This window comes from Acipenser ruthenus, chromosome 32, assembly GCF_902713425.1.
Source record: "Acipenser ruthenus chromosome 32, fAciRut3.2 maternal haplotype, whole genome shotgun sequence".
NCBI lineage: Eukaryota > Metazoa > Chordata > Actinopteri > Acipenseriformes > Acipenseridae > Acipenser > Acipenser ruthenus.
In genome coordinates this window covers 5,014,398-5,298,562 of record NC_081220.1, presented here as the reverse complement: position 1 = coordinate 5,298,562, position 284,165 = coordinate 5,014,398, and the positions used below count along the sequence as shown (strand labels likewise).

General features: G+C 42.6%; 4 protein-coding genes, 3 long non-coding RNA genes, 71 other non-coding genes and 5 pseudogenes across 78 annotated transcripts; 38 read left to right on the top strand and 45 right to left on the bottom strand.

The window, feature by feature from the left end:
* The first annotated feature begins 463 nt into the window (after positions 1-463).
* On the top strand, positions 464-3,323 carry LOC131703156 (uncharacterized). Its single transcript, XR_009309695.1, has 4 exons — positions 464-484; positions 902-922; positions 1,538-1,591; positions 2,582-3,323. It is a non-coding gene; the product is annotated as an uncharacterized LOC131703156 (long non-coding RNA).
* A 9,376-nt stretch (positions 3,324-12,699) lies between these two features.
* On the bottom strand, positions 12,700-17,220 carry LOC131703080 (uncharacterized). Its single transcript, XM_059005944.1, has 15 exons — positions 17,127-17,220; positions 16,985-17,043; positions 16,805-16,894; positions 16,267-16,394; positions 16,042-16,188; positions 15,847-15,927; positions 15,013-15,183; positions 14,814-14,910; positions 14,498-14,718; positions 14,272-14,422; positions 13,969-14,177; positions 13,753-13,870; positions 13,468-13,667; positions 13,278-13,390; positions 12,700-12,742 (listed from the first exon to the last, which is right to left on the bottom strand). The coding sequence occupies exons 1-15, from the start codon at positions 17,150-17,152 to the stop codon at positions 12,700-12,702; spliced, it is 1,854 nt and encodes a 617-aa protein (XP_058861927.1). The 5' UTR covers positions 17,153-17,220.
* Positions 17,221-33,618: 16,398 nt separating this feature from the next.
* LOC131703079 (reticulon-4 receptor-like 2) lies at positions 33,619-36,148 on the top strand (annotated as a pseudogene).
* Positions 36,149-53,242: 17,094 nt separating this feature from the next.
* Positions 53,243-53,323, top strand: trnas-uga (transfer RNA serine (anticodon UGA)). Its single transcript has one exon. It is a non-coding gene; the product is annotated as a tRNA-Ser (tRNA).
* Positions 53,324-53,493: 170 nt separating this feature from the next.
* Positions 53,494-53,567, bottom strand: trnai-aau (transfer RNA isoleucine (anticodon AAU)). The gene has a single exon. It is a non-coding gene; the product is annotated as a tRNA-Ile (tRNA).
* A 298-nt stretch (positions 53,568-53,865) lies between these two features.
* On the bottom strand, positions 53,866-53,947 carry trnal-cag (transfer RNA leucine (anticodon CAG)). Its single transcript has one exon. It is a non-coding gene; the product is annotated as a tRNA-Leu (tRNA).
* Positions 53,948-54,594: 647 nt separating this feature from the next.
* LOC131703427 (small nucleolar RNA U3) lies at positions 54,595-54,809 on the bottom strand. The gene has a single exon (XR_009309885.1). It is a non-coding gene; the product is annotated as a small nucleolar RNA U3 (small nucleolar RNA).
* A 3,261-nt stretch (positions 54,810-58,070) lies between these two features.
* Positions 58,071-58,143, top strand: trnak-cuu (transfer RNA lysine (anticodon CUU)). Its single transcript has one exon. It is a non-coding gene; the product is annotated as a tRNA-Lys (tRNA).
* Positions 58,144-58,490: 347 nt separating this feature from the next.
* On the top strand, positions 58,491-58,601 carry trnal-caa (transfer RNA leucine (anticodon CAA)). The gene is made up of 2 exons: positions 58,491-58,528; positions 58,556-58,601. It is a non-coding gene; the product is annotated as a tRNA-Leu (tRNA).
* A 716-nt stretch (positions 58,602-59,317) lies between these two features.
* LOC131703529 (small nucleolar RNA U3) lies at positions 59,318-59,523 on the bottom strand. Its single transcript, XR_009309970.1, has one exon. It is a non-coding gene; the product is annotated as a small nucleolar RNA U3 (small nucleolar RNA).
* Positions 59,524-61,662: 2,139 nt separating this feature from the next.
* trnak-cuu (transfer RNA lysine (anticodon CUU)) lies at positions 61,663-61,735 on the top strand. Its single transcript has one exon. It is a non-coding gene; the product is annotated as a tRNA-Lys (tRNA).
* A 345-nt stretch (positions 61,736-62,080) lies between these two features.
* On the top strand, positions 62,081-62,191 carry trnal-caa (transfer RNA leucine (anticodon CAA)). Its single transcript has 2 exons — positions 62,081-62,118; positions 62,146-62,191. It is a non-coding gene; the product is annotated as a tRNA-Leu (tRNA).
* Positions 62,192-62,907: 716 nt separating this feature from the next.
* Positions 62,908-63,113, bottom strand: LOC131703548 (small nucleolar RNA U3). The gene has a single exon (XR_009309989.1). It is a non-coding gene; the product is annotated as a small nucleolar RNA U3 (small nucleolar RNA).
* Positions 63,114-65,254: 2,141 nt separating this feature from the next.
* Positions 65,255-65,327, top strand: trnak-cuu (transfer RNA lysine (anticodon CUU)). Its single transcript has one exon. It is a non-coding gene; the product is annotated as a tRNA-Lys (tRNA).
* Positions 65,328-65,673: 346 nt separating this feature from the next.
* Positions 65,674-65,784, top strand: trnal-caa (transfer RNA leucine (anticodon CAA)). The gene is made up of 2 exons: positions 65,674-65,711; positions 65,739-65,784. It is a non-coding gene; the product is annotated as a tRNA-Leu (tRNA).
* A 716-nt stretch (positions 65,785-66,500) lies between these two features.
* LOC131703569 (small nucleolar RNA U3) lies at positions 66,501-66,706 on the bottom strand. Its single transcript, XR_009310010.1, has one exon. It is a non-coding gene; the product is annotated as a small nucleolar RNA U3 (small nucleolar RNA).
* Positions 66,707-68,472: 1,766 nt separating this feature from the next.
* On the top strand, positions 68,473-68,545 carry trnak-cuu (transfer RNA lysine (anticodon CUU)). Its single transcript has one exon. It is a non-coding gene; the product is annotated as a tRNA-Lys (tRNA).
* A 347-nt stretch (positions 68,546-68,892) lies between these two features.
* trnal-caa (transfer RNA leucine (anticodon CAA)) lies at positions 68,893-69,003 on the top strand. The gene is made up of 2 exons: positions 68,893-68,930; positions 68,958-69,003. It is a non-coding gene; the product is annotated as a tRNA-Leu (tRNA).
* Positions 69,004-69,719: 716 nt separating this feature from the next.
* LOC131703567 (small nucleolar RNA U3) lies at positions 69,720-69,925 on the bottom strand. The gene has a single exon (XR_009310008.1). It is a non-coding gene; the product is annotated as a small nucleolar RNA U3 (small nucleolar RNA).
* Positions 69,926-74,762: 4,837 nt separating this feature from the next.
* On the bottom strand, positions 74,763-74,834 carry trnaw-cca (transfer RNA tryptophan (anticodon CCA)). Its single transcript has one exon. It is a non-coding gene; the product is annotated as a tRNA-Trp (tRNA).
* Positions 74,835-75,231: 397 nt separating this feature from the next.
* trnae-uuc (transfer RNA glutamic acid (anticodon UUC)) lies at positions 75,232-75,303 on the bottom strand. Its single transcript has one exon. It is a non-coding gene; the product is annotated as a tRNA-Glu (tRNA).
* A 3,337-nt stretch (positions 75,304-78,640) lies between these two features.
* Positions 78,641-78,713, bottom strand: trnak-cuu (transfer RNA lysine (anticodon CUU)). The gene has a single exon. It is a non-coding gene; the product is annotated as a tRNA-Lys (tRNA).
* A 414-nt stretch (positions 78,714-79,127) lies between these two features.
* Positions 79,128-79,201, top strand: trnan-guu (transfer RNA asparagine (anticodon GUU)). Its single transcript has one exon. It is a non-coding gene; the product is annotated as a tRNA-Asn (tRNA).
* Positions 79,202-79,336: 135 nt separating this feature from the next.
* Positions 79,337-79,409, bottom strand: trnaf-gaa (transfer RNA phenylalanine (anticodon GAA)). The gene has a single exon. It is a non-coding gene; the product is annotated as a tRNA-Phe (tRNA).
* A 4,079-nt stretch (positions 79,410-83,488) lies between these two features.
* On the bottom strand, positions 83,489-83,561 carry trnak-cuu (transfer RNA lysine (anticodon CUU)). Its single transcript has one exon. It is a non-coding gene; the product is annotated as a tRNA-Lys (tRNA).
* A 622-nt stretch (positions 83,562-84,183) lies between these two features.
* trnaf-gaa (transfer RNA phenylalanine (anticodon GAA)) lies at positions 84,184-84,256 on the bottom strand. The gene has a single exon. It is a non-coding gene; the product is annotated as a tRNA-Phe (tRNA).
* Positions 84,257-85,785: 1,529 nt separating this feature from the next.
* trnaf-gaa (transfer RNA phenylalanine (anticodon GAA)) lies at positions 85,786-85,858 on the bottom strand. The gene has a single exon. It is a non-coding gene; the product is annotated as a tRNA-Phe (tRNA).
* A 10,539-nt stretch (positions 85,859-96,397) lies between these two features.
* LOC131703051 (uncharacterized) lies at positions 96,398-98,020 on the top strand. The gene is made up of 4 exons (XR_009309671.1): positions 96,398-96,559; positions 96,897-96,965; positions 97,170-97,199; positions 97,941-98,020. It is a non-coding gene; the product is annotated as an uncharacterized LOC131703051 (long non-coding RNA).
* Positions 98,021-98,872: 852 nt separating this feature from the next.
* LOC117965217 (uncharacterized) lies at positions 98,873-101,293 on the top strand. The gene is made up of 3 exons (XR_004661329.2): positions 98,873-98,911; positions 99,527-99,580; positions 100,573-101,293. It is a non-coding gene; the product is annotated as an uncharacterized LOC117965217 (long non-coding RNA).
* A 13,542-nt stretch (positions 101,294-114,835) lies between these two features.
* LOC131703078 (reticulon-4 receptor-like 2) lies at positions 114,836-125,242 on the top strand (the record flags this gene model as incomplete). The annotated part of the gene is made up of 4 exons (XM_059005943.1): positions 114,836-115,021; positions 115,504-115,761; positions 116,471-117,200; positions 125,037-125,242. Coding segments are annotated over 4 exons (1,380 nt in total), but the record flags the coding sequence as incomplete, so codon positions are not given.
* A 4,827-nt stretch (positions 125,243-130,069) lies between these two features.
* Positions 130,070-130,151, top strand: trnas-aga (transfer RNA serine (anticodon AGA)). The gene has a single exon. It is a non-coding gene; the product is annotated as a tRNA-Ser (tRNA).
* Positions 130,152-130,321: 170 nt separating this feature from the next.
* Positions 130,322-130,395, bottom strand: trnai-aau (transfer RNA isoleucine (anticodon AAU)). Its single transcript has one exon. It is a non-coding gene; the product is annotated as a tRNA-Ile (tRNA).
* Positions 130,396-130,661: 266 nt separating this feature from the next.
* Positions 130,662-130,743, bottom strand: trnal-cag (transfer RNA leucine (anticodon CAG)). The gene has a single exon. It is a non-coding gene; the product is annotated as a tRNA-Leu (tRNA).
* Positions 130,744-131,423: 680 nt separating this feature from the next.
* On the bottom strand, positions 131,424-131,641 carry LOC117395679 (small nucleolar RNA U3). Its single transcript, XR_004543611.3, has one exon. It is a non-coding gene; the product is annotated as a small nucleolar RNA U3 (small nucleolar RNA).
* Positions 131,642-133,770: 2,129 nt separating this feature from the next.
* On the top strand, positions 133,771-133,852 carry trnas-aga (transfer RNA serine (anticodon AGA)). Its single transcript has one exon. It is a non-coding gene; the product is annotated as a tRNA-Ser (tRNA).
* A 170-nt stretch (positions 133,853-134,022) lies between these two features.
* Positions 134,023-134,096, bottom strand: trnai-aau (transfer RNA isoleucine (anticodon AAU)). Its single transcript has one exon. It is a non-coding gene; the product is annotated as a tRNA-Ile (tRNA).
* Positions 134,097-134,394: 298 nt separating this feature from the next.
* trnal-cag (transfer RNA leucine (anticodon CAG)) lies at positions 134,395-134,476 on the bottom strand. The gene has a single exon. It is a non-coding gene; the product is annotated as a tRNA-Leu (tRNA).
* Positions 134,477-145,384: 10,908 nt separating this feature from the next.
* LOC131703498 (small nucleolar RNA U3) lies at positions 145,385-145,544 on the bottom strand (annotated as a pseudogene).
* A 2,171-nt stretch (positions 145,545-147,715) lies between these two features.
* trnas-uga (transfer RNA serine (anticodon UGA)) lies at positions 147,716-147,797 on the top strand. The gene has a single exon. It is a non-coding gene; the product is annotated as a tRNA-Ser (tRNA).
* Positions 147,798-147,967: 170 nt separating this feature from the next.
* Positions 147,968-148,041, bottom strand: trnai-aau (transfer RNA isoleucine (anticodon AAU)). Its single transcript has one exon. It is a non-coding gene; the product is annotated as a tRNA-Ile (tRNA).
* A 291-nt stretch (positions 148,042-148,332) lies between these two features.
* Positions 148,333-148,414, bottom strand: trnal-cag (transfer RNA leucine (anticodon CAG)). The gene has a single exon. It is a non-coding gene; the product is annotated as a tRNA-Leu (tRNA).
* A 7,787-nt stretch (positions 148,415-156,201) lies between these two features.
* LOC131703500 (small nucleolar RNA U3) lies at positions 156,202-156,361 on the bottom strand (annotated as a pseudogene).
* Positions 156,362-158,533: 2,172 nt separating this feature from the next.
* trnas-uga (transfer RNA serine (anticodon UGA)) lies at positions 158,534-158,615 on the top strand. Its single transcript has one exon. It is a non-coding gene; the product is annotated as a tRNA-Ser (tRNA).
* A 170-nt stretch (positions 158,616-158,785) lies between these two features.
* Positions 158,786-158,859, bottom strand: trnai-aau (transfer RNA isoleucine (anticodon AAU)). Its single transcript has one exon. It is a non-coding gene; the product is annotated as a tRNA-Ile (tRNA).
* A 291-nt stretch (positions 158,860-159,150) lies between these two features.
* Positions 159,151-159,232, bottom strand: trnal-cag (transfer RNA leucine (anticodon CAG)). Its single transcript has one exon. It is a non-coding gene; the product is annotated as a tRNA-Leu (tRNA).
* A 7,787-nt stretch (positions 159,233-167,019) lies between these two features.
* LOC131703499 (small nucleolar RNA U3) lies at positions 167,020-167,179 on the bottom strand (annotated as a pseudogene).
* Positions 167,180-170,856: 3,677 nt separating this feature from the next.
* Positions 170,857-170,967, top strand: trnal-caa (transfer RNA leucine (anticodon CAA)). The gene is made up of 2 exons: positions 170,857-170,894; positions 170,922-170,967. It is a non-coding gene; the product is annotated as a tRNA-Leu (tRNA).
* Positions 170,968-171,681: 714 nt separating this feature from the next.
* On the bottom strand, positions 171,682-171,887 carry LOC131703601 (small nucleolar RNA U3). The gene has a single exon (XR_009310040.1). It is a non-coding gene; the product is annotated as a small nucleolar RNA U3 (small nucleolar RNA).
* A 2,140-nt stretch (positions 171,888-174,027) lies between these two features.
* Positions 174,028-174,100, top strand: trnak-cuu (transfer RNA lysine (anticodon CUU)). Its single transcript has one exon. It is a non-coding gene; the product is annotated as a tRNA-Lys (tRNA).
* Positions 174,101-174,447: 347 nt separating this feature from the next.
* Positions 174,448-174,558, top strand: trnal-caa (transfer RNA leucine (anticodon CAA)). Its single transcript has 2 exons — positions 174,448-174,485; positions 174,513-174,558. It is a non-coding gene; the product is annotated as a tRNA-Leu (tRNA).
* A 3,274-nt stretch (positions 174,559-177,832) lies between these two features.
* Positions 177,833-177,905, top strand: trnav-uac (transfer RNA valine (anticodon UAC)). Its single transcript has one exon. It is a non-coding gene; the product is annotated as a tRNA-Val (tRNA).
* Positions 177,906-188,551: 10,646 nt separating this feature from the next.
* Positions 188,552-188,662, top strand: trnal-caa (transfer RNA leucine (anticodon CAA)). Its single transcript has 2 exons — positions 188,552-188,589; positions 188,617-188,662. It is a non-coding gene; the product is annotated as a tRNA-Leu (tRNA).
* Positions 188,663-189,379: 717 nt separating this feature from the next.
* Positions 189,380-189,585, bottom strand: LOC131703591 (small nucleolar RNA U3). Its single transcript, XR_009310030.1, has one exon. It is a non-coding gene; the product is annotated as a small nucleolar RNA U3 (small nucleolar RNA).
* A 1,059-nt stretch (positions 189,586-190,644) lies between these two features.
* Positions 190,645-190,726, top strand: trnat-ugu (transfer RNA threonine (anticodon UGU)). Its single transcript has one exon. It is a non-coding gene; the product is annotated as a tRNA-Thr (tRNA).
* A 552-nt stretch (positions 190,727-191,278) lies between these two features.
* On the bottom strand, positions 191,279-191,360 carry trnal-cag (transfer RNA leucine (anticodon CAG)). The gene has a single exon. It is a non-coding gene; the product is annotated as a tRNA-Leu (tRNA).
* A 678-nt stretch (positions 191,361-192,038) lies between these two features.
* On the bottom strand, positions 192,039-192,217 carry LOC131703493 (small nucleolar RNA U3; annotated as a pseudogene).
* Positions 192,218-194,369: 2,152 nt separating this feature from the next.
* On the top strand, positions 194,370-194,451 carry trnas-uga (transfer RNA serine (anticodon UGA)). Its single transcript has one exon. It is a non-coding gene; the product is annotated as a tRNA-Ser (tRNA).
* Positions 194,452-194,621: 170 nt separating this feature from the next.
* On the bottom strand, positions 194,622-194,695 carry trnai-aau (transfer RNA isoleucine (anticodon AAU)). Its single transcript has one exon. It is a non-coding gene; the product is annotated as a tRNA-Ile (tRNA).
* Positions 194,696-195,030: 335 nt separating this feature from the next.
* On the top strand, positions 195,031-195,103 carry trnak-cuu (transfer RNA lysine (anticodon CUU)). The gene has a single exon. It is a non-coding gene; the product is annotated as a tRNA-Lys (tRNA).
* A 347-nt stretch (positions 195,104-195,450) lies between these two features.
* On the top strand, positions 195,451-195,561 carry trnal-caa (transfer RNA leucine (anticodon CAA)). Its single transcript has 2 exons — positions 195,451-195,488; positions 195,516-195,561. It is a non-coding gene; the product is annotated as a tRNA-Leu (tRNA).
* Positions 195,562-197,344: 1,783 nt separating this feature from the next.
* trnav-uac (transfer RNA valine (anticodon UAC)) lies at positions 197,345-197,417 on the top strand. The gene has a single exon. It is a non-coding gene; the product is annotated as a tRNA-Val (tRNA).
* Positions 197,418-201,586: 4,169 nt separating this feature from the next.
* Positions 201,587-201,659, top strand: trnav-uac (transfer RNA valine (anticodon UAC)). Its single transcript has one exon. It is a non-coding gene; the product is annotated as a tRNA-Val (tRNA).
* A 2,530-nt stretch (positions 201,660-204,189) lies between these two features.
* Positions 204,190-204,261, top strand: trnaw-cca (transfer RNA tryptophan (anticodon CCA)). Its single transcript has one exon. It is a non-coding gene; the product is annotated as a tRNA-Trp (tRNA).
* Positions 204,262-209,487: 5,226 nt separating this feature from the next.
* Positions 209,488-209,703, bottom strand: LOC131703321 (small nucleolar RNA U3). The gene has a single exon (XR_009309785.1). It is a non-coding gene; the product is annotated as a small nucleolar RNA U3 (small nucleolar RNA).
* Positions 209,704-211,879: 2,176 nt separating this feature from the next.
* On the top strand, positions 211,880-211,962 carry trnas-aga (transfer RNA serine (anticodon AGA)). The gene has a single exon. It is a non-coding gene; the product is annotated as a tRNA-Ser (tRNA).
* A 166-nt stretch (positions 211,963-212,128) lies between these two features.
* trnai-aau (transfer RNA isoleucine (anticodon AAU)) lies at positions 212,129-212,202 on the bottom strand. The gene has a single exon. It is a non-coding gene; the product is annotated as a tRNA-Ile (tRNA).
* Positions 212,203-212,500: 298 nt separating this feature from the next.
* Positions 212,501-212,582, bottom strand: trnal-cag (transfer RNA leucine (anticodon CAG)). The gene has a single exon. It is a non-coding gene; the product is annotated as a tRNA-Leu (tRNA).
* A 678-nt stretch (positions 212,583-213,260) lies between these two features.
* LOC131703312 (small nucleolar RNA U3) lies at positions 213,261-213,476 on the bottom strand. Its single transcript, XR_009309776.1, has one exon. It is a non-coding gene; the product is annotated as a small nucleolar RNA U3 (small nucleolar RNA).
* Positions 213,477-216,257: 2,781 nt separating this feature from the next.
* On the top strand, positions 216,258-216,339 carry trnas-uga (transfer RNA serine (anticodon UGA)). The gene has a single exon. It is a non-coding gene; the product is annotated as a tRNA-Ser (tRNA).
* Positions 216,340-216,509: 170 nt separating this feature from the next.
* Positions 216,510-216,583, bottom strand: trnai-aau (transfer RNA isoleucine (anticodon AAU)). Its single transcript has one exon. It is a non-coding gene; the product is annotated as a tRNA-Ile (tRNA).
* A 298-nt stretch (positions 216,584-216,881) lies between these two features.
* Positions 216,882-216,963, bottom strand: trnal-cag (transfer RNA leucine (anticodon CAG)). Its single transcript has one exon. It is a non-coding gene; the product is annotated as a tRNA-Leu (tRNA).
* A 4,863-nt stretch (positions 216,964-221,826) lies between these two features.
* trnaw-cca (transfer RNA tryptophan (anticodon CCA)) lies at positions 221,827-221,898 on the bottom strand. Its single transcript has one exon. It is a non-coding gene; the product is annotated as a tRNA-Trp (tRNA).
* A 436-nt stretch (positions 221,899-222,334) lies between these two features.
* trnae-uuc (transfer RNA glutamic acid (anticodon UUC)) lies at positions 222,335-222,406 on the bottom strand. The gene has a single exon. It is a non-coding gene; the product is annotated as a tRNA-Glu (tRNA).
* Positions 222,407-224,582: 2,176 nt separating this feature from the next.
* On the bottom strand, positions 224,583-224,656 carry trnan-guu (transfer RNA asparagine (anticodon GUU)). The gene has a single exon. It is a non-coding gene; the product is annotated as a tRNA-Asn (tRNA).
* Positions 224,657-225,588: 932 nt separating this feature from the next.
* trnae-uuc (transfer RNA glutamic acid (anticodon UUC)) lies at positions 225,589-225,660 on the top strand. The gene has a single exon. It is a non-coding gene; the product is annotated as a tRNA-Glu (tRNA).
* Positions 225,661-229,249: 3,589 nt separating this feature from the next.
* On the top strand, positions 229,250-229,323 carry trnan-guu (transfer RNA asparagine (anticodon GUU)). Its single transcript has one exon. It is a non-coding gene; the product is annotated as a tRNA-Asn (tRNA).
* A 4,091-nt stretch (positions 229,324-233,414) lies between these two features.
* LOC131703289 (zinc finger protein 418-like) lies at positions 233,415-236,199 on the top strand. The gene is made up of 2 exons (XM_059006398.1): positions 233,415-233,693; positions 234,744-236,199. The coding sequence occupies exons 1-2, from the start codon at positions 233,483-233,485 to the stop codon at positions 235,409-235,411; spliced, it is 879 nt and encodes a 292-aa protein (XP_058862381.1). The 5' UTR covers positions 233,415-233,482; the 3' UTR covers positions 235,412-236,199.
* A 9,716-nt stretch (positions 236,200-245,915) lies between these two features.
* On the bottom strand, positions 245,916-246,130 carry LOC131703316 (small nucleolar RNA U3). The gene has a single exon (XR_009309780.1). It is a non-coding gene; the product is annotated as a small nucleolar RNA U3 (small nucleolar RNA).
* A 2,141-nt stretch (positions 246,131-248,271) lies between these two features.
* trnas-aga (transfer RNA serine (anticodon AGA)) lies at positions 248,272-248,353 on the top strand. The gene has a single exon. It is a non-coding gene; the product is annotated as a tRNA-Ser (tRNA).
* Positions 248,354-258,368: 10,015 nt separating this feature from the next.
* Positions 258,369-258,440, top strand: trnae-uuc (transfer RNA glutamic acid (anticodon UUC)). The gene has a single exon. It is a non-coding gene; the product is annotated as a tRNA-Glu (tRNA).
* Positions 258,441-260,578: 2,138 nt separating this feature from the next.
* On the bottom strand, positions 260,579-260,650 carry trnaw-cca (transfer RNA tryptophan (anticodon CCA)). The gene has a single exon. It is a non-coding gene; the product is annotated as a tRNA-Trp (tRNA).
* A 397-nt stretch (positions 260,651-261,047) lies between these two features.
* On the bottom strand, positions 261,048-261,119 carry trnae-uuc (transfer RNA glutamic acid (anticodon UUC)). The gene has a single exon. It is a non-coding gene; the product is annotated as a tRNA-Glu (tRNA).
* Positions 261,120-269,201: 8,082 nt separating this feature from the next.
* Positions 269,202-270,113, bottom strand: LOC131703154 (zona pellucida sperm-binding protein 2-like). The gene is made up of 4 exons (XM_059006102.1): positions 269,976-270,113; positions 269,638-269,731; positions 269,433-269,537; positions 269,202-269,340 (listed from the first exon to the last, which is right to left on the bottom strand). The coding sequence occupies exons 1-4, from the start codon at positions 270,015-270,017 to the stop codon at positions 269,231-269,233; spliced, it is 351 nt and encodes a 116-aa protein (XP_058862085.1). The 5' UTR covers positions 270,018-270,113; the 3' UTR covers positions 269,202-269,230.
* Between the last annotated feature and the right edge of the window lie 14,052 nt (positions 270,114-284,165).

Below are 284,165 nucleotides of genomic sequence, written 5' to 3'. Positions count from 1 at the left end.
TGCCCTGTCCAAAAGATACTACAGAAGTAAGTGTGTGTCTCTCTGGAGCTGGCTCCTGGTTTGGGTGAACCGCATGGATTGTAGACTGAAGGTCAATTGATTGAAGACATTGAGAAACACTTCAGTATTACAACATATTCTACCATGGAGTGGTTTCATTGTTCTGGACAGACTGTAGGAAACACTTTGAAATGTGCCCCTTGGTGTCTTCATTAAGCCTGTAACAGCTATCAAAATCAACTGATATTCTCAGAGGAACAGAAAACATTCCAGTAAATGGAACTCAAACATGAATATAAAGTGAACTATTAAATCCAATAACCACTGTTTCTGTTTTTCTTTTTCTTTGGAACAGCTTACTGTTGTAAGTATTTTATTTTATTATGGTACATTAATATGTAGAAATGAATTGTATATATATTTTTAAATTGTATTTAATGGTCTATGTTTATTTCATTTCCAGATTATAGCATCTGTGCTCGTGGTAGGTGTGAATCTGATATTTTAATAAAAATGTGACTGTACACTACAATACAATACACATGTACTGTGCGCGTCACAAGAAATGAATACATGTTAACAATGGGGCCTCCTACAGCTGATGTTGAGAATATGGAATGGGGTATTATTGTATAATATGAATTAGCTGCTCTTAATAAGAAATGCCATCTTCATTTAATACATACTCACATAGCGAGGTGTTCTGTATCCTGTGGGAGGGGATATAAAGAAGGAGCCCTGGCTTTGGATTTTGCCAATAATAGAAATGTACAAATAGAGAGACACTCCTTTGAAATATATAGCTCTCTAATACACTACTGAGGCCCCATTCTTGTATAAAGCAGCCACTGCAGTGACTTCAAATGGACTGAACTCAATATATCACTTGTATCTTTCACAGTAAGGTACAGATGCTACTATGGTAAGTAAATGGATTCTACTTTATTTTATGCAGCAATCAGTGGGTTTTATTTATTATTTTCAATCAGGGCATGAATTGTTTATCAGTGTAGCTTTGCTGAGAGGCTTCAGTGACACAGTGACTAGAGTGCAGAGCTGCAGTGTGGAAGGTAGTGGGTTTGAGCAGTTTAGTGGTTAGTGCTGGGCTGTAGTATAGGAGTTAATGGGTTTGATAGCTCAGTGTTTAGAGAAAGTGGTGCCCTGCAGAGTGGAAGGCAATGTGCATGCTTGTGGATCTGAGTATTACTTTTTTATTCATTAGTCTTTTAGCAGTCGCTTTTCTCCAAAGTGCCTTCGAGACTAGGGGGTGTACTATGCATCAACAACTGCTGCTGCAGTCACTTACAATAGGACTCCAGTTTTACATTTTGACTTGCTCAGGGTCACACACAGTGAGTGAGTGGCTGAGCCGGGATGTGAACCTCCTGGTAACAAGCCCTTTTCATTAACCACTGGGCCACTGTCCCTGGGTAGCTCAGGGGGTTGAGTTCTGGGCTACAGTGTGGAAGGCAGTGGGTTTAAGAAGCTCTGTGTTAAAAATAGACTGTTCCTAATTATCTTTTCTTTTTTTGTGTAGCTCATCACTATCACTACTATTTCTACTACCGTCATGGGTACCGCTGCGCTCGCCGTGAGTATGCCTTATTATTTCTGTATACATTGGTTGTGGGATATATTAGAACAATTTGAAATAGAAAACCAAGTGTCATTCCATATCAGTTTAGAACATGAGGTCGACCAGGTCAAATATGGATGGAACTCCAAGAGAGACACAGAATTGTTGGAATAAGTTTTATAACAGATGCCATCCATCATAATCCTTCAACTGGAAATATCAAGATGAGTTTATGATTCATCTTTCTACTGCATTGTCTCAAACTATTGATCGATTTGAGGTCATTCGTAACTTATTGGAAAGAGGAAAGTCTAACCTGTCTCCTGCAATCAAGAAATGTATACTTAAACTTATTACATGTGTGTGATCTCATGCAGGAGTAACCAACTCCACAAATAATCCCAGGAGATCTGATGAATGTGTTTGCTGCTGTTTTATGGTGTGTGTACAGTAGTTCTCTGTGGGAGGTCATTATGTCAGGGTTGGCTTTGAGTTGAGAAGAAGGGTCCACTGACCTCAATCTCATGTGGAACTTTTGTCATTTCAGTGAAACAAAATATAAAAGCAGGGGACAAAACAGAGGAGCTTTGATCTAGGATTGCTCTGAATAAAACCTCAGAAGCATGTTTGGCATTTGAACTAGTATAGAGGGTTTCCGTGTTTTTTATTGATAGGATTATATTGCGAGGTTGTGGTGGCTCCACAGTTTAGCAGTTGATTCCATACCATTTGGGATTGTGAAATTGCATGCTGAATTACACAAAGCTTTACTCAAATTTGTAATTCAAAGGAGTGCAATACAAAGAGTGTGGAGGATGCTGTCTACACATGGGAGGGAGTTCAATTCTGCAGCTCAGTGTGACACTGATTGTCTATATTATTAGACAATGCGGACCATTACCACCCCACAATCTCATTACCTAGCTGTGCAATGCTCTGTAGGGTATGGATCAGAACAATAGCTTTTCTGCCCAGGTTGCTGATAATGTCTTCAATTGGTTTCAGACTGGCGTACCTACCGCTGCAGGCGATGCCAGCACTACTGAGAAGCAGCAGCGCCCAGGGATCACAGTGATGGAGTTTACCTGACAGCAGACCTGCAAGCAAAGCTTAAACACACCAGCAACCTTCTTTTGTAGCATGGCTGTAACCTTTCTGTTGTGGTCCCTCTCCAAACACACAGCTACAGCACCCATACTTATTTCTATCAGGCCATTCCCAGTTTGTTTAAAACAGCTGCTCTCTGTTGTGCATTTGGTCAATCTCTTCAAGGATATATAATATGGAAAGTATGGAAAGGTGTCCTTATTTAACGTGTAGTCTCAGATTCTCAGTGAGATCACATGCTCACACATGTTTGAATAGAAATACAACTCCACATGGGCACATATACAAAGCGTTACTTGGAGAGCGTGCTTGATTGATTTGCCCCAGCTCATAATCACTGCACCGAGTCAGGTTTGACCAGTAGACTCCTTTCTTCTCCCAGCTCCTCACAGCCACCCTGTGATGTCACAAGTGACCCGTGACAGGCCTTGTTCACAGACTGACAAAAACATTGTGTTTATATAGAGATTTTCTTCATCTCTCAATTATTTTAAAATCTCTTTATTTGCATTCATGACAACAAATGCTCCAACTGTTGACCAGTATAAATGCTGTCCTGCCAAAACAACACTATCTGCTGTTACATGAAACTGGGTAAAAGCCTGTCTCTTTCTGTAAAGCTTTTTAAGCAATAAAACTATTAGCATCAATGTCTCGTTTTGGACTGGTTTATTTCACAAGACATGTATTCTTGTCAAACTGCCACCACTGAAATCATTCAAAAAGCACTCTTTATTGACAACAAAGAACTCTTAACAGGCAAGGGAGGATTCATGTATTTCCTCTTTCTTCTGCATTGCATATTTAGTAAAGGAGAAAGTGCCTGATTGTTTCTATAATGTCATCGGTTTAGCCATTCAGAAGCACGTTGCTCTTTCCCAGGTAATTGTTACTTGCATATTGTGGGTAAACCAAGAGGCATGATGAGATGCTGGAGGTGTTATGGCAAACCCTGCTTTTACTTTACTGTGTGCTCCCTACATTAAACTGGTTATTGAACCTGGACCATCTCTCATCTTTCACTTCTACTAATGAATTACTCTCCAACTTTGGGGAAACAAATCACAAATGTGTGTATTGTATTATCATGATGTGCTAGAATTGACCTTGCTCTAAAGACTCACTGTGCTGTCTGTATTAACTTGTATTATAACAAGGTCAAGTTTATCGATTAATGTCAGTGAGCATTTGGACAGCATTTAAAAACTCCCGCTTCTAGGACATAAGAAAGTTTACAAACAAGAGGAGGCCATTTGGCCCATCTTGCTTATTTGGTTGTTAGTAGCTTATTGACCCCAGAATCTCATCAAGCAGCTTCTTGAAGGATCCCAGGGTGTCAGCTTCAAAAATATTACTGGGGAGTTGGATCCAGACCCTCACACTTCTCTGTGTAAAAAAGTGCCTCCTATTTTCTGTTCTGAATGCTTCTTTATCTAATCTCCACGTGTGACCCTTGGTCCTTGTTTCTTTTTTCAGGCCGAAAAAGTCCCTTGGGTCGACATTGTCAATACCTTTTAGGATTTTTAATGCTTGAATCAAATCGCCGCGTAGTCTCTTTGTTCAAGACTGAATAGATTAAATTCTTTTGGCCTGTCTGCATACAACATGCCTTTTAAACCCGGGATCATTTTGGTCACTCTTCTTTGCACTCTTTCTAGAGCAGCAATATCCTTTTTGTAATGTGGTGACCAGAAATGAACACAATATTCTAGGTGAGGTCTTACTAATGCATTGTAAAGTTTCAACATTACTTCCCTTGATTTAAATTCAACACTTCTCACAATATATCCGAGCATCTTGTTGGCCTTTTTTATAGCTTCCCCACATTGTCTAGATGACGACATTTCTGAGTCAACATAAACTCCTTGGTATTTTTCATAAATTCCTTCTTCAATTTCAGTATTGCTCATATACAGACACAGACCACACTGTAGTGTTTAGATGACTGGATGTGAGGAGGTTTGTGTTAACAATGGGAGAACTGGGCTGACTGGAGAGGTAACTGATGCCTATGTCAATTGTCTTATTACTGTGTTATTACATTATAAACAGCAGTGGTGCTCTGGCTCCCTCTTGTGGTCAGTGTGAATTATGGCAGTGTGTGCAGCTATGCAAGGCACTGATGCCTGTTTCCAGGCTATACAAACACAGAGATGGATTCAATCAAACACTAAGTTCACAGTTTAATAGAAGAGTGGATTAGTTATATATTTGTATATGTGTTCTAAGCGCTGCACTTCTGTTTCAATTGGTGTCATATTATGATATTTATAATGCACATTTTTATTGCCTGCGTGCAGTACCTTACACTTTTCTGTATTAAATGTCAGTTGCCACGTGTTTGCCCAGTTCTGAATGCTGTCTAGATCATTTTGAATGACCTTTGCTGCTGCAACAGTGTTTGCCACTTCTCATATTTTTGTGTTGTTGTAAATAACAAGTTTGCTTACTATACCAGAATCTAAATCCTTAGTGTAGATTAGGAATAGCAAAGGACCTAATACTGATCCCTGTGGTACACCACTGGTTACCTCGCTCCATTTTGAGTTTTCTCCTCTAATCTGTTTTCTACATGTTAACCACTCCCTAATCCATGTGCATGCATTTCCTTGAATCCCACCTGCATTCAATTTGAGAATTAATCTTTTATGCAGGACTTTGTCAAAAGCTTTCTGAAAATCTAAATAAACCATGCCATATGCTTTGCAATTATCCATTGTTGATGTTGCATCATCAAAAAAATTCAAGCAGATAAGTTAGACACGATCTCCCTTTCCTAAAACCATGCTGACTGTCTCCCAGGATACTTTTACCATATAGGTAATTTTCCATTTTGGATCTTATTATAGTTTCCATAAGTTTACATATAATAGAAGTCAGACTTATTGGTCTGTAGTTACCTGGTTCGGTTTTGTCTCCCTTTTTGTGGATCGGTATTATGTTTGCAATTTTCCAGTCTGTCGGTACAACCCCTGTGTCAAGAGACTGTTGCATGATCTTGGTTAGCAGTTTGTAAATAACTTCTTTCATTTATTTGAGTACTATTGGGAGGATCTCATCCAGCCCAGTGGATTTGTTTATTTTAAGAGCTCCTAGTCCCTTTAACACTTCTGCCTCTGTTATGCTAAAGTTATTTAAAACTGGATAGGAACAGGTCGACATGTGGGGCATGTTGTCCGTATCCTCCTTTGTAAAAACTTGTGAAAAGTAATCATTTAATATATTTGCTATTTTTTATTTTTTCATCTATGATTTTGCCATTTGTATCTCTTAGACATTTAACCTCCTCTTTGAATGTTCTCTTGCTGTTATAATATTGGAAAAACATTTTGGAATTGGTTTTAGCCCCCTTAGCAATGTTCATTTATATCTATCTCTCTTGGCCTTTCTAACTTCCTTTTTGACTTGTGTTTGCAGTTCCAAATAGGAGTGGCAAACACTGTTGCAGCAGCAGAGGACATTCAAAGTGATCTAGACAGCATTCAGAACTGGGCAGACACATTTCAAATGACATTTAATAGAGAAAAGTGTAAGATACTGCACACAGGCAATACATTTCTCCCCCTTCCTTTCTATATTGGTTAATTGTGGGCTCTATTTTCTTTTTTTTAACATCACTGAGTCCCTTGTCCCTGTGCAACCACAATGTAGAAACATATAGAGAATGTATGGGAATGGTCAATAAACATCACTGCTGTTTCTCTTAAAGCGTGTTTATTTATTTCTAATACTGGACCCTGTCTTAATACTGTATTACATTATAAATATGAATATAGCTGAATTATTAATTGTAGATAATACTTAGAATACCAGATACATATTTAGCATTAAAAAGCAATACATGTGATTTATTTAACAGTCGTTCATTATTTTGTGTATCAGCCGCCACACAAAGCTGAGCGCAGTGCGGTATACTGTAATGATGCTCCAGTCAGTCTGCCCGGACTGCACCTGAACCATTTTAAAAACACGAAGCCCCTAATAAGCTAAATTGTAAAAATTAGGAAAAAATTGCGCAGATATAACGAAGCTAAATTTGAACTCCTAGCTGGAGCAACGAGAGAGGGCGAGAGGGCGGGGCAGAGAAGGAGGGGGAGACGCTGCTAGGCAACCGGCTCGTGAACATTCCGCTCAGCTGAGCAGAGACCGTTAGGATTTAAAAATGTGAACGTTCCGAGCGGCGTTAGGCGCTTCGTTAAATTAACACACCGTTGCTGGTATTTTAATTTTGAAGAAAACAATATTTTAACTCAAACAGCACTGTATTAAAAAAATACTTTACTAGAAGCTCCAGACCGTTTTCCAACAAATAAAAGGTGATACGTATTTATAATAAGTATATTTGTTATGATATTAAGACTAAAGAAATGTGCTACAGTTTGGTGTATAATTTATTTATTTATTTATTAAATGTTGTATTTCTTTTTTAATATTCTATTGTTTTCACAAAATAACATCCATACATTATCAGTTCATCTGCTAGAGTAATCAAATCACAAATATTACTCGTCAGTAATTCATACACAGACACACTGTGGTAACTTCAAGAAGTTAAAATGTAAGGCTGGATTAAAGTTTAACCAATTAAATAAGTAAATACATTTTTACCTCTTGCTGGTGCCACGGTTTGTCTCTGTATCAATTCACTGATATTTGAGGTTTTGTTTAGTACACACTAGCAGGTGATCTGATAATCTTATTGATGTTATTTTGTGAAAACAATAACACGTTAATACTGTGCTACAAAAAATGACTCGCCGTGTTGTAACTTGCGCGGGTGATGTCATGGGTTGTCATGGCAGCGCCGATCATCACGGGAGGGGTTATCAGTGGTTGTCGGAGAAACGCTGGAGTTCCGCTGGCTTCCGAGATATCCAACCCGAATATCTAAATCATATCTAAAACATTTGATTTTAAATCGTTTTGTATAATATTTTCTTTTTCGGCGCTTCGCTAATAGTTTCTTGTTTAGGCTTTGTAGATATTGAACTGGATCATTGTTTCAACGTGCATGTCTGGGTTTTGTCCAGTAGATGGAGCTGCTGCTGCTGTTGTGATGTTTTGTTTAGCAGAATGCAGTTCACGTACCGTGTTACAAACGGGACGGCGCTGCACAGAGCGGTACAAACTGTGCAATTAAAATCTCTGGTAGTACTGCAGACGGGCCGCCGATAGTCATCTCTGATTAACCCAACATGAATATAAATACGAACTCAGTCTGTTTCAAAGAGCACTCAGAGTGACGGCGCCGGAGAGTCTGATAGCAGGTTTAATAATATGAATGTGCCTGTGTCTGCTCGAGTCTCGCATCAAACTCTCCGTCCTCTTTATAATATAAACACATTACACCCCCCGTACTGCACACGGGGTTTCCAGTGTAGTGAATTCAGTTCCAATAACTCACACACTCAAACATGAAGAGAACAACATGTTAAGTAGCACTTTTTTGTGATGCTAGAACAAGGTATATATAAGGAGTGTTGATAATGTCACCCTAAACTTGCATATTGAAAGTAGCATGTCAAAGCAAGAAGGAATCTAATAAGTAGATTATGCCTGTGTAATCACAACTCAGAGGCAGCCAGACCTATGGCATCACACATGGGACTACAGAAACTGGTACGGGATTCTGGGAATTGTAGTTTGTTTGCAGTTTTACCGTTTTGTGGCTGAACGGTGGAGGTTGCATTAGCCACTGTATTCGATTTTTTTTTTTTTTTATCTAACGGGAGTAATACAAACTACACTAAGCAAAAATGTAAGAGATATATTAATGTTTTATATTTTGCATGTATTTGGATTAATACTTAATATACTCAGTTTTTGTGAACACGATCACCCACAGAACTGTATAATAAAGTTTGTTTCTAGAATTCTGTTCTTTGCATGTGTGTGTTTTATAATATGTATACCTGTCAGCACTGAGCTTTCAAAATAAGGGAGACTGCATGGGGCAGGACTCTGAAACAGACCTTCACGGGCAGGGTTACCATATGACTTCATGCACACTAGAACACACTGGGATAGTTTAGGCTCTTCAACTCACACGCCAAAAGATTGTGGGAAGTGTAGTCCTGCTGTGAACAGTGCCCAAGAGGTGTAGAATGTACCAGAATGCATTGCAATTGGAAAAGCCTGAATTGTCCCAATGAACAAGGAGTCACATGGTAACCAAAATGCATACCTGCCACAGGCTTCCCATGGGCCCTAAAGTATGACCAATACAGACAGGAAGGAACTGCACTGCTGGAAATAGTGATTTTAGAACCTGAAATGTTAGCAAAAATAATTGCTTTTGCAAAAACGTATGTAGGAGCTGAACTGGAATTTTGATTATTAAAAAAAAAGGAATTGTCACGGATAGCTGAGTTGGGTGGAGGTGTAAAAATAATCAAGTCCAGACAATGGTATGATATGACACAAGTTGTTTTCTTTTCCTTTATTAGTGTCTGCAAACAGTGGTAATCAGGACAACAAACAAAAGAAAATGTCCAAACAAAAGAGAAACACTAACTGAAGTGTGGAGAGACAAAACAAACAAACAACAAAGTAAAATTATCCAGACTCTGGGTGGCTGTCCTTGCCTTTCTGGTGTCCACCCTCCTGGTTGGCTGTCTCTCTTTTGAATTAGTTTGTTTATGTCTGTCAAAAAAGTCACAGTGAGCATTTGTTTGGTTTTATCCCTCAGTACCTCTCCCACACTCCTTTGTGCTTTCAGATACCACCCTCGACTGCTACAACACGGCCCCCTTTTACGTGCTGCAGAACGCCCCCTAATCAGCAGAACACCAATTGGCATTTTAATCTCCTCCCAATTCTGGGACTTTGCAGGACATTCCGTGTTGTTGCCCTCAACAAAGATGGTGACCGTCCTTTCGGGACTTCCGCCCCAAAGGTGGAACTGTCACGTCACACCATCTCTGTTGGGGCCTTCTAGGCTGGCTCACAGCCCGCTGGCGGCTGGCTTACAGCACGGGATCGCGTTATCTCATCACAGGAATGTATTCTTATTTTAGTTTATTTAGGTATGTGTAATTATTATGGTTTATGGGTTGGTATGTGCGCCTTTTCTATGCACTGCACCCTCAAGTGGTAGTTTTCTTTATAGCTAATGAATTATAGAATTCAGTGTGGAAAGTAAACAATAAAGAACACAGATGACACAGTGAGGAGGAGCAGCAGCAAATACAGTTCAACTGAAGACAATTAGTTTGTACTTTTGAAAGGAGTTCCTGGTATGGAACATATTGCTGTATTGGAAGGATTTTCCACTAGTTTTATTATTGGATGTAAGTTAATAAAAGCTTACTGTATTCTGAAGATTGGAAAGTTTACACACCTGGAATTATTCTAGAAGTTAAGAGCTGGAAGTGATGTGAAGCACAGTGACTGTATGATGAGTCGTAATATAGAGGATACCTAGCCTACAAAAACTAACAAGTGGGAAAATCATTTATGAAGCCACCACAATGTAAATTTAGAGACAAGAGAATCTGGTCAGGGAGAAGGGCCCAACATAAGGGAAAGTGGACAAGCCTGGCTTTGGTGGACAGCTTTTAACTTTACACCAGCTTTTGTTTTCAAATGAACCCTCCCCCCTTACTATTTCTACACATGAGGCTTCAAAATAATTAACAGTTAAACATATATTCTTAAATCAGTGAAGCAGGGCTCTAGTTTGTTTCTTGTTGAAGCCTGGTTCATGACAATATATAAATTGTATACTGAAATAGAATTTATATGAAAATTGTTACCCAATACATATTTAATAAAAGGGACAAATGAAGGGGGGTTTCTTCCTTAAATTTTATCATGCTAAATAACTGAAGGTATAGTAATTGCCCTGTTACTGGTCAATATAAAAATAGGGTTACAGCTCAATGGAGGAGGAAAGTCTTTGCTCCCAGGTTCAAACAGTGAATTACTCAAGGACCCGTCGCTAACACACCATATTGGAGAATGGCCTGATCAGGGAAAATCAAAGCATTTGATACAGCAAGGAGGAGGAAATCCCATTGACATGGCCATTCTGACATATCAAGTGTAGAATTAGTCAAGCACAAAAAATAAGCTTTTACAAGCAAGATTTTTATTTATCAACACACACTTTTTGGCAGTTTCCAGAAAGATACAACTCCAGCTATGAAGATAACCACTGAACACACACCCATTGCAGCTCCCAGAAGGGACCACACATTGAATTGGGCTGCAAGAGAAGAAAGAAATAGTTAGAGGAATATAAAGAGAGATATTTATAGATTTAACTTGAACTGCAATTGTGTTCATATCATGCATATTACCGCTTCTAGGCATAAAGTGAAGGGATCCATCTCTCTTCAGCTCAATTGGGCCAGAAGACACAAACACCTTTACTGCACCACCATCCATCCCTTCAGCACTGCGACCTACAGGAGGAATTAGGAGGAGTCCATCAAAACAAATGGACAAAAAATGCATGCTAAATGTCCCCCCCCCCCCCCCCTTCTTAGACAGAGCTCTTACCAAGCCTCTGTTTCCCTGGAATGCACCGTCTGCTACAGAGGCTGTCTGATGGCCGGTTTGAATCACATATCACAACACTGCAGTGGAAGTAAATCTGAAAGACAGCACACCTTGTCAAGTAAAACAAGCATCAATAGATCAGGCAGTACCATCATCCAATGAGGATTACTGAATTGAAAAACAAATATATTGCATCATAAGTGTTTCTTGCAAAAGTGCAGTTACATGTTTTCATTCCAACTCACTAAAGATTTGAGAACAGCAACTATTCGTTGCTTGCAAAGCAATCCAAACCATGCATTGTGGTACAAGATCCCCATCCCAACAGTCCACTTTACCTGTCCTTTTAGTGCATCCCGGCCGCTTGTGAAGGAAAACATTTTCACTTCAAACCTCTTCAGATGGGAAGGGAACAGCACTCTTGCATTGCTGGACACTGGGTGAAAGATGGTCAAGTACTCATCTGCAGAGTTCTCACAGCTAGAAAGAGAAAGTAGGTCAGGAGCACATCAGCCACAACTCCAATTCCAAGGTTTTGTAACAGCAATATCATATTCCAGCATCTTACCTGTCCACAACGACATCCCACTTTGGAGAGCTATTCCTGTCAACAGAATAGGTTGCCCAGCAGTTCTCCAAAAACAATTCAGCCTGTGGATCCCTGCTGTACAGGAGCTCTACCTCAAAATACAAGGGTCTTCGCAAGTACTTCACAACAGGGTAATCCCGAGCTCCATAGAAGTCATTGTAGGTTGAATCTGCAGAGATGCAAGGGATCTATAGGTGGAAACACACTACTAGAGCATCTATATTACTTCAATTGCCAAGTCCTACCCAATGCAAGCCGCATGATGACTGCAAGGTCCCCCAAGCCAGGCTGGGCTACAGGTGCAGGATTATTCTGGTACAAGAACTGTACTACCTTGGTGTCATTGACCAGGTAGTGACAGGCAACTCTCAACCTGGAAAGAGGAGATGGGGTTAGGAGAGTTTCAGGCTCAACCACAAGGATACTCAATTTGATTGCAATCCTTACCGGTAAGATGTGAACAACACTTCATTCTCATAAGTCAGGAGGTTGTTGTCAAACTGGAAGAGAAATCACAAAAGGCTCAGGTTGCAATGAACTTGTATATTTAGTATGGAGCTGCATACCAAGTTGCAGACTAGCTAATATGGTACTCAGGATCATCCCCAGCTGTGTACTAATTTTGTACCAATTTCACAATTTAAAAATAAAAAGCGTTGGTTATGAATATTGCAATTTCATAATTGAACACTTTTGGGACCTCATGTTTGTTACAGTTAGTATGATACCACAAGTCTGTCTACAGAAACTGCTAGACTAATTTGGTATTGTTTTAGTAACCTCTAGGAGGGCAACAGAAGTAAATTTTGGATTTGTTGCAAATACACATTTGAATACACAGCTGGCGACTCTTGAGCTGCAATTGGTATCAACTCGTGTACTAGTTTAGTCCCATCCTATGTACTAGCCACGGGATCTTCCCCAGTTAGTACGCTCCTTCCAGTTCACTGCCATTGACCCAAAAAGGTCTATAGGCAGCACATGCAATGCCATAACCAAGAGACATGTGTCGCAGCACCTTTGTCAACTGGACAAGCAGTTCAATACAAAAGGTGACATCCTTCAGACGTACACAATTCATGCAAGTAATTCAGCTGATAGAAACACTGGTCACCATGGCTCCCCAGAGTGATCCAGGGGTGTTGGTCAACTTGTCAATATGTTGAACCTCCTCAAAATATGGTTTTAAAAATGTGTCAATACTAACCCGTCTAGTTGTTCCACAGGAGTTGACATTGAAGTAGAAAACCGCATTGATAGCATCAGACTGAAGAGGCCGGCAACTCTGATCCCTTAGAGTTAGTTGACTTGGAGACAAGCTGGGGACAGATTCCACTTTCACAGCGAGAGCTGCCATAGTTCCATTGGTGAAGCAATCTGAAACACAGCATTTGGATCCAGGTTAAGGAAACAGATTATAGCTTCAATACCACTCCATGCAACCTTTGGCCAATCTCAAAAGCAGCTATTCTAAAGAATGCTTGGTCTGCAGGAGAGTTACCAATCATCTTTGTAGGGAAACTGCAGGACAGAGAAAAGTCAGCCACCACAACCATGGTGCCAACATCCTTCAAGGTCAAGTCAAGCCTGCTTCTGATGCCCGAAGAACTGATCACCTACAGAGACAATACATCAGGTCAGTAATGTGTTGAACCCAAGACAACTAAAAACACATTAAAGTTCCATCACTTACTTCATATGTGGCATCAACTGAATTGTATGGCACAGTCATCCAGAAATTGGTAGCATTGGCATTATACTTGTACAGGGCAAGCAGACTTCCACCAAGTTCTCTTGAGCCCACAAAAGGAACCCAGTTGCGACCCATGTTGCCATATGTTACCATGGTATAGAATGCAGCACCATCACAGTAGCCAGTTACTGTAGGTAGAACTGCAAGAGGAAAAGCAGTTGTCAGGGCAATGGACTGGATTGTCAGAAAAAAGTAGTAGTAGACCACAAACAGTCAGGCACTTACTGATGTCTTTGAGAATGGCTTCAACTACAGCAGGATGAGTAAAGGGTGTATTCTCTGGCACTATATTCAGCAAGTAGGTCAGGGGCAGAATGTAGGTTCTGGTGTCTGGAGGAGTTACCTGAAAGAAACATGGGTTTGTAGGATTACACCCAAAGTCAGACAGCAAGCAAGTGTTTTCAAAATGGCAATAGGATGGCTGAACATGTGGGATATTACCTTTTGCTTCACATTGGGGTCCTCAAATGGCACCTGGAGAGTGTAGGTCTTGGATCCATTGGGAAAGACATGCTCCTGGACATTATAACCTTTTCGGTTGGCTTCTGGCACAGTTAACGTCTCTGGTCCAACTATAATTTTGACCAGCTCCACATCAGGCAGGAATGTCCCCAGGGTCACATTGAACACTCTGGCTTTAGGAACAGTGTCTGAAATTAAAGCATGCAGTTAAAATGAAGGCTATGAAGTGGAGCACTGCAACAAATCCCTTTGATTTACTGCATGTGGACAAGTTCTACATACTGTTTGTGACAACTGGTGGCCGAGGCATGAAAGGAGTGGTTATTGGATGAAGTACTGTGTACTTGGTCTTCTCAGGCCCATCTTGCCAGGTATGCTCCAGCATTGGTTCAATAGAGTAAGAGATCACATAGGTGTTGTCCAATACATGGCTCTGAAAGCACAGAAGCATCTTAGGAGGAAAGCTTTAACATGAGAAGGATTTAGAAGATGTTGAACTTCTACATACCTTGTAATATCCACCATCAGCTCCCACAGGAATTTTTACAGTGATTAGCTGGGGACCGACATCCAGTTTATAATCTCTACTATGAATCGTTGCAGGGTCAAGCTTGCGGCCATCAACTCCCATTTGAACATCAAGGGTAGTAATTTGTGGTGTTGGAACAAGGGGAGGTAGAACACGGGGAACATTCCATGTAATCATCTGTTCTGTGAAGGCTGTTCCATCTGACAAAAAGGAACACCATAGACTTGGTATAGAAAACTCACACTTAAACCTAGAACAGTTCTTGAGCACCATTGCCCTCTATAATCTTACTCACCAGTAGGACATGTAACTGCAGTGTCCACCATCATGACCATCCATCTTTGCTTATAAAAGGTGGTTGATCTTAGCACAGCCATTGGTACAGTTTGGATCTGTTAGAGAGGAGGGGGAACTTTTACTAAAATAAAAGACTAAATCTACCTTCATTGTCTGGATATACTGTACTAGACAACAATGAAGCCCAGACTACTTACCACCTGAGGCTGGCTTTCTGTGGAGTTGTATGCAGCTCTAACCAGAATTCGAGTTGGTGTAGTGTTTATGCCATAGCCATTTGTCATGGCCTGAGCAACAGTCATGGTTGTCTTTCTATTTGCTGGGAGATGGAACACAATTTTCCAGATGCTGTTGTCAGCAGCAGTTGCCTAGCAAAGAGAAAACCCCATTAGAATAGGGAGTTTGAACACAAAGCATCCCCAGTCTAAAGGATTTGTCACAGCAGATGGTTTGTTTAATAAAACATGAACTAAAACTGAAGGGTGAAATGTATCACTGAAACCGTTATATGATCAAACGTCTCTAATGGAACAGAGAATCCTCAAATACAACTGCATACGAAAGAGCCTACGTGAAAGCATGTGGTCTGGATCGGATACAGGCAGAGTTTGTAGCCACTCATTTGTACTGGACCTTAATATCAGTGTACCAAAACTTTAGGATAATACTTGAAATTGCTCCTATACAGCAGACTTCAAAAAGGTATATCAGGACACATTTATCATGAAGGGTTTATAACCCTGCACATATGAAGCCACTACCTAAGTGGTTGAAATACAAAGCTTACACACTGACAAGAAAGTGTTAACTTCACCACAATCATGTTTTACCACAACAAATCACAGAATACGTATACAAAGCCAATGCCTTAAATGTTACACAATTCCAATATGACCACCCTCTTGGGAGACAGGTTAAAGTTAAGGGGGCCGTTAGATTTCGCTTCAACTAGATGAGACAGTAGAGTAGACCTCAATTAGGCAAGACCAAGGGGATGTGAATGAAGCAAATGCAAAGTCACATGATTCTACCTCAGGGTATGCAAGGGACCAATCAGGATCATCTTGAACAAAGTTTGGCTCAATAAGTGGCACCCCTCTTCTCACAGAAACCTAAAGAGAATTCACATTAGTCATGAGTGAAGCACTTCTGTAATGACAATTAAAATACCCACACAACCCAACAAGTTATACTGAACAGCATTATCACATCCTGACAGCCCTTACCTCCATGTAGTTTCTTTCACACAGAATCTCCCTCTCTGCCCATGGAGAATAGCGGCATGTCATGCTCTGAACATAGGAGGAAGCTGAAGTCATAGCACTGTTTGAGAAGACACTGATTTGTACTGTCAGCTTGTAGGTCTCATCATTCTGGAAACAAAGGCTAAAGTTAGTCCCAGCATGTCACCATTAGAAACACGTTTAAAAAGAAATATAATTAAAACTCACTGTGTTCTGAGCAAAGCAGCTCACCACAGAAGCAAGGAACTTGGCATTTCCCAAGAAGTCAACGGTTAAGCTATATCCACACTGTGCGGCCAGTCTTGGAGAGAGGGACACAAGCGCCCCCTTATTGTCTATGGAAAGTAAATTAAGTTGGCCTTTTAAGAAACTGTACACGTGATCAAGCAAGGTAGAGATATAACAAAGTGAACACCCCCACCACCACGTTCCATAAGCAATTTTGTAAAAACGAGTTATATTAATAGAATTGTACACCCATTCGGAACAGTATGTTTAGAGTAAATAATTTATATTTCGGCGTACTTGCAGTCAACAAATCTGACTTAGGTTGTAGCAGCACAGGTCTATTTAGGGTGATCAGCAACATGCTTTTAAAGTTAACGCAAGAGTTTCATACTCTGCATTTGAAAAAAACGAAGCCTTACAGCGCAGGAGTACTCTGTTCTTAATTCAGGTTATTACATTACGACTCAACAGGCTTTATACATCAAAAGCTTTCCATTCAAGAAAATTGATCACTCACCAATCACATTGATACGAAAATACTTTCCAACAAAAGACTTATCCAACATCATCATCATAACACTCCCTTGACAGTCTGTCTTCACCGAGCCTGCAGAAGACAACGATACATGAAAACACACAACCGGCAAATAAACAGCAAGCTAAAAGAACAGATGTGCTGAAGCGACCGTTAACGTACCTAGAGGGGGGTTCTGCGTCCAAACTTCAGTGACTAACACTGCTAACAGCAATGTTATTCTGCATTGGAAAAAAAAACCACGCAAGTGAGACACACACAATAAAATGAACGTTTCTAAAGTAGAGAAAAGATCAACAATTACCCAAATCTAAGACAACACGGCATCATTAAATCCAAGGCAGCCCCGACCGTGAACTTCTTTCACCGTTAGAAAGACACAATAATAAAAACAAACCCGCCAGTAGCTGAGTTTGGTGTTCCTTAGTGCGCAATGGGTTTATAAAGAGGTTCAGGTGCTAATGGGAGCTAATTGGCTGCAATTGATGCGCGCACCTCTTTCATATTAGTCCTCTAATTTTCAATCAGTATGTTAATTAAAATAAATAATAATAATAATAATAATAATAATAATAATAATAATAATAATAATAATAATAATAACCCATTTAGAAGATTGTACTTTGAATTAAAGTTTGGCAGAAGTACGTGCGGAACAAACTGGACTGTCACCGACAAGGACTGTCTGATTAAAGGCTCAGCTATGGAGGCATGTAGTAAACAAACCCCAATGAATAATAAAAAGCAGGCCGCGCAAATGAAGAAACACATTTATATCATGCAGGAATCCAGGCAGGTGTGTTGCCTGCGCCAGTTTGAGGGGACGAGAATGACAGCTCGAGTTCTGATGTTAACATCCACAAGTCAATTACCCATTTTTACAATTTCACCAGACTGATAGGTAGGCTAAGCAGACATTAAAGGAGACAATTTATTTGAGGCCACTTGATTTAAGAAACAGTGCAAAGCATCTCTTTTGCATGTCAGATTTACCATGACAGGGGCAGTCCCGGGGAATAGAATGACCAAGAGGCAAATGGAAAGCACAGCGCTTAACCTGAAATACAACGCGCAGTATTGATTTAGAACAGACTAAACACAAATCGGATGACGTGTTGGAAATTTGAATTGTAATCAATTTATTTAAGATTTGAAGTTCCCATTTCAATTATTGAGCTTAATTACATTCATTCTTTTATGTATAATTAATTCACTTGGTGTGTTGAGCATTTTCAATTTGGCATATTATCTTCGAGTCTTGAGCTTTGTCTATTTGACAGCTGTTATTTCAATTCAAATGTTGAACTTTGTCGTTGATGTTTGACGCTCCGGCTTTTGCAGTTCACATTTTTGTTACATTCCACCTCTCATAGGTTTGAACACAAACGGTTTTATTTGTGAAATTGTCAGATTGTTTATTGTGTATCCAGCGCTCATCTGAACTAACTGGTTCAGTAGTCTGTTCCCGTGAATAGACAGCACATGTCTGAGGGGGTGTGTTCTGTACAGCTGTGCATTTGAGTAAAGTTTGTCGCGGAGTTTTAAACGTTCCCATGGCAACTGAGTCAACAAAACCAACATCATCACGCATTGAGACGCAAGCTAAGGGCTAAGAAGTAAATGGTAAAAAGTGAAAGCAGTGTGAGTCAGTGGAATTTTTTGATTGTTTGATTTTATCAAATCTTCACGATAATCATGTATGTTCTGTAAATGTGGAATGCAATTAGTTGATATGTAAAAGCATGAATAAATGAATGGTGTCTATTCCTAACGCATCGGTAAAGTTCAGTATAGTGCCGCTTTTGTAGCAGCAAGCAGGCTTGTTCCGTCGTCTTGATATCACTATGTAACACAATTTTTGTTCCTGGGTAGTAGGTGTTATTTCCTAATTGCTTATGCCTCAAAAGTATAGAAAATGGCTACTATTCCCCACAAACTTTGCTTTTGTGACCAGGACAGTGATATTTTGAAATTTGCCTTTTTCCAATGAGAAAACGGACGAATTTGTGTCTTTTGGTTCACATAAGTCAGAAAAAAACAACATATGAATCCAAATTAACATGTATTTATACTAAAGTAATACAAAAATGACTACAACATATTTAGAAGCGAGTAGTTTTTCGAGATTTACGATTATACTGTAAATCACTTTCACGAATCAGCCCCCAGATGTAGTCTCCCATCATATTCTCGTTATACTGTCCTTGGTAGCGGCGTTCAAAGTCCATTATATCCTGGTGGAAGCGCTCGCCTCCAGGATATAATTGCACTCCAGGATCTTCTTTATCTGTGGTCCGACGAAGACACCGGCTTTGACCTTTGCCTCAGACAGCTTAGGGAAGAAGTCTTGAAGGTACCTGAGACCCTTCTCTTTACTTCTAAAGACGGCTGCTCTCTCTCCGGAGGAGTGGGTACGGGGAGCTCATGGCAGTGTGTCACCGGGGCGATGGATGAAGGAAGGTCCGGATACGTGATAGCAGGTGCATTCTTGCCAGTCCGACATTTGGAAGGGTCCACCATGCAGAAGTAGCATTTGCTTGAGTGGTCAGTGGGTTCCCGCCAAATTCTTGGGATAGCGAACTTCATGGCTCTCTTTTCCCCTCTGTACCATCCTACAAAAATACATTTATTTCACCCATGACTAATGTGTAAGAGATTCTCGCAACATTTTTCATATATGATATATTTATTCAATAACATTGAAAATTGTAAAACATTTTAAAATTAAAAACTTTTACAATTTTAAAAATTTTAACAAATTTTATAACATAAAATTCCGAGCAACAATTGTCCATCTTACCTTCCAGAGTTTTTTTGGAGTGCTCGCAGGTGTAATGAGGTGCCCAGAGTTTGTCTTGATCCCCGACAGGCATGCCGAAATATGCCTTGTAGGCCTCACACATCTTAGCAGATGATTCCACGGAGTACTTGTTCGCTCTTGTCTTGATACATTGGCCGCAGACATAGCAAAATGCGTCTGCCGGATGGTTGCAGCCTCTTGATGCCATCTCAGAAAAATGCAGATATGTATCCACTTATGGCAGCTGGAACTAAACTGAACTGGTGGGCTTAAGGCCCCTGTATTTATTATTATTATTATTATTTATTTCTTAGCAGACGCCCTTATCCAGGGCGACTTACAATCGTAAGCAAAAACATTTCAAGCGTTACAATACAAGTAATACAATAAGAGCAAGAAATACAATAACTTTTGTTCAAGTAAAGTACAAGTTTGACAAACCACAATTCAATAATACAGCAGGTAATAGTGATAGTTACATCAGGATATGATTAAATAGTGATAGTTAGATCAGGATGTGATTAAATACAAAGTACTACAGGTTAAAAACTTGGCAGATTACAGTATTCTGAAGTACAGGATTAAATGCAGTAAAATAGGGGCAGATAAGAGCAAAATAAAGCACATTTACATGAAGGGTGATAGTGTCCCAGGATACAAACAGAGGAGTTCTACAGGTGCTCTTTGAAGAGGTGAGTCTTAAGGAGGCGCCGGAATGTGGTCAGGGACTGGGCAGTCCTGACATCTGTAGGAAGGTCATTCCACCACTGCGGAGCAAGGGTGGAGAAGGAGCGGGCTTTGGCGGCAGGGGAGCGTAGCGGTGGTAGAGCTAGTCTTCTAGTGCAGGCGGAGCGGAGAGGTCGAGTGGGGGTGTAGGGAGAGATGAGGGTCTGGAGGTAGCTGGGTGCAGACTGGTCAAGGCATCTGTAAGCTAGTACAAGAGTCTTGAACTGGATGCGAGCGGTGATCGGGAGCCAGTGGAGCGAGCGGAGTAGTGGAGTAGCGTGGGCGAAGCGAGGCAGAGAGAACACTAGGCGGGCAGCAGAGTTCTGGATGAGCTGGAGCGGACGGGTGGCGGACGCAGGGAGGCCAGCCAGGAGGGAGTTGCAGTAGTCTAGGCGGGAGAGTACCAGGGCCTGGACCAGGAGCTGGGTAGCATAGTTGGTGAGGAAGGGTCGGATTCTTCGGATGTTGCTCAGGAAGAATCGGCAAGTACGTGCCAGAGTGGAGATGTGCTGGGAATAAGAGAGGCAGGGGTCCAGGGTGACTCCAAGGTTCTTAGCTGAGGAAGAGGGAGAGAGTGTGGTAGATTCCAGAGGAACAGAGATGGAGAGATCAGAGGAGGGGGAGGAGGAGGGAAAGAAAAGGAGGTCAGATTTAGAGAGGTTGAGTTTGAGGTGATGCGAGTGCATCCAGCAGGAAATAGCAGACAGACAGGTAGAGATACGGGAGGAGATGGTGGAGTCAGAGGTGGGGAAGGAGAGGAAAATCTGAGCATCATCAGCATATAAATGGTATGAGAAACCATAGGATGCGATGAGGGGGCCCAGGGAGCGGGTGTAGAGAGAGAACAGGAGAGGACCCAAGACTGACCCTTGGGGGACTCCAGTTAAGAGAGGGTGAGGTGTGGAGGTTGCTCCACGTCAGGTTACCTGGTAAGTGCGGTTGGAGAGGTAGGAGGAGAACCAGGCCAGAGCAGTACCAGAGATCCCCAGGTCAGCAAGAGATGATAGTAGAATAGAGTGATCAACAGTGTCAAAAGCAGCAGAGAGGTCGAGGAGAATTAGGACAGAGGAGAGAGAGGCAGCTCGGGCACATTTAAGTGAGTTGGTGACAGACAGGAGGGCGGTTTCAGTAGAGTGAGCAGAGCGGAAGCCAGATTGGAGAGGGTCAAGCAGAGAGTGGTTGGACAGGAAAGCAGAGAGCTACTACTATTTATATTACTGGAAAGTTCTAGAAAGTTCTAGAAGTTACTCCAAGTTTACTCAGCACTGAATCTATCTGGAATGTTCTGGAAAATAGGTACATTTCAAAATATCACTGTCCTGGTCACAAAAGCAAAGTTTGTGGGGAATAATAGCCATTTTCTATACTTTTGAGGCATAAGCAATTAGGAAATAACACTTACTACCCAGGAACCAAAAAAAAAAAAAAATTGTTACACGGTGATATCTGCCTCCGGTGGCTTCTTTGAGGATTGCGAACAAATTATGACTGAAAAAAGATCAAGAATGTACCAATCTGGCGCGAAGAAGCGTAAAAAGAAAAAAAAACAGAGGAAGAAAAACAACATGAGAAAGGTATTGTAAGAAGCCAACTCTTGGTAAGAATCAATGTTAAGTGAATTTGTCATTTATATTGTTGTTTTTCCCCTGCGCAATGTGATGTTTAGCTGCAATACGTTTTGATAAAGCCTTTTTTCATGTAGAATGTTTTGATGCCAGCAGAGCAAAAATACAATTACCTGTTTTTATGGTGACATTAAATGTGTATTTAAACCGGGATAGCTAGCTGTATGTTTGTTTGTTTTTTTCTTGTCACTTTAACTGGACAGTCAGCTCGTCCAAGTATCCCCCTACCTGCCATAGCATAGCGTTTTATTACAGCATAGTGGCTGTGTATTTGCATGTATAGCAACCCGGCCTGTGCGCCAGGCAGCACCGGGACCTCTGCGACCGGTTTCCCCCGCCTGAAGTACTGTACTACTTCCTATCATCGATTTATACAGACAAAAGAATATTAGAATTGAGAGAGAAACTGTGTGCTAAACTCGTTCAAAGCACGAGTCACAGTGTCAGCACCAGTCCCAGTGTCAGCACCAGTCCCAGTGTCAGCACCAGTCCCAGCAGTATCAGCACCAGTCTTACCAGTCCCAGCAGTGTAAGGCAACTTAAGTAGCAGTGAACCAAATGCAAGTCAATAAAGGTATGAACCCATCTACTTATTAATAGTGATGTTATATTCTTGTCCTTTTAAAATCACATATTTCTGACAGTGTGAATATGGTCATTGTAGGTTGCTGTGGTTTTGCTGGGAGACAATTCGTTTTAATCTTTGAAATAATATGGGTCATCAAATTTTAACATTAACATCACCATCCAAGAGACTTAATATTGCTTTGCAGTTTACATGAACAGTATTCAGGCTTTGTAAGATGATAACTTTTACCTTTGTAACATGAACAGGATCTGCAAGAGGTTTGTTCAACTTTTTTTTTTTGCCTCAGTAAAAATCTAAATGTTTATTTGTACATTGTATGTTTGCTCGTACATATGTGTGCTCTTACAAACGTTTCAAGAAAGACAGTAGTCTTAAGCCTATGTTGCTTTGATGTCGTGCCAAGTGGAGTGGGCTAATTGGGGGGGGGGGGGGGGGTTCAAACCAAATCCTGCTTAGGGCCCCCAAAAGGCTAGTAACAGTCCTGTCTATTACCAGTACAAAACACACACACACACACACACACACACACACACACACACACACACACACACACACACACACACACACACACACACATACACACAGAGGCAGCAGTTGTACAGTGTTATACAAGGAAAATAACAAGATATACTCATGACACATTAAGTGTTGAGATGACGATATCACATTATTTTTACATTAGTAGCCTATTATTTATTTTACAGTTGTCACACACAGCCTACATAAAATAATAATAATAATACACATTTCAAGAATCACAAATGTATACAAATTCTGCCACCCTTTAATACAGTTGGGTTTTTACTGGAACAATCTAGGAGGTAAAGTACTTGCTAGCTGTCTGTCTGTCCATCCATCTAGTGCAGGAGTTGTTAACCCATGGTCCTAAAGAGAGCCTCAATCCTGCAGCGGCTCCCCTATAACTTTCCTGCCGTATCGGAGCGCCTGTCAGTCTGCGAGTGAACGGCGGTGTGAGCCGTGTCTTAGAGCGCATAACCTTCAAAGTAAAAAAAAAAATAAGATCCGTATTAATTTGGAATAGCATTAAAAATTGATGCAGACGTCTTCTTTTCATCCTTTCTTCATTCATCCCTTCCTCTTTTCTTTTGATATTTAGCAGAGAAATTGAACTTTTTATAGACCTCCTCGGAGTCTCCTCCCCACTCCCTCCCTCGCTTCTGAGCTCCGTCAGCGGGCACAGTGCCGGGTTTTGTCCCCCGCCTTTAGCGCACAATGCCCCGGCTTGGCCCGTGTGGGTTTCCCGTCGCAGCCCCCAAGTGCTTCGTAGGCAGTTGCCCTCTATAATAGGCGCAGTCGAGCCGAAAGAGAGCACCAGACTCCAGCGGAGAGATAGCAGCAGCAGCGCCGCACACGAATACACCCGGCACAGAGTAGAAATGGGGACTCGGTCGAATTTACGAAGCGGTTCCCGTACTCGAAATGTCAAAGTTAAGTAAAAAATAAATACTGAATCTTATAGCAGTATGGATTTACATTGACAATGACGTGTTTTATTTATTTATTTATTGTCATTATTTTAAGTCTTTGTTAAGTTTAACACGCAGTGAGGAGCAACTTATAACATAAATGAGCAGATAGACTTTGTTTGTTTATTTTTTTTTATCTCTTTTCAAATATTCATTTATGTACTTTGAAATGTTATATATTTGATCATTCACATATATATTCAACAAAATCTATATTATATTATTAAATATACGGGTTTGGTCTATGTATGTATTTCTTTGTATCGCTTGTTTTGAGTTTGCGAACATGGTCTTTTAGTATTCCTTATTTTTAGTCGTTTTTCCGTTTGATAGAAATGTCAGACATGCTCAATCCATATCAGGGTCTGCTGCTGTGTATTATAAAGAAATTTCAGACATGCTCAATGAATATCAGGGTCTGCTGCTGTGTATTATAAAGAGATTTCAGACATGCTCAATCAATATCAGGGTCTGCTGCTGTGTATTATAAAGAGATTTCAGACATGCTCAATCAATATCAGGGTCTGCTGCTGTGTATTATAAAGATATTTCAGACATGCTCAATCAATATCAGGGTCTGCTGCTGTGTATTATAAAGTGATTTCAGACATGCTCAATCAATATCAGGGTCTGCTGCTGTGTATTATAAAGAGATTTCAGACATGCTCAAACAATATCAGTATCTGCTGCTGTGTAATATAAAGATATTTCAGACATGCTCAATCAATATCAGGGTCTGCTGCTGTGTATTATAAAGATATTTCAGACATGTTCAATCAATATCAGGGTCTGCTGCTGTGTATTATAAAGTGATTTCAGACATGCTCAATCCATATCAGTATCTGCTGCTGTGTATTATAAAGAGATTTCAGACATGCTCAATCAATATCAGTATCTGCTGCTGTGTATTATAAAGAGATTTCAGATGTCTCAATCAATATCTGGAGCAGCAGTGTGGAGTAGTGGTCAGGGGGGCTCTGTTCTCTTGACCGGAGGCTCTTGTGTGGGTTCAGTCCCAGGTGGGGACACACACACTGCTGCTGTACCCTTGAGCAAGCAGGTACTTTACGTAGATTGCTCCATTAAAAAACCCAACTGTATAAATGGGTAATTGTATGTAAATAATAATATCACAATTGTAAGTCACCCTGGATACGGGTGTCTGCTAAGAAATAAAATATCAGAGTCTGCTAAACAGTAGAATGTATGCTGTGCCATAGGAGTCTCATTGAAACTGGCAGAGTCTTTTTTTACTGAAGTTTTGCCATAGGAGGGAGTCTCATTGAAACTGCTGTGCCATAGGAGTCTCATATAATCTGCTGTGCCATAGGAGTCTCATTGAAACTGCTGTGCAATGTGGAGTCTCATTGAAACTGCTGTGCAATAGGGAGTCTCATTGAAACTGCTGTGAAATAGGGAGTCTCATTAAAACTGCTGTGCAATAGGGAGTCTTATTGAAACTGGCATAGTCTTTTTTAACTGAAGTTTATGCCATAGGGCTTCATCAGCAGGTTACGAGCTGACAAGCTAATTATTAAGTTGTATACCCTCTGTGTGTGTGTGTGTGTGTGTGTGTGTTCGTGTCTCAGTGAGTGTGTGTGTGTGTTTCCCTGTGTGTACGCGTGTTCATGTCTCTCTGTGTGTCAGTGTGCGTATTTCTCTGTGCATGTGTCACTGTGTGCGTGTTTTAGAATGTGCACCTGTGTCTCTGCGTGTCTATGATGTAAACCAATCATTCTGGTTTTCAAACAGCTTGCAGGGCAATAGTGAATCACTCAAATTGTGAATGAATGTGTAAATAAATAAATTAAACAAACTAATGAGAGAGTGGGTGGGAGAGGGAGGGAGGAAAAGGAAGTGAGAGAAAGAACAGCAAGAGGGAAAGCGAGAACGAGTGACTCGTTTGGAAGTGTAAAGGGATGAACCAATGAATGAATCAACAAATTAATCACTGGAATTCTGGAGACTGAAAGACAGATAGAAGTTTATAACCGTTTGTCTGAGGGATGCTGTGACAGGAAATGACCGAGGTTGAGACTCAGAAACAGTTTAAACGTTCAAAAATAAAGTTTTTAATAAACAAAAATACAAAATAAACCAGCACAAGGGCCAAACAAAAAGGTTTTAAACATAAAATAAACACAAACCAAAAAAAGCAAAACTTACAAAAATAAAGGTTTCCAGGCTGGGCGTTGCCTTCACTGGATTCAAAAACAAACAAACAGAAAACCAGCACACACAAACCAGTCTTGTTTCTTCTTCTAGAACACTCCCCCTAGCCAGGGCCTCTCCCCTGGCTTTTATCCCCTGTGGCTGGAGCCCAATTAATCAATAATTGCTGATTATTCAATTAGGGCTCCAGCCACATTCTCACATGTTTTCCTGGCACGGAGGAATTTAACCCCCTCCCTGCCAGTCCCACCCACGTTCATAAAGACGGGGCAGTCCCCCGTCACAGATGCCTTTTCAAGCAGTCACCCCCTCAAATGTTAACATCAAAGCATATCAAAGTTTAGTTTCTTTTTTTTTTGGAATCGTCAATTATTTTTACCCCGTGATTTCTCCCCAATTTGGAATGCCCAATTGTTTTTAAGACAGCCCCTGTCTCACTGACAGGGGCTGTCTTAAAAACTTAAAAATCGTCAATTATTTTTACCCCGTGATTTCTCCCCAATTTGGAATGCCCAATTGTTTTTAAGACAGCCCCTGTCTCACTGATTCTACAACCCCCCACCCCACCTCCCCACCTCCCCCCCCACCCCCGCAGTGAAGCCTCCTCGGCTGGGAGAGGCTGGAGACAGACAAGCGCACTCAAGCTGTCAAGTCAAGCTGTCCACTTTCTTCTTTCTTTGTTTTTTTGTTTCTTTCTTTCACACTGCAAGCCCAGTGTAACACAGCCGGCTCACAGGCAGGCAGGCAGGCAGGCAGGCGGGCGTCTGGCCACCCACAGGAGTCACTGGTGTGCGGTGAGACCGTGATTACCCAGCTGACTTGAGCCCCCCTGCTGAATTAGCAGAGTGCCTGGGTGGCACTCTGCTAATTGTGCACTGTCCCTGGGAGCCCCTTGGAAATCCTCTAGGAATCCCCTAGGTACCTACTAGGAGCTCATGGCCACAGCTGGCGATGGCATAGGCCCGGATTCAAAACAGTGCATTCTGCACTCCAGGGTGTGCCTTTACAGGATGCACCACTCGGGAGTCCCCTATTATTGTTAAAGATAATAAAATATTATAATCAGATTTGTAGATCAACAGATCCACCATAAATAAAGCGGATTCTTGTTCCTGATGAAGTCATTTCCACCGTGCTGCTGATGTGCTGCTGTGTGAGAGTGCTAATCTGGAGTGAAATGTGTTCAGGCTTTCACACACACACATTGAGAGAGAAACACACATATGCACAATGGAGCACACACACACACACACACATTGAGAGTGACACACACTGAGACACACACACATTGAGAGACATACACTCACTGGAACACACACACATTGCAAGAGAAACACACTGAGACACACACATATTGAGAGAGAAACACACCGAGACACACACACACATTGAGAGTGAAACACACTGAGACACACATTGACACACACACACACACACATTGAGAGAGAAACACACTGAGACACACATTGGGACACACACACACACACACACACATATTGAGAGAGAAACACACTGAGACACTGTGACAGAAATACAATGAGTTCTGGTGATAAATCTTCCTCCCGACCTGTGAGGGCATTAAAGAACGGGAGGAGAAGTATCTGGAAGGGCTGGCCTGACAGTTTGTTTCCGGGACCGGGAAGTGGGTCAGCCTGGAAGGAAGCAAGACTCTGTTGTAAGACCGTATTGATTTGACAGGTAAACGAGGGGCAGCTGCAAGTAATAAGGCAGCTGCAACCGTTTACCTAGATATCATATAGGGGCCAGGGTAACGCTGTTCTTTTCCTTCGTTTGGGTTAAACATGAGGAGAGAAGGACTGAGAGAGGAGCTCTCAGAAATATAAAAAGGGAATAAGTGTTACGTGTTGTGTGTTATTTCTGTCTGTCTATAATTGTCTGTCTTTTTGTCGCACTATTAGACAGTTAAAGCACACCTCCGGAGCTGTCGCCACAAAAGCACTATCCGGAGCACCACTGCACAGAGCACCTGCACGTTTGAATTCACCCAGGACTGATGACCGTGCCTTTGTTTTTCTGTTCAGGACTGTGTGGGATTATTCACGCTCCCCGTGCTTTACACATTGTTGTGTACTGCCGGGGATTTATTATTTGACGGTCGCCAGACCTGGAAACAGCACAATAAACACTTATTCACAAAATTACCGTTGTCTGCCTGTCACTCCTGCATCGCATCACCGCTACACCTGTTCCCCTTACCAGCCACTTTGCCACACTTGGTGTCAGATCCGGGATCATGGATCGCAACGCACTGGCGGAGCTGCTGCAGGCGCTGGAGAGCAGACGCGGTGCAGAGGAGAGGAGGAGGGAGGAGCGCTACACGGCGCTCATTGAACGGGTAGGGCTGGCCATTGCCGCAGCAACGACCCCTACCACAACACCGCTGATGTCGCCCCCGAAGGTGGCGTTCGAGCGGCTGGCTACCGCGGCGGCTTGGCTGCGGGAGTTCTGGGCCAGCCAGTTGGGACCCTGCCTGATTGGGTAGGCTCAGGCAGCCTACCAAGCCATGAGCGACCATCACGCCACCGAGTATGACCTGGTCAAGCAGGCTATCCTCCGCCGGCTGAACATCACCACAGAGACCCACCGGGCTTGGTTTAGGGAGTACCGGAGAGCCCCGGAGACACGCCCCAGGGTGGTTGCAGAGCGGTTGTGCGACCACATGGTGCATTGGCTGACCCCCGGGAAGAAGACCGCCCAGCAGATGGGGGAAGCCATTGTGGTAGAGCAATTTTGCCATGTGGTCGGCGCCGAAACCCAGGCGTGGATACGGCGCCACAATCCCGACACCCTGGAGGAGGCGGTCAAATTGGCTGAAGACTTCGAGGACTCCCTGACTTCTGCCCGGATCGGGATCCTGTCGGCCCCTGCCCTTCGGAGCAGCCGACCTCTCCCTCCCTCTCCTCCAACACCACCACCACCACCCCCCCCGCGTTCCAGGGACCCAGACCTCCTAGAACACCGACCCCATTGGGCCCCCTTGCCTCCCCCCCATGGAGACCAAGGTTGGCCCCCAGCTGGGGTAGAGGTGCTGCCCCTGCCCCTTTGGTCCCACTGCCGATTATTTCCACTCCTTTTGAACGCATTGCAATGGACATAGTGGGCCCTTTGCTACCTTCTGACTCCGGGTATACGCATATATTAGTGGTGGTGGATTATGCAACGCGATACCCGGAGGCAGTTCCATTGAGGTCCACTAGTGCCGCTGCAATAGCCACCAAGTTAGCGCAGATTATGGCTAGAGTAGTGATCCCCAAGGAGATTTTGACCGATCACGGAACCAATTTTCTGTCAAATACGTTACAGCAGGTGTACAAAATATTGAAAATACGTCATCCACAATCGGACGGTCTGGTTGAACGTTTTAATCAGACCTTAAAGTCGATGCTGAGGCGATTTGTAACACAAGAGCAGAAACATTGGGCATCGCTTCTTCCCTACCTCCTTTTTGCGGTGAGAGAAGTGCCGCAGAGTTCCACGGGGTTCTCCCCCTTTGAGCTCCTGTACGGCCGGCAGCCTCACGGCATTCTCGACCTGCTGAGAGAGGGGTGGGAGGAGCACAAAGGCTCGTCTAAAAATGTAGTGAAGTATGTGCTCCTACTAAGAGATCGCCTGGATTTGGTCGGTCGTTTGGCCCGAGACAACCTCAGATCGGCTCAGCACCGACAGCAGCAGCATTACAACAAAAATGCACGAATTCGAACCTTTCGACCAGGGGACAAGGTAATGTTGCTACTTCCCTCATCAGAATCAAAACTGTGTGCTAAATGGCAGGGGCCGTATGAGGTGATTCGGGCTATAGGGAAAGTAAATTATGAAATTAGACAGCCCGATCGCCGGAATGAACGTGAAATTTACCATGTTAATTTGTTAAAGCCCTGGCAGGCAAGGGAGGTCTTATTTATAGCCCCAGGCAATATGGAGGATGATTTAGGCCCCTCTCCAGAGACCCCGAGCACAAGAGCGATTTCGATGGGGGAACAGTTGGTTCCGGATCAGCAAAGAGAGCTGCGTAAGCTTATTGAAGAGTTCAGCGATGTTTTTTCTGACGTGCCCGGCAGAACAAACTTAGTTGAATATGACATTATCTCTCCACCAGGTGTCACAGTGCGAGAGAGACCGTACCGGATCCCGGAAAGTCGACAAAGTGGCGTGCGCAAAGAGGTATGGGATATGCTCGAGCTTGGGGTAATTGAACCTTCCAGGAGCGAGTGGTGCAGCCCCATTGTCATAGTGGCTAAGAAAGACGGCACCAACCGCTTCTGCGTGGATTTCAGAAAGGTGAACGCTATTGCTAAGTTCGATGCGTATCCCATGCCTCGGGTCGACGAGCTTTTAGACAGACTGGGAAAAGCGAGGTTTATTTCCACTCTGGACCTGAAGAAGGGATACTGGCAAATCCCTTTAACCCGCAGCTCCAGAGAGAAAACTGCATTTTCAACACCAGAAGGGCTGTTCCACTTTAAAACCATGCCATTTGGGCTACATGGTGCGCCCGCTGCCTTTCAGAGACTGATGGACCAGGTTTTACGCCCACATCATGAATATGCAGCAGCGTATATTGATGATGTGGTGATTTACAGCTCCACCTGGCGAGAGCATTTGGCTAGGCTTGCAGCCGTTCTTCAGTCTCTAAGGGCAGCCCGGCTGACAGCTAACTTGAGAAAATGTGTGTTTGCCAAAATAGAGACTCAATATTTGGGATTTGTAATGGGAAATAGAAGGGTGAAACCTGTGGTCACCAAAATCCAGGCTTTGGTTGATGCAGCGATCCCCAAAATCAAGACTCAGGTGAGGTCACTACTGGGCTTAGCCGGTTATTACCGCCGCTTCATCCCCGAGTACGCCACAGTGGTTAACCCGTTAGTCGACCTCACCAAAAAGAGTGCTCCAAATTTAATTAAATGGTCAGCTGAGTGTCAGGGGGCGTTTGATACGATTAAGCGTAAACTTTGCCAGGCCCCCCACTCTTATTACCCCAGATTTCACCAAGAGATTCATCCTCCACACCGACGCCTCGGATGTAGGTTTGGGTGCAGTCTTGTCCCAAAAAGTAGCTGGAGTAGAACACCCGATATTGTACCTGAGCAAAAAAATGTTACCTCGGGAACGTAACTATTCCGTAGTCGAAAAAGAGTGTTTGGCCATTAAATGGGCTACTCACTCTTTACGATACTACCTGCTGGGACACTCATTTGATCTTGTCACAGACCACACCCCACTCAAGTGGTTAAGCACAATGAAGGACAGCAATGCCCGGATAACTCGGTGGTATCTGGCATTGCAGCCCTTCATGTACCATATGGTACACCGTGCGGGGAAAGACCACCAAAATGCGGATTATTTTTCCCGGGAGGGGGGAGCAATGGGAAAGGTAGATTCAGCCGAGTGTTCCTTCGGCTCCACTCTGAGCGGTGGGATATGTGACAGAAATACAATGAGTTCTGGTGATAAATCTACCTCCCGATCTGTGAGGGCGCTAAAGAACGGGAGGAGAAGTATCTGGAAGGGCTGGCCTGACAGTTCATTTCCGGGACCGGGAAGTGGGTCAGCCTGGAAGGAAGCGAGACTCTGTTGTAAGACCGTATTGATTTGACAGGTAAATGAGGGGCAGCTGCAAGTAATAAGGCAGCTGCAACCGTTTACCTAGATATCATGCGGGATTACATATAGGGGCCAGGGTAACGCTGTTCTTTTCCTTCGTTTGGGTTAAACGTGAGGAGAGAAGGACTGAGAGATGAGCTCTCAGAAATATAAAAAGAATTAAGTGTTACGTGTTGTGTGTTATTTCTGTCTGTCTGTAATTGTCTGTCTTTTTTCGCACTACTAGACAGTTAAAGCACACCTCCGGAGCTGTCTCCACAAAAGCACTATCCGGAGCACCACTGCACAGAGCACCTGCATGTTTGAATTCACCCAGGACTGATGACCGTGCCTTTGTTTTTCTGTTCAGGACTGTGTGGGATTATTCACGCTCCCCGTGCTTTACACATTGTTGTGTACTGCCGGGGATTTATTATTTGACGGTCGCCAGACCTGGAAACAGCACAATAAACACTTATTCACAAAATTACCGTTGTCTGCCTGTCACTCCTGCATCGCATCACCGCTACACCTGTTCCCCTTACCAGCCACTTTGCCACAGACACACACACACATTGAGAGAGAAACACACTGAGACACACATTGAGACACACACACACACACACACACACACATTGAGAGAGACACACACTGAGACACACACATATTGAGAGAGACACACACTGAGACACACACACACACACATTGAGAGAGAAACACACTGAGACACACACACATTGAGAGAGACACACACACACACACACATTGAGAGAGAAACACACTGAGACACACACATATTGAGAAACACACTGAGACACACACACACATTGAGAGAGAAACACACTGAGACACACACATATTGAGAGAGAAACACACTGAGACACACACACACATTGAGAGAGAAACACACTGAGACACACACATATTGAGAGAGAAACACACTGAGACACACACACATTGAGAGAGAAACACACTGAGACACACATTGAGACACACACACACATTGAGAGAGACACACACTGAGACACACACATTGAGAGAGAAACACACTGAGACACACACACACACATTGAGAGAGAAACACACTGAGACACACATTGAGACACACACACACATTGAGAGAGACACACACAGAGACACACACACACACACATTGAGAGAGACACACACTGAGACACACACATTGAGAGAGACACACACTGAGACACACACACATTGAGTGAGAAACACACTGACACACACACATTGAGAGAGACACACACTGGAGCACACACACACACACATTGAGATAGAAACACACCGAGACACAGACACACATACACACACACACACACATTGACAGTGTTCTCCTCTATTCATTGTCTTTCCTGAATTATAGAAGGCGTTCCTGTTTTTCCGAGTATTCAGGTTCTTCTATAAATGTCACCAAAGTTTCCGAGCCTCTCTCTGAGTGACTGTTTGCCCAGTCAGTTCTGTTATGTGCTGAGAACATTATATCATTGGGTCACTGGTGGTCAGGGGTCACTCTTAGAGAGATCTATGACAGACAACTGAATAAATGTTCATTGAGACATGACTTCAAATCTGTCTGTCTATTTGTTTATCTGCCTTTCTGTCTTGTCTGTCATTCTGTTTATCTATCAGTCTATCTCTCTCCCCTCCCTTCTCCTCTCTCACACTCTCCTCTCTCTCCCCATGCAGGCTCGGTGTCTGTCTGGCTGTTGCTCTGGCTGGCAGTCTGCTCCCCTAGCCCTGCCTATTCCTGCCCCAGGCTGTGTGTCTGTTACCTCTCCCCGATGACGGTCAGCTGCCAGTCTCAGAACTTCTCGGCGGTGCCGGCCGGCATTCCCTACGACAGCCAGAGAGTGTTCCTCCAAAACAACCGCATCACAGAGCTGCGGGCGCAGTCCTTCGGCTTCCAGACACAGGTACCATCTTGCCCTGTTCACACTTCACAATTATTTGTAACCCCCTTTTCTCCCCCAATTTATAAATTGTTTTTAAGACTATGTCTGCCTCACCACTGCTGCTGCTGCGATCTCCCCCGCAGTGACTCCTTCTCGGCTGGGAGAGGCTGGAGATAGACAAACGCACTCAAGCTTTTGTCCTCCGAAACAACAACGTGCAAGCCCACACAATAATCTAAATGTAATTCAATTCCACTACTTATTTTGTTCATATATGTAGTCTTTTACAGAGTTTTTTAAACATACATATATAATTAGAGGAAGGTAGGATGTCGGAGACAAATAGAAAATGTATGGGGGGTCCCTCTTTTAAGAGACACTATTTGACTGTACCTTGAGTGCAGGTCTCTTAATACAGGTTTGACTGTAACTCGAAATTGAGCTTGAAAATGATCTTCCTCTCTCTCCCCCACCTCTCTCTCTCCCTCTCATCAGGTCCTGTGGCTCTACTCCAACAACATCTGCTCCATCAAACCAGATTCCTTCAGCGACATGCGAGATCTGGAGGAGCTGGACCTGGGGGATAACCCCTCCCTGCGCACCCTCCATCCTGACTCCTTCCGGGGGCTGGACAAGCTGCAGAGCCTGCACATATACCGCTGCCAGCTGGGGACCCTGCCCGGAAACATCTTCAAAAAACTCTACAGCCTGCAGTTCCTTTACCTGCAGGACAACCTGCTGCAACACATCCAGGTGAGAGAGAGAAAGAGAGAGAGAGAGAGAGAGAGAGAGAGAGAGAGAGAGAGAGAGACCTCCTATCTAATACAGTGCGCCACCAACCCTGCTCCTGGAGCCCCCCCATCCCCCCCATCCTATCTAATACAGTGCGTCTCCAACCCTGCTCCTGGAGAGCCCCCCATCCTATCTAATACAGTGCGTCTCCAACCCTGCTCCTGGAGCCCCCCCCCCAATCCTATCTAATACAGTGTGTCTCAATCCTGCTCCCGGAGAGCCCCCTCTATCCTATCTAATACAATGTGTCTCAATCCTGCTCCTGGAGAGCCCCCTCTATCCTATCTAATACAGTGTGTCTCAATCCTGCTCTTGGAGAGCCCCCTCTATCCTATCTAATACAGTGTGTCTCAATCCTGCTCCTGGAGAGCCCCCTCTATCCTATCTAATAGAGTGTGTCTCAACCCTGCTGCTGGAGAGCCCCCTCTATCCTATCTAATACAGTGTGTCTCAATCCTGCTCCTGGAGAGCCCCCTCTATCCTATCTAATACAATGTGTCTCAATCCTGCTCCTGGAGAGCCCCCTCTATCCTATCTAATACAATGTGTCTCAACCCTGCTCCTGGAGAGCCCCCTCTAAACTATCTAATACAGTGTGTCTCAATCCTGCTCCTGGATAGCCCCCTCTATCCTATCTAATACAGTCTGTCTCAACCCTGCTCCTGGGGGGGAGGGGTGACAGGAGGCAGATACATACAGAAGAGCTATAACACAAATAATTTTATTTTCATAATTTAACATACAACTTTTTGGTAGTACTGAATTTTCATGTGCCAAATATCAATCTCTGTCCCTCCCCTTCCCCCTCCCTCTCTCTCCCCCTCTCAGGACAATCTCTTCTCAGACCTGGTGAATCTCACTCACCTCTTCCTCCACGGCAACCGAATCCGAGTCCTGTCTGAAAATGTCTTCAGAGGGCTGGTCAACCTGGACAGGCTCCTCCTCCACGAGAACCGAGTGCGACAGGTCAACCGCAAAGCCTTCAGGGACCTGGGTCACCTCACCACCCTGTTCCTCTTCAACAACGCCCTAACAGACCTCCCTGCTTCGGCCCTCTCCGATCTCTCGTCCCTGCAGTTCCTCAGACTCAACGGAAACCCCTGGAGCTGCTCCTGCCAGGCCCGCCCTCTCTGGGAATGGTTCCGTCAGGTCCGGATCTCCAGAGCTCCTCTGCGCCGGTCCCGAGGAGAGGAAAGGTCTAGATTTGAGGTTCTTGAGAGAAATCGATTTCGCTCCCTGCCCCATGATGCCTTACTATCCGAGAGCCCGCGTCACTTACACCTTCAGCACCAGAACGAGATGGTGGTTCCCCAAATCGGGCAAGGCAAGCGGGGGGAATTCGGACAAATCTAAAGGCTTGGATGGAAAGAAAGGACAACAGCAAGACAACAGTTACATCAGTCCAGATAAAAGTCAAACCAAAAGTTACGAAGCTGAGTCCACATTGACGAAAGTTAAAGAGCAAGACTACTGGGAGAAATATGAAAACGAAGACTCCACTATTCGTTGTTACAAGTTGGATTGTTTGAAAGAAGCAAACGGGAAATCCAGAGGCGTTTGTCCAGACGCGTCCCTCTTTCTCCTCTCTCTCTCCCTCACTCTCACCCTCTCCCTCTCTCTCACCCTTCACTTTCTTTTTCCTGAAACCATGTGAAGAGCATTTGTGAATTTCCCCTTAAAGTCTATATTGAAAATATATTACGATTCAATCACTGCTCTGCAGTGTTGTTTCCTATAGACCAGCTCTGCTCTGAAACTGCTGTGCGATAATGAGTCTTATTGAAACTACTTTGCGATAATGAGTCTTATTAAAACTGCTGTGCGATAATGAGTCTTATTGAAACTGCTGTGTGATAGGGAGTCTCATTGAAACTGCTGTGTGATAGGGAGTCTTACTGAAACTGCTGTGCAATAGGGAGTCTCATTGAAACTGCTGTGCGATAGTGAGTCTTATTGAAACTGCTGTGCGATAGGGAGTCTTATTGAAACTGCTGTACGATAATGAGTCTTAATGAAACTGCTGTGTGATAGGGAGTCTTATTGAAACTGCTGTGCAATAGGGAGTCTCATTGAAACTGCTGTGTGATAGGGAGTCTTACTGAAACTCCTGTGCGATAGGGAGTCTCATTAAAACTGCTGTGTGATAGGGAGTCTCATTAAAACAGTTGTGCAATAGGGAGTTCTATTGAAACTGCTCTGTAATAGGGAGTCTTACTGAAACTCCTGTGCGATAGGGAGTCTCATTGAAAGTGTTTGAGAGAGACCCAGGGAAAGCACTGTTTTAAAAGGAACTAATCTAAAAAGTTATATAAAAAAAAAGAAATTTTGTCTTTCCTATAGACTCGCTCTGTACAGCTCTGCAGTGTTGATCTCTCTTTCCTTTTAACCTGCTCTGTGCAGCTCTGCCGTCTTGAGTTTCCTACAGACCTGCTCTGTGCAGCTCTGCAGTGTTGAGTTTCCTATAGACCTGCTCTGTGCAGCTCTGTTCATAATGAATTACAAATTACACTTCTTTTAAAGTATTTTGCCATTTTTTTCCCAGTTATGTCTCTCTCTCTCTCTTTGACTTTCTTAATTGCTATGAAAATCCCTACAAAATATTCTGCAACTGTTTTAAGATGTTTAAAGATTATATATTTATATATATATATATATATATATATATATATATATATATATATATATATATATATATATACACAAAATGTGTTTCTGGTGTTACAATTTGAAACTGTTTTCTTTTTAGTTTGAAATTGCGTGTATTTTATTTAATTTCAGTGGAAAATGACTTTTTTCTTTTTTTTAAGGGACTGGTCCATTTAGGTGCAGTCAAAGAGAGGGGTGAGGGAGTTTGGACTAGTAATAATACTATAATAATAATAATAATAATAATAATAATAATAATAATAATAATAATAATAATAATAATAATAATAATATGCACAATAGCCTTAGACCAATCACCCCCTATACTAACTATAATGGACTGTTCCGTGTTACTTTGTACTTTTTTTTTTTAAAGGTGTTGGATTGACTGAATTTGTGTAATTTTAGGAATTTGTTTATAAAGTTGTGTATTGATTTTTTTCATTTATGTATTTTTATTTGTTTATTTTGTTCATTCATTTTCATAAGTGTTATTTCTCAGGAATTTAAGATTTACAACATTTTATGGATTTTAAAAATAGCACTGTACTGTACTGGGGATCTGAGAGCCAGCTAATTCAATACAGTCCAGTCTAATCTAACAGCACGGTACTGTACTGGAGATATGAGAGCCAGCTAATTCAATACAGTCCAGTCTAATCTAACAGCCCTGTACTGTACTGGAGATATGAGAGCCAGCTAATTCAATACAGCCCAGTCTAATCTAACAGCACTGTACTGTACTGGGGATCTGAGAGCCAGCTAATTCAATACATTCCAGTCTAATCTAACAGCACTGTACTATACTGGAGATATGAGAGCCAGCTAATGCAATACAGTCCAGTCTAATCTAACAGCACAGTACTGTACTGGTGATCTGAGTGCCAGCTAATTCAATACAGTCCAGTCTAATCTAACAGCACGCTTCTGTACTGGGGATCTGAGAGCCAGCTAATTCAATACAGTCCAGTCTAATCTAACAGCACGGTACTGTACTGGGGAACTGAGAGCCAGCTAATTCAATACAGTCCAGTCTAATCTAATAGCACGGTACTGTACTGGTGATCTGAGAGCCAGCTAATTCAATACAGTCCAGTCTAATCTAACAGCACTGTACTGTACTGGGGATCTGAGAGCCAGCTAATTCAATATAGTCCAGTCTAATCTAACAGCACTGTACTGTACTGGGGATCTGAGAGCCAGCTAATTCAATACAGTCCAATCTAATCTAACAGCATGGTACTGTACTGGAGATATGAGAGCCAGCTAATTCAATACAGTCCAGTCTAATCTAACAGCACGGTACTGTACTGGTGATCTGAGAGCCAGCTAATTCAATACAGTCCAGTCTAATCTAACAGCACTGTACTGTACTGGGGATCTGAGAGCCAGCTAATTCAATACATTCCAGTCTAATCTAACAGCACTGTACTATACTGGAGATATGAGAGCCAGCTAATGCAATACAGTCCAGTCTAATCTAACAGCCCTGTACTGTACTGGTGATCTGAGAGCCAGCTAATGCAATACAGTCCAGTCAAAAAACATTCCGTGTTGTATTGTGTTGTATTTTTATGTATTTTTGTAAAAAAAAAAACATGTTGAATAAATGCTTTATTTAAAAAATAAAAACCTAAAAAAACACCTTTTGTGTTTCCTCTTTTCAAGCAAAATCCAATGGGACTTTATTTGATTTCATGCCAAACACACATACATCAAATATATTTCTGTCAATAAAAACATAATTCTTAAAGGTTATTAAATTAGTTTTATCTTTTCTTAATGAATGTCTTTTAAATTTGTAAAATTATAACCCATTAAAATAGAACAAATCGACAGAAATTAATGCATTTGTCGCTCGTTACCCTTTTTCATTTTTTTATTATTATAAAGTCCAGCCACTATAAAATATCAGAAATTATCACGATCGCTTAAAACCCAGCCCATCACAGATGCATCATGGGAACAAAGAACAGTGGTTTGAAATTGAATACGAATATATTCAATATTTGACCAAAAAAGAGGGGATATGGCAGGAAGACAAGTAAGAGAATAATCTTTTTTTATTGTATTTTCTTAATTAAACAGGAAATAGAAAACTTTTTTTTTTTCTCAGCATCTTTTCTGTGTTTTCAACGTGTTGTGTTGTCAGGATACCGTACACACTTAACTCGCTCAGTCAAAAATAGATTTTTTGAAGCTTAACTATTTATTTTTTTTGTTGTAATATTTTTAAAAAAAATCTCCCAATTTGGAATATCCAATTGTTTTTTATGGCGCTGCTGCAACTTCCCGTATCGACTCGGGAGAACGAAGACTCATCATGCGCATCCTCTGAAACAAACGCCGTCAGCCACCCTCCTCTTGTCACACTGCAACAGCAAAGACAACCGCACCTGGCTGTAGCGGTGTTGGAGGAAACGCAGTTCCGCCCACAACTCGCAGGCGACCGGTCGCCACAGGAGTTGCTGGAGCTTGTTGAGACAATGATTACCAAGCTGACCTAAGCCCTCCCAACCCGGGTGGCACTCTGCCAATTGTACGCCGCCCCCTCGGCGTTCCTGTCGGCGATGGCATTGTTCCACAGTCGGCGATGGCATAGTCTGGATTGGAACCAGCGATCTCCAGGCTATAGGGCACACCCTGCATTTCAGATGAAGCGCCTCAGCTGGATGCGCCACTCTCCCCCCTCAACAATTCATCAATTCAGTAATTCAGTAGGCTACATTTGACCCGTTCAGTTAATCAGTGCAGTGTTTTTCACTAGTTTTCTGTTAGGTTCTCATCTGTTTTCTTTCTCAGTATTAGCCGTGATTTCCTGGAAAATGTGACAGTGGCGACCTGCAAGTTTGGTCCATCCATAATTAAATACTCTACTGCAGTTACTACTTGCTCTTAAATATAACTCTATTTAAGGGTGGGCATATAATAGTGGTCAGTCTACAGGAACCAGGGACTGAGGCAGATAGGCAAGTTCCTGCTTCAAGTAATTTTTAATTAACTACATTTGGTAACTTGTAATGTGGTGTGTGATTAGTACCAGGTGAGTGGTTTAATTGTATAGAAGTTGATTTGCTATCTGATTGGTTTCCACGCAGTTGTTCTTTATATATTAAGCAGCCTATTTCTGCGCCAGCCAGAAGCGCCTGCCAACAGAAGAGCCTCAACAAAAGAGCCGGGAGTCTAGCTGTGGGAGTCAACAGGTAACCAGTGTCTGAGGCAAGATAGGTAATTGGTCCTGCTCCTACTAATTTTTAATTAACAATTTAAGTATCATTATTAGTTGGTGTTTCAATTTAGGGAGGAGTGTGTGTATGTGATTTTAAACCAGGTAGTGTGGTTATTTGAATAATAAGGTGATTTGCAATTTGTAATTATCAGGGAGGGTGGTTTATTAACTTGAAGAGAGTTGTTTGCATTTGGATTGGTCTCCACACAGTCTCCTGTAGTGGTGTGATCCCCTTTGAAGTGTGTAAAAGTATTGTCAATAGAGCAGTTAGCAGTTGTGCCAGTCCCCTTGCAAAGTGAGGTGGAACCCATTTAAGGGTGGGCATATAATAGTGGTCAGTCTACAGGAACCAGGGACTGAGGCAGATAGGCAAGTTCCTGCTTCAAGTAATTTTTAATTAACTACATTTGGTAACTTTGTAAGGTGGTGTTTGAATTAGCTGAGTTGGTGTGTGATTAGTACCAGGTGAGTGGTTTAATTGTACAGAAGTTGATTTGCTATCTGTTTGGTTTTCACGCAGTTGTTCTTTATATATTAAGCAGCCTATTTCTGCGCCAGCCAACAGAAGAGCCTCAACAAAAGAGCCGGGAGTCTAGCTGTGGGAGTCCAGCAAGGGGAGGCCTGCGCTGAGACGCTATTCCAATAGATCCAAACCTAACGGGGCTCTAGAAGAAGCTATCTACTAGTCAGGTCTGTACCCTCCACCCTACTGCTCCTACTGTGCCTTTTGTCCTGCTTGCCCTGCTATGACTGTCTCTCACATCCCTGTTCTGTCCTCTCGTCCTCGTCCTCTGCCCTCCCTCCGCTGCTGCTCCTCCAACCCCTCTAACCTCATTTCTCTGCCTCTCCCCCCCTCCCGCACACTCTCTGGTGCACTCTGGAACTGTCACTCTTCTGCTAACAAAGCTGATTTCATATCTGCCTTTGCCTCCCACCTCTCGCTTGAATTCCTTGCTCTCACTGAAACCTGGTTGTCCCCTGATAACACTGTTACTCCTGCTGCCCTGTCCTCTCTCTATGTCCTGACCCATACCCCTCGTCTCACTGGACGGGGAGGTGGGACGAGTCTTCTCCTCTCTCCCTCCTTACTCTTTTCTGTCCCCTCCGATCTCATCTCGCTCTCTGTCAATACCTTTGAATTTCATGCAGTCCAACTAACCTTTCCCTGTCAACTCCTGCTCGTTGTTCTGTACCGCCCCCCTGGGCCTCTCACTCACTTTCTGGATGAACTCGACTATCTACTCTCCTCCCTCCCCTCTCTGTCTATCCCGACTGTCCTGTTGGGTGACTTCAACATCCATCTATCCAACCCCAGCCACTCTGCTGGATTCCTCCCTCTCCTGCACTCCTTCGACTTCTGTCTCTCTCCGTCCCCTCCTACCCACAAAGCTGGCCGTCAACTGGACCTCACCTTCTCCAGGGCCTGCTGCCCCTCCACCCTCTCTGTCACCCCCTGGACCTCTATGATCACTATTTCATCTCTTTTTCTCTGTCTCTCCCCCCTCTCCCTGCTCCTCCTACCCCCACTGTCACCTCTCGCCGTAAGCTCCGCTCTCTCTCCCCCTCTGTCCTTGCCTCCACTGCTCTCTCTCACCTCCCTCCTATCGACTCCTTTTCACAACTCTCCGTAGACTCTGCTACCTCCACCCTCTTCTCCTCACTCACCTCCTCCCTCGACTCCCTCTGTCCCCTCACCTCCCGTCCTGCTCGCCCCTCCCCTCCCCATCCCTGGCTCTCCTCTGCGCTCCGCTCGGCAAGAATCACACTGCGATCTGCTGAAAAGAAATGGAAGAGAACCAAACTCCCTGCTGCCCTAGACCTTTACCGCACTCTCCTCTCCTCCTTCTCCTCTACTCTCTCCTCTGCTAAATGTGCTTATTTCCAATCTGTAATCCAAGCCTCCACTAACAACCCACGTAAACTATTATCTACCTTCTCCTCCCTCCTAAACCCTCCCCCCTCCTCCTCCCTCCTCTATCTCCCCTGATGACTTTGCCTCCTTCTTCTCTTCTAAATTCTCAGATATCCGCAAACTCTTTAACACCTCTCCCTCCCCCGCACCCCCTCCCGCTCCAACTCCTACACCCACTGCAACCCCTACTAACTCACCCCCCTTCTCCACCTTCTTGCCCCTCTCAGACTCTGACCTCTCCTCCCTGCTCCAGGGTCACAAACCCACCACATGTGCCTTGGACCCCCTCCCCACTCACCTCTTTCAAGCTGCTGCTCCTGCTCTACTCCTCTTCATCTCTCTACTTTCTGGTATCTTCCCCTCTGCCTTCAAAAAAGCCTCTATCACTCCCCTCCTCAAAAAACCTACCCTCGACCCCACCTCCCTCCAGAGCTACCGTCCTGTCTCCCTCCTACCCTTTCTCTCCAAAACCCTCGAGCGGACTGTACACCGCCAGCTCTCTGCTTTCCTGTCCAACCACTCTCTGCTTGACCCTCTCCAATCTGGCTTCCGCTCTGCTCACTCCACTGAAACCGCCCTCCTGTCTTTCACCAACTCACTTAAATGTGCCCGAGCTGCCTCTCTCTCCTCTGTCCTAATTCTCCTCGACCTCTCTGCTGCCTTTGACACTGTTGATCACTCTATTCTACTATCATCTCTTGCTGACCTGGGGATCTCTGGCACTGCTCTGGCCTGGTTCTCCTCCTACCTCTCCAACCGCACTTACCAGGTAACCTGGCGTGGAGCAACCTCCACACCTCACCCTCTCTTAACTAGAGTCCCCCAAGGGTCAGTCTGGGTCCTCTCCTGTTCTCTCTCTACACCTGCTCCCTGGGCCCCCTCATCGCATCCTATGGTTTCTCATACCATTTCTATGCTGATGATGCTCAGATTTTCCTCTCCTTCCCCACCTCTGACTCCACCATCTCCTCCCGTATCTCTACCTGTCTGTCTGCTATTTCCTCCTGGATGCACTTGCATCACCTCAAACTCAACCTCTCTAAATCTGACCTCCTTTTCTTTCCCTCCTCCTCCCCCTCCTCTGATCTCTCTATCTCTATTCCTCTGGAATCTACCACACTCTCTCCCTCTTCCTCAGCTAAGAACCTTGGAGTCACCCTGGACCCCTGCCTCTCTTATTCCCAGCACATCTCCACTGTGGCACGCATTTGCCGATTCTTCCTCAGCAACATCCGAAGAATCCGACCCTTCCTCACCAACTATGCTACCCAGCTCCTGGTCCAGGCCCTGGTACTCTCCCGCCTAGACTACTGCAACTCCCTCCTGGCTGGCCTCCCTGCGTCCGCCACCCGTCCGCTCCAGCTCATCCAGAACACTGCTGCCCGCCTGGTGTTCTCTCTGCCTCGCTTTGTCCACGCTAGTCCACTACTCCGCTTGCTCCACTGGCTCCCGATCACCACTCGCATCCAGTTCAAGACTCTTGTACTAGCCTACAGATGCCTTGACCAGACTGCACCCAGCTACCTCCAGACCCCCATCTCTCCCTACACCCCCACTCGACCTCTCCACTCCACCTGCACTAGAAGACTGGCTCTACCTCCGCTACGCTCCCCTGCCTCCAGAGCCCGCTCCTTCTCCAGACAGTTGTTTTGTATTTGCCAGCTCGGTCTATGTCACATACCGTACTGTACTCTCCATTCTGTTTTGGGAGCTATTCTTGCAGCACCAAGAATGCTTGCTTAGAAAAGTTAATAGTAGCCTAATGTTTCAGTCTGAAAGAGCGGTCGAGATAGCAGCTTCCTGCAGATTGTTTTTTAAACATGTTTTTTTTTTAAACAGTGAAGCAACTATCGCAATTGTTCTTTTGAATTCCTGTCCTGTAATCACCATATAATAGTCCCACTGTAGATGTGGATGGAGTCTTGTGCGCTCGCGGGGTGTTTCCCATAGCGGTACCTTGGAAAGCTCCTGCTGTTCCGTGCTTGTGTGAGTCCTGGGGGGATGTGCGCGGAGTTAACGCTTGCTTTTTAAAAGCGTTATTCTATGCCTCGCAAAACTGGTTTTGTGCTTGGCACATACTTTTGAAAATAGCAGGATCACGCATATTGTCGGCCACTCCCCCCATATTGTGCGATGCATACATTTTATTTCTGCACAGCGCAGAATGGATTGTGATGCGCAAAAGGACGTTTCGAATATAGAAAATTATGCGCATTTGCACATAACGGCCGTTTAAGTGGTGCGCAAATCTATCCAAGATCGGGCTCAGTGACTTCAGTTCTAATAAGAGCAAGTACAAAACACAGCACGATTTTATAAATGAATAAATACATGAATGCAAATGTAAACAAATACACGTAGAAATACATACTTTTTTAAATATAGAAATTATTAAAATGTTTGAATAAATATTGCTATAAATGAATACATGTAGCACAACAATGTTGATTTGGCTGATGCTGGTAAATTAAATCCCACCACTAAAACACATAAGCATGTTAAAATAAGTTATTCACAGATGTAGAGATAATATTATTTGTGTAATAAATAAATGTAACCCAAGGGGTCATGAGTTCTAATCCGACGTGGGGTCCTAGAGGACCTCTGCGGAGGACCCTGAACCACTGACCTCATTCTCCCATGGCTTGGGGAGAGATACTCTGCTGGGGTTGGGGCTGCTCTCCTGCGTTCAGTTCTTTTGGAGAACTTCCTGCATGGAGAGCAGTCCAACTCACCTGCCAGTGCTTTGACCGCATGGTCTGCCCCTAAGCATCTGGCGCAGGACCGGTGCTCATCCTGACTGGGCAGCTTCGTCGCGCACTGGTCGCCCTGGTGGAAACCAGCGGAGGACTCAGTTGACTGCACTGACATGGCGACTAGGCGGGATCGGCGCCGAGGAGAACGCTGTCGGTGCCGAACACTCGGTGCCGAGACAGTCGGTGCCGATGGTGGGCGCGGTCGGCACGTAGGTGGTTACACCGGTGCCAAGACAATCGGGGCCGGGTAGGCGCTGTTCCAAGCCTGAAGGTCGGCGGGAGAACCGCGGTGGATGCCGGGGTATGCAGCCGATTCAGCCGAGCTGCTAGGCCCGTGGGGTCTCCTTACAGCACCAGAACAGCTCTCCACACGGTATCTGCAACTACACGAGGCCTCATGTAGTAGAAAAGAGTAATGGCCGCTCGCCAATCTCACAAGAGGGATCGAAACGATAAGTTGCGGATGCAACCCCGGTTCCCTGAAAGAGAAAATAACCATCAAGGTATGGGACATTGCCGTCAGGCAGTAGGGATTGGCTGAGCTTTATGTCAAAGCTGCCGATAGGCCTCCGCGCAAGCTGCCGTGTAAGCCCGCCCCCCAGGGAGCTTACTATACGCAGCGCGTGGAGAGTCACTTCCTCTTTTGCCCTTCAGGCCGTGAAGGCCTCCAGAGCGACCTGGCGGCTTGATGGTTATTTTCTCTTTCTGGGAACCGGGGTTGCATCCGCAACCTATCGTTCCCTTTCAAGTCGAAAATAACCATCAAGGTATGGGAACAGTGTACCCAAGCCGTCGCGAGGGAGGATTCTCGGCAGTAGGACAGCCTTACGTCATAACGCAACTGCGTAGGCAGTACATCTACACATATGCGGAGCTGCGCCTCAGCGTCTATGCTCGCAATGACACCTGTCCCAAGGTGGAATAGTCACACCATATTGTCAACCACTCTAGACGTCCACAACCTGAGGCGTCATAGAGTGCAACACAGATGCTCCAAATGACAGAGCAGAGGATTCCAGTACATTTAACCGGTAGAACCTCATAAATGTATGCGGTGTAACCCAACTGGCTGCAGCGCAAATGTCAGACATCGGCACCCCTCTAAAGAGGGCCCAGGATGTTGCCATACCCCTAGTGGAATGTGCCTTCAACTGCCCTGGTGGCGGAAGGCCCATAGAATCATATGCTAACTGAATAGCATCCACTATCCAATGAGAAAGGCGTTGCTTAGACAACGGCTGACCCAAAGTTTTAGAACCATGGCATATGAACAGCTGTTCTGTTTGCCTCACAGTCTTTGTGCAATATAACACCTCAATGCCCGCACAGGGCAGAGCGTGTGTAACCGCTCTTCCTCTGGGGAAGAAAAAGGAGGAGGATGGAACGCCATCAACTCGACTGGTTGGTTCATGAGAAACGGGGATATGACCTTGGGTAAAAAGGCCGGATTTGGACGCATGGAGACCTTAGAACCGTCTCCTGCGAAACGAGTACATGATGGATGCACCGAAAGTGCATGTAACTCGCCCACACGTTTTGCTGATACCACTGACAGCAAAAACGCAGTCTTAATAGACACGAACTTCATATCCACACTGTGGAGAGGCTCGAACGGTGCCTTGGAAAGGGCTTCTAGCACCACATCAGGGCTCCATGACGGTAAACTGGTCGACCTTGGAGGCCGCAAGCGTCTTGCGCCCTTTAGGAACTGAGATGCCAGGAAATGGCAACCAGGTGATAACCCGTCAATGCGTACATGGCAAGCCGAAATAGCGGCCAAATACACTTTAAGTGTAGAGGGAGACTTACCCTCATCTAACAGCTTCTGCAGAAACTGTAATATCACTGCCATAGGGCAGGAGACCGGGTCATGGCCCTCAGCCAGACACCAACTCTGAAATAATTGCCACTTATACGCATATTGCGACCGAGTAGAGGGCGCTCTCGCACTCTGAATGGTGGATATAACCGCCGTTGAAAGCCCTAAGGCTGACAGGCGCTCCCGCTCAGGGGCCAAGCCCATAGCTGCATGAGCTTGGGTTTCGGGTGCCATAGCCCTCCTTGGGCTTGGGACAACAGGTCCGCTCGCAGAGGGAGCTCCCTCGGGCGACAGTGCAACAACTGCACTAGACTCTGGAACCATATCCTCCGAGGCCACCGAGGAGCGATCAGGATCACTGTCGATTGCTCTACCCTGACCTTCTCCAAGAAGGCGGGGAGCATCGAAATCGGTGGAAATGCATACAGGAGCCCTGGCGGCCATTCGTGAGCCAGTGCATCGACTCCTAGGGGGCTGTCGAGGTCCTTCACCGAGAACCATAGGGGGCAGTGCGTGGTCTCTCGCGAAGCGAAGAGATCGACTTGCGCTGTGCCGAACCAGTCCCAAATGCGCTCCACCACCCGAGGGTGAAGACGCCATTCGCCTGCAAGAGGACCTCCTCTGGACAGGAGATCCGCTGCGTAATTGACTCTGCCCGGTAGGTGAACCGCCCGCAGAGAGGCTAAACGCGGTTGAGCCCAAAGCAATAGCCGTGTTACCATCCGGTGAAGACCGGGGGACCGCAAGCCACCCTGGCGGTTGATATACACCACTACCGTGGTGTTGTCGGACCGCACTAACACGTGCTTGCCTAGAAGCACTGGCAAGAAGTTCCAAAGTATTGATGTGGGCCGACCTCCAGGGTCCTGACCACACTCCGCGAGTCCCCGACCCGTTCCAGACTGCTCCCCAACCCTGGTTGGAAGCGTCGGTCGTAATAACCTCCCTTCGGAAGATGGGACCCAAGCATACGCCCTGGCGGATGTTCGACGGAACTTTCCACCAGCGCAGTGCTTCCCAGCAGGTTCGGGATACCCTCAACCTGCGGTGTTTGTCTCTCTGCGGATGCAACGCGAAGGCATTGAACCAGGCCTGCAGAGGTCTCTGGTGTAGTAAGCCCAAAGGAAGGGCTTGCGAGGCGGCAGCCATCAACCCCAGCATGCGCTGACAGAGCTCCATGCTGACTGTTTCTCTCAACCTGAATAGGGAGAGACACCGCTCCAGTGAGGCAACTCTTTGTGTCGACAGGGTCGCTTCCATGGACACAGAGTCCAGATGCAGACCCAAGAATTCGGTCTGTTGGCTCGGCACAAGGCGGCTCTTTTCTGAATTGACCTTCAGACCTAGCCGCTGAAGATGGTCTGTAACCATCACTGTGTGCTGTGCCAACTGCTCCTTTGACTGCGCGCAGACGAGCCAGTCGTCCAGATAGTTCAGCAGTCGGATACCTTGAGCCCGCAATGGGGCTAAAATGGCGTCCATACACTTCGAAAAGGTTAGAGGAGCTAGAGACAGGCCGAATGGCAGGACACAAAACTCGTAGACCCTGCTCTGAAATGCGAAACGTAGGTACTTCCTGTGACCTGGACAGATGGGAACGTTAAAGTATGCATCTGTGAGGTCTACGGTGGTAAACCAATTGCCCTGCCGGACAGACTGGACAATGTGCCTGTGCGTAAGCATCTTGAACGACAACACCCATAGGTATTTGTTCAGTAGTCGCAGATCTAAAATAGGGCGGAGCCCGCCGTCCTTTTTTGGCACTAGGAAGTACTTGGAGTAGAACCACTGGTCGGTCAGAGCAGGGTCTACTAGTTGAATGGCACGCTTCTTGAGCAATGCCTGTATTTCTGCATTTAGAGCTGAGGACTGAACCGAGTCCTTCACTGCAGTTACCACCACTCCCCTGAAGGGGGGGGGGATTTAACCGGAATTGAAGGGTGTACCCGGTGAGTATAGTTTTGCGCACCCAGATGTCATTGGTGCATTGTTGCCAGAATAGGAGCTGTGGAACAGTTTAGGGGTGGGTTAACGGCTGCCGGGGTTTCTCAGGGCTGCTTAGGCTGCGCTCGCTCACGAGGGGCCTGGCCAGAGCCACGAGGGCGTGGTCTGCTACCTCCTCTGGGGCGCCACCCTCCGCGCTGCGGTCTTGCAAACGCGGGTTGGCTGCGTGCTTAAACCCCCAAAGGGACGGTTTTACTGCCCTGTGGGTGCGCTTGCTGCTGCGGCGGCGCCCTGCGCCATTGGCGCTCCTGCGGCTGCCTTGGCTGGAAAGGCTTGCTTGGCCACATCTTAGCCAACTGCTTCGACGCCTCACGCGCCTTGACGGAGCGTTGCAGCATCTCCTCCACCGCTGGGCCAAACGTGTGCCCCGGTGATATAGGAGCATCTAGCAACGGGGCCTTATCAGGCTCCTGTACCCTGGCCTGAGAGAGCCAGAGCTGCCTCCTTGCCACCACAAGGGAAGCAATGCTCCTGCCCTGTGCTCGCGCATTCAGCTGAGCCAGCTTAACCAAAAGCTGCGCAACTGCACCCAGCTCGGTTCTAAGTCCGACGGATGGGGACTCAGGCAGGTCGCGAATCAGCGCCGCCTGGTAGACTGTCAGGAGGCTGGCCACGTTAGACAGTCTAACTGCCTCTGTAGCCGCGGCATAACCCTTTTTTAGGTGGGCCTCCGTAGTCCTACACTGCCTGTTAGGGCAGGAAGGGTCCTTAGCCAGCCCCGATAATGTCGCCGCCTTTACTAGCGCGGCGAACGCGGCGCCCACTGGTGGAAAAGACGCTAACCCAGCTTCGCTCGCCCCGTGCATGGTGAAAGCCGAAGCCTTGCGAGAAGTCGCAGGGGCGGAGGCCGGAGCTCCCCAGGTGGACTGCACCTCCTTAATAAAATCCGGGAATGCCGGGAGCATCCTGGACTGAAGTGGCGGAGCCGATGGCAACTCAAATAGAGAGCGCCGTGTTGGCTCTAACGCAGGCCAGTCCACGCCCAAGTGACGGGCTGCCCTCTCCACCACTGACCAGATAGGGTCATTAGTATCCAACATTTCAGGGTCGTCCTGCCCAGAGTGCTGGGATGCCACCTCAGTGTCTTCAAAGAGCGGGTCTGCGTCAGATGCGTCCCTTGAGACAGCATCGGCGTCCCACTCTACTTCCTGGGGCACTGGTGGAGGAACCATCGGCTGACTAGCGCTGGGTCCTGTTACCATCTCTGGGGCCCGAGGCGCCACATTCGCTAGGGTCATGAGGAAGGATTATTGTCCCATCATGAGCTCCATAAACTGCGACATCTTGGAGGTGAGCTCAGCCACCCCAGATGTGTCCTGATAGCGCCTACCCCTTCTCCGGCGAGGCGATCGAGATCTGGATCGAGACTCCCGACGGGGGCGAGCCCCGCGAGGGGAGGGACTGCCGGAACGTTCCCGAGCACGTCTAATTGGAGACCTCTGACCAGCTGTAAGCTGGGAAGATGGGCTCAGAGGGAGCTGAGACGTCGCCGGCAGCGACACGACAGATGATGGTGGGGCCGAGACGGTGTGGAACGAGCCCGAGGATGGGGAACGACCTCCAACCGCCTTCCTAGCTCTCTGGTGAAGGGTGCGTGTCTGAAACCCTGCACATAGCTGGCAGTATGCCCTATCTGCCAGGGCAGATGTGGCATGGTCCGGCCCCAAGCATGCGACGCAGTCCTCATGAGGGTCGTTAGCAGGCAACTTGGCCTGACAGGTCACGCAACGGTGGAACCCAGACATAGTAGAACGCCGAAGCGTCTAGTATTGACGCCAAGCACCAAGAGTGTGCGTCGAGCACTGTCGCGTTAAACGCGAGGTGTGTGCGTCGAACGCCAAAGCGTCGGACACCAGCGTCAAGCACCTGAAGTGCGTGCGTCGAGCGCCGAAGCGTCGAGCACCGAGGTGCGTGCGTCAAACGTCGAGGGTGTGCGCGTCGAGGCGTCGAGCGCCGAGTGCCGAGGTGCGTGCGTCGAGGGTGCGTGCGTCGAGGCGCCGAGCACCGAGCGCCTAAGCGTCGAGCACCGAGCGTCGAGCACCGAGCGTCGAGCACCGAGCGTCGAGCACCGAGCGTCGAGCACCGAGCACCAACGTTGATGGAACGTGCACCGAGCGTCGAGCACCGAGCGCCGAAGCGTCGAGCGTCGAGCACTGAGCCCCAAGTGCAGAAGCACTAAGCACCAAGCGCAGAAGCGCTGCACAAAGCGGCGAAGCGCTGCACCAAGCGCACAAGCGCTGACACCAAAAGCGCCGGAGCGCGAGCGCCGAAGCGCGAGTACCGAGTTTGGAACGCTAGCACGGACGCCTAAGCGTCAGCTGACCCGCCAAGCGGAGACGCTTGCTGTTACGGCGTCTGATGCTGTGCAATACCTACCTGAAGGTGCTGGGGATTTTGCACGTTGGTGGTTGTCTTCCTCTGTATAGTGAAGGGAATTTTTTTTTTTTTTGGCCGCTGCAGAAGGTAAGAGTGTAGTGCAATACCACGTGGCGGGAATGCGCCGCGGGTGGGAACACTGCAGAGCAGACTACACGCACACACACACGGTCTAGCTAGGTCTAGCCTAAGCTAGACCGAGGATGCAAAATGCGCGTGGGCCAAGGCCAACGCAACACGCGTCCGAAAGACAAAATATATACAATATATATATAACAAATATATATATACACAATAAAATACAAAAACCCAACACAATAAATTATAAGAACAGAGGAAAGACGGGGAGACCACGAAGAACGCGATGCCGAAGCAAAGCAAGAAGGAATATATAAAGTAAAACAATATATAATCCTCAATAATAATACAATAACAATAATAATAATAATAATAATAATAATAATAACTCCGGAGAGTATAACTGAAATAAACTTGGAGAAGGGGATTAACCAGCTTCTCAAGCCTAAGCTTTAGTGAGTACAATCAGTTAAATAGCTCTAATTCCTACCGCTACTGAGGCTGAAGGCAAAAGAGGAAGTGACTCTCCGTGCGCTGCGTATAGTAAGCTCCGAGGGGGGCGGGCTTACACGGCAGGTTGCGCGGAGGCCTATCGGCAGCTTTGACATAAAGCTCAGCCAATCCCTACTGCTGACGGCAATGTCCCATACCTTGATGGTTATTTTCGACTTGAAAGGGAACGTGTACATTAAAAGTCTATTAACATCTTTAACACAATCATCTGTGTTCCAATAGCGGTTAATCCAAATGGTGATCAATAAAGTGAATAATGGCTTTGTTCACATATTCGCAAGACGTTTTCACGATTCACACATATTCTGAACAAGCACACTAGAATATGGTAATGAAAGGACAGGAAAATAACTGCTTTATTGGCCCTGGTCTTGTATCGTCACCTTGATTACTGTCTGTAAGAAAGTGGCATTAATCAAAAACCTAATTATGTAAGGTTCCCAATGCGCAAATACGCAGCATATTTAAACTTCTTCACAATCTTAAATCTTCCCACATGAATGTCAAATACGTACTGACAAGTACGGCCCTTTCCCAATGTAACACTCTGCTGTGTTTGAACACCAACGATGGCTTGGATATGATGTATTAAACCACGATACTATTGTTTCCACTTTCTTTATTACTACCAAATGTGCTTTTCGTGTCAGCCCTTGTGGCCTAATGGCTAAGGCACTGGCTTTCTAAGCCACGGATTGTGGTTTTGAGTCCCATGTGGGGTGTGATTTTGTTATAGGAGGCTGTGTGGTCCAGTGGTTAAAGATAAAGGGCTTGTAACCAGGAGGTCCCCCGGTACAAATCTCACCTCAGCCACTGACTCATTGTGTGTCCCTGAGCAAGTCACTTAACCTCCTTGTGCTCCGTTTTTCGGGTGAGATGTAAATGTAAGTGACTCTACAGCTGATGCATAGTTCACACACCCTAGTCTCTGTAAGTCGCCACGGATAAAGGCGTCTGCTAAATAAATAATAATAAAATGAACATAATTATGGTAAGTTTTATTGGCATGTGATATTTTGTAGATCTTGTTATCTGCTTAGTCCGCTCACGCTAGCCAGAACGTGCTCGAGTGCTCTGGCAGCAGCCATGAAGCAAGTCAGTTTTTCAGTTGAAATAAATAAATACTTTGTTTTTGTGGATGGGGGTGTTTTGAAAAGATCAGTTAAATAGCTACGTATTTTGAAATAAAGATGTATTCATTATTATGAACGTTAACAGAAAGTATATTGTATTTACTTTTCCCACGTGTGCTTGCCTTGTACAAATCTGACAGTTTCAACAAAGGCATTTGTCTTCGGTTCATTAGTTAGCCTATACTGCCATCTACAGCATTACTGCGGGAGCCTTTTACTTCTTTTGGATATTTTCACAACTAACCGTGCGAGCATGTAGTCGTGGCCGAGTGGTTAAGGCGATGGACTTGAAAACATTGGGGTTTCCCCGCGCAGGTTCGAATCCTGCCGACTACGTAAGCTTTGTTTTTAATTGATTGTATGTGTTCATTGTTAATACATGTTTAAAGCTCAGGAAGTCTGAAATATTACTGGTTGTACTTCATATCGCTTCGGTTAATTTTGTTAAAGATTGTTCATTTTGGCACCATTACAAATGCTGTGGTTTCCTTAAAGAAGAAAAGCCATGGCCCGTACGGGGATCGAACCCGCGACCTTGGCGTTATTAGCACCACGCTCTAACCAACTGAGCTAACCGGCCCACACTCAAAGCTTGTTACTAGAAGCCGAGGAAAATAAGTCCTGCGGACATTATGATTGTTCTACTAAGATGTTCTCATGTTAAACTGAATAATAACACATTCAAAGTATCGGAAAGGCATAATTAGAGGCCTCGTCATAATGAGGCAGTTTAACAGTGTGAAGGATGTGGTGAGGTGCAGGCTTGCGGTGACTTTCTCTCATTTAACAACCTTGTGATTTGAATACTAAAAAGAAAAACAAATCAAATTACCAAGCATTCAGTGGACGTTTTAAGAAATAAATGAACAAAAAAGATTTGTCAGAAGTGGGATTCGAACCCACGCCTCCAGAGAGACTGCGACCTGAACGCAGCGCCTTAGACCGCTCGGCCATCCTGACTTACACCGACGACTTTGCCCAACACTGCAGTACACTGCTGAACCTCCAATGTCTGACGCTGCAGTAAATCACCTGGTGTGTGTGTGAACTTATTCTTTTTCTCTTTATATTATGGTGGGCGACCTGTTTCGTCGCATTCTATATGGGATCACAAGGACACTCCTCTTACAGACAGAAAATATACGGCAAACAGAGCGATCGCTTCACGGTTAGAAACAAATCAGAACAGTCTGTTAGCAAATTAACTTCATGAAAAAAACACACAGGCATTACATAAATGTTACAGATATGTTTCGTAGACACAAAAGTTGTAACATAATTGAGTACATTTGTAAACTATCCGCCAGTAACAGACATTATCTCACATTATCTCTAGTTTCAAACGCAATATCACAGGCGGCACAATTACGACATGTAAAAAATCGAACATTAAAATGAGTCAGCCCTTAAAAAAACACTGTCCGTGTTCATTTCTGTTTATATGACATTGTCTATACACAATACCTGTCATGTAAGCCTATTGGTATCAAACCGATCACAATTAATGTGATCCGTGTTTTCAGTCAGATTGATAGTTTTAATCAATCATCGAAAAAGCAGCAGTGCTTTGCAACTGTAGTTCGTCTTGCGTACCTTTTGGTAAGATACCCACTCAGAACGTGTCCGCTTCCTCCTGCCCCCTAAGAAACACTGGAGGAGTCACCAATAACAGCGAGCAGTTGGCCAAAAACAACACTCACTGTCTCCTTCACGCTCAAATGCGAACACTCTCACTCTTCCTCGTGGATAGCGAGTCCAAACACTTTAAAAACGCATTTCGCTGGCAAATCGCTATAGAAATGATCCCGGAAAGTATTGTTATGGGCAAGTGGCCGACCGTCTCCCTCCAACTCTGAGTGGCACCGGTAGCTGTGCCGCTGAGAAATTAACAGGAGCTTTCATATAATGCAATTGCTGTTGCCCAGTGAGGTGTTACAACAACATTTCAAACTCATTCCAAACTGCAGGCGGTTAAAAGCTTAATTGGGTTCAAGTTTCTCATATGATTTAAAAAGTAGGAGCCAGTTGCCTCATTTGCATTGTCTGCCTTCCTCCTTTGCACTGTGAAGTCTATCAAATTTGTGCTTAAAATCTGAATACGATTCCCATTTGAATCGTGTATATTTGGTTTCCATTTTAGCAATATGCATACACACTGTTCTGTTGAGCTCCCAGGGTGTTATCCAATAAAACACCATAATCGGTTAGCACGTTCGGCTGTTAATCGAAAGGTTGGTGTTTCAAGCCCACGCAGGGATGATGCTTTTTGCATTTCTTAATCGCATTAGAAAATGGCACTATAATACGTTTTTATTTCCTCCAATTACACTAAAGAAAAAGTGTGCTGTTTTTTTTAATTCAAAAAATTAATTAAGAACAAATAAGCCTAGTCGTGCTGTTTACAAAAACCCGGTATCGAAGCAGGGACCGTTACAGTCTAACGCTCTCCCAACTGAGCTATTTCAGCTTGACGCGATGTTGCTATCGAGACAGCATTCTTTTCGTCAATCGCCTTTTTGTCAAGCCAGTAAACCTGCATGTAATGAGAAACGTTCAACAGTTTGGAAACAGCACAATAGAATCCAATGCCTTTGCAAAAGTGTTTCCAAACTGTTAGTTTTTCTCCCAAATGCGGTTTCTCAAAAAATGGTTTTGCCTACTTTTTATTATTATTATTATTACTTTTTCCAGAGTAAGACCAAAAGGCAAACATCCAGGAAATAGTTAAACACTGCTACAGCGCTTGAACTGTCTCAACAAACGTTTAGCTCTAAAACGTGTACATTAAAAGTCTATTAACATCTTTAACACAATCATCTGTGTTCCAATAGCGGCTAATCCACATGGTGATCAATAAAGTGAATGCTGGCTTTGTTCACATATTCTCAAGACGTTTTCACGATTCACGCATATTCTGAACAAGCACAGTAGAATATGGTAATGAAAGGTCAGGAAAATAACTGCTTTATTGGCTCTGGTCTTGTATCGTCACCTTGATTACTGTCTGTAAGAAAGTGGCATTAATCAAAAACCTAATTATGTAAGGTTCCCAATGCGCAAATACGCAGCATATTTAAACTTCTTCACAATCTTAAATCTTCCCACATGAATGTCAAATACGTACTGACAAGTACGGCACTTTCCCAATGTAACACTCTGCTGTGTTTGAACACCAACGATGGCTTGGATATGTTGTATTAAACCACGATACTATTGTTCCGACTTTCTTTATTACTACCAAAAGTGCTTTTCGTGTCAGCCCTTGTGGCCTAATGGATAAGGCACTGGCTTTCTAAGCCGTGGATTGTGGTTTCGAGTCCCATCTGGGGTCTGATTTTGTTATAGGAGGCTGTGTGGTCCAGTGGTTAAAGATAAAGGGCTTGTAACCAGGAGGTCTCCCGGTACAAATCCCACCTGAGCCACTGACTCATTGTGTGACCCTGAGCAAGTCACTTAACCTCCTTGTGCTCCGTTTTTCTGGTGAGATGTAAATGTAAGTGACTCTACAGCTGATGCATAGTTCACACACCCTAGTCTCTGTAAGTCGCCACGGATAAAGGCGTCTGCTAAATAAATAGTAATAAAATGAACATAATTATGGTAAGTTTTATTGGCATGTGATATTTTGTAGATCTTGTTATCTGCTTAGTCTGCTCACGCTAGCCAGAACGTTCTCAAGTGCTCTGGCAGCAGCCATGAAGCAAGTCAGTTTTTCAGTTGAAATAAATAACTACTTTGTTTTTGTGGATGGGGGTGTTTTGAAAAGATCAGTTAAATAGCTACGTATTTTGAAATAAAGATGAATTCATTATTATGAACGTTAACAGAAAGTATATTGTATTTAATTTTCCCACGTGTGCTTGCCTTGTACAAATCTGATAGAGTTTCAACAAAGGCATTTGACTTGGGTTCATTATTTAGCCTATACTGCCATCTGCAGCATTACTGCGGGTGTCGTTTGCTTCTTTTGACAATAATACGGCTGTTTTCACGGAAAACCGTGAGAGCATGTAGCCGTGGCTGAGTGGTTAATGAACAAACAGAGCTGTCAGAAATGGAATTCGAACCCACGCTTCCAGGGTAACTGTGATCTGAACGCAGCGCCAAAGCTAGCTCAACCATCCTGAATTAGACACGTCTTTTTACAACATTGCAGTACACTGCTGAACCTCCGATGTCTGACGCTGCAGTAAATCAACTCGTGTGTCTGTGTGTACTTATTCTTTTTCTGTTTATATGAAGGAGGGCGACCTGTTTTGTCGCATTCTATATGGGATTGTAGCAGCCACACCCAGTGACACCCAGTGAGAGTCCTAATACCGACACTACTAATAATTAATTAAAAGGTTTGGAATAGGAATGACAACAGAATGACAAAGGCAGAATAACAATTCACAAAGCTTTATTACAATGATCCATGAGTCACATAAATCAGTTCAAATAACTAAAAAATACAATGTATTAAAGTTGTACTAAAAACAAGGAGGGGAAATTGAATAAAGCCAGCCAATAGCCACATTTTAAAAGCATGGGGTATTAGACCAACATATAGCAGCGATTACACTTCTCTTTAAGAGTGCTAGGTGATTGGAAACAGCTCTTCGCAGCAAGGGTACAACAACAAAAGCCAGATTGTTAATACACACAAGTTTTAACAGTATTAGGGAACGTTAGCTGCAACATTACAGGCTTAACTATATTAGAGCAATTCAACAACAATACAAGTTTAGTTAAGATAATTAGCAGCAACGTTCGGGTTTAGCAGCGGTGTAGAATAAGTAAACAGAACCAAAAGGTGTGGGGACATTTACCTGCTGCTGGAACACTTTTAATCTAACAAAACAAAATTGATGAGACCGGGATTTAACCACACGTCTCGGAGCTTTATTCAACAGACTAGCTCTCGAATTATCCAACACTTTACTTTTGGAATATACTCACACGGCTGTAACACCGCACACACAGACACAGCGCGTCTCCAGAACACTCATCTACAGCAGCAGCACACCGAATCTCAGGTCCCACGCACCTGTCGGTACTTCCTCTCTCACCCCGCCTCAAAGAAAGAAACTTTCTCCCGTCAGCCCGGCTAGCTCAGTCGGTAGAGCATGAGACTCTTAATCTCAGGGTCGTGGGTTCGAGCCCCACGTTGGGTGTCCTTTTTAAATACAAATTGTAGATGTTTCTTCGAGGCAACGGAGCAATGTCTGATTCTGTTCACATTGTATAAAGTATTGCAACACAATTACTTATTGGTCATTGTCATATAGCAATTGCTATTGTAAAATGCGTGCATCCTTTAAAGCTATACCGATATTGAAATAAAGAATCTTACTTTCGTGGGTTGGCTTCAATCTGATTCTTTTTTTACACTTGTCATTACATCATTCATGGAGCAAGTTAGTATGTGCGTAATAAACCCAATCGGGCCTTGATACAATAGACAACCCTAGTCTGTGCTGAAATGAAATAATGCGGTTTTCTACTAAAGCAACCGCAGCTTGTCAGAATGGCCGAGTGGTCTAAGGCGCCAGACTCAAGGACGCTGTCTTTCCAAAGAATTGTGTGTTCTGGTCTCCGAATGGAGGCGTGGGTTCAAATCCCACTTCTGACAGTTCACTTTTACTTATTTTTTAAATGAATCAATTTGTTCATTTTACTATAAAAGATTGTTTCAAGGAAATCAACAGCTGATACCAAACTCTTGTCAGCACTCAATACCATTTTCATTTCCATTTTAAATTGGACTAAAATAGCGTTCCTAACACAGATTGCATTTTTGTTCTAAACTGGCTACTTGTCGAAGTCACTGAAAAATATTTTGTGTAGAAACATGTGTTATTTAACTAAAGATTGTTTTAATATTTCAAATAACATATTACTTTGAAAAACATCTCCGACTGCCACTGGATCGTGGTCTCAGGCTGGGATGCGGACCATTGAGAACAGTATAAACGATCTATTAGTGGAAGTAGCTTACATGAGAAATGCCCTCGTTTAACATGCTAGGATGACCGACTTCGGTATTCTCCAACTGCTGTTTACATTTTCTAACACGTTATGAGGACGAATACAAAGGTTGACAGCTTCCTTGTAAGTGGGGGTAAGCACAAGTTATTTTCAGATGTAATGTCTATTTTAAACTCAATCGAGTCCTGCGTAGTGCAAAAGACATTGCTATATTTTTATATTAGTCAAGCCCTATTTAAAGTGTTCTTAAATTGTTTTGACATTAGCAATGATCAATTTAAATGTGGTTATTGATTTAAACAACTGAACAATTGTGGGCTTGATGGTTTCTTTTTTCTACGTTTCTACCGGAATGAGATACACACTCAAAATGTGTCCCCTTCCTTCAGCAACCCCCGACTGAAGATTGAAGTGGTCATTCCTTGCAGCGAGTAGGTTCCCGATAACAACACTCATTGTCAGCTCGGTGCTCAGAAGAAAACACTGCCACTCCTCCTGGTGGATACCGAGACCAATCCCTTCAAAACGTGTTTCATTCTAGAAATGATCCTTGCAAATATAGACTTAACTTTTATTAGCAGACCGTCGCCCCCAACTGGCAAGCTCTACTTCATATGAAACAATGACTGGGCAACAACGAGGTGTTACATTAACAATACAAACTAACTCGAGACAGCCAAGCCGTTAAAGCATACCTTAAGTTTGACGTGTGATACAAAAGCAAGTATTGGCATTTTTGCATCGTCTGCCTCGTCAAACAAGCTCGAGCCACAGCACACAGCGCTGCTGCATCGGGACACAGATTGTGGATTTCTAAGCGACTGAATAAACGAGCTGAGACTACTTTTTAAAGAAATTGAAAACATACATCTAGTCGAAATACTTGCTATTTAGTTAATTAAATTATCTTTTTAAATTTGCAATCACAGACTACATTGCCAAAATAAAAATAAAAAACAACTGACAATCTGATTTGCTCGTATCAAGCTGCGATGAAGCCTATGAGAATCCCTGGCACCATTAAAGGGGAATTAGCTCAAATGGTAGAGCGCTCGCTTAGCATGCGAGAAGTAGCGGGATCGATGCCCGCATTCTCCAAATAATTTTAAAGTATCTGCGTATTTTGTCCCGGCGCATTATGGAGATAAATACAAAGTGTGACAATTCTTTGTAACAGAGACGCCCACCATGCATGTGTATTTTAATGCACAGTCTGCTAATTTGTAATAATCCCCGGACTGAAAAACTGCAGCGCGTGATATTTTGTAGGTCTTCTTATCTCCTATGTCCGCTAACGCTAGGCACAACGTGCCCGAGTGCTGTAGCAGCAGCCATGAAGCAAGTTAGTTTTTCAGTAGAAATAAGGCTTTTGTGTATGGGTGTTTTGAAAAGATCAGTTAAATAGCTACATATTTTGAAATAAGGATGTATTCATTATTATGAACGTTGGCAGAAAGGATATGGTATTATTATTTCCCACGTGTGCTTGACTTGTACAAATCTGATAGAGTTTCAACAAAGGCATTTGACTTGGGTTCATTATTTAGCCTATACTGCCATCTGCAGCATTACTGCGGGTGTCGTTTGCTTCTTTTGACAATAATACGGCTGTTTTCACGGAAAACCGTGAGAGCATGTAGCCGTGGCTGAGTGGTTAATGAACAAACAGAGCTGTCAGAAATGGAATTCGAACCCATGCTTCCAGGGTAACTGTGATCTGAACGCAGCGCCAAAGCTAGCTCAACCATCCTGAATTAGACACGTCTTTTTACAACATTGCAGTACACTGCTGAACCTCCGATGTCTGACGCTGCAGTAAATCAACTCGTGTGTGTGTGTACTTATTCTTTTTCTGTTTATATGGAGGGCGACCTGTTTTGTCGCATTCTATATGGGATTGTAGCAGCCACACCCAGTGACACCCAGTGAGAGTCCTAATACCGACACTACTAAAAATTAATTAAAAGGTTTGGAATAGGAATGACAACAGAATGACAAAGGCAGAATAACAATTCACAAAGCTTTATTACAATGATCCATGAGTCACATAAATCAGTTCAAATAACTAACAATACAATGTATTAAAGTTGTACTAAAAACAAGGAGGGGAAATTGAATAAAGCCAGCCAATAGCCACATTTTAAAAGCATGGGGTATTAGACCAACATATAGCAGCGATTACACTTCTCTTTAAGAGTGCTAGGTGATTGGAAACAGCTCTTCGCAGCAAGGGTACAACAACAAAAGCCAGATTGTTAATACACACAAGTTTTAACAGTATTAGGGAACGTTAGCTGCAACATTACAGGTTTAACTATATTAGAGCAATTCAACAACAATACAAGTTTAGTTAAGATAATTAGCAGCAACGTTCAGAGGTTTAGCAGCGGTGTAGCATAAGTAAACAGAACCAAAAGGTGTGGGGACATTTACCTGCTGCTGGAACACTTTTAATCTAACAAAACAAAATTGATGAGACCGGGATTTAACCACACGTCTCAGAGCTTTATTCAACAGACTAGCTCTCGAATTATCCAACACTTTACTTTTGGAATATACCCACACGGCTGTAACACCGCAGACACAGACACAGCGCGTCTCCAGAACACTCATCTACAGCAGCAGCACACCGAATCTCAGGTCCCACGCACCTGTCGGTACTTCCTCTCTCACCCCGCCTCAAAGAAAGAAACTTTCTCCCGACAGCCCTGCTAGCTCAGTCGGTAGAGCATGAGACTCTTAATCTCAGGGTCGTGGGTTCGAGCCCCACGTTGGGCGTCCTTTTTAAATACAAATTGTAGATGTTTCTTCGAGGCAACGGAGCAATGTCTGATTCTGTTCACATTGTATAAAGTATTGCAACACAATTACTTATTGGTCATTGTCATATAGCAATTGCTATTGTAAAATGCGTGCATCCTTTAAAGCTATACCGATATTGAAATAAAGAATCTTACTTTCGTGGGTTGGCTTCAATCTGATTCTTTTTTTACACTTGTCATTACATCATTCATGGAGCAAGTTAGTATGTGCGTAATAAACCCAATCGGGCCTTGATACGAGACAACCCTAGTCTGTGCTGAAATGAAATAATGCGGTTTTCTACTAAAGCAAACGCAGCTTGTCAGAATGGCCGAGTGGTCTAAGGTGCCAGACTCAAGGACGCTGTCTTTCCAAAGAATTGTGTGTTCTGGTCTCCGAATGGAGGCGTGGGTTCAAATCCCACTTCTGACAGTTCACTTTTACTTATTTTTTAAATGAATCAATTTGTTCATTTTACTATAAAAGATTGTTTCAAGGAAATCAACAGCTGATACCAAACTCTTGTCAGCACTCAATACCATTTTCATTTCCATTTTAAATCGGACTAAAATAGCGTTCCTAACACAGATTGCATTTTTGTTGTAAACTGGCTACTTGTCGAAGTCACTGAAAAATATTTTGTGTAGAAACATGTGTTATTTAACTAAAGATTGTTTTAATATTTCAAATAACATATTACTTTGAAAAACATCTCCGACTGCCACTGGATCGTGGTCTCAGGCTGGGATGCGGACCATTGAGAACAGTATAAACGATCTATTGGTGGAAGTAGCTTACATGAGAAATGCCCTCGTTTAACATGCTAGGATGATCGACTTCTGTATTCTCCAACTGCTGTTTACATTTTCTAACACGTCATGAGGACGAATACAAAGGTTGACAGCTTCCTTGTAAGTGGGGGTAAGCACAAGTTATTTTCAGATGTAATGTCTATTTTAAACTCAATCTAGTCCTGCGTAGTGCAAAAGACATTGCTATATTTTTATATTAGTCAAGCCCTATTAAAAGTGTTCTTAAATTGTTTTGACATTAGCAATGATCAATTTAAATGTGGTTATTGATTTAAACAACTGAACAATTGTGGGCTTGATGGTTTCTTTTTTCTACGTTTCTACCGGAATGAGATACACACTCAAAATGTGTCCCCTTCCTTCAGCAACCCCCGACTGAAGATTGAAGTGGTCATTCCTTGCAGCGAGTAGGTTCCCGATAACAACACTCATTGTCAGCTCGGTGCTCAGAAGAAAACACTGCCACTCCTCCTGGTGGATACCGAGACCAATCCCTTCAAAACGTGTTTCATTCTAGAAATGATCCTTGCAAATATAGTCTTAACTTTTATTAGCAGACCGTCGCCCCCAACTGGCAAGCTCTACTTCATATGAAACAATGACTGGGCAACAACGAGGTGTTACATTAACAATACAAACTAACTCGAGACAGCCAAGCCGTTAAAGCATACCTTAAGTTTGTCGTGTGATACAAAAGCAAGTATTGGCATTTTTGCATCGTCTGCCTCGTCAAACAAGCTCGAGCCACAGCACACAGCGCTGCTGCATCGGGACACAGATTGTGGATTTCTAAGCGACTGAATAAACGAGCTGAGACTACTTTTTAAAGAAATTGAAAACATACCTCTAGTCGAAATATTTGCTAATTTGTTAATTAAATAATTTTTTTAAAATTTGCAATCACAGACTACATTGCCAAAATAAAAATAAAAAACAACTGACAATCTGATTTGCTCGTATCAAGCTGCGATGAAGCCTATGAGAATCCCTGGCACCATTAAAGGGGAATTAGCTCAAATGGTAGAGCGCTCGCTTAGCATGCGAGAAGTAGCGGGATCGATGCCCGCATTCTCCAAATAATTTTAAAGTATCTGCTTATTTTGTCCCGGCGCATTATGGAGATAAATACAAAGTGTGACAATTCTTTGTAACAGAGACGCCCACCATGCATGTGTATTTTAATGCACATTCTGCTAATTTGTAATAATCCCCGGACTGAAAAACTGCAGCGCGTGATATTTTGTAGGTCTTCTTATCTCCTATGTCCGCTAACGCTAGGCACAACGTGCCCGAGTGCTGTAGCAGCAGCCATGAAGCAAGTTAGTTTTTCAGTAGAAATAAGGCTTTTGTGTATGGGTGTTTTGAAAAGATCAGTTAAATAGCTACATATTTTGAAATAAGGATGTATTCATTATTATGAACGTTGGCAGAAAGGATATGGTATTATTATTTCCCACGTGTGCTTGACTTGTACAAATCTGATAGAGTTTCAACAAAGGCATTTGACTTGGGTTCATTATTTAGCCTATACTGCCATCTGCAGCATTACTGCGGGTGTCGTTTGCTTCTTTTGTCAATAATACGGCTGTTTTCACGGAAAACCGTGAGAGCATGTAGCCGTGGCTGAGTGGTTAATGAACAAACAGAGCTGTCAGAAATGGAATTCGAACCCACGCTTCCAGGGTAACTGTGATCTGAACGCAGCGCCAAAGCTAGATCAACCATCCTGAATTAGACACGTCTTTTTACAACATTGCAGTACACTGCTGAACCTCCGATGTCTGACGCTGCAGTAAATCAACTCGTGTGTGTGTGTACTTATTCTTTTTCTGTTTATATGAAGGAGGGCGACCTGTTTTGTCGCATTCTATATGGGATTGTAGCAGCCACACCCAGTGACACCCAGTGAGAGTCCTAATACCGACACTACTAAAAATTAATTAAAAGGTTTGGAATAGGAATGACAACAGAATGACAAAGGCAGAATAACAATTCACAAAGCTTTATTACAATGATCCATGAGTCACATAAATCAGTTCAAATAACTAAAAATACAATGTATTAAAGTTGTACTAAAAACAAGGAGGGGAAATTGAATAAAGCCAGCCAATAGCCACATTTTAAAAGCATGGGGTATTAGACCAACATATAGCAGCGATTACACTTCTCTTTAAGAGTGCTAGGTGATTGGAAACAGCTCTTCGCAGCAAGGGTACAACAATAAAAGCCAGATTGTTAATACACACAAGTTTTAACAGTATTAGGGAACGTTAGCTGCAACATTACAGGTTTAACTATATTAGACCAATTCAAGAACAATACAAGTTTAGTTAAGATAATTAGCAGCAACGTTCAGGTTTAGCAGCGGTGTAGCATAAGTAAACAGAACCAAAAGGTGTGGGGACATTTACCTGCTGCTGGAACACTTTTAATCTAACAAAACAAAATTGATGAGACCGGGATTTAACCACACGTCTCAGAGCTTTATTCAACAGACTAGCTCTCGAATTATCCAACACTTTACTTTTGGAATATACCCACACGGCTGTAACACCGCAGACACAGACACAGCGCGTCTCCAGAACACTCATCTACAGCAGCAGCACACCGAATCTCAGGTCCCACGCACCTGTCGGTACTTCCTCTCTCACCCCGCCTCAAAGAAAGAAACTTTCTCCCGACAGCCCGGCTAGCTCAGTCGGTAGAGCATGAGACTCTTAATCTCAGGGTCGTGGGTTCGAGCCCCACGTTGGGCGTCCTTTTTAAATACAAATTGTAGATGTTTCTTCGAGGCAACGGAGCAATGTCTGATTCTGTTCACATTGTATAAAGTATTGCAACACAATTACTTATTGGTCATTGTCATATAGCAATTGCTATTGTAAAATGCGTGCATCCTTTAAAGCTATACCGATATTGAAATAAAGAATCTTACTTTCGTGGGTTGGCTTCAATCTGATTCTTTTTTTACACTTGTCATTACATCATTCATGGAGCAAGTTAGTATGTGCGTAATAAACCCAATCGGGCCTTGATACAATAGACAACCCTAGTCTGTGCTGAAATGAAATAATGCGGTTTCTACTAAAGCAAACGCAGCTTGTCAGAATGGCCGAGTGGTCTAAGGCGCCAGACTCAAGGACGCTGTCTTTCCAAAGAATTGTGTGTTCCGGTCTCCGAATGGAGGCGTGGGTTCAAATCCCACTTCTGACAGTTCACTTTTACTTATTTTTTAAATGAATCAATTTGTTCATTTTACTATAAAAGATTGTTTCAAGGAAATCAACAGCTGATACCAAACTCTTGTCAGCACTCAATACCATTTTCATTTCCATTTTAGATCGGACTAAAATAGCGTTCCTAACACAGATTGCATTTTTGTTGTAAACTGGCTACTTGTCGAAGTCACTGAAAAATATTTTGTGTAGAAACATGTGTTATTTAACTAAAGATTGTTTTAATATTTCAAATAACATATTACTTTGAAAAACATCTCCGACTGCCACTGGATCGTGGTCTCAGGCTGGGATGCGGACCATTGAGAACAGTATAAACGATCTATTAGTGGAAGTAGCTTACATGAGAAATGCCCTCGTTTAACATGCTAGGATGATCGACTTCGGTATTCTCCAACTGCTGTTTACATTTTCTAACACGTTATGAGGACGAATACAAAGGTTGACAGCTTCCTTGTAAGTGGGGGTAAGCACAAGTTATTTTCAGATGTAATGTCTATTTTAAACTCAATCTAGTCCTGCGTAGTGCAAAATACATTGCTATATTTTTATATTAGTCAAGCCCTATTAAAAGTGTTCTTAAATTGTTTTGACATTAGCAATGATCAATTTAAATGTGGTTATTGATTTAAACAACTGAACAATTGTGGGCTTGATGGTTTCTTTTTTCTACGTTTCTACCGGAATGAGATACACACTCAAAATGTGTCCCCTTCCTTCAACAACCCCCGACTGAAGATTGAAGTGGTCATTACTTGCAGCGAGTAGGTTCCCGATAACAACCCTCATTGTCAGCTCGGTGCTGAGAAGAAAACACTGCCACTCCTCCTGGTGGATACCGAGACCAATCCCTTCAAAACGTGTTTCATTCTAGAAATGATCCTTGCAAATATAGTCTTAACTTTTATTAGCAGACCGTCGCCCACAACTGGCAAGCTCTACTTCATATGAAACAATGACTGGGCAACAACGAGGTGTTACATTAACAATACAAACTAACCCGAGACAGCCAGGCCGTTAAAGCATACCTTAAGTTTGTCGTGTGATACAAAAGCAAGTATTGGCATTTTTGCATCGTCTGCCTCGTCAAACAAGCTCGAGCCACAGCACACAGCGCTGCTGCATCGGGACACAGATTGTGGATTTCTAAGCGACTGAATAAACGAGCTGAGACTACTTTTTAAAGAAATTGAAAACATACCTCTAGTCGAAATACTTGCTATTTAGTTAATTAAATTATTTTTTTAAATTTGCAATCACAGACTACATTGCCAAAATAAAAATAAAAAACAACTGACAATCTGATTTGCTCGTATCAAGCTGCGATGAAGCCTATGAGAATCCCTGGCACCATTAAAGGGGAATTAGCTCAAATGGTAGAGCGCTCGCTTAGCATGCGAGAAGTAGCGGGATCGATGCCCGCGTTCTCCAAATAATTTTAAAGTATCTGCGTATTTTGTCCCGGCGCATTATGGAGATAAATACAAAGTGTGACAATTCTTTGTAACAGAGACGCCCACCATGCATGTGTATTTTAATGCACAGTCTGCTAATTTGTAATAATCCCCGGACTGAAAAACTGCAGCGCGTGATATTTTGTAGGTCTTCTTATCTCCTATGTCCGCTAACGCTAGGCACAACGTGCCCGAGTGCTTCCAGGGTAACTGTGATCTGAACGCAGCGCCATAGCTCGCTCAACCATCCTGAATTAGACACGTCTTTTCACAACATTGCAGTACACTGCTGAACCTCCGATGTCTGACGCTGCAGTAAATCAACTCGTGTGTGTGTGTGTGTACTTATTCTTTTTCTGTTTATATGAAGGAGGGCGACCTGTTTTGTCGCATTCTATATGGGATTGTAGCAGCCACACCCAGTGACACCCAGTGAGAGTCCTAATACCGACACTACTAAAAATTAATTAAAAGGTTTGGAATAGGAATGACAACAGAATGACAAAGGCAGAATAACAATTCACAAAGCTTTATTACAATGATCCATGATTCACATAAATCAGTTCAAATAACTAACAATAAAATGTATTAAAGTTGTACTAAAAACAAGGAGGGGAAATTGAATAAAGCCAGCCAATAGCCACATTTTAAAAGCATGGGGTATTAGACCAACATATAGCAGCGATTACACTTCTCTTTAAGAGTGCTAGGTGATTGGAAACAGCTCTTCGCAGCAAGGGTACAACAACAAAAGCCAGATTGTTAATAGACACAAGTTTTAACAGTATTAGGGAACGTTAGCTGCAACATTACAGGTTTAACTATATTAGAGCAATTCAACAACAATACAAGTTTAGTTAAGATAATTAGCAGCAACGTTGAGGTTTAGCAGCGGTGTAGCATAAGTAAACAGAATTAAAAGGTGTGGGGACATTTACCTGCTGCTGGAACACTTTTAATCTAACAAAACAAAATTGATGAGACCGGGATTTAACCACACGTCTCAGAGCTTTATTCAACAGACTAGCTCTCGAATTATCCAACGCTTTACTTTTGGAATATACTCACACGGCTGTAACACCGCAGACACAGACACAGCGCGTCTCCAGAACACTCATCTACAGCAGCAGCACACCGAATCTCAGGTCCCACGCACCTGTCGGTACTTCCTCTCTCACCCCCGCCTCAAAGAAAGAAACTATCTCCCGACAGCCCGGCTAGCTCAGTCGGTAGAGCATGAGACTCTTAATCTCAGGGTCGTGGGTTCGAGCCCCACGTTGGGCGTCCTTTTTAAATACAAATTGTAGATGTTTCTTCGAGGCAACGGAGCAATGTCTGATTCTGTTCACATTGTATAAAGTATTGCAACACAATTACTTATTGGTCATTGTCATATAGCAATTGCTATTGTAAAATGCGTGCATCCTTTAAAGCTATACCGATATTGAAATAAAGAATCTTACTTTCGTGGGTTGGCTTCAATCTGTTTCTTTTTTTACACTTGTCATTACATCATTCATGGAGCAAGTTAGTATGTGCGTAATAAACCCAATCGGGCCTTGATACAATAGACAACCCTAGTCTGTGCTGAAATGAAATAATGCGGTTTTCTACTAAAGCAAACGCAGCTTGTCAGAATGGCAGAGTGGTCTAAGGCGCCAGACTCAAGGACGCTGTCTTTCTAAAGAATTGTGTGTTCTGGTCTCCGTATGGAGGCGTGGGTTCAAATCCCACTTCTGACAGTTCTCTTTTACTTATTTTTTAAATGTATCAATTTGTTCATTTTACTATAAAAGATTGTTTCAAGGAAATCAACAGCTGATACCAAACTCTTCTCAGCACTCAATACCATTTTAATTTCCATTTTCAATCGGACTAAAATAGCGTTCCTAACACAGATTGCATTTTTGTTGTAAACTGGCTACTTGTCGAAGTCACTGAAAAATATTTTGTGTAGAAACATGTGTTATTTAACTAAAGATTGTTTTAATATTTCAAATAACATATTACTTTGAAAAACATCTCCGACTGCCACTGGATCGTGGTCTCAGGCTGGGATGCGGACCATTGAGAACAGTATAAACGATCTATTAGTGGAAGTAGCTTACATGAGAAATGCCCTCGTTTAACATGCTAGGATGATCGACTTCGGTATTCTCCAACTGCTGTTTACATTTTTTAACACGTTATGAGGACGAATACAAAGGTTGACAGCTTCCTTGTAAGTGGGGGTAAGCACAAGTTATTTTCAGATGTAATGTCTATTTTAAACTCAATCTAGTCCTGCGTAGTGCAAAAGACATTGCTATATTTTTATATTAGTCAAGCCCTATTTAAAGTGTTCTTAAATTGTTTTGACATTAGCAATGATCAATTTAAATGTGGTTATTGATTTAAACAACTGAACAATTGTGGGCTTGATGGTTTCTTTTTTCTGCGTTTCTACCGGAATGAGATACACACTCAAAATGTGTCCCCTTCCTTCAGCAACCCCCGACTGAAGACTGAAGTGGTCATTCCTTGCAGCGAGTAGGTTCCCGATAACAACACTCATTGTCAGCTCGGTGCTCAGAAGAAAACACTGCCACTCCTCCTGGTGGATACCGAGACCAATCCCTTCAAAACGTGTTTCATTCTAGAAATGATCCTTGCAAATATAGTCTTAACTTTTATTAGCAGACCGTCGCCCCCAACTGGCAAGCTCTACTTCATATGAAACAATGACTGGGCAACAACGAGGTGTTACATTAACAATACAAACTAACTCGAGACAGCCAGGCCGTTAAAACATACCTTAAGTTTGTCGCGTAATACAAAAGCAAGTATTGACATTTTTGCATTGTCTGCCTCGTCAAACAAGCTCGAGCCACAGCACACAGCGCTGCAGCATTGGGACACAGATTGTGGATTTCTAAGCGACTGAATAAACGGGCTGAGACTACATTTTAAAGAAATTGAAAACATACCTCTAGTCGAAATATATACTATTTAGTTAATTAAATTATTTTTTTAAATTTGCAATCACAGACTACATTGCCAAAATAAAAATAAAAAAACAACTGACAATCTGATTTGCTCGTATCAAGCTGCGATGAAGCCTATGAGAATCCCTGGCACCATTAAAGGGGAATTAGCTCAAGTGGTAGAGCGCTCGCTTAGCATGCGAGAAGTAGCGGGATCGATGCCCGCATTCTCCAAAAATTTTTAAAGTATCTGCGTATTTTGTCCCGGCGCATTATGGAGATAAATACAAAGTGTGACAATTCTTTGTAACAGAGACGCCCACCATGCATGTGTATTTTAATGCACAGTCTGCTAATTTGTAATAATCCCCGGACTGAAAAACTGCAGCGCGTGATATTTTGTAGGTCTTCTTATCTTCTATGTCCGCTAACGCTGGGCACAACGTGCCCGGGTGCTGTAGCAGCAGCCATGAAGCAAGTTAGTTTTTCAGTAGAAATAAGGCTTTTGTGTATGGGTGTTTTGAAAAGATCAGTTAAATAGCTACGTATTTTGAAATAAGGATGTATTCATTATTATGAACGTTGGCAGAAAGGATATTGTATTATTATTTCCCACGTGTGCTTGACTTGTACAAATCTGATAGAGTTTCAACAAAGGCATTTGACTTGGGTTCATTATTTAGCCTATACTGCCATTTACAGCATTACTGCGGGTGTCGTTTGCTTCTTTTGACAATAATACGGCTGTTTTCACGGAAAACCGTGAGAGCATGTAGCCGTGGCTGAGTGGTTAATGAACAAACAGAGCTGTCAGAAATGGAATTCGAACCCACGCTTCCAGGGTAACTGTGATCTGAACGCAGCGCCATAGCTCGCTCAACCATCCTGAATTAGACACGTCTTTTTACAACATTGCAGTACACTGCTGAACCTCCGATGTCTGACGCTGCAGTAAATCAACTCGTGTGTGTGTGTGTGTACTTATTCTTTTTCTGTTTATATGAAGGAGGGCGACCTGTTTTGTCGCATTCTATATGGGATTGTAGCAGCCACACCCAGTGACACCCAGTGAGAGTCCTAATACCGACACTACTAAAAATTAATTAAAAGGTTTGGAATAGGAATGGCAACAGAATGACAAAGGCAGAATAACAATTCACAAAGCTTTATTAAAATGATCCATGATTCACATAAATCAGTTCAAATAACTAACAATAAAATGTATTAAAGTTGTACTAAAAACAAGGAGGGGAAATTGAATAAAGCCAGCCAATAGCCTCATTTTAAAATCATGGGGTATTAGACCAACATATAGCAGCGATTACACTTCTCTTTAAGAGTGCTAGGTGATTGGAAACAGCTCTTCGCAGCAAGGGTACAACAACAAAAGCCAGATTGTTAATACACACAAGTTTTAACAGTATTAGGGAACGCTAGCTGCAACATTACAGGTTTAACTATATTAGAGCAATTCAACAACAATACAAGTTTAGTTAAGATAATTAGCAGCAACGTTGAGGTTTAGCAGCGGTGTAGCATAAGTAAACAGAACCAAAAGGTGTGGGGACATTTACCTGCTGCTGGAACACTTTTAATCTAACAAAACAAAATTGATGAGACCGGGATTTAACAACACGTCTCAGAGCTTTATTCAACAGACTAGCTCTCGAATTATCCAACACTTTACTTTTGGAATATACTCACACGGCTGTAACAGCGCAGACACAGACACAGCGCGTCTGATTCTGTTCACATTGTATAAAGTATTGCAACACAATTTCTTATTGGTCATTGTCATATAGCAATTGCTATTGTAAAATGCGTGCATCCTTTAAAGCTATACCGATATTGAAATAAAGAATCTTACTTTCGTGGGTTGGCTTCAATCTGTTTCTTTTTTTACACTTGTCATTACATCATCATGGCATAAATCGAGGGGAAGTAGCTCAAATGGTAGAGCGCTCGCTTCGCATGCGAGAAGTAGCGGGATCGATGCCCGCATTCTTCAAATAATTTTAAAGTATCTGCGTATTTTGTCCCGGCGCATTATGGAGATAAATACAAAGTGTGACAATTCTTTGTAACAGAGTCGCCCGCCCTACATGTGTATTTTAAAGCAGTCTGCTAATTTGTAATATTCCCGCAGACTGAAAAACTGCAGTGCGCCCTCCATCGTATGCCTTCCGAGAAGCACAAAGGGAGATTTTTTATATTTTTTAGCAATTGAAGAGTTTGTGTTAATTGAGAATAAATATAAATGGCTTGAAGTTGCTTTAATTTGTAACGTGTTTGTAATGAATTAGTGGTTTTTTACCATCATTGTACTGTATACTAGCTACTGTTGCATGTCCAGGAGCTTGTTAATCAGCTTCCCATATGTTCTAGCGGTTAGGATTCCTGGTTTTCACCCAGGTGGCCCGGGTTCGACTCCCGGTATGGCAACGTCTTTGTTATTGTCATTTCGTTACAGAACTGTGGTCATGTGTAATGTGTTTTCATTATGATGATAAACCTACAGTTACTGCTGCAATGTTACTGCAGAATGATGCAATGTATTTGACTCTATTCACATCACCTCACATTTCACTGGTTGCCTACGAGGGCTTGAGAGGGGTGACGTAAAAGTGAGAGAGAAAGAGCAAAGTTTAAACACATAACATACAACAATCTGACACTCGCTCCCGACGGGTCAGGCAGCATCCTCTGGCTGCTGGGCATTTAGTGGAACAAGAGACAGGAAGGGGACCAACAGGACAAAAGGACAGATCCTTCGCAACTCAGTGCGGCATCCTCAGGCAGCTAAGCTGTCAGCTGGGCAGCGTGGAGAGCTTTGGAAATGTGTCTCGGGTCCGTTTAGGAGAGACAAAAACAGAGAACCCCCTCCGTTTAGGACAGACGGAAACAGAGAAACGATGGAATGCTGTCAGTAGTGTGCAATGGCCTGCTATAGAGAGCAGAGAGCTGCTGAATGCAGTGAAAATTGGTATTTGAGAGTTAAGGCGTTTAAGATGATGTCGGAGATGGGTCTGCCTTTGGGCAGAGATGAAGAATGCGTAGATTTGAGGCCTCTGCAGAACCTGAGAGGATGAGAATGCGTTGCTCGGAGGCTGCTGCAAAACCTATTGATTTGATCAGGAGCAGTCTAAGAGTGTATTGTCTATTGCGGTGTTGGAGTACTCTTGACTGAAATGTTGATAATCGTAGGACATAGTTTCCGTATGTGCCTGGAAGCTCAAATTGAATGAAATGGACTTTGAAAGTTGTATTAAGTGCCTTGATGAAGTTGGGGGCAAATGAGGAAGTGCAAATCCGGGAACAAGAAGGTTGCAGGAATGGCCTGATGCAAGGAAGCTGGAAAATTAATGTGACAGTGGATTCTTAACATCTCAGAAAGCTGATAAGCATGGCTTCATGACCAGATCCTCGAAGGGAGGGGTTTTGATTTGAAATAATCAAGTTAATATATGAAGCAAAAGAGGTTGAGGCAGGACGGGACTGAGAATCCCTCGGAAAGACAACGAACTGCAGGAATTGATAGAAAGTTTGGAGTGTGCGAGATTCGCAGCTATAGCAAATCAGTTTAAATTATGTAGTTTGTGGTGTTATGCTGCCATCTAGAGGTTGCGATTGGAATTGAAACTTTTGGCTTCAGTGAAGCAGAGTAACATATATTTGGTTATTGCGATTAAAATCCTTGTCTATGGATAAAACGTTTGCTTTAGAACAGTTAGTGATGATATAAGTAAGTTAACGTAGGTCTAGAAGAGGAGCCTGCAGTATTTAGATGTCATAATTCGGCGAGTTGAAGCTCTCATGTTGCAAAAGCGCAGCAGCAGGAGCCAGAAGATTGCAGTAGTGAGGCACAGGCTCGCATTGCCTGTTAAAGCTGCCTGGTCGCCATGGCAACTTACCACTCCCAGTAGTCACTCGATGAGGCGTTGCCGTGGTAACCATGGTCTGTGAGGCGCCGGTGTTAAAGAGTTGCAGTGCAGCGGTGACGTCGGAACAGTCTTTCTGATGAAAACGCAGAGCAAGCTGAGAATGACGCTGCGCTTTGAACGGCGCTGTAGCTGCGCTGGAGACTGGAGGGAGCAGAGAAGACTAAAGTTGGAGCTCCTGCAGAAAAATACAAAAGCTGAATGATGAAAAGAATCACCTGAGCAGGTAGGAAAATAGCTGATACTGTCTACCAGCGCTGAGCAGAGAAATGACCTGCAGTGAAAGGAGCGAACAACAAAAAAACAAACACAGACCAAAAACAAACACAGACGAAGGGCGGAAGCAGTGCTGGGTGTATAAATAGAAAAGAAGGAGAGATTGACATGCAAGCTACCTAACGGGATTGCCCATACCGCTCTGGTCACGCCCTTTTTACCTGACCAAACACAGCAGCGCAAGATAATGGCAGAGAGACTGGAACTTGATTGAAATTTGTTTGTCGCTATATAATCAATAAATTGTATAAATAAATGTCCGGAGACATTCAAATCCAGGCACGTTAAAAAATGAAATAAAGTGGAATAGAAATGAAGAGGCTTTGACCTCGACGTGATTTGAACACGCAACCACCTGATCTGGAGACAGACGCGCTACCGTTGCGCCACGAAGCCCTGATGTAATGCATGCTTGTTATGCAATCCTAGAGTGCACAGCGTGACATGACAGAATGCAATAATGTGTTAATTTAACAACAAAAGAAACATAAATAAATGTGTAGGTATTTATTTGTGAATAAACTATCTTGCTTCTATGATGGGACCGGAGACCTTAAATCCGCATTCTAATGATCGTCCCACCCCAGAGAGACTTTGTCTTGACCAGGGATTAATATAATTTAAAAACAAACTGCGATGGTTCCACGCGATGGGAATGTGAATAGAGTCAAATACATTTGCATCATTCTGTATATATATAATATATATTTCGAGTAACTGTAGCTTTATTATCATATTTAAGACACATTACACATGACCACAGTTCTGTAACAAAATGACAATAATAAGGACGTTCCCATACCGTGAGTCGAACCCGGGCCGCCTGGGTGAAAACCAGGAATCCTAACAGCTAGACCATATGGGAAGCTGTGAAACAAAACCATGGACATGCAACAGTAGATAGTATACCGTACAATGATTGGTAAAAACACAAGAACCAATATTTCATTATAAACACGTTACAAATGAAAGCAAACTTCAAGCCATTAATTTTTATTCTCAATTAACACAAACTCTTTAATTGCTAATAAATAAATAAATAAATAAATAAATAAATAATCTCCCTTTGTGTTTCTCGGAAGACATACGATGGACGGCGCACTGCAGTTTTTCAGTCTGGGGAATATTACAAATTAGGAGAATGTGCTTTAAAATACACATGTAGGGCGGGCGTCTCTGTTACAAAGAATCCATAATGCGTTGGGACTAAATACGCAGATACGTTAAAACTATTTGGAGAATGCGAGCATCGATCCCGCTACTTCTCGCATGCTAAGCGAGCGCTCTACCATTTGAGCTAATTTCCCTCGAATTGTGTCAGCGATTCTCATAGGCTACATCGCAGCTTGATATGAGCAATTCAGATTATCTCTTTTTTTTTTTTGTAGTCTGCCATTTGCAAATTCAAAACATTTTTTTAATTAAATAGCAAATATTTCGACGAGAGGCATGTTTTCAATTTCTTCAAAAAGTAGTCTCAGCTCGTTGATTCAGTCGCTTTAAAATCCACCTCTGTGTCCCGATGCAGCAGCGCTGTGTGCTGTGGCTCGAGCTTCTTTGACGAGGCAGGCAATGCAAAAATGCCAAAACTTGCTTTTGTATCACATGACAAACTTAAGGTATGCTTTAACGGCTTGGCTGTCTCAAGTTAGTTTGTATTGTGTAACACCTCGTTGTTGCCCAGTCATTGTATCATATGAAGTAGAGCTTGCCAGCTGGGGGTGACGGTCTGCCAATAAAAGATAAGACTATATTTGCAAGGATCATTTCTAGAGTGAAACTGTTTTGAAGGGATTTGTCTCGGTATCCACCAGGAGGAGTGGGAGTGTTTTCTTCTCAGCACCGAGCTGACAATAAGTTCAGTTGTTTAAATCATTAAGCAAATTTCAAATGGATCACTGCTAATGTTAAAACAAATTAAGAACACTTTAAACAGTAATGTGATTTGCACTACGCAGGACTAGATTGAGCTTAAATAAAGACATTACATCTGAAAATAACTTGTGCTTACCCCCACTTACAAGGAAAGTGTCAAACTTTGTATTAGTCCTCATAACGTGTTAGAAAATGTAAACAGCAGTTGGAGAATACCGAAGTCTATCATCCCAGCCTGTTAAACGAGGGCATTTCTCATGTAAGCTACTTCCACTAATAGATCGTTTATACTGTTCTCAATGGTCCGCATCCCAGCCTGAGACCACGATCCAGTGGTCGACGGAGATGTTTTTCAGTAATATGTTATTTGGAATATTAAAACAATCAAGTTAAATACATGTTTGGCCACAAAATATTTTTCAGTGACTTCATCAAGTAGTCTGTTTATAACAAAAATTGCAATCTGTGTTAGGAATACTATTTTAGTCTGATTTAAAATGGAAATTAAAATGGTATTGAGTGCTGACAAGAGTTTGTTATTAGCTGTTGATTTCCTTAAAACAATCCATATTGCGTTGGGACTAAATACGCAGATACGTTAAAACTATTTGGAGAATGCGAGCATCGATCCCGCTACTTCTCGCATGCTAAGCGAGCGCTCTACCATTTGAGCTAATTTCCCTCGAATTGTGTCAGCGATTCTCATAGGCTACATCGCAGCTTGATATGAGCAATTCAGATTATCTTTTTTTTTTTTTTTGTAGTCTGCCATTTGCAAATTCAAAACATTTTTTTAATTAAATAGCAAATATTTCGACGAGAGGCATGTTTTCAATTTCTTCAAAAAGTAGTCTCAGCTCGTTGATTCAGTCGCTTTAAAATCCACCTCTGTGTCCCGATGCAGCAGCGCTGTGTGCTGTGGCTCGAGCTTCTTTGACGAGGCAGGCAATGCAAAAATGCCAAAACTTGCTTTTGTATCACATGACAAACTTAAGGTATGCTTTAACGGCTTGGCTGTCTCAAGTTAGTTTGTATTGTGTAACACCTCGTTGTTGCCCAGTCATTGTATCATATGAAGTAGAGCTTGCCAGCTGGGGGTGACGGTCTGCCAATAAAAGATAAGACTATATTTGCAAGGATCATTTCTAGAGTGAAACTGTTTTGAAGGGATTTGTCTCGGTATCCACCAGGAGGAGTGGGAGTGTTTTCTTCTCAGCACCGAACTGACAATAAGTTCAGTTGTTTAAATCATTAAGCAAATTTCAAATGGATCACTGCTAATGTTAAAACAAATTAAGAACACTTTAAACAGTAATGTGATTTGCACTACGCAGGACTAGATTGAGCTTAAATAAAGACATTACATCTGAAAATAACTTGTGCTTACCCCCACTTACAAGGAAAGTGTCAAACTTTGTATTAGTCCTCATAACGTGTTAGAAAATGTAAACAGCAGTTGGAGAATACCGAAGTCTATCATCCCAGCCTGTTAAACGAGGGCATTTCTCATGTAAGCTACTTCCACTAATAGATCGTTTATACTGTTCTCAATGGTCCGCATCCCAGCCTGAGACCACGATCCAGTGGTCGACGGAGATGTTTTTCAGTAATATGTTATTTGGAATATTAAAACAATCAAGTTAAATACATGTTTGGCCACAAAATATTTTTCAGTGACTTCATCAAGTAGTCTGTTTATAACAAAAATTGCAATCTGTGTTAGGAACACTATTTTAGTCTGATTTAAAATGGAAATTAAAATGGTATTGAGTGCTGACAAGAGTTTGTTATTAGCTGTTGATTTCCTTAAAACAATCTTTTATAGTAAAATGAACACATTTATTCCTTTTAAAAATAAGTAAAAGTGAACTGTTAGAAGTGGGATTTCAACCCACGCCTCCATTCAGGGACCAGAACACACAATTCTTTGGAAAGACAATGTCCTTGAGTTTGGCGTCTTAGACCAACCGGCCATTCTGACAAGCTACGTTTGTTATTGTAGAAAACCGCATTATTTATTTCAGCACACACTAGGGTTCTCGTATCAAGGCCCGATTGGTTTTATTACGCACATACCAACTGATGCTCCATGAATGATGTTAAGACAATTCTAAAAAAAAAGAAACGGATTGAAGCCAACCCAAAATAGTAAGATTATTTATTTCAATATCGTTATAGCTATAAACGATGCATGCTTTTTACAATAGCAATTGCTATTTGAGAATGACCAATAAGTAATTTTGTTGCAATACTGTATACAATGTGAACAGAATCAGACTTTGCTCCGTTGTCTCGAAGAAACATCTTCAATTTGTATTTAAAAAGGACGCCCAACGTGGGGCTCGAACCCACGACCCTGAGATTAAGAGTCTCATGCTCTACCGACTGAGCTAGCCGGGCTGACTTTTCGAGGTTCCTTTCACTGTAACCAACTGAGCTATTAATTTGTCATCTTATTTGAGAAGATAGTGAATGACAGAACCAAAGATTCCAAATATAATCCACTGAACTGTAGCTTTATTATCATAATGAAAACAGATTACACATGACCACAGTTCTGTATCAAAATTAAGTCGTAAGTATATGGTTTCCATTGCAGCTATTTACACACACTGCTCTGTTGTCTCCCAGGGTGTTATCTAACAAAACGACATAAGCTGTGCTGCCATAATTAATTAGATAGACTTTCCTGCCCCGTGTTGCTTTCTTCTTAGATGTGATCTCAGGTTCTGATGAGTTCTGCTCCCTCGATCACGTTCTGCAGCATCTCGCCTTGCTCATCACTCCCGTATGCTTTGGCTGCTTAACAGGTTGGTCTCTGTGGCGCAATCGGTTAGCGCGTTCGGCTGTTAACCGAAAGGTTGGTGGTTCAAGCCCACCCAGGGACGATGTTTTTTGCATTTCTTAATCACATTAGAAAATGGCACTCTGATACGCTGTTATTTCATCCAATTACGCTGAAGAATAAATGTGTTCTGTTTTTTTAGTTCAAAATAATACAAAACCAATATAGTCTTGTTGTTTGCCGAAACCCGGGATCGAACCAGGGACCTTTAGATCTTCAGTCTAACGCTCTCCCAACTGAGCTATTTCGGCGTGACGAGACTGATGTTTCGAGATAGCATTCTTTTTGGCAATCCAGTAAAAATGTAATGAAAAACGTTCAACAGCTCTGCAACACCATAATAGAATCCGATGCCTTTACAAATGCTTTTCGAAACTGTTAAGTTTTCTCCCAAATGCGGTTCTCAACAATTTTTTTTTTTTGTATTCCTTCCAGAGTAAGTCCAAAAGGCAAACACTGGAACTGGTTGCCTGAAAGTGCCGCGCTTGAACTGCCTCAAAAAACGCTTAGCTCTAAAACGTGTACATAGAAAGTCTATTAACATCTTTAACACAATCATCTGTATTCCAATAGCGGTTAATCCACAGGGTGATCAATAAAGTGACTGCTGGCTTTGTTTAAATATTAACGAGATGTTTTCAGGATTCACGCGTATTCTGAACAAGCACAATAGAATATGGTAGTGAAAGGACAAGCAAATAACAGGTTTATTGGCTCTGGTCTTGTATCGTCACCCTGACTACTGTCCGCAAGAAAGTGGCATTAATAAAAACGTCATTATGCAAAGTTCCCAATGCGCAAATACGCAGCATATTTAAACTTCTTCACAATCTTAAACCTTCCCAAATGAATTTAAAATACTTACTGAAAGGTTACGCACATTTTCACTATCTCATGCAAGGAAGTGTTAATATGACTTTATTACCCAACTGTGTCATTGAAGACTGGTCAACAGTAATTTCGGATTCACTTTAGTTTCTTGTGCTGTATCAAATGAAACATAAAAATGAATCGCAATACAATAAATATCTGTTTGATCGCTATACAATCAATATGTTGTATAGGCTAAATTGTATAAATAAATGTCCGGAAACAGTCAAATTCAAACACGATAAAAAATGAAATAGTGCGGAATAAAAAGAAAGGAGGCTTTGACCTCGACGTGATTTGAACACGCAACCTTCTGATCTGGAGTCAGACGCGCTGCCGTTGCGCCACGGAGTCCAGCTGTAATGGCAGCTTATTATGCAATGCTAGAGTGTACAGCAAGCATGCCAAACACATGGTAATGCCGACGCTGATACTAGGAAAACACGGGGTATCACCAGGGTCATGGGAAACAGCCGACTCAATACTTGTTCGTAGCCAGCAGGGCTATGAAGTTGTGGGAAGTGTGTTTGATTCTCAGCTTTAAAAGTAAAGAAAACATAAAACAATACGATTTGCTTTTAGAAATTTCATTATTTGAAACGTGGGCATAAACACAGTTGTATTGGCTGGGAATCATATGCCTGTGTTTATTTATTTATTTTCTGCACGTATTAATTAGTATTGTGTGAATATTTTATTTAGATCGTGTGTGAACATTTTATTTAGATCGTTTTTTTTCTTTTCATAATTTTCATAATTTTCTGTTTGCTTTGCACTGTGTTTTTGCTGTGTTGATTATTATTTGTCTGTTTTGTTTGGTGCACGGGTGAAACGGAGTTCGTAATTAAAGTATTTTTTTATTTTGTTTATCACAAGCAGTGAGCACACGGACCTCAGGTCCCGCCCCAAACAATTGCTGGTACCTGTACACACCTGGAATTAGAAGGGCTTTGAGGTATAAAAAGGGTGAGGAACTAAGAGACTGGGAGCATGGAACTAGGAGATACCGGAATAGGAAAGAGAGAGAAGCTGAGGGAAGTAAACGAAAATAAAGAGGACGAGATTAGACAGCGAGTGGTTGGGGTTTTTTTTGTGCACGGACAGTGTCAGTTTTGTTTTGTTATTTTTTCTCGTAGACTCACTCTGGGAGGACTGCGGAATTTGGCGATTGAAGACATTTGAAAAGAGGTACTGACAAGAACCTTTGCGTTCGTGGTTTATGTCAGGAAATCAGGATCTCTCCTGAGGACTTCAGCTGAAGCGCAGCACCCTATGAACAGGCGTCTGGACAGGAGCCTAAGAGGAGGTCTGGACCAGAGAGTGGATGACGTATGGTTAAGTGAGCAAATACACATTAAAATGCATCTAATGCTCAAAAATAAAACAATAATTCAAATAAACAAACTGTGCAAAAAAGGAAAACCAATCCAATTAAAATTCAAAAATCATAAGTGATAACACTGAATAAAATAATAATCAACACATTCGTCACCCGTGACATTACCACCACTGCGATCTTGAAAATGTTTGTATGCCACAGAATTTAAGATCTGAAACGGAATGTTTGGCATCTACAAAATGTCTAGCTAGTGGTGGATGAATATATTTTCTCCTAATTGAACTTTTATGTTCGCTCATTAATGCGCAATTGTAACTGTCTAGTAGTTTTACCATCATATTGCAAATGGCTAGGACAAGAAATCACATTAATGACATGAGCTGAAGCACAATCACTTGTAAGATACTGTACTCTTTTTTTTTGTATGGCTTGTGCATTTTCTTAGTTTTAAATGTATTATCACAGGCGGTACACTTACGATTTGGAAAAAATCCAGTAGATTTGTCCAGTACACCTAGATCTCTCGAACATCTAAACGAGTCAGCCCTTAATAAAGACCGTCCGTGTTCATTTCGGCGTTTCTGACATTGTCTATACACAACAGCTCTTATGTAATCCTATTGGTATCGAATCGATCGCAATTAATGTGTTCCATGTTTCCAGTCAGTTTGATAGTTTTAATACTGTATTACATTCTGAATATGAATAGAGCTGAATTATTAATTGTTGATAATACTTAGAATACCAGATACATATTTAGCATTAAAAAGCAATACATGTGATTTATTTAAACAGTCGTTCATTATTTTGTGTATCAGCGGCCACACAAAGCTGAGCGCAGTGCGGTATACTGTAATGATGCTCCAGTCAGTCTGTCCGGACTGCACCTGAACCATCTTAAAAACACGAAGCCCCTAATAAGCTAATTTGTAAAAGTAAGTAAAGAATTGCGCTAATATAACGAAGCTAAATTTGAACTCCTAGCTGGAGCAACGAGAGAGGGCGAGAGGGCGGGGCAGAGGAGGAGGGGGAGACGCTGCTAGGCAGCCGGCTCGTGAACATTCCGCTCAGCTGAGGAGAGACCGTTAGGATTTAAAAATGCGAACGTTCCGAGCGGCGTTAGGCGCTTCGTTAAATTAACACACCGTTGCTGGCATTTGAATATAACCATATTTTAAATACTCAAATAGGACTGTATTAAAAAATATATATGTTTTTCAAAGTAATATGTTATTTGGAATATTAAAACAATCAAATTAAATAACACATGTTTGGACACCAATATATTGTTCTTCCTCATAACGTGTAGTTGGAGAATGCCGAAGTCGATCATCCTAGCATGTTAAACGAGGGCATTTCTCCTGTAAGCTGCGTCTAGTAATAGATGGTTTATACTGTTCTCAATGGTCCACATCCCAGCCTGAGACCACGATCCAGTGGTCGACGGAGATGTTTTTCAAAGTAATATGTTATTTGGAATTTTAAAACAATCAAGTTAAATAACATGTTTGGACACAAAATATTTTTCATTGACGTTAACAATTAGTCTGTTTACAACAAAAATGCAATCTGTGTTAGGAACACTATTTTAGTCCGATTTAAAATGGAAATTAAAATGGTATTGAGTGCTGAAATTTATTATTTTTAAAAATAAGTAAACGTCAACTATCAGAAGCGGGATTTGAACCCACGCCTCCATTCAGAGAACAGGACACACAATTCTTTAGAACGACAGAGTCCTTGAGTCTGGCGCCTTAGACCACTCGGCCATTGTGACAAGCTGCGTTTGTTAATGTAGAAAACCGCATTATTTATTTCAGCACACACTAGGGGGTCGTATCAAGGCCCGATTGGGTTTATTACGCACATACCAACTGATGCTCCATGAATGATGCTAAGACAATTCTAAAAAAAAGAAACGGATTGAAGTCAACCCAAAAAAGTAAGATTATTTATTTCAATTTCGTTATAGCTATAAACGATGCATGCTTTTTACAATAGCAATTGCTATTTGACAATGACCAATAAGTAATTTTGTTGCAATACTGTATACAATGTGAACAGAATCAGACTTTGCTCCGTTGTCTCGAAGAAACATCTTCAATTTGTATTTAAAAAGGACGCCCAACGTGGGGCTCGAACCCACGACCCTGAGATTAAGAGTCTCATGCTCTACCGACTGAGCTAGCCGGGCTGTCTTTTCGAGGTGTCTTTAACTGTAACCAACTGAGCTTTTAATTTGTCATCTTATTTGAGAAAAAAGTGAATGACAGAACCAAAGATTCCAAATATAATCCACTGAACTGTAGTTTTCTTATCATAATGAAAACAGATTACACATGACCACAGTTCTGTATCAAAATTAAGTCGTAAGTATATGGTTTCCATTGTAGCTATTTACACACACTGCTCTGTTGTCTCCCAGGGTGTTATCTAACAAAACGACATATGCTGTGCTTCCATAATCGATTACATAGACTTTCCTGCCCCGTGTTGCTTTCTTCTTAGATGTGATCTCAGGTTCTGATGAGTTCTGCTCCCCCGATCACGTTCTGCAGCATCTCGCCTTGCTCATCACTCCCGTATGCTTTGGCTGCTTAACAAGTTGGTCTCTGTGGCGCAATCGGTTAGCGCGTTCGGCTGTTAACCGAAAGGTTGGTGGTTCAAGCCACCCAGGGACGATGTTTTTTGCATTTCTTAATAACATTAGAAAATGGCACTCTGATACGCTGTTATTTCATCCAATTACGCTGAACAATGAATGTGCTCTGTTTTTTTAGTTCAAAATAATACAAAACCAATATCGTTTTGTTGTTTGCCGAAACCCGGGATCGAACCAGGGACCTTTAGATCTTCAGTCTAACGCTCTCCCAACTGAGCTATTTCGGCGTGACGAGACTGATGTTTCGAGATAGCATTCTTTTTGGCAATCCAGTAAACCTGTAATGAAAAACGTTCAACAGCTCGGCAACACCATAATAGAATCCGTTGCCTTTACAAATGCTTTTCGAAACTGTTAAGTTTTCTCCCAAATGCGGTTCTCTTTTTTTTTTTTTTTTTTTGTATTCCTTCCAGATTAAGTCCAAAAGGCAAACACTGGAACTGGTTGCCTGAAAGTGCCGCGCTTGAACTGCCTCAAGAAACGCTTAGCTCTAAAACGTGTACATAGAAAGTCTATTAACATCTTTAACACAATCATCTGTATTCCAATAGCGGTTAATCCACAGGGTGATCAATAAAGTGACTGCTGGCTTTGTTTAAATATTAACGAGATGTTTTCAGGATTCACGCGTATTCTGAACAAGCACAATAGAATATGGTAGTGAAAGGACAAGCAAATAACAGGTTTATTGGCTCTGGTCTTGTATCATCACCCTGACTACTGTCCGTAAGAAAGTGGCATTAATAAAAACGTCATTATGCAAAGTTCCCAATGCGCAAATGCGCAGCATATTTAAACTTCTTCACAATCTTAAACCTTCCCAAATGAATTTAAAATACTTACTGAAAGGTTACACACATTTTAACTATCTCATGCAAGGAAGTGTTAATATGACTTTATTACCCAACTGTGTCAATGAAGACTGGTCAACAGTAATTTCGGATTCACTTTAGTTTATTGTGCTGTATCAAATGAAACATAAAAATAATCGCAATATAAAAAATATCTGTTTGATCGCTATACAACCAATATGTTGTATAGGCTAAATTGGATAAATAAATGTCCGGAAACAGTCAAATTCAAACACGTTAAAAAATGAAATAGTGCGGAATAAAAACAAAGGCGGCTTTGACCTCGACGTGATTTGAACACTCAACCTTCTGATCTGGAGTCAGACGCGCCAAACACATGGTAATGCCGACGCTGATACTAGGAAAACACGGGGTATCACCAGGGTCATGGGAAACAGCCCTCAATACTTGTTCGTAGCCAGCAGGGCTATGAAGTTGTCGGAAGTGTGTTTGATTCTCAGCTTTAAAAGTAAAGAAAACATAAAACAATACGATTTGCTTTTAGAAATTTCATTATTTGAAACGTGGGCATAAACACAGTTGTATTGGCTGGGAATCATATGCCTGTGTTTATTTATTTATTTTCTGCACGTATTAATTAGTATTGTGTGAATATTTTATTTAGATCGTTTTTTTTCTTTTCATAATTTTCTGTTTGCTTTGCACTGTGTTTTTGCTGTGTTGATTATTATTTGTCTGTTCTGTTTGGTGCACGGGTGAAACGGAGTTCGTAATTAAAGTATTTTTTGTTTTGTTTATCAGAAGCACTGTGCACACGGACCTCAGGTCCCGCCCCAAACAATTGCAGGTACCTGTACACACCTGGAATTAGAAGGGCTTTGAGGTATAAAAAGGGTGAGGAACTAAGAGACTGGGAGCATGGAACTAGGAGATACCTAGTTGTTTGCCGAAACCCGGGATCGAACCAGGGACCTTTAGATCTTCAGTCTAACGCTCTCCCAGCTGAGCAATTTCGGCTTGTCAAGCCTCCTTTTTCGAGATAACATTCTTTTTTAGAATAGTTGTAATATAATTACGTACATTTCTAAACAATCCGTTAGTAACATAATATCAACGCGCTATAATTTATTTCAGCTCTTATGAGACAAGTATCTTTGTGCATTATATCATCCTTGATTACAATATGTAATATTAATTAATTGCTTCAGTTAATATTTAAAAAAACTACTTTGCTAACAGAAGAAAAACAAGCTAGCAGAGGATGGTTTCGATCCATCGACCTCTGGGTTATGGGCACAGCACGCTTCCGCTGCGCCACTCTGCTACAGCTGCCTCAGGACTGAATTACCAAGCAGCAGAAAAAAAATCTGAACATCATTTTAACCAGTCACACGGCAGTGGCCGGGCCGAACCATGAAAACGTTGCAAATCAGAGATGATCCGTTTTCTTTTCTCCCAAATATGTTATGACTTTGATCACAGGCAGTTTTATCCCCCAGTTTCGGCGGCCAATTCCAATATTCTGTCTCTCGAAAGCATCTTAAATCGTGGAAAGCGCTCTTTGTTTAAAATTACACTGAAGACTTATTTTGTTCGACCAGGCTTACAATTAGATATTTTCTTGTTTTGAAGTAGATTTTGTGAAGCGCATATCGGGCGCTATAGAATATATATATGATCAATTAATTAATTAATTGATTGATTGATTGATTGATTGACTGTTAGCCTGCGTTCGGTCTGGCAGGTTTAATTCTTCAAAAGACAACGCCGAAGGGTCTGATAAATGACATTGTAATTATTTGAGATGATGCATGTAGACAATAATGTGAAAATGGTTGTTTTCGAATTTGTATCATTTAATTTCATTTTTCTTTTTAAATGTAGAGCTGTTTTATATTTATTAATGTATTATTATTAGGCTTGTAGTATTAATATTATTCATAATGTTCATTATTAACGTCGGTATTGTCGGTATTAAACACAGACAGATATGGGGTTCAGTCCAAACAGAGCGCCGAACTCAGCGAGGTCCAGCAGGGGACAGTAACTTCACACGGGGCCATTTCATCAACCATCACCTCACAAACACTAACAAGCAAATCATTATTATTCTCCATTTTTAAAAGTCGCTCAGCGCTCTCCTGTAGCAGAGCGTTAAGTCATTTAAATTCAGCTCCGTGTGCTTTCTGAGCGGCTCACTTACTTAACGCGCCTGAATGCATCGCATTGAACACAGCGCTGAAAGAGCCAACATGGCGAACTCTGACATCCAGTTTCATAACCGCCTCGACAGGGAGGCCAGCCAATCAGACTCACATGCTGGGGATGGAGTGTTTCTACAGCCAATCAGACTCACATGCTGGGGATAGAGTGTTTCTACAGCCAATCAGACTCACATGCTGGGGATAGAGTGTTTCTACAGCCAATAATACGCGATGACTCCAACCAGACCCGCCTTCTGCTGGTGATGCTTTCATTTCAGTCCAGGAAATAGAGAGGTTTGTTTTGTTCATGTGTGGAGAGGTGGCTGCAGTCAGTGATGATTTTACAACACGCTGTCTCCTGCTGTTTAAAGTATTTAGGCTGGGATTAAATGTTTTCTAATAATTAGTGATTTTTGTGTTTGTTTATTACCTGCACGGAGTTCCGTGAAAAGGAAAGCATCCCTTTTCTGTGTTGAATTTCACACACAGAGCGGAGCGCGTCAGTCGCAGCTACAGACAAGTCGAGCTTTTCAATGAGATGATTTACTGAGAAACAAACGCGTTGAAGCTCCAGCAGAGCTCTGCGCGATTCTGAAAGACCAAAGTAAAGTTACTCCTTGCAAAGCCTGTTGTTTGTGTTCTTTCTTTATCACACCAGAAGAAGTGATGAATATATTTGAATGGGAAGGCTACAGTAAAAAATAAATATTACTAAATACAAACCGCAGGCGGTGTTTCTGATTGAAAAGAGGATTCCGCTAGACCAGTGTGAAACTCAAACCAGTGAAGATGGACGCGTCAGCGTGTCCGTGTCGCTCTTTCAAGACGAGCTCGCCTCTACCATCGAGCACGCAGTGAAAGCGGCTCTACACACCGTCTTGTGCGCGATTACTAAAGCTGTCGGCAGCAAATTCACTGAATTCAGAGTGGAAATGGAACAAAAAGGAGAAAGAGAATGAAAGTCTGAAGCTGAGATTGGAAATATCAGAGAGCGAGCTGAAAGCTTTGCGAGGGTGTATAAACGCTACACATGCAGACATTAAACAACCTTTAATATTTCAAGGTAAGATTGATGTTATTGTGTGTTATTGCTTGGTCAATCAAACACCTTAAACTACCTTCATTGGAAAGATTTTGGTTAGAATTTCTCTTAAGACAATGTGAATAAAGGGGCGGCAGCAGCACCCTGCCTGCACCAACCTGGTGTAAGATTTTGGACCCGAGTGGTTCCACAAGTTCAATTAAGGGTTGAAGTTGGAGGAAGTAAATACAACACAGTAAGGTGTCAACTGAATTGTATCATTTTATTGAGTCTCTAGATTGAGTCTCTAAATAAAGTACTTTGTTCAGCTGATGGTAAGCAGAATTAGGAAACGATCGCTCATATTGCTTATAAACATTTACTAATCCAGGTTATTATTTAAGAGCAGAGATGAGTTTGCACGGGATACATACAATAGGGAGAGCCACACCATTACAAATGTATTTTAATACTACAAGGGATGTTATTGGATTTATATCTACAGGTCATGTGACGTTGCTCAAGTAAGCTTCCAGTGTTGTTGCTAATGATTATTACACATGTGGAGTTTGTACAAAAAACATATTGCTGCACTTTAAAAAGTTTGAGTTGTGTAAATCACCTGTTTAAATGAAACTGCTTTGAGAATAAGCAGGCTATCCTGCTGTAGTCGCTTGTCTGCTCAACTTACATCCTGCATTGACCATTTCCTTCAAAACCATTCTCAATACTGTATCAGGTAACAAAAAGACATTCCTCAGACACTTTGCTAAGACTGCAAGTCTCCTGGCTTGGTTTCTAAGCATGTTTGCAGTAGAGAAATGGATGTTTGCATTAGAACAATGCAAAGGCAGAACGGCGGTCATGATGGTGATTGACAGGGAGGTAGAAGTGGATGCAATGCTCCAGTGTGAGGCTACAGGAGGTGAGAAAGCCCAGCAGCACTGAGTCTTGTTTTGTACAGGACGTAGAATAAAAAGATGTTCATATGAAAATGCCTTTTCCTTCACTTTGTTCATAGGAACACAAACACAGCGTTAACCAATAATTGCAATGTAGAATAACAGGAATGGTATCAATGCCATCATGTACCTAAACCACCAAACTATTATACCGGCTCACCCCTATACGAAATAACTGAGGAACAGTAACTTTAAATCCCTGATCAAAGCAACTAACAAACCTAGCTGGTAAGTAAGAAATCTAATTGTATACAGTTTTGTTTCCCACAGATCCCAAAGAGAGCCACGCTATCCCTGAATCTGAAGCACAGGAAGGGCCAAAGATAGAAGCAGGAGTGCTGTGCAAGTTTAATGCAGGTTACAGAGCTGGCATGTGTTAAAGATGAAGAGGTCCCTCAACAGGAATGTGTTCCTATTAAAGAGGAATTCATAGAGCAGGAATGTGTCCCCATCGCAGAGGAACTTCCTCATGAAAATCATGTCTGTACACTTGAGGAGAACAACAAGCTGGGATCCAACCTGTGTGATGACTCTCCATCTGAATGTGAACTGGGATTTAGAGGTAATCTTACAAAACAAGCAGCATTGAGCTGCCTATTCATCCTGCAGAAACTGGTACTGAACACCAGCAGTGTGCTTGAGATTCATATTTTAACCAAGGGGAGCTGCCCAACCACTATGTCAACAAGGACATCACTGTGCTTGCTTCTGAGGCACCTGTTAGATGTGCAGCCGCTGCCACGCCTCTTTAGAATGTTGTGAGATCAGCGGTGTCCAATCACGCTCCTGGAGGCCATTCCACTCCACATTGAACAGGTTCAGTTATATAAAGTGATACTCCTGTGTCTGGATGGACACCCCTGTGTTAGATCTTTGCCTTTCCTCATTCCTGGTAGGCTGTTTGCAGTTCTGCTCCCACAGCTTTACAGAGCTGCAGGGATCACATGTCCCATCACTGGGTGATGCCAAATCCAGTCGGGTTGCTCAGCGTCACCAGAAGAAACATTTCAGTAGAGAATTTCTGTGGAGAATGTATGCAGCAGGATCACCAACATGAGTCTTATTTTATTTCTTACACTTTATGCAAATACAATATCATTTTTAAACGCTCATCTCACTGCAACTATCCCGAGGACTGTAATGTTTGCTCGCAATGCCACATTTCACTTTTGTGTGTCTCACAGTAAGCATTGCTGTGTTATTATTGTCACAGTACAGTAAATATGTGTGTGGAGGTGTTCTGTACAGCAGACCAGCTCAACAGATAATTTCTATATTAATTATGAATTATCAAAAAACAAATTAAATATTAGATACATTGCAGTACTATCAAAATGCAGGTACTAAATAGGATTTTTCATGATGCTCTGTTGGCTCGATTTAAAATATTCCATTTTAAACATTAAAAAAAGCATGTTTTTTCATTTTCCACTTGGCTGACATGTTGACATCATTTTTGCTGTGACTGAAACTTGCGGGACACTAACTGGTGAATGAATCCACCTCATCTCAAGCAACCAATCACTGAACTGCTCATTCACTTGTGTTCAGAACAGTGCATGTGGAAGAATGCTGTACAATAACCTTTGTCTCTCTTCTCTTTCTTTCTTTAGCTTCTAAAGTAGATGAAGGAGAACACGACTCCACTCTATCACCCCAGTGCAAAAACGCTTCTAGAGGCAAACCACAGTGTAAGAAACACAGAGAAACAACAAGAAGAATATGTGAAGACATTGAGAACTCACTCAGTTACAATTCCTTCTTTACAAGACAGACACCCACTTACTGTGGAGAGTACAGAGAGGGCACATTCTGTATGTTTTAACAATTCTGAAACCCAGGGCAACTTGAAGACCTTACCTCATACTATTAAAGGTGGGAAGAGTTCCTGTCAATTAGATGTTCCTAAAACTCACAACGGAAATCCCACAGGAGGGACTCCGTGTTCCTGGGCTGATTGTGGGAAGAGTTTCAATCATATATCACTGCTTAAAAGGCACCAGCGCATTCACACAGGAGAGAAACGTTATCACTGTGCTGTTTGTGGGAAGAGATTCAGTCAGTTAGGAAACCGCACAAGACACCATAACATTCACACATATGTGTAATCCTATCCCTGCACTTAGTGTGAAGAAGTTAAGTCAGTTGCAGGCTCTTACAGGACTTGAGAACATTCTCAGAAATGCAGACACTTGGGGACACCTAAACAACAGGAGTGCATTCGACTAAATACAGAAATATTAACTGAAAACAAAAGAATAAACTTGCTTGATAAATAGGGTCACCCCTAATCACAATCTGTTCAGATCAAAAACTCACCAAAATCTGTGTTCATCATGTTGTTGAGCATTCTGATTGTGTTACATCACATTAGTAATATATTAAATAGATTGTTATTATGAGTGCAAGTTTCTCTTTTTTTTCCTCCTGCATTGCTCAGCCTCTTGCAGTGTGTTGTGTGGAATCTTCCCTGATACCATGGTGAATCTGCGGTACCTCAAGACGCAGCACAGTATACCACAGTTATCATGCGGGCAGCTTGAAGTGGAAAATCAATACTGTTTCCAGCAGGGTGTGCCAGAGACCTTTTAGCACTTTAATGGGCTGCATACCATTGCTTCTTAACAAGGTGATTTCTGCTCCTGATGTGTTGAATACTCCCCTCTCTCTCTGGGGGACTCTATTAAACAAACAGGCACAAGGTATTTAGAAATCACAGCTTTATTACATCAGCTTAGATTCTCTCGTGTACCAGTTCTCTGTGCATGGAAACAACATTTTCATGAGCCATCTGTGAAAACAGCACAAGAACTTTACACATGGCTAATTTATATGGCAACCCCTACCTTTCCCCTTCATTTACATGACGTCTGATGAAAGCCAGGTTTTCTCAAGTAAAGTAAACTGAGCGAATGGGAACCCGAAAAAGCATTTTGCGCAAGATATTTTTATTAAGCAATTCCAGTGGTTTGCAGAAGTATTCACCCCCCTACAAAGTTTTCACATTTTGTTGGCACCTGAGCGTACTCCACGACGCTTTCAAATTAGACTTTACATGTAGAATCTACACAAACTACTCCACATTGATAAAGTTAAAGGTCACAAAATTAGTGAAATAGTTTTAGCCTGTATGTACTCAAAGTGGTTTAACTTGTAGATAATTACATTCAGGCATATAAAGACTTTCAAGCTGCAACTCACATAGTGAACCAACAAAGCAACCATGAAGACCAAGGAGCTTTTGATACAAGTCAGGGATAAAGTGGTAGAGAGGCACAGAGAAGGGTACAAGAACATTTCAAAGGCTCTGATTATCCCTCTCAGCACAGTGAAGGCCATCATTAAGAAGTGGAAGATGCATCATACCACCCAGACACTACCCAGATCAGGTCGCCCTCCCAAACTGAGCAGCTGGACAAGCAGGAAACTGGTTCGGGATGTCACTGAAGCCACCAATGACCTTGAGAGATCTGCAAAGTTCTGTGTCTAAGGTGGGAGTCAGCATTCACACATCAACAATAAGCCAGTCCCTACACAAAGCTGGCCTGTATGGATGGGTGGCAAGAAAGAAGCCATTACTCAAAAAGCAATTGAACTACTGGTGACACATTTGTTTTTTATATTTCCATATTTCAGCACATGCATCAGTGATGTGATATCCATCAAAGTTCCTTTGAAATGCACAATCAGGTGTTCAGTGGGAGCAGTGGTCACGCTTCATTTGAAGTGCTGCTTGTTTAGTCTAGTAACTGTTAGCAACGAGCTCATTAAAACTATCAAACATTGTTCATTGTGTTCTTAATGGTTGGTTAATTAAAAAGTAACCTATTTATGTACTAATAATGTCATATTATTGGAATTGGGAGAGGTTTGTTTAAAGGAATTATTGAAGCTAGTACTGTAGTAATGTTTAGCAATGAGATCAAGTTTAGTTTTATTACCGTATACTCACTAGGAATTGACGCATGCGCTTATACTTGAGTATGTGCTGTTTTCTGTGCAGGTGCAGTTACTCCTTTGGTTTCATATAGAAGCTTATGCACCTGCATTTGAGTGTAATGCAAGGTGTGGAGGCTCACATGTTCATATATTGCATTACAAGTTAAACACCATATTTATTCTTTCTCTTTGAATTCCAAATGTTGTAAGACGGATAAGGGTGTCTGCTAAGAAATAAATAAATAATAATCTTTTTAGCTTGTAATAATATAATAATAATATCATTATTTTTATATAGCACCTTTCATAGTGGACCACCATCTCACAGTACTTTACAGAGGTAGGCTGTGAACTGTGCATTATATGCAGAGTCACTTACAATAGGGCATTGATTTAATAATATAAGAAAAGTTATGAACAAAATCAGGGAATTTAATGCGTCAATACTTTTCTAGTAGCTGACTGATCCCTGGCTTTCATCTAGTTGGCTTTTAAAGACATCCTAATGACTCTGCAGCAGCACCATTCTAGTGACCCATTTCAAACACTCCCAACTCTGTGAGAAGTGTCTCCTCTAATCCTTCTTTGTTCCAGGCTAAATAGATTCAGTTCTCTTGTCTGTTGATTGTCTGTTAACTCCACTGCAAGGGATGTTGCCCAGTCGGAGGAGCACGTCAACCCGAGCCCTTTTTGACTCTGGGTGTAATAATAAATGTGTCAATTAGCAGACGCTGTTATCCAAAGCAACTACACAGACTAGGGAATGAACTATACACCAACAATTTCTGCTGCAGAGTCACTTCCAATAGGACCTCGGTTTTACATCTCATCCGAAGGACGGAGAACAAGGAGGTTAAGTAACTTACTGTGAGAAGATGTGTCTCCTAACCTCTGTCCTAAGTCTGTCTCCACTCAGTTTATAACTGTGTACTCTAGTCCTGGTCTCTCTGCTGTGCTTAAAAGAGTGACTACAGTTAACTCCAACTTTTTAAAAGCTTTTTAGTCTCCTCTAGTCTTTTTTTGTTCCAGACTGAATTGATTTAGTTCCCTCAACTGTTCTCTCAGCATATTTAGGATTGGTTGAGTGTACAAGGAAAACAACTGACTCTGGAGAGGAGTTACCAATCAATGCCAGCACACTGGAGATCCAGAATTCAGAACACAGAACCAGGGAGGACATTCGGCCCATCAGTGCAGCAGCTGATTGATCTCAAACCTGTTAAGTCGGGTCTTAAAGGATCCCAGCCCTAACAACATGACTTGGTAACCCATTCCATCCCCTCACCACACTCTGTGAGAAGGTATCTCCTACCCTCCGTCCTATAGCTATCCACACTTAATTTCCAACAGTGCCCTCTCACCCTGGTGTCAGTGCTATGCTTGAGGTATTAGTTTGGGTTAACTTTGTCAACACCTTTCAAGTTTTTAAAGACTTCAGTCAAGTCCGCCTAATTGTTCTGTGTTCAAGCTAAACAAATTCAGTACCCTCTTCACAGCTCGTTCCTTTAAGCCCCGGGATTAGTCTTCACCTTTATGATTGCATCCCTGTTGCTGGTAGAAATGAGTCTATCACAACACCAAGGTCTTTCTCTCACACCCACTGTGTATTTCAATCCTACTTTTTTCCTTCTAAAAAGAGACTTGGTAATACATTTGTGAAATGTTTCAATACGACACATGCACTCCACACTGTACAGCAGCTGATTGATTTGCTAATGAAAGAAGCAGCTCAACCACAACACCTGGTATAATGAACATGTTTGTGAGCCAGGTGTTTGCAGTACTGTGCTGTAGATATGAAATTCCAGAGAAGGCTTCATTTTGCATGACTGATAACTAATCATTCTATTGCCTTTAATACTGTATATGGGGCCACCTGTCTGCACCTGCTGATCCCAGCACTGATCCTGCTCTGTGTTAAGAGAACAATGAAGATCACTGACACTGTGTCAATAGATTTGGATCATAGGGTATAGAGGAAATAGTTTTCAAGTGAAGTATGGAAATTTGGAAGAGGAGGGCATCACACAGTATCACAGTGTAGAGAAAGAAAGGGTCCTTGATGAGGGTTTAGTGGTGAAGGAGTGCATTTGCCTGGGAGAGGGTATAAAACAGAGCAGGGTGGAGGGACCAGAGCAGCTGAAGAGTGGAAAAGCAGCATCAGCACCTTGTCAAGATGAAAGCCTGGACTACAAGAGCCATTCTCCTCTCGGTCCTGACAGCATGTCTTCTGTCAGGGGCTGGTAAGACTGCCTTTCTCCTGAGTAACATGGGGAGGGAGGGAGGGATTTCATTGATTGCCATCAACCTAAAATAAATGGGGGAAGAGATGGCATTGACTGACTTTCATCAGAATAACAGAAGGGTAGGGAGATAGCAGACAGTCTTCCATGGGATAACATAGTGGAGAAGGCAGGCTTTTCCTCAATGCTGCATCATTGAATAATCAACTTACCATAAGAATATCCTTCTTTGTTCTTAATTTGTACATTGCCATTTAAAAGAATGATTCCACCCCCTCCATTTCCTCTGTGTGCAGATGCAAGGAGCCTCCTTGAGGACTCTGAAGAGCTGGGAGATGATGGTTACCAGGCCAGCAAGAGAGAACTGGGTAAGATCCATTCTTCCAGAACTCAATCCTATATTCTCAACACAGAGGTTTGTCTACTTGTCTTGGGGATTGATTTGATGAGTCTGTACTCCACTAGAATAAGACACAGCATTTAAAGAACTTGAAAACTCCCATGTGTTGCATCAACCACCTCCCACCATGGGGACCCCTTATTAAGAGGCTGCTTCAGACCAGAAGGATTCCCTGGTACTGTAAAATGCAGCTGTGGCTTATCCACGTGAATAGCCAAATCAACTCGTCGTTTCTTATCATTTATAAGAACTTATTAGAAATGAAACAGTCATAAACAGTAAATATTTAAATATATTGGGGGGGGGGGGAAACAAATCAAGGTTTGCATTTGAAATTTCCCTTCGAGTCGATCTTGCCTCCTGCTCATCTCTTCTATAAAGCATTGCAGGGTGTGAATAAAATACACTGAGATTTTAAAATGTTCATTCAGTTTGATTTACCTTTTTCACAAAATATACATATCCTTGAAACATATAGACCTGCTCTTTCATTTATTGTGCTAATATTCAAACCACTTTTTATACAGCAGATTTAATATAATAATTTATTTAAGAGATATTAAAAATGCAAACTGTTTACTGCAAGTTGATTTATTACAATTCTTTGCCTTATATAATATGTGGCACTTTAAAGTGGTTTATTTATATAATATTAATTCAACTATTCTACACTGTTGCAGTTATTAACAAAAGTGCAGAATTTTATGACCATAATTACATGTTTTCAATACAGATACAAAAATCTTAATACAATTTTAAAAAATCCCAGTTTTCCTAATCGGTCTGTTTGCATTCTCCATTCCATGCTGTCATTCCTTTCATAGCACTGGATACAACACAGGACTGCTCTCATTAAAAATGTAACCACAGCCTGTGTTTACAGATCTCAGCAACACTTTGGAAGACTCAGAGGAGCAGGAAGGAGCACTGGAGAACAAGAGAGCACTGGGTAAGGAAAGAAAGAAAGAAAGAAAGAAAGAAAGAAAGAAAGAAAGAAAGAAAGAAAGTTTCTTATTTGCAGGATTTAAGTTAAGCAATGACAAAAAAGCACAGTCCTGGACAGACCACACATTTGTTTAGAAACTTAACCTGACTAATCATCGCTTATCATGCATAACATCAAGGGCTACTGTATATCCAGAAATCTCCTGGTTAAACCTCACAGCTCTGCATTGCAATGTAATGGGGAACTCTCTGCCTCCCTGTGTTGAGTGTCCTATGAAGCTGTTCACTGCAGTCGAGGGAATCCTTCATTGCTTCATGAAGCTCTCTTCTCCCTGTTCCAGAGGCAGAGGATTCAGGTGACAGTGATGCTGAACTGGACAGTGATGGACTCAAAGGAGAGCGGGAGTTGGGTGAGTCCTTTGAAAAGCACGTCTGGGTAGTGTGTGGGTACAAGGTTAAACCTTGTGAATTACAGATGATAGACTTAAGGCCAAACCCCAGTGAATCTGAGCATATTTAGCTGCTGTTTCTCTACTGGCACTAACACAAAGTGCCCAGATCTGTTTCCTAATGTACGTCTAACTGTATAAACCTATTTCTGTTTTACCTGATAGGAGACAATATGATGGAGAAAAGAGCTGACAGTGAGTACAGAAAGCCTGTAGCTTCTTCGGTTGAGTGTCTGTCTGTCTGTCTGTCTGTCACACTGATGCGGAAGAGGAAAACACAAAGCTTGAGGGATATACACTTTGAAAATATTTCACCTGTTTGCATTTAACATGTGCATTTAAATGTGTTGATGCAGCACCTTTAATAAGACGTATTGTATTAATTGATCACCTTAAATGTCAGTAAGAAGGATCGCCCAACTGAGATATAATAACTTGACTAAAAGGTTGTCCTGTTCCCTTACCTTTTTATCAATCAATATTTATTTTATATAGCACCTTTCATAGTTCACCACAGTTGTTTTGTGCATAAGTCTGTGTGATTCTTTTCATATGTAATGCAGACTGAAATATCTTTCTGTTAGTAAGTGCCATCACCATCTAGTGCATAGCAGTGAATTGAAAGCAGAAGGAAGCGTGATCCAGTCACTGGCTCTTCTATAAAGACACTTTGACTGATCCAGCCTACATTATGTACATATATCTAAGACAGGCAACTAGAACTGAAGAGCAGCTCCTGAACTCAGGTGAAAACATTGTAACACACACTCTAACAAAATGAAATCTGAAGCTCCTTACTGTTCAGCAATCTTCTTTAATGTACATTGAAATCCTAATCCAAATTTGGAGAGTTCCTCAACATGGTCTGTGTTTAAATAGAAGGGATGCAACCTACTGTTTGTTTAATGATCTTCACGTGCTTTCTGTCTCCTGAAGTGGATTCTGAAGTGGTCCTGACACAGTCCATGGTAGTGAAGAAGGATGCCCTGTCCAAAAGATACTACAGAAGTAAGTGTGTGTCTCTCTGGAGCTGGCTCCTGGTTTGGGTGAACTGCATGGATTGTAGACTGAAGGTCAATTGATTGAAGACATTGAGAAACACTTCAGTATTACAACATATTCTACCATGGAGTGGTTTCATAGTTTTGGACAGACTGGAGGAAACACTTTGAAATGTGCCCCTTGGTGTCTTCATTAAGCCTGTAACAGCTATCAAAATCAACTGATATTCTCAGAGGAACAGAAAACATTCCAGTAAATGGAACTCAAACATGAATATAAAGTGAACTATTAAATCCAATAACCACTGTTTCTGTTTTTCTTTTTCTTTGGAACAGCTTACTGTTGTAAGTATTTTATTTTATTATGGTACATTAATATGTAGAAATGAATTGTATATATATATTTAAATTGTATTTAATGGTGTATGTTTATTTCATTTCCAGATTATAGCATCTGTGCTCGTGGTAAGTGTGAATCTGATATTTTAATAAAAATGTGACTGTACACTACAATACAATACACATGTACTGTGCGCGTCACAAGAAATGAATACATGTTAACAATGGGGCCTCCTACAGCTGATGTTGAGAATATGGAATGGGGTATTATTGTATAATAGTATGAATTAGCTGCTCTTAATATGAAATGCCATCTTTATTTAATACATACTCACATAGTGAGGTGTTCTGTATCCTGTGGGAGGGGATATAAAGAAGGAGCCCTGTCTTTGGATTTTGCCAATAATAGAAATGTACAAATAGAGAGACACTCCTTTGAATTATATAGCTCTCTAATACACTACTGAGGCCCCATTCTTGTACAAAGCAGCCACTGCAGTGACTTCAAATGGATTTAACTCAATATATCACTTGTATCTTTCACAGTAAGGTACAGATGCTACTATGGTAAGTAAATGGATTCTACTTTATTTTATGCAGCAATCAGTGGGTTTTATTTATTATTTTCAATCAGGGCATGAATTGTTTATCAGTGTAGCTTTGCTGAGAGGCTTCGGTGACACAGTGACTAGAGTGCAGAGCTGCAGTGTGGAAGGTAGTGGGTTTGAGCAGTTTAGTGGTTAGTGCTGGGCTGTAGTATAGGAGTTAATGGGTTTGATAGCTCAGTCTTTAGAGAAAGTGGGGCCCTGCAGAGTGGAAGGCAATGTGCATGCTTGTGGATCTGAGTATTACTTTTTTATTCATTAGTCTTTTAGCAGTCGCTTTTCTCCAAAGTGCCTTCGAGACTAGGGGGTGTACTATGCATCAACAACTGCTGCTGCAGTCACTTACAATAGGACTCCAGTTTTACGTTTTGACTTGCTCAGGGTCACACACAGTGAGTGAGTGGCTGAGCCGGGATGTGAACCTCCTGATAACAAGCCCTTTTCATTAACCACTGGGCCACTGTCCCTGGGTAGCTCAGGGGGTTGAGTTCTGGGCTACAGTGTGGAAGGCAGTGGGTTTAAGAAGCTCTGTGTTAAAAATAGACTGTTCCTAATTATCTTTTCTTTTTTTGTGTAGCTCATCACTATCACTACTATTTCTACTACCGTCATGGGTACCGCTGCGCTCGCTGTGAGTATGCCTTATTATTTCTGTATACATTGGTTGTGGGATATATTAGAACAATTTGAAATAGAAAACCAAGTGTCATTCCATAACAGTTTAGAACATGAGGTCGACCAGGTCAAATATGGATGGAACTCCAAGAGAGACACAGAATTGTTGGAATAAGTTTTATAACAGATGCCATCCATCATAATCCTTCAACTGGAAATATCAAGATGAGTTTATGATTCATCTTTCTACAGCATTGTCTCAAACTATTGATCGATTTGAGGCCATTCGTAACTTATTGGAAAGAGGAAAGTCTAACCTGTCTCCTGCAATCAAGAAATGTATACTTAAACTTATTACATGTGTGTGATCTCATGCTGGAGTAACCAACTCCACAAATAATCCCAGGAGATCTGATGAATGGGATTGCTGCTGTTTTATGGTGTGTGTACAGTAGTTCTCTGTGGGAGGTCATTATGTCAGGGTTGGCTTTGAGTTGAGAAGAAGGGTCCACTGACCTCAATCTCCTGTGGAACTTTTGTCATTTCAGTGAAACAAAATATAAAAGCAGGGGACAAAACAGAGGAGCTTTGATCTAGGATTGCTCTGAATAAAACCTCAGAAGCATGTTTGGCATTTGAACTAGTATAGAGGGTTTCCGTGTTTTTTATTGATAGGATTGTATTGAGAGGTTGTGGTGGCTCCACAGTTTAGCAGTTGATTCCATACCCTTTGGGATTGTGAAATTGCATGCTGAATTACACAAAGCTTATTTTTCAAATTTGTAATTCAAAGGAGTGCAATACAAAGAGTGTGGAGGATGCTATCTACACATGGGAGGGAGTTCAATTCTGCAGCTCAGTGTGACACTGATTGTCTATATTATTAGACAATGCTGACCATTACCACCCCACAATCTCATTACCTAGCTGTGCAATGCTCTGTAGGGTATGGATCAGAACAATAGCTTTTCTGCCCAGGTTGCTGATAATGTCTTCAATTGGTTTCAGACCGGCGTACCTACCGCTGCAGGCGATGCCAGCACTACTGAGCTGCAGCAGCACCCAGGGATCACAGTGCTGGAGTTTACCTGACAGCAGACCTGCAAGCAAAGCTTAAACACACCAGCAACCTTCTTTTATAGCATCACTGTAACCTTTCTGTTCTGGTCCCTCTCCCCACACACAGCTACAGACCCATACTTATTTCTATCAGGCCATTCACAGCTTGTTTAAAACAGCTGCTCCCTGTTGTGCATTTGGTCAATCTCTTCAAGGATATATAATAGAGACAACATTATTTTTCTATTGGGTGATTCCCTGCCTCTCATGAAGCAGGTCTTTACATTGTATGGAATGGTGTCCTTATTTAACATGTAGTCTCAGATTCTCAGTGAGATCACATGCTCACACATGTTTGAATAGAAATACAACTCCACATGGGCACATATACAAAGCGTTACTTGGAGAGCCTGCTTGATTGATTTGCCCCAGCTCATAATCACTGCACCGAGTCAGGTTTGACCAGTAGACTCCTTTCTTCTCCCAGCTCCTCACAGCCACCCTGTGATGTCACAAGTGACCCGTGACAGACCTTGTTCACAGACTGACAAAAACATTGTGTTTATGTAGAGATTATCTTCATCTCTCACTTATTTTAAAATCTCTTTATTTGCATTCATGACAACAAATGCTCCAACTGTTGACCAGTATAAATGCTGTCCTGCCAAAACAACACTGCTGTTACATGAAACTGGGTAAAAGCCTGTCTCTTTCTGTAAAGCTTTTTAAGCAATAAAACTATTAGCATCAATGTCTCGTTTTGGACTGGTTTATTTCACATGACATGCATTCTTGTCAAACTACCACCACTGAAAGCCCCGAACCACTGCGACAAAGCTGTTCCAAGCCGCTTTCTCCTTACTAGTGAGCTTCTTGGGGAATTCATTGCACTCCAGGATCTTCTTTATCTGTGGTCCGACGAAGACACCGGGTTTGAACTTTGCCTCAGACAGCTTAGGGAAGAAGTCTTGAAGGTACCTGAAAGACCCTTCTCTTTACTTCTAAAGACGGCTGCTCTCTCTCCGGAGGAGTGGGTACGGGGAGCTCATGGCAGTGTGGCACCGGGGCGATGGATGAAGGAAGGTCCGAATACGTGATAGCAGGTGCATTCTTGCCAGTCCGACATTTGGAAGGGTCCACCATGCAGATGTAGCAGTTGCTTGAGTGGTCAGTGGGTTCCCGCCAAATTCTTGTCATAGCAAACTTCATGGCTCTCTTTTGCCCTCTGTACCATCCTACAAAAATAGATTTATTTCACCCATGACTAATGTGTAAGAGATTCTCGCAACATTTTTCATATATGATATATTTATTCAATAACATTGAAAATTGTAAAACATTTTAAAATTAGAAACTTATACAATTTAAAAAATTTTAACAAATTTTATAACATAAAATTCAGAGCAACAATTGTCCATCTTACCTTCCAGAGTTTTTTTGCAGTGCTCGCAGGTGAAATGAGGTGCCCAGGGTTTGTCTTGATCCCCGACAGACATGCCGAAATAGGCCTTGTAGGCCTCACACATCTTAGCAGATGCTTCCACGGAGTACGTTTTCACTCTTGTCTTGATAAATTGGCCGCAGACATAGCAAAATGCGTCTGCCGGATGCTTGCAGCCTCTTGATGCCATCTCAGAAAAATGCAGATATGTATCCACTTAGGCAGCTGGAACTAAACGTAACTGGTGGGCTTAAGGCCCCTGTATTTATACTACTATTTATATTACTGGAAAGTTCTAGAAAGTTCTAGAAGTTACTCCAAGTTTACTCAGCACTGAATCTATTTGGAATGTTCTGGAAAAAAGGTACATTTCAAAATATCACTGTCCTGGTCACAAAAGCAAAGTTTGTGGGGAATAATAGCCATTTTCTATACTTTTGAGGCATAAGCAATTAGAAAATAACACTTACTACCCAGGAACCAAAAAAAAATAATAATAATTGTTACACGGTGATATCTGCCTCCGGTGGCTTCTTTGAGGATTGCGAACAAATTATGACTGAAAAAAGATCAAGAATGTACCAATCTGGCGAGAAGAAGCGTAAAAAGAAAACAACTGAGGAAGAAAAACAACATGAGAAAGGTATTGTATTATTTGATTTAGCTCCGTTTTTATTGCTGTAGCTTGCTTGCATGCTGGCTGTGCCAAGGCGCGTAGTCACAGTGTACACATTGAGGCAGCCGAGGCCCTCGGTAAAAATCGACTCAATTCTTAATTTTGAAGACCAAAATAATAATAAAAAATGTACCCACTTTCTTTTTTAAGAATGTAAAATTTATATATATGTATATATATATATATATATATATATATATATATATATATATATATATATATATATATATATATATATATATATATATATAAAATGTTATTTTTAATTTCTTCACATTACTATAATCTCGGGCTGTGTATTTGCATCTATAGCGACCCGGCCTGTGCGCCAGGCAGTACCGGGACCTCTGCGACCGGTTTCCCCCGCCTGAAGTACTGTACTACTTCCTATCATCGATTTATACAGACAAAAGAATATTAGAATTGGGCAAACCAAATCCTGCTTAGGGCCCCCAAAAGGCTAGAAACAGTCCTGTCTATTACCAGTACAAAACACACACACACAAACACACACCCACACACACACACACACACACACACACAGAGGCAGCAGTTGTACAGTGTTATACAAGGAAAATAACAAGATATACTCATGACACGTTAAGTGTTGAGATGACGATATCACATTATTTTTACATTAGTAGCCTATTATTTATTTTACAGTTGTCACACACAGCCTACATAAAATAATAATAATAATACACATTTCAAGAATCACAAATGTATACAAATTCTGCCACCCTTTTATACAGTTGGGTTTTTACTGGAACAATCTAGGAGGTAAAGTAGTTGCTTGCTAGCTGTCTGTCTGTCCATCCATCTAGTGCAGGAGTCGCTAACCCATGGTCCTAAAGAGAGCCTCAATCCTGCAGCGGCTCCCCTATAACTTTCCTGCCGTATCGGAGCGCCTGTCAGTCTGCGAGTGAACGGCGGTGTGAGCCGTGTCTTAGAGCGCAGAACCTTCAAAGTAAAAAAAATAAGATCCGTATTAATTTGGAATAGCATTAAAAAATTGACGCAGACGTCTTCTTTTCATCCTTTCTTCATTCATCCCTTCCTCTTTTCTTTTGATATTTAGCGGAGAAATTGATCTTTTTATAGACCTCCTCGGAGTCTCCTCCCCACTCCCTCCCTCGCTTCTGAGCTCCGTCAGCGGGCAGAGTGCCGGGTTTTGTCCCCCGCCTTTAGCGCACAATGCCCCGGCTTGGTTCGTGTGGGTTTCCCGTCGCAGCCCCCAAGTGCTTCGTAGGCAGTTGCCCTCTATTATAGGCGCAGTCGAGCCGAAAGAGAGCACCAGACTCCAGCGGAGAGATAGCAGCAGCAGCGCCGCACACGAATACACCCGGCACAGAGTAGAAATGGGGACTCGGTCGAATTTACGAAGCGGTTCCCGTACTCGAAATGTCAAAGGTAAGTAAAAATAAATACTGAATCTTATAGAAGTATGGATTTACATTGACAATGATGTGTTTTATTTATTTATTTATTGTCATTTATTTTAAGTCTTTGTTAAGTTTAACACGCAGTGAGGAGCAACTAATAACATAAATGAGCAGATAGACTTCGTTTGTTTATTTTTTTTTCATCTCTTTTCAAATATTCAGTTATGTACTTTGAAATGTTATATATTTGATCATTCACATATATATTCAACAAAATCTATATTATATTATTAAATATACGGGTTTGGTCTATGTATGTATTTCTTTGTATCGCTTGTTTTGAGTTTGCGAACATGGTCTTTTAGTATTCCTTATTTTTAGTCGTTTTTCCGTTTGATAGAAATGTCAGACATGCTCAATCCATATCAGGGTCTGCTGCTGTGTATTATAAAGAGATTTCAGACATGCTCAATCAATATCAATATCTGCTGCTGTGTATTATAAAGAGATTTCAGACATGCTCAATCAATATCAGGGTCTGCTGCTGTGTATTATAAAGAGATTTCAGACATGCTCAATCAATATCAGCATCTGCTGCTGTGTATTATAAAGAGATTTCAGACATGCTCAATCAATATCAGGGTCTGCTGCTGTGTATTATAAAGAGATTTCAGACATGCTCAATCAATATCAGGGTCTGCTGCTGTGTATTATAAAGAGATTTCAGACATGCTCAATCAATATCAGCATCTGCTGCTGTGTATTATAAAGAGATTTCAGACATGCTCAATCCATATCAGTATCTGCTGCTGTGTATTATAAAGAGATTTCAGACATGCTCAATCAATATCAGGGTCTGCTGCTGTGTATTATAAAGAGATTAAAGACATGCTCAATCAATATCAGGGTCTGCTGCTGTGTATTATAAAGAGATTTCAGACATGCTCAATCAATATCAGCATCTGCTGCTGTGTATTATAAAGAGATTTCATACATGCTCAATCAATATCAGTATCTGCTGCTGTGTATTATAAAGAGATTTCAGACATGCTCAATCAATATCAGGGTCTGCTGCTGTGTATTATAAAGAGATTTTAGACATGCTCAATCCATATCAGTATCTGCTGCTGTGTATTATAAAGAGATTTCAGACATGCTCAATCAATATCAGGGTCTGCTGCTGTGTATTATAAAGAGATTTCAGACATGCTCAATCAATATCGGTCTGCTGCTGTGTATTATAAAGAGATTTCAGACATGCTCAATCAATATCCAGGTCTTCTGCTGTGTATTATAAAGAGATTTCAGACATGCTTAATCAATATCCGGGTCTGCTGCTGTGTATTTTAAAGAGATTTCAGACATGCTCAATCCATATCAGTATCTGCTGCTGTGTATTATAAAGAGATTTCAGACATGCTTAATCAATTTCATCGATTTCAGATGTCGCAATCAATATCTGGAGCAGCAGTGTGGAGTAGTGGTCAGGGGGGCTCTGTACTCTTGACCGGAGGCTCTTGTATGGGTTCAGTCCCAGGTGGGGACACACACACTGCTGCTGTACCCTTGAGCAAGCAGGTACTTTACCTAGATTGCTCCATTAAAAAATCCAACTGTATAAATGGGTAATTGTATGTAAATAATAATATCACAATTGTAAGTCACCCTGGATACGGGTGTCTGCTAAGAAATAAAATATCAGAGTCTGCTAAACAGTAGAATGTATGCTGTGCCATAGGAGTCTCAGTAAAACTACTGTGCCATAGGAGTCTCATTGAAACTGCTGTGCCACAGGAGTCTCATTGAAACTGCTGTGCAATAGGGAGTCTTATTGAAACTGGCATAGTCTTTTTTTACTGAAGTTTATGCCATAGGGCTTCATCAGCAGGTTACAAGCTGACAAGCTAATTATTAAGTTGTATACCCTCTGTGTGTGTGTGTGTGTGTGTTCGTGTCTCAGTGAGTGTGTGTGTGTTTCCCTGTGTGTACGCGTGTTCATGTCTCTCTGTGTGTCAGTGTGCGTATTTCTCTGTGCATGAGTCACTGTGTGCGTGTTTCAGAATGTGCACCTGTGTCTCTGCGTCTCTGTGTTTGCGTGTCTATGATGTAAATCAATCATTTTGGTTTTCAAACAGCTTGCAGGGCACTAGTGAATCACTCAAATTGTGAATGAATGTGTAAATAAATAAATTAAACAAACTAATGAGAGAGTGGGAGGGAGAGGGAGGGAGGAAAAGGAAGTGAGAGAAAGAACAGCAAGAGGGAGAGCGAGAACGAGTGACTCGTTTGGAAGTGTAAAGGGATGAACTAATGAATGAATCAACAAATTAATCACTGCAATTCTGGAGACTGAAAGATAGATAGAAGTTTATAACCGTTTGTCTGAGGGATGCTGTGACAGGAAATGACCGAGGTTGAGACTCAGAGACAGTTTAAACGTTCAAAAATAAAGTTTTTAATAAACAAAAATACAAAATAAACCGGCACAAGGGCCAAACAAAAAGGTATTAAACATAAAATAAACACAAAACAAAAAAAGCAAAACTTACAAAAATAAAGTTTTCCAGGCTGGGTGTTGCCTTCACTGGATTTAAAAAAAAAAACAAACAGAAAAACAGCACACACAAAACACTCTTGTTTCTTCTTCTAGAACACTCCCCCTAGCCAGGGCCTCTCCCCTGGCTTTTATCCCCTGTGGCTGGAGCCCAATTAATCAATAATTGCTGATTATTCAATTAGGGCTCCAGCCACATTCTCACATGTTTTCCTGGCACGGAGGAATTTAACCCCCTCCCTGCCAGTCCCAACCACGTTCTTAAAGACGGGGCAGTCCCCCGTCACAGATGCCTTTTCAAGCAGTCACCCCCTCAAATGTTAACATCAAAGCATATCAAAGTTTAGTTTCTTTTTTTTTTGGAATCGTCAATTATTTTTACCCCGTGATTTCTCCCCAATTTGGAATGCCCAATTGTTTTTAAGACAGCCCCTGTCTCACTGCTAATTGTGCACTGTCCCCTGGGAGCCCCTTGGAAATCCTCTAGGAATCCCCTAGGTACCTCCTAGGAGCTCCTGGCCACAGCTGGCGATGGCATAGGCCCGGATTCGAAACAGTGCATTCTGCACTCCAGGGTGTGCCTTTACAGGATGCACCACTCGGGAGTCCCCTATTATTGTTAAAGATAATAAAATATTATAATCAGATTTGTAGGTCAACAGATCCACCATAAATAAAGCGGCTTCTTGTTCCTGATGAAGTCATTTCCACCGTGCTGCTGATGTGCTGCTGTGTGAGAGTGCTAATCTGGAGTGAAATGTGTTCAGGCTTTCACACACGCACATTGAGAGAGACACACACATTGAGAGACACACATACGCACACTGGAGCACACACACACACTTGAGAGAGACACACACTGAGACACACACACATTGAGAGACATACACTCACTGGAACACACACACATTGCAAGGGAAACACACTGAGACACACACATATTGAGAGAGAAACACACTGAAACACACTGAGACACACATTGAGAGAGAAACACACTGAGACACACACACACATTGAGAGAGAAACACACTGAGACACACACACACACATTGAGAGAGAAACACACTGACACACACACACACATTGAGAGAGAAACACACTGAGACACACACACACTGAGAGAGAAACACACCAAGACACACATTGAGACACACACACACATTGAGAGAGACACACACTGAGAAACACACCGAGACACACACACACACACACACAATGAGACACACACACACACACACATTGAGAGAGACACACACACACATTGAGATAGACACACATTGAGAGAGACACACACTGAGACACACACACACACATTGAGAGAGACACACACTGAGACACACACACACACACACACACACATACACACACTGGAGCACACACACACACATTGAGAGAGACACACACTGAGACACACACATACACACACTGGAGCACACACACACACACATTGAGATAGAAACACACCGAGACACAGACACACATTGAGAGACATACACATACACACACACACACACACACACACACACATTGACAGTGTTCTCCTCTATTCATTGTCTTTCCTGAATTATAGAAGGCGTTCCTGTTTTTCCGAGTATTCGGGTTCTTCTATAAATGTCACCAAAGTTTCTGAGCCTCTCTCTGAGTGACTGTTCGCCCAGTCAGTTCTGTTATGTGCTGAGAACATTATATCATTGGGTCACTCGGGGTCTGGGGTCAATCTTACAGAGATCTATGACAGACAACTGAATAAATGTGTAACGTCTCGCTCTTAGCACAAAACTAATCCCAACGGCAGGATTACCTCCCTGTATCAAATATACTCAAATTATTAACAAGGGGAAGGGCGAAGCGACAGTGCATCAAGGACGCGAGATCCCCCAATAAATACACTATAGAAACACGGGATAACCTTAAACATTTATTGGCTAAAATAATTGAAACTGTTCAACAAAACAAGATGGAAAAGAAGTTCCGAGCAAAAAAACAAAACATAAACAAGCCAGCAAAATATCCATTGCGAGAACAAAGTAACAAAATAAAACAAAAAAACAAAACAGTCCCGCAACAAAAATAAAAAAACAACTATCTCACCAAACTCCTGGGTACCCGCTTGCTTGAAGATCCTCTCGGAAGATGATGACCAGTAATCCACAAAAACTATGAACATGCACTTGAAAAACCAACCCCATCAGCAACGTGGTGCATTACAAGCCGGCTCCAGGCTTTAGCGATCGTGGGCAGCAAAGGTGAACAACACCGGCTAAACAGCCTGAAACTGGAACAAAGCACTTGCTGATAAAAAAACAAATCAACTTCCAACAAGAACGACAGTCGAAGGTAAACAGGATCGCTCTACCATGGCAAACCACCCCGGGAAAAAGAACGCCGCGGACTTTTCAAAAACAAGGAAGAGTCTCTAAACAGGAACTAAGGAGACGACAGGAACTCAAAAGGCAGGTAAGCAGCTCCCCCCTATGGCGTAACAAAGGTACTATTTATACTTGTCTAAAACAATCTTTCCATTAACAACGCTGCCGCTTCCAGCGAATAAGAACCTCGAAATGTATTTGGAACCTGGCCAGGCTTCCGTGCTGCCCAATTAAGGCGCAACACATGGTACGTTTATTGTACCATGTAGAACCAAACATTCAATTTAAGTGGCAGTGCCACATAGTCCCCCCCCCCCAGCGGAGTAACTAGGGTAATACCCCAAAATATGGCTTTAAATTTACCACATTTACTGTTTCGACCTTCTCAGGACGATCCACCCACTTCAATCTGTAATTAACTGGTCCCAGTTTTTTTATTACTGAGGCTGGTCCAGACCATTTTGGGGCTAATTTAGCTGAAAAAAAACCAGCTGCATTAGAAATTGGGTGACTCCTCACCCACACTAAGTCTCCTTCGCTAAATATCACACACCTTCTCCGGGCATTATAACTTTTAGCCTGACGCCCTTGAGCTTCCTTCACACGCTCTCTAACCAGCTTGGCAATACCAGCCTGTCTCTCAAGTACAGAGTAACTGGACTCCCCAGGTGAAGGAGATTTGGACACTAAACGATCAAGAGGACCTTTAAGAACCCTTCCTAACATTAGCTCAGCGGGAGTAAAGCCAGTTGTCTCCTGTTTTGCTGAATTTATGGCAAATCTAAATTCGGGCAACCATTGATCCCACAACTGCTGATTTTGACCCACAAAGGAAGCTATCATCGGCTTCAGAGTTCTGTTGACTCTCTCCATAAGATTAGACTGAGGGTGATAACTTGTAGTAAGTTTTCGTGTAACACCCCACTTTTTGCAAACCTCAATCAGAACACCACTGGTAAATTGAGCCCCTCTGTCAGACACCAGGTACTTTGGTGTCCCCCAGCGCGTAAAAATCTCCTGAGTTAAAAGCTGCACGATGCGATGAGTCTTTCCATCACGCAGTGGGAATACCTCCACCCACTTGGTGTAATAATCCACAATCACCACCAAGCAAGTATTACCTTTCTTACTGCGTGGGAAAGGCCCCATCAAGTCAATTCCTAGCATGTAACCTGGCTCTTCCACGGTCGTGGACTGTAAAAACCCTGCAGGTTTCTGATTTGATGGCTTGTATATTTGACAAGCTATACACTCCTTAACATGCTTTGTAACATCTCGCCTAATTGTAGGCCACCATGCTACCTCCAACACACGAAGCAGAGTCTTCATTCTACCCAGATGCCCACTCAATGGGTTGTCATGATAGTATTGTAAAAATATGGTAATTAATGACTCGGGAACAACCACTTGGTAGCGCTGACCCTCACCTCTGGGTAGAGACATTCTCCTATACAACACCCCCTGTTCAACCACAAACCCTATACGGTCAGACCGCTGACCGTCCATCTTCTTCTTCAATTCTTGAAGGTTAAGATCTTGAGCCTGAGCCTCTGCGATCTCACTCATTTCAGAGGGCATATCAAGAACGGCAACATGCTTTTTTTCCTCTGAAAAAACGGCAAGTCCTGCCTTTTCTATCTGAGGAGATCGAGACAAGGCATCTGGTACTACATTTAAACTTCCCTTTCGATATACAACTCGAAATGTATACGATTGGAGACGCAAAGCCCAACGAGTTAGGCGGGACGTCACTTTAGGAGAATTAAAAACCCAAGTTAAAGCAGCATGATCTGTCACAACCTCAAATTCCACCCCTTCCAGGTAATGCTTCCATTTCTCAATGGCCCAGATAACCGCCAAGCATTCCTTCTCGGATGTGGAATAGTTAGATTCAGGTTTTGTTAAAACACGAGATGTATAAGCAACAACCCACTCGTTTTCTGAGCACCCCTGAGCCAGAACAGCTCCTAATCCCACATCACTGGCATCAGTATACACCCGGAACGGTTTCATTAAATCAGGGTGGGACAACACAGGAGCTCTCTGCAAGGCTTCCTTTAATTGTTCAAAGCTATCTTGCTCAGCTTTCGACCACACCCAGCTCACCCCCTTCTTTTTCAGCCGATTCAGTGGAGCAGCTTTATCAGCAAATCGCGGAATAAACTTGTGATACCACCCAACCAACCCCAGGAACTTAAGTGAAGGTTGAAAGAAATGACACTTGGCTAAGTTGAGGGTGAGATTGGCTTGATCCAGGGCTTGAAATACAGATGCCAGATCTCTCACATGCTGCTCTTTAGTGGGAGAGTACACAATGATATCATCTATGTATACAAAGCAACTGTTACCCTTCAGGTTTACCAGCACTTGTTCCATCAGACGTTGGAATGACGCTGCAGCATTCTTCAAACCGAAAGGCATCACCTTAAACTGATACAGACCGAATGGAGTAATAAAAGCTGTTTTTGGTTTACTTTGATCATTCATAGCCACCTGCCAGTAACCAGAACGCAAATCTAAGGAACTAAAAACTGCGGCTCCCTCTAATGATTCCAAAATGTCATGAACTCTGGGCATGGGATATGCATCAAGGTCAGTTTTCTTATTTACCCCTCGGTAATCAACACAGAACCTAAATGTCCCATCCTTTTTTTCGGTCAAAACCACAGGTGCGGCCCAGGCTGAAGCAGACGGTTCTACAATGCCATCCTGTAGCATTTGATCAAGATGTTGCTTTATAATGGTTTTTTTGTGTTCCGATACTCGATAAGCTCGGACACGCACTGGAATCTCATCGGTAGTAAGTATCACATGGTGGATTAAGTCTGTCTTTCCCAAACGGGAAGTACAAACTGACGGCCACTGCAGCATCAGTGGTTCCAACAACCTTTGCCCTTCAATCGTAACATTCAATTCTAATATCGGTCTCTCTCTTAATCCCAGATCTAGCTCTTTCCTCACCACCTTAGTGGGAACTGCCACAAAAAGCTGTGCCATTAGCTGCCACTCTGCCCCCCACACATTCTCACGAGAAAATGGAAAAAATGAATATCCCTCAGGCTTCTTTACTCCATACACCTGCTTCCCCAAGTCAAGCAATGTAGATGTTTTGACTAGGAAATCAAGTCCTAAAACTAAAGGCTGAGCTAAATGAGCATCATCCATTATGTAGGTGTCTACAGACCAAAACTCTCCATGAAGATTATAAGTCAAACGAAACTTGCCCAGTGCAGTATATGCCTGACCATTGGCCAACACAAAAGACTTTTCTGTACTTGGAGATAAACGATCCTTTGATTGACAAAGCTGTAACCAAAGATTATTCCTCATTAAAGTGTACGTACATCCAGTGTCAATCAATGCTAAACCTTCCCACCCCCGCACAGATAGCTTCAAAGCCAACAATGAAAGATGGCCATTACCAGTGGGTGCTAATTGAGGAGTGCTTGCATTGTTTATGACAGACATATCAGCTGCTATTCTAACTGATCCTTTCAACGGCTTCTTTGCCCCTCTCTCAGTTTTTGCATTTACTTTCCCCCAATACTCTTTCTGAGAGGACCAATCCCTTTCTACCATGGCCCCAACTCTCACCAAATCTGCCACCGACGACACCGACCCCCTAATAAAACTTGCTAGCTTGGGGTTTGCATTGCCCAAAATTCTATCTACTATTTCCGCCTCTGTCATACCCGGACGCCACTTAAGACAAAGTGCTCGGTAATCGTATGCAAAATCTCTTACACTTTCAGCTGGATCTTGAACCCGATCACGCAACCTTTTCTCCACCTCAGTTAAATAATCTGTGGGAAGAAAAGCCTCAATAAAAGCAGTTTTGAAAAGTGCCCATGTCTGAATTTTATGGCGTTCTGCAATCCACCAACTCTTTGCAGAACCCTTTAACACTGTTGACAGTGTAGCCAAGATTTCTGATTCCGTCATGGTTACTACCGACAAGAAATCCTGGCAGGCATCTATAAAACTCAATACATCAGTGGAACCTTCACCCTCTCCAAAAACTGGAAAACTTAGTTTAATAGGTGGTTTATAATTATATGCACGGGATCTAACACTTTCAGTCACCATAGGTCTCAGTGACAAAGCTTCCAAAGAGCTATTAGACACATCAGCCATATCAGGCTGGTAAGGCTGATAAGAGCGTGGAATAAAAGATACTTTCGGAGTGCTTGTTCTGCTCCGCATATCCCTTAATTCTGCCTGCCATTTCGCCTCCCTTCGCTCAAAACACCTGACCACTGAACTCTCCAACTGATCTAGCATTTTAGCCACAGAACTATCAATACTTTCAAATTTGTTATCAATAAATGTTCTTAACAGTTCCTCTCGATTGATACTGCTCTGAGATGCCATGGACATTTCATGTTCCAGTTTGTCTATACGTGCAGTAATTTGCTCCATCTTACTGAAAATAAAACCAAAATCGGGAACATTACTATCATCAGCTATTCCCTGAGCAGCTGTGGGGGATTCACTGATATATAACTCTTCCAACTTTGAAGTTAACTCAGCTAGCGGCTGTCTACGTGTGACACCTGGACCAGCAGTAAAATTTGCAAAATCCATACTATCCTGTATATATTCGTGATCTTCACCTTCTGCCATCTTGAAAATCCATAAACTCAGCCTAAACAAAATGTCTAACATTCCCCGTACGGGCCACCAATCTGTAACGTCTCGCTCTTAGCACAAAACTAATCCCAACGGCAGGATTACCTCCCTGTATCAAATATACTCAAATTATTAACAAGGGGAAGGGCGAAGCGACAGTGCATCAAGGACGCGAGATCCCCCAATAAATACACTATAGAAACACGGGATAACCTTAAACATTTATTGGCTAAAATAATTGAAACTGTTCAACAAAACAAGATGGAAAAGAAGTTCCGAGCAAAAAAACAAAACATAAACAAGCCAGCAAAATATCCATTGCGAGAACAAAGTAACAAAATAAAACAAAAAAACAAAACAGTCCCGCAACAAAAATAAAAAAACAACGATCTCACCAAACTCCTGGGTACCCGCTTGCTTGAAGATCCTCTCGGAAGATGATGACCAGTAATCCACAAAAACTATGAACATGCACTTGAAAAACCAACCCCATCAGCAACGTGGTGCATTACAAGCCGGCTCCAGGCTTTAGCGATCGTGGGCAGCAAAGGTGAACAACACCGGCTAAACAGCCTGAAACTGGAACAAAGCACTTGCTGATAAAAAAACAAATCAACTTCCAACAAGAACGACAGTCGAAGGTAAACAGGATCGCTCTACCATGGCAAACCACCCCGGGAAAAAGAACGCCGCGGACTTTTCAAAAACAAGGAAGAGTCTCTAAACAGGAACTAAGGAGACGACAGGAACTCAAAAGGCAGGTAAGCAGCTCCCCCCTATGGCGTAACAAAGGTACTATTTATACTTGTCTAAAACAATCTTTCCATTAACAACGCTGCCGCTTCCAGCGAATAAGAACCTCGAAATGTATTTGGAACCTGGCCAGGCTTCCGTGCTGCCCAATTAAGGCGCAACACATGGTACGTTTATTGTACCATGTAGAACCAAACATTCAATTTAAGTGGCAGTGCCACAAATGTTCATTGAGACATGACTTCAAATCTGTCTGTATATTTGTTTATCTGCCTTTCTGTCTTGTCTGTCATATTGTTTATCTATCAGTCTATCTCTCTCCCCTCCCTTCTCCTCTTCACACTCTCTCCTCTCTCTCCCCACGCAGGCTCGGTGTCTGTCTGGCTGTTGCTCTGGCTGGCAGTCTGCTCCCCTAGCCCTGCCTATTCCTGCCCCAGGCTGTGTGTCTGTTACCTCTCCCCGATGACGGTCAGCTGCCAGTCTCAGAACTTCTCGGCGGTGCCGGCCGGCATTCCCTACGACAGCCAAAGAGTATTCCTCCAAAACAACTGCATCACAGAGCTGCGGGCGCAGTCCTTCGGCTTCCAGACACAGGTACCATCTTGCCCTGTTCACACTTCACAATTATTTGTAACCCCCTTTTCTCCCCCAATTTATAAATTGTTTTTAAGACTATGTCTGCCTCACCACTGCTGCTGCTGCTGCTGCTGCGATCTCCCCCGCAGTGACTCCTTCTCGGCTGGGAGAGGCTGGAGATAGACAAACGCACTCAAGCTTTTGTCCTCAAACAACAACGTGCAAGCCCACACAATAATCTAAATGTAATTCAATTCCAGTACTTATTTTGTTCATATATGTAGTCTTTTACAGAGTTTTTTAAACATACATATATAATTACAGGAAGGTAGGATGTCGGAGACAAATAGAAAATGTATGGGGGGGTCCCTCTTTTAAGAGACACTATTTGACTGTCCCTTGAGTGCAGGTCTCTTAATACAGGTTTGACTGTAACTCGAAATTGAGCTTGAAAATGATCTTCCTCTCTCTCCCCCTCCTCTCTCTCTCCCTCTCATCAGGTCCTGTGGCTCTACTCCAACAACATCTGCTCCATCAAACCCGATTCCTTCAGCGACATGCGAGATCTGGAGGAGCTGGACCTGGGGGATAACCCCTCCCTGCGCACCCTCCATCCCGACTCCTTCCGGGGGCTGGACAAGCTGCAGAGCCTGCACATATACCGCTGCCAGCTGGGGACCCTGCCCGGAAACATCTTCAAAAAACTCTACAGCCTGCAGTTCCTTTACCTGCAGGACAACCTGCTGCAACACATCCAGGTGAGAGAGAGAGAGAGAGAGAGAGAGAGAGAGAGAGAGAGAGAGAGAGACCTCCTATCTAATACAGTGTGCCTCCAACCCTGCTCCTGGAGCCCCCCCATCCCCCCCATCCTATCTAATACAGTGTGTCTCCAACCCTGCTCCTTGAGCCCCCCCCACCCCCCCCATCCTATCTAATACAGTGTGTCTCAACCCTGCTCCTGGAGAGCCCCCTCTATCCTATCTAATACAGTGTGTCTCAACCCTGCTCCTGGAGAGCCCCCTCTATCCTATCTAATACAGTGTGTCTCAATCCTGCTCCTGGATAGCCCCCTCTATCCTATCTAATACAGTGTGTCTCAACCCTGCTCCTGGAGAGCCCCCTCTATCCTATCTAATAGAGTGTGTCTCAATCCTGCTCCTGGAGAGCCCCCTCTATCCTATCTAATACAATGTGTCTCAATCCTGCTCCTGGAGAGCCCCCTCTATCCTATCTAATACAGTGTGTCTCAACCCTGCTCCTGGAGAGCCCCCTCTATCCTATCTAATACAGTGTGTCTCAATCCTGCTCCTGGTGGGGTTGACAGGAGGCAGATACATACAGGAGAGCTATAACACAAATAATTTTAATTTCATAATTTAACATACAAATTTTTGGTAGTACTGAATTTTGTGCCAAATATCAATCTCTGTCCCTCCCCTTCCCCCTCCCTCTCTCTCCCCCTCTCAGGACAATCTCTTCTCAGACCTGGTGAATCTCACTCACCTCTTCCTCCACGGCAACCGAATCCGAGTCCTGTCTGAAAATGTCTTCAGAGGGCTGGTCAACCTGGACAGGCTCCTCCTCCACGAGATCCGAGTGCGACGGGTCAACTGCAAATCCTTCAGGGACCTGGGTCACCTCACCACCCTGTTCCTCTTCAACAACGCCCTAACAGACCTCCCTGCTTCGGCCGTCTACTATCTCTCGTCCCTGCAGTTCCTCAGACTCAACGGAAACCCCTGGAGCTGCTCCTGCCAGGCCCGCCCTCTCTGGGAATGGTTCCGTCAGGTCCGGATCTCCAGCTCCGAGATCCTCTGCGCCGGTCCCGAGGAAAGGAAAGGTCTAGATTTGAGGTTCTTGAGAGAAATCGATTTCGCTCCCTGCCCCATGATGCCTTACTATCCGAGAGCCCGCGTCACTTACACCTTCAGCACCAGAACGAGATGGTGGTTCCCCAAATCGGGCAAGGCAAGCGGGGGGAATTCGGACAAATCTAAAGGCTTGGATGGAAAGAAAGGACAACAGCAAGACAACAGTTACATCAGTCCAGATAAAAGTCAAACCAAAAGTTACGAAGCTGAGTCCACATTGACGAAAGTTAAAGAGCAAGACTACTGGGAGAAATATGAAAACGAAGACTCCACTATTCGTTGTTACAAGTTGGATTGTTTGAAAGAAGCAAACGGGAAATCCAGAGGTGTTTGTCCAGACGCGTCCCTCTTTCTCCTCTCTCTCTCCCTCACTCTCACCCTCTCCCTCTCTCTCACCCTTCACTTTCTTTTTCCTGAAACCATGTGAAGAGCATTTGTGAATTTCCCCTTAAAGTCTATATTGAAAAGATATTACGATTCAATTACTGCTCTGCAGTGTTGAGTTTCCTATAGACCAGCTCTGCTCTGAAACTGCTGTGTGATAATGAGTCTCATTTAAACTGCTGTGCAATAGGGAGTCTTATTGAAACTGCTGTGCAATAGGGAGTCTTATTGAAACTGCTGTGCAATAGGGAGTCACATTGAAAGTGTTGTTTGATAGGGAGTCTCATTGAAACTGCTGTGTGATAGGGAGTCTCATTGAAACTGCTGTGCAATTGGCAGTCTCATTGAAACTGCTGTGTGACAGGGAGTCTTATTGAAACTGCCGTGTGATAGGGAGTGTCATTGAAACTGCTGTGAAATAGGATGAGTCTCATTGAAACTGCTGTGTGATAGGGAGTCTTATTGAAACTGCTGTGTGATAGGGAGTCTTATTGAAATTGCTGTGTAATAGGGAGTCTCATTGAAACTGCTGTGCGATAGGGAGTCTCATTGAAAGTGTTTGAGAGAGACCCAGGGAAAGCACTGTTTTAAAAGGAACTAATCTAAAAAGTTATATAAAAAAATGAAATTTTGTCTTTCCTATAGACTCGCTCTGTACAGCTCTGCAGTGTTGATCTCTCTTTCCTTTTAACCTGCTCTGTGCAGCTCTGCAGTGTTGAGTTTCTTATATACCTGCTCTGTGCAGCTCTGCAGTTTTGAGTTTCCTATAGACCTGCTCTGTGCAGCTCTGCAGTGTTGAGTTTCCTACAGACCTGCTCTGTGCAGCTCTGCAGTGTTGAGTTTCCTACAGACCTGCTCTGTGCAGCTCTGCCGTCTTGAGTTTCCTACAGACCTGCTCTGTGCAGCTCTGCAGTGTTGAGTTTCCTACAGACCTGCTCTGTGCAGCTCTGCAGTGTTGAGTTTCCTATAGACCTGCTCTGTGCAGCTCTGCAGTGTTGAGTTTCCTATAGACCTGCTCTGTGCAGCTCTGTTCATAATGAATTACAAATTACACTTCTTTTAAAGTGTTTTGCCATTTTTTTCCCAGTTTTATGTCTCTCTCTCTCTTTGACTTTCTTAATTGCTACGAAAATCCCTACAAAATATTCTGCAACTGTTTTAAGATGTTTAAAGATTATATATATATATATATATATATATATATATATATATATATATATATATATATATATATACACACAAAATGTGTTTCAGGTGTTACAATTTGAAACTGTTTTCTTTTTAGTTTGAAATTGCGTGTATTTTATTTAATTTCAGTGGAAAATGACTTTTTTTTTTTTTTAAGGGACTGGTCCATTTAGGTGCAGTCAAAGAGAGGGGTGAGGGAGTTTGGACTAGTAATAATACTATAATAATAATAATACTAATACTACTAATAATAATAATAATAATAATAATAATAATAATAATAATAATAATAATAATAATAATAATAATAATAATAATAATAATAATAATAATAATAATAATATGCACAATAGCCTTTGACCAATCACCCCCTATACTATCTAAAATGGACTGTTCCGTGTTACTTTGTACTTTTTTTTTTCTAAAGGTGTTGGATTGACTGAATTTGTGTAATTTTAGGAATTTGTTTATAAAGTTGTGTATTGATTTTTTTCATTTATGTATTTTTATTTGTTTATTTTGTTCATTCATTTTCATAATTGTTAGATCTCAGGAATTTAACTTTTTACAACATTTTATGGATTTTAAAAACAGCACTGTACTGTACTGGGGATCTGAGAGCCAGCTAATTCAATACAGTCCAGTCTAATCTAACAGCACGGTACTGTACTGGGGATCTGAGAGCCAGCTAATTCAATACAGTCCAGTCTAATCTAACAGCACTGTACTGTACTGGGGATCTGAGAGCCAGCTAATTCAATACAGTCCAGTCTAATCTAACAGCACGGTACTGTACTGGGGATCTGAGAGCCAGCTAATTCAATACAGTCCAGTCTAATCTAACAGCACGGTACTGTACTGGAGATATGAGAGCCAGCTAATTCAATACAGTCCAGTCTAATCTAACAGCACGGTACTGTACTGGGGATCTGAGAGCCAGCTAATTCAATACAGTCCAGTCTAATCTAACAGCACGGTACTGTACTGGGGATCTGAGAGCCAGCTAATTCAATACAGTCCAGTCTAATCTAACAGCACGGTACTGTACTGGGGATCTGAGAGCCAGCTAATTCAATACAGTCCAGTCTAATCTAACAGCACGGTACTGTACTGTACTGGACATTTTGGTAGGGAATGTGTTCACATGCGACAATTGACAAGCTCTTACCAAGATGGCAGCCCAACAACAAACAGAAAAAAAACGAAAAAATGAAAAAACGAGGGGATATGGCAGGAAGACAAGTAAGAGAATAATCTTTATTTATTGTATTTTCTTAATTAAACAGGAAATAGGAAACTTTTTTTTCTCAATGTCTTTTCTGTGTTTTCAACGTGTTGTGTTGTCAGGATACCGTACACACTTAACTCGCTCAGTCAAAAATAGATTTTTTGAAGCTTAACTATTTAATTTATTTTGTTGTAATATTTTAAAAAAATCTCCCAATTTGGAATATCCAATTGTTATTTTTATGGCGCTGCTGCAACTTCCCGTATCGACTCGGGAGAACGAAGACTCATCATGCGCATCCTCTGAAACAAACGCCGTCAGCCACCCTCCTCTTGTCACACTGCAACAGCAAAGACAACCGCACCTGGCTGTAGCGGTGTTGGAGGAAACGCAGTTCCGCCCACAACTCGCAGGCGACCGGTCGCCACAGGAGTTGCTGGAGCTTGTTGAGACAATGATTACCAAGCTGACCTAAGCCCTCCCAACCCGGGTGGCACTCTGCCAATTGTACGCCGCCCCCTCGGCGTTCCTGTCGGCGATGGCATTGTTCCACAGTCGGCGATGGCATAGTCTGGATTGGAACCAGCGATCTCCAGGCTATAGGGCACACCCTGCATTTCAGATGAAGCGCCTCAGCTGGATGCGCCACTCTCCCCCCTCAACAATTCATCAATTCAGTAATTCAGTAGGCTACATTTGACCCGTTCAGTTAATCAGTGCAGTGTTTTTCACTAGTTTTCTGTTAGGTTCTCATCTGTTTTCTTTCTCAGTATTAGCCGTGATTTCCTGGAAAATGTGACAGTGGCGACCTGCAAGTTTGGTCCATCCATAATTAAATACTCTACTGCAGTTACTACTTGCTCTTAAATATAACTCTATTTAAGGGTGGGCATATAATAGTGGTCAGTCTACAGGAACCAGGGACTGAGGCAATAGGCAAGTTCCTGCTTCAAGTAATTTTTAATTAACTACATTTGGTAACTTTGTAAGGTGGTGTTTGAATTAGCTGAGTTGGTGTGTGATTAGTACCAGGTGAGTGGTTTAATTGTACAGAAGTTGATTTGCTATCTGATTGGTTTCCACGCAGTTGTTCTTTTTATATTAAGCAGCCTATTTCTGCGCCAGCCAACAGAAGAGCCTCAACAAAAGAGCCGGGAGTCTAGCTGTGGGAGTCCAGCAAGGGGAGGCCTGCGCTGAGACGCTATTCCAATAGATCTAAACCTAACTGGGCTCTAGAAGAAGCTATCTACTAGTCAGGTCTGTACCCTCCACCCTACTGCTCCTACTGTGCCTTTTGTCCTGCTTGCCCTGCTATGACTGTCTCTCACATCCCTGTTCTGTCCTCTCGTCCTCGTCCTCTGCCCTCCCTCCGCTGCTGCTCCTCCAACCCCTCTAACCTCATTTCTCTGCCTCTCCCCCCCTCCCGCACACTCTCTGGTGCACTCTGGAACTGTCACTCTTCTGCTAACAAAGCTGATTTCATATCTGCCTTTGCCTCCCACCTCTCGCTCGATTTCCTTGCTCTCACTGAAACCTGGTTGTCCCCTGATAACACTGTTACTCCTGCTGCCCTGTCCTCTCTCTACGTCCTGACCCATACCCCGCGTCTCACTGGACGGGGAGGTGGGACGGGTCTTCTCCTCTCTCCCTCCTTACTCTTTTCTGTCCCCTCCGATCTCATCTCGCTCTCTGTCAATACCTTTGAATTTCATGCAGTCCAACTAACCTTTCCCTGTCAACTCCTGCTCGTTGTTCTGTACCGCCCCCCTGGGCCTCTCACTCACTTTCTGGATGAACTCGACTATCTACTCTCCTCCCTCCCCTCTCTGTCTACCCCGACTGTCCTGTTGGGTGACTTCAACATCCATCTCTCCAACCCCAGCCACTCTGCTGGATTCCTCCCTCTCCTGCACTCCTTCGACTTCTGTCTCTCTCCGTCCCCTCCTACCCACAAAGCTGGCCGTCAACTGGACCTCACCTTCTCCAGGGCCTGCTGCCCCTCCACCCTCTCTGTCACCCCCCTGGACCTCTATGATCACTATTTCATCTCTTTTTCTCTGTCTCTCCCCCCTCTCCCTGCTCCTCCTACCCCCACTGTCACCTCTCGCCGTAACCTCCGCTCTCTCTCCCCCTCTGTCCTTGCCTCCACTGCTCTCTCTCACCTCCCTCCTATCGACTCCTTTTCACAACTCTCCGTAGACTCTGCTACCTCCACCCTCTTCTCCTCACTCACCTCCTCCCTCGACTCCCTCTGTCCCCTCACCTCCCGTCCTGCTCGCTCCTCCCCTCCCCATCCCTGGCTCTCCTCTGCGCTCCGCTCGGCAAGAATCACACTGCGATCTGCTGAAAAGAAATGGAAGAGAACCAAACTCCCTGCTGCCCTAGACCTTTACCGCACTCTCCTCTCCTCCTTCTCCTCTACTCTCTCCTCTGCTAAATGTGCTTATTTCCAATCTGTAATCCAAGCCTCCACTAACAACCCACGTAAACTATTCTCTACCTTCTCCTCCCTCCTAAACCCTCCCCCCCTCCTCCTCCCTCCTCTATCTCCCCTGATGACTTTGCCTCCTTCTTCTCTTCTAAAATCTCAGATATCCGCAAACTCTTTAACACCTCTCCCTCCCCCGCACCCCCTCCCGCTCCAACTCCTACACCCACTGCAACCCCTACTAACTCACCCCCCTTCTCCACCTTCTTGCCCCTCTCAGACTCTGACCTCTCCTCCCTGCTCCAGGGTCACAAACCCACCACGTGTACCTTGGACCCCCTCCCCACTCACCTCTTTCAAGCTGCTGCTCCTACTCTACTCCTCTTCATCTCCTCCCTCCTCAACACCTCTCTACTTTCTGGTATCTTTCCCTCTGCCTTCAAAAAAGCCTCTATCACTCCCCTCCTCAAAAAACCTACCCTCGACCCCACCTCCCTCCAGAGCTACCGTCCTGTCTCCCTCGTACCCTTCCTCTCCAAAACCCTCGAGCGGACTGTACACCGCTAGCTCTCTGCTTTCCTGTCCAACCACTCTCTGCTTGACCCTCTCCAATCTGGCTTCCGCTCTGCTCACTCCACTGAAACCGCCCTCCTGTCTGTCACCAACTCACTTAAGTGTGCCCGAGCTGCCTCTCTCTCCTCTGTCCTAATTCTCCTCGACCTCTCGGCTGCCTTTGACACTGTTGATCACTCTATTCTACTATCATCTCTCGCTGACCTGGGGATCTCTGGCACTGCTCTGGCCTGGTTCTCCTCCTACCTCTCCAACCGCACTTACCAGGTAACCTGGCGTGGAGCAACCGCCACACCTCACCCTCTCTTAACTGGAGTCCCCCAAGGGTCAGTCTTGGGTCCTCTCCTGTTCTCTCTCTACACCCGCTCCCTGGGCCCCCTCATCGCATCCTATGGTTTCTCATACCATTTCTATGCTGATGATGCTCAGATTTTCCTCTCCTTCCCCACCTCTGACTCCACCATCTCCTCCCGTATCTCTACCTGTCTGTCTGCTATTTCCTCCTGGATGCACTTGCATCACCTCAAACTCAACCTCTCTAAATCTGACCTCCTTTTCTTTCCCTCCTCCTCCCCCTCCTCTGATCTCTCCATCTCTGTTCCTCTGGAATCTACCACACTCTCTCCCTCTTCCTCAGCTAAGAACCTTGGAGTCACCCTGGACCCCTGCCTCTCTTATTCCCAGCACATCTCCACTCTGGCTGCACTTGCCGATTTTTCCTGAGCAACATCCGAAGAATCCGACCCTTCCTCACCAACTATGCTACCCAGCTCCTGGTCCAGGCCCTGGTACTCTCCCGCCTAGACTACTGCAACTCCCTCCTGGCCGGCCTCCCTGCGTCCGCCACCCGTCCGCTCCAGCTCATCCAGAACTCTGCTCCCCGCCTGGTGTTCTCTCTGCCTCGCTTCGCCCACGCTACTCCACTACTCCCGCTCGCTCCACTGGCTCCCGATCACCGCTCGCATCCAGTTCAAGACTCTTGTACTAGCCTACAGATGCCTTGACCAGACTGCACCCAGCTACCTCCAGACCCTCATCTCTCCCTACACCCCCACTCGACCTCTCCACTCCACCTGCACTAGAAGACTGGCTCTACCTCCGCTATGCTCCCCTGCCTCCAGAGCCCGCTCCTTCTCCAGACAGTTGTTTTGTATTTGCCAGCTCGGTCTATGTCACATACCGTACTGTACTCTCCATTCTGTTTTGGGAGCTATTCTTGCAGCACCAAGAATGCTTGCTTAGAAAAGTAAATAGTAGCCTAATGTTTCAGTCTGAAAGAGCGGTCGAGATAGCAGCTTCCTGCAGATTGTTTTTTAAACATGTTTTTTTTTTAAACAGTGAAGCAATTATCACAATCGTTCTTTTGAATTCCTGTCCTATAATCACCATATAATAGTCCCACTGTAGATGTGGACGGAGTCTTGTGCGCTCGCGGGGTGTTTCCCATAGCGGTACCTTGGAAAGCTCCTGCTGTTCCGTGCTTGTGTGAGTCCTGGGGGGATGTGCGCGGAGTTAACGCTTGCTTTTTAAAAGCGTTATTCTATGCCTCGCAAAACTGGTTTTGTGCTTGGCACATACTTTTGAAAATAGCAGGATCACGCATATTGTCGGCCACTCCCCCCATATTGTGCGATGCATACATTTTATTTCTGCACAGCGCAGAATGGATTGTGACGCGCAAAAGGACGTTTCGAATATAGAACATTATGCGCATTTGCACATAACGGCCGTTTAAGTGGTGCGCAAATCTATCCAAGATCGGGCCCAATGACTTCAGTTCTAGTAAGAGCAAGTACAAAACACAGCACGATTTTATAAATGAATAAATACATGAATGCAAATGTAAACAAATACACGTAGAAATACATACTTTTTAAATATAGAAATTATTAAAATGTTTGAATAAATATTGCTATAAATGAATACATGTAGCACAACAATATTGATTTGGCTGATGCTGGTAAATTAAATCTGACCACTAAAACACAAAGCATGTTAAAATAAGTTATTCACAGATGTAGAGATTATTATTTGTGTAATAAATAAATGTAGTTCTAATTAATGAGTTCTAATCTGACGTGGGGTCCTAGGAGGACCCTGAACCACTGACCTCATTCTGCCATGGCTTGGGGAGAGATACTCAGCTGGGGATGGGGCTGCTCTCCTGCGTTCAGTTCTTTTGGAGAACTTCCTGCATGGAGAGCAGTCCAACTCACCCGCCAGTGCTTTGACCGCATGGTCTGCCCCTAAGCATCTGGCGCAGGACCGGTGCTCATCCTGACTGGGCAGCTTTGTCGCGCACTGGTCGCCCTGGTGGAAACCAGCGGAGGACTCAGTTGACTGCACTGACATGGTGACTAGGCGGGATCGGCGCCGAGGAGAACGCTGTCGGTGCCGAACACTCGGTGCCGAGACAGTCTGTGCCGATGGTGGGCGCGGTCGGCACGGAGATGGTTACACCAGTGCCAAGTCAATCGGTGCCGGGTAGGCGCTGTTCCAAGCCTGAAGGTCGGCGGGAGAACCGCGGTGGATGCCGGGGTATGCAGCCGATTCAGCCGAGCTGCTAGGCCCGTGGGGTCTCCTTACAGCACCAGAACAGCTCTCCACACGGTATCTTCAACTACACGAGGCCTCATGTAGTAGAAAAGAGTAATAGCCGCTCGCCAATCTTACAAGAGGGATCGATACGATAAGTTGCGGATGCAACCCCGGTTCCCTGAAAGAGAAAATAACCATCAAGGTATGGGACATTGCCGTCAGGCAGTAGGGATTGGCTGAGCTTTATGTCAAAGCTGCCGATAGGCCTCCGCGCAAGCTGCCGTGTGAGCCCGCCCCCCTGGGAGCTTACTATACGCAGCGCGCGGAGAGTCACCTCCTCTTTTGCCCTTCAGGCCGTGAAGGCCTCCAGAGCGACCTGGCGGCTTGATGGTTATTTTCTCTTTCAGGGAACCGGGGTTGCATCCACAACCTATTGTTCCCTTTCAAGTCGAAAATAACCATCAAGGTATGGGAACAATGTACCCAAGCCGTCGCGAGGGAGGATTCTCGGCAGTAGGACAGCCTTACGTCATAACGCAACTGCGTAGGCAGTACATCTACACATATGCGGAGCTGCGCCTCAGCGTCTATGCTCGCAATGACACCTGTCCCAAGGTGGAATAGTCACACCATATTGTCAACCACTCTAGACGTCCGCAACCTGAGGCGTCATAGAGTGCAACACAGATGCTCCAAATGACGGAGCAGAGGATTCCAGTACATTTAACCGGTAAAACCTCATAAATGTATGCGGTGTAACCCAACTGGCTGCAGCGCAAATGTCAGACATCGGCACCCCTCTAAAGAGGGCCCAGGATGTTGCCATACCCCTAGTGGAATGTGCCTTCAACTGCCCTGGTGGCGGAAGGCCCATAGAATCATATGCTAACTGAATAGCATCCACTATCCAATGAGAAAGGCGTTGCTTAGACAACGGCTGACCCAAAGTTTTAGAAAAATGGCATATGAATAGCTGTTCTGTTTGCCTCACAGTCTTTGTGCGATCAATATAACACCTCAATGCCCGCACAGGGCAGAGCATGTGTAACCGCTCTTCCTCTGGGGAAGAAAAAGGAGGAGGATGGAACGCCATCAACTCGAGCTGTGTGCTGTGCCAACTGCTCCTTTGACTGCGCGCAGACGAGCCAGTCGTACAGATAGTTCAGCAGTCGGATGCCTTGAGCCCGCAAGGGGGCTAAAATGGCGTCCATACACTTCGAAAAGGTTCGAGGAGCTAGAGACAGGCCGAATGGCAGGACACAAAACTCGTAGATCCTGCTCTGAAATGCGAAACGTAGGTACTTCCTGTGACCCGGACAGATGGGAACGTGAAAGTATGCATCTGTGAGGTCTACGGTGGTAAACCAGTCGCCTTGCCGGACAGACTGGACAATGTGCCTGTGCGTAAGCATCTTGAACGACAACACCCATAGGTATTTGTTCAGTACTCACAGATCTAAAATAGGGCGGAGCCCACCGTCCTTTTTTGGCACTAGGAAGTACTTGGAGTAGAACCCCTGGTCGGTCAGAGCAGGGTCTACTAGTTGAATGGCACGCTATTTGAGCAATGCCTGTATTTCTGCATTTAGAGCTGAGGACTGAACCGAGTCCTTCACTGCAGTTACCACCACTCTCCTGAAGGGGGGGGGGGGGGTTTAACCGGAATTGAAGGGTGTACCCGGTGAGTATAGTTTTGCGCACCCAGATGTCGTTGGTGCATTGTTGCCAGAACAGGAGCTGTGGAACAGTGTAGGGGTGGGTTAACGGCTGCCGGGGTTTCTCAGGGCTGCTTAGGCTGCGCTCGCTCACGAGGGGCCTGGCCAGAGCCACGAGGGCGTGGTCTGCTACCTCCTCTGGGGCGCCACCCTCCTCGCTGCGGTCTTGCAAACGCGGGTTGGCTGCGTGCTGAAACCCCCAAAGGGACGGTTTTACTGCCCTGTGAGTGCGCTTGCTGCTGTGGCGGCGCCCTGCGCCATTGGCGCTCCTGCGGCTGCCTTGGCTGGAAAGGCTTGCTTGGCCACATCTTAGCCAACTGCTGCGACGCCTCACGCGCCTTGACGGAGCGTTGCATCATCTCCTCCACCGCTGGGCCAAACGTGTGCCCCGGGGATATAGGAGCATCTAGCAAAGGGGCCTTATCAGGCTCCTGTACCCTGGCCTGAGAGAGCCAGAGCTGCCTCCTTGCCACCACAAGGGAAGCAATGCTCCTGCCCTGTGCTCGCGCATTCAGCTGAGCCAGCTTAACCAAAAGATGCGCAACTGCACCCAGCTCGGTTCTAATTGGAGACCTCTGACCAGCTGTAAGCTGGGAAGATGGGCTCAGAGGGAGCTGAGACGTCACCGGCAGCGACACGACAGATGATGGTGGGGCCAAGACGGTGTGGGACGAGCCCGAGGATGGGGAACGACCTCCAACTGCCTTCCTAGCTCTCTGGCGAAGGGTGCGTGTCTGAAACTCCGCACATAGCTGGCAGTATGCCCTATCTGCCAGGGCAGATGCGGCATGGTCCGGCCCCAAGCATGCGACGCAGTCCTCATGAGGGTCGCTAGCAGGCAACTTGGCCTGACAGGTCACGCAACGGTGGAACCCAGACATAGTAGAACGCTGAAGCGTCTAGTATTGACGCCAAGCACCAAGAGTGTGCGTCGAGCACTGTCGCATTAAACGCCAAGGTGCGCGCGTCGAACGCCAAAGCGTCGGACACCAGCGTCAAGCACCTGAAGTGCGTGCGTCGAGCGCCGCCGCGTCGAGCGCCGAGGTGCGTGCGTTGAGCGTTGAGGGTGCGTGCGTCGAGCGCCGAAGCGTCGAGCACCGAGGTGCGTGCGTCAAACGTCGAGGGTGCGCGCGTCGAGGCGTCGAAGCGTCGAGCACTGAGCCCCAAGTGCAGAAGCACTAAGCACCAAGCGCAGAAGCGCTGCACAAAGCGCCGAAGCGCTGCACCAAGCGCACAAGCGTTGACACCAAAAGCGCCGGAGCGCGAGCGCCAAAGCGCGAGTACCGAGTTTGGAACACTAGCACAGACGCCTAAGCGTCAGCTGACCCGCCATGCGGAGACGCTAAGTGCTGGTACGGCGTCTGATGCTGTGCAATACCTACCTGAAGATGCTGGGGATTTTGCACGTTGGTGGTTGTCTTCCTCTGTATAGTGAAGGGAAGCAAAATGCGCGTGGGCCAAGGCCAACGCAACACGCGTCCGAAAGACAAAATATATACAATATATATAACAAATATATATATATATATACACAATAAAATACAAAAACCCAACACAATAAATTATAAGAACAGAGGAAAGACGGGGAGACCATGAAGAAACGCGATGCCGAAGCAAAGCGAGAAGGAATATATAAAGTAAAACAATATATAATCCTAAATAATAATACAATAACAATAATAATAATAATAATAATAATAATAATAATAATAATAATAATAATAATAACTCCGGAGAGTATAACTGAAATAAACTCGGAGAAGGGGATAAACCAGCTACTCAAGCCTAAGCTTTAGTAAGTACAATCAGTTAAATAGCTCTAAGTCCTACCGCTACTGAGGCTGAAGGCAAAAGAGGCTTGCGCGGAGGCCTATCGGCAGCTTTGACATAAAGCTCAGCCAATCCCTACTGCCTGACGGCAATGTCCCATACCTTGATGGGTTATTTTCGACTTGAAAGGGAACGTGTACATTAAAAGTCTATAAACATCTTTAACACAATCATCTGTGTTCCAATAGCGGTTAATCCACATGGTGATCAATAAAGTGAATGCTGGTTTTGTTCACATATTCGCAAGACGTTTTCACGATTCACACATATTCTGAAAAAGCACACTAGAATATAGTAATGAAAGGACAGGAAAATAACTGCTTTATTGGCTCTGGTATTGTATCGTCACCTTGATTACTGTCTGTAAGAAAGAGGCATTAATCAAAAACCTAATTATGTAAGGTTCCCAATGCGCAAATATGCAGCATATTAAATCTTCCCACATGAATGTCAAATACGTACTGACAAGTACGGCCCTTTCCCAATGTAACACTCTGCTGTGTTTGAACACCAACGATGGCTTGGATATGTATTAAACCACGATACTATTGTTCCCACTTTCTTTATTACTACCAAATGTGCTTTTCGCGTCAGCCCTTGTGGCCTAATGGATAAGGCACTGGCTTTTTAAGCCATGGATTGTGGTTTCGAGTCCCATCTGGGGTGTGATTTTGTTATAGGAGGCTGTGTGGTCCAGTGGTTAAAGATAAAGGGCTTTTAACCAGGAGGTCCCCCGGTACAAATCCCACCTCAGCCACTGACTCATTGTGTGACCCTGAGCAAGTCACTTAACCTCCTTGTGCTCCGTTTTTCGGGTGAGATGTAAATGTAAGAGACTCTACAGCTGATGCATAGTTCACACACCCTAGTCTCTGTAAGTTGCCATGTATAATAAAATCGAACATAATTATGGTATGTTTTATTAGCATGAAATACTTTGTAGATCTTGTTATCTGCTAAGTCCGCTCACGCTAGCCAGAACGTGCTCGAGTGCTCTGGCAACAGCCATGAAGCAAGTCAATTTTTCAGTTCAATTAAATAACTACTTTGTTTTTGTGGATGGGGGTGTTTCTTGAAAAGATCAGTTAAATAGCTACGTATTTTGAAATAAAGATGTATTCATTATTATGAACGTTAACAAAAATTATATTTTATTTACATTTCCCACGTGTGCTTGACTTGTACAAATCTGACAGTTTCAACAAAGACATTTGACTTCGGTTCATTAGTTAGCCTATACTGCCATCTACAGCATTACTACAGGTTTCGTTTACTACTTTTGGATATTTTCACAAATACTCGTGCGAGCATGTAGTCGTGGCCGAGTGGTTAAGGCGATGGACTAGAAATCCATTGGGGTTTCCCCGCGCAGGTTCGAATCCTGCCGACTACGTAAGCTTTGTTTTTAATTGATTGTATGTGCTCATTGGTAATACATGTTTAAAGCTCAGGAAGTCTGAAATATTACTGGTTGTTCTTCATATCGCTTCGGTTCATTTTGTTAAAGAATGTTCATTTTGGCACCATTACAAATGCTGTGGTTTCTTTAAAGAAGAAAAGCCGTGGCCCGTACGGGGATCGAACCCGCGACCTTGGCGTTATTAGTACCACGCTCTAACCAACTGAGCTAACCGGCCACACACTCGAAACTTGACATTATGATTGTTCTACCAAGATGTTCTCATGTTAAACTGAACAATAACACATTCAAAGTATTGGAAAGGCATAATTAGAGGCCTCGTCATAATGAGGCAGCTTAACAGTGTGAAGGATGTGGTGAGGTGCAGGCTTGCGGTGACTTTCTCTCATTTAACGACCTTGTGATTTGAATACTAACAAGAAAAACAAATCAAATTACCAAGCATTCGGTGGACGTTTTAAGAAATAAATAAACAAACAGATTTGTCAGAAGTGGGATTCGAACCCACGCCCCCAGAGAGACTGTGACCTGAACGCAGCGCCTTAGACCGCTCGGCCATCCTGACTTACACCGACGACTTTGCACAACACTGCAGTACACTGCTGAACCTCCAATGTCTGACGCTACAGTAAATCACCTGGTGTGTGTGTGAACTTATTCTTTATCTGTTTATATTAAGGAGGGCGACCTGTTTCGTCGCATTCTATATGGGATCACAAGGACACTCCTCTTACAGACAGAAAATATACGGCAAACAGAGCGATCGCTTCACGGTTAGAAACAAATCAGAACAGTCTGTTAGCAAATTAACTTCATTAAAAAACCACACAGACATTACATAAATGTTACAGATATGTTTCGTAGACACAAAAGTTGTAACATAATTGAGTACATTTGTAAACTATCCGCCAGTAACAGACATTATCTCACACTATCTCTAGTTTCAAACGCATTATCACAGGCGGCACAATTACGACATGGAAAAAATCCAGTATATTTGTCCAGTACACCTAGATCTCTCGAACATTAAAATGAGTCAGCCCTTAAAAAAACACTGTCCGTGTTCATTTCTATGTATATGACATTGTCTATACACAATACCTGTCATGTAAGCCTATTGGTATCAAACCGATCACAATTAATGTGATCCGTGTTTTCAGTCAGATTGATAGTTTTAATCAATCATCGAAAAAAGCAGCAGTGCTTTGCAACTGTAGTTCGTCTTGCGTACCTTTTGGTAAGATACCCACTCAGAACGTGTCCGCTTCCTCCAGCCCCCTAAGGAACACTTGAGCGGTCATCAATAAAGGGAGCAGTTGGCCAAAAAAAAAAACCACTCGCTGTCTCCTTCACGCTCAAAAACGAACACTCTCACTCTTCCTCGTGGATAGCGAGTCCACACACTTTATAAACGCATTTCGCTGGCAAATCACTATAGAAATGATCCCTGAAAGTATTGTTTTATGGGCAAGTGGCTAACCGTCTCCCTCCAACTCTGAGTGGCACCGGTAGCTGTGCCGCTGACAAATAAACAGGAGCTTTCATAATGCAATTGCTGTTGCCCAGTGAGGTGTTACAACAACATTTCAAACTCATTCCAGACTGCAGGCGGTTAAAAGCTTAATTGGGTTCAAGTTTCTCATATGATTTAAAAAGTAGGAGCCAGTTGCCTCATTTGCATTGTCTGCCTTCCTCCTTTGCACTGTGAAGTCTATCAAATTTGTGCTTAAAATCTGAATACGATTCCCATTTGAATCGTGTATATTTGGTTTCCATTTTAGCAATATGCATACACACTGTTCTGTTGAGCTCCCAGGGTGTTATCTAATAAAACACCATAATCGGTTAGCATGTTCGGCTGTTAATCGAAATTTTGGTGTTTCAAGCCCACGCAGAGATGATGCTTTTTGCATTTCTTTATATGATTAGAAAATGGCACTATAATACGTTTTTATTTCCTCCAATTACACTGAAGAAAAAATTTGCTGTTTTTTTAATTCAAAAAATTAATTAAGAAAAAATAGCTCTAGTGCTGTTTGCAAAAACCCGGGATCGAAGCAGGGATCGTTACAGTCTAACGCTCTCCCAACTGAGCTATTTCAGCTTGACGCGATTGTGCTATCGAGACAGCATTCTTTTCGTCAATCGTCTTTTTGTCAAGCCAGTAAACCTGCATGTAATGAGAAACGTTCAACAGATCGGAAACACCACAATAGAATCCAATGCCTTTGCAAATGTGTTTCCAAACTGTTAGTTTTTCTCCCAAATGCGGTTTCTCAAAAAATGGTTTTGCCTACTTTTTATTATTATGATTACTTTTTCCAGAGTAAGACCAAAAGGCAAACATCCAGGAAATAGTTAAACACTGTTACAGCGCTTGAACTGTCTCAACAAACGTTTAGCTCTAAAATGTGTACATTAAAAGTCTATTAACATCTTTAACACAATCATCTGTGTTCCAATAGCGGTTAATCCACATGGTGATCAATAAAGTGAATGCTGGCTTTGTTCACATATTCGCAAGACGTTTTCACGATTCACGCATATTCTGAACAAGCACACTAGAATATGGTAATGAAAGGACAGGAAAATAACTGCTTTATTGGCTCTGGTCTTGTATCGTCACCTTGATTACTGTCCGTAAGAAAGTGGCATTAATCAAAAACCTAATTATGTAAGGTTCCCAATGCGCAAATACGCAGCATACTTAAACTTCTTCACAATCTTAAATCTTCCCACATGAATGTCAAATACGTACTGACAAGTACGGCCCTTTCCCAGTGTAACACTCTGCTGTGTTTGAACACCAACGATGGCTTGGATATGATGTATTAAACCACGATACTATTGTTCCCACTTTCTTTATTACTACCAAATGTGCTTTTCGTGTCAGCCCTTGTGGCCTAATGGATAAGGCACTGGCTTTCTAAGCCATGGATTGTGGTTTCGAGTCCCATCTGGGGTGTGATTTTGTTATAGGAGGCTGTGTGGTCCAGTGGTTAAAGATAAAGGGCTTTTAACCAGGAGGTCCCCCGGTACAAATCCCACTTCAGCCACTGACTCATTGTGTGACCCTGAGCAAGTCACTTAACCTCCTTGTGCTCCGTTTTTCGGGTGAGATGTAAATGTAAGTGACTCTACAGCTGATGCATAGTTCACACACCCTAGTCTCTGTAAGTTGCCATGTATAATAAAATCGGAAATAATTATGGTATGTTTTATTAGCATGAAATATTTTGTAGATCTTGTTATCTGCTAAGTCCGCTCACGCTAGCCAGAACGTGCTCGAGTGCTCTGGCAACAGCCATGAAGCAAGTCAATTTTTCAGTTCAATTAAATAACTACTTTGTTTTTTGGATGGGGGTGTTTTTTGAAAAGATCAGTTAAATAGCTACATATTTTGAAATAAAGATGTATTCATTATTATGAACGTTAACAAAAATTATATTGTATTTACATTTCCCACATATCTGACAGTTTCAACAAAGACATTTGACTTCGGTTCATTAGTTAGCCTATACTGCCATCTACAGCATTACTACGGGTTTCGTTTACTTATTTTGGATATTTTCACAAATACTCGTGCGAGCATGTAGTCGTGGCCGAGTGGTTAAGGCGATGGACTTGAAATCCATTGGGTTTTCCCCGCGCAGGTTCGAATCCTGCCGACTACGTAAGCTTTGTTTTTAATTGATTGTATGTGTTCATTGTTAATACATGTTTAAAGCTCAGGAAGTCTGAAATATTACTGGTTGTACTTCATATCGCTTCGGTTCATTTTGTTAAAGAATGTTCATTTTGGCACCATTACAAATGCTGTGGATTCTTTAAAGAAGAAAAGCAGAGGCCCGTACTGGGATCGAACCCGCGACCTTGGCGTTATTAGCACCACGCTCTAACCAACTGAGCTAACCGGCCACACACTCAAAACTTGATACTAGAACCCGAGGAAAATAAGTCCTGCGGACATTATGATTGTTCTACGAAGATGTTTTCATGTTAAACTGAACAATAACACATTCAAATTATTGGAAAGGCATAATTAGAGGCCTCGTCATAATGAGGCAGTTTAACAGTGTGAAGGATGTGGTGAGGTGCAGGCTTGCGGTGACTTTCTCTCATTTAACGACCTTGTGATTTGAATACTAACAAGAAAAACAAATCAAATTACCAAGCATTCGGTGGACGTTTTAAGAAATAAATAAACAAACAGATTTGTCAGAAGTGGGATTCGAACCCACGCCTCCAGAGAGACTGCGACCTGAACGCAGCGCCTTAGACCGCTCGGCCATCCTGACTTACACCGACGACTTTGCACAACACTGCAGTACACTGCTGATCCTCCAATGTCTGACGCTACAGTAAATCACCTGGTGTGTGCGTGAACTTATTCTTTATCTGTTTATATTAAGGAGGGCGACCTGTTTCGTCGCATTTTATATGGGATCACAAGGACACTCCTCTTACAGAAAGAAAATATACATCAAACAGAGTGATCGCTTCACGGTTAGAAACAAATCAGAACCGTCTGTTAGCAAATTAACTTCATGAAAAAACCACAGAGGCATTACATAAATGTTACAGATATCTTTCGTAGACAAAAAAGTTGTAACATAATTGAGTACATTTGTAAACAATCCGCCAGTAGCAGACATTATCTCAAAGCGCTATCATTTATTTTCAGCTCTTATGAAAGACAAGTATGCTTGCACATTATATCACAGATAACATGATAACCCTAGCTCTTCATTTAATCCCTCGGGTTGTACCGTATGGAAATAGAAATCCATTTGGATTCACATTGTAATAGTTTTTGATCGAGATTATCACCTCCTCGAGCTTGAAATATTTTTTTGTATGCCACGGTATTTAAGATCTGAAACGGAATGTTTGACATCTATAAAATGTCTAGCTAGTGGTGAGTGGATATCTTTTCTCCTAATTGAACTTTTATGATCGCTCATTAATGTGCAATCGTAACTGTCTAGTACTTTTACCAACATGCTGTAAATGGCAAGGACAAGAAATCAAATAAATGACATGAGTTTGTGACACCGACCACATATAATGGGGTAAGAAACTCCCATCTGCAACTTAATTGTTTGCAGTTAGTCTGGCAGGACACCTTAATCCAAAATGTAATTATCTCAAAGTGGTCACATACTTGTTCAATTAAGAATTATAAAAAAGTGGGTATACACCTTTCCCTTTGTGCATCTGTGCAATTTTGTCTATCATGGCTTCAGATTCTACCACACTCTCGCCCATTGCTGTTACTGACACTGGTTGTTCAGACCCTGTTGCTTTTACTGACATAAATGCACCTGTGGTGACTAGGAGGGATCAAACAGATCATTTAGCTTCTTCTCTTAGTCTCTTATATCTGAGTGAGCCAGAGAGTGAAGATGAAGGAGACTTGGTTAATAGTGTACAGGAGTTGGAACAAGTGAAACAGGATATACAAGCCATAAATGACCGTATAAGGAATGTAGAGCAGGATGTACATCAAGCTCAAACGAGTAGCTTTAATCGGGAGGAGATATTCAGAGAGCAGGTGCGAACACGTTTTGGGCAAACTGAAGAATTTGTAGTACAGCCTGTGTTAAAATTGGAAAAGGCTATTATTGATTCTTTAGGCAAGCGAGATAAAGCTTGGGAGCATAAACTTAACAAATTAGCCAGAAAGGCTAGTATCCCTTTATTGTCTTCGGTTCCAGCTGTGAACCAGGCTGAGAAGCATTACCTAGTGAAGGAAGAGGGTCAAAGTTGCCTATTAGAATTAATTTTCCAGAATTTGGTACAGATGAACAAACATCTGACGCAATGATATATGTGGAGCTGTGTGAGGAGTTTTTAGCCTTGCGCCCTATGTCTGACCCTGGATTGATGGCTACCTTGTCGTCTGTTCTGAAAGGATCAACAAAAAGTTGGTGGATTGCGGAACGCCACAATTTACATTCATGGTATGCTTTTAAAATCTCTTTTTTTAGGCTTTTTTTACCCTCCGATTTCCAAACCGAAATAGAAGATCGACTGAGGAACAGAGTGCAGTCCCCCCAGGAGTGCATTTGAGATTCTGCCTATGACTATCGTGCCTTGTGCATTAAGTGGAGACCTGAAGATTGAAGAAGCAGACGTGGTGCACCGAATCCTCAATAATGCCAATCCCAAACTTGCTAGTGGGCTGCGTGGGGCAATTAAGTCTGTGTCTGAGCTCGTGCAGGTGGGCACGATGATTGAGAGAGACTGGGCTAATCAAAAGGAATATTGGGCGAAGGTGAATAACAAGAACCTTCCATAGTCACGCCCACAAAAGAAGCCAAAGAAACTGGCAGAGGTGAGTGTTATCCACAGCAGGCCTAAAAAAACGTTTAATGAAACCTGGCCTGGATGTTTTATCACTTTTAGCAGTGCAGATAGAAGCAAGAGGGGTTTGCGGACAAGCTTTACTGGACACAGGTAGCACATACTCTCTAATCTGCTGGAAGCTATGGAAGGGGCTTTGCCGTCCAGAAGAAGAACTGACACCTTGTGCGGAGCAGCAGTTTTCCTTGGCAAATGGAACCTCTCACACAGCAATGGGTAAAGCTCACGTTACTTTCAGCTTTCATGACACGTTCTGGTCAATTCCTGTTTTCATCCTGGCAGATAAAGACCTGGCGTTTCCTATCGTCCTCGGGCTGGATTTTCTCGACAAGACCAAGACAAGAATTGACGTGGCAAATAGAAAGTATGGAGTTTGGAATGGAGGGAGATATATCTTTCATCCCTTCCTGGAAAAGACAGCATGGGAACAGGCATGGCGTCCCAGAGACTTGTTGCCCAGAATCTGTTTGCATTATGCGCTTCCACCTCAGAGCCCAAAAACTATCACGGCGCACATTAGCACTATTATCACAGAACCATCAGGTGCGTTGAGTGATTTATTGTCGTTGTTATGACCTGACCTTGTGGGAGTGATGAGGCAGTGGACACGGGTGTGTTCAAACCAGTTGGGAAGAACCAATGTTACAAAGCATGTAATACATACCATTGATGAAGTTCCTGTGCGTTCACGTGCCTATAGAGTCTCTCCACAGAAGCGAGCCATCATTGAGCATTATCTGCACCAGATGAAAGAGGATGGGGTTATTGAACCTTCGACTTCCGCCTGGGCTTCTCCTGTTGTGCTGGTGCCTAAGGCAGATGGATCTTGGCGTTTTTGTGTGGATTATCGGCGGATTAACGTAAAAACACATTTTGATGCATACCCCATGCCCTTGATACATGATATCCTCTAGTCTTTTAACCCTTTGCAGTCCATTTATTAAGTGTGCGTCAGGTGCGTCAGGTCCAATTTATTTTCACACGTGCAGTTAATTTTAGACGTGCTGTTTAAAAGTATTTTTTTTCCACAGTCAAACAGGTTTAAAAGGCCCTGCATATCAACAAAGCACTCACTAGGCATCTCCAGCCCCTCCCCACCCTTTCGTTCGCTATCGCTTTCACATATGCTAAGAAATAAATAATAATAATAATAATAGTCGTACATCCCGATCAATCATCTCCTGATCACTCGTTTTATCACCAAACTCCTCAATAATGCAATCCAAGTCATTATTTTATTACTATAACATCTCAAAAAGCTCGGCAAATGTCCGTGATAGTCTCTGTGCACTACTACAGTAACAGCCAGCTTGTTTCCTTATGACCGCCCATATGGGATGCTAGGGGCAAGTATGACTATTAAAGATATGCCTTTTTTTATTGGCTTGTCTCGGATCCTGTTGCTCCCACTCGGCTATTGAATGGTTTTCTTGGCTTTTTCCGGAGAAAAAACGACTAGAAAGCTGTTTTTTGCGTTTTTTGATGTCGGACAGGGTCCGACAATGGACCGGATAGTTATAATTGCAATGTCGGACCAGATCTGACATAGGACCACAAAGGGTTAAAGGAGCTAGTGTTTTCAGTTCTCTTGACCTACAGTCAGGGTACTGGCAAGTGACGATGGCTGAGGTTTAGCAAGAAGAAGACTGCCTTTACCACCCCTTTTGGATTGTTTCAATTCCACGTTATGCCTTTTGGATTGAAGAACGCCTCTGCCACGTTTCAGCGGCTAATGGAACAGGTCCTCGGTGAATTAAAGGGAGTATCTTGTTTTGTTTATATTGATGATACTAATGTGTATTCAAGGACGGAGGAGCAGCACTTAAGGGACCTTGGAGAGGTTTTTAAGAGATTACACCAAGCTCACCTTTCTTTAAATTTAAAGAAGTGTCATTTGTTTAATCACACTTTGACTTTTTTAGGTCATGTGGTTTCGGGAGATGGCATTTCTGCAGATCCAAAAAAATTAGATGCCATTCAGTCTTACCCTGAGCCCACAAACCTGAAGGAGGTCCAGCGGTTTTGGGAGTTGACCGGATGGTACCATAAATTCATTCCAGGTTTTGCTGACATCGCAGTACCCTTAAATAACCCGAAGAAGAAGGACATGCTGTGGAATTGGACTACAGAGTGTCATGAGAGCTGGATGAAACTCAAAGCAGCACTACAGTCTCCACCCATCCTCGCGCATCCTGATCTTTCTAAACCTTTTAAGGTCTACACAGATGTCAGTGATGTGGGGTTGGGCGCAGTGATGGCTCAGAACTTTGATGGAGAGCATGTTATTGCCTTCTCATCCCGAATCCTCAGTAGTGCTGAAAAGAACTATTCCACTTCAGAGAAGGAGTGTTTGGCAATCGTTTGGGCTGTGGAGAAATGGCGTTATTTCTTGGAAGGAATACAATTATTATTATTATTTATTTCTTAGCAGATCCCTTATCCAGGGCGACTTACAATCGTAAGCAAATACATTTCAAGTGTTACAGTACAAGTAATACAATATGAGCAAGATAAATACAATGACTTTGGTTCAAGCAAGTACAAGTGTGACAAAATACAATTCAATAATACAGCAGATGACAGTGACAGTGTGTGGCAAAGTGCCCCGCCCCTGTGTGCATTTGTGTGTTCTATGTTGTATGTATGCGTGCGTATGTTAAATGTTGGTGTATAGATTGGTACACGGGATATAAACGGGTCTGTGTTTCACGTGTGTTTAAAAAGTGTAGATTTGTATTTAGGCACGAGGAGAGCACAAATCACTTCACGTGCTGGTTAAATGTAATATGTGAGCACGGGGTTGCACAGAATTAATTCACGTGCTGGGATTCAAGTGAATAATTAATTAGTAATTGAATCCCAGCACAATAGTATATATAGACGCACATTTCTTGCAGTCGGGGTTGGGTGTTCGGAAGAGGAGAACGGGTGAGAGAGAGAGGAGAGTTAAAATAAGTAAGATCGTAAACGTAAAGTGTTTGTTCTCACCGTGTCTGTTTGTCTGTCCGTGCACCGTTTGTTTAGTGTTAGTCCGTTTTGTATGTCTGTTTATTTTGGCGCAAGTGCCGTGTCCTGTTTTTGTACTGTTTACAACCCTTTTATTTGTTAATAAACACTGAGTGCTGCCATTGCACTCAGCTCATCACCATCACCGTCTGTCTGTGTTTGAATTCCTTCCTGCTTCCGGTCTGACGCCACCCACTCTGGCCGTCTTTGTGACACGTGGTGTCTTCGTGGGATAGCCGCGCCTCCAAGCGTCAGACCAGGAGGGGTCTGGATTAAAAAAAAAATACATATATAAAGGATTACAAATATTGTTTTTGGGGGGAAAAAAAAAAAAAGAAGAAAAAAGTCAATGGCAGAAGACGCCATCAAACTGCGGGGCTGGGTCCTGGAGAATGCTGGGCTGGAGGCCCAGTCTCTGCCCATAGTCGTCCGGGCCCTGTGGATGATGGACAGTGAGAGATGGGAGGCCTATAAGGAGGAACACACCCCAAACACCTTGGAGGAAGGTGTGGAGTTTGTCCTCAGCTACCTGGAGGCAACCATAAATGGAACAGCAGCCCAGGTAGTAGGACCACCAGCAGAGGAGTACCTGCTGTCCCCATCTCCACCAGCAGAGGGTGAGTACCTGCTGTCCCCATCTCCACCAGCAGAGGGTGAATGCCTGCTGGTTTTGCATTCACAGCCCAAGCGGGAGGCAGAGACGGATAAAGAGGTGAAGAACAGGGAGGAGGAGTGCCGCCTAAGGGCCAGGCATCCACGGCGATGTAACAAGCCATCGCCGGGGTGCCTCCTCTGCGACCAGGATCACCTGTTCACCCACTGTCCCTTTCGCAGTTATGGGGAGGAGCCTGAGCGTCCACAGCCCAAGCGGGAGGAGCCTGAGCGTCCACAGCCCAAATGGGAGGGGCCCGAACATCCTACGCCTGAGTGGGAGGAGCCCGAACGTCCTACGCCTGAGTGGGAGGAGCCCGAACGTCATACGCCTGAGTGGGGGGAGCCCGAACGTCCACAGCCCAAGAGGGGGGAGTCGGTGCGTCCACAGCCCAAAAGGGAGGAGTCGGTGCGTCCACAGCCCAAAAGGGAGGAGTCGGTGCGTCCACAGCCCAAAAGGGAGGAGTCGTTGCGTCCACAGCCCAAAGGGAGGCAAGTCGGGGCTTCCACAGCCCTGGGACCCAAGCCACCAGCAGAGGGAAAATGCCTGCTGGTTCAGCCCCAAGAGCCGGAAGGGGAGGGGTTACAGGCTCAACCCCCTGAAAATTTTTTGGGGGGAGAAGGGCAGGATGCTGGTGTCCCCCAGCAGCCTCTAGCTATGCTGCTGAAGGCAGCACGGCGCGCACATGCCCAGCCGCCACAGCAGAGGGAGCCAGCACCGCCAGGAGCAGAGGAGCTGGAGCTGCCTCTGCCTCCACCACCACCAGGAGCAGAGGAGCTGGAGCTGCCTCTGCCTCCACCACCACCAGGAGCAGAGGAGCTGGAGCTACCTCTGCCTCCACCACCGCCAGGAGCAGAGGAGCTGGAGCTGCCTCTGCCTCCACCACCGCCAGGAGCAGAGGAGCTGGAGCTACCTCTGCCTCCACCACCGCCAGGAGCAGAGGAGCTGGAGCTGCCTCTGCCTCCACCACCGCCAGGAGCAGAGGAGCTGGAGCTGCCACTGCCTCAGCCACCGCCCGGAGCAGAGGAGCAGGAGCTGCCTCTGCTGCCCGTACCTCCGCAGGGAGTACGGTGGCCGGAGCCCCAGAAAGGGGAGCTGCCGGCCACGAAGAAGGGGGAGGAGGTCTGGAGACCACTTTCCCCAGCAGCAGTTTCGCTGCAGGAGTTCTTGTGGCCGGAGCCCCACAGGAGGGAGCTGCCGGCTACGAAGAAGGGGGAGGTCGGGGGACCACCCGCCCCCGCAGCTTTTTCGCTGCAGGACGGGACCAGCATGCTGTCAGCCGTGCCACTACCGGCAGGGGAGCTGACAGCATTGCCAGCCATGGGCCTACTGAAGCCTCCCTTCCCAGCCCGAGACTTTGTCCTGGACTGCTGGATTTATAAGGGGGGAGGTGGCCGTTGAGGCCATGTGTGCTGCGCACAAGGGGGGGTATATGTGGCAAAGTGCCCCGCCCCTGTGTGCATTTGTGTGTTCTATGTTGTATGTATGCGTGCGTATGTTAAATGTTGGTGTATAGATTGGTACACGGGATATAAACGGGTCTGTGTTTCACGTGTGTTTAAAAAGTGTAGATTTGTATTTAGGCACGAGGAGAGCACAAATCACTTCACGTGCTGGTTAAATGTAATATGTGAGCACGGGGTTGCACAGAATTAATTCACGTGCTGGGATTCAAGTGAATAATTAATTAGTAATTGAATCCCAGCACAATAGTATATATAGACGCACATTTCTTGCAGTCGGGGTTGGGTGTTCGGAAGAGGAGAACGGGTGAGAGAGAGAGGAGAGTTAAAATAAGTAAGATCGTAAACGTAAAGTGTTTGTTCTCACCGTGTCTGTTTGTCTGTCTGTGCACCGTTTGTTTAGTGTTAGTCCGTTTTGTATGTCTGTTTATTTTGGCGCAAGTGCCATGTCCTGTTTTTGTACTGTTTACAACCCTTTTATTTGTTAATAAACGCTGAGTGCAGCCATTGCACTCAGCTCATCACCATCACCGTCTGTCTGTGTTTGAATTCCTTCCTGCTACCGGTCTGACGCCACCCACTCTGGCCGTCTTTGTGACACAGTGATAGTTACGTCAAGATATGATTAAATACAAAATACTACAGATTAAACACTTGGCAGATTACAGTATTCTGAAGTACAGGATTAAATGCAGTAAAATAGGGGGCAGATAAGAGCAAATAAAGCGCATTTAAGGGAGGATGATAGTGTCCCAGAGGAAAAACAGAGGAGTTCTACAGGTGCTGTCTGAAGAGGTGAGTCTTAAGGAGGCGCCGGAATGTGTTCAGGGACTGGGTGGTCCTGACATCTGTAGGTAGGTCATTCCACCACTGCGGAGTGAGGGTGGAGAAGGAGCGGGCTCTGGAGGCAGGGGAGCGTAGAGGAGGTAGAGCCAGTCCTCTAGTGCAGGAGGAGCGGAGAGGTCGAGTGGGGGTGTAGGGAGAGATGAGGGTCTGGAGGTAGCTGGGTGCAGTCTGGTCAATTTGAAGTTGTAACCGACCATGCAGCTCTAGCCTGGGCCTTCAATTGTCCAAAGACATCCTCCCGGCTCACTAGATGGACACTCAGACTTCAACAATTTGACTTCACTGTGCTGTATCGAAAAGGAAGTCTCAATACCGTTCCTGATGCTTTATCGAAGGTTCCAGTATCTGGTCCATCCAATATTGCAGTCTACTCCAGCAATTCACAGAGCTTCAGCTTGGATTTGCCTGTTTTGTTTGACGAAATTGCGGCCTCTCAGTCAAGGGATAAGAACATCCAGGAGATCCTCGGTTCATTAACATCTTCCAACACCACCACCAAACCTGACCGCATCACCTATGTGGAACACCAGGGAGTTGTATATAGGCGGGTACCAATCAAAGGCGATGCATTCAAGTTTCAGCTTGTGGTCCCCTGAGTTAACATCAACTTTCTTACAATACTTCCACAACAATCCACTAGGGGGACATCTGGGCAGGCTAAAGACACTTCTCAGAATGCTGGAGGTGGCCTGGTGGCCAGAGATTCGCAAGGAAACTTGGAGACATACTAAGGAATGCCAGACCTGTCAGCAGTATAAGGCATCGAACACAAAACCTGCAGGAATTTTACAATCCACCACTGTTCCCGAACAGAGAGAAATGCTTAGAATCGACCTGATGGGCCCATTTCCCCGCAGTAAGAGCGGTAACACCATACTTGTGGTAGTTGTTGATTATTACTCAAAATGGGTTGAGTTTTTTTCCATTATGAGATGGCAAGACTCCCCGGATTATTAACATCCTGATTAGGGACATCTTTACTCGATGGGGCACACCACGCTATTTGGTGTCTGACAGAGGGAGCCAGTTCACCAGTCAACTCCTGAAAGGTATCTGTAAGACCTGGGGAGTTGTGAACAAGCTCACTACAGCATACCACCTGCAAATCAACCTCAAAGAACTTATAAACCGCTCGGTGAAGACAATGATCACCTCTTATGTGGGGAATAACCATGAAGAAAGGGATAAGTGGATTTACTGATTCCGATTCGCCATCAATTCTGCTCGCCAGGAATCCACAGGATTTAGTCCCACTTAACGGGCATTGGGGCGAAGATTAAAAGGGCCATTGGATCGGCTTTGTAATGTAGCTCCCCAGCAAGAGTCGTTAAGACAAAACTTACTTGAAAGGCAACAGCTGTTAGTTCATTAGGTGGTTAGTAATGTAGATAAGGCTCAGACTAGGCAGGCCAATTATTACAACTCCAAACGTAAATATGTAACATTTGAGGAGGGTGATTTGGTCTGGGTTAGGTCACACCCTTTATCTGAAGCTGCTTCTAAGTTTTCAGCTAAGCTTGCACCCAAATGGACTGGTCCATTTACAGTAATGAAGCGACTTGGACCGGTTAATTATCAAGTGCAGTTTGGTGATCACAAGTGTGACACCTTAAATGTAGTTAACTTAAAACCCTACTTTGATTTTAAACCCAGTTGTGCCTCTTGTTTGGGGGGGGGGGAAATATGTGACACCGACCACATATAATGCAGTAAGAAACTCCCCATCTGCAACTTAATTGATTGCAGTTAGTCTGGCCAGACACCTTAATCCGAAATGTAATTATCTCAAAGTGGTCACAAACTTGTTCAATTAAGAATTATAAAAAAGTGGGTATACAACTTTAAGAGGGGTAGTATAAAAGCACAGGTCTATCTATCAAGGTGGGTGGTTTTTTTCTACTTTTTGACCTCCTGCTGCCTCTGCACCTGTGCTCCTGATTGAATTTTCTAAGAAGCCTATGTAATCTGTAATTGCTGGATAAAGCGACATGTGGATACAAAATTATGCCATTAGCAGGAAATGATCTGAAAGCTAAAAGAGGATCGGCATCAGGAAAGTGGTGAGACCATTCCTTTTTACCAATTTTCATTGCTGGATTTGTTTACTTTGTTGCTTTGCTTCGTTTCATTGTTGGATTTGTTTATTTTGTTACTTTGTTTTGTTGTGTGCATTGGATTATGTTTTTTTGCTTCTTACCTGGAGCTGGACTTATCTCAAGGAGTTTGGGCCCAACAATGTATCTATTTATATCTCTCTCTGTCTGTCCTGTGCTTGTTTTTCATAACACATTGTTTTGCTCGATTGAGTGTGTGGATATGGGTACATGTAGATATATTTCCGCTGAGATGCATTAAAGGATAGTTTGTTTAGAACCATGGATTCAGGTTTTTTATGTCAGTTGGTTTGGTTAAGACTTTCTTTAAGATTACTCTTAATAATCTTTTTTCTTTCTAAAGATACATAGATTGGCCTTAGTCTTTCAAATAAAACCTTTACAAGTTGAAGCACAGGTCATCACTTGTGAAATACTGTACTCTTTTTTTTTCATTGTATGGCTTGTAAAATTCTTAGTTTCAAACGCATTATCACAGGCGGCACAATTACGACATGGAAAAAATCCAGTATATTTGTCCAGTACACCGAGATCTCTCGAACATTTCAATGAGTCAGCCTTGAAAAAACACTGTCTGTGTTCATTTCTGTGTATATGACATTGTCTATACACAATACCTGTCATGTAAGCCGATTGGTATCAAACCGATCACAATTAATGTCTCCGTGTTTTCAGTCAGATTGATAGTTTTAATCAATCATCGAAAAAGCAGCAGTGCTTTGTAACTGTAGTTCGTCATGCTGACCTTTTGGTAAGATACCCACTCAGAACATGTCCGCTTCCTCCAGCCCCCTAAGGAACACTGGAGGGGTCAAAAGCGAACACTCTCACTCTTACTCATGGATAGCGAGTCCAAACACTTTATAAACGCATTTCGCTGGCAAATCACTATAGAAATGATCCCGGAAAGTATTGTTTTATGGGCAAGTGGCCGACCGTCTCCCTCCAACTCTGAGAGGCACCGGTAGCTGTGCCGCTGACAAATAAACAGGAGCTTTCATATAATGCAATTGCTGTTGCCCAGTGAGGTGTTACAACAACATTTCAAACTCATTCCAGACTGCAGGCGGTTAAAAGCTAAATTGGGTTCAAGTTTCTCGTATGATTTAAAAAGTAGGAGCCAGTTGCCTCATTTGCATTGTCGGCCTTCCTCCTTTGCACTGTGAAGTCTATCAAATTTGTGCTTAAAATCTGAATACGATTCCATTTGAATCGTATATATTTGGTTTCCATTTTAGCTCTATGCATACACACTGTTCTGTTGAGACTCCCAGGGTGTTATCTAATAAAACACCATAATCGGTTAGCACGTTCGGCTGTTAATCGAAATTTTGGTGTTTCAAGCCCACGCAGAGATGATGCTTTTTGCATTTCTTTATCGCATTAGAAAATGGCACTATAATACGTTTTTATTTCCTCCAATTACACTGAAGAAAAAATGTGCTGTTTTTTTAATTCAAAAAATTAATTAAGAAAAAATAGCCCTAGTCGTGCTGTTTGCAAAAACCCGGGATCGAAGCAGGGACCGTTACAGTCTAACGCTCTCCCAACTGAGCTATTTCAGCTTGACGCGATTTTGCTATCGAGACAGCATTCTTTTCGTCAATCGCCTTTTTGTCAAGCCAGTAAACCTGCATGTAATGAGAAACGTTCAACAGTTCGGAAACACCACAATAGAATCCAATGCCTTTGCAAATGTGTTTCCAAACTGTTAGATTTTCTCCCAAATGCGGTTTCTCAAAAAATGGTTTTGCCTACTTTTTATTATTATTATTACTTTTTCCAGAGTAAGACCAAAAGGCAAACATCCAGGAAATAGTTAAACACTGCTAAAGCGCTTGAACTGTCTCAACAAACGTTTAGCTCTAAAACGTGTACATTAAAAGTCTATTAACATCTTTAACACAATCATCTGTGTTCCAATAGCGGTTAATCCACATGGTGATCAATAAAGTGAATGCTGGCTTTGTTCACATATTCGCAAGACGTTTTCACGATTCACGCATATTCTGAACAAGCACACTAGAATATGGTAATGAAAGGACAGGAAAATAACTGCTTTATTGGCTCTGGTCTTGTATCGTCACCTTGATTACTCTCCATAAGAAAGTGGCATTACAAAAACCTAATTATGTAAGGTTCCCAATGCGCAAATACGCAGCATATTTAAACTTCTTCACAATCTTAAATCTTCCCACATGAATGTCAAATACGTACTGACAAGTACGGCCCTTTCCCAATTTAACACTCTGCTGTGTTTGAACACCAACGATGGCTTGGATATGATGTATTAAACCACGATACTATTGTTCCCACTTTCTTTATTACTACCAAATGTGCTTTTTGTGTCAGCCCTTGTGGCCTAATGGATAAGGCACTTGCTTTCTAAGCCATGGATTGTGGTTTCGAGTCCCATCTGGGGTGTGATTTTGTTATAGGAGGCTGTGTGGTCCAGTGGTTAAAGATAAATGGCTTTTAACCAGGAGGTCCCCCTGGTACAAATCCCACCTCAGCCACTGACTCATTGTGTGACCCTGAGCAAGTCACTTAACCTCCTTGTGCTCCGTTTTTTGGGTGAGATGTAAATGTAAGTGACTCTACAGCTGATGCATAGTTCACACACCCTAGTCTCTGTAAGTCGCCACGGATAAAGGGTCTGCTAAATAAATAATAATAAAATGAACATAATTATGGTAAGTTTTATTGGCATGTGATATTTTGTAGATCTTGTTATCTGCTTAGTCCGCTCACGCTAGCCAGAACGTTCTCGAGTGCTCTGGCAGCAGCCATGAAGCAAGTCAGTTTTTCAGTTGAAATAAATAACTACTTTGTTTTTGTGGATGGGGGTGGTTTGAAAAGATCAGTTAAATAGCTACGTATTTTGAAATAAAGATGTATTCATTATTATGAACGTTAACAGAAAGTATATTGTATTTACTTTTCCCACGTGTGCTTGCCTTGTACAAATCTGACAGTTTCAACAAAGGCATTTGACTTGGGTTCATTAGTTAGCCTATACTGCCATCTACAGCATTACTGCGGGAGCCGTTTACTTCTTTTGGATATTTTCACAACTAACCGTGCGAGCACGTAGTCGTGGCCGAGTGGTTAAGGCGATGGACTTGAAATCCATTGGGGTTTCCCCGCGCAGGTTCAAATCCTGCCGACTACGTAAGCTTTGTTTTTAATTGATTGTATGTGTTCATTGTTAATACATGTTTAAAGCTCAGGAAGTCTGAAATATTACTGGTTGTACTTCATATCGCTTCGGTTCATTTTGTTAAAGAATGTTCATTTTGGCACCATTACAAATGCTGTGGTTTCTTTAAAGAAGAAAAGCCGTGGCCCGTACGGGGATCGAACCCGCGACCTTGGCGTTATTAGCACCACGCTCTAACCAACTGAGCTAACCGGCCACACACTGAAAACTTGATACTAGAACCCGAGGAAAATAAGTCCTGCGGACATTATGATTGTTCTACCAAGATGTTCTCATGTTAAACAACAATAACACATTCAAAGTATTGGAAAGGCATAATTAGAGGCCTCGTCATAAGGAGGCAGTTTAACAGTGTGAAGGATGTGGTGAGGTGCAGGCTTGCGGTGACTTTCTCTCATTTAACGACCTTGTGATTTGAATACTAACAAGAAAAACAAATCAAATTACCAAGCATTCGGTGGACGTTTTAAGAATAAACAAACAGATTTGTCAGAAGTGGGATTCGAACCCATGCCTCCAGAGAGACTGCGACCTGAACGCAGCGCCTTAGACCGCTCAGCCATCCTGACTTACACCGACGACTTTGCACAACACTGCAGTACACTGCTGAACCTCCAATGTCTGACGCTACAGTAAATGACCTGGTGTGTGCTTGAACTTATTCTTTATCTGTTTATATTAAGGAGGGCGACCTGTTTCGTCGCATTTTATATGGGATCACAAGGACACTCCTCTTACAGAAAGAAAATATACATCAAACAGAGTGATCGCTTCACGGTTAGAAACAAATCAGAACAGTCTGTTAGCAAATTAACTTCATGAAAAAACCACACAGGCATTACATAAATGTTACAGATATCTTTCATAGACAAAAAGGTTGTAACATAATTGAGTACATTTGTAAACAATCCGCCAGTAGCAGACATTATCTCAAAGCGCTATCATTTATTTTCAGCTCTTATGAAAGACAAGTATGCTTGCACATTATATCACAGATAACATGATAATCCTAGCTCTTCATTTAATCCCTCGGGTTGTACCGTATGGAAATAGAAATCCATTTGGATTCACATTGTAATAGTTTTTGATCGAGATTATCACCTCCTCAAGCTTGAAATATTTTTTGTATGCCACGGTATTTAAGATCTGAAACGGAATGTTTGGCATCTATAAAATGTCTAGCTAGTGGTGAGTGGATATCTTTTCTCCTAATTGAACTTTTATGATCGCTCATTAATGTGCAATCGTAACTGTCTAGTACTTTTACCAACATGCTGTAAATGGCAAGGACAAGAAATCAAATAAATGACATGAGTTTGTGACACCGACCACATATAATGGGGTAAGAAACTCCCATCTGCAACTTAATTGTTTGCAGTTAGTCTGGCAGGACACCTTAATCCAAAATGTAATTATCTCAAAGTGGTCACATACTTGTTCAATTAAGAATTATAAAAAAGTGGGTATACACCTTTCCCTTTGTGCATCTGTGCAATTTTGTCTATCATGGCTTCAGATTCTACCACACTCTCGCCCATTGCTGTTACTGACACTGGTTGTTCAGACCCTGTTGCTTTTACTGACATAAATGCACCTGTGGTGACTAGGAGGGATCAAACAGATCATTTAGCTTCTTCTCTTAGTCTCTTATATCTGAGTGAGCCAGAGAGTGAAGATGAAGGAGACTTGGTTAATAGTGTACAGGAGTTGGAACAAGTGAAACAGGATATACAAGCCATAAATGACCGTATAAGGAATGTAGAGCAGGATGTACATCAAGCTCAAACGAGTAGCTTTAATCGGGAGGAGATATTCAGAGAGCAGGTGCGAACACGTTTTGGGCAAACTGAAGAATTTGTAGTACAGCCTGTGTTAAAATTGGAAAAGGCTATTATTGATTCTTTAGGCAAGCGAGATAAAGCTTGGGAGCATAAACTTAACAAATTAGCCAGAAAGGCTAGTATCCCTTTATTGTCTTCGGTTCCAGCTGTGAACCAGGCTGAGAAGCATTACCTAGTGAAGGAAGAGGGTCAAAGTTGCCTATTAGAATTAATTTTCCAGAATTTGGTACAGATGAACAAACATCTGACGCAATGATATATGTGGAGCTGTGTGAGGAGTTTTTAGCCTTGCGCCCTATGTCTGACCCTGGATTGATGGCTACCTTGTCGTCTGTTCTGAAAGGATCAACAAAAAGTTGGTGGATTGCGGAACGCCACAATTTACATTCATGGTATGCTTTTAAAATCTCTTTTTTTAGGCTTTTTTTACCCTCCGATTTCCAAACCGAAATAGAAGATCGACTGAGGAACAGAGTGCAGTCCCCCCAGGAGTGCATTTGAGATTCTGCCGATGACTATCGTGCCTTGTGCATTAAGTGGAGACCTGAAGATTGAAGAAGCAGACGTGGTGCACCGAATCCTCAATAATGCCAATCCCAAACTTGCTAGTGGGCTGCGTGGGGCAATTAAGTCTGTGTCTGAGCTCGTGCAGGTGGGCACGATGATTGAGAGAGACTGGGCTAATCAAAAGGAATATTGGGCGAAGGTGAATAACAAGAACCTTCCATAGTCACGCCCACAAAAGAAGCCAAAGAAACTGGCAGAGGTGAGTGTTATCCACAGCAGGCCTAAAAAAACGTTTAATGAAACCTGGCCTGGATGTTTTATCACTTTTAGCAGTGCAGATAGAAGCAAGAGGGGTTTGCGGACAAGCTTTACTGGACACAGGTAGCACATACTCTCTAATCTGCTGCAAGCTATGGAAGGGGCTTTGCCGTCCAGAAGAAGAACTGACACCTTGTGCGGAGCAGCAGTTTTCCTTGGCAAATGGAACCTCTCACACAGCAATGGGTAAAGCTCACGTTACTTTCAGCTTTCATGACACGTTCTGGTCAATTCCTGTTTTCATCCTGGCAGATAAAGACCTGGCGTTTCCTATCGTCCTCGGGCTGGATTTTCTCGACAAGACCAAGACAAGAATTGACGTGGCAAATAGAAAGTATGGAGTTTGGAATGGAGGGAGATATATCTTTCATCTCTTCCTGGAAAAGACAGCATGGGAACAGGCATGGCGTCCCAGAGACTTGTTGCCCAGAATCTGTTTGCATTATGCGCTTCCACCTCAGAGCCCAAAAACTATCACGGCGCACATTAGCACTATTATCACAGAACCATCAGGTGCGTTGAGTGATTTATTGTCGTTGTTATGACCTGACCTTGTGGGAGTGATGAGGCAGTGGACACGGGTGTGTTCAAACCAGTTGGGAAGAACCAATGTTACAAAGCATGTAATACATACCATTGATGAAGTTCCTGTGCGTTCACGTGCCTATAGAGTCTCTCCACAGAAGCGAGCCATCATTGAGCATTATCTGCACCAGATGAAAGAGGATGGGGTTATTGAACCTTCGACTTCCGCCTGGGCTTCTCCTGTTGTGCTGGTGCCTAAGGCAGATGGATCTTGGCGTTTTTGTGTGGATTATCGGCGGATTAACGTAAAAACACATTTTGATGCATACCCCATGCCCCTGATACATGATATCCTCTAGTCTTTTAACCCTTTGCAGTCCATTTATTAAGTGTGCGTCAGGTGCGTCAGGTCCAATTTATTTTCACACGTGCAGTTAATTTTAGACGTGCTGTTTAAAAGTATTTTTTTCCACAGTCAAACAGGTTTAAAAGGCCCTGCATATCAACAAAGCACTCACTAGGCATCTCCAGCCCCTCCCCACCCTTTCGTTCGCTATCGCTTTCACATATGCTAAGAAATAAATAATAATAATAATAATAGTCGTACATCCCGATCAATCATCTCCTGATCACTCGTTTTATCACCAAACTCCTCAATAATGCAATCCAAGTCATTATTTTATTACTATAACATCTCAAAAAGCTCGGCAAATGTCCGTGATAGTCTCTGTGCACTGCTACAGTAACAGCCAGCTTGTTTCCTTATGACCGCCCATATGGGATGCTAGGGGCAAGTATGACTATTAAAGATACGCCTTTTTTTTATTGGCTTGTCTCGGATCCTGTTGCTCCCACTCGGCTATTGAATGGTTTTCTTGGCTTTTTCCGGAGAAAAAACGACTAGAAAGCTGTTTTTTGCGTTTTTTGATGTCGGACAGGGTCCGACAATGGACCGGATAGTTATAATTGCAATGTCGGACCAGATCTGACATAGGACCACAAAGGGTTAAAGGAGCTAGTGTTTTCAGTTCTCTTGACCTACAGTCAGGGTACTGGCAAGTGACGATGGCTGAGGATAGCAAGAAGAAGACTGCCTTTACCAGCCCTTTTGGATTGTTTCAATTCCACGTTATGCCTTTTGGATTGAAGAACGCCTCTGCCACGTTTCAGCGGCTAATGGAACAGGTCCTCGGTGAATTAAAGGGAGTATCTTGTTTTGTTTATATTGATGATACTAATGTGTATTCAAGGACGGAGGAGCAGCACTTAAGGGACCTTGGAGAGGTTTTTAAGAGATTACACCAAGCTCACCTTTCTTTAAATTTAAAGAAGTGTCATTTGTTTAATCACACTTTGACTTTTTTAGGTCATGTGGTTTCGGGAGATGGCATTTCTGCAGATCCAAAAAAATTAGATGCCATTCAGTCTTACCCTGAGCCCACAAACCTGAAGGAGGTCCAGCGGTTTTGGGAGTTGACCGGATGGTACCATAAATTCATTCCAGGTTTTGCTGACATCGCAGTACCCTTAAATAACCCGAAGAAGAAGGACATGCTGTGGAATTGGACTACAGAGTGTCATGAGAGCTGGATGAAACTCAAAGCAGCACTACAGTCTCCACCCATCCTCACGCATCCTGATCTTTCTAAACCTTTTAAGGTCTACACAGATGTCAGTGATGTGGGGTTGGGCGCAGTGATGGCTCAGAACTTTGATGATGGAGAGCATGTTATTGCCTTCTCATCCCGAATCCTCAGTAGTGCTGAAAAGAACTATTCCATTTCAGAGAAGGAGTGTTTGGCAATCGTTTGGGCTGTGGAGAAATGGTGTTATTTCTTGGAAGGAATACAATTATTATTATTATTTATTTCTTAGCAGATCCCTTATCCAGGGCGACTTACAATCGTAAGCAAATACATTTCAAGTGTTACAGTACAAGTAATACAATATGAGCAAGATAAATGCAATGACTTTGGTTCAAGCAAGTACAAGTGTGACAAAATACAATTCAATAATACAGCAGATAACAGTGACAGTGATAGTTACGTCAAGATATGATTAAATACAAAATACTACAAATTAAACACTTGGCAGATTACAGTATTCTGAAGTACAGGATTAAATGCAGTAAAATAGGGGGCAGATAAGAGCAAATAAAGCGCATTTATGGGAGGATGATAGTGTCCCAGAGGAAAAACAGAGGAGTTCTACAGGTGCTGTCTGAAGAGGTGAGTCTTAAGGAGGCGCCGGAATGTGTTCAGGGACTGGGTGGTCCTGACATCTGTAGGTAGGTCATTCCACCACTGCGGAGTGAGGGTGGAGAAGGAGCGGGCTCTGGAGGCAGGGGAGCGTAGAGGAGGTAGAGCCAGTCCTCTAGTGCAGGAGGAGCGGAGAGGTCGAGTGGGGGTGTAGGGAGAGATGAGGGTCTGGAGGTAGCTGGGTGCAGTCTGGTCAATTTGAAGTTGTAACCGACCATGCAGCTCTAGCCTGGGCCTTCAATTGTCCAAAGACATCCTCCCGGCTCACTAGATGGACACTCAGACTTCAACAATTTGACTTCACTGTGCTGTATCGAAAAGGAAGTCTCAATACCGTTCCTGATGCTTTATCGAAGGTTCCAGTATCTGGTCCATCCAATATTGCAGTCTACTCCAGCAATTCACAGAGCTTCAGCTTGGATTTGCCTGTTTTGTTTGACGAAATTGCGGCCTCTCAGTCAAGGGATAAGAACATCCAGGAGATCCTCGGTTCATTAACATCTTCCAACACCACCACCAAACCTGACCGCATCACCTATGTGGAACACCAGGGAGTTGTATATAGGCGGGTACCAATCAAAGGCGATGCATTCAAGTTTCAGCTTGTGGTCCCCTGAGTTAACATCAACTTTCTTACAATACTTCCACAACAATCCACTAGGGGGACATCTGGGCAGGCTAAAGACACTTCTCAGAATGCTGGAGGTGGCCTGGTGGCCAGAGATTCGCAAGGAAACTTGGAGACATACTAAGGAATGCCAGACCTGTCAGCAGTATAAGGCATCGAACACAAAACCTGCAGGAATTTTACAATCCACCACTGTTCCCGAACAGAGAGAAATGCTTAGAATCGACCTGATGGGCCCATTTCCCCGCAGTAAGAGCGGTAACACCATACTTGTGGTAGTTGTTGATTATTACTCAAAATGGGTTGAGTTTTTTTCCATTATGAGATGGCAAGACTCCCCGGATTATTAACATCCTGATTAGGGACATCTTTACTCGATGGGGCACACCACGCTATTTGGTGTCTGACAGAGGGAGCCAGTTCACCAGTCAACTCCTGAAAGGTATCTGTAAGACCTGGGGAGTTGTGAACAAGCTCACTACAGCATACCACCTGCAAATCAACCTCAAAGAACTTATAAACCGCTCGGTGAAGACAATGATCACCTCTTATGTGGGGAATAACCATGAAGAAAGGGATAAGTGGATTTACTGATTCCGATTCGCCATCAATTCTGCTCGCCAGGAATCCACAGGATTTAGTCCCACTTAATGGGCATTGGGGAGAAGATTAAAAGGGCCATTGGATCGGCTTTGTAATGTAGCTCCCCAGCAAGAGTCGTTAAGACAAAACTTACTTGAAAGGCAACAGCTGTTAGTTCATTAGGTGGTTAGTAATGTAGATAAGGCTCAGACTAGGCAGGCCAATTATTACAACTCCAAACGTAAATATGTAACATTTGAGGAGGGTGATTTGGTCTGGGTTAGGTCACACCCTTTATCTGAAGCTGCTTCTAAGTTTTCAGCTAAGCTTGCACCCAAATGGACTGGTCCATTTACAGTAATGAAGCGACTTGGACCGGTTAATTATCAAGTGCAGTTTGGTGATCACAAGTGTGACACCTTAAATGTAGTTAACTTAAAACCCTACTTTGGTTTTAAACCCAGTTGTGCCTCTTGTTTGGGGGGGGGGGGGAAATATGTGACACCGACCACATATAATGCAGTAAGAAACTCCCCATCTGCAACTTAATTGATTGCAGTTAGTCTGGCCAGACACCTTAATCCGAAATGTAATTATCTCAAATTGGTCACAAACTTGTTCAATTAAGAATTATAAAAAAGTGGGTATACAACCTTAAGAGGGGTAGTATAAAAGCACAGGTCTATCTATCAAGGTGGGTGGGTTTTTTTCTACTTTTTGACCTCCTGCTGCCTCTGCACCTGTGCTCCTGATTGAATTTTCTAAGAAGCCTATGTACTCTGTAATTGCTGGATAAAGCGACATGTGGATACAAAATTATGCCATTAGCAGGAAATGATCTGAAAGCTAAAAGAGGATTCGCATCATCAAAGTGGTGAGACCATTCCTTTTTACCAATTTTCATTGCTGGATTTGTTTACTTTGTTGCTTTGCTTCGTTTCATTGTTGGATTTGTTTATTTTGTAACTTTGTTTTGTTGTGTGCATTGGATTATGTTTTTTTGCTTCTTACCTGGAGCTGGACTTATCTCAAGGAGTTTGGGCCCAACAATATATCTATTTATATCTCTCTCTGTCTGTCCTGTGCTTGTTTTTCATAACACATTGTTTTGCTCAATTGAGTGTGTGGATATGGGTACATGTAGATATATTTCCGCTGAGATGCATTAAAGGATAGTTTGTTTAGAACCATGGATTCAGGTTTTTTATGTCAGTTGGTTTGGTTAAGACTTTCTTTAAGATTACTCTTAATAATCTTTTTTCTTTCTAAAGATACATAGATTGGCCTTAGTCTTTCAAATAAAACCTTTACAAGTTGAAGCACAGGTCATCACTTGTGAGATACTGTACTCTTTTTTTTCATTGTATGGCAGACATTATCTCACATTATCTCTAGTTTCAAACGCATTATCAAAGGCGGCACAATTACGACATGGAAAAAATCCAGTATATTTGTCCAGTACACCCAGATCTCTCGAACATTAAAATGAGTCAGCCCTTAAAAAAACACTGTCCGTGTTCATTTCTGTGTATATGACATTGTCTATACACAATACCTGTCATGTAAGCCGATTGGTATCAAACCGATCAAAATTAATGTCTCCGTGTTTTCAGTCAGATTGATAGTTTTAATCAATCATCGAAAAAGCAGCAGTGCTTTGTAACTGTAGTTCGTCATGCGGACCTTTTGGTAAGATACCCACTCAGAACATGTCCGCTTCCTCCAGCCCCCTAAGGAACACTGGAGGGGTCAAAAGCGAACACTCTCACTCTTACTCATGGATAGCGAGTCCAAACACTTTAAAAACGCATTTCGCTAGCAAATCGCTATAGAAATGATCCCTGAAAGTATTGTTTTATGGGCAAGTGGCCGACCGTCTCCCTCCAACTCTGAGTGGCACCGGTAGCTGTGCCGCTGACAAATAAACAGGAGCTTTCATATAATGCAATTGCTGTTGCCCAGTGAGGTGTTACAACAACATTTCAAACTCATTCCAGACTGCAGGCGGTTAAAAGCTTAATTGGGTTCAAGTTTCTCGTATGATTTAAAAAGTAGGAGCCAGTTGCCTCATTTGCATTGTCTGCCTTCCTCCTTTGCACTGTGAAGTCTATCAAATTTGTGCTTAAAATCTGAATACGATTCCCATTTGAATCGTATATATTTGGTTTCCATTTTAGCTCTATGCATATACACTGTTCTGTTGAGCTCCCAGGGTGTTATCAAATAAAACACCATAATCGGATAGCACGATCGGCTGTTAATCGAAATTTTGGTGTTTCAAGCCCACGCAGAGATGATGCTTTTTGCATTTCTTTATCGCATTAGAAAATGGCACTATAATACGTTTTTATTTCCTCCAATTACACTGAAGAAAAAAATGTGCTGTTTTTTTAATTCAAAAAATTAATTAAGAAAAAATAACCCTAGTCGTGCTGTTTGCAAAAACCCGGGATCGAAGCAGGGACCGTTACAGTCTAATGCTCTCCCAACTGAGCTATTTCAGCTTGACGCGATTTTGCTATCGAGACAGCATTCTTTTTGTCAATCGCCTTTTTGTCAAGCCATTAAACCTGCATGTAATGAGAAACGTTCAACAGTTTGGAAACACCACAATAGAATCCAATGCCTTTGCAAATGTGTTTCCAAACTGTTAGTTTTTCTCCCAAATGCGGTTTCTCAAAAAATGGTTTTGCCTACTTTTTATTATTATTATTACTTTTTCCAGAGTAAGACCAAAAGGCAAACATCCAGGAAATAGTTAAACACTGCTAAAGCGCTTGAACTGTCTCAACAAACGTTTAGCTCTAAAACGTGTACATTAAAAGTCTATTAACATCTTTAACACAATCATCTGTGTTCCAATAGCGGTTAATCCACATGGTGATCAATAAAGTGAATGCTGGCTTTGTTCACATATTCGCAAGACGTTTTCACGATTCACGCATATTCTGAACAAGCACACTAGAATATGGTAATGAAAGGACAGGAAAATAACTGCTTTATTGGCTCTGGTCTTGTATCGTCACCTTGATTACTCTCCATAAGAAAGTGGCATTACAAAAACCTAATTATGTAAGGTTCCCAATGCGCAAATACGCAGCATAATTAAACTTCTTCACAATCTTAAATCTTCCCACATGAATGTCAAATACGTACTGACAAGTACGGCCCTTTCCCAATTTAACACTCTGCTGTGTTTGAACACCAACGATGGCTTGGATATGATGTATTAAACCACGATACTATTGTTCCCACTTTCTTTATTACTACCAAATGTGCTTTTCGTGTCAGCCCTTGTGGCCTAATGGATAAGGCACTTGCTTTCTAAGCCATGGATTGTGGTTTCGAGTCCCATCTGGGGTGTGATTTTGTTATAGGAGGCTGTGTGGTCCAGTGGTTAAAGATAAATGGCTTTTAACCAGGAGGTCCCCCTGGTACAAATCCCACCTCAGCCACTGACTCATTGTGTGACCCTGAGCAAGTCACTTAACCTCCTTGTGCTCCGTTTTTTGGGTGAGATGTAAATGTAAGTGACTCTACAGCTGATGCATAGTTCACACACCCTAGTCTCTGTAAGTCGCCACGGATAAAGGGTCTGCTAAATAAATAATAATAAAATGAACATAATTATGGTAAGTTTTATTGGCATGTGATATTTTGTAGATCTTGTTATCTGCTTAGTCCGCTCACGCTAGCCAGAACGTTCTCGAGTGCTCTGGCAGCAGCCATGAAGCAAGTCAGTTTTTCAGTTGAAATAAATAACTACTTTGTTTTTGTGGATGGGGGTGGTTTGAAAAGATCAGTTAAATAGCTACGTATTTTGAAATAAAGATGTATTCATTATTATGAACGTTAACAGAAAGTATATTGTATTTACTTTTCCCACGTGTGCTTGCCTTGTACAAATCTGACAGTTTCAACAAAGGCATTTGACTTGGGTTCATTAGTTAGCCTATACTGCCATCTACAGCATTACTGCGGGAGCCGTTTACTTCTTTTGGATATTTTCACAACTAACCGTGCGAGCACGTAGTCGTGGCCGAGTGGTTAAGGCGATGGACTTGAAATCCATTGGGGTTTCCCCGCGCAGGTTCAAATCCTGCCGACTACGTAAGCTTTGTTTTTAATTGATTGTATGTGTTCATTGTTAATACATGTTTAAAGCTCAGGAAGTCTGAAATATTACTGGTTGTACTTCATATCGCTTCGGTTCATTTTGTTAAAGAATGTTCATTTTGGCACCATTACAAATGCTGTGGTTTCTTTAAAGAAGAAAAGCCGTGGCCCGTACGGGGATCGAACCCGCGACCTTGGCGTTATTAGCACCACGCTCTAACCAACTGAGCTAACCGGCCACACACTGAAAACTTGATACTAGAACCCGAGGAAAATAAGTCCTGCGGACATTATGATTGTTCTACCAAGATGTTCTCATGTTAAACAACAATAACACATTCAAAGTATTGGAAAGGCATAATTAGAGGCCTCGTCATAAGGAGGCAGTTTAACAGTGTGAAGGATGTGGTGAGGTGCAGGCTTGCGGTGACTTTCTCTCATTTAACGACCTTGTGATTTGAATACTAACAAGAAAAACAAATCAAATTACCAAGCATTCGGTGGACGTTTTAAGAATAAACAAACAGATTTGTCAGAAGTGGGATTCGAACCCATGCCTCCAGAGAGACTGCGACCTGAACGCAGCGCCTTAGACCGCTCAGCCATCCTGACTTACACCGACGACTTTGCACAACACTGCAGTACACTGCTGAACCTCCAATGTCTGACGCTACAGTAAATGACCTGGTGTGTGCTTGAACTTATTCTTTATCTGTTTATATTAAGGAGGGCGACCTGTTTCGTCGCATTTTATATGGGATCACAAGGACACTCCTCTTACAGAAAGAAAATATACATCAAACAGAGTGATCGCTTCACGGTTAGAAACAAATCAGAACAGTCTGTTAGCAAATTAACTTCATGAAAAAACCACACAGGCATTACATAAATGTTACAGATATCTTTCATAGACAAAAAGGTTGTAACATAATTGAGTACATTTGTAAACAATCCGCCAGTAGCAGACATTATCTCAAAGCGCTATCATTTATTTTCAGCTCTTATGAAAGACAAGTATGCTTGCACATTATATCACAGATAACATGATAATCCTAGCTCTTCATTTAATCCCTCGGGTTGTACCGTATGGAAATAGAAATCCATTTGGATTCACATTGTAATAGTTTTTGATCGAGATTATCACCTCCTCAAGCTTGAAATATTTTTTGTATGCCACGGTATTTAAGATCTGAAACGGAATGTTTGGCATCTATAAAATGTCTAGCTAGTGGTGAGTGGATATCTTTTCTCCTAATTGAACTTTTATGATCGCTCATTAATGTGCAATCGTAACTGTCTAGTACTTTTACCAACATGCTGTAAATGGCAAGGACAAGAAATCAAATAAATGACATGAGTTTGTGACACCGACCACATATAATGGGGTAAGAAACTCCCATCTGCAACTTAATTGTTTGCAGTTAGTCTGGCAGGACACCTTAATCCAAAATGTAATTATCTCAAAGTGGTCACATACTTGTTCAATTAAGAATTATAAAAAAGTGGGTATACACCTTTCCCTTTGTGCATCTGTGCAATTTTGTCTATCATGGCTTCAGATTCTACCACACTCTCGCCCATTGCTGTTACTGACACTGGTTGTTCAGACCCTGTTGCTTTTACTGACATAAATGCACCTGTGGTGACTAGGAGGGATCAAACAGATCATTTAGCTTCTTCTCTTAGTCTCTTATATCTGAGTGAGCCAGAGAGTGAAGATGAAGGAGACTTGGTTAATAGTGTACAGGAGTTGGAACAAGTGAAACAGGATATACAAGCCATAAATGACCGTATAAGGAATGTAGAGCAGGATGTACATCAAGCTCAAACGAGTAGCTTTAATCGGGAGGAGATATTCAGAGAGCAGGTGCGAACACGTTTTGGGCAAACTGAAGAATTTGTAGTACAGCCTGTGTTAAAATTGGAAAAGGCTATTATTGATTCTTTAGGCAAGCGAGATAAAGCTTGGGAGCATAAACTTAACAAATTAGCCAGAAAGGCTAGTATCCCTTTATTGTCTTCGGTTCCAGCTGTGAACCAGGCTGAGAAGCATTACCTAGTGAAGGAAGAGGGTCAAAGTTGCCTATTAGAATTAATTTTCCAGAATTTGGTACAGATGAACAAACATCTGACGCAATGATATATGTGGAGCTGTGTGAGGAGTTTTTAGCCTTGCGCCCTATGTCTGACCCTGGATTGATGGCTACCTTGTCGTCTGTTCTGAAAGGATCAACAAAAAGTTGGTGGATTGCGGAACGCCACAATTTACATTCATGGTATGCTTTTAAAATCTCTTTTTTTAGGCTTTTTTTACCCTCCGATTTCCAAACCGAAATAGAAGATCGACTGAGGAACAGAGTGCAGTCCCCCCAGGAGTGCATTTGAGATTCTGCCGATGACTATCGTGCCTTGTGCATTAAGTGGAGACCTGAAGATTGAAGAAGCAGACGTGGTGCACCGAATCCTCAATAATGCCAATCCCAAACTTGCTAGTGGGCTGCGTGGGGCAATTAAGTCTGTGTCTGAGCTCGTGCAGGTGGGCACGATGATTGAGAGAGACTGGGCTAATCAAAAGGAATATTGGGCGAAGGTGAATAACAAGAACCTTCCATAGTCACGCCCACAAAAGAAGCCAAAGAAACTGGCAGAGGTGAGTGTTATCCACAGCAGGCCTAAAAAAACGTTTAATGAAACCTGGCCTGGATGTTTTATCACTTTTAGCAGTGCAGATAGAAGCAAGAGGGGTTTGCGGACAAGCTTTACTGGACACAGGTAGCACATACTCTCTAATCTGCTGCAAGCTATGGAAGGGGCTTTGCCGTCCAGAAGAAGAACTGACACCTTGTGCGGAGCAGCAGTTTTCCTTGGCAAATGGAACCTCTCACACAGCAATGGGTAAAGCTCACGTTACTTTCAGCTTTCATGACACGTTCTGGTCAATTCCTGTTTTCATCCTGGCAGATAAAGACCTGGCGTTTCCTATCGTCCTCGGGCTGGATTTTCTCGACAAGACCAAGACAAGAATTGACGTGGCAAATAGAAAGTATGGAGTTTGGAATGGAGGGAGATATATCTTTCATCTCTTCCTGGAAAAGACAGCATGGGAACAGGCATGGCGTCCCAGAGACTTGTTGCCCAGAATCTGTTTGCATTATGCGCTTCCACCTCAGAGCCCAAAAACTATCACGGCGCACATTAGCACTATTATCACAGAACCATCAGGTGCGTTGAGTGATTTATTGTCGTTGTTATGACCTGACCTTGTGGGAGTGATGAGGCAGTGGACACGGGTGTGTTCAAACCAGTTGGGAAGAACCAATGTTACAAAGCATGTAATACATACCATTGATGAAGTTCCTGTGCGTTCACGTGCCTATAGAGTCTCTCCACAGAAGCGAGCCATCATTGAGCATTATCTGCACCAGATGAAAGAGGATGGGGTTATTGAACCTTCGACTTCCGCCTGGGCTTCTCCTGTTGTGCTGGTGCCTAAGGCAGATGGATCTTGGCGTTTTTGTGTGGATTATCGGCGGATTAACGTAAAAACACATTTTGATGCATACCCCATGCCCCTGATACATGATATCCTCTAGTCTTTTAACCCTTTGCAGTCCATTTATTAAGTGTGCGTCAGGTGCGTCAGGTCCAATTTATTTTCACACGTGCAGTTAATTTTAGACGTGCTGTTTAAAAGTATTTTTTTCCACAGTCAAACAGGTTTAAAAGGCCCTGCATATCAACAAAGCACTCACTAGGCATCTCCAGCCCCTCCCCACCCTTTCGTTCGCTATCGCTTTCACATATGCTAAGAAATAAATAATAATAATAATAATAGTCGTACATCCCGATCAATCATCTCCTGATCACTCGTTTTATCACCAAACTCCTCAATAATGCAATCCAAGTCATTATTTTATTACTATAACATCTCAAAAAGCTCGGCAAATGTCCGTGATAGTCTCTGTGCACTGCTACAGTAACAGCCAGCTTGTTTCCTTATGACCGCCCATATGGGATGCTAGGGGCAAGTATGACTATTAAAGATACGCCTTTTTTTTATTGGCTTGTCTCGGATCCTGTTGCTCCCACTCGGCTATTGAATGGTTTTCTTGGCTTTTTCCGGAGAAAAAACGACTAGAAAGCTGTTTTTTGCGTTTTTTGATGTCGGACAGGGTCCGACAATGGACCGGATAGTTATAATTGCAATGTCGGACCAGATCTGACATAGGACCACAAAGGGTTAAAGGAGCTAGTGTTTTCAGTTCTCTTGACCTACAGTCAGGGTACTGGCAAGTGACGATGGCTGAGGATAGCAAGAAGAAGACTGCCTTTACCAGCCCTTTTGGATTGTTTCAATTCCACGTTATGCCTTTTGGATTGAAGAACGCCTCTGCCACGTTTCAGCGGCTAATGGAACAGGTCCTCGGTGAATTAAAGGGAGTATCTTGTTTTGTTTATATTGATGATACTAATGTGTATTCAAGGACGGAGGAGCAGCACTTAAGGGACCTTGGAGAGGTTTTTAAGAGATTACACCAAGCTCACCTTTCTTTAAATTTAAAGAAGTGTCATTTGTTTAATCACACTTTGACTTTTTTAGGTCATGTGGTTTCGGGAGATGGCATTTCTGCAGATCCAAAAAAATTAGATGCCATTCAGTCTTACCCTGAGCCCACAAACCTGAAGGAGGTCCAGCGGTTTTGGGAGTTGACCGGATGGTACCATAAATTCATTCCAGGTTTTGCTGACATCGCAGTACCCTTAAATAACCCGAAGAAGAAGGACATGCTGTGGAATTGGACTACAGAGTGTCATGAGAGCTGGATGAAACTCAAAGCAGCACTACAGTCTCCACCCATCCTCACGCATCCTGATCTTTCTAAACCTTTTAAGGTCTACACAGATGTCAGTGATGTGGGGTTGGGCGCAGTGATGGCTCAGAACTTTGATGATGGAGAGCATGTTATTGCCTTCTCATCCCGAATCCTCAGTAGTGCTGAAAAGAACTATTCCATTTCAGAGAAGGAGTGTTTGGCAATCGTTTGGGCTGTGGAGAAATGGTGTTATTTCTTGGAAGGAATACAATTATTATTATTATTTATTTCTTAGCAGATCCCTTATCCAGGGCGACTTACAATCGTAAGCAAATACATTTCAAGTGTTACAGTACAAGTAATACAATATGAGCAAGATAAATGCAATGACTTTGGTTCAAGCAAGTACAAGTGTGACAAAATACAATTCAATAATACAGCAGATAACAGTGACAGTGATAGTTACGTCAAGATATGATTAAATACAAAATACTACAAATTAAACACTTGGCAGATTACAGTATTCTGAAGTACAGGATTAAATGCAGTAAAATAGGGGGCAGATAAGAGCAAATAAAGCGCATTTATGGGAGGATGATAGTGTCCCAGAGGAAAAACAGAGGAGTTCTACAGGTGCTGTCTGAAGAGGTGAGTCTTAAGGAGGCGCCGGAATGTGTTCAGGGACTGGGTGGTCCTGACATCTGTAGGTAGGTCATTCCACCACTGCGGAGTGAGGGTGGAGAAGGAGCGGGCTCTGGAGGCAGGGGAGCGTAGAGGAGGTAGAGCCAGTCCTCTAGTGCAGGAGGAGCGGAGAGGTCGAGTGGGGGTGTAGGGAGAGATGAGGGTCTGGAGGTAGCTGGGTGCAGTCTGGTCAATTTGAAGTTGTAACCGACCATGCAGCTCTAGCCTGGGCCTTCAATTGTCCAAAGACATCCTCCCGGCTCACTAGATGGACACTCAGACTTCAACAATTTGACTTCACTGTGCTGTATCGAAAAGGAAGTCTCAATACCGTTCCTGATGCTTTATCGAAGGTTCCAGTATCTGGTCCATCCAATATTGCAGTCTACTCCAGCAATTCACAGAGCTTCAGCTTGGATTTGCCTGTTTTGTTTGACGAAATTGCGGCCTCTCAGTCAAGGGATAAGAACATCCAGGAGATCCTCGGTTCATTAACATCTTCCAACACCACCACCAAACCTGACCGCATCACCTATGTGGAACACCAGGGAGTTGTATATAGGCGGGTACCAATCAAAGGCGATGCATTCAAGTTTCAGCTTGTGGTCCCCTGAGTTAACATCAACTTTCTTACAATACTTCCACAACAATCCACTAGGGGGACATCTGGGCAGGCTAAAGACACTTCTCAGAATGCTGGAGGTGGCCTGGTGGCCAGAGATTCGCAAGGAAACTTGGAGACATACTAAGGAATGCCAGACCTGTCAGCAGTATAAGGCATCGAACACAAAACCTGCAGGAATTTTACAATCCACCACTGTTCCCGAACAGAGAGAAATGCTTAGAATCGACCTGATGGGCCCATTTCCCCGCAGTAAGAGCGGTAACACCATACTTGTGGTAGTTGTTGATTATTACTCAAAATGGGTTGAGTTTTTTTCCATTATGAGATGGCAAGACTCCCCGGATTATTAACATCCTGATTAGGGACATCTTTACTCGATGGGGCACACCACGCTATTTGGTGTCTGACAGAGGGAGCCAGTTCACCAGTCAACTCCTGAAAGGTATCTGTAAGACCTGGGGAGTTGTGAACAAGCTCACTACAGCATACCACCTGCAAATCAACCTCAAAGAACTTATAAACCGCTCGGTGAAGACAATGATCACCTCTTATGTGGGGAATAACCATGAAGAAAGGGATAAGTGGATTTACTGATTCCGATTCGCCATCAATTCTGCTCGCCAGGAATCCACAGGATTTAGTCCCACTTAATGGGCATTGGGGAGAAGATTAAAAGGGCCATTGGATCGGCTTTGTAATGTAGCTCCCCAGCAAGAGTCGTTAAGACAAAACTTACTTGAAAGGCAACAGCTGTTAGTTCATTAGGTGGTTAGTAATGTAGATAAGGCTCAGACTAGGCAGGCCAATTATTACAACTCCAAACGTAAATATGTAACATTTGAGGAGGGTGATTTGGTCTGGGTTAGGTCACACCCTTTATCTGAAGCTGCTTCTAAGTTTTCAGCTAAGCTTGCACCCAAATGGACTGGTCCATTTACAGTAATGAAGCGACTTGGACCGGTTAATTATCAAGTGCAGTTTGGTGATCACAAGTGTGACACCTTAAATGTAGTTAACTTAAAACCCTACTTTGGTTTTAAACCCAGTTGTGCCTCTTGTTTGGGGGGGGGGGGAAATATGTGACACCGACCACATATAATGCAGTAAGAAACTCCCCATCTGCAACTTAATTGATTGCAGTTAGTCTGGCCAGACACCTTAATCCGAAATGTAATTATCTCAAATTGGTCACAAACTTGTTCAATTAAGAATTATAAAAAAGTGGGTATACAACCTTAAGAGGGGTAGTATAAAAGCACAGGTCTATCTATCAAGGTGGGTGGTTTTTTTTTCTACTTTTTGACCTCCTGCTGCCTCTGCACCTGTGCTCCTGATTGAATTTTCTAAGAAGCCTATGTACTCTGTAATTGCTGGATAAAGCGACATGTGGATACAAAATTATGCCATTAGCAGGAAATGATCTGAAAGCTAAAAGAGGATTCGCATCATCAAAGTGGTGAGACCATTCCTTTTTACCAATTTTCATTGCTGGATTTGTTTACTTTGTTGCTTTGCTTCGTTTCATTGTTGGATTTGTTTATTTTGTAACTTTGTTTTGTTGTGTGCATTGGATTATGTTTTTTTGCTTCTTACCTGGAGCTGGACTTATCTCAAGGAGTTTGGGCCCAACAATATATCTATTTATATCTCTCTCTGTCTGTCCTGTGCTTGTTTTTCATAACACATTGTTTTGCTCAATTGAGTGTGTGGATATGGGTACATGTAGATATATTTCCGCTGAGATGCATTAAAGGATAGTTTGTTTAGAACCATGGATTCAGGTTTTTTATGTCAGTTGGTTTGGTTAAGACTTTCTTTAAGATTACTCTTAATAATCTTTTTTCTTTCTAAAGATACATAGATTGGCCTTAGTCTTTCAAATAAAACCTTTACAAGTTGAAGCACAGGTCATCACTTGTGAGATACTGTACTCTTTTTTTTCATTGTATGGCAGACATTATCTCACATTATCTCTAGTTTCAAACGCATTATCAAAGGCGGCACAATTACGACATGGAAAAAATCCAGTATATTTGTCCAGTACACCCAGATCTCTCGAACATTAAAATGAGTCAGCCCTTAAAAAAACACTGTCCGTGTTCATTTCTGTGTATATGACATTGTCTATACACAATACCTGTCATGTAAGCCGATTGGTATCAAACCGATCAAAATTAATGTCTCCGTGTTTTCAGTCAGATTGATAGTTTTAATCAATCATCGAAAAAGCAGCAGTGCTTTGTAACTGTAGTTCGTCATGCGGACCTTTTGGTAAGATACCCACTCAGAACATGTCCGCTTCCTCCAGCCCCCTAAGGAACACTGGAGGGGTCAAAAGCGAACACTCTCACTCTTACTCATGGATAGCGAGTCCAAACACTTTAAAAACGCATTTCGCTAGCAAATCGCTATAGAAATGATCCCTGAAAGTATTGTTTTATGGGCAAGTGGCCGACCGTCTCCCTCCAACTCTGAGTGGCACCGGTAGCTGTGCCGCTGACAAATAAACAGGAGCTTTCATATAATGCAATTGCTGTTGCCCAGTGAGGTGTTACAACAACATTTCAAACTCATTCCAGACTGCAGGCGGTTAAAAGCTTAATTGGGTTCAAGTTTCTCGTATGATTTAAAAAGTAGGAGCCAGTTGCCTCATTTGCATTGTCTGCCTTCCTCCTTTGCACTGTGAAGTCTATCAAATTTGTGCTTAAAATCTGAATACGATTCCCATTTGAATCGTATATATTTGGTTTCCATTTTAGCTCTATGCATACACACTGTTCTGTTGAGCTCCCAGGGTGTTATCAAATAAAACACCATAATCGGATAGCACGATCGGCTGTTAATCGAAATTTTGGTGTTTCAAGCCCACGCAGAGATGATGCTTTTTGCATTTCTTTATCGCATTAGAAAATGGCACTATAATACGTTTTTATTTCCTCCAATTACACTGAAGAAAAAAATGTGCTGTTTTTTTAATTCAAAAAATTAATTAAGAAAAAATAACCCTAGTCGTGCTGTTTGCAAAAACCCGGGATCGAAGCAGGGACCGTTACAGTCTAATGCTCTCCCAACTGAGCTATTTCAGCTTGACGCGATTTTGCTATCGAGACAGCATTCTTTTTGTCAATCGCCTTTTTGTCAAGCCATTAAACCTGCATGTAATGAGAAACGTTCAACAGTTTGGAAACACCACAATAGAATCCAATGCCTTTGCAAATGTGTTTCCAAACTGTTAGTTTTTCTCCCAAATGCGGTTTCTCAAAAAATGGTTTTGCCTACTTTTTATTATTATTATTACTTTTTCCAGAGTAAGACCAAAAGGCAAACATCCAGGAAATAGTTAAACACTGCTACAGCGCTTGAACTGTCTCAACAAACGTTTAGCTCTAAAACGTGTACATTAAAAGTCTATTAACATCTTTAACACAATCATCGGTGTTCCAATAGCGGTTAATCCACATGGTGATCAATAAAGTGAATGCTGGCTTTGTTCACATATTCGCAAGACGTTTTCACGATTCACGCATATTCTGAACAAGCACACTAGAATATGGTAATGAAAGGACACGAAAATAACTGCTTTATTGTCTCTGGTCTTGTATCGTCACCTTGATTATTGTCCGTAAGAAAGTGGCATTAATCAAAAACCTAATTATGTAAGGTTCCCATTGCGCAAATACGCAGCATATTTAAACTTCTTCACAATCTTAAATCTTCCCACATGAATGTCAAATACGTACTGACAAGTACTGCCCTTTCCCAATGTAATACTCTGCTGTGTTTGAACACCAACGATGGCTTGGATATGATGTATTAAACCACGATACTATTGTTCCCACTTTCTTTATTACTAGCAAATGTGATTTTTTTTGTCAGCCCTTGTGCCCTAATGGATAAGGCACTGGCTTTCTAAGCCATGGATTGTGGTTTCGAGTCCCATCTGGGGTGTGATTTTGTTATAGGAGGCTGTGTGGTCCAGTGGTTAAAGATAAAGGGCTTGTAACCAGGAGGTCCCCCGGTACAAATCCCACCTCAGCCACTGACTCATTGTGTGACACTGTGCAAGTCACTTAACCTCCTTGTCCTCCGTTTTTCGGGTGAGATGTAAATGTAGGTGACTCTACAGCTGATGCATAGTTCACACACCCTAGTCTCTGTAAGTCGCCACGGATAAAGGCGTCTGCTAAATAAATAATAATAAAATGAACATAATTATAGTAAGTTTTATTGGCATGTGATATTTTGTAGATCTTGTTATCTGCTTAGTCACCTCACGCTAGCCAGAACGTGCTCGAGTGCTCTGGCAGCAGCCATGAAGCAAGTCAGTTTTTCAGCTGAAATAAATATCTACTTTGTTTTTGTGGATGGGTGTTTTGAAAAGATCAGTTAAATAGCTACGTATTTTGAAATAAAGATGTATTCATTATTATGAACGTTAACAGAAAGTATATTGTATTATTATTTCCCACGTGTGCTTGACTTGTACAAATCTGATAGAGTTTCAACAAAGGCATTTGACTTGGGTTCATTATTTAGCCTATACTGCCATCTACAGCATTACTGCGGGTGTCGTTTGCTTCTTTTGACAATAATACGGCTGTTTTCACGGAAAACCGTGAGAGCATGTAGCCGTGGCTGAGTGGTTAATGAACAAACAGAGCTGTCAGAAATGGAATTCGAACCCACGCTTCCAGGGTAACTGTGATCTGAACGCAGTGCCATATCTCGCTCAACCATCCTGAATTACACACGTCTTTTTACAACATTGCAGTACACTGCTGAACCTCCGATGTCTGACGCTGCAGTAAATCAACTCGTGTGTGTGTGTACTTATTCTTTTTCTGTTTATATGAAGGAGGGCGACCTGTTTTGTCGCATTCTATATGGGATTGTAGCAGCCACACCCAGTGACACCCAGTGAGAGTCCTAATACCGACACTACTAAAAATTAATTAAAAAGGTTTGGAATAGGAATGACAACAGAATGACAAAGGCAGAATAACAATTCACAAAGCTTTATTACAATGATCCATGATTCACATAAATCAGTTCAAATAACTAACAATAAAATGTATTAAAGTTGTACTAAAAACAAGGAGGGGAAATTGAATAAAGCCAGCCAATTGCCATATTTTAAAAGCATGGGGTATTAGACCAACATATAGCAGCGATTACACTTCTCTTTAAGAGTGCTAGGTGATTGGAAACAGCTCTTCCCAGCAAGGGTTCAACAACAAAAGCCAGATTGTTAATACACACAAGTTTTAACAGTATTAGGGAACGTTAGCTGCAACATTACAGGATTAACTATATTAGAGCAATTCAACAACAATACAAGTTTAGTTAAGATAATTAGCAGCAACGTTCAGGTTTAGCAGCGGTGTAGCATAAGTAAACAGAAGCAAAAGGTGTGGGGACATTTACCTGCTGCTGGAACACTTTTAATCTAACAAAACAAAATTGATGAGACCGGGATTTAACCACACGTCTCAGAGCTTTATTCAAGAGACTAGCTCTCGAATTATCCAACACTTTACTTTTGGAATATACTCACACGGCTGTAAAACCGCAGACACAGAAACAGTGCGTCTCCAGAACACTGATCTACAGCAGCAGCACACCGAATCTCAGGTCCCACGCACCTGTCGGTACTTCCTCTCTCACCCCGCCTCATAGAAAGAAACTTTCTCACGTCAGCCCGGCTAGCTCAGTCAGTAGAGCATGAGACTCTTAATCTCAGGGTCGTGGGTTCGCGCCCCACGTTGGGCGTCCTTTTTAAATACAAATTGTAGATGTTTCTTCGAGGCAATTGAACAATGTCTGATTCTGTTCACATTGTATAAAGTATTGCAACACAATTACTTATTGGTCATTGTCATATAGCAATTGCTATTGTAAAATGTGTGCATCATTTAAAGCTATACCGATATTGAAATAAAGAATCTTACTTTCGTGGGTTGGCTTCAATCTGTTTCTTTTTTTACACTTGTCATTACATCATTCATGGAGCAAGTTAGTATGTGCGTAATAAACCCAATCGGCCCTTGATACAATAGACAACCCTAGTCTGTGCTGAAATGAAATAATGCGGTTTTCTACTATAGCAAACGCAGCTTGTCGGAATGGCCGAGTGGTCTAAGGCGCCAGACTCAAGGACGCTGTCTTTCCAAAGAATTGTGTGTTCTGGTCTCCGAATGGAGGCGTGGGTTCAAATCCCACTTCTGACAGTTCACTTTTACTTATTTTTAAAATGAATAAATCTGTTCATTTTACTATAAAAGATTGTTTCAAGGAAATCAACAGCTGATACCAAACTCTTGTCAGCACTCAATACCATTTTAATTTCCATTTTAAATCGGACTAAAATAGCGTTCCTAACACAGTTTGCATTTTTGTTGTAAACACGCTACTTGTCGATGTCACTGAAAAATATTTTGTGTAGAAACATGTTATTTAACTAAAGATTGTTTTAATATTTCAAATAACATATTACTTTGAAAAACATCTCCAATTGCCACTGGATCGTGGTCTCAGGCTGGGATGTGGACCATTGAGAACAGTATAAACAATCTATTAGTGGAAGTAGCTTACATGAGAAATGCCCTCGTTTAACATGCTAGGATGATCGACTTCGGTATTCTCCAACTGCTGTTTACATTTTCTAACACGTTATGAGAACGAATACAAAGGTTGACAGCTTCCTTGTAAGTGGGGGTAAGCACAAGTTATTTTCAGATGTAATGTCTATTTTAAACTCAATCTAGTCCTGCGTAGTGCAAAAGACATTGCTATATTTTTATATTAGTCAAGCCCTTTTTAAAGTGTTCTTAAATTGTTTTAACATTAGCAATGATCAATTTAAATGTGGTTATTGATTTAAACAACTGAACAATTGTGGGCTTGATGGTTTATTTTTTCTACGTTTCTACCGGAATGAAATACGCACTCAAAATGTGTCCCCTTCCTTCAACAACCGCCGACTGAAGATTGAAGTGGTCATTACTTGCAGCGAGTAGGTTCCCGATAACAACACTCATTGTCAGCTCGGTGCTGAGAAGAAAACACTGCCACTCCTCCTGATGGATACCGAGACCAATCCCTTCAAAACGTGTTTCATTCTAGAAATTATCCTTGCAAATATAGTCTTAACTTGTATTAGCAGACCGTCGCCCCCAACTGGCAAGCTCTACTTCATATGAAACAATGACTGGGCAACAACGAGGTGTTACATTAACAATACAAACTAACTCGAGACAGCCAAGCCGTTAAAGCATACCTTAAGTTTGTCGCGTGATACAAAAGCAAGTATTGGCATTTTTGCATTGTCTGCCTCGTCAAACAAGCTCGAGCCACAGCACACAGCGCTGCTGCATCGGGACACAGATTGTGGATTTATAAGCGACTGAATAAACGAGCTGAGACTACTTTTTAAAGAAATTGAAAACATACCTCTAGTCGAAATATTTGCTATTTAGTTAATTCAATTATTTTTTTAATTTGCAATCACAGACTACATTGCCAAAATAAAAATAAAAAACAACTGACAATCTGATTTGCTCGTATCAAGCTGCAATGAAGCCTATGAGAATCGCTGGCGTCATTAAAGGGGAATTAGCTCAAATGGTAGAGCGCTCGCTTAGCATGCGAGAAGTAGCGGGATCGATGCCCGCATTCTCCAAATAATTTTAAAGTATCTGCGTATTTTGTCCCAGCGCATTATGGAGTTAAATACAAAGTGTGACAATTCTTTGTAACAGAGACGCCCACCCTGCATGTGTATTTTAATGCACAGTCTGCTAATTTGTAATAATCCCCGGACTGAAAAAACTGCAGCGCGTGATATTTTGTAGGTCTTCTTATCTCCTATGTCCGCTAACGCTAGGCACAACGTGCCCGAGTGCTGTAGCAGCAGCCATGAAGCAAGTTAGTTTTTCAGTAGAAATAAAGTTTTTGTGTATGGGTGTTTTGAGAAGATCAGTTAAATAGTTACGTATTTTGAAATAAGGATGGATTCATTATTATGAACGTTGGCAGAAAGGATATTGTATTATTATTTCCCATGTGTGCTTGACTTGTACAAATCTGATAGAGTTTCAACAAAGGCATTTGACTTGGGTTCATTATTTAGCCTATACTGCCATCTACAGCATTACTGCGGGTGTCGTTTGCTTCTTTTGACAATAATACGGCTTTTTTCACGGAAAACCGTGAGAGCATGTAGCCGTGGCCGAGTGGTTAATGAACAAACAGAGCTGTCAGAAATGGAATTTGAACCCACGCTTCCAGGGTAACTGTGATCTGAACGCAGCGCCATAGCTCGCTCAACCATCCTGAATTACACACGTCTTTTTACAACATTGCAGTACACTGCTGAACCTCCGATGTCTGACGCTGCAGTAAATCAACTCGTCTGTGTGTGTACTTATTCTTTTTCTGTTTATATGAAGGAGGGCGACCTGTTTTGTCGCATTCTATATGGGATTGTAGCAGCCACACCCAGTGACACCAAGTGAGAGTCCAAATACCGACACTACTAAAAATTAATTAAAAGGTTTGGAATAGGAATGACAACAGAATGACAAAGGCAGAATAACAATTCACAAAGCTTTATTACAATGATCTATGATTCACATAAATCAGTTCAAATAACTAACAATAAAATGTATTAAAGTTGTACTAAAAACAAGGAGGGGAAATTGAATAAAGCCAGCCAATAGCCACATTTTAAAAGCATGGGGTATTAGACCAACATATAGCAGCGATTACACTTCTCTTTAAGAGTGCTAGGTGATTGGAAACAGCTCTTCGCAGCAAGGGTACAACAACAAAAGCCAGATTGTTAATACACACAAGTTTTAACAGTATTAGGGAACGTTAGCTGCAACATTACAGGTTTAACTATATTAGAGCAATTCAACAACAATACAAGTTTAGTTAAGATAATTAGCAGCATCGTTCAGGTTTAGCAGCGGTGTAGCATAAGTAAATAGAACCAAAAGGTGTGGGGACATTTACCTGCTGCTGGAACACTTTTAATCTAACAAAACAAAATTGATGAGACCGGGATTTAACCACACGTCTCAGAGCTTTATTCAACAGACTAGCTCTCGAATTATTCAACACTTTACTTTTGGAATATACTCACACGGCTGTAACACCGCAGACACAGAAACAGCGCGTCTCCAGAACACTCATCTACAGCAGCAGCACACCGAATCTCAGGTCCCACGCACCTGTCGGTACTTCCTCTCTCACCCCGCCTCAAAGAAAGAAACTTTCTCCCGTCAGCCCGGCTAGCTCAGTCGGTAGAGCATGAGACTCTTAATCTCAGGGTCGTGGGTTCGAGCCCCACGTTGGGCGTCCTTTTTAAATACAAATTGTAGTTGTTTCTTCGAGGCAACAGAGCAATGTCTGATTCGGTTCACATTGTATAAAGTATTGCAACACAATTACTTATTGGTCATTGTCATATAGCAATTGCTATTGTAAAATGCGTGCATCCTTTAAAGCTATACCGATATTGAAATAAAGAATCTTACTTTCGTGGGTTGGCTTCAATCTGTTTCTTTTTTTACACTTGTCATTACATCATTCATGGAGCAAGTTAGTATGTGCGTAATAAACCCAATCGGGCCTTGATACAATAGACAACCCTAGTCTGTGCTGAAATGAAATAATGCGGTTTTCTACTAAAGCAAACGCAGCTTGTCAGAATGGCCGAGTGGTCTAAGGCGCCAGACTCAAGGACGCTGTTTTTCCAAAGAATTGTGTGTTCTGGTCTCCGAATGGAGGCGTGGGTTCAAATCCCACTTCTGACAGTTCTCTTTTACTTATTTTTTTAATGAATCAATTTGTTCATTTTACTATAAAAGATTGCTTCAAGGAAATCAACAGCTGATACCAAACTCTTGTCAGCACTCAATACCATTTTAATTTCCATTTTAAATTGGACTAAAATAGCGTTCCTAACACAGATTGCATTATTGTTGTAAACTGGCTGCTTGTCGAAGTCACTGAAAAATATTTTGTGTAGAAACATGTGTTATTTAACTAAAGATTGTTTTAATATTTCAAATAACATATTACTTTGAAAATCATCTCCGACTGCCACTGGATCGTGGTCTCAGGCTGGGATGCGGACCATTGAGAACCGTATAAACGATCTATTAGTGGAAGTAGTTTACATGAGAAATGCCCTCGTTTAACACGCTAGGATGATCGACTTAGGTATTCTCCAACTGCTGTTTACATTTTCTAACAAGTTATGAGGACGAATACAAAGGTTGACAGCTTCCTTGTAAGTGGGGGTAAGCACAAGTTATTTTCAGATGTAATGTTTTTATTTAAGCTCAATATTGTCCTGCGTAGTGCAAATTAAATTACTATATTTTTATATTAGTCAAGCCGTATTTAAAGTGTTCTTAAATTGCTTTAGCATTAGCAATGACCAATTTGAAATTTGCTTATTGATTTTAACAAGTGAGCAATTTATGTGTTTCTTACCCGTTAAGTGCCATTGTCCTAATCTGAGACTACTTTGTCATTTTTGGCGCATTTTTAACTGGCATGTTATTTGAATTTTCTTTTAACTCTATTGTTATGATAATTTACTCTAATTTTGTTAACCGTAACAGTTAAGTCTAGATGTAAGGTATCAGATTAAATAAACAAAGCTTGTGTTCAGATATTTTTTTTTGTTTTAATAAATGTATTGGTCCTCTATGGGTAGAGTCAGGTAAACTGCATACCTGCCGTTTCAACACCTTAACAATTACAAAATACACACACAAAATTGAAAAGTAATAACACAAAGTCTTGCCTTCAGTTAATATTTTAGAAAATCTATTTTGCTACAGAAGACAATGTCTCTCTGGGGTTGGCCTGTCATTAGATTGCCGATGTAAGATCCCTGGTCCCATCGTAGAAGCAGGATAGTTTATTCACAAATAAATACATACACGTTTGTTTATGTTTCTTTTGTTGGTAAATTAACCCAATACATTATTGCATTCTGCCACATAATTAGACGATCAAAGCCCATTTGTGCCAGTGCGCATTCAAAGGAGACGCGCTGAGAGAATCCTAGTTAAATACTAGTTTTACTGATTTAAACTAGTTGTTTAATGTTTTCTTTACTTTTAAAGCTGAGAATCAAACACACTTGCGACAACTTCATAGCCCTGCTGGCTACGAACACATATCGAGTCGGCTGTTTCCTATAACCCTGGTGATACCGAGTGTTTTCCAAGTATCAGCATCGGCATTACCATGCGTTTGGCATGCTTGCTGTGCACTCTAGCATTGCATAACAAGCATGTAGTATGCCTGGACTTCTTGGCGCAACGGTACCGTGTTCAAATCACATCGAGGTCAAAGCCTTCTTTGTTTCTATTCCGCACTATTTTGTTTTTTAACGTGTTTGGATTTGAATGTTTCCGTGCATTTATTTAAACAATTTAGCCTACACAACATATCGATTGTATAGCGATCAAACAGAGATTTATTGTATTGTGATTCTTTTTTATGTTTTATTTGATACTGCACAATAAATTAAAGTGACTCCCAAATTAATGTTGGCCAGTCTTCAATGACATAGTTGGATAATAAAGTCATATTAACACTTCATTGCATGTTATATTGAAAACAGCTCTACAAAAACTAGTTTTGAAGAAACTTAAAGTACAGCAAGTAATTATTGATGCCTTAAAGCTTAACAGACCTGTACAAATGAACAAAGAAAACATAAAAAGGGGCACATAGTCGGCAGGATGTGAACATGAGCGGGGAAACTGCAACATCTTTTAAGTCCATCACCTTAACTTCTTGGCCAAAACTACTTTGTGTAAAGTACCAAGTTCTATAAACATATCACAGACCAAGAACAAATACACACAGTTTGTTTTTAATAAAACATTGACGAAACCACAATCCCTGGTTTAGGAGGCTAGTGCCTTATCCTTTAGGTGACTGCGGCACTTTCATATGGATAGTAGTCAGCGTGACAAAATACAACCAGAGGGAAAAAAGCAGTGGTTTCCCTGTCATTCCATTGCCATATTACATTGTGCATGTTGAGAATATGCGGGAATCCTGAAAACAGCATTGTAATATGTGAACAAATTAATATCCAAATTTAATTAACGCATGGATTAAACGCTATTGAGTGTTACGGTTGTTAATTAACTTGCAAAGCAAACGTTTTAGAGCTCAATTTTTAAGAGAGTTCAAGAGCTGACATATGCAGGAGCTGGCAATATTGACGTATTCCCAAGGGCTTTATCTTTTGGTCTTTCTGGGAACAATTTAAAAAGAAAAGAAAGCAATGTCATTTGTAAAGAAACGAATTTGATAGAAAACCTAACGTTTTCAAGGTCAGTTGTCAATTTAAATGTGTCCAGTAATGTGCACATTTCCCTGATTTCGAATATAATACGAAGTCTTGCCTTCAGTTAATATTTTAGAAAAACTGCTTTGCAAACAGAAGAAAAACACGCTAGCAGAGGATGGTTTCGATCCATCGACCTCTGGGTTATGGGCCCAGCACGCTTCCGCTGCGCCACTCTGCTGCTGTTGCAGCATAACTCAATTACCAAGCAGCAGAAAAAAAAAAAACTGAACTCATCGTTTTAACCAGCCACACGGCAGTGGCCGGGCCAAACCATGGAAACGTCGTAAATCAGAGATGATCCGTTTTCTTTTCTCCCAAATACGTTATGCAAAGTATGCAACTTTTCTGCCCACTTTGATCACAGGCAGTTTTATTCCCCAGTTTCGGCGGCCAATTACAATATTCTGTCTCTCGAAAGCATCTTAAATCGTGGAAAGCGCTCTTTGTTTAAAATTACACAGAAGACTTCTTTTGTTCGACCAGGCTTACAATTACATATTTTCTTGTTTTCAAATAGATTTTTTGAAGCGCATATGGGGCGCTATAGAAAATATATATGATTAATTGATTGAATGTTGGCCTGCGTTTGGTCTGGCAGGGTTAATTCTTAAAAAGACAACGCCGAAGGGTCTGATAAATGATTGCAATTATTTGAGATGCTGCATGTAGACAATAATGTAGGAGCACCACCACAGTTCCGACAAGGTTCCATAGTGTAGTGGTTATCACGTCTGCTTTACACGCAGAAGGCCCTGGGTTCGATCCCCAGTGGAACCACTGCAGTTTGTTTTTAAATGATATCAATCCCTGGTCAAGACAAAGTCTCTCTGGGGTTGGCCTGTCATTAGATTGCCGATGTAAGATCCCTGGTCCCATCGTAGAAGCAGGATAGTTTATTCACAAATAAATACATACACGTTTGTTTACGTTTCTTTTGTTGGTAAATTAACCCAATACATTATTGCATTCTGCCACGTAATTAGACGATCAAAGCCCATTTGTGCCAGTGCGCATTCAAAGGAGACGCGCTGAGAGAATCCTAGTTAAATACTAGTTTTACTGATTTAAACTAGTTGTTTAATGTTTTCTTTACTTTTAAAGCTGAGAATCAAACACACTTGCGACAACTTCATAGCCCTGCTGGCTACGAACACATATCGAGTCGGCTGTTTCCTATAACCCTGGTGATACCGAGTGTTTTCCAAGTATCAGCATCGGCATTACCATGTGTTTGGCATGCTTGCTGTGCACTCTAGCATTGCATAACAAGCATGTAGTATGCCGGGACTTCGTGGCGCAACGGTAGCGTGTTCAAATCACATCGAGGTCAAAGCCTTCTTTGTTTCTATTCCGCACTATTTTGTTTTTTAACGTGTTTGGATTTGAATGTTTCTGTGCATTTATTTAAACAATTTAGCCTACACAACATATCGATTGTATAGCGATCAAACAGAGATTTATTGTATTGTGATTCTTTTTTATGTTTCATTTGATACTGCACAATAAATTAAAGTGACTCCCAAATTAATGTTGGCCAGTCTACAATGACATAGTTGGGTAATAAAGTCATATTAATGTAACCCACTATTACAATGAGTCACATTGAGAATTAAGTTCAGGGAAAATATATGTGAATTCTGGAGATCTCTCTCTAATGCTGCGTATACCCTTCTTAAGAAAATGTACTTTACGTTATACAGTTGCCTTAATATATTTATACCAGGTTACTTTATTATAAAGAATCACTCAGCAACAACAAATATACTTTATGAAAAGAAAATGTTTATAAAAGTAATATATATGTAGCAATTAAAATTGTTACAATATTGTTCACAGTAAAAAAAAAACATTGGAAATAAAAATATAGAATAAAACAAAATGTTTCTATCAGTTGTGCACAACGACTAAAGTACCTCCGGAGGACTTAAATATAAAAAAAAAACAAGTCCTTCTGCTGAACTGTACAGTCCCGCTGCAATATTACAAGCCGTCTCGGTAGATGCAATGGATCAAGTCCTCCACTCTTCGTAATCTCCGGTCTCCACGAACTATTAATAAAATATAATAGCAATGCAGGACAGTGAAGATACAGCATATAGAAATTTCAGATGTATTCCTAGGACGGTAGCTCTAGCACTCGTTTGCACATTGGAAATTAACATGCAGGCAACTGACTGTGCACGTGTTTATTGCGGGCACAGAAGGGGGGGTCGTGTTAAAGAAACAGACTCACTGATACCCATATTTGGAAACAGGAAGCATGGGGGTTACATTCTCCCTCCCTAAAAGCTATCGTCCTCGATAGTAACACCCACAAAAAATATCCATATATTTATTTAATCATCTTCTATATGCTAATGCGAAATCAAAGCCTGAATCAATAGCTCGGTCTGTTTATGCAACTGTTCCAATATCATTTTGTTTTGCTGTTGTACACAGGAAACAATTTGTGAAACAGCTCTATTGTAATCGTGTTTCTTGTCAGAAGTTATCTTTTGACAAGTTACTTCAAAATCTTTGAACTTAGATGGCAGTTTCCTCTCTCTTTCTGATCGTCTTAACACTTGGGGATCTATGGTCTCCCTAGGCTCAGTTTTGGAACTTTGTTGAAGTTCACCCAGTGCTGATTCTGAGACTTCCTCGGTTATTTCTCTTTCAATAGTAACCTCAGTTACTGGTCCCGTCACGTCGTCTTCATGCAAAGAAGAATGGAGTGGAGGATCTTCATCAGTCATTGGCAGGTAAGTACAGAACTCAGGAGCTTCTGGATTCAATCCAGAACCAGCAATATTCTGTTCTTCTTCAGAAGGAATTACCGATTGATCTGTATCATCCTCATCAGAATTTCCAGTTTCATCCAAGGTCCCTGCAGTCTGCCTCGTCCTCGTACGTCTTGCCTTCTCAGGTACTGTGCCATCATCAGCTCCCTCTTCAGCCGATATGAATCCACAAGGACACAACATGTCTCTGTGCAATGTTCTCTCAGGTCCATCATCTTTCTCTGGTCTAATCACATAGACTGGCAGCTCTTCTCTAACCTGCCATACGACAATGTAAACAGCGTGTTCCCAGCGGTCAGCTATTTTGTGCTTCCTACGCAAATTTACATTCCTAACCAGGACTCGATCTCCTTCCTCCAAGGATGATGCTATGACCTTCTTGTCCCATCTCTGTTTATTGGCCAGCTGTCTTTACTCTGCTTCCTTAGTGGCTCGCTCGTAGGCATATTTTAGCCTCTGACGAAGTTCCTTCACATATTGCTGATGAGTCTTATGGTCATGTCCAACAGGACTGATGCCAAAGCACAAATCTATAGGCAATCTTGGCTGCCTACCAAACATGAGGAAGAACGGAGACTCTCCAGTAGTGTCATTACGAGTGCAGTTATATGCATGAACGAGAGGGCGAACATACTTCCTCCAGTTATCTTTCTTCTTCTCAGAGAGGGTACCCAGCATGTCAAGGAGGGTTCTGTTAAATCTTTCCACTGGATTTCCTCTAGGATGGTAAGGTGTAGTTCTAGATTTAGTGCCACAAATTTTACAGAGCTCTGAAATTCAGACTGAAAATTTGCACCTTGATCGCTATGAACTCTCTTGGGAAACCCGTAGTGGCAAATTACATTCTCCCACAACAGATTGGCTACAGTCTTGGCAGTCTGGTCTTTAGTTGGATATGCTTGCGCATATTTTGTGAAGTGATCGGTTATAACTAGTATGTTCCGAATATCTTTGGAATCAGGTTCTAATGATAGAAAATCTATGCAGACAAGCTCCATGGGAGCATAAACATTTATATTGACCATTTTTGCAGCCTTCTCTGCCCTTGCTTTTCTGCGTAAGCACCTCTCACAAGTTTTGCATTTCTGTTCCACATCCCGGGTCATCCTTGGCCAATAGAAGCGTGCTCTAGCCAAATCCAGAGTCCTCTCATAGCCAAGATGTCCAGTTTCATCATGTACTCCTTCCAAAGCTCTAGCCTGGTGACTTTGTGGAATCACCAACTGATCGAATAGTTCTTCATTCCTCATCACCCGCCGATGTAGAACACCCTCTTTAAGGAGAAGTTTAGGCCACTCTTTTAAAAGTAATCTTACTTCAGGGGTCTCTGACTTTCTGAATTTTTCTTCAAGCTTTCTGCCTTTCCCCAACAACTGAATGACTCTGGACAGATTAACATCTCTGTTTTGAAGAACTTTCCAGTTTTCTAAAGTTAATCCAGGAAGTAATGGTTGCCCTGGCCATGGTTCTGGAAATTCAAAATCATCTGGAATGGCACCCTCTCCACTAGGTAAAGCATCTACAGCGCTAGGTTTGTTCCCACTCACTTCTATCTCTGGATTCTCTTGCTCACCAGGCTCTTCTGATTCAACTTCCTGTGCAAGTACTACTACCTTATGCCTCAGGAAAGCAGCCTTACACACATCTGACTCCAGGGTGTCAAAATCAGGGTCTTGTCTGGTTCTGGACAGCATTTTAGCAATTCTCTCCACTTGCTTCAGGGAGTCATCATCATCTGCAGCAGGTCCATTTGGCCTTCGGGATAAGCCATCTGCATCCATATTAGTTTTTCCAGATCTGTAGCTTATGTCAAAGTTATAGATAGACAGGGCTGACAACCACCTATGTCCTGCAGCATCCAATTTTGCAGTTGTGAGAACACATGTCAGAGGATTATTATCTGTCACTACTTTGAATTCTGTCCCATATAAATAGTCATGAAACTTTTCACTTATTGACCATTTCAAAGCTAAAAATTCCAATTTGTGAACAGGGTAGTTTTCGTTCACTTCGTCCTCGACTAGCATATGAGATAACTCTCATTTTACCATCCTGGACCTGGTAGAGTGCTGCTCCCAGGCCTGTGATACTGGCATATGTGTGTAAGATATAATGGAGTTTCCAGTCTGCAAATCCTAACACTGGCAATGTAGTGAGCTTCTCTTTGATGCATTCAAATGCCCTTTGACAATCTGCTGTCCATCGATCACCCAGAGACTGTCTTGCTTTTATTCGCCAAGATGCCCCTTTCTTTCTGTTTGAAGCTTCGCCCACCAACAAATCATTTAATGGCCTAGCAATGTTTGCATACTTTTCCACAAAACGTCTGTAATACCCTGCGAAGCCGAGAAAAGACCTAACCTCTCTGATGTTCTTGGGCGTTGGCCAATCTATTATAGCTGAATCTTCTGGGGGTCAGGGCAGATTCCCTCTTCCGAAATCTTGTGTCCCAGATATGCCACCGAATTCTGGAAGAATTTACATTTTGAAGGAGAGAGCTTCAAGCCATACTGAGCAATGCGATGCATTACCTTCATTAGACGTTCCTCGTGTTGTTCAAGAGTGTCTGAAAATATAATTAGGTCATCCAGGAAAGCAACCGCTTCCTGTAGATTAATTCCTGACATCACCCGCTCCATTGTTCTCTGAAATGTAGCTGGGGCATTGGTTAAACCTTGAGGCATCATTTTGAATTGCCAATTACCAAATGGTGTTGTGAATGCAGTCTTGGCACGGTCAGACTCTTCTACTTCAATTTGATAATATCTGCTTTTTAGATCTAGTACTGAGAACCATTTTGAGCCTGAAAGAAGAGCAAAAGTCTCCTCTATTCTAGGAAGTGGGTATGCATCCCGCCTGGTTAGACGATTCAGTCTTCTGTAGTCCACAACCATTCGTAGGGATCCGTTTTTCTTTCTAACCAAGACAACTGGAGATGCATAGGGGCTGTCAGACTCTTCAATAATCCCAGTAGTCAGCAACTCATGAAGGTGACTTCTCAGGTCTTCAAAATCAGCTGGAGAGACACGACGGGTGCGCTCTTTGAATGGAGTGTTGTCTGTGAGCACTATTTTGTGTGTTATCCCAGGAGCATGTCCTATGTCGAGATCATGGAGGGAGAATGCACTGCCTACTTCTTTTTCTATCCTAGTAGTAATATCTTTCTTGAAATCTTCAGAAACTGGTGAGTTATCAAAATCCAACTACAGCCTTGTTGTATTACTGGGACCGAACTTTTCTCCCTCCCTCAATACTGCAGTAGCACTAGAACATCTGGACTCCATCAGATTTAATTTGGAGACATCTAATGCCCTTATCCACTCCACTGTTTCCCCTGCAGCAACAACACTTCTGGGTTGTAAGGTGATGTCAAGATCAGAGGCATTTTTGACCATGACTCCAATCTTGGTATGATTTTGAGGGTCTCCTTCTAGCAGCTGATTGTAAACCAGTAATCCTCCTGCAATGGGATGTCCTTCAGATGCTTCTATAAGTATATTGCATCCTTTGCTATAGATATTCTTACTCAGCATACATTTCAGCTCTTTAGACTCGTTCGTGGGAACCGTAACAGGTGTTTTACTGGCTAATCTCACTTTGGTAGTTTTTGCTTTTGCATTGGCTTCACCAATTGTATTGGTATAGGCAGCAGCCCAGTCGCAGCGGATAGCCAGCCTCTTCAAGTATTGCGCACCAGCCTTCTCCTCACACTCACGCATGAGATGCCTAAGTACATTTGTTCACACTAAGAGAGGTACAGTAGTATTACATTGATTGTCAGGGCAAACAAGAACTAACACATAAAAGCTGTTTTCTGTGCCACAAACATCTTCAGGAAATTGCACATTAACTTCTATGAATCCTAGATAAGGAACAGTACTACCTCCCGCACCAACAACACAGAGTAAGTCTTGTATCGAGCTTAACTTGAGCTGTGACAAATACTGACGGTAAAATGACTCAGATAGGCAAGTTACCTGTGATCCAGTGTCTACTAAACAGAGGCAACGAACACCATCAAGAAAAGCAACAGTGTGACATGACTCACCAACAAGACCAGGAGGTACGCCCTGTAAACTTTTATGAAAACTGGGTATATTGTGCTTTTGAGTTGTTTTGGGACTGGGTGTACATGAATTCAGTGCCTCTATCTGTCCCTTGTAGAGACACCCATCTAGTTTAAAGGATGCAATGGAGTATAAGCTTCTCTGCGCTGTGCAGCCCTGTTCTCGCATCTATTCCTGAGCTTTTGCTGAACCAGCACTGCATTCACTGGATTAGAGCACTTTTCCATTGTGTGTCCATCTTTGCCACAATTATAGCAGAATGCCCCCATCCTATTGGGTCCCTTCTTAACTGTGGTTTCTGACCTTTCTCTTAATTCAGCAGAGCTGCTCCTATTACTTGCAGTATCTGGGGCTCCACTAGTATTTGACACACCATGTGTACTTGAGGATACCTTTGCTTTTTTCCAATCCTTTTCTAGCTGTAGGACCCTTTGGGCAAGCTCTTCTTCTCTGCTGGTTGAACCGGGAACTGTATGGGATACAGTACTAATATTATCACCAACACCAACAGACTTGGCAGAAACCTTGGGCTGTGTTGCACCAAGATGACGCTTCTTTCTGGTCTCTTTTGACTCTTTCTCCTCCTCAAAAGCTCATACCTCAAATAAAACCTTTGAGTATGATAAGCACTGCTCAGAAATGTCACTCAGAAAGTCCTTCAAGTGCAAACGGTCTATTAACGTATCATCCCAACAACCCCTGATAAATTGCTTCAACAGTTGCTTATCAGGTTGTGTTCCAACTAAACCATCCCTTTCCATTACTCGTTGCAGGACAGCATGGAGTCTACGAAGATAGTCTGATGCTTTTTCAGTTGCATTTTGATGTGTCTCAATAAACTGTATAAACAGCTCCTCGCCACTTGCTACACTGCCATAAGCCTTCTCTAGCTCTTCAAAGTACTGCTCAGCAGTTGCGTCTTCTCCTGCTTATAGGGCAACATTCAAAGCTGGGGGTAAAAGACTTTCCAGTAACTTGCGTCTTTTTGCATTAGCAGTGAGATCAACATCTTTAATTACCTGGCGAATCTGAACTTCGGCGCCATGTTTCATAGTCTGCTTCACTACTTGGCTTACTGGCAGTGCCCGAAAAACACTTGAGCTTGTAACGGACATTGTTAAGAAATGCACCTTCACTCGCAGTTTTCACTACATGCTCTACTACAACTTTCTGTACATCACTAGGAATGGAGATAGGTGTGGACTGGTTGCTGTACACATTTGGCTGTTGAGAGGGTGAAGAAAAGGTTTCAAAATGTTCTGAAAATGTCTGCTTAGGAGTGAAAGCATTTGAGAAATCAAAAGACACCTTGGGCAAGGGACTAACCCCTTCAGAGTCTTTATAGCTTCCACTAAGTTTATCAGACAGCAGCTTGGATGCCCTCTTTTCTAATTCTTTAGCATCAGTGCCATGTTTGATAGCTATTGCTGCCAACTGCTCCAGAAAAGTATCAGTCACATCTAACAAAATGGTGCTAGTGTTGCTAAATCTAACTTGATCTGATAAAACAGGCTGTACTGTCCAGCGACTGCTGAAGTCATGACTAACATGCTCATCATCTAACAGAAACACAGACAAACCTTCCTCAAACTCACAAAGTACACTTTCAGATACTTGTCCAACTAAACGCTGAACTTTAGTAACAACACCAACTGGACTGAATGCATTCTTAATGTCAGCATAGGTGACTCTTTGATCTACATGACCTAAAAGTATGGACCTATCAGGGCAAAACTCATACTGCTTGCACAATTCCATTACTTAGAGAAATTAAAGTAAAAAAAAAATTATATATATATATATATACTTTTTTTTTTTAAACTTATTGCATATATATTTCAAAACAAATTTTAATTGTTGCTGAGTAATTTGAACATGAATGATTACTAGAAGGGGCGCAGCCCCACGTTGGGTGCCAAATTTTTCTACTTATGTAACCCACTATTACAATGAGTCACATTGAGAATTAAGTTCAGGGAAAATTCTGGAGATCTCTCTCTAATGCTGCGTATACCCTTCTTAAGAAAATGTACTTTACGTTATACAGTTGCCTTAATATATTTATACCAGGTTACTTTATTATAAAGAATCACTCAGCAACAACAAATATACTTTATGAAAAGAAAATGTTTATAAAAGTAATATATATGTAGCAATTAAAATTGTTACAATATTGTTCACAGTAAAAAAAAAAACATTGGAAATAAAAATATAGAATAAAACAAAATGTTTCTATCAGTTGTGCACAACGACTAAAGTACCTCCGGAGGACTTAAATATAAAAAAAAAACAAGTCCTTCTGCTGAACTGTACAGTCCCGCTGCAATATTACAAGCCGTCTCGGTAGATGCAATGGATCAAGTCCTCCACTCTTCGTAATCTCCGGTCTCCACGAACTATTAATAAAATATAATAGCAATGCAGGACAGTGAAGATACAGCATATAGAAATTTCAGATGTATTCCTAGGACGGTAGCTCTAGCACTCGTTTGCACATTGGAAATTAACATGCAGGCAACTGATTGTGTAAAACACAATACACAAGTGGTGCAATAATTAAAAGGAAACTTATTTAAAGTGTATATATATATATATATTTTTTTAGTAACCATACAATACAAAGGTACTATATAAATGACAAATGTATATTTGGAACATCTTAAACACATATTATAAACCGTTCAAGTTTTGAACTATATTTAACTGCAGTTCAGTCAAAATGGCGGACGAATGTATAAACAATATTCTCTTTTTTTTCTATTTACCGAGTAAAATGGGAAACACAACTGCCTATGTAAATAACAGAAATCACTCAATTATAAAAAAATATATTATTCTTTTATAAGTATTAGAATATAGCCGCTTCAAATATTTATTTGCAAAGCTGTATTGAACAGAATCATCCACATGGCGGCCACACTACTTATTTATTTATTTAAAGTTTTACTTAAAGCTTTATTACAGCAAATCCTGCTATTTTTAATCAATAAAAAAATCAAAGTAAGGAGAAATCGCTTACCTATTAATAAAATATAATAGCAATGCAGGACAGTGAAGATACAGCATATAGAAATTTCAGATGTATTCCTAGGACGGTAGCTCTAGCACTCGTTTGCACATTGGAAATTAACATGCAGGCAACTGACTGTGCACGTGTTTATTGCGGGCACAGAAGGGGGGGGTCGTGTTAAAGAAACAGACTCACTGATACCCATATTTGGAAACAGGAAGCATGGGGGTTACACAGTACACTGCTGAACCTCCGATGTCTGACGCTGCAGTAAATCAACTCGTGTGTGCGTGTACTTATTCTTTTTCTGTTTATATGAAGGAGTGCGACCTGTTTTGTCGCATTCTATATGGGATTGTAGCAGCCACACCCAGTGACACCCAGTGAGAGTCCTAATACCGACACTACTAAAATTAATTAAAAGTTTTAGAATAGGAATGACAACAGAATAACAATTCACAAAGCTTTATTACAATGATCCATGATTCACATAAATCAGTTCAAATAACTAACAATAAAATGTATTCAAGTTGTACTAAAAACAAGGAGGGGAAATTGAATAAAGCCAGCCAATAGACACATTTTAAAAGCATGGGGTATTAGACCAACATATAGCAGCGATTACACTTTTCTTTAAGAGTGCTAGGTGATTGGAAACAGCTCTTCCCAGCAAGGGTTCAACAACAAAAGCCAGATTGTTAATACACACAAGTTTTAACAGTATTAGGGAACGTTAGCTGCAACATTACAGGTTTAACTATATTAGAGCAATTCAACAACAATACAAGTTTAGTTAAGATAATTAGCAGCAACGTTCAGGTTTAGCAGCAGTGTAGCATAAGTAAACAGAACAAAAAGGTGTGGGGACATTTACCTGCTGCTGGAACACTTTGAATCTAACAAAACAAAATTGATGAGACCGGGATTTAACCACACGTCTCAGAGCTTTATTCAACAGACTAGCTCTCGAATTATCCAACACTTTACTTTTGGAATAGACTCACACGGCTGTAACACCGCAGACACAGAAACAGCGCGTCTCCAGAACACTCATCTACAGCAGCAGCACACCAAATCTCAGGTCCCACGCACCTGTCGGTACGTCCTCTCTCACCCCGCCTCAAAGAAAGAATCTTTCTCCCGTCATTCCGGCTAGTTCAGTCGGTAGAGCATGAGACTCTTAATCTCAGGGTCGTGGGTTCGAGCCCCACGTTGGGCGTCCTTTTTAAATACAAATTGTAGATGTTTCTTCGAGGCAACGGAGCAATGTCTGATTCTGTTCACATGGTATAAAGTATTGCAACACAAATACTTAATGGTCATTGTCATATAGCAATTGCTATTGTAAAATGCGTGCATCCTTTAAAGCTATACCGATATTGAAATAAAGAATCTTACTTTCGTGGGTTGGCTTCAATCTGTTTCTTTTTTTACACTTGTCATTACATCATTCATGGAGCAAGTTAGTATGTGCGTAATAAACCCAATCGGGCCTTGATACAATAGACAACCCTAGTCTGTGCTGAAATGAAATAATGCGGTTTTCTACTAAAGCAAACGCTGCTTGTCAGAATGGCCGAGTGGTCTAAGGCGCCAGACTCAAGGACGCTGTCTTTCCCAAGAATTGTGTGTTCTGGTCTCCGAATGGAGGTGTGGGTTCAAATCCCACTTCTGACAGTTCACTTTTACTTATTTTTTAAATGAATCAATTTGTTCATTTTACTATAAAAGATTGTTTCAAGGAAATCAACAGCTGATACCAAACTCTTGTCAGCACTCAATACCATTTTAATTTCCATTTTAAATCGGACTAAAATAGCGTTCCTAACACAGATTGCATTTTTGTTGTAAACTGGCTACTTGTCGAAGTCACTGAAAAATATTTTGTGTAGAAACATGTGTTATTTAACTAAAGATTGTTTTAATATTTCAAATAACATATTACTTTGAAAAACAACTCCGACTGCCACTGGATCGTGGTCTCAGGCTGGGATGCGGACCATTGAGAACAGTATAAACGATCTATTAGTGGAAGTAGCTTACATGAGAAATGCCCTCGTTTAACATGCTAGGATGATTGACTTCGGTATTCTCCAACTGCTGTTTACATTTTCTAAACACGTTATGAGGACGAATACAAAGGTTGACAGCTTCCTTGTAAGTGGGGGTAAGCACAAGTTATTTTCAGATGTAATGTCTATTTTAAACTCAATCGAGTCCTGCGTAGTGCAAAAGACATTGCTATATTTTTATATTAGTCAAGCCCTATTTAAAGTGTTCTTAAATTGTTTTGACATTAGCAATGATCAATTTAAAAGTGGTTATTGATTTAAACAACTGAACAATTGTGGGCTTGATGGTTTCTTTTTTCTACGTTTCTACCGGAATGAGATACACACTCAAAATGTGTCCCCTTCCTTCAGCAACCCCCGACTGAAGATTGAAGTGGTCATTCCTTGCAGCGAGTAGGTTCCCGATAACAACACTCATTGTTAGCTCGGTGCTCAGAAGAAAACACTGCCACTCCTCCTGGTGGATACCGAGACCAACCCCTTCAAAACGTGTTTCATTCTAGAAATGAACCTTGCAAATATAGTCTTAACTTTTATTAGCAGACCGTCGCCCCCAACTGGCAAGCTCTACTTCATATGAAACAATGACTGGGCAACAACGAGGTGTTACATTAAGAATACAAACTAACCCGAGACAGCCAAGCCGTTAAAACATACCTTAAGTTTGTCGCGTGATACAAAAGCAAGTATTGGCATTTTTGCATCGTCTGCCTCGTCAAACAAGCTCGAGCCACAGCACACAGCGCTGCTGCATCGGGACACAGATTGTGGATTTCTAAGCGACTGAATAAACGAGCTGACACTACTTTTTAAAGAAATTGAAAACATACCTCTAGTCGAGATATTTGCTATTTAGTTAATTAAATTATTTTTTTAAATTTGCAATCACAGACTACATTACCAAAATAAAAATAAAAAACAACTGACAATCTGATTTGCTCGTATCAAGCTGCGATGAAGCCTATGAGAATCCCTGGCACCATTAAAGGGGAATTAGCTCAAATGGTAGAGCGCTCGCTTAGCATGCGAGAAGTAGCGTGATCAATGCCCGCATTCTCCAAATAATTTTAAAGTATCTGCGTATTTTGTCCCGGCGCATTATGGAGATAAATATAAAGTGTGACAATTCTTTGTAACAGAGACGCCCACCATGCATGTGTATTTTAATGCACAGTCTGCTAATTAGTAATAATCCCCGGACTGAAAAACTGCAGCGCGTGATATTTTGTAGGTCTTCTTATCTCCTATGTCCGCTAACGCTAGGCACAACGTGCCCGAGTGCTGTAGCAGCAGCCATGAAGCAAGTTAGTTTTTCAGTAGAAATAAGGCTTTTGTGTATGGGTGTTTTGAAAAGATCAGTTAAATAGCTACGTATTTTGAAATAAGGATGTATTCATTATTATGAACGTTGGCAGAAAGGATATTGTATTATTATTTCCCACGTGTGCTTGACTTGTACAAATCTGACAGAGTTTCAACAAAGGCATTTGACTTGGGTTCATTAGTTAGCCTATACTGCCATCTACAGCATTACTGCGGGAGCCGTTTACTTCTTTTGGATATTTTCACAACTAACCGGGCGAGCATGTAGTCGTGGCCGAGAGGTTAAGGCGATGGACTTGTAATCCATTGGGGTTTCCCTGCGCAGGTTCGTTTCCTGACGACTACGTAAGCTTTGTTTTAATTGATTGTATGTGTTCATTGTTAATACATGTTTAAAGCTCAGGAAGTCTGAAATATTACTGGTTGTAGTTCATATCGCTTCGGTTCATTTTGTTAAAGATTGTTCATTTTGGCACCATTACAAATGCTGTGGTTTCTTTAAAGAAGAAAAGCCGTGGCCTGTACGGGGATCGAACCCGGGACCTTGGCGTTATTAGCACCACGCGCTAACCAACTGAGCTAACCAACTGAGCTAACCGGCCACACACTCAAAACTTGATACTAGAAGCCGAGGAAAATAAGTCCTGCGGACATTATGTGTTCTACCAAGATGTTCTCATGTTAAACTGAACAATAACACATTCAAAGTATTGGAAAGGCATAATTAGAGGCCTCGTCATAATGAGGCAGTTTAACAGTGTGAAGGATGTGGTGAGGTGCAGGCTTGCGGTGACTTTCTCTCATTTAACGACCTTGTGATTTGAATACTAACAAGAAAAACAAATCAAATTACCAAGCATTCGGTGGACGTTTTAAGAAATAAATAAACAAACAGATTTGTCAGAAGTGGGATTCGAACCCACGCCTCCAGAGAGACTGCGACCTGAACGCAGCGCCTTAGACCGCTCGGCCATCCTGACTTACACCGACGACTTTGCACAACACTGCAGTACACTGCTGAACCTCCAATGCCTGACGCTACAGTAAATCACCTTGTGTGTGCGTGAACTTATTCTTTATCTGTTTATATTAAGGAGGGCGACCTGTTTCGTTGCATTCTATATGGGATCACAAGGACACTCCTCTTACAGACAGAAAATATACGGCAAACAGAGCGATCGCTTCACGGTTAGAAACAAATCAGAACAGTCTGTTAGCAAATTAACTTCATGAAAAAACCACACAGGCATTACATAAATGTTACAGATATGTTTCGTAGACACAAAAGTTGTAACATAATTGAGTACATTTGTAAACTATCCGCCAGTAACAGATATTATCTCACATTATCTCTAGTTTCAAACGCATTATCACAGGCGGCACAATTACGACATGGAAAAAATCCAGTATATTTGTCCAGTACACCGAGATCTCTCGAACGTTTCAATGAGTCAGCCCTTAATAAACACTGTCCGTGTTCATTTCTGTGTATATGACATTGTCTATACACAATACCTGCCATGTAAGCCTATTGGTATCAAACCGATCACAATTAATGTGATCCGTGTTTTCAGTCAGATTGATAGTTTTAATCAATCGTCGAAAAAGCAGCAGTGCTTTGCAACTGTAGTTCGTCTTGCGTACCTTTAGGCAAGATACCCACTCAGAACGTGTCCGCTTCCTCCAGCCCCCTAAGGAACACTGGAGGGGTCATCAATAACAGGGAGCAGTTGGCCAAAAAACAACACTCATTGCCTCCTTCACGCTCAAAAGTGAACACTCTCACTCTTCCTCGTGGATCCCTGAAAGTATTGTTTTATGGGCAAGTGGCCGACCATCTCCCTCCAACTCTGAGTGGCACCGGCAGCTGTGCCGCTGAGAAATTAACAGGAACTTTCATATAATGCAATTGCTTAGCCCAGTGAGGTGTTACAACAACATTTCAAACTCATTCCAAACTGCAGGCGGTTAAAAGCTTAATTGGGTTCAAGTTTCTCATATGATTTAAAAAGTAGGAGCCAGTTGCCTCATTTGCATTGTCTGCCTTCCTCCTTTGCACTGTGAAGTCTATCAAATTTGTGCTTAAAATCTGAATACGATTCCCATTTGAATCGTGTATATTTGGTTTCCATTTTAGCAATATGCTTACACACTGTTCTGTTGAGCTCCCAGGGTGTTATCTAATAAAACACCATAATCGGTTAGCACGTTCGGCTGTTAATCGAAATTTTGGTGTTTCAAGCCCACGCAGAGATGATGCTTTTTGCATTTCTTTATCGCATTAGAAAATGGCACTATAATACATTTTTATTTCCTCCAATTACACTAAAGAAAAAGTGTGCTGTTTTTTTAATTCAAAAAATTAATTAAGAACAAATAACCCTAGTCGTGCTGTTTACAAAAACCCGGTATCGAAGCAGGGACCGTTACAGTCTAACGCTCTCCCAACTGAGCTATTTCAGCTTGACGCGATTTTGCGATCGAGACAGCATTCTTTTCGTCAATCGCCTTTTTGTCAAGCCAGTAAACCTGCATGTAATGAGAAACGTTCAACAGTTCGGAAACACCACAATAGAATCCAATGCCTTTGCAAATGTGTTTCCAAACTGTTAGTTTTTCTCCCAAATGCGGTTTCTCAAAAAATGGTTTTGCCTACTTTTTATTATTATTATTACTTTTTCCAGAGTAAGACCAAAAGGCAAACATCCAGGAAATAGTTAAACACTGCTACAGCGCTTGAACTGTCTCAACAAACGTTTAGCTCTAAAACGTGTACATTAAAAGTCTATTAACATCTTTAACACAATCATCCGTGTTCCAATAGCGGTTAATCCACATGGTGATCAATAAAGTGAATGCTGGCTTTGTTCACATATTGGCAAGACGTTTTCACGATTCACGCATATTCTGAACAAGCACACTAGAATATGGTAATGAAAGGACAGGAAAATAACTGCTTAATTGTCTCTGGTCTTGTATCGTCACCTTGATTACTGTCCGTAAGAAAGTGGCATTAATCAAAAACCTAATTATGTAAGGTTCCCAATGCGCAAATACGCAGCATATTTAAACTTCTTCACAATCTTAAATCTCCCCACATGAATGTCAAATACGTACTGACAAGTACGGCCCTTTCCCAATGTAACACTCTGCTGTGTTTGAACACCAACGATGGCTTGGATATGATGTATTAAACCACGATACTATTGTTCCCACTTTCTTTATTACTACCAAATGAGCTTTTCGTGTCAGCCCTTGTGGCCTAATGGATAAGGCACTGGCTTTCTAAGCCATGGATTGTGGTTTCGAGTCCCATCTGGGGTTTGATTTTGTTATATTAGGCTGTGTGGTCCAGTGGTTAAAGATAAAGGGCTTGTAACCAGGAGGTCCCCCGGCACAAATCCCACCTCAGCCACTGACTCATTGTGTGACCCTGAGCAAGTCACTTAACCTCCTTGTGCTCCGTTTTTCGGGTGAGATGTAAATGTAAGTGATTCTACAGCTGATGCATAGTTCACACACCCTAGTCTCTGTAAGTCGCCACGGATAAAGGCGTCTGCTAAATAAATAATAAAATTAACATAATTATGGTAAGTTTTAATGGCATGTGATATTTTGTAGATCTTGTTATCTGCTTAGTCCGCTCACGCTAGCCAGAACGTTCTCGAGTGCTCTGGCAGCAGCCATGAAGCAAGTCAGTTTTTCAGTTGAAATAAATAACTACTTTGTTTTTGTGGATGGGGGTGTTTTGAAAAGATCAGTTAAATAGCTACGTATTTTGAAATAAAGATGTATTCATTATTATGAACGTTAACAGAAAGTATATTGTATTTTCTTTTCCCACGTGTGCTTGCCTTGTACAAATCTGACAAAGTTTCAACAAAGGCATTTGACTTGGGTTCATTAGTTAGCCTATACTGCCATCTACAGCATTACTGCGGGAGCCGTTTACTTCTTTTGGATATTTTCACAACTAACGGTGCGAGCATGTAGTCGTGGCCGAGTGGTTAAGGCGATGGACTTGACATCCATTGGGGTTTACCCGCGCAGGTTCGAATCCTGCCGACTACGTAAGCTTTGTTTTTAATTGATTGTATGTGTTCATTGTTAATACATGTTTAAAGCTCAGGAAGTCTGAAATACTACTGGTTGTACTTCATATCGCTTCGGTTCATTTTGTTAAAGATTGTTCATTTTGGCACCATTACAAATCCTGTGGTTTCTTTAAAGAAGAAAAGCCATGGCCCGTACGTGGATCGAACCCGCGACCTTGGCGTTATTAGCACCACGCTCTAACCAACTGAGCTAACCGGCCACACACTCAAAACTTGATACTAGAACCCGAGGAAAATAAGCCCTGCGGTGTGGGGACATTTACCTGCTGCTGGAACACTTTTAATCTAACAAAACAAAATTGATGAGACCGGGATTTAACCACACGTCTCAGAGCTTTATTCAACAGACTAGCTCTCGAATTATCCAACACTTTACTTTTGGAATATACTCACACGGCTGTTACACCGCAGACACAGAAACAGCGCGTCTCCAGAACACTCATCTACAGCAGCAGATAACCGAATCTCAGGTCCCACGCACCTGTCGGTACTTCCTCTCTCACCCCGCCTTAAAGAATGAAACTTTCTACCATCAGCCCGGCTAGCTCAGTCGGTAGAGCATGAGACTCTTAATCTCAGGGTCGTGGGTTCGAGCCCCACGTTGGGTGTCCTTTTTAAATACAAATTGTAGATGTTTCTTTGAGGCAACGGAGCAATGTCTGATTCTGTTCACATTGTATAAAGTATTGCAACACAATTACTTATTGGTCATTGTCATATAGCAATTGCTATTGTAAAATGCGTGCATCCTTTAAAGCTATACCGATATTGAAATAAAGAATCTTACTTTCGTGGGTTGGCTTCAATCTGTTTCTTTTTTTACACTTGTCATTACATCATTCATGGAGCAAGTTAGTATATGCGTAATAAACCCCATAGGGCCTTGATACAATAGACAACCCTAGTCTGTGCTGAAATGAAATAATGCGGTTTTCTACTAAAGCAAACGCAGCTTGTCAGAATGGCCGAGTGGTCTAAGGCGCCAGACTCAAGGACGTTGTCTTTCCAAAGAATTGTGTGTTCTGGTCTCCGAATGGAGGCGTGGGTTCAAATCCCACTTCTGACAGTTCACTTTTACTTATTTTTTAAATGAATAAATGTGTTCATTTTACTATAAAAGATTGTTTCAAGGAAATCAACAGCTGATACCAAACTCTTGTCAGCACTCAATACCATTTTAATTTCCATTTTAAATTGGACTAAAATAGCGTTCCTAACACAGATTGCATTATTGTTGTAAACTGGCTGCTTGTCGAAGTCACTGAAAAATATTTTGTGTAGAAACATGTGTTATTTAACTAAAGATTGTTTTAATATTTCAAATAACATATTACTTTGAAAAACATCTCCCACTGCCACTGGATCGTGGTCTCAGGCTGGGATGCGGACCATTGAGAACAGTATAAACGATCTATTAGTAGAAGTAGCTTACATGAGAAATGCCCTCGTTTAACATGCTAGGATGATCGACTTCGGTATTCTCCAACTGCTGTTTACATTTTCTAACACGTTATGAGGACGAATACAAAGGTTGACAGCTTCCTTGTAAGTGGGGGTAAGCACAAGTTATTTTCAGATGTAATGTCTATTTTAAACTCAATCTAGTCCTGCGTAGTGCAAAAGACATTGCTATATTTTTATATTACAAATACACACAGTTTGTTTTTAATAAAACATTGACAAAACCACAATCCCTGGTTTAGGAGGCTAGTGCCTTATCCTTTAGGTGACTGCGGCACTTTCATATGGATAGTAGTCAGCGTGACAAAATACGACCAGAGGGAAAAAAGCAGTGGTTTCCCTGTCATTCCATTGCCATATTACATTGTGCATGTTCAGAATATGCGGGAATCCTGAAAACAGCATTGTAATATGTGAACAAATCAATAACCGAATTTAATTAACGCATGGATTAAACGCTATTGAGTGTTACGGTTGTTAATTAACTTGCAAAGCAAACGTTTTAGAGCTCAATTTTTAAGAGAGTTCAAGAGCTGACATATGCAGGAGCTGGCAATATTGACGTATTCCCAAGGGCTTTATCTTTTGGTCTTTCTGGGAACAATTTAAAAAGAAAAGAAAGCAATGTCATTTGTAAAGAAACGAATTTGATAGAAAACCTAACGTTTTCAAGGTCAGTTGTCAATTTAAATGTGTCCAGTAATGTGCACATTTCCCTGATTTCGAATATAATACGAAGTCTTGCCTTCAGTTAATATTTTAGAAAAACTGCTTTGCAAACAGAAGAAAAACAAGCTAGCAGAGGATGGTTTCGATCCATCGACCTCTGGGTTATGGGCCCATCACGCTTCCGCTGCGCCACTCTGCTGCTGTTGCAGCATAACTGAATTACCAAGCAGCAGAAAAAAAACTGAACTCATCGTTTTAACCAGCCACACGGCAGTGGCCGGGCAAAACATTGGAAACGTCGTAAATCAGAGATGATCCGTTTTCTTTTCTCCCAAATACGTTATGCAAAGTATGCAACTTTTCTGCCCACTTTGATCACAGGCAGTTTTATTCCCCAGTTTCGGCAGCCAATTCCAATATTCTGTCTCTCGAAAGCATCTTAAATTGTGGAAAGCGCTCTTTGTTTAAAATTACACAGAAGACTTCTTTTGTTCGACCAGGCTTACAATTAGATATTTTCGTTTTCAAATAGATTTTTTGAAGCGCATATGGGGCGCTATAGAAAATATATATGATTAATTGATTGAATGTTGGCCTGAGTTAGGATTGGCAGGGTTAATTCTTAAAAAGACATCGCCGAAGGGTCTGATAAATGATTGCAATTATTTGAGATGCTGCATGTAGACAATAATGTAGGAGCACCACCACAGTGCTGACAAGGTTCCATAGTGTAGTGGTTATCACGTCTGCTTTACACGCAGAAGGCCCTGGGTTCGATCCTCAGTGGAACCACTGCAGTTTGTTTTAAAATTATATCAATCCCTGGTCAAGACAAAGTCTCTCTGGGGTTGGCCTGTCATTCGATTGCCGATGTAAGATCCCTGGTCCCATCGTAGAAGCAGGATAGTTTATTCACAAATAAATACATACACGTTTGTTTATGTTTCTTTTGTTGGTAAATTAACCCAATACATTATTGCATTCTGCCACGTAATTAGACGATCAAAGCCCATTTGTGCCAGTGTGCATTCAAAGGAGACGCGCTGAGAGAATCCTAGTTAAATACTAGTTTTACTGATTTAAACTAGTTGTTTAATGTTTTCTTTACTTTTAAAGCTGAGAATCAAACACACTTGCGACAACTTCATAGCCCTGCTGGCTACGAACACGTATAGAGTCGGCTGTTTCCTATAACCCTGGTGATACCGAGTGTTTTCCAAGTATCAGCATCGGCATTACCATGTGTAGAATTAAAAACAGCAGAATTATTATATATATATATATATATATATATATATATATATATATATATATATATATATATATATATATATAAGTTGGGAATTAACAATATAATAAACTTTAGGTTAACGCAGGACTTATTATTACTATAACTGGAAAAATGTAAGCAGTATATTTCAGTTCATTTGTGTTTAATTCTATATGTAGCATTTTGGCCGTTTAGAGACTCTAGATTTCGGGGGTAGACGGGAAGTTAGTGAGGAAGAAGAAGGTGACGTCAGACACTAGTTAACGAGAAGCTTTCACTCTCGTAATACTGTGAGTTTGAAATAAATAGCCACGGGTTAGGCAGAAACAGTAAACAACAAGAAACCATCATCTTCCTTACCGAAGCCTGTCTACATGAGGAGTTTGTGAGTGTAGTTTGTTTACTAAATAATTATATATATATATATATATATATATATATATATATATATATATATATATATATATATATATATATATATATATATATATATATATATATATATATATATATATATTACATACGCTGTAAGCGAACGAGAGATAAACAAGCAGCCATGTTCTCGGTTTCAATGCGGACCATTGAGAACAGTATAAACGATCTATTAGTGGAAGTAGCTTACATGAGAAATGCCCTCGTTTAACATGCTAGGATGATCGACTTCGGTATTCTCCAACTGCTGTTTACATTTTCTAACACGTTATGAGTACGAATACAAAGGTTGACAGCTTCCTTGTAAGTGGGGGTAAGCACAAGTTATTTTCAGATGTAATGTTTTTATTTAAGATCAATATTGTCCTGCGTAGTGCAAATCAAATTACTATATTTTTATATTAGTCAAGCCGTATTTAAAGTGTTCTTAAATTGCTTTAGCATTAGCAATGACCAATTTGAAATTTGCTTATTGATTTTAACAAGTGAGCAATTGTAGGCGTGATGTTGTCTTTTTTCTGAGTTTCTACCAGTATGTGACCAATCTTTCTAGCCGGGGGAGGTTTCAGTCCCCGCCCACCTACATAGTATTCAGGAGGAGGAAGGCTCTGGTGATTTCAAGGGTTTTGCTGCAAATGTGTTTCTTACCCGTTAAGTGCCATTGTCCTAATCTGAGACTACTTTGTCATTTTTGGCGCATTTTTAACTGGCATGTTATTTGAATTTTCTTTTAACTCTATTGTTATGATAATTTACTCTAATTTTGTTAACCGTAACAGTTAAGTCTAGATGTAAGGTATCAGATTAAATAAACAAAGCTTGTGTTCAGATATTTTTTTTTGTTTTAATAAATGTATTGGTCCTCTATGGGTAGAGTCAGGTAAACTGCATACCTGCCGTTTCAACACCTTAACAATTACAAAATACACACACAAAATTGAAAAGTAATAACACAAAGTCTTGCCTTCAGTTAATATTTTAGAAAATCTATTTTGCTACAGAAGACAATGTCTCTCTGGGGTTGGCCTGTCATTAGATTGCCGATGTAAGATCCCTGGTCCCATCGTAGAAGCAGGATAGTTTATTCACAAATAAATACATACACGTTTGTTTATGTTTCTTTTGTTGGTAAATTAACCCAATACATTATTGCATTCTGCCACGTAATTAGACGATCAAAGCCCATTTGTGCCAGTGCGCATTCAAAGGAGACGCGCTGAGAGAATCCTAGTTAAATACTAGTTTTACTGATTTAAACTAGTTGTTTAATGTTTTCTTTACTTTTAAAGCTGAGAATCAAACACACTTGCGACAACTTCATAGCCCTGCTGGCTACGAACACTTATCGAGTCGGCTGTTTCCTATAACCTTGGTGATACCGAGTGTTTTCCAAGTATCAGCATCGGCATTACCATGCGTTTGGCATGCTTGCTGTGCACTCTAGCATTGCATAACAAGCATGTAGTATGCCGGGACTTCGTGGCGCAACGGTAGCACGTCTGACTCCAGATCAAAAGGTTGCGTGTTCAAATCACGTCGAGGTCAAAGCCTTCTTTGTTTCTATTCCGCACTATTTTGTTTTTTAACGTGTTTGGATTTGAATGTTTCCGTGCATTTATTTAAACAATTTAGCCTACACGACATATCGATTAAATAGCGATCAAACAGAGATTTATTGTATTGTGATTCTTTTTTATGTTTCATTTGATACTGCACAATAAATTAAAGTGACTCCCAAATTAATGTTGGCCAGTCTTCAATGACATAGTTGGGTAATAAAGTCATATTAACACTTCCTTGCATGTTATATTGAAAACAGCTCTACAAATACTAGTTTTGAAGAAACTTAAAGTACAGCAAGTAATGATTGATGCCTTAAAGCTTAACAGACCTTTAGAAATTAACAAAGAAAACATAAAAAAGGGGCACATAGTCAGCAGGATGTGAACATGAGCGGGGAAACTCCAACATCTTTTAAGTCCATCACCTAAACTACTTGGCCAAAACTACTTTGTGTAAAGTACCAAGTTCTATAAACATATCACAGACCAAGAACAAATACACACAGTTTGTTTTTAATAAAACATTGACAAAACCACAATCCCTGGTTTAGGAGGCTAGTGCCTTATCCTTTAGGTGACTGCGGCACTTTCATATGGATAGTAGTCAGCGTGACAAAATACGACCAGAGGGAAAAAAGCAGTGGTTTCCCTGTCATTCCATTGCCATATTACATTGTGCATGTTCAGAATATGCGGGAATCCTGAAAACAGCATTGTAATATGTGAACAAATCAATAACCGAATTTAATTAACGCATGGATTAAACGCTATTGAGTGTTACGGTTGTTAATTAACTTGCAAAGCAAACGTTTTAGAGCTCAATTTTTAAGAGAGTTCAAGAGCTGACATATGCAGGAGCTGGCAATATTGACGTATTCCCAAGGGCTTTATCTTTTGGTCTTTCTGGGAACAATTTAAAAAGAAAAGAAAGCAATGTCATTTGTAAAGAAACGAATTTGATAGAAAACCTAACGTTTTCAAGGTCAGTTGTCAATTTAAATGTGTCCAGTAATGTGCACATTTCCCTGATTTCGAATATAATACGAAGTCTTGCCTTCAGTTAATATTTTAGAAAAACTGCTTTGCAAACAGAAGAAAAACAAGCTAGCAGAGGATGGTTTCGATCCATCGACCTCTTGGTTATGGGCCCAGCACGCTTCCGCTGCGCCACTCTGCTGCTGTTGCAGCATAACTGAATTACCAAGCAGCAGAAAAAAAACTGAACTCATCGTTTTAACCAGCCACACGGCAGTGGCCGGGCAAAACATTGGAAACGTCGTAAATCAGAGATGATCCGTTTTCTTTTCTCCCAAATACGTTATGCAAAGTATGCAACTTTTCTGCCCACTTTGATCACAGGCAGTTTTATTCCCCAGTTTCGGCAGCCAATTCCAATATTCTGTCTCTCGAAAGCATCTTAAATTGTGGAAAGCGCTCTTTGTTTAAAATTACACAGAAGACTTATTTTGTTCGACCAGGCTTACAATTAGATATTTTCGTTTTCAAATAGATTTTTTGAAGCGCATATGGGGCGCTATAGAAAATATATATGATTAATTGATTGAATGTTGGCCTGAGTTAGGATTGGCAGGGTTAATTCTTAAAAAGACATCGCCGAAGTGTCTGATAAATGATTGCAATTATTTGAGATGCTGCATGTAGACAATAATGTAGGAGCACCACCACAGTGCTGACAAGGTTCCATAGTGTAGTGGTTATCACGTCTGCTTTACACGCAGAAGGCCCTGGGTTCGATCCTCAGTGGAACCACTGCAGTTTGTTTTAAAATTATATCAATCCCTGGTCAAGACAAAGTCTCTCTGGGGTTGGCCTGTCATTCGATTGCCGATGTAAGATCCCTGGTCCCATCGTAGAAGCAGGATAGTTTATTCACAAATAAATACATACACGTTTGTTTATGTTTCTTTTGTTGGTAAATTAACCCAATACATTATTGCATTCTGCCACGTAATTAGACGATCAAAGCCCATTTGTGCCAGTGCGCATTCAAAGGAGACGCGCTGAGAGAATCCTAGTTAAATACTAGTTTTACTGATTTAAACTAGTTGTTTAATGTTTTCTTTACTTTTAAAGCTGAGAATCAAACACACTTGCGACAACTTCATAGCCCTGCTGGCTACGAACACGTATAGAGTCGGCTGTTTCCTATAACCCTGGTGATACCGAGTGTTTTCCAAGTATCAGCATCGGCATTACCATGTGTAGAATTAAAAACAGCAGAATTATTATATATATATATATATATATAAGTTGGGAATTAACAATATAATAAACTTTAGGTTAACGCAGGACTTATTATTACTATAACTGGAAAAATGTAAGCAGTATATTTCAGTTCATTTGTGTTTAATTCTATATGTAGCATTTTGGCCGTTTAGAGACTCTAGATTTCGGGGGTAGACGGGAAGTTAGTGAGGAAGAAGAAGGTGACGTCAGACACTAGTTAACGAGAAGCTCATTCACTCTCGTAATACTGTGAGTTTGAAATAAATAGCCACGGGTTAGGCAGAAACAGTAAACAAGAAGAAACCCTCATCTTCCTTACCGAAGCCTGTCTACATCAGGAGTTTGTGAGTGTAGTTTGTTTACTAAATAATTATATATATATATATATATATATATATATATATATATATATATATATATATATATATATATATATATATTTACATACGCTGTAAGCGAACGAGAGATAAACAAGCGGCCATGTTCTCGGTTTCAAGTCTGCCCTGCTAAATCTACACGACTGCTGTATCAAGAAGAAAAATAAATAAACTTACCTCTCTGAGATTTGACTGTATATATTGTGCCTGATAATTATTCCAAAGACCACGCTACAGAGATTTGGTGGCAGCGGATGGAGATGTTTTATCCTCTTGTTTTTATTGCCGAGCAGTAAAAAAAAAAAAAAAAAAAAAAAAAAACTACCGCGTTTGACATTGCCGCCCGTGCGCTATGAAAAAGAGAAAAAAACTACCGCGTTTAACATTGCCGCCCGTGCGCTTTGAAAAAGAGAAAAAATAAACTACCGCGTTTAACATTGCCGCCCGTGCGATTTGAAGAAAAAAAAAAAAAGAGATTGAGACTTGCTTGTCAGCAATGGCGGAAGAAGATACTGGGATCTCACCATTACCATTTAAAACAGAACTGCCTCCATGTTTTACAGGAGAAAACAATGAAGGCTTCAGTCAGTGGATAAGGAGGTTTGAAGTAGGATGTGAGACTGCGACTAGTATGAGACCTGAACTCTTAGTTAAAATATTACCATCAAGACTTGCAGGCCCAGCTTTTAGATATTGGGATAGTCTTTCAGACCAGGTTAAATTAGATTATGAAGCTGCTAAACGCCACCTACAAAATGTATTCACACAAGATCAATATTTGCAGACTTTTAAAACATTTCTCAATGCAAGACCACGCAAAGCAGGTGAACAACTTGAAGTTTATGCAGCAGAGCTCCGCACACTTGTACTGCATGCCTTCCCAGGATATGGCAGGGAAGCTATAAATGGAGAAGTATTTCGTAGATTCCTTGCTGGACTTGAGCCAACACTTCAGATGAAAGTACAAGAATTTGGAGCTGATACAATTGAAGATGCAATTCGTGTTGCCATCCAGTGTGAAAGGGCACAGCGGGCACTGAACATCATTAACCCTTTATGTACTAATCCTGCAATACCAGCTGTGACACCAATGGCCATTCAAACTCCATCCTCAGTGACCCCAGTTGCTCTCAGTGTCCAGGGCATAGAGAGAGGAGCTGAATATCGTGACTTAATGCAGAAAGTGGATCATCTAACAAATGAAGTAGCAATGCTAAGGATGAATGTGGAAACTACCCGACACCAGAGGAGCCATTATGATAACAGAGATCCAAGAGGCTCTGAAACGCCATACCACAGATATCCAACTGCTTCATACGCATCAAGTTCTCCTCACACTCATGACCACACAAGGGGTGCTAGACCACATTCGCCAGCTCGTGATGAGAGAGCACACCGCTATGAGCCAGACTTCTACAGATCACATCAGGACTATCAACCAACATACCGAACTGATCAGAGAGGGAGATCACAGGAGCGTGCTTACAAGACCTACAGGGAATGCAGCCCTTCTCGTTACTCCACCTATAGGGAAAGGCCCCCATATGCATCAAGGTCTTATGAGCAACAGTGCAGTTCCAGCCCCTGCTGTTGTCATCATATCAGCATCGGCATTACAATGTGTTTGGCATGCTTGCTGTGCACTAGCATTGCATAACAGGCCTGTAGTATGCCGGGACTTCGTGGCGCAACGGTAGCGCGTCTGACTCCAGATCAGAAGGTTGCGTGTTCAAATCACGTCGATGTCAAAGCCTTCTTTATTTCTATTCCGCACTATTTCGTTTTTTGACGTGTTTGGATTTGAATGTTTCTGTGCATTTGTCACGGGACACTCTTTTGGGGTTTAAATTCAAACAGTAGCCAACTACGCCACCTAGTTCCTAAATATATGGGGCACTAGGACCCTAGCAACACTAAAACACAACACAGGTTCGTAATTATGACCAGTTGGAACTCAGAACAGATCGACCATGACAAGAAAGGCAGACAGTTGTACCATTTCGCAATAAACAATGTTTATTATCCTTATAAAATCATTAAAATATGATAATACCATTTCGGTAGTACCAGGGGTTACCAAAAATAAAAATAAAAAAACACAAGGCACACACCAATTTACTAGTGCACAAAGTATCAAAAGAAAATAATAAAAGCACCCACTACTTTGCTAGGGTGCAAAAGTATACAAAAGAAATAATTTTCAGGCCAAAGTCACAATAGACACCACTGGATCCTCATCAACCGCTCCAGGAAAAGGTGCAGCTAGTGACCCCCCCACACTGGTGCCAAGCTCCTCCCTGGATGTGGCAGGCACCCCCCTGGAGACAAAAAAAAGCAACAGCACTGAGTGACTCACAATTATGCAGTATACAAAACACCCCAACAGAGATTAAAATATATTTCTTTATAGTTAACTATACCAATCCATATATTTAAAGAGCACAACCTATAGCCACAGGTAATTTAAAATGCAACACCCCAAAATGCCACTCTCTATCATAGATATTTATATCAATAGAACAGGTGCAAGAACCATAAATTACAAGTTACAGGCAAATACCAAATATTGGGTTTATCTCCTTTTAAAAACACAGGTATCACTCTAGCAGAGAAAATATAAAGGTGCACTAGGGTCCCTAAACAGCAAGCGGGTCATAAACCCTATTAGGCAATGTACTAATCATTAAAAGTGGTCTGGCTACTTCCCTTTTAAACTGCACTCTTTTAGTCCTGAATCCACTCTCCAGTACAGCCTGCTTGTTCTACTAATACATTTAGTCCTGAAAATTCCTCTTGGATCCCAGCCTCTGTTCTCCACGTCTCTGCTCTCTCAGGAACTCCTGTGGCTCTTGCAGCGCTCTTCTGCCGTCTCTCTGGTTCTCTGGCTCTCTTCTGTGGCACACTCCCTGTCTCTCGCAGTTCTCTCCGTTGCCTCTATCTCTGCTCTTTTATATCCATCAAACTCCTCCCTTAACTATCCAGAGCGAATCAATTGGCAAGACCCATTAACAGTATTTGTACAAACTACATTTCCCAGCATCATTGCGGAAATTGCTTAAAACCTCCCACTGGAAGTGACATCACTCGCTCTCAGCTCCTTCCCAGCCTAGCGCCGTCCCACACCAAGACACAAGGTAAGACCAAATTTAATATAATAAAAACGTGTACATACTGTCATAAAAAAATATATATATATAATACATACAATTCACTCCAAATAAAGCAAAATCAAACTTAAATACCAAACCAATAGAACATTTTATAAAACGTGCTCAAAACAACTCTCAAGTAACTCGTGCAGTCTTACTGTGTGTACCTCTGGCAGCTGCAAAAACGATTAACAAACATTCAATCATATCGTAAAAATCTTCCAAAAACATTTATATATTATAAACGTGGTTGTATTTTGCAATCAAATGGTTCCTAAACTTTCATTTCCTTTAATATACAACTAATACAGAAATCTTATAAGGTGCTTTAAGATACCTAGAATAAAAGTGCACACAAACCAAAAAATAAGTTATAAACATTAAGTCACCCTGTGACACAGTGATGGCTCAGAACTTTGATGATGGAGAGCATGTTATTGCCTTCTCATCCCGAATCCTCAGTAGTGCTGAAAAGAACTATTCCACTTCAGAGAAGGAGTGTTTGGCAATCGTTTGGGCTGTGGAGAAATGGCGTTATTTCTTGGAAGGAATACAATTATTATTATTATTTATTTCTTAGCAGATCCCTTATCCAGGGCGACTTACAATCATAAGCAAATACATTTCAAGTGTTACAGTACAAGTAATACAATAAGAGCAAGATAAATACAATGACTTTGGTTCAAGCAAGTTCAAGTGTGACAAAATACAATTCAATAATACAGCAGATAACAGTGACAGTGATAGTTATGTCAAGGTATGATTAAATACAAAATACTACAGATTAAACACTTGGCAGATTACAGTATTCTGAAGTACAGGATTAAATGCAGTAAAATAGGGGGCAGATAAGAGCAAATAAAGCGCATTTAAGGGAGGTTGATAGTGTCCCAGAGGAAAAACAGAGGAGTTCTACAGGTGCTGTCTGAAGAGGTGAGTCTTAAGGAGGCGCCGGAATGTGGTCAGGGACTGGGTGGTCCTGACATCTGTAGGTAGGTCATTCCACCACTGCGGAGCGAGGGTGGAGAAGGAGCGGGCTCTGGAGGCAGGGGAGCGTAGAGGAGGTAGAGCCAGTCCTCTAGTGCAGGAGGAGCGGAGAAGTTGAGTGGGGTTGTAGGGAGAGATGAGGGTCTGGAGGTAGCTGGGTGCAGTCTGGTCAATTTGAAGTTGTAACCGACCATGCAGCTCTAGCCTGGGCCTTCAATTGTCCAAAGACATCCTCCCGGCTCACTAGATGGACACTCAGACTTCAACAATTTGACTTCACTGTGCTGTATCGTAAAGGATGTCTCAATACCATTCCTGATGCTTTATCGAAGGTTCCAGTATCTGGACAATCCACTATTGCAGTCTACTCCAGCAATTCACAGAGCTTCAGCTTGGATTTGCCTGTTTTGTTTGACGAAATTGCGGCCGCTCAGTCAAGGGATAAGAACATCCAGGAGATCCTCGGTTCATTAACATCTTCCAACACCACCACCAAACCTGACCGCATCACCTATGTGGAACACCAGGGAGTTGTATATAGGCGGGTACCAATCAAAGGCGATGAATTCAAGTTTCAGCTTGTGGTCCCCTCTGAGTTAACATCAACTTTCTTACAGTACTATAACAACAATCCACTAAGGGGACATCTGGGCAGGCTAAAGACACTTTTCAGAATGCTGGAGGTGGCTTGGTGGCCAGAGATTCGCAAGGAAACTTGGAGACATACTAAGGAATGCCAGACCTGTCAGCAGTATAAGGCATCGAAAACAAAACCTGCAGGTATGTTACAATCCAGCACTGTTACCGAACTGAGAGAAATGCTTAGAATCGACCTGATGGGCCCATTTCCCTGCAGTAAGAGCGGTAACACCATACTTGTGGTAGTTGTGGATTATTACTCAAAATGGGTTGAGTTTTTTCCATTATGAGATGGCAAGACTCCCCGGATTATTAACATCCTGATTAGGGACATCTTTACTCGATGGGGCACACCACGCTATTTGGTGTCTGACAGAGGGAGCCAGTTCACCAGTCAACTCCTGAAAGGTATCTTTAAGACATGGGGAGTTGTGAACAAGCTCACTACAGCATACCACCTGCAAATCAACCTCACAGAACTTATAAACCGCACGGTGAAGACAATGATCGCCTATTATGTGGGGAATAACAATGAAGAATGGGATAAGTGGATTTGCTGATTCCGATTCACCATCAATTCTGCTCGCCAGGAATCCACAGGATTTAGTCCCACTTAACGGGCATTGGGGCAAAGATTAAAAGGGCCATTGGATCGGCTTTGTAATGTAGCTCCCCAGCAAGAGTCGTTAAGACAAAACTTACTTGAAAGGCAACAGCAGTTAGTTCATCAGGTGGTTAGTAATGTAGATAAGGCTCAGACTAGGCAGGCCAAGTAAGTACTCCAAATCACCCTCCTCAAATGTTACATATTTACGTTTGGTCTGGGTTAGGTCACACCCTTTATCTGAAGCTGCTTCTAAGTTTTCAGCTAAGCTTGCGCCAAATGGACTGGTCCATTTACAGTAATGAAGCGACTTGGACCGGTTAATTATCGAGTGCAGTTTGGTGATCAGATGTGTGACACCTTAAATGTAGTTAACTTAAAACCCTATTTTGGTTTTAAACAAAGTTGTGCCTCTTGTTTGGGGGGGGGGGGGGAATATGTGACACCGACCACATATAATGCGGTAAGAAACTCCCCATCTGCAACTTAATTGATTGCAGTTAGTCTGGCCAGACACTTTAATCCGAAATGTAATTATCTCAAAGTGGTCACAAACTTGTTCAATTAGGAATTATAAAAAAGTGGGTATACAACTTTAAGAGGGGTAGTATAAAAGCACAGGTCTATCTATCAAGGTGGGTGTTTTTTTTCTACTTTGTGACCTCCTGCTGCCTCTGCACCTGTGCTCCTGATTGAATTTTCTAAGAAGCCTATGTACTCTGTAATTGCTGGATAAAGCGACATGTGGATACAAAATTATGCCATTGGCAGGAAATGATCTGAAAGCTAAAAGAGGATCCGCATCAGCAAAGTGGTGAGACCATTCCTTTTTACCAATTTTCATTGCTGGATTTGTTTACTTTGTTACTTTGTTTTGTTGTGTGTATTGGATTATGTTTTTGTTTGCTTCTTACCTGGAGCTGGACTTCTCAAGGACTTTGGGCCCAACAATATATCTATTTATATCTCTCTCTGTCTGTCCTGTGCTTGTTTTTCATAACACATTGTTTTGCTCGATTGAGTGTGTGGATATGGGTACATGTAGATATATATCCGCTGAGATGCATTAAAGAATAGTTTGTTTAGAACCATGGATTCAGGTTTTTTATGTCCGTTGGTTTGGTTAAGACTTTCTTTAAGATTACTCTTAATAATCTTATTTCTTTCTAAAGATACTTAGATTGGCCTTAGTCTTTCAAACAAAACCTTTACAAGGTGAAGCACAGGTCATCACTTGTGAGATACTGTACTCCTTTTTTTTTTTTTTTTTTTCTTTGTATAGCTTGTAAAATTCTTAGTTTCAAACGCATTATCACAGGCGGCACAATTACGACATGGAAAAAATCCAGTATATTTGTCCAGTACACCGAGATCTCTCGAACATTAAAATGAGTCAGCCCTTAAAAAAATACTGTCCGTGTTCATTTCTGTGTATAGACAATGTCATAATACCTGTCATGTAAGCCTATTGGTATCAAACCGATCACAATTAATGTGATCAGTGTTTTCAGTCAGATTGATAGTTTTAATCAATCGTCGAAAAAGCAGCAGTGCTTTGCAGCTGTAGTTCGTCTTGCGTACCTTTTGGTAAGATACCCACTCAGAACGTGTCTGCTTCCTCCAGCCCCCTAAGGAACACTGGAGGGGTCATCAATAACAGGGAGCAGTTGGCCAAAAAACAACACTCGCTGTCTCCTTCACGCTCAAAAACGAACACTCTCACTCTTCCTCGTGGATAGCGAGTCCAAACACTTTAAAAACGCATTTCGCTGGTAAATCACTATAGAAATGATCCCTGAAAGTATTGTTTTATGGGCAAGTGGCTGACCGTCTCCCTCCAACTCTGAGTGGCACCGGTAGCTGTGCCGCTGACAAATAAACAGGAGCTTTCATATAATGCAATTGCTGTTGCCCAGTGAGGTGTTACAACAACATTTCAAACTCATTCCAAACTGCAGGCGGTTAAAAGCTTAATTGGGTTCAAATTTCTCGTATGATTTAAAAAGTAGGAGCCAGTTGCCTCATTTGCATTGTCTGCCTTCCTCCTTTGCACTGTGAAGTCTATCAAATTTGTGCTTAAAATCTGAATACGATTCCCATTTGAATCGTATATATTTGGTTTCCATTTTAGCAATATGCATACACACTGTTCTGTCGAGCTCCCAGGGTGTTATCCAATAAAACACCATAATCGGTTAGCACGTTCGGCTGTTAATCGAAAGGCTGGTGTTTCAAGCCCACGCAGGGATGATGCTTTTTGCATTTCTTAATCGCATTAGAAAATGGCACTATAATACGTTTTTATTTCCCCCAATTACACTGAAGAAAAAATGTGCTGTTTTTTTTAAATTCAAAAAATTAATTTAAAAAAAAAAACCCTAGTCGTGCTGTTTGCAAAAACCCGGTATCGAAGCAGGGACCGTTACAGTCTAACGCTCGCCTAACTGAGCTATTTTAGCTTGATGCGATTTTTCTATCGAGACAGCATTCTTTTCCTCAATCGCCTTTTTGTCAAGCCAGTAAACCTGCATGTAATGAGAAACGTTCAACAGTTCAGAAACACCACAATAGAATCCAATGCCTTTGCAAATGTGTTTCCAAACTGTTAGTTTTTCTCCCAAATGCGGTTTCTCAAAAAATGGTTTTGCCTACTTTTTAGTATTATTATTACTTTTTCTAGAGTAAGACCAAAAGGCAAACATCCAGGAAATAGTTAAACACTGCTACAGCGCTTGAACTGTCTCAACAAACGTTTAGCTCTAAAACGTGTACATTAAAAATCTATTAACATCTTTAACACAATCATCTGTTTTAAAATAGCAGTTAATCCACATGGTGATCAATAAAGTGAATGCTATCTTTGTTCACATATTGGCAAGATGTTTTCACGATTCACGCATATTCTGAACAAGCACACTAGAATATGGTAATGAAAGGACAGGAAAATAACTGCTTTATTGGCTCTGGTCTTGTAGAGTCACCTTGATTACTGTCCATAAGAAAGTGGCATTAATCAAAAACCTAGTTATGTAAGGTTCCCAATGCGCAAATACGCAGCATATTTAAACTTCTTCACAATCTTAAATCTTCCCACATGAATGTCAAATACGTACTGACAAGTACGGTCCTTTCCCAATGTAACACTCTGCTGTGTTTGAACACCAACGATGGCTTGGAGATGTATTAAACCACGATACTATTGACCCACTTTCTTTATTACTACCAAATGTGCGTTTTGTGTCAGCCCTTGTGGCCTAATGGATAAGGCACTGGCTTTCTAAGCCATGGATTGTGGTTTCGAGTCACATCTGGGGTGTGATTTTGTTATAGGAGGCTGTGTGGTCCAGTGGTTAAAGATAAAGGGCTTGTAAACAGGAGGTCCCCCGGTTCAAATCCCACCTCAGCCACTGATTCATTGTGTAACCCTGAGCAAGTCCCTTAACCTCCTTGTGCTCCGTTTTTCGGGTGAGATGTAAATGTAAGTGACTCTACAGCTGATGCATAGTTCACACACCCTAGTCTCTGTAATTTGCCAAGGATAAAGGCGTCTGCTAAATAAATAATAATAATAAAATGAACATAATTATGGTAAGTTTTATTGGCATGTGATATTTTGTAGATCTTGTTATCTGCTTAGTCCGCTCACGCTAGCCAGAACGTGCTCGAGTGCTCTGGCAGCAGCCATGAAGCAAGTCAGTTTTTCAGTTGAAATAAATATCTACTTTGTTTTTGTGGATGGGGGTGTTTTGAAAAGATCAGTTAAATAGCTACGTATTTTGAAATAAAGATGTATTCATTATTATGAACGCTAACAGAAAGTATATTGTATTTACTTTTCCCACGTGTGCTTGCCTTGTACAAATCTGACAGAGTTTCAACAAAGGCATTTGACTTGGGTTCATTAGTTAGCCTATACTGCCATCTACAGCATTACTGCGGGTTGCGTTTACTTCTTTTGGATATTTTCACAACTAACCGTGCGAGCATGTAGTCGTGGCCGAGTGGTTAAGGCGCTGGACTAGAAATCCATTGGGGTTTCCCCCGCGCAGGTTTGAATCTTGCCGACTATGTAAGCTTTGTTTTTAATTGTACGTGTTCATTGTCAATACATGTTTAAAGCTCAGGAAGTCTGAAATATTACTGGTTGTACTTCATATCGCTTCGGTTCATTTTGTTAAAGAATGTTCATTTTGGCACCATTACAAATGCTGTGGTTTCTTTAAAGAAGGAACGCCGTGGCCCGTACGGGGATCGAACCCGCGACCTTGGCGTTATTAGCACCACGCTCTAACCAACTGAGCTAACCGGCCACACACTCGAAACTTGATACTAGAACCCGAGGAAAATAAGTCCTGCGGACATTATGATTGTTCTACCAAGATGTTCTCATGTTAAACTGAACAATAACACAATCAAAGTATTGGAAAGGCATAATTAGAGGCCTCGTCATAATGAGGCAGTTTAACAGTGTGAAGGATGTGGTGAGGTGCAGGCTTGCGGTGACTTTCTCTCATTTAACGACCTTGTGATTTGAATACTAACAAGAAATACAAATCAAATTACCAAGCATTCGGTGGACGTTTTAAGAAATAAATAAACAAACAGATTTGTCAGAAGTGGGATTCGAACCCACGCCTCCAGAGAGACTGCGACCTGAACGCAGCGCCTTAGACCGCTCGGCCATCCTGACTTACACCGACGAATTTGCACAACACTGCAGTACACTGCTGAACCTCCAATGTCTGACGCTACAGTAAATCACCTGGTGTGTGCGTGAACTTATTCTTTATCTGTTTATATTAAGGAGGGCGACCTGTTTCGTCGCATTCTATATGGGATCACAAGGGCACTCCTCTTACAGACAGAAAATATACGGCAAACAGAGCGATCGCTTCACGGTTAGAAACAAATCAGAACAGTCTGTTAGCAAATTAACTTCATGAAAAAACCACACAGGCATTACATAAATGTTACAGATATGTTTTGTAGACACAAAAGTTGTAACATAATTGAGTACATTTGTAAACAATCCGCCAGTAACAGACATTATCTCACATTATCTCTAGTTTCAAACGCATTATCACAGGCGGCACATTACGACATGGAAAAAATCCAGTATATTTGTCCAGTACACGTAGATCTCTCGAACATTAAAATGAGTCAGCCCTTAAAAAAACACTGTCCGTGTTCATTTCTGTGTATATGACATTGTCTATACACAATACCTGTCATGTAAGCCTATTGGTATCAAACCGATCACAATTAATGTGATCCGTGTTTTCAGTCAGACTGATAGTTTTAATCAAACATCGAAAAAGCAGCAGTGCTTTGCAACTGTAGTTCGTCTTGCGCACCTTTTGGTAAGATACCCACTCAGAACGTGTCCGCTTCCTCCAGCCCCCTAAGGAACACTGGAGCGGTCATCAATAACAGGGAGCAGTTGGCCAAAAAACAACACTCGCTGTCTCCTTCACGCTCAAAAACAAACACTCTCACTCTTCCTCGTGAATAGCGAGTCCAAACACTTTATAAACGCATTTCGCTGGCAAATCACTATAGAAATGATCCCTGAAAGTATTGTTTTATGGGCAAGTGGCCGACCGTCTCCCTCCAACTCTGAGTGGCACCGGTAGCTGTGCCGCTGACAAATTAACAGGAGCTTTCATATAATGCAATTGCTGTTGCCCAGTGAGGTGTTACAACAACATTTCAAACTCATTCCAAACTGCAGGCGGTTAAAAGCTTAATTGGGTTCAAATTTCTCGTATGATTTAAAATGTAGGAGCCAGTTGCCTCATTTGCATTGTCTGCCTTCCTCCTTTGCACTGTGAAGTCTATCAAATTTGTGCTTAAAATCTGAATACGATTCCCATTTGAATCGTATATATTTGGTTTCCATTTTAGCTCTATGCATACACACTGTTCTGTTGAGCTCCCAGGGTGTTATCTAATAAAACACGATAATCGGTTAGCACGTTCGGCTGTTAATCAAAATTGTGGTGTTTCAAGCCCACGCAGAGATGATGCTTTTTGCATTTCTTTATCGCATTAGAAAATGGCACTATAATACGTTTTTATTTCCTCCAATTACACTGAAGAAAAAATGTGCTGTTATTTTTTTAATTAAAAAAATTAATTAAAAAAAAACCCTAGTCGTGCTGTTTGCAAAAACCCGGTATCGAAGCAGGGACAGTTACAGTCTAACTCTGAGCTATTTCAGCTTGACACGATTTTTCTATCGAGACAGCATTCTTTTCGTCAATCGCCTTTTTGTCAAGCCAGTAAACCTGCATGTAATGAGAAACGTTCAACAGTTCGGAAACACCACAATAGAATCCAATGCCTTTGCAAATGTGTTTCCAAACTGTTAGTTTTTCTCCAAATGCGGTTTCTCAAAACATGGTTTTGCCTACTTTTTGGTATTATTATTACTTTTTCTAGAGTAAGACCAAAGGCAAACATCCAGGAAATAGTTAAACACTGCTACAGCGCTTGAACTGTCTCAACAAACGTTTAGCTCTAAACGTGTACATTAAAAATCTATTAACATCTTTAACACAATCATCTGTTTTCCAATAGCGGTTAATCCACATGGTGATCTATAAAGTGAATGCTGGCTTTGTTCACATATTAGCAAGATGTTTTCACGATTCCCGCATATTCTGAACAAGCACACTAGAATATAGTAATGAAATGACAGGAAAATAACTGCTTTATTGGCTCTGGTCTTGTATCGTCACCATGATTACTGTCCGTAAGAAAGTGGCATTAATCAAAAAACCTAATTATGTAAGGTTCCCAATGCGCAAATACGCAGCATATTTAAACTTCTTCACAATCTTAAATCTTCCCACATGTCAAATACGTACTGACAAGTACGGCCCTTTCCCAATGTAACACTCTGCTGTGTTTGAACACCAACGATGGCTTGGATATGATGTATTAAACCACGATACTATTGTCCCCACTTTCTTTATTACTACCAAATGTGCTTTTCGTGTCAGCCCTTGTGGCCTAATGGATAAGGCACTGGCTTTCTAAGCCATGGATTGTGGTTTCGAGTCCCATCTGGGGTGTGATTTTGTTATAGGAGGCTGTGTGGTCCAGTGCTTAAAGATAAAGGGCTTGTAACCAGGAGGTCCCCCGGTACAAATCCCACCTCAGCCACTGACTCATTGTGTGACCCTGAGCAAGTCACTTAACCTCCTTGTGCTCCGTTTTTCGGGTGAGATGTAAATGTAAGTGACTCTACAGCTGATGCATAGTTCACACACCCTAGTCTCTGTAAGTCGCCACGGATAAAGGCGTCTGCTAAATAAATAATAATAAAATGAACATAATTATGGTAAGTTTTATTGGCATGTGATATTTTGTAGATCTTGTTATCTGCTTAGTCCGCTCACGCTAGCCAGAACGTTCTCGAGTGATCTGGCAGCAGCAATGAAGCAAGTCAGTTTTTCAGTTGAAATAAATAACTACTTTGTTTTTGTGGATGGGGGAGTTTTGAAAAGATCAGTGTGGCAAAGCGCCCCGCCCCTGTGTTCATTTGTGTTATGTGTATGTATGTATGCGTGCGTATGTTAATGTTGGTGTATAGATTGGTACACGGGATATAAACGGGTCTGTGTTTCACGTGTGTTTAAAGTGTAGATTTGTATTTAGGCACGAGGAGAGCACAAATCACTTCACGTGCTGGTTAAATGTAATATGTGAGCACGGGGTTGCACAGAATTAATTCACGTGCTGGGATTCAAGTGAATAATTAATTAGTAATTGAATCCCAGCACAATAGTATATATAGACGCACATTTCTTGCACTCAGGGTTAGGTGTTCGGTGAGTGGAGAACGGGAGAGAGAGGAGAAACTAAAAAGTGAATAATAAGAAAGAAAGAACGTAAATATTGCTTTACTCACCGTGTTTGTTCGTCCCTGTTTGTTAGTGTGTGGTCGTTTTTGTTTGTCTCTTTATTTTGGCGCAAGTGCCGTGTCCAGTGTTTTTGTGTTTCAAACCTTTTATTTTCTGTTAATAAACGCTGAGTGCAGCCATTGCACTCAGCTCATCACCATCACCGTCTCTGTCTGTATATTCCTCTCTGGTCTGACGCCACCCACTCTGGCCGTCTTTGTGACAATCAGTTAAATAGCTACGTATTTTGAAATAAAGATGTATTCATTATTATGAACGCTAACAGAAATTATATTGTATTTACTTTTCCCACGTGTGCTTGCCTTGTACAAATCTGACAGAGTTTCAACAAAGGCTTTTGACTTCGGTTCATTAGTTAGCCTTTACTGCCATCTACAGCATTACTGCGGGAGCCATTTACTTCTTTTGGATATTTTCACAACTAACCGTGCGAGCATGTAGTCGTGGCCGAGTGGTTAAGGCGATGGATTTGAAATCAATTGGGGTTTCCCTGCGCAGGTTTGAATCCTGCTGACTACGTAAGCTTTGTTTTTAATTGATTGTATGTGTTCATTGTTAATACATGTTTAAAGCTCAGGAAGTCTGAAATATTACTGGTTGTAGTTCATATCGCTTCGGTTCCTTTTGTTAAAGAATGTTCATTTTGGCACCATTACAAATGCTGTGGTTTCTTTAAAGAAGAAAAGCCATGGCCCGTACGAGGATCGAACCCGCGACCTTGGCGTTATTAGCACCACACTCTAACCAACTGAGCTAACCGGCCACACGCTCAAAGCTTGTTACTAGAAGCCGAGGAAAATAAGTCCTGCGGACATTATGATTGTTCTACTAAGATGTTCTCATGTTAAACTGAACAATAACACATTCAAAGTATTGGAAAGGCATAATTAGAGGCCTCGTCATAATGAGGCAATTTAACAGTGTGAAGGATGTGGTGAGGTGCAGGCTTGCGGTGACTTTCTCTCATTTAACGACCTTGTGATTTGAATACTAACAAGAAAAACAAATCAAATTACCAAGCATTCGGTGGACGTTTTAAGAAATAAATAAATGAACAGATTTGTCAGAAGTGGGATTCGAACCCACGCCTCCAGAGAGACTGCGACCTGAACGCAGCGCCTTAGACCGCTCGGCCATCCTGACTTACACCGACGACTTTGCACAACACTGCAGTACACTGCTAAACCTCCAATGTCTGACGCTACAGTAAATCACCTGGTGTGTGCGTGAACTTATTCTTTATCTGTTTATATTAAGGAGGGCGACCTGTTTCGTCGCATTCTATATGGGATCACAAGGACACTCCTCTTACAGACAGAAAATATACGACAAACAGAGCGATCGCTTCACGGTTAGAAACAAATCAGAACAGTCTGTTAGCAAATTAACTTCATGAAAAAACCACACAGGCATTACATAAATGTTACAGATATGTTTTGTAGACACAAAAGTTGTAACATAATTGAGTACATTTGTAAACTATCCGCCAGTAACAGACATTATCTCACATTATCTCTAGTTTCAAACGCATTATCACAGGCGGCACAATTACGACATGGAAAAAATCCAGTATATTTGTCCAGTACACGTAGATCTCTCGAACATTAAAATGAGTCAGCCCTTAAAAAAACACAATCCGTGTTCATTTCTGTGTATATGACATTGTCTATACCCAATACCTGTCATGTAAGCCTATTGGTATCAACCGACCCGTTCCAGACTGCTCCCCAACCTTGGTTGGAAGCATCGGTCGTAATAACCTCCCTTCGGAAGATGGGACCCAAGCGTATGCCCTGGCGGATGTTCGACGGAACTTTCCACCAGCGCAGTGCTTCCCAGCAGGCTCGGGATACCCTCAACCTGCGGTGTTTGTCTCTCCGCGGATGCAACGCGAAGGCATTGAACCAGGCCTGCAGAGGTCTCTGGTGTAGTAAGCTCAAAGGAAGGGCTTGCGAGGCGGCAGCCATCAACCCCAGCATGCGCTGACACAGCTCCATGCTGACTGTTTCTCTCAACCTGAATAGGGAGAGACACCGCTCCAGTGAGGCAAATCTTTGTGTCGACAGGGTCGCTTCCATGGACACAGAGTCCAGATGCAGACCCAAAAATTCGGTCTGTTGGCTCGGCACGAGGCAGCTCTTTTCTGAATTGACCTTCAGACCTAGCCGCTGAAGATGGTCTGTAACCATCACTGTGTGCTGTGCCAACTGCTCCTTTGACTGCGCGCAGATGAGCCAGTCGTCCAGATAGTTCAGCAGTCGGACGCCTTGAGTCCGCAAGAGGGCTAAAATGGCATCCATACACTTTGAAAAGGTTCGAGGAGCTAGAGACAGGCCGAATGGCAGGACACAAAACTCGTAGACCCTGCTCTGAAATGCGAATCGTAGGTACTTCCTGTGACCCGGACAGATGGGAACGTGAAAGTATGCATCTGTGAGGTCTACGGTGGTAAACCAGTCGCCTTGCCGGACGGACTGGACAATGTGCCTGTGCGTAAGCATCTTGAACGACAACACCCGTAGGTATTTGTTCAGTAGTCGCAGATCTAAAATAGGGCGGAGACCGCCGTCCTTTTTTGGCACTAGGAAGTACTTGGAGTAGAACCCCTGGTCGGTCAGAGCAGGGTCTACTAGTTGAATGGCATTCTTCTTGAGCAATGCCTGTATTTCTGCATTTAGAGCTGAGGACTGAACCGAGTCCTTCACTGCAGTTAAACCGGAATTGAAGGGTGTACCCGGTGAGTATAGTTTTGCGCACCCAAATGTCGTTTGTGCATTGTTGCCAGAACAGGAGCTGTGGAACAGTGTAGGGGTGGGTTAACGGCTGCCGGGGTTTCTCAGGGCTGCTTAGGCTGCGCTCGCTCACGAGGGGCCTGGCCAGAGCCACGAGGACGTGGTCTGCTACCTCCTCTAGGGTGCTACCCTCCGCGCTGCGGTCTTGCAAACGCGGGTTGGCTGCGTGCTGAAACCCCCAAAGGGGTGGTTTTACTGCCCTGTGGGTGCGCTTGCTGCTGTGCCATTGGCGCTCCTGCGCCATTGGCGCTCCTGCGGCCGCCTTGGCTGGAGGGGCTTGCTTGGCCACATCTTAGCCAACTGCTGCGACGCGTCACACGCCTTGACGGAGCGTTGCAGCATCTCCTCCACCGCTGGGCCAAACGTGTGCCCCGGGGATATAGGAGCATCTAGCAATGGGGCCTGATCAGGCTCCTGTACCCTGGCCTGTGAGAGCCAGAGCTGCCTCCTTGCCACCACAAGGGAAGCAATGCTCCTGCCCTGTGCTTGCGCATTCAGCTGAGCCAGCTTAACCAAAAGCTGTGCAACTGCACCCAGCTTGGTTCTAAGTCCGAGGGATGGGGACTCAGGCAGATCGCGAATCAGCGCCGCCTGGTAGACTGTCAGGAGGCTGGCCACGTTAGACAGCCTAACTGCCTCTGTAGCCGCGGCATAACCCTTTTTCAGGTGGGCCTCCGTAGTCCTACACTGCCTGTTAGGGCAGGAAGGGTCCTTATCCAGCCCCGATAATTTCGGCGCCTTTACTAGCGCGGCAAACGCGGCGCCCACTGGTGGAAAAGACGCTAACCCAGCTTCGCTTGCCCCGTGCATGGTGAAAGCCGAAGCCTTGCGAGAAGTCGCAGGGGCGGAGGCCGGGGCTCCCCAGGTGGACTGCACCTCCTTAATAAAATCCGGGAATGCCGGGAGCATCCTGGACTGAAGGGGCGGAGCCGATGGTAACTCAAATAGAGAGCGTCGTGTTGGCTCTAAAGCAGGCCAGTTCACGCCTAAGTGACGGGCTGCCCTCTCCACCACTGACCAGATAGGGTCATTAGTATCCACTGTCGCGTCAAACGCCGAGGTGCGCGCGTCGAACGCCGAAGCGTCAGACACCAAGCGTCGAGCACCTGAAGTGCGTGCGTCGAGCGCTGCCGCGTCAAGCGCCGCCGCGTCAAGCGCCGAGGTGCATGCGTCGAGCGTCGAGGGTGCGTGCGTCGAGCACCGAGCGCCGAAGCGTCGAGCATCGAGGTGCGTGCGTCGAGGGTGCGTGCGTCGAGGCGCCAAGCGCCGAGCACCGAGCATCGAGCGCCTAAGCGTCGAGCGTCGAGCACCGAAGCACGGAGCACCGAGGTGCGTGCGTCGAGGCGCCAAGCGTCGAGCACCGAGCGTCGAGCACCGATGGAACGTGCACCGAGCGTCAAGCACCGAGCGTCGAGCACCGAGCCCCAAGTGCAGAAGCACTAAGCACCAAGCGCAGAAGCGCTGCACAAAGTGCCGAAGCGCTGCACCAAGCGCACAAGCGCTGACACCAAAAGCGCCGGAGCACGAGCGCCGGTGCGCGAGTACCGAGCGTGGAACGCTAGCACAGACGCCTAAGCGTCAGCTGACCCGCCAAGCGGAGACGCTAAGTGCTGGTACGTCATCTGATGCTGTACAATACCTACCTGATGGTGCTGGGGATTTTGCCCGTTGGTGGTTGTCTTCCTCTGTATAGTGAAGGGACGCTGCAGAAGAGGGTGTAGTACAATACCACGTGGCGGGAACGCGCCGCGGTGGGGAGGAACACTGCAGAGCAGACTACACGCACACACACGGTCTAGCCTAAGCTAGACCAAGGATGCAAACTGCACGTGGGCCAAGGCCAACGCAACACGCGTCCGAACAACAATATATATATACACAATATATATAACAAAATATATATATATACACACAATAAATTACAAAAAACCCACACAATAATAATTATAAGAACAGAGGAAAGATGGAGAGACCACGAAGAAACGTGATGCAAAAGCAAAGCGAGAAAGATATATATAGAAAAAAAAAACAATATATATCTAATAATAATAGTAACAATAATAATAATAATAATAATAATAATAATAATAATAATAATAATAATAATAGTAACAATAATAATAAAACACTGAAATAAACTCAGAGAAGGGGAAAAAACAGCTTCTCAAGCCTAAGCTTATGGAGTACAATCAGTGTACAGCTCTAAGTCCTACCGCTACTGAGGCTGAAGGCAAAAGAGGAAGTGACTCTCCGCGCGCTGCGTATAGTAAGCTCCCAGGGGGGCGGGCTTACACGGCAGCTCGCGCAGAGGCCTATCGGCTGCTTTGACATAAAGCTCAGCCAATCCCTACTGCCTGACGGCAATGTCAACGTAATCCTTCAGTTCTAATGTCCCACCCCATTAAACTAACATAATTATCATTAATATTTAAAATATAATTTACATGCAGTACTATTCAAGGGGAAAATATCACAACCGCTAAAGGAAGAAGGTTTTGTCTTACTTAGTTTGGTCGGAGAACCTGCACGTGATCTGCATCTTGAAACAGCCAATTCAGATCAAGTTCGCTGTCGATGCTACATACGCCTTCAAAACCACAAACGTCCAGGTTTAACTTTCCAAAATCCGTGGAGTAGTATACCACAAAAAAAACCTCTCAAACCCCTTTCTTTCTTTCTTTCTTTCTTTCTTTCTTTCTTTCTTTCTTTCTTGAGCGGCGCTTAACCCAGCGCTCCCGTTTCACATCGCCACTTCTCCTCCCATTTCTCCTATACCTTTATTTCCCCTCCTAACAAGCAACTAATTTACTTGATTAATTAAAATTATCAAGACAATACAAAACAGGTGACAGACATTACAGGCCTGCAGTGAAAGGAGCGAACAACAAAAAAAAACAAACATAGACGAAGGGCGGAAGCAGTGCTGGGTGTATAAATAGAAAAGAAGGAGAGATTGACATGCAAGCTACCTAACGGGATTGCCCATACCGCTCTGGTCACGCCCTTTTTACCTGACCAAACACAGCAGCGCAAGATAATGGCAGAGAGACTGGAACTTGATTGAAACTGAACTGCCCCACCCCAGGAAGTAATTTGTTTGTCGCTTTATAATCAATATGTTGTGTATGCTAAATTGTATAAATAAATGTCCGGAGACATTCAAATCCAAACACATTAAAAAATGAAACATAGTGGAATAGAAATAAAGAGGCTTTGACCTCGACGTGATTTGAACACGCAACCTTCTGATCTGGAGTCAGACGCGCTACCGTTGCGCCACGAAGTCCTGGCGTAGTGCACACTTGTTATGCAATCCGAGAGTGCACAGCGTGACATGACAGAATGCAATAATGTGTTAATTTACCCCAAAAAAGAAACATAAATAAATGTGTAGGTATTTATTTGTGAATAAACTATCTTGCTTCTATGATGGGACCGGAGACCTTACATCCGCATTCTAATGCTCGTCCCACCCCAGAGAGACTTTGTCTTGACCAGGGATTAATATAATTTAAAAACAAACTGTGATGGTTCCACGCAATGTGAATGTGAATAGAGTCAAATACATTTGCATCATTCTGTATATATATATATATATATATATATATATATATATATATATATATAATATATATATTTCGAGTAACTATAGCTTCATTATCACATTGAAGACACATTACACATGACCACAGTTCTGTAACAAAATGACAATAACAAGAACGTTCTCATACCGGGAGTCGAACCCGGGCCGCCTGGGTGAAAACCAGGAATCCTAACCGCTAGATCATATGGGAAGCTGAGGAACAAAGTCATGGACATGCAACAGTAGCTAGTATACAGTACAATGATTGGTAAAAACACAAGAACCGATATTTCATTATAAACACGTTACAAATGAAAGCAAACTTCAAGCCATTTATTTTTATTCTCAATTAACACAAAATCTTTAATGGCTAATTAATAAATAAATAAATAAATAAATAAATAAATAATCTCCCTTTGTGCTTCTCGGAAGACATACGATGGACGGCGCACTGCAGTTTTTCAGTCTGGGGAATATTACAAATTAGGAGACTGTTCTTTAAAATACACATGTAGGGCGGGCGTCTCTGTTACAAAGAATTGTCACACTTTGTATTTATCTCCATAATGCGTTGGGACTAAATACGGAGATACATTAAAACTATTTGGAGAATGCGGGCATCGATCCCGCTACTTCTCGCATGCTAAGCGAGCGCTCTACCATTTGAGCTAATTCCCCTCGAATTGTGTCAGCGATTCTCATAGGCTACATCGCAGCTTGATATGAGCAATTCAGATTGTCCAATGTAGTCTGCCATTTGAAAATTCAAAACATTTTTTTTTAATTAAATAGCAAATATATCGACGAGAGGCATGTTTTCAATTTCTTCAAAAAGTAGTCTCAGCTCGTTGATTCAGTCGCTTTAAAATCCACCTCTGTGTCCCGATGCAGCAGTGCTGTGTGCTGTGGCTCGAGCTTGTTTGACGAGGCAGGCAATGCAAAAATGCCAAAACTTGCTTTTGTATCACATGACAAACTAAAGGTATGCCTTAACGACTTGGCTTTCTCAAGTTAGTTTGTATTGTTAATGTAACACCTCGTTGTTGCCCAGTCATTGTATCATATGAAGAAGAGCTTGCCAGTTGGGGGCGACGGTCTGCTAATAAAAGTTAAGACTATATTTGCAAGGATAATTTCTAGATTGAAACTCTTTTGAAGGGATTGGTCTCGGTATCCACCAGGAGGAGTGGGAGTGTTTTCTTCTCAGCACCGAGCTGACAATAAGTTCAGTTGTTTAAATCATGAAGCAAATTTCAAATGGATCACTGCTAATGTTAAAACAATTTAAGAACACTTTAAACAGTAATGTGATTTGCACTACGCAGGACTAGATTGAGCTTAAATAAAGACATTACATTTGAAAATAACTTGTGCTTACCCCCACTTACAAGGAAAGTGTCAAACTTTGTATTCGTCCTCATAACGTGTTAGAAAATGTAAACAGCAGTTGGAGAATGCCGAAGTCGATCATCCTAGCATGTTAAACGAGGGCATTTCTCATGTAAGCTACTTCCACTAATAGATCGTTTATACTGTTCTCAATGGTCCGCATCCCAGCCTGAGACCAGGATCCAGTGGTAGACGGAGATGTTATTCAAAGTAATATGTTATTTGGAATATTAAAACAATCAAGTTAAATAACACATATTTGGACACAAAATATTTTTCAGTGACGTTAACAAGTAGTCTGTTTACAACAAAATGCAATCTGTGTTAGGAACACTATTTTAGTCAGATTTAAAATGGAAATTAAACTGGTATTGAGTGCTGAGAAGAGTGTGGTATCAGCTGTTGATTTCCTTGAAACAATCTTTTATAGTAAAATGAACACATTTATTCCTTTTAAAAATAAGTAAAATTGAACTGTTAGAAGTGGGATTTGAACCCACATCTCCACTCGGAGACCAGAACACACAATTCTTTGGAAAGACAGAGTTCTTGTAGATGCCTGTAGATGCCAGGCATTCCGGTTCAGATGTGAAATTCTGTGTCATACAAAAAATCATTTCAAGATCGCGGTGGTGGCGATCAAAAACTATTACAATGTGAATCAAAAAGGATCTTCTATCTCCATAAATAAATTATAGCGCTTTGAGATTATATATGTTACTAGCGGATTGTTTAGAAATGTACTTAATTATATTAAAGCTGTTCTAAAAAAGAATGTTATCTCGAAAATTGAGTCTTGTCAAGCCGAAATAGCGTTAGACTGAAAATCTAAAGGTCCCTGGTTTGATCCCAGGTTTCGGCAAACAGCAAGAATTTTTTTGTTTTGTATTATTTTGAACTTTAAAAACAGAGCACATTTTTTTCTTCAGTGTAATTGGAAGAAATAACAACGTATCAGAGTGCCATTTTCTAATGTGATTAAGAAATGCAAAAAGCATCGTCCCTGGGTGGGCTTGAACCACCAACCTTTCGGATAACAGCCGAACGCGCTAACCGATTGCGCCACAGAGACCAACCTGTCAAACTACAAAAACTAACTTGCTGCAGCACTCTAGCAAAAGCAAGGACTTTGTAAAGAATTGTGTGTGTTGGATTCCAAATGGAGGCGTGGGTGCAAATCTCACTTTTCTGACAGTTGACTTTTACTTATTTTTAAAATGAATAAATGTGTTCATTTTATTATAAAAGATTTTCAAGGAAATCAACAGCTGATACCAAACTCTTGTCAGCACTCAATACCATTTTAATTTCTGCCTCGTCAAACAAGCTCGAGCCACAGCACACAGTGCTGCTGCATCGGGACACAGAGGTGGATTTTAAAGCGACTGAATCAACGAGCTGAGACTACTTTTTGAAGAAATTGAAAACACCTCTAGTCGAAATATTTGCTATTTAGTTAATCCATTTATTTTTTGAATTTGCAAATGGCAGACTATATTGCCAAAAATCTGACAATCTGAATTGCTCATATCAAGCTGCGATGTAGCCTATGAGAATCACTGGCATAATTCGAGGGGAATTAGCTCAAATGGTAGAGCGCTCGCTTAGCATGCGAGAAGTAGTGGGATCAATGCCCGCATTCTCCAAATAGTTTTAATATATCTGCGTAATTAGTCCCAACGCATTATGGAGATACATACAGTGTGACAATTCTTTGTAACAGAGTCGCCCGCCCTACATGTGTATTTTAAAGCACAGTCTGCTAATTTGTAATATTCCCGCAGACTGAAAAACTGCAGTGCGCCCTCCATCGTATGCCTTCCGAGAAGCACAAAGGGAGATTTTTTATATTTTTTAGCAATTGAAGAGTTTGTGTTAATTGACAATAAATATAAATGGCTTGAAGTTTGCTTTAATTTGTGTTTGTAATGAATTAGTGTTTTTTTACCATCATTGTACTGTATACTAGCTACTGTTGCATGTCCAGGAGTTTGTTAATCAGCTTCCCATATGGTCTAGCGGTTAGGATTCCTGGTTTTCACCCAGGTGGCCCGGGTTCGACTCCCGGTATGGAAACGTCTTTGTTAATGTCATTTTGTTACAGAACTGTGGTCATGTGTAATGTATTTTCATTATGATGATAAACCTACAGTTACTTGAAATTATATATATATATATATATATATACACAGAATGATGCAATGTATTTGACTCTATTCACATCATCTCACATTTCACTGGTTGCCTACGAGGGCTTGAGAGGGGTGACGTAAAAGTGAGAGAGAAAGAGCAAAGTTTAAACACATAACATACAACAATCTGACACTCGCTCCCGACGGGTCAGGCAGCATCCTCTGGCTGCTGGGCATTTAGTGGAAGAGACAGGAAGGGGACCAACAGGACAAAAAGAACAGATCCTTCGCAACTCAGTGCGGCATCCTCAGGCAGCTAAGCTGTCAGCTGGGCAGCGTGGAGAGCTTAGGAAAAGTGTCTCGGGTCCGTTTAGGAGAGACGAAAACAGAGAACCCCCTCCGTTTAGGACAGACGGAAACAGAGAAACGATGGAATGCTGTCAGTAGTGTGCAGTGGCCTGCTATAGAGAGCAGAGAGCTGCTGAATGCAGTGGAAATTGGTATTTGAGAGTTAAGGCGTTTAAGATGATGTCGGAGATGGGGCTGCCTTTGGGCAGAGATAAAGAATGCATAGATCTGAGGCCGCTGCAGAACCTGAGAGGATGGGAATGCGTTGCTCGGAGGCTGCTGCAAAACCTATTGATTTGATCAGGAGCAGTCTAAGAGTGTATTGTCTATTGCGGTGTAAATGTTGATAATCGTAGGACATAGTTTCCGTATGTGCCTGGAAGCTCAAATTGAATGAAATGGACATTGAAAGTTGTATTAAGTGCCTTGATGAAGTTTGGGTGCAAATGAGGAAGTGCAAATCCGGGAGCAAGAAGGTTGCAGGAATGGCCTGATGCAAGGAAGCTGGAAAATTAATGTGACGGTGGATTCTTAACATCTCAGAAAGCTGATAAGCATGGCATCATGACCAGATCCTCGAAGGGAGGGGTTTTGATTTGAAATAATCAAGTTAATATATGAAGCAAAAGAGGTTGAGGCAGGACGGGACTGAGAATCCCTCGGAAAGACAACGAACTGCAGGAATTGTTAGAAAGTTTGGAGTGTGCGAGATTCGCAGCGATAGCAAATCAGTTTAAATTATGTAGTTTGTGGTGTTATGCTGCCATCTCGAGGTTGCGATTGGAATTGAAACTATTGGCTTCAGTGAAGCAGGGTAGCATATATTTGGTTATTGCGATTAAAATCCTTGTCTATGTATAAAACGTTTGCTTTAGAACAGTTAGTGATGATATAAGTAAGTTAACGTAGGTCTAAAAGAGGAGCCTGCAGTATTTAGATATCATAATTCGGCGAGTTGAAGCTCTCATGTTGCAAAAGCGCAGCAGCAGGAGCCAGAATATTGCAGTAGTGAGGCACAGGCTCGCATTGCCTGTTAAAGCTGCCTGGTCGCCATGGCAACTTACCACTCCCAGGAGTCACTCGATGAGGCGTTGCCGTGGTAACCATGGTCTGTGAGGCGCCTGTGTGAAAGAGTTGCAGTGCAGCGGTGACGTCGGAACAGTCTTTCTGATGAAAACGCAGAGCAAGCTGAGAATGACGCTGCGCTTTGAACGGTGCAGACTGAGCAGGTAGGAAAATAGCAGATACTATCTCGCGAGCGCTGAGCAGAGAAATGGCCTGCAGTGAAAGAAACGAACAAAAAACCAACACAGACAAGGAAGCGGAAATAGTGCTGGGTTAAAGTAGAAAAAGAGAGAGAGATAGACAGGAGGGGCAGCCAATAACATACGTGGAGCAGCGCTGGCCCTGCCCTAAAAAATGACGAGGCGAGCGCTGCATTGTGTGATTGGCTGGAAATACTAAATGAGGCTGAACTGGGATCAGCTTCCACCCGGAAGAGATCGCGGACGTTACCGGGCAGGACGCCACGGAGGGAAGGAAAGACTGACTAAAGAAAAGGATTTAGGATAAGAAAAAAGCAGCGCAAAGCGGGAGAGAGCCCTCTACGGCATCCCCCGAATTACACCTAAAGGCTATCATTTAAGTACATTTCTAAACAATCCTCTAGTAACATATATAATCTCAAAGCGCTATAATTTATTTCAGCTCTTATGAAAGACAAGTATCCTTGCGCATTATATCATCCTTGATTGCGAAATGTAACATTAATTAATTGCCTTCAGTTAATATTTTAGAAAAACTACTTTGCTAACAGAAGAAAAACAAGCTAGCAGAGGATGGTTTCGATCCATCGACCTCTGGGTTATGGGCCCAGCACGCTTCCGCTGCGCCACTCTGCTACAGCTGTCTCATGACTGAATTACCAAGCAGCAGAAAAAAAAAAAAACTGAACTCATCGTTTTAACCAGTCTCACGGCAGTGGCCGGGCCAAACCATGGAAACGTTGCAAATCAGAGATGATCCGTTTTCTTTTCTCCCAAAAAAGGTATGCAAAGTATGCAACTTTGATCACAGGCAGTTTTATCGCCCAGTTTCGGCGGTCAATTCCAACATTCAGTCTCTAAAGCATCTTAAATCGTGGAAAGCACTCTTTGTTTAAAATTACACAGAAGACTTATTTTGTTCGACCAGGCTTACAATTAGATATTTTCTTGTTTTTAAGTAGAGTTTGTGAAGCGCATATGGGGCGCTATAGGATACCGAGACCAATCCCTTCAAAACATGTTTCACTCTAGAAATGATCCTTGAAAATATAGTCTTAACTTTTATTTGCAGACCGTCACCCCCAGCTGGCAAGCTCTACTTCATATGAAACAATGACTGGGCAACAACGAGGTGTTCCATTAACAATACAAACTAACTTGAGACAGCCAAGTCGTTAAAGCATACCTTAAGTTTGTCATGTGATACAAAAGCAAGTTTTGGCATTTTTGCATTGCCTGCCTCGTCAAACAAGCTCGAGCCACAACACACTGCGCTGCTGCATCGGGACACAGAGGTGGATTTTAAAGCGACTGAATCAACGAGCTGAGACTACTTTTTGAAGAAATTGAAAGCATACCTCTCGTCGAAATATTTGCCTTTTATTTTATTTATTTATTTTTTGAATTTGCAATTGGCAGACTAGTCAATCTGAATTGCTCGTATCAAGCTGCGATGTAGCCTATGAGAATCACATGCTCAATTCAAGGGGAATTAGCTCAAATGGTAGAGCGCTCGCTTAGCATGCAAGAAGTAGCGGGATCGATGCCCGCGTTCTCCAAATAGTTTTAATGTTTCTGCGTATTTAGTCCCAACGCATTATGGAGATAAATACAAAGTGTGACAATTCTTTGTAACAGAGACGCCCACCCTACATGTGTATTTTAAAGCATAGTCTGCTGATTTGTAATATTCCCCAGACTGAAAAACTGCAGTGCGCCCTCCATCGTATGCCTTCCGAGAAGCACAAAGGGAGATTTTTTAAATATTTTTTAGCAATTGAAGAGTTTGTGTTATTTGGGAATAAATATAAATGGCTTGAAGTTTGCTTGCATTGGTTTGCATACATGTAATTGAGATTAGACTTTCGTCCAGTGTTGCTTTCTTCTTAGATGTGGTCTCAGTTTTGGCTGAGCAGGATGGTCTCTGTGGCGCAATCGGTTAGCGCGTTCGGCTGTTAACCGAAAGGTTGGTGGTTCAAGCCCACCCAGGGACGATGCTTTTTGCATTTCTTAATCACATTAGAAAATGGCACTCTGATACGTTGTTATTTCTTCCGATTACACTGAAGAAAAAAATGTGCTCTGTTTTTTAGTTCAAAATAATACAAAACAAAAATATTCTTGCTGTTTGCCGAAACCCGGGATCAAACCAGGAACCTTTAGCTCTTCAGTCTAACGCTCTCACAGCTGAGCTATTTCAGCTTGACAAGGCTAATTTTTTCGAGTTAACATTCTTTTTTTAGAACAGTTGTAATATAATTAGGTACATTTCTAAACAATCCGCTAGTAACATATAATCTCAAAGCGCTATAATTTATTTCAGCTCTTATGATGGACAAGTATCCTTGCGCATTATATCATCCTTGATTGCGAAATGTAATATTAATTAATTGCCTTCAGTTAATATTTTAGAAAAAAACTACTTTGCTAACAGAAGAAAAACAAGCTAGCAGAGGATGGTTTCGATCCATCGACCTCTGGGTTATGGGCCCAGCACGCTTCCGCTGCGCCACTCTGCTACAGCTGTCTCATGAATGAATTACCAAGCAGCAGAAAAAAAAAAACTGAACTCATCGTTTTAACCAGCCACACGGCAGCGGCCGGGCCAAACCATGGAAACGTTGCAAATCAGAGATGATCCGTTTTCTTTTCTACCAAATACGGTATGAAAAGTATGCAACTTTTTTGCCCACTTTGATCACAGGCAGTTTTATCGCCCAGTTTCGGCTGCCAATTCCAATATTCTGTCTCTCTAAAGCATCTTAAATCCTGGAAAGCGCTCTTTGTTTAAAATTACACTGAAGACTTATTTTGTTCGACCAGGCTTACAATTAGATATTTTCTTGTTTTTAAGTAGATTTTGTGAAGCGCATATCATGCGCTATAGAAATATTAATAATTAATTGATTGATTGATTGATTGAATGTTAGCCTGCGTTCGATCTGGCAGGTTTAATTCTTCAAAAGACAACGCCGAAGGGTCTGATAAATGACATTGTAATTATTTGAGATGATGCATGTAGACAATAATGTAAAAATGGTTGTTTTCGAATTTGTATCATTTAATTTCATTTTTCTTTTTAAATGTAGAGCTGTTTTATAGTTATTAATGTATTATTATTAGGCTTGTAGTATTAATATTATTCATAATGTTCATTATTAACGTCGGTATTGTCGGTATTAAACACAGACAGATATGAGGTTCAGTCCAAACAGAGCGCCGAACTCAGCGAGGTCCAGCAGGGGACAGTAACTTCACACGGGGCCATTTCATCAACCATCACCTCAGAAACACAAACAAGCAAATCATTATTATTCTCCATTTTTAAAAGTCGCTCAGCGCTCTCCTGTAGCAGAGCGTTAAGTCATTTAAATTCAGCTCCGTGTGCTTTCTGAGCGGCTCACTTACTTAACGCGCCTGAATGCATCACATTGAACACAGCAGTGAAAGAGCCAACATGGCGAACTCTGGCATCCAGTTTCATAACCGCCTCCGACAGGGAGGCCAGCCAATCAGGCTCACATGCTGGGGATAGAGTGTTTCTACAGCCAATAATACGCGATGGGTCCAACCAGACCCGCCTTCTGCTGGTGACGCTTTCATTTCAGTTCAGGAAATAGAGAGGTTTGTTTTGTTCATGTGTGGAGAGGTGGCTGCAGTCAGTGATGATTTTACAACACGCTGTCTCCTGCTGTTTAAAATATTTAGGCTGGGATTAAATGTTTTCTAATAATTAGTGATTTTTGTGTTTGTTTATTACCTGCACGGAGTTCCGTGAAAAGGAAAGCATCCATTTTCTGTGTTGAATTTCACACACAGAGCGGAGCGCGTCAGTCGCAGCTACAGACAAGTCGAGCTTTTCAATGAGATGATTTACTGAGAAACAAACGCGTTGAAGCTCCAGCAGAGCTCTGCGCGATTCTGAAAGACCAAAGTAAAGTTACTCCTTGCAAAGCATGTTGTTTGTGTTCTTTCTTTATCACACCAGAAGAAGTGATGAATATATTTGAATGGGGAGGCTACAGTACAAAATAAATATTACTAAATACAAACCGCAGGCGGCGTTTCTAAATGAAAAGAGGATTCCGCTAGACCAGTGTGAAACTCAAACCAGTGAAGATGGACGCGTCAGTGTGTCCGTGTCGCTCTTTCAAGACGAGCTCGCCTCTACCATCGAGCACGCAGTGAAAGCGGCTCTACACACCGTCTTGTGCGCGATTACTAAAGCTGTCGGCAGCAAATTCACTGAATTCACAGCGGAAATGGAAAAAAAGGAGAAAGAGAATGAAAGTCTGAAGCTGAGATTGGAAATATCAGAGAGCGAGCTGAAAGCTGTGCGAGGGTGTATAAACGCTGCAGATGCAGACATTAAACAACCTTTAATATTTCAAGGTAAGATTGATTTTATTGTGTGGTATTGCTTGGTCAATCAAACACCTTAAACCACCTTCTATTGGAAAGATCTTGGTTAGAATTTCTCTTAAGACACGTTTTAAAGTGTTTGATTATAATAAGCACAGCTCTGTCCTGATATTGGTTATAAAGAGTCAAATCGAGGCATTGTATTATTTTATATATTTAAATAGGTATTCTAGAAAGTACTAGATTGGTAAATCTTAACCAGTCTAATTTAGGAGGCTTCAATGGTATCCTTCTGGTAAAGTGATGTCTTGTATAGAGTCCCACTGAGACAGTCACAGACCATATTGCAGAGGGTTAGAATAATGATTTGTGATTTAATATCAACATACAGGCAGCAGCACATCGGGTTTCAGTGTTTGATTGAACTGTTTGACTGCGAATCTATTTTTAGATAAATGGTTTCATTGTATTCCGCTCCAGTGCTGTTGAGTTTGTCTTTGGTACAGTCGCGGCTCATTCGCTGCTCGTTCTTTTGCTTTAGTCCTGTTTCCTTCTTGTTCCACACACACACATTTACACGATCTTTCCAGACCTCACTGTGTGAATAAAGGGGGCAGCAGCAGCACCTTGCCTGCACCAACCCGGTGTAAGATTTTGGACCCGAGTGGTTCCACAAGTTCAATTAAGGGTTGAAGTTGGAGGAAGTAAATACAACACAGTAAGGTGTCAACTGAATTGTATCATTTTATTGAGTCTCTAGATTGAGTCTCTAAATAAAGCACTTTGTTCAGCTGATGGTAAGCAGAATTAGGAAACGGTCGCTCATATTGCTTATAAACATTTACTAATACAGGTTATTATTTAAGAGCAGAGATGAGTTTGCACAGGATACATACAATAGGGAGAGCCACACCATTACAAATGTATTTTAATACTACAAGGGATGTTATTGGATTTATATATACAGGTCATGTGACGTTGCTCAAGTAAGCTTCCAATGTTGTGCCTAATGATTATTACACAGGTGGAGTTTGTACAAAAAACATATTGCTGCACTTGAAAAAGTTTGAGTTGTGTAAATCACCTGTTTAAATGAAACTGCTTTGAGAATAAGCAGGCTATCCTGCTGCAGTCGCTTGTCTGCTAATTGTATTTGACACATTGAAACTTGCATCCTTCATTGACCGTTTCCTTCAAAACCGTTCTCACAATACAGGATCAGGTAACAAAAAGACATTCCTCAGACACTTTGCTAAGACTGCAAGTCTCCAGGCTTGGTTTCTAAGCATGTTTGCAGTAGAGAAATGGATGTTTGCATTAGAACAATGCAAAGGCAGAACGGCGGTCATGATGGTGATTGACAGGGAGGTAGAAGTGGATGCAATGCTCCAGTGTGAGGCTACAGGAGGTGAGAAAGACCAGCAGCACTGAGTCTTGTACAGGACGTAGAATAAAAAGATGTGCATATGAAAATGCCTTTTCCTTCACTTTGTTCATAGGAACACAAACACAGCGTTAACCGATAATTGCAATTTAGAATAACAGGAATGGTATCAATGCCATCATGTACCTAAAACACCAAACAATTATACCGGCTCACCCCTATACGAAATAACTGAGGAACAGTAACTTTAAATCCCTGATCAAAGCAACTAACAAACCTAGCTGGTAAGTAAGAGATCTAATTGTATACAGTTTTGTTTCCCACAGATCCCAAAGAGATCCACGCTATCCCTGAATCTGAAGCACAGGAAGGGCCAAAGATAGAAGCAGGAGTGCTGTGCAAGTCTAATGCAGGTTACAGAGCTGGCATGTGTTAAAGATGAAGAGGTCCCTCAACAGGAATGTGTTCCTATTAAAGAGGAATTCATAGAGCAGGAATGTGTCCCCATCGCAGAGGAACTTCCTCATGAAAATCATGTCTGTACACTTGAGGAGAACAAGAAGCTGGGATCCAACCTGTGTGATGACTCTCCATCTCAATGTGAACTGGGATTTAGAGGTAATCCTACAAAACAAGCAGCATTGAGCTGCCTATTCATCCTGCAGAAACTGGTACTGAACACCAGCAGTGTGCTTGAGATTCATATTTTAACCAAGGGGAGCTGCCCAACCACTATGTCAACAAGGACATCACTGTGCTTGCTTCTGAGGCACCTGCTAGATGTGCAGCCGCTGCCATGCCTCTTTAGAATGCTGTGAGATCAGCGGTGTCCAATCACGCTCCTGGAGGCCATTCCACTCCACATTGAACAGGTTCAGTTATATAAAGTGATACTCCTGTGTCTGGATGGACACCCCTGTGTTAGATCTTTGCCTTTCCTCATTCCTGGTAGGCTGTTTGCAGTTCTGCTCCCACAGCTTTACAGAGCTGCAGGGATCACATGTCCCATCACTGGGTGATGCCAAATCCAGTCGGGTTGCTCAGCGTCACCAGAAGAAACATTTCAGTAGAGAATTTCTGTGGAGAATGTATGCAGCAGGATCACCAACATGAGTCTTATTTTATTTCTTACACTTTATGCAAATACAATATCATTTTTAAACGCTCATCTCACTGCAACTATCCCGAGGACTGTAATGTTTGCTCGCAATGCCACATTTCACTTTTGTGTGTCTCACAGTAAGCATTGCTGTGTTATTATTGTCACAGTACAGTAAGAATGTGTGTGGAGGTGTTCTGTACAGCAGACCAGCTCAACAGATAATTTCTATATTAATTATTAATTATCAAAAAACAAATTAAATATTAGATACATTGCAGTACTATCAAAATGCAGGTACTAAATAGGATTTTTCATGATGCTCTGTTGGCTCGATTTAAAATATTCCATTTTAAACATTAAAAAAAGCATGTTTTTCATTTTCCACTTGGCTGACATGTTGACATCATTTTTGCTGTGACTGAAACTTGCGGGACACTAACTGGTGAATGAATCCACCTCATCTCAAGCAACCAATCACTGAGCTGCTCATTCACTTGTGTTCAGAACAGTGCATGTGGAAGAATGCTGTACAGTAACCTTTGTCTCTCTTCTCTTTCTTTCTTTAGCTTCTAAAGTAGTTGAAGGAGAACACGACTCCACTCTATCACCCCAGTGCAAAAACTCTTCTAGAGGCAAACCACAGTGCAAGAAGCACAGAGAAACAACACCCCAAGAAGAATATGTGAAGACATTGAGAACTCACTCAGTTACAATCCCTTCCTTACAAGACAGACACCCACTTACTGTGGAGAGTACAGAGACGCCACATTCTGTATGTTTTAAAAATTCTGAAACCCAGGGCAACTTGAAGACCTTGCCTCATTCTATTAAAGGTGGGAAGAGTTCCTGTCAATTAGACACTCCTGAAACTCACAAGGGAAATCCCACAGGAGGGACTCCGTGTTCCTGGGCTGATTGTGGGAAGAGTTTCAATCATATATCACTGCTTAAAAGACACCAGCGCGTTCACACAGGAGAGAAACCTTCCCACATACAGACCAGTGATAAGAGTTTTACACAGTTAGGAAATCTTCATTCACACCAGCACATTCACATAGGAGAGAAACCTTATCACTGTACTGAGTGTGGGAAGATATTCAGTGACTTAGGATCCCTTAAAAGGCACCAGCGCATTCACACAGGAGAGAAACGTTATCACTGTGCTGTTTGTGGGAAGAGATTCAGTCAGTTAGGAAACCGCACAAGACACTATAACATTCACACATATGTGTAATCCTATCCCTGCACTTAGTGTGAAGAAGTTAAGTCAGTTGCAGGCTCTTACAGGACTTGAGAACATTCTCAGAAATGCAGACACTTGGGGACACCTAAACAACAGGAGTGCATTCTACTAAATACAGAAATATTAACTGAAAACAAAAGAATAAACTTGCTTGATAAATAGGGTCACCCCTAATCACAATCTGTTCAGATCAAAAACTCACCAAAATCTGTGTTCATCATGTTGTTGAGCATTCTGATTGTGTTACATCACATTAGTAATATATTAAATAGATTGTTATCATGAGTGCAAGTTTCTCTTTTTCCTCCTGCATTGCTCAGCCTCTTGCAGTGTGTTGTGTGGAATCTTCCCTGATACCATGGTGAATCTGCGGTACCTCAAGACGCAGCACAGTATACCACAGTTATCATGCGGGCAGCTTGAAGTGTAAAATCAATACTGTTTCCAGCAGGGTGCGCCAGAGACCTTTTAGCACTTTAATGGGCTGCATACCATTGCTTCTTAACAAGGTGATTTCTGCTCCTGATGTGTTGAATACTCCCCTCTCTCTCTGGGGGACTCTATTAAACAAACAGGCACAAGGTATTTAGAAATCACAGCTTTATTACATCAGCTTAGATTCTCTCGTGTACCAGTTCTCTGTGCATGGAAACAACATTTTCATGAGCCATCTGTGAAAACAGCACAAGAACTTTACACATGGCTAATTTATATAGCAACCCCCACCTTTCCCCTTCATTTACATGACGTCTGATGAAAGCCAGGTTTTCTCAAGTAAAATAAACTGAGCGAATGGGAACCCGTAAAAGCATTTTGCACAAGACATATTTATTAAGCAATTCCAGTGGTTTGCAGAAGTATTCACCCCCCTGCAAAGTTTTCACATTTTGTTGGCACCTGAGCGTACTCCACGACGCTTTCAAATTAGACTTTACATGTAGAATCTACACAAACTACTCCACATTGATAAAGTTAAAGGTCACAAAATTAGTGAAATAGTTTTAGCTTGTATGTACTCAAAGTGGTTTAACTTGTAGATAATTACATTCAGGCATATAAAGACTTTCAAGCTGCAACTCACATAGTGAACCAACAAAGCAACCATGAAGACCAAGGAGCTTTCGAAACAAGTCAGGGATAAAGTGGTAGAGAGGCACAGAGAAGGGTACAAGAACATTTCAAAGGCTCTAATTATCCCTCTCAGCACAGTGAAGGCCATCATTAAGAAGTGGAAGATGCATCATACCACCCAGACACTACCGAGATCAGGTCGCCCTCCCAAACTGAGCAGCTGAACAAGCAGGAAACTGGTTCGGGATGTCACTGAAGCCACCAATGACCTTGAGAGATCTGCAAAGTTCTGTGTCTAAGGTGGGAGTCAGCATTCACACATCAGCAATAAGCCAGTCCCTATACAAAGCTGGCCTGTATGGATGGGTGGGAAGCAAGAAGCCATTACTCAAAAAGCAATTGAACTACTGGTGACACATTTGCTTTTTATATTTCCATATTTCAGCACATGCATCAGTGATATGATATCCATCAAAGTTCCTTTGAAATGCACAATCAGGTGTTCAGTGGGAGCAGTGGTCAGGCTTCATTTGAAGTGCTGCTTGTTTAGTCTAGTAACTGTTAGCAACGAGCTCATTAAAACTATCAAACATTGTTCATTGTGTTCTTAATGGTTGGTTAATTAAAAAGTAACCTATTTATGTACTAATAATGTCATATTATTGGAATTGGGAGAGGTTTGTTGAAAGGAACTATTGAAGCTAGTAATGTAGTAATGTTTAGCAGTGAGATCAGGTTTAGTTTTATTACCGTATACTCACTAGGAATTGACACATGCGCTTATACTTGAGTATGTGCTGTTTTCTGTGCAGGTGCAGTTACTCCTTTGGTTTCATATAGAAGCTTATGCACCTGCATTTGAGTGTAATGCAAGGTGTGGAGGCTCACATGTTCATATATTGCATTACAAGTTAAACACCATATTTATTCTTTCTCTTTGAATTCCAAATGTTGTAAGACGGATAAGGGCGTCTGCTAAGAAATAAATAAATAATAATCTTTTTAGCTTGTAATAATATAATAATAATATCTTTATTTTTATATAGCACCTTTCATAGTGGACCACCATCTCACAGTGCTTTACAGAGGTAGGCTGTGAACTGTGCATTATATGCAGAGTCACTTACAATAGGGCATTGATTTAATAATATAAGAAAAGTTATGAACAAAATCAGGGAATTTAATGCATCAATACTTTTCTAGTAGCTGACTGATCCCTGGCTTTCATCTAGTTGGCTTTTAAAGACATCCTAATGACTCTGCAGCAGCACCATTCTAGTGACCCATTTCAAACACTCCCAACTCTGTGAGAAGTGTCTTCTCTAATCCTTCTTTGTTCCAGGCTAAATAGATTCAGTTCCCTTGTCTGTTGATTGTTTGTTAACTCCACTGCAAGGGATGTTGCCCAGTCGGAGGAGCACGTCAACCCGAGCCCTTTTTGACTCTGGGTGTAATAATAAATGTGTCAATTAGCAGACGCTGTTATCCAAAGCAACTACACAGACTAGGGAATGAACTATACACCAACAATTTCTGCTGCAGAGTCACTTCCAATAGGACCTCGGTTTTACATCTCATCCGAAGGACGGAGCACAAGGAGGTTAAGTAACTTACTGTGAGAAGATGTGTCTCCTAACCTCTGTCCTAAGTCTGTCTCCACTCAGTTTATAACTGTGTACTCTAGTCCTGGTCTCTCTGCTGTGCTTAAAAGAGTGACTACAATTAACTCCAACTTTTTAAAAGCTGTTTAGTCTCCTCTAGTCTTTTTTTTGTTCCAGACTGAATTGATTTAGTTCCCTCAACTGTTCTCTCAGCATATTTAGGGTTGGTTGAGTGTACAAGGAAAACAACTGACTCTGGAGAGGAGTTACCAATCAATGCCAGCACACTGGAGATCCAGAATTCAGAACACAGAACCAGGGAGGACATTCGGCCCATCAGTGCAGCAGCTGATTGATCACAAACCTGTTAAGTCGGGTCTTAAAGGATCCCAGCCCTAACAACATGACTTGGTAACCCATTCCATCCCCTCACCACACTCTGTGAGAAGGTGTCTCCTACCCTCCGTCCTATAGCTATCCACACTTAATTTCCAACAGTGCCCTCTGACCCTGGTGTCAGTGCTATGCTTGAGGTATTAGTTTGGGTAAACTTTGTCAACACCTTTCAAGTTTTTAAAGACTTCAGTCAAGTCCGCCTAATTGCTCTGTATTCAAGCTAAACAAATTCATTACCCTCTTCACAGCTCGTTCCTTTAAGCCCCGGGATTAGTCTTCATCTTTATGATTGCATCCCTGTTGCTGGTAGAAATGAGTCTATCACAACACCAAGGTCTTTCTCTCACACCCACTGTGTATTTCAATCCTACTTTTTTCCTTCTAAAAAGAGACTTGGTAATACATTTGTGAAATGTTTCACTGATCCTGCACTGTGTTAAGAGAACAATGGAGATCACTGACACTGTGTCAATAGATTTGGATCATAGGGTATAGAGGAAATAGTTTTCAAGTGAAGTATGGAAATTTGGAAGAGGAGGACATCACACAGTATCACAGTGTAGAGAAAGAAAGGGTCCTTGATGAGGGTTTAGTGGTGAAGGAGTGCATTTGCCTGGGAGAGGGTATAAAACAGAGCAGGGTGGAGGGACCAGAGCAGCTGAAGAGTGGAAAAGCAGCATCAGCACCTAGTCAAGATGAAACCCTGGACTACAAGAACCATTCTCCTCTCCGTCCTGACAGCATGTCTTCTGTCAGGGGCTGGTAAGACTGCCTTTCTCCTGAGTAACATGGGGAGGGAGGGAGGGATTGCATTGATTGCCTTCAACCTAAAATAAATGGGGGAAGAGATGGCATTGACTGACTTTCATCAGAATAACAGAAGGGTAGGGAGATAGCAGACAGTATTCCATGAGATAACATAGTGGAGAAGGCAGGCTTTTCCTCAATGCTGCATCATTGAATAATCAACTTACCATAAGAATATCCTTCTTTGTTCTTAATTTGTACATTGCCATTTAAAAGAATGATTCCACCCCCTCCATTTCCTCTGTGTGCAGATGCAAGGAGCCTCCTTGAGCTGGGAGATGATGATTACCAGGCCAGCAAGAGAGAACTGGGTAAGATCCATTCTTCCAGAACTCAGTCCTATATTCTCAACACAGAGGTTTGTCTACTTGTCTTGGGGATTGATTTGATGAGCCTGTACTCCACTAGAATAAGAAACAGCATTTAGAGAACTTGAAAACTCCCATGTGTTGCATCAACCACCTCCCACCATGGGGACCCCTTATTAAGAGGCTGCTTCAGACCAGAAGGATTCCCTGGTACTGTAAAATGCAGCTGTGGCTTATCCACGTGAATAGCCAAATCAACTCGTCGTTTCTTATCATTTATAAGAACTTATTAGAAATGAAACAGTCATCAACAGTAAATATTTAAATATATTGGGGGGGGGGGACAAATCAAGGTTTGCATTTGAAATTTCCCTTCGAGTCGATCTTGCCTCCTGCTCATCTCTTCAATAAACCATTGCAGGGTGTGTATAAAATACACTGAGATTTTAAAATGTTCATTCAGTTTGATTTACCTTTTTCACAAAATATACACATCCTTGAAACATATAGACCTGCTCTTTCATTTATTGTGCTAATATTCAAACCACTTTTTATACAGCAGATTTAATATAATAATTTATTTAAGAGATATTAAAAATGCAAACTGTTTACTGCAAGTTGATTTATTACAATTCCTTGCCTTATATAATATGTGGCACTTTAAAGTGGTTTATTTATATAATATTAATTCAACTGTTCTACACTGTTGCAGTTATTAACAAAAGTACAGAATTGTATGACCATAATTACATGTTTTCAGTACAGATACAAAAATCTTAATAAAATTTTAAAAAATCCCAGTTTTCCTAATCGGTCCGTTTGCATTCTCCATTCCATGCTGTCATTCCTTTCATAGCACTGGATACAACACAGGACTGCTCTCATTAAAAATGTAACCACAGCCTGTGTTTACAGATCTCAGCAACACTTTGGAAGATTCAGAGGAGCAGGAAGGAGCACTGGAGAACAAGAGAGCGCTGGGTAAGGAATGAAAGAAAGAAAGAAAGAAAGAAAGAAAGAAAGAAAGAAAGAAAGAAAGAAAGAGAGAGAAAGAAAGAGAAAGAAAGAAAGAAAGAGAAAGAAAGAAACAAACAAACAAAGAAAGAGAGAAAGAAAGAAAGAAAGAGAGAAAGAAACAAACAAAGAAAGAGAGAAAGAAAGAGAGAAAGAGAAAAAAAGAAAGAGAGAAAGAAAGAGAGAAAGAAACAAAGAAAGAAAGAGAGAAAGAAAGAAAGAAAGAAAGAAAGAGCAAAAGAGAGAGAAAGAAAGAAAGAAAGAAAGAAAGAAAGAAAGAAAGAAAGAAAGAAAGAAAGAAAGAAAGGCTTTTAAGATCCTTTATTTAACATTCCAAAAAAATCCATTAAAACTCAATAAAGGTAAAACATAACAAAATTAAGATTTAGCAATATTAAAAAAAAATTTCCTAATCGGTCCGTTTGCATTCTCCATTCCATGCTGTCATTCCTTTCATAGCACTGGATACAACACAGGACTGCTCTCATTAAAAATGTAACCACAGCCTGTGTTTACAGATCTCAGCAACACTTTGGAAGATTCAGAGGAGCAGGAAGGAGCACTGGAGAACAAGAGAGCGCTGGGTAAGGAATGAAAGAAAGAAAGAAAGAAAGAAAGAAAGAAAGAAAGAAAGAAAGAGAGAGAGAGAGAAAGAAAGAAAGAAAGAGAGAAAGAAACAAACAAAGAAAGAAAGAGAGAAAGAAAGAGAGAAAGAAACAAACAAAGAAAGAGAGAAAGAAAGAGAGAAAGAGAGAAAAAAAAGAAAGAGAGAAAGAAAGAGAGAAAGAAACAAACAAAGAAAGAGAGAAAGAAAGAAAGAGAGAAAGAGAGAAAAAAGAAAGAGAGAAAGAAAGAGAGAAAGAAACAAACAAAGAAAGAAAGAGAGAAAGAAAGAAAGAAAGAAAGAAAGAAAGAAAGAAAGAAAGAGCAAAAGAGAGAGAGAGAGAGAAAGAAAGAAAGAAAGAAAGAAAGAAAGAAAGAAAGAAAGGCTTTTAAGATCCTTTATTTAACATTCAAAAAAAATCCATTAAAACTCAATAAAGGTAAAACATAACAAAATTAAGATTTAGCAATATTAAAAAATCCTAAAATACATCATGTTCTCCTTAAAAATAGATTTTACCAATATAAAAGGATCATAAAAAATCAATTAAAAAAACACAGTGTTTTCTTTCTGTTAAAAACAGATTAAAGCCAAAATTAATAAAAACACTGTAAAACAATAAAAAATAAAATTAAAACTAGAACAAAAACTGGAGCTCCCCCTCCTCACTCACAGCACACAAGGCGTCTCCCACACACCACCTCTCCTGGAAGTCCTCCGGGTTATTATTTAGTTTAAAAAATTCAAAATCCACTCTTATCCGGCTGACCACCATAACCCTGAACTGCAACACAACATCAGTCAGCCCGGCGCCAGAGATACTGTTCTTTCTGGATTTTAAAATGGCCAATTTTGCCTGACCCATTATAAAATTAATTAAAACACACCTGTTTCTCTTTTTAAAACTGTAGGGAACCCCAAAGATAAAAAGCTCTTTTGTGAACTCCTCGCCTAGGCCCTGCAGGAGCTCCTGTAGGAGATGGAAGAGTGGTCCTAGCCTGACACACTCACTATACATGTGAAACACTGTTTCCTCTGCAGAGCAGAAACAGCACTCTGAGCTAATGCTAGCATCAACTCTGTGGAGAAACCTGCCGGTGGACACAATACAGTGCAGGATCCTCCACTGCAGGTCCCCCGCTCTCTTGGTGAGGGGCAGTTTATACAGTACCCTCCATACTGGCCTGCACCCCTCCTTTACCTCCAGACATGCCCTCCATCTTGAATCCACCAACCCCCTCAACTGGTGGGAATGTGATGCCTTCACACAAATTTGGTAGATCTTCTTACTCTCTGCTGTATGAAGAGTTAGATCTTTAACTGTGTCTAGGTTTAATAACATTCCCTCGTTTCCTACACCCTCCTCTCCTTCACCTACTGCTGGACACACTAGCAGCCCTGGAAAGATGAAGTCTTGTCTCTGCCCAGTGCCGCTGGACATCTCCTCTCTCACAGCCTCCCTGAGCTCGGGGGAAAGACAACTTCTCAGTTCACTGACCATTTTCTCTGCCAGTCTCTCAGAGTGCCAGCCCAGCCGCCCAGCCAGCTGTGTAGCAGTCAGCCAGCAGGAGAGCTCAAAGTTGATAAGATGTCTCAGCCTGGTCACTCCTACCCTCACAAAGCTGGCACAGAGCGTCATTGACTGAAAGAAACGTACAGGGAAGAGCGGATTGAAAAATAGGGGCTCCTCCAACAGGATCCTGCCTGTCAGGGACCCCTCATCTCTCGCCACCCTCACTGCCCTCCAGGCATCTAAAACACTCAAGTAAAAAGAAGAGAGACCTACTTTAGCTAGTCTGGCACTCTCAATTAAAAACAGGTGTTTGTCTATCCACAGCCCCCCTACTCTGCTGAGGAAAAAACAAGCTAGCCTCTTCCAATGAGCCTCCTCCCCAGCGTACAGGAGCCTCTGAACCGCCTGCAGTCTGAAGGCTGCCACCCTGCTGGCAATGCAGACCAACCCCTGCCCCCCTTCATCAGTGGGGAGATACAGGACCGCTGGCCTCAGCCAATTTCTCCCGCTCCAGAAAAACTCCAGCAGTATTCTTTGGATCTCCTGCACCATGCCCCGGGGAGGGTCCAGACACACCAGCCTGTGCCACAGCATGGAGGCCACCAGATTATTAATCACCAGGACCCTTCCCCTAAAGGACAGCTGGGCCAGCAGTCCCCTCCATCTCTGCAGCCGCCCCCTCACCCTATCCACTAGGCCCTCCCAATTTTTCTGCATATATATCTCCACTCCAAAAAACACCCCCAGCACTTTTATACCTGTCCTGTCCCATCTCAGTGCCTCAGGCAGGACAGGGGGGGTGCAATCATGCCAACTGCCTGACAGGAAGGTGTCACACTTTGCCCAGTTAACTCTTGCTGTAGAGGCTCCTTGGAATGTGTGCAGGCTCTGCTGTAGTGCCTTGATGTCTCCGTCACTGCACACAAAAACGTTCACATCGTCTGCATAAGCGGACACCTTCACTGCGACAGAGGAGGGTGAGGAGGGCACTGCCCAGCCAACCAGCCGGCCCCTCAGCAGGTGCAGCAGGGGCTCTATGGCCAGTGAATAAAGCATTCCAGACAGGGAGCAGCCCTGCCTAATACCCCTGCACACTGGGAAGGGCTGACTCAGCCCATTGTTAATCTTTAAAATGCTAAAAACATTCCAATATAAAAGCTGGATATAAGAAATAAAAACAGGGCCAAACCCGAAGGCTTCCAGGGTTTTAAAAAGGTATGTGTGGTCGACCCTGTCAAACGCTTTCTCCTGATCTAAAGAAACCAGCCCAACATTCAAATCACATGTCTTAGCCATTGATAAAAAGTCTCGAATTAAAAACAAATTATCAAAAATGGAACGTCCCGGTATGCAGTAAGTTTGGTCCGTGTGTATTACAGCTCCTATACACATTTTTAGTCTATTTGCCAGACATTTTGAAATAATTTTAAAATCAGAACATAAAAGCGAAACAGGTCTCCAGTTTTTGAGTAAACACAGGTCTCCTTTCTTCGGCAGTAGTGTGATTACTGCCCTCCTGCAGCTGAGGGGCAGTTCTTTATCTCGGAGGCTCTCTCCCAGCACCTGCAAAAAGTCCTCACCAATCACAGTCCAGAAATTTTTAAAAAATTCAGTGGGCAGTCCATCAATGCCAGGAGCTTTTCCATTTGAAAGCTGTGTAACAGCAGTGGTCAGCTCCTGATATGTTAGTGGCTTGTCTAATTGGTTCTGTTCTTCCTCGCTCAGGGTGGGCAAATCCTGGAGCAGCAGGTCTGTATCCTTCTGCTCACAAGGCTCTTTGCTGTATAGTTCAGAATAGAATTTTACTGCCTCCCTGCTGATCTCCTCCCGGCTGTACAGCTCCCTGCCGCAAGGCGTCCGGACGCAGTGCATCTTCCGGCTGTCTGCTCTCCTCCTCTCCAAGCCAAAAAAGAAACTGGAGGGGGTGTCCATGTCTTTAAGCTCCATGAAGCGAGAGCGCACCAGCATGTGTTTCTGCTCCCTCAGCGTTTGCAGGGTCTGCTCCTGGTGGTCTGTGTCCAGGCTGCTCTCTAACTGGAGAATTTTCAACTCCAGCTCTCTCACTGCAGCGTTCAGTGACCCGGTTGAATTGAGTGTGTACTGCTGGCAAAAGATTTTAATCTGCGTTTTGCCAATGTCCCACCACTGCCTAATATTTTTATAATTCGTTTTTTCTTTTTTCCAAATGTTCCAAAAATCATTAAATTGTTTTACAAAAAGTGTGTCCTGTAATAGCTTTAAATTAAAATACCAGTAGGAGGTGCTGTGAGAGTCAGTGGTGAGTATTACTGTAACTAACAGGCAGTGGTGGTCAGAGAGGCTACTGGGGATGATATTGGCTTTAATGAATTTATTCAAATGTGTGTGTGATGTGTAGAAGCGGTCTAACCTGGCTCTATATATTTGTTGTGCGCGACAATGAGACCAGGTGTACTGTCTTGCATTGGGGTGCAGACACCTCCAGACATCAACCAGGCCACTGAACTGAAAAACTGCAGCTAATTCACTTGAGGATTGGGGATTGGGTTCCTCATTATTTCTATCCATTGTAAAATCAATAGTGCAGTTAAAATCTCCTCCCACCACCACCACATCATCATCAATATTTAAAAGAGCTTGCTTTAATTTATTAAAAATTAAAATGCGTTCCCTTCCTTTATTTGGTGCATAAATATTAATAAAAACAAATACAGTCCCACCCAACCTTGCTCTCACTTTTAATAACCTCCCCTTTTCAATTTCTTCAATATCTAAAATTGCCACACAGGCATTACATAAATGTTACAGATATGTTTCGTAGACACAAAAGTTGTAACATAATTGAGTACATTTGTAAACAATCCGCCAGTAACAGACATTATCTCACATTATCTCTAGTTTCAAACGCATTATCACTGGCGGCACAATTACGACATGGAAAAAATCCAGTATATTTCTCCAGTACACCCAGATCTCTCGAACATTAAAATGAGTCAGCCCTTAAAAAAAACACTGTCCGTGTTCATTTCTGTGTATATGACATTGTCTATACACAATACCTGTCATGTAAGCCTATTGGTATCAAACCGATCACAATTAATGTGATCCGTGTTTTCAGTCAGATTGATAGTTTTAATCAATCATCGAAAAAGCAGCAGTGCTTTGCAACTGTAGTTCGTCTTGCGTACCTTTTGGTAAGATACCCACTCAGAACGTGTCCGCTTCCTCCAGCCCACTAAGGAACATGGAGCGGTCATCAACAACAGGGAGCAGTTGGCCAAAAAACAACACTCACTGTCCTCTTCACGCTCAAAAACGAACACTCTCACTCTTCCTCGTGGATAGCGAGTCCAAACACTTTATAAACGCATTTCGCTGGCAAATCGCTATAGAAATGATCCCTGAAAGTATTGTTTTATGGGCAAGTGGCCGACCGTCTCCCTCCAACTCTGAGTGGCACCGGTAGCTGTGCCGCTGACAAATAAACAGGAGCTTTCATATAATGCAATTGCTGTTGCCCAGTGAGGTGTTACAACAACATTTCAAACTCATTCCAGACTGCAGGCGGTTAAAAGCTTAATTGGGTTCAAGTTTCTCGTATGATTTAAAAAGTAGGAGCCAGTTGCGTCATTTGCATTGTCTGCCTTCCTCCTTTGCACTGTGAAGTCTATCAAATTTGTGCTTAAAATCTGAATACGATTCCCATTTGAATCGTATATATTTGGTTTCCATTTTAGCTCTATGCATACACACTGTTCTGTTGAGCTCCCAGGGTGTTATCTAATAAAACTCCATAATCGGTTAGCACGTTCGGCTGTTAATCGAAATTTTGGTGTTTCAAGCCCACGCAGAGATGATGCTTTTTGCATTTCTTTATCGCATTAGAAAATGGCACTATAATACGTTTTTATTTCCTCCAATTACACTGAAGAAAAAATGTGCTGTTTTTTTAATTCAAAAAATGAATTAAGAAAAAATAACCCTAGTCGTGCTGTTTGCAAAAACCCGGCATCGAAGCAGGGACAGTTACAGTCTAACTCTGAGCTATTTCAGCTTGACGCGATTTTTCTATCGAGACAGCATTCTTTTCGTCAATCGCCTTTTTGTCAAGCCAGTAAACCTGCATGTAATGAGAAACGTTCAACAGTTCGGAAACACCACAATAGAATCCAATGCCTTTGCAAATGTGTTTCCAAACTGTTAGTTTTTCTCCCAAATGCGGTTTCTCAAAACATGGTTTTGCCTACTTTTTGGTATTATTATTACTTTTTCTAGAGTAAGACCAAAGGCAAACATCCAGGAAATAGTTAAACACTGCTACAGCGCTTGAACTGTCTCAACAAACGTTTAGCTCTAAAACGTGTACATTAAAAATCTATTAACATCTTTAACACAATCATCTGTTTTCCAATAGCGGTTAATCCACATGGTGATCAATAAAGTGAATGCTGCCTTTGTTCACATATTGGCAAGATGTTTTCACGATTCCCGCATATTCTGAACAAGCACACTAGAATATGGTAATGAAATGACAGGAAAATAACTGCTTTATTGGCTCTGGTCTTGTAGCGTCACCTTGATTACTGTCCGTAAGAAAGTGGCATTAATCAAAAACCTAATTATGTAAGGTTCCCAATGCGCAAATACGCAGCATATTTAAACTTCTTCACGATCTTAAATCTTCCCACATGAATGTCAAATACGTACTGACAAGTACGGCCCTTTCCCAATGTAACACTCTGCTGTGTTTGAACACCAACGATGGCTTGGATATGATGTATTAAACCACGATACTATTGTTCCCACTTTCTTTAGTATTACCAACTGTGTTTATCGTGTCAGCCCTTGTGGCCTAATGGATAAGGCACTGGCCTTCTATGCCAGGGATTGTGGGTGCGAGTCAAATCTGGGGTGTGATTTTGTTATACTAGGCTGCGTGGTCCAGTGGTTAAAGATAAAGGGCTTGTAACCAGGAGGTCCCCCAATACATATCCCACCTCAGCCACTGACTCATTGTGTGACGCTGAGCAAGTCACTTAACTTTCTTGTGCTCCGTTTTTAGGTGAGATGTAACTGTAAGTGACACTGCAGCTGATGCATAGTTCACACACCCTAGTCTCTGTAAGTCGCCATGTATAATAAAAACGAACATAATTATGGTATGTTTTATTAGCATGAAATATTTTGTAGATCTTGTTATCTGCTAAGTCCGCTCACGCTAGCCAGAACGTGCTCGAGTGCTCTGGCAACAGCCATGAAGCAAGTCAATTTTTCAGTTGAAATAAATAACTACTTTGTTTTTGTGGATGGGGGTGTTTTTTGAAAAGATCAGTTAAATAGCTACGTATTTTGAAATAAAGATGTATTCATTATTATGAACGTTAACAAAAATAATATTGTATTTACATTTCCCACGTGTGCTTGCCTTGTACAAATCTGACAGTTTCAACAAAGGCATTTGACCTCGGTTCATTAGTTAGCCTATACTGCCATCTACAGCATTACTGCGGGTTTCGTTTACTTCTTTTGGATATTTTCACAAATAATCGTGTGAGCATGTAGTCATGGCCGAGTGGTTAAGGCGATGGACTAGAAATCCATTGGGGTTTCCCCGCGCAGGTTCGAATCCTGCCGACTACGTAAGCTTTGTTTTTAATTGATTGTATGTGTTCATTGTTAATACATGTTTAAAGCTCAGGAAGTCTGAAATATTACTGGTTGTACTTCATATCGCTTCGGTTCATTTTGTTAAAGATTGTTCATTCCCAGGGTGTTATCCAATAAAACGATAGGTTGCGGATGCAACCCCGGTTCCCTGAAAGAGAAAATAACCATCAAGGTATGGGACATTGCCGTCAGGCAGTAGGGATTGGCTGAGCTTTATGTCAAAGCTGCCGATTGGCCTCCGCGCAAGCTGCCGTGTAAGCCCGCCCCCCTGGGAGCTTACTATACGCAGCGCGCGGAGAGTCACTTCCTCTTTTGCCCTTCAGGCCGTGAAGGCCTCCAGAGCGACCTCGCGGCTTGATGGTTATTTTCTCTTTCAGGGAACCGGGGTTGCATCCGCAACCTATCGTTCCCTTTCAAGTCAAAAATAACCATCAAGGTATGGGAACAGTGTACCCAAGCCGTCGCGAGGGAGGATTCTCGGCAGTAGGACAGCCTTACGTCATAACGCAACTGCGTAGGCAGTACATCTACACATATGCGGAGCTGCGCCTCAGCGTCTATGCTCGCAATGACACCTGTCCCAAGGTGGAATAGTCACACCATATTGTCAACCACTCTAGACGTCCGCAACCTGAGGCGTCATAGAGTGCAACACAGATGCTCCAAATGACGGAGCAGAGGATTCCAGTACATTTAACCGGTAGAACCTCGTAAATGTATGCGGTGTAACCCAACTGGCTGCAGCGCAAATGTCAGACATCGGTACCCCTCTAAAGAGGGCCCAGGATGTTGCCATACCCCTAGTGGAATGTGCCTTCAACTGCCCTGGTGGCGGAAGGCCCATAGTATCATATGCTAACTGAATAGCATCCACTATCCAATGAGAAAGGCGTTGCTTAGACAGCGGCTGACCCAAAGTTTTAGAACCATGGCATATGAACAGCTGTTCTGTTTGCCTCACAGTCTTCGTGCGATCAATATAACACCTCAATGCCTGCACAGGGCAGAGCATGTGTAACCGCTCTTCCTCTGGGGAAGAAAAAGGAGGAGGATGGAACGCCATCAACTCGACTGGTTGGTTCATGTAAAACGGGGATATGACCTTGGGTAAAAAGGCCGGATTTGGACGCATGGAGACCTTAGAACCGTCTCCTGCGAAACGAGTACATGATGGATGCACCGAGAGTGCATGTAACTCGCCCACACGTTTTGCTGATACCACTGACAGCAAAAACGCAGTCTTAATAGACACGAACTTCATATCCACACTGTGGAGAGGCTCGAACGGTGCCTTGGTAAGGGCTTCTAGCACCACATCAAGGCTCCAAGACGGTAAACTGGTCGACCTTGGAGGCCGCAAGCGTCTTGCGCCCTTTAGGAACTGAGATGCCAGGAAATGGCAACCAGGTGATAACCCGTCAATGCGTACATGGCAAGCCGAAATAGCGGCCAAATACACTTTAAGTGTAGAGGGAGACTTACCCTCATCTAACAGCTTCTGCAGAAACTGTAATATCACTGCCATAGGGCAGGAGACAGGGTCATGGCCCTCAGCCAGACACCAACTCTGAAACAATTGCCATTTATACGCATATTGCGACCGAGTAGAGGGCGCTCTCACACTCTGAATGGTGGATATAACCGCCGTCGAAAGCCCTAAGGCTGACAGGCGCTCCCGCTCAGGGGCCAAGCCCATAGCTGCATGAGCTTGGGTTTCAGGTGCCATAGCCCTCCTTGGGCTTGGGACAACAGGTCCGCTCGCAGAGGGAGCTCCCTCGGGCGACCGTGCAACAACTGCACTAGACTCGGGAACCATATCCTCCGAGGCCACCGAGGAGCAATCAGGATCACTGTCGCTTGCTCTACCCTGACCTTCTGCGGGGAGCATCGGAATCGGTGGAAATGCATATAGGAGCCCTGGCGGCCATTCGTGAGCCAGTGCATCGACTCCTAGGGGGCTGTCGAGGTCCTTCACCGAGAACCATAGGGGGCAGTGCGTGGTCTCTCGCGAAGCGAAGAGATCGACTTGCGCTGTGCCGAACCAGTCCCAAATGCGCTCTACCACCCGAGGGTGAAGACGCCATTCGCCTGCAAGAGGACCTCCTCTGGACAGGAGATCCGCTGCGTAATTGACTCTGCCCGGTAGGTGAACCGCCCGCAGAGAGGCTAAACGCGGTTGAGCCCAAAGCAACAGCCGTGTTACCAACCGGTGAAGACCGGGGGACCGCAAGCCGCCCTGGCGGTTGATATACGCCACTACCGTGGTGTTGTCTGACCGCACTAACACGTGCTTGCCTAGAAGCACTGGCAAGAAGTGCCGCAGTGCAAGGTCCACCGCTCTGAGTTCCAGAGCATTGATGTGGGCCGACCTCCAGGGTCCTGACCACACTCCGCGAGTCCCCGACCCGTTCCAGACTGCTCCCCAACCTTGGTTGGAAGCGTCGGTCGTAATAACCTCCCTTCGGAAGATGGGACCCAAGCGTACGCCCTGGCGGATGTTCGACGGAACTTTCCACCAGCGCAGTGCTTCCCAGCAGGTTCGGGATACCCTCAACCTGCGGTGTTTGTCTCTCCGCGGATGCAACACGAAGGCATTGAAGCAGGCCTGCAGAGGTCTCTGGTGTAGTAAGCCCAAAGGAAGGGCTTGCGAGGCGGCAGCCATCAACCCCAGCATGCACTGACACAGCTCCATGCTGACTGTTTCTCTCAACCTGAATAGGGAGAGACACCGCTCCAGTGAGGCAACTCTTTGTGTCGACAGGGTCACTTCCATGGACACAGAGTCCAGATGCAGACCCAAGAATTCGGTCTGTTGGCTCGGCACGAGGCGGCTCTTTTCTGAATTGACCTTTAGACCTAGCCGCTGAAGATGGTCTGTAACCATCACTGTGTGCTGTGCCAACTGCTCCTTTGACTGCGCGCAGACGAGCCAGTCGTCCAGATAGTTCAGCAGTCGGATGCCTTGAGCCCGCAAGGGGGCTAAAATGGCGTCCATACACTTCAAAAAGGTTCGAGGAGCTAGAGACAGGCCGAATGGCAGGACACAAAACTCGTAGACCCTGCTCTGAAATGTGAAACGTAGGTACTTCCTGTGACCTGGACAGATGGGAACGTGAAAGTATGCATCTGTGAGGTCTACGGTGGTAAACCAGTCGCCCTGCCGGACAGACTGGACAATGTGCCTGTGCGTAAGCATCTTGAACGACAACACCCGTAGGTATTTGTTCAGTAGTCGCAGATCTAAAATAGGGCAGAGCCCGTCGTCCTTTTTTGGCACTAGGAAGTACTTGGAGTAGAACCCCTGGTCGGTCAGAGCAGGGTCTACTAGTTGAATGGCACGCTTCTTGAGCAATGCCTGTATTTCTGCATTTAGAGCTGAGGACTGAACCGAGTCCTTCACTGCAGTTACCACCACTCCCCTGAAGGGGGGGAGGGGGGTTTAACCGGAATTGAAGGGTGTACCCGGTGAGTATAGTCTTGCGCACCCAGATGTCGTTGGTGCATTGTTGCCAGAACAGAAGCTGTGGAACAGTGTAGGGGTGGGTTAATGGCTGCCAGGGTTTCTCAGGGCTGCTTAGGCTGGGCTCGCTCACGAGGGGCCTGACCAGAGCCACGAGGGCGTGGTCTGCTACCTCCTCTGGGGCGCCACCCTCCGCGCTGCGGTCTTGCAAACGCGGGTTGGCTGTGTGCTGAAACCCCCAAAGGGGCGGTTTTACTGCCCTGTGGGTGCGCTTGCTGCTGCGGCGGTGCCCTGCGCCATTGGCGCTCCTGCGGCCGCCTTGGCTGGAAAGGCTTGCTTGGCCACATCTTAGCCAACTGCTGCGACGCCTCACGCGCCTTGACGGAGCGTTGCAGCATCTCCTCCACCGCTGGGCCAAACGTGTGCCCCGGGGATATAGGAGCATCTAGCAACGGGGCCTTATCAGGCTCCTGTACCCTGGCCTGTGAGAGCCAGAGCTGCCTCCTTGCCACTACAAGGGAAGCAATGCTCCTGCCCTGTGCTCGCGCATTCAGCTGAGCCAGCTTAACCAAAAGCTGTGCAACTGCACCCAGCTCGGTTCTAAGTCTGACGGATGGGGACTCAGGCAGGTCGCGAATCAGCGCCGCCTGGTAGACTGTCAGGAGGCTGGCCACGTTAGACAGTCTAACTGCCTCTGTAGCCGCGGCATAACCCTTTTTTAGGAGGGCCTCCGTAATCCTACACTGCCTGTTAGGGCAGGAAGGGTCCTTAGCCAGCCCCGATAATGTCGGCGCCTTTACTAGCACGGCGAACGCGGCGCCCACTGGCGGAAAGGACGCTAATCCAGCTTCGCTCGCCCCGTGCATGGTAAAAGCCGAAGCCTTGCGAGAAGTCGCCGGGGCGAAGGCCGGGGCTCCCCAGGTGGACTGCACCTCCTTAATAAAATCCGGGAATGCCGGGAGCATCCTGGACTGAAGCAGCGGAGCCGATGGCAACTCAAATAAAGAGTGTCGTGTTGGCTCTGACGCAGGCCAGTCCACGCCTAAGTGACGGGCTGCCCTCTCCACCACTGACCAGATAGGGTCATTAGTATCCAGCACTTCAGGGTCGTCCTGCCCAGAGTGCAGGGATGTCACCTCAGGCTCTGTGTCCTCAAAGAGCGGGACTGCATCAGATGCGTCCCTTGAGACAGCATCTGCGTCCCACTCTACTTCCTGGGGCACTGGTGGAGGAACCGTCAGCTGACTAGTGCTGGGTCCGGTTACTAGCTCTGGGGCCCGAGGCGCCACATTTGCTAGGGTCATAAGGAGGGATTGTTGTCCCATCATGAGCTCCATAAATTGTGACATCTTGGAGGTGAGCTCAGCCACCCCAGATGTGTCCTGGTAACGCCTACCCCTCCGAGGGGAGCAAGAATGCCTTCTCCGGCAAGCCGATCGAGACCTGGATCGAGACTCCCGAAGGGGGCGTGCCCTGCGAGAGGAGGGACTAACGGGAACGTTCCCGAGCACGCCTGGGTGGAGATCTCTGACCAGCTGAAGGCTGGGAAGATGGGCTCAGAGGGAGCTGAGACGTCGCCGGCAGCGACACGATCGATGACGGTGGGGCCGAGACGGTGTGGGACGAACCCAAGGATGGGGAACGACCTCCAACTGCCTTCCTCGCTCTCTGGCGAAGGGTGCGTGTCTGAAACCCTGCACATAGCTGGCAGTATACCCTATCTGCCAGGGCAGATGCGGCATGGTCCGGCCCCAAGCATGCGACGCAGTCTCATTGAGGGTCGCTGGCAGGCAACTTGGCCTGACAGGTCACGCAACGGTGGAACCCAGACATAGTAGAACGCCGAAGCGTCTAGTATTGACGTCAAGCACCAAAGAGTGTGCGTCGAGCACTGTCGCGTCAAACGCCGAGGTGCGCGCGTCGAGCGCCGAGGTGCGTGCGTCGAGCGTCAAGGGTGCGTCGAGCGCCGAGCACCGAGCGTCGAGCGCCGAATCACCGAGCGTCGAGCGCCGAGCACCGAGCGTCGAGCGTCGAGCGCCGAGCACCGAGCGTCGAGCGCCGAGCACCGAGCGTCGAGCGTCGAGCGCCGAGCACCGAGCGTCGAGCGCCGAGCACCGAGCGTCGAGCGCCGAGCACCGAGCGCCGAGCGTCGAGCGCCGAGCACCGAGCACCGAGCGTCGAGCGCCGAGCACCGAGCGCCGAGCACCGAGCACCGAGCGTCGAGCGTCGAGCACCGAGCACCGAGCGTCGAGCGCCGAGCACCGAGCGTCGAGCACCGAGCACCGAGCGTCGAGCGTCGAGCGCCGAGCACCGAGCGCCGAGCACCGAGCACCGAGCGTCGAGCGTCGAGCACCGAGCACCGAGCGTCGAGCGCCGAGCACCGAGCGTCGAGCGCCGAGCACCGAGCGCCGAGCACCGAGCGCCGAGCACCGAGCACCGAGCGTCGAGCGCCGAGCACCGAGCACCGAGCGTCGAGCGTCGAGCGCCGAGCACCGAGCGCCGAGCACCGAGCACCGAGCACCGAGCACCGAGCACCGAGCGTCGAGCGCCGAGCACCGAGCACCGAGCGTCGAGCGTCGAGCGCCGAGCACCGAGCACCGAGCGTCGAGCGCCGAGCACCGAGCACCGAGCACCGAGCGCCGAGCACCGAGCACCGAGCGTCGAGCGTCGAGCACCGAGCACCGAGCGTCGAGCGCCGAGCACCGAGCACCGAGCGTCGAGCGTCGAGCGCCGAGCACCGAGCGCCGAGCGTCGAGCGTCGAGCGCCGAGCACCGAGCACCGAGCGTCGAGCGCCGAGCACCGAGCACCGAGCGTCGAGCGTCGAGCGCCGAGCACCGAGCACCGAGCGTCGAGCGCCGAGCACCGAGCACCGAGCGTCGAGCGTCGAGCACCGAGCACCGAGCGTCGAGCGCCGAGCACCGAGCACCGAGCGTCGAGCGTCGAGCGCCGAGCACCGAGCGCCGAGCGTCGAGCGTCGAGCGCCGAGCACCGAGCACCGAGCGTCGAGCGCCGAGCACCGAGCACCGAGCGTCGAGCGTCGAGCGCCGAGCACCGAGCACCGAGCGTCGAGCGCCGAGCACCGAGCACCGAGCGTCGAGCGTCGAGCGCCGAGCACCGAGCGCCGAGCGCCGAGCACCGAGCGCCGAGCACCGAGCACCGAGCGTCGAGCGCCGAGCACCGAGCACCGAGCGTCGAGCGTCGAGCGCCGAGCACCGAGCGCCGAGCACCGAGCACCGAGCGTCGAGCGTCGAGCACCGAGCGTCGAGCGTCGAGCGCCGAGCACCGAGCGCCGAGCGTCGAGCGCCGAGCACCGAGCACCGAGCGTCGAGCGCCGAGCACCGAGCACCGAGCGTCGAGCGTCGAGCACCGAGCACCGAGCGCCGAGCGTCGAGCGCCGAGCACCGAGCACCGAGCGTCGAGCGCCGAGCACCGAGCACCGAGCGTCGAGCGTCGAGCGCCGAGCACCGAGCGCCGAGCACCGAGCACCGAGCGTTGAGCGTCGAGCACCGAGCACCGAGCGTCGAGCGCCGAGCACCGAGCACCGAGCGTCGAGCGTCGAGCGCCGAGCACCGAGCGCCGAGCACCGAGCACCGAGCGTCGAGCGTCGAGCACCGAGCGTCGAGCGTCGAGCGCCGAGCACCGAGCGCCGAGCGTCGAGCGCCGAGCACCGAGCACCGAGCGTCGAGCGCCGAGCACCGAGCACCGAGCGTCGAGCGTCGAGCACCGAGCACCGAGCGCCGAGCGTCGAGCGCCGAGCACCGAGCACCGAGCGTCGAGCGCCGAGCACCGAGCACCGAGCGTCGAGCGTCGAGCGCCGAGCACCGAGCGCCGAGCACCGAGCACCGAGCGTCGAGCGTCGAGCACCGAGCACCGAGCGTCGAGCGCCGAGCACCGAGCACCGAGCGTCGAGCGTCGAGCGCCGAGCACCGAGCGCCGAGCACCGAGCACCGAGCACCGAGCACCGAGCACCGAGCGTCGAGCGCCGAGCACCGAGCACCGAGCGTCGAGCGCCGAGCGCCGAGCACCGAGCACCGAGCGTCGAGCGCCGAGCACCGAGCGTCGAGCGCCGAGCACCGAGCACCGAGCGTCGAGCGCCGAGCACCGAGCACCGAGCGTCGAGCGCCGAGCGCCGAGCACCGAGCACCGAGCGTCGAGCGCCGAGCACCGAGCGTCGAGCGCCGAGCACCGAGCGTCGAGCGCCGAGCACCGAGCGTCGAGCGCCGAGCACCGAGCGTCGAGCGCCGAGCACCGAGCGTCGAGCGCCGAGCACCGAGCGTCGAGCGCCGAAGCGTCGAGCGTCGAGCACCGAGCGTCGAGCGCCGAGCACCGAGCGTCGAGCGCCGAGCACCGAGCACCGAGCGTCGAGCGCCGAGCACCGAGCGTCGAGCACCGAGCGTCGAGCGCCGAGCACCGAGCGTCGAGCGCCGAGCACCGAGCGTCGAGCGCCGAGCACCGAGCGTCGAGCGCCGAGCACCGAGCACCGAGCGTCGAGCGCCGAAGCGTCGAGCACCGAGCGTCGAGCGCCGAAGCGTCGAGCACCGAGCGTCGAGCGTCGAGCACCGAGCACCAAGCGCTGATGGAACGTGCACCGAGCGTTGAGCACCGAGCGCCGAAGCGTCGAGCGTCGAGCACTGAGCCACAAGTGCAGAAGCACTAAGCACCAAGCGCAGAAGCGCTGCACAAAGCGCCGAAGCGCTGCACCAAGCGCACAAGCGCTGACACCAAAAGTGCCGGAGCGTGAGCGCTGAAGAGCGAGTACCGAGCGTGGAACGCTAGCACAGACGCCTAAGCATCAGCTGACCCGCCAAGCGGAGACGCTAAGTGCTGGTACAGTGTCTGATGCTGTGCAAAAGGTGCTGGGGATTTTGCACGTTGGTGGTTGTCTTCCTCTGTATAGTGAAAGGGAATTTTTTTTTTTTTTTTGTGGACGCTGCAGAAGGTAAGGGAGTGTAGTGCAATACCACGTGGCGGGAACGCGCCGCGGGGGGGAACACTGCAGAGCAGACTACCCGCACACACACACGGTCTAGCCTAAGTTAGACCGAGGATGCAAAATGCGCGTGGGCCAAGGCCAACGCAATACGCGTCCGAACACACAATATACAATATATATAACAATATATATATATACAATAAAATATAAATATATATACAAAATATATATATACAAAAAACCCACACAATAATAATTAAAGGAATAGAGGAAAGATGGAGACCACGAAGAACACGATGCCGAAGCAAAGCGAAAAGGAATATATAATGTTAAACAATATATAATCCTAAATAATAATACAATAACAATAATAATAAACAATAATAACTCCGGAGAGTATGACTGAAATAAACACGGAGAAGGGGATAAACCAGCTTCTCAAGCCTAAGCTTTAGTGAGTACAGTCAGTTAAATAGCTCTAAGTCCTACCGCTACTGATGCTGAAGGCAAAAGAGGAAGTGACTCTCCGCGCGCTGCGTATAGTAAGCTCCCAGGGGGGCGGGCTTACACGGCAGCTTGCGCGGAGGCCTATCGGCAGCTTTGACATAAAGCTCAGCCAATCCCTACTGCCTGACGGCAATGTCCCATACCTTGATGGTTATTTTCGACTTGAAAGGGAACTAACTTGCTGCAGCACTCTAGCACAAGCAAGGACTTTGTAAAGAATTGTGTGTTTTGGTTTCCAAATGGAGGCGTGGGTGCAAATCTCACTTCTGACAGTTGACTTTTACTTATTTTTAAAATGAATAAATGTGTTCATTTTATTATAAAAGATTTTCAAGGAAAACAACAGCTGATACCAAACTCTTGTCAGCACTCAATACCATTTTAATTTCTGCCTCGTCAAACAAGCTCGAGCCACAGCACACAGTGCTGCTGCATCGGGACACAGAGGTGGATTTTAAAGCGACTGAATCAACGAGCTGAGACTACTTTTTGAAGAAATTGAAAACATACCTCTAGTCGAAATATTTGCTATTTAGTTAATCCATTTATTTTTTGAATTTGCAAATGGCAGACTACATTGCCAAAAATCTGACAATCTGAATTGCTCATATCAAGCTGCGATGTAGCCTATGAGAATCACTGGCATAATTCGAGGGGAATTAGCTCAAATGGTAGAGCGCTCGCTTCGCATGCGAGAAGTAGCGGGATCGATGCCCGCATTCTCCAAATAGTTTTAATATATCTGCGTATTTAGTCCCAACGCATTATGGAGATACATACAGTGTGACAATTCTTTGTAACAGAGTCGCCCGCCCTACATGTGTATTTTAAAGCAGTCTGCTAATTTGTAATATTCCCGCAGACTGAAAAACTGCAGTGCGCCCTCCATCGTATGCCTTGCGAGAAGCACAAAGGGAGATTTTTTATATTTTTTAGCAATTGAAGAGTTTGTGTTAATTGAGAATAAATATAAATGGCTTGAAGTTTGCTTTAATTTGTAACGTGTTTGTAATGAATTAGTGGTTTTTTACTATCATTGTACTGTATACTAGCTACTGTTGCATGTCCAGGCGCTTGTTACTCAGCTTCCCATATGGTCTAGCGGTTAGGATTCCTGGTATTCACCCAGGTGGCCCGGGTTCGACTCCCGGTATGGGAACTTCTTTGTTATTGTCATTTTGTTACAAAACTGTGGTCATGTGTAATGTTTTTTCATTATGATGATAAACCTACAGTTACTTTAAATTATATATATATATATATATATATATATATATATATATATACACACATACACAGAATGATGCAATGTATTTGTCTCTATTCACATCACCTCACATTTCACTGGTTGCCTACGAGGGCTTGAGAGGTGTGACGTAAAAGTGAGAGAGAAAGAGCAAAGTTTAAACACATAACATACAACAATCTGACACTCGCTCCCGACGGGTCAAGCAGCATCCTCTGGCTGCTGGGCATTTAGTGGAACAAGAGACAGGAAGGGGACCAACAGGACAAAAGGACAGATCCTTCGCAACTCAGTGCGGCATCCTCAGGCAGCTAAGCTGTCAGCTGGGCAGCGTGGAGAGCTTAGGAAATGTGTCTCGGGTCCGTTTAGGAGAGACAAAAACAGAGAACCCCCTCCGTTTAGGACAGACGGAAACAGAGAAACGATGGAATGCTGTCAGTAGTGTGCAGTGGCCTGCTATGGAGAGCAGAGAGCTGCTGAATGCAGTGGAAATTGGTATTTGAGAGTTAAGGCGTTTAAGATGATGTCGGAGATGGGTCTGCCTTTGGGCAGAGATGAATAATGCGTAGATCTGAGGCCTCTGCACAACCTGAGAGGATGAGAATGCGTTGCTCGGAGGCTGCTGCAAAACCTATTGATTTGATCAGGAGCAGTCTAAGAGTGTATTGTCTATTGCGGTGTTGGAGGACTCTTGACTGAAATGTTGATAATCGTAGGACATAGTTTCCGTATGTGCCTGGAAGCTCAAATTGAATGAAATGGACTTTGAAAGTTGTATTAAGTGCCTTGATGAAGTTGGGGGCAAATGACGAAGTGCAAATCCGGGAGCAAGAAGGTTGCAGGAATGGCCTGATGCAAGGAAGCTGGAAAATTAATGTGACAGTGGATTCTTAACATCTCAGAAAGCTGATAAGCATGGCTTCATGACCAGATCCTCGAAGGGAGGGGTTTTGATTTGAAATAATCAAGTTAATATATGAAGCAAAAGAGGTTGAGGCAGGAAGGGACTGAGAATCCCTCGGAAAGACAACGAACTGCAGGAATTGATAGAAAGTTTGGAGTGTGCGAGATTCGCAGCGATAGCAAATCAGTTTAAATTATGTAGTTTGTGGTGTTATGCTGCCATCTAGAGGTTGCGATTGGAATTGAAACTACTGGCTTCAGTGAAGCAGGGTACCATATATTTGGTTATTGCGATTAAAATCCTTGTCTATGGATAAAACGTTTGCTTTAGAACAGTTAGTGATGATATAAGTAAGTTAACGTAGGTCTAGAAGAGGAGCCTGCAGTATTTAGATGTCATAATTCGGCGAGTTGAAGCTCTCATGTTGCAAAAGCGCAGCAGCAGGAGCCAGAAGATTGCAGTAGTGAGGCACAGGCTCGCATTGCCTGTTAAAGCTGCCTGGTCGCCATGGCAACTTACCACTCCCAGTAGTCACTCGATGAGGCGTTGCCGTGGTAACCATGATCTGTGAGGCGCCGGTGTGAAAGAGTTGCAGTGCAGCGGTGACGTCGGAACAGTCTTTCTGATGAGAACGCAGAGCAAGCTGAGAATGACGCTGCGCTTTGAACGGCGCTGTAGCTGTGCTGGAGACACGAGGGAGCAGAGAAGACTAACGATGGAGCTCCTGCAGAAAAATACAAAATCTGAATGATGAAAAGAATCACCTGAGCAGGTAGGGAAATAGCTGATATTGTCTACCAGCGCTGAGCAGAGAAATGACCTGCAGTGAAAGGAGCGAACAACAAAAAAACAAACACAGACCAAAAACAAACACAGACGAAGGGCAGAAGCAGTGCTGGGTGTATAAATAGAAAAGAAGGAGAGATTGACATGCAAGCTACCTAACGGGATTGCCCATACTGCTCTGGTCACGCCCTTTTTACCTGAACAAACACAGCAGCGCAAGATAATGGCGGAGAGACTGGAACTTGATTGAAATTTGTTTGTCGCTATATAATCAATAAATTGTATAAATAAATGTCCGGAGACATTCAAATCCAGGCACGTTAAAAAATGAAATATAGTGGAATAGAAATAAAGACGGCTTTGACCTCGACGTGATTTGAACACGCAACCTTCTGATCTGGAGTCAGACGCGCTACCGTTGCGCCACGAAGTCCTGGCATAGTGCATGCTTGTTATGCAATCCTAGAGTGCACAGCGTGACGTGACAGAATGCAATAATGTGTTAATTTACCAAAAAAAGAAACATAAATAAATGTGTAGGTATTTATTTGTGAATAAACTATCTTGCTTCTATGATGGGACCGGAGACCTTACATCCGCAATCTAATGATCGTCCCACCCCAGAGAGACTTTGTCTTGACCAGGGATTAATATAATTTAAAAACAAACTGCAATGGTTCCACGCGATGGGAATGTGAATAGAGTCAAATACATTTGCATCATTCTGTATATATATAATATATATTTTGAGTAACTGTAGCTTTATTATCATATTTAAGACATATTACACATGACCACAGTTCTGTAACAAAATGACAATAACAAGAACGTTCCCATACCGGGAGTCGAACCCGGGCCGCCTGGGTGAAAACCAGGAATCCTAACCGCTAGACCATATGGGAAGCTGAGGAACAAAATCATGGACATGCAACAGTAGCTAGTATACAGTACAATGATTGGTAAAAACACAAGAACCGATATTTCATTATAAACACGTTACAAATGAAAGCAAACTTCAAGCCATTTATTTTTATTCTCAATTAACACAAAATCTTTAATTGCTAATAAATAAATAAATAAATAAATAAATAAATAAATAATTTCCCTTTGTGCTTCTCGGAAGACATACGATGGACTTCGCACTGCAGTTTTTCAGTCTGGGGAATATTAAATATTAGGAGACTGTGCTTTAAAATACACATGTAGGGCGGGCGTCTCTGTTACAAAGAATTGTCACACTTTGTATTTATCTCCATAATGCGTTGGGACTAAATATGCAGATACATTAAAACTATTTGGAGAATGCGGGCATCGATCCCGCTACTTCTCGCATGCTAAGCGAGCGCTCTACCATTTGAGCTAAATCCCCTTAAATTGTGCAAGCGATTCTCTTGGGCTACATCGCAGCTTGATATGAACAATTCAGATTGTCCAATGTAGTCTGCCATTTGAAAATTCAAAACATTTTTTTTAAATTAAATAGCAAATATATCGACGAGAGGCATGTTTTCAATTTCTTTAAAAAGTAGTCTCAGCTCGTTGATTCAGTCGCTTTGAAATCCACCTCTGTATCCCGATGCAGCAGCGCTGTGTGTTGTGGCTCGAGCTTGTTTGACGAGGCAGACAATGCAAAAATGCCAATACTTGCTTTTGTATCACGCGACAAACTTAAGGTATGCTTTAACGGCTTGGCTGTCTCAAGTTAGTTTGTATTGTTAATGTAACACCTCGTTGTTGCCCAGTCATTGTATCATATGAAGTAGAGCTTGCCAGTTGGGGGCGATGGTCTGCCAATAAAAGATAAGACTATATTTGCAAGGATCATTTCTAGAGTGAAAATGTTTTGAAGGGATTGGTCTCGGTATCCACCAGGAGGAGTGGGAGTGTTTTCTTCTCAGCACCGAGCTGACAATAAGTTCAGTTGTTTAAATCATTAAGCAAATTTCAAATGGATCACTGCTAATGTTAAAACAATTTAAGAACACTTTAAACAGTAATGTGATTTGCACTACGCAGGACTAGATTGAGCTTAAATAAAGACATTACATCTGAAAATAACTTGTGCTTATGTCACAGGGTGACAATGTTTATAACTTTTTTTTTTTTCTTTAGCACTTTTATTCTAGGTATCTTAAAGCACCTTATAAGATTACTGTATTAGTTGTATATTAAAGGAAATGAAAGTTTAGGAACCATTTGATTGCAAATAACAACCACGTTTATAATATATAAATGTTTTGGAAGACTTTCACGATATGATTGAACGTTTGTTAATCGTTTTTGCAGCTGCCAGAGGTACACACAGTAAGACTGCACGAGTTATTTGAGAGTTGTTTTGAGCACGTTTTATAAAATGTTGTATTGGTTTGGTATTTTAAGTTCGATTTTGCTTTACTTGGAGTGAATTGTATGTATTATATTTTTATTATTATGATGGTATGCACACGTTTTTTTATTATATTAAATTTGGTCTTACCTTGTGTCTTGGTATGAAACGGCGTCTAGGCTGGGATGGAGCTGAGAGCGAGTGATGTCACTTCCAGTGGGAGGTTTTAAGTAATTTCCGCAATGATGCTGGGAAATGTAGTTTGTACAAATACTGTTAATGGGTCTTGCCAATTGATTCGCTCTGGATAGTTAAGGGAGGAGTTTGATGGATATAAAAGAGCGGCGATAGAGACAACGTGGAGAACTGCGAGAGACGGGGAGTGTGCCACAGAAGAGAGCCAGAGAGCCAGAGAGCCAGAGAGCCAGAGAGCCAGAGAGCCAGAGAGCCAGAGAGCCAGAGAGCCAGAGAGCCAGAGAGCCAGAGAGCCAGAGAGCCAGAGAGCCAGAGAGCCAGAGAGCCAGAGAGCCAGAGAGCCAGAGAGCCAGAGAGCCAGAGAGCCGGCAGAGGAGAGCTGCAAGAGCCACAGGAGTTCCTGAGAGAGCAGAGACGTGGAGAACAGAGGCTGGGATCCAAGAGGAATTTTCAGGACTAAATGTATTAGTAGAACAAGCAGGCTGTACTGGAGAGTGGATTCAGGACTAAAAGAGTGCAGTTTAAAAGGGAAGTAGCCGGACCACTTTTAATGATTAGTACATTGCCTAATAGGGTTTATGACCCGCTTGCTGTTTAGGGACCCTAGTGCACCTTTATATTTTCTCTTCTAGAGTGATACCTGTGTTTTTAAAAGGAGACAAACCCAATATTTGGTATTTGCCTGTAACTTGTAATTTATGGTTCTTGCACCTGTTCTATTGATATAAATATCTGATAGAGAGTGGCATTTTGGGGTGTTGCATTTTAAATTACCTGTGGCTATAGGTTGTGCTCTTAAATATATGGATTGGTATAGTTAACTATAAAGTAATATATTTTAATCTCTGTTGGGGTGTTCTGTATACTGCATAATTGTGAGTCACTCAGTGCTGTTGCTTTTTTTTCTGTCTCCAGGGGGGGTGCCTGCCATATCCAGGGAGGAGCTTGGCACCAGTGTGGGGGGGGGGTCACTAGCTGCACCTTTTCCTGGAGCGGTTGATGAGGATCCAGTGGTGTCTATTGTGACTTTGGCCTGAAATTCATTTCTTTTGTATACTTTTGCACCCTAGCAAAGTAGTGGGTGCTTTTATTTTCTTTTGATACTTTGTGCACTAGTAAATTGGTGTGTGCCTTGTGTTTTTTATTTTTATTTTTGGTAACCCCTGGTACTATTGAAATTGTATTATCATATTTTAATGATTTTATAAGGATAATAAACATTGTTTATTGCGAAATGGTACAACTGTCTGCCTTTCTTGTCATGGTCGATCTGTTCTGAGTTCCAACTGGTCATAATTACGAACCTGTGTTGTGTTTTAGTGTTGCTAGGGTCCTTGTGCCCCATAAATTTAGTCACTAGGTGGCGTAGTTGGCTACTGTTTGAATTTATTTCCCAAAAGTGTCCCGTGACAACTGCACACAGGCAATACATTTCTCCCGCCTTCCTTTCTATATTGGTTAATTGTGGGCTCTAGTTTTTTTTTTTTTTTTTTTAACATCACCGAGTCCCTTGCCCCTGTGCAACCACAATGTAGAAACATATAGAGAATGTATGGGAATGGTCAATAAATATCACTGCTGTTTCTCTTAAAGCGTGTTTATTTATTTATAATACTGGGCCCTGTCTTAATACTGTATTACATTCTGAATATGAATATAGCTGAATTATTAATTGTTGATAATACTTAGAATACCAGATACATATTTAGCATTAAAAAGCAATACATGTGATTTATTTAACAGTCGTTCATTATTTTGTGTATCAGCCGCCACACAAAGCTGAGCGCAGTGCGGTATACTGTAATGATGCTCCAGTCAGTCTGCCCGGACTGCACCTGAACCATCTTAAAAACACGAAGCCACCAATAAGCTAATTTGTAAAAGTTAGTAAAGAATTGAGCTAATATAACGAAGCTAAATTTGAACTCCTAGCTGGAGCAACGAGAGAGGGCGAGAGGGCGGTGCAGAGAAGGAGGGGGAGACGCTGCTAGGCAACCGGCTCGTGAACATTCCACTCAGCTGAGCAGAGACCGTTAGGATTTAAAAATGCGAACGTTCCGAGCGGCGTTAGGCGCTTCGTTAAATTAACACACCGTTGCCGGCATTTTAATTTGGAAGAAAACCATATTTTAAATACTGAAACAGCACTGTATTAAAAAAAATCCTTTACTTCAGTTCCAGATCGTTTTCCAACAAATAAAAGGAAGTGCGTATTTATGATAAGTATATTTGTTATGATATTAAGACTAAACAAATGTGCTACAGTTTGGTGTATAATTTATTTATTTATTACATGTTGTAGTATTTCTTTTTTTAATATTGTATTGTTTTCACAAAATAACATCCATACATTATCAGTTCATCTGCTAGAGTAATCAAATCACAAATATTACTCGTCAGTAATTCATACATATAATTTAAAATTAAGGCTGGATTAAAGTTTAACCAAATAAATAAGTAAATACATTAATAACGACATGAAACAAAAATACGTTTTGGTAGCTCATAAGTAGTCCTATTTAAATTACAAAATGCGACCTGTTTTAGAAATTGATTTATATACTACCTGCCATTTAAATCTAAATTATATTTAAAATTGTTTGAGGGGCAGACTAGCATAGATGATTTCTAAAAGCCATTAATATGCTAAATTATAACACCATATTAGCACTCTGGGAAATATAGAAATTGATCATTTGTAATGAATTAGCTGTAAGATTATTTAGATAAATAATCTGAATTATGGACACATGGATTTTTGATTAAACTATACCCACATGTATTTTTGTTTCATGTCGTAATTTATTTATTAATTTTATTTTAACCTCTTGCTGGTGCCACGGCTTGTCTCTGTATCTATTCACTGATATTTGAGGTTTTGTTTAGTACACACTAGCAGGTGATCTGATAATCTTATTGATGTTATTTTGTGAAAACAATAACACGTTAATACTGTGCTACAAAAAATGGCTCGACGTGTTGTAACTTGTGCGGGTGATGTCATGGGTTGTCATGGCAGCGCCGATCATCACGGGAGGGGTTATCAGTGGTTGTCAGAGAAACGCTGGAGTTCCGCTGGCTTCCGAGGATCCAACCCGAATATCTAAATCAATACAGTGACAACAAAGGAATGTGACATATAAACCTAATGACTACATTAATGAAGCAGTAATACTCGACAGGGTGTGTGTGTTATCATGAGGTAATATCACCACGCCTTGGGTGCATAGGGAGGCACTAGACGAAGTCGAGTTCTTCAACCGCCCAGGAAGTGGTGATATATCTCATGATAACACACAGACCCTGGAGTGTATTATTGCTCTTATTAAATGGGGCTATGAGTGTGGTGTTGTTGGTAAATAAAGAAGACTTTAAACCTTATTTTAATAATTTTTATTTGTGTCACCTTCCACTGAGAGAAGTAGTTCCACAGTATCTAAAAATGGTTTTATTAACAATTAAATATTTGATTTTAAACCGTTTTGTATAATATTTTCTTTTTCGGGGCTTCGCTAATAGCTTCTTGTTCAGTCTTTGTAGATATTGAACTGGATCATTGTTTCAACGTGCATGTCTGGGTTTTGTCCAGTAGATGGCGCTGCTGCTGCTGTTGTGATGTTTTGTTTAGCAGAATGCAGTTCACGTACCGTGTTACAAACGGGACGGCGCTGCACAGAGCGGTACAAACTGTGCAATTAAGTAGCGGTTTGTTGAACCAATTCCTCGAGTAAAATAAAAGACTCATGTGCACACACAGTGTTAAAACTGAAAAGCTAAACTAATACCTTACTTGGAGCTCTCACCAGGGACCACTTCCAGTAAAAGACGTATAAACCGCAGTGAACAAAATTAATACAAACTTGCATTCGTAACAAAAAACAAACATATTCGGTCCATATAAATCTACACACTTTTGTGATGCTAGAACAAGGTATATATATAAGGAGTGTTGATAATTTCACCCTAAACTTGCATACTGAAAGTAGCATGTCAAAGCAAGAAGGAATCTAATAAGTAGATTATGTCTGTGTAATCATAACTCAGAGGCAGACAGACCTATGGCATCACACATGGGACTACAGAAACTGGCAAGGGATTCTGGGAAGTGTAGTTTGTTTGCAGTTTTACCGTTTTGTGGCTGAATGCTGCATTAGCCACTACATTCGATTTTTTTTTTATCTAACGGGAGTATTACAAACTACACTAAGCAAAAATGTAAGAGATATATTAATGTTTTATATTTTGCATGTGTTTGGATTAATACTTAATATACTTAGTTTTTGTGAACACGATCACCCACAGAACTGTATAATAAAGTTTGTTTCTAGAATTCTGTTCTTTGCATGTGTGTGTTTTATAATATGCATACCTGTCAGCACTGAGCTTAAAAAATAAGGGAGACTGCATGGGGCAGAACTCTGAAACAGGCCTTCACGGGCAGGGTTACCATATGACTTCATGCACACTAGAACACACTGGGATAGTTTAGGCTCTTGAACTCACACCCCAATACATTGTGGGAAGTGTAGTCCTGCTGTGAACAGTGCCCAAGAGGTGTAGAATGTACCACAATGCATTGCAATTGGAAAAACCTGAATTGTCCCAATAAACAAGGAGTCACATGGTAACCAGAATGCATGCCTGCCACTGGCTTCCCATGGGCCCTAAAGTATGACCAATACAGACAGGAAGGAACTGCACTGCTGGAAATAGTGATTTTAGAACCTGAAATGTTAGCAAAAATAATTGCTTTTGCAAAAATGTATGTAGGAGCTGAACTGGAATTTTGATTATTTAAAAAAAAGGAATTGTCACGGATAGCAGAGTTGGGTGGAGGTGTAAAAATAATCAAGTCCAGACAATGGTATGATATGACACAAGTTGTTTTCTTTTCCTTTATTAGTGTCTGCAAACAGTGGTAATCAGGACAACAAACAAAAGAAAATGTCCAAACAAAAGAGAAACGCTAACTGAAATGTGGAGAGACAAAACAAACAAAGTAAAATTATCCAGACTCTGGGTGGCTGTCCTTGCCTTTCTGGTGTCCACCCTCCTGGTTGGCTGTCTCTTTTGAATTAGTTTGTTTATGTCTGTCAAAAAAGTCACAGTGAGCATTTGTTTGGTTTTGTCCCTCAGTACCTCTCCCACACTCCTTTGTGCTTTCAGATACCACCCTCGACTGCTACAACACGGCCCCCTTTTATGTGCTGCGGAACGCCCCCTGATCAGCGGAACACCAATCAGCAATTGCCATTTTAATCTCCTCCCAATTCTGGGACTTTGCAGGACATTCCGTGTTGTTGCCCTCAACAAAGATGGTGACCGTCCTTTCGGGACTCCCGCCCCAAAGGCAGAACTGCCACATCACACCATCTCTGTTGGGGCCTTCTAGGCTGGCTCACAGCCCCCTGACGGCTGGGAGAATGGCTTACAGCACGGGATCGCTTTATCTCATCACAGGAATGTATTCTTATTTAATTTATTTAGGTATGTATAATTATTATGGTTTATGGGTTGGTATGTGCTCCTTTTCTATGCACTGCACCCTCAAGTGGTAGTTTTCTTTATAGCTAATGAATTACAGAATTCAGTGTGAAAAGTAAACAATAAAGAACACAGATGACACAGTGAGGAGGAGCAGCAGCAAATACAGTTCAACTGAAGACAATTAGTTTGTACTTTTGAAAGGAGTTCCTGGTATGGAACATATTGCTGTACACACCTGGAATTATTCTAGAAGTTAAGAGCTGGAAGTGATGTGAAGCACAGTGACTGTATGATGAGTCGTAATGTAGAGGATACCTAGCCTACAAAAACTAACAAGTGGGAAAATCATTTATGAAGCCACCACAATGTAAATTTAAAGAGACAAGAGAATCTGTCAGGGAGAAGGGCCCAACATAAGGGAAAGTGGACAAGCCTGGCTTTGGTGGACTGCTTTTAACTTTACACCAGCTTTTGTTTTCAAATGAACCCCCCCTCCATTACCATTTCTACACACGAGGCTTCAAAATAATTAACAGTTAAACGTATATTATTAAATCAGTGAAGCAGGGCTATAGTTTGTTTCTTGTTGAAGCCTGGTTCATGACAATATATAAACTGTATACTGAAATAGAATTTCTATATGAAAATTGTTACCCAATACATATTTAATAAAAGGGACAAATGAGGGGGAAGGGGGGGGGGTTCCTTCCTTAAATTTTATCATGCTAAATAACTGAAGGTATAGTAATTGCCCTGTTACTGTTCAATATAAAAATAGTGTTACAGCTTAATGGAGGAGGAAAGTCTTTGCCCCCAGGTTCACACAGTGAATTAGTGAAGGGTCCTTGAGTAACACACCATATTGAGAATGGCCTGATCAGGGCAAATCAAAGCATTTGATACAGCAAGGAGGAGGAAATCCCATTGACATGGCCATTCTGACATATCAAGTGTAGAATTAGTCAAGCACAGAAAATAAGCTTTTACAAGTAAGATTTCTATTTATCAATACACACTTTTTGGCAGTTTCCAGAAAGATACAACTCCAGCTACAAAGATAACCACTGAACACACACCCATTGCAGCTCCCAGAAGGGACCACACATTGAATTGGGCTGGAAGAGAAGAAAGAAATAGTTAGAGGAATAAAAAGAGAGATAGTTATATTTTACTTGAACTGCAATTGTGTTCACATCATGCATATTACCACTTCTAGGCATAAAGGGAAGGGATCCATCTCTCTTCAGCTCAATTGGGCCAGAAGACACAAACACCTTTACTGCACCACCATCCATCCCTTCAGCACTGCGACCTACAGGAGGAATTAGGAGTCCATCAAAACAAATGGACAAAAATGCATGCAAAATGTCCGTTTCCGTTCCCCCCCCCCCCTCTCAAAACAGAGCTCTTACCAAGCCTCTGTTTCCCTGGAATGCACCGTCTGCTACAGAGGCTGTCTGATGGCCGGTTTGAATCACATATCACAACACCGCAGTGGAAGTAAATCTGAAAGACAGCACACCTTGTCAAGCAAAACTAGCATCAATAGATCAGGCAGTACCATCATCCAGTGAGGATTACTGAATTGAAAAACAAATATATTGCATCATAAGTGTTTCTTGCAAAAGTGTAGTTACATGTTTTCATTCCAACTCACTAAAGATTTGAGAACAGTGACTATTTGCTGCTTGCAAAGCAATCCAAACCATGCATTGTGGTACAAGATCCCCATCCCAACACTCCACTTTACCTGTCCTTTCAGTGCATCCCGGCCACTTGTGAAGGAAAACATTTTCACTTCAAACCTCTTCAGATGGGATGGGAACAGCACTCTTGCATTGCTGGAGACTGGGTGAAAGATGGTCAAGTACTCATCTGCAGAGTTCTCACAACTAGAAAGAGAAAGTAGGTCAGGAGCACGTCAGCCACAACTCCAATTCCTAGGTTTTGTAGCAGCAATATCATATTCCAGCATCTTACCTGTCCACAACGACATCCCACTTTGGAGAGCTATTCCTGTCAACAGAATAGGTTGCCCAGCAGTGCTCCAAAAACAATTCAGCCTGTGGATCCCTGCTGTACAGGAGCTCTACCTCAAAATACAAGGGTCTTCGCAAGTACTTCACAACAGGGTAATCCCAAGCGCCATAGAAGTCGTTGTAGGTTGAATCTGCAGAGATGCAAGGGAGAATTTTATAGGTGGAAACACGCTACTAGAGCAACTATATTATTTCAATTGCCAAGTCCTACCCAATGCAAGCTGCATGATGACTGCAAGGTCCCCCAAGCCAGGCTGGACTACAGGTGCAGGATTATTCTGGTACAAGAACTGTACTACCTTGGTGTCATTGACCAGATAGTGACAGGCAACTCTCAACCTGGAAAGAGGAGATGGGGTTAGGAGAGTTTCAGGCTCAACCACAAGGATACTCAATTTGATTGCAATCCTTACCGGTAAGATGTGAACAGCACTTCATTCTCATAAGTCAGGAGGTTGTTGTCAAACTGGAAGAGAAAAAAAAAAAAAAAAAAAAAAAAATTAAAAGGCTCAGGTTGCAATGAACTTGTAGATTTAGTATGGAGCTGCATACCAAGTTGCAGACTAGCTAATATGGTACTCGGGATCATCCCCAGCTGTGTACTAATTTTGTACCAATTTCACAATGTAAAAATAAAAAGCGTTGGTTATGAATATTGCAATTTCATAATTGAACACTTTATTGGGACCGCATGTTTGTTACAGTTAGTATGATGCCACAAGTCCGTCTACAGAAACTGCTAGACTAATTTGGTATTGTTTTAGTAACCTCTAAGAGGGCAACAGCAGTTATTTTGGATTTGTTGCAAATACACATTTGAATACACAGCTGGCAACTCTTGAGCTGCAATTGGTATTAACTCATGTATTAGTTTAGTCCCATCCTACATACTAACCACGGGATCTTCCCCAGTTAGTACGCTCCTTCCAGTTCACTGCCATTGACCCAAAAAGGTCTATAGGCAGCACATGCAATGCCATAACCAAGAGTCATGTGTCACAGCACCTTCGTGAACTGGACAAGCAGTTCAATACAAAAGGTGGCATCCTTCAGATGTACACATTTCATGCAAGTAATTCAGCTGATGGAAACACCGGTCACCATGGCTCCCCAGATTGATCCAGGGGTGTTGTGGCCAACTTGTCAATATGTTGAACCTCCTCAAAATATGGTTTTAAAATGTGTCAATACTAACCCTTCTAGTTGTGCCACAGGAGTTGACATTGAAGTAGAAAACCGCATTGATAGCATCAGACTGAAGAGGCCGGCAACTCGGATCCCTTAGAGTTAGTTGACTTGGAGACAAGCTGGGGACAGATTCCACTTTCACAGCAAGAGCTGCCATAGTTCCATTGGTGAAGCAATCTGAAACATAGCATTTGGATCCAGGTTAAGGAAACAGATTATAGCTTCAATACCACTCCATGCAACCTTTGGCCAATCTCAAAAACAGCTATTCTAAAGAATGCTTGGTCTGCAGGACAGTTACCAATCATCTTTGTAGGGAAACTGCAGGACAGAGAAAAGTCAGCCACCACAACCATGGTGCCAACATCCTTCAAGGTCAAGTCAAGCCTGCTTCTGATGCCCGAAGAACTGACCACCTACAGAGACAATACATCAGGTCAGTAATGTGTTGAACCCAAGACAACTAAAAACACATTAAAGTTCCATCACTTACTTCATATGTGGCATCAACTGAGTTGTATGGCACAGTCATCCAGAAATTGGTAGCATTGGCATTATACTTGTACAGGGCAAGCAGACTTCCACCAAGTTCTCTTGAGCCCACAAAAGGAACCCAGTTGCGACCCATGTTGCCATATGTTACCATGGTATAGAATGCAGCACCATCACAGTAGCCAGTTACTGTAGGTAGAACTGCAAGAGGAAGAGCAGTTGTCAGGGCAATGGACTGGATTGTCAGAAAAGGGTAGTTGTAGACCACAAACAGTCAGGCACTTACTGATGTCTTTGAGAATGGCTTCAACTACAGCAGGATGAGTAAAGGGTGTATTCTCTGGCACTATATTCAGCAAGTAGGTCAGGGGCAGAATGTAGGTTCTGGTGTCTGGAGGAGTTACCTGAAAAGCAATGGTTTGTAGGATTAAACCCAAAGTCAGACAGCAAGCAACACATCCACAAGAAGCAAGTGTTTTCAAAGGGCAATTGGATGGTTGAACAGGTGGGATGTTACCTTTTGCTTCACATTGGGGTCCTCAAATGGCACCTGGAGAGTGTAGGTCTTGGATCCATTGGGAAAGACATGCTCCTGGACATTATAACCTTTTAGGTTGGCTTCTGGCACAGTTAACGTCTCTGATCCAACTAAAATTTTGACCAGCTCCACATCAGGCAGGAATGTCCCCAGGGTCACATTGAACACTCTGGCTTTAGGAACAGTGTCTGAAATTAAAGCATGCAGTTAAATGAAGGCTATGAAGTGGAGCACTGCAACAAATCCCTTTGATTTACTGCATGTGGACAAGTTCTACATACTGTTTGTGACAACTGGTGGCCGAGGCATGAAAGGAGTGGTTATTGGATGAAGTACGGTGTACTTGGTCTTCTCAGGCCCATCTTGCCAGGTATGCTCCAGCATTGGTTCAATAGAGTAAGAGATCACATATGTGTTGTCCAATACATGGCTCTGAAAGCACAGAAGCATCTTAGGAGGAAAGCTTTAAAATGAGAAGGATTTAGAAGATGTTGAACTTCTACATACCTTGTAATATCCACCATCAGCTCCCACAGGAATTTTTACAGCGATTAGCTGGGGACCGACATCCAGTTTATAATCTCTATTATGAATCGTTGCAGGGTCAAGCTTGCGACCATCAACTCCCATTTGAACATCAAGGGTAGTAATTTGTGGTGTCGGAACAAGAGGAGGTAGAACACGGGGAACATTCCATGTAATCATCTGTTCTGTGAAGGCTGTGCCATCTGACAGAAAGGAACACCATAGACTTGGTATAGAAAATTCACTTAAACGTAGAACAGTTCTTGAGCACAGTTACCCTCCATAAGCTTACTCACCAGTAGGACATGTAACTGCAGTGTCCACCATCATGACCATCCATCTTTGCTTATAAAAGGTGGTTGACCTTAGCACAGCCATTGGTACAGTTTGGATCTGTTAGAGGGGAGGGGGAATTTTACTAAAACAAAAGCAAGACTTTTCTACCTTCATAGTCTGGATATACTGTACTAGAGAACAATGAAGCCTAGACTACTTACCACCTGAGGCTGGCTTTCTGTGGAGTTGTATGCAGCTCTAACCAGAATTCGACTTGGTGTAGTGTTTATGCCATAGCCATTTGTCATGGCCTGAGCAATAGTCATGGTTGTCTTTCTATTTGCTGGGAGATGGAACACAACTTTCCAGATGCTGTTGTCAGCAGCAGTTGCCTAGCAAAGAGAAAACCCCATTAGAATAGGGAGTTTGAACACAAAGCATCCCCAGTCTAAAGGATTTGTCACAGCAGATGGCTTGTTTAATAAAACATGAACTAAAACTGAAGGGTGAAATTTTAACAAGGTATCACTGAAACCGTTATATGATCAAACGTCTCTAATGGAACAGAGAATCCTCAAATACGACTGCGTACGAAAGAGCCTACGTGAAAGCATGTGGTCTGGATCGGATACAGGCAGAGTTTGTAGCCACTCATTTGTACTGGACCTTAATCAGTGTACCAAAACTTTAGGATAATACTTGAAATTGCTCCTATACAGCAGACTTCAAAAAGGTATATCAGGACACATTTATCATGAAGGGTTTATAACCCTGCACATATGAAGCCACTACCTCAGTGGTTGAAATACAAGGCTTACACACTGACAAGAAAGTGTTAACTTCACCACAATCATGTTTTACCACAACAAATCACAGAATATGTATACAAAGCCAATGCCTTAAATGTTACACAATTCCAATATGACCACCCTCTTGGGAGACAGGTTAAAGTTAAGGGAGGCATTAGATTTTGCTTCAACTAGATGAGACAGTAGATTAGACCTCAATTAGGCAAGACCAAGGGGATGTGAATGAAGCAAATGCAAAGTCACATGATTCTACCTCAGGGTATGCAAGGGACCAATCAGGATCATCTTGAACAAAGTTTGGCTCAATAAGTGGCACACCTCTTCTCACAGAAACCTAAAGAATATTGAAATTAGTCATGAGTGAAGCACTTCTGTAATGACAATTAAAATACCCACACAACCCAACAAGTTATACTGAACAGCATTCACATCCCGACAGCCCTTACCTCCATGTAGTTTCTTTCACACAGAATCTCCCTCTCTGCCCAAGGAGAATAGCGGCATGTCATGCTCTGAACATAGGAGGAAGCTGAAGTCATAGCACTGTTTGAGAAGACACTGATTTGTACTGTCAGCTTGTAGGTCTCATCATTCTGGAAACAAAGGCTAAAGTTAGTCCCAGCATGTCACCATTAGAAACACGTTTAAAAAGAAATATAATTAAAACTCACTGTGTTCTGAGCAAAGCAGCTCAACACAGAAGCAAGGAACTTGGCATTTCCCAAGAAGTCAACGGTTAAGCTATATCCACACTGTGCGGCCAGTCTTGGAGAGAGGGACACAAGCGCCCCCTTATTGTCTATGGAAAATAAATTAAGTTGGCCTTTTAAGAAAGTGTACACGTGATCAAGCAAGGTAGAGATACAAAGTGAACACCCCCACCGCCCCGTTCCATAGGCAATTTTGTAAAAACGAGTTATATTAATAGAATTATACGCCCATTCGGAACAGTAGGTTTAGAGTAAATAATTTCTATTTCTGCGCACTTGCAGTCAACAAATCTGACTAAGGTTGTAGCAGCACAGGTCTATTTAGGGTGATCAGCAACATGCTTTTAAAGTTAACGCAAGAGTTTCATACCCTGCATTTGAAAAAAACGAAGCCTTACAGCGCAGGAGTGCTCTGTTCTTAATTCAGGTTATTACATTACGACTCAACAGGCTTTATACATCAAAAGCTTTCTATTCAAGAAAATTGATCACTCACCAATCACATTGATGCGAAAATACTTTCCAACAAAAGACTTATCCAACATCATCATCATAACACTCCCTTGACATTCTGTCCTCACCGAGCCTGCAGAAAACAACGATACATGAAAACACACAACCGGCAAATAAACAACAAGCTAAAAGAACAGATGTGCTGAAGCGACCGTTATCGTACCTAGAGGGGGGTTCTGCGTCCAAACTTCAGTGACTAACACTGCTAACAGCAATGTTATTCTGCATTGAAAAAAAAAACACGCAAGTGAGAAACACACAATAAAATGAACTTTTCTAAAATAGAGAAAAGATCAACATTTACCCAAATCGAAGACAACACGGCATCATTAAATCCAAGGCAGCCCCGACCGTGAACTTCTTTCACCGTTCTAAAGAAACAATAATAAAAACAAACCCGTCAGTAGCTGAGTTTGGTGTTCCTTAGTGCGCAATGGGTTTATAAAGAGGTTCAGGTGCTAATGGGAGCTGATTAGCTGCAATTGATGCGCGCACCTCTTTTATATTAGTCCTCTAATTTTCAATCAGTACGTTAATTAAAATAAATAATAATAATAATAATAATAATAATAATAATAATAATAATAATAATAATAATAATAATAACCCATTTAGAAGATTGTACTTTGAATTGAAGTTTGGCAGAAGTACGTGCAGATCAAACTGGACTGTCACCTACAAGGACTGTCTGATTAAAGGCTCAGCTATGGAGGCATGTAGTAAACAAACCCCAATGAATAATAAAAAGCAGGCCGCGCAAATGAAGAAACACATTTATATCATGCAGGAATCCAGGCAGATGTGTTGCCTGCGCCAGTTTGAGGGGACGAGAATGACAGCTCGAGTTCTGATGTTAACATCCACAAGTCAATTACCCATTTTTACAATTTCCCCAGACTGATAGGTAGGCTAAGCAGATATTAAAGTTGACAATTTGTTTGAGGCCACTTGATTTAAGAAACAGTGCAAAGCATCTCTTTAGCATGTCAGATTTACCATGACAGGGGCAGTCCCGGGGAATTGAATGATCAAGTGGCAAATGGAAAGCACAGCGCTCAATTTGGCATATTATCTTCGAGTCTTGAGCTTTGTCTATTTGACAGCTGTTATTTCAATTCAAATGCTGAACTTTGTCGTTGATGTTTGACGCTTTGGCTTTTGCAGTTAACATTTTTGTTACATTCCACCTCTCATAGGGTTGAACACAAACGGGTTTATTTGTGAAATTGTCAGATTGTTTATAGTGTATCCAGCGATCTTCTGAACTAACTGGTTCAGTAGTCTGTTCCCGTGAATAGACAGCACATGCCTGAGGGGGTGTGTTCTGTACAGCTGTGCATTTGAGTAAAGTTTGTCGCGGAGTTTTAAACGTTCCCATGGCAACTGAGTCAACAAAACCAATATCATCACGCATTGAGACGCAAGCTAAGGGCTAAGAAGTAAATGGTAAAAAGTGAAAGCAGTGTGAGTCAGTGGAATTTTTTGATTGTTTGATTTTATCAGATGTTCACGATAATCATGTATGTTCTGTAAATGCGGAATGCAATTAGTTGATATGTAAAAGCATGAATAAAAGAATGGTGTCTATTCCTAACGCATCGGTAAAGTTCAGTATAGTGCCGCTTTTGTAGCAGCAAGCAGGCTTGTTCCGTCACTATGTTACACAATTTTTGTTCCTGGGTAGTAGGTGTTATTTCCTAATTGCTTATGCCTCAAAAGTATAGAAAATGGCTACTATTCCCCACAAACTTTGCTTTTGTTACCAGGACAGTGATATTTTGAAATTTACCTTTTTCCAATGAGAAAACAGACGAATTTGTGTCTTTTGGTTCACATAAAGTCAGAAAAAAACAACATATGAATCCAAATTAACATGTATTTATACTAAAGTAATACAAAAATGACTACAAATGATTTAGAAGTGAGTAGTTTTTCGAGATTTACGATTATACTGTAAATCACTTTCACGAATCAGCCCCCAAATGTAGTCTCCCATCATGTTCTCGTTATACTGTCCTTGGTAGCGGCGTTCAAAGTCCATTATATCCTGGTGGAAGCGCTCGCCTTGCTCCTCCGAGTACGCTCCCATGTTCTCCTTAAATTTATCAAGATGAGCATCAAGGATATGGACTTTGAGGGACATCCTACAGCCCATTGTGCCGTAGTTCTTCACCAGAGTCTCAACCAGCTCCACATAGTTTTCGGCCTTGTGATTGCCCAGGAAGCCCCGAACCACTGCGACAAAGCTGCTGTTCCAAGCCGCTTTCTCCTTACTAGTGAGCTTCTTGGGGAATTCATTGCACTCCAGGATCTTCTTTATCTGTGGTCCGACGAAGACACCGGCTTTGAACTTTGCCTCAGACAGCTTAGGGAAGAAGTCTTGAAGGTACCTGAAAGACCCTTCTCTTTACTTCTAAAGACGGCTGCTCTCTCTCCGGAGGAGTGGGTACGGGGAGCTCATGGCAGTGTGGCACCGGGGCGATGGATGAAGGAAAGTCCGGATACGTGATAGCAGGTACATTCTTGCCAGTCCGACATTTGGAAGGGTCCACCATGCAGAAGTAGCAGTTGCTTGAGTGGTCAGTGGGTTCCCGCCAAATTCTTGGGATAGCGAACTTCATGGCTCTCTTTTCCCCTCTGTACCATCCTACAAAAATACATTTATTTCACCCATGACTAATGTGTAAGAGATTCTCGCAACATTTTTCATATATGATATATTTATTCAATAACATTGAAAATTGTAAAACATTTTAAAATTAAAAACTTTTACAATTTTAAAAATTTTAACAAATTTTATAACATAAAATTCCGAGCAATAATTGCCCATCTTACCTTCCAGAGTTTTTTTGCATTGCTCGCAGGTGAAATGAGGTGCCCAGGGTTTGTCTTGATCCCCGACAGGCATGCCGAAATATGCCTTGTAGGCCTCACACATCTTAGCAGATGCTTCCACGGAGTACTTTTTCACTCCTGTCTTGATAAATTGGCCGCAGACATAGCAAAATATGTCTGCCGGATGCTTGCAGCCTCTTGATGCCATCTCAGAAAAATGCAGATATGTATCCACTTAGGCAGCTGGAACTAAACTGAACTGGTGGGCTTAAGGCCCCTGTATTTATACTACTACAGTGGCAGCAGTGTGGAGTAGTGGTTAGGGCACTGGACTCTTGACCGGAGGGTTGTGGGTTCAATCCCCAGTGGGGGACACTGCTGTTGTACCCTTGAGCAAGGTACTTTACCTAGATTGTTCCAGTAAAAACCCAACTGAATAAATGGGCAATTGTATGTAAAAAAATAATGTGATAAATGTATAATGTGATATCTTGTAACAATTGTAAGTCGCCCTGGATAAGGGCGTCTGCTAAGAAATGAATAATAATAATAATAATAATAATACTATTTATATTACTGGAAAGTTCTAGAAAGTTCTAGAAGTTACTCCAAGTTTACTCAGCACTGAATCTATCTGGAATGTTCTGGAAAATAGGTAAATTTCAAAATATCACTGTCCTGGTCACAAAAGCAAAGTTTGTGGGGAATAATAGCCATTTTCTATACTTTTGAGGCATAAGCAATTAGAAAATAACACTTACTACCCAGGAACCAAAAAAAAAAAAAAAAAAAATGTTACACGGTGATATCTGCCTCCGGTGGCTTCTTTGAGGATTGCGAACAAATTATGACTGAAAAAAGATGTACCAATCTGGCGCGAAGAAGCGTAAAAAGAAAAAAAATGAGGAAGAAAAACAACATGAGAAAGGTATTGTATTATTTGATTTAGCTCCGTTTTTATTGCTGTAGCTTGCTTGCATGCTGGCGGTGCCCAGGCGCGTAGTCACAGTGTACACATTGAGGCAGCCGAGGCCCTCGGTAAAAATCGACTCAATTCTTAATTGTGAAGACCAAAATAATAATAAAAAATGTACCCACTTTCTTTTTTAAGAGTGTAAAATTGATATATATATATATATATATATATATATATATATATATATATATATATATAAAAATGTTATTTTTAATTTCTTCACATTACTATAATCTCGGGCTGTGTATTTGCATCTATAGCGACCCGGCCTGTGCGCCAGGCAGCACCGGGACCTCTGCGACCGGTTTCCCCCGCCTGAAGTACTGTACTACTTCCTATCATCGATTTATACAGACAAAAGAATATTAGAATTGAGTGAGAAACTGTGTGCTAAACTCGTTCAAAGCACGAGTCACAGTGTCAGCACCAGTCCCAGTGTCAGCACCAGTCCCAGCAGTATCAGCACCAGTCTTACCGGTCAGCAGCAGTTACCAGTCCCAGCAGTGTAAGGCTACTTAAGTAGCAGTGAACCAAATGCAAGTCAATAAAGGTATGAACCCATCTACTTATTAATAGTGATGTTATATTCTTGTCCTTTTAAAATCACATATTTCTGACAGTGTGAATATGGTCATTGTAGGTTGCTGTGGTTTTGCTGGGAGACAATTAGTTTTAATCTTTGAAATAATATGGGTCATCAAATTTTAACATTAACATCATCATCCAAGAGACTTAATATTGCTTTGCAGTTTACACGAACAGTCTCCAGGCTTTGTAAGATGATAACTTTTACCTTTGTAACATGAACAGGATCTGCAAGAGGTTTGTTCAACTTTTTTTTTTTTTTTTGCCTCAGTAAAAATCTAAATGTTTATTGTACATTGTATGTTTGCTTGTACATATGTGTGCTCATACAAACGTTTCAAAAAAGGCAGTAGTCTTAAACCTATGTTGCTTTGATGTCGTGCCAAGTGGAGTGGGCTACTAGGGGGGGGGGGGGGGGGGGGTTCAAACCAAATCCTGCTTAGGGCCCCCAAAAGGTGAGAAACAGTCCTGTCTATTACCAGTACAAAACACACACACACACACACACACACACACACACACACACACACACACACACACAGAGGCAGCAGTTGTACAGTGTTATACAAGGAAAATAACAAGATATACTCATGACACGTTAAGTGTTGAGATGACGATATCACATTATTTTTACATTAGTAGTCTATTATTTATTTTACAGTTGTCACACACAACCTACATAAAATAATAATAATAATAATACACATTTCAAGAATCATAAATGTATACAAATTCTGCAACACTTTTATACAGTTGGGTTTTTACTGGAACAATCTAGGAGGTAAAGTAGTTGCTTGCTAGCTGTCTGTCTGTCCATCCATCTAGTGCAGGAGTCGTTAACCCATTGTCCTAAGGAGAGCCTCAATCCTGCAGCGGCTCCCCTATAACTTTCCTGCCGTATCGGAGCGCCTGTCAGTCTGCGAGTGAACGGCGGTGTGAGCCGTGTCTTAGATCGCAGAACCTTCAAAGTAAAAAAATAAGATCCGTATTAATTTGGAATAGCATTAAAAAATTGACGCACACGTCTTCTTTTCATCCTTTCTTCATTCATCCCTTCCTCTTTTCTTTTGATATTTAGCGGAGAAATTGAACTTTTTATAGACCTCCTCGGAGTCTCCTCCCCACTCCCTCCCTCGCTTCTGAGCTCCGTCAGCGGGCACAGTGCCGGGTTTTGACCCCCGCCTTTAGCGCACAATGCCCCGGCTTGGCCCGTGTGGGTTTCACGTCGCAGCCCCCGTGCTTCGTAGGCAGTTGCCCTCTATAATAGGCGCAGTCGAGCCGAAAGAGAGCACCAGACTCCAGCGGAGAGATAGCAGCAGCAGCGCCGCACACGAATACACCCGGCACAGAGTAGAAATGGGGATTCGGTCGAATTTACGAAGCGGTTCCCGTACTCTAAATGTCAACGGTAAGTAAAAATAAATACTGAATCTTATAGCAGTATGGGTTTACATTGACAATGATGTGTTTTATTTATTTATTTATTGTCATTTATTTTAAGTCTTTGTTAAGTTTAACACGCAGTGAGGAGCATCTAATAACATAAATGAGCAGATAGACTTCGTTTGTTTATTTTTTTCATCTCTTTTCAAATATTCATTTATGTACTTTGAAATGTTATATATTTGATCATTCACATATATATTCAACAAAATCTATATTATATTATTAAATATACGGGTTTGGTCTATGTATGTATTTCTTTGTATCGCTTGTTTTGAGTTTGCGAACATGGTCCTTTTAGTATTCCTTATTTTTAGTTGTTTTTCCGTTTGATAGAAATGTCAGACATGCTCAATACATATCAGGGTCTGCTGCTGTGTATTACAAAGAGATTTCAGACATGCTCAATCCATATCAGTATCTGCTGCTGTGTATTATAAAGAGATTTCAGACATGCTCAATCAATATCAGGGTCTGCTGCTGTGTACTAAAGAGATTAAAGACATGCTCAATACATATCAGTATCTGCTGCTGTGTATAATAAAGAGATTTCAGACATGCTCAATCAATATCAGGGTCTGCTGCTGTGTATTATAAAGAGATTTCAGACATGCTCAATCAATATCAGGGTCTGCTGCTGTGGATTATAAAGAGATTTCAGACATGCTCAATCCATATCAGTATCTGCTGCTGTGTATTATAAAGAGATTTCAGACATGCTCAATCAATAACAAGGTCTGCTGCTGTGTATTATAAAGAGATTTCAGATGTCAATCAATATCAGGGTCTGCTGCTGTGTATTATAAAGAGATTTCAGACATGCTCAATCAATATCAGTATCTGCTGCTGTGTATTATAAAGAGATTTCAGACATGCTCAATCAATATCAGGGTCTGCTGCTGTGTATTATAAAGAGATTTCAGACATGCTCAATCCATATCAGGGTCTGCTGCTGTGTATTATAAAGAGATTAAAGACATGCTCAATCCATATCAGTATCTGCTGCTGTGTATTATAAAGAGATTTCAGACATGCTCAATCCATATCAGGGTCTGCTGCTGTGTATTATAAAGAGATTTCAGACATGCTCAATCAATATCAGGGTCTGCTTCTGTGTATTAAAGAGATTTCAGACATGCTCAATCAATATCAGGGTCTGCTGTTGTGTATTATAAAGAGATTTCAGACATGCTCAATCAATATCAGTATCTGCTGCTGTGTATAATAAAGAGATTTCAGACATGCTCAATCAATATCAGGGTCTGCTGCTGTGTATTATAAAGAGATTTCAGACATGCTCAATCAATATCAGGGTCTGCTGCTGTGGATTATAAAGAGATTTCAGACATGCTCAATCCATATCAGTATCTGCTGCTGTGTATTATAAAGAGATTTCAGACATGCTCAATCCATATCAGTATCTGCTGTTGTGTATTATAAAGAGATTTCAGACATGCTCAATCAATATCAGGGTCTGCTGCTGTGGATTATAAAGAGATTTCAGACATGCTCAATCAATATCCGGGTCTGCTGCTGTGTATTATAAAGAGATTTCAGACATGCTCAATCCATATCAGGGTCTGCTGCTGTGTATTATAAAGAGATTTCAGACATGCTCAATCAATATCCGGGTCTGCTGCTGTGTATTATAAAGAGATTTCAGACATGCTCAATCAATATCAAGGTCTGCTGCTGTGTATTATAAAGAGATTAAAGACATGCTCAATCAATATCAGTGTCTGCTGCTGTGTATTATAAAGAGATTTCAGACATGCTCAATCAATATCAGTATCTGCTGCTGTGTATTATAAAGAGATTTCAGACATGCTCAATCAATATCAGGGTCTGCTGCTGTGTATTATAAAGAGATTTCAGACATGCTCAATCAATATCAGTATCTGCTGCTGTGTATTATAAAGAGATTTCAGACATGCTCAATCAATATCAGGGTCTGCTGCTGTGTATTATAAAGAGATTTCAGACATGCTCAATCCATATCAGGGTCTGCTGCTGTGTATTATAAAGAGATTAAAGACATGCTCAATCAATATCAGGGTCTGCTGCTGTGTATTATAAAGAGATTTCAGACATGCTTAATCAATATCCGGGTCTGCTGCTGTGTATTATAAAGAGATTTCAGACATGCTTAATCAATATCAGTATCTGCTGCTGTGTATTATAAAGAGATTTCAGATGTCTCAATCAATATCTGGAGCAGCAGTGTGGAGTAGTGGTCAGGGGGCTCTGTACTCTTGACTGGAGGCTCTTGTGTAGGTTCAGTCCCAGGTGGGGACACTGCTGCTGTACCCTTGAGCAAGCAGGTACTTTACACACTGCTGCTGTACCCTTGAGCAAGCAGGTACTTTACTTAGATTGCTCCATTAAAAAACCCAACTGTATAAATGGGTAATTGTATGTAAATAATAATATCACAATTGTAAGTCACCCTGGATACGGGTGTCTGCTAAGAAATACAATATAAGAGTCTGCTAAACAGTAGAATGTATGCTGTGCCATAGGAGTCTCATTGAAACTGCTGTGCCATAGAAGTCTCATTGAAACTGCTGTGTCATAGGAGTCTCATTGAAACTGCTGTGCAATAGGGAGTCTTATTGAAACTGGCATAGTCTTTTTTACTGAAGTTTATGCCATAGGGCTTCATCAGCAGGTTACAAGCTGACAAGCTAATTATTAAGTTGTATACCCTCTGTGTGTGTTTGTGTGTGTGTGTGTGTGTGTGTGTTCGTGCCTCAGTGAGTGTGTGTGTTTCCCTGTGTGTACGCGTGTTCATGTCTCTCTGTGTGTCAGTGTGCGTATTTCTCTGTGCATGTGTCACTGTGTGTGTGTTTCAGAATGTGCACCTGTGTCTCTGTGTTTGCGTGTCTATGATGTAAACCAATCATTCTGGTTTTCAAACAGCTTGCAGAGCAATAGTGAATCACTCAAATTGTGAATGAATGTGTAAATAAATAAATTAAACAAACTAATGAGAGAGTGGGAGGGAGAGGGAG

Bases quoted from the DNA above. Each gene is read 5' to 3' on its own strand.
- LOC131703080 (XM_059005944.1), bottom strand. From the start codon at position 17,152: ATGATGCCGTGTTGTCTTAGATTTGG. The intron at 16,189-16,266 runs GTGAGTTTTAAT...CTTTGTTTCCAG, and splicing joins GCTGCTTTGCTCAGAACACA to AATGATGAGACCTACAAGCT. The intron at 14,911-15,012 runs GTAAGTAGTCTG...CCTCTCTAACAG, and splicing joins CAGAAAGCCAGCCTCAGGTG to ATCCAAACTGTACCAATGGC.
- LOC131703289 (XM_059006398.1), top strand. From the start codon at position 233,483: ATGCAGGTTACAGAGCTGGCATGTGTTAAAGATGAAGAGGTCCCTCAA. The intron at 233,694-234,743 runs GTAATCCTACAA...TTCTTTCTTTAG, and splicing joins ATGTGAACTGGGATTTAGAG to CTTCTAAAGTAGTTGAAGGA.
- LOC131703154 (XM_059006102.1), bottom strand. From the start codon at position 270,017: ATGTTTTCCTTCACAAGTGGCCGGGATGCACTGAAAGGACAG. The intron at 269,538-269,637 runs GTAAGAGCTCTG...TTCCTCCTGTAG, and splicing joins TCCAGGGAAACAGAGGCTTG to GTCGCAGTGCTGAAGGGATG. The intron at 269,341-269,432 runs GTAATATGCATG...CTTCTCTTCCAG, and splicing joins TCCCTTTATGCCTAGAAGTG to CCCAATTCAATGTGTGGTCC.